The sequence below is a fragment of the Onychostruthus taczanowskii genome, unplaced genomic scaffold (genome assembly GCF_017590055.1).
Source record: "Onychostruthus taczanowskii isolate IOZ18803 unplaced genomic scaffold, ASM1759005v1 scaffold10, whole genome shotgun sequence".
NCBI lineage: Eukaryota > Metazoa > Chordata > Aves > Passeriformes > Passeridae > Onychostruthus > Onychostruthus taczanowskii.
The window spans coordinates 16,471,511-16,754,842 of NW_024496526.1; the positions used below are offsets into that span (position 1 = coordinate 16,471,511).

The following is a 283,332-nucleotide window of genomic DNA, read 5'->3' on the forward strand; positions in this document are numbered from 1 at the left end:
AGCACCTAAATATCCAGAGTTTCCCCATCTTTGGAAGACAGCACTCCAGAGCTTTGTGGTCATGTTTCCTGGAAAAATCAATCCTCTTCTCCCCAAAAAAACCCCCCAATTTACTTTTAAAAAACCCAGTTTATATAAAAGAAATAAATTAATTTAGCAGCATTGAAGTCCATTTCAATTTGACTTGTGAATTTAGTTCTGTATAGACATTTATATTATTAAATAGGGTGCAAAGCCTTAATTAAATAAACTTTAGCTCTTGCTGCAGGATTTTATCAGGGAAACCCAAACAATCCCTTCTGACATCATTTAACTTCTCCCTCTTTCTTTCCCTTTTCCTTGTCAAAATATTCATCCCAACTGGCACGTTCTCCCTGAGTATTTAGATTTTCGCAGACATTTTTACAACCTATTTGCATTTTTGTGGAAAAACTCTCCCATCTGTTTATTTCCCTCTTGCAACTGGCTGGGATGACTGGAATTGGAGAGATCAGGAAAGACCCCAGAGTAGCTTTCCCTGGGCTCAGTCCTGGTGCTTTCTCCTCAGAGACATTATCTTATCTGCTTGGAGATCATGTCCTTGAAACCAAATTATCCACGACATCCCTATTCCACAGTATCCAGCAGGTAAAATTTAGAAAATTCCTTGCAAACCTCCAAACAAAACCCTTGCTGACAAAGGCACCATCGGAATCTGAGCTGCAGATGTAGCCCGAGGTGAACAGCACATTTTGCAGGAATATTGTGAATATTTTCATATCATATGGGCTGCTCTGACAAGCAGAGAGACTGTTTTCCCTTTTAAATGAAATAATAAATAAAATTTAAAAAGTAGGGCTGCAGGAGGATGGGTTTAGGTGGGATATTGGGAAGGAATTGTTCCCTGGGAAGGGGGTGAGGCCCTGGCACAGGGTGCCCAGGGGAGCTGTGGCTGTCCCTGGGTCCCTGGAAGTGTCCAAGGCCAGGCTGGTGTCCAAGGACAGTGGAAGGTGTCCCTGCCCATGGTACGGTATGAACTGGATCAGTTTTAGGATCCCTTCCCACCCAAACCAGTCTGGGATTCTCTGGTCCAGCATCCCAGTCCCTCTCTGTGACTGCTTCAGGCTCTGTTGCTGGTTCCTTAAAAGATAAACCCCATGAGGTTATTCCCCCCTTTTTCTGTAATTTATTTAGCGCCAAGCAGGAGGAATTCAGTCCCTGGAGTGCACCTGGTGTCACTTTTATCCATAAATTCCAGACTGTTAAAATCCACGTGGATGTGGCACTTGGTGACACAGCTTAGCCGTGGCCTTGGCAGTGCTGGGGAAGAAGTTGGACTTGATAATCTTGGAGGTCTTTTCCAGCCTAAACAATTCCCCAGTTCTAAATTCCTTCTCTGGGCAGCTCCCAGGGTGAATTAAGCATTGCTGGAATTGCTGGATGCTGCTAGTGCTCCACAGCCAGCTCTTGGAATTAATTCACTGTTGGAAGGTGGATCGTGCTCAGAACAGGAAAATTCCACAGTAATTAATGCAATAATATCAAAAATAAATAGTGTTTGTACACATAGCCAATGCTGAAAGTGGGGTCCCTCCCAGTCCTGATTTTTCCCAGCATCAGGTTCCAGTGGGATGGGCTGTGCTGGACAAGCAGAGCCCCTGGGGAGCCCAGACTTCCTCCCTCCTGCTCTGAGCCCTCAGGACAATTGTGAGTCAATAACCTTTTCCTGAAACCACTTTATACTCAACCGTTATTTTTTTCCTCTGGCATTGTTCCTTCTTTCCCAGGGGAAATGTCCAAGCCCTTATTGCTCGTCAGGAGGTCACTGGGAACGATGTTATCACTCCATGGGGTCCCAGCACTGGCTGCAGGTGAGCATGAGCACGGCACATCTGGAGCACTTTAACATCTGTATCTGCATCCAGGCCCCTCGTGGGGCAGAGAAAAAGAAAAACCACCAAAAAGCCACCTGCAAGGGCTAATCCAGGGGAAAAAAAAAAAACAAAAAAAAGTGCTATAACAAGGTTTTTACAAGGGCATGGAGTGGCAGGACAAGAGGGATGGATTCATACTGACAGGGCAGGGTTAGATTTGTGATTAGGAGGGAATTCCTGGCTGTGAGGGAGGGGAAGCCCTGGCACAGGATGCCCAGAGAAGCTGTGGCTGCCCCTGGATCCCTGGAAGTGTCCCAAGCTAGGTTGGAGCAGCCTGGGATAGTGGAAGGCAAGAGTGCCATGGCAAGAGTGGAATGAGAGAAGCTTTAGGGTCCATTCCACCCAGTCTGTAATTCCAGGATCTCTCTTCCCTGGCTTTGCAGAGCTCCTTGGATAAACACTGTAGGTGTGGTCCCGACCTGCTGCTGGCTGGGGAGAAGATTTTACGTCACAGAATCTTGAAATCCTTTAGGTTGGAAAGGACCTTTAAGGTCATCATGTCCAGTTGCTAAGATGTTATTTACAAATCTGTTTTCTTCACCTCAGTTACTACATTTCGGAGAAAAGCTGATGTTTATTCACTAAAACATTAAATAAATCCAGCAGTGCCACAGTTTGTTCCCAGTTATCTTTTCACAAGGTTATTCCTATATCCACGGGTTCTCCCCCACTATTTTCTCCCCCTCCAGACAGCAGCATCCACAGGACGGGAAGTGCTGTTGGCCCATCCCAATTTAAATTTTTGGGCATTCACAGGGGCTACAACCACTGTTTTCCACCTTTGTCTCACAGCTGAGTTCCCCAGGAACATCTCAGCCCTCACCAACTTGCCCCTGAGCCTGGGTTCCATTTTAAACATGGAAAGTTTTGTTCCCCATGAGATTTTGAGCACCCCCAGGCCAGGGGGTTGTGCTGGAAAAGGCCCCTCATGGCTCAGGAGACTCCTGGGATCACCCTGGGGAGTGCCAGGCGCTGTCCTCAGTGCCACCCTCGGAGGGGACAGCTCTGCAGCCTGTGTCCCCTCTCCATGGGATGTCCCATGCCCAGGGAGCTCCTGGAATCCATGGGAAGTGATCCAGCCCTCAGTGATGCAGTTACCACAGATCCAGGCTTTGCTTGGAGCTGGACACAGGGATGTGGTGTTCCCCACTGCCCACATCCCAAACCTGCCAGGCAGGAGCTCATCCCACATGGATGCAGAACCTGCCCTGCTCTCATTCTGGTGCCACAGGTGATATTTGGTGGGAAGATTTGAGCTTGGAACCACAAGAGCTGTTGGAATTCCCCCCTTTTTCATGGATAGAGCTGCACAGCTCCGACAGCCGTATCCCACTGCTCCCAGTTTGCCTCCCAGATCTTCTCCTGTGTGCTGGAACAACCTGCAAGAGCCTCAAACCCTCCTTCCCTTCCACTTGTGACCATTGGCATGGTGACAGCCAGCAGATAATAAAGATCACAGCCCAAACCCTTGGAAAAGGCAGCACTGCTCCCACTGGGAATGCTTCAGTCCATGGGTTTGTCTCCAGGAGAGCCCGGAGGCTTGGGAGCTGTTTGGAAAAGAGAATCCAAAACTCATCCTATCAAACCAAACTGGCAGGAAAGGATCCATTTTGGCTTGCCCCTCATTTCATGGATGTGGAGAAATCCACACGCATCCCATTTACGGCTTCGAGGAAATTTCTCCTGGCCCGACCCATGTTGGACATATGGAATCCATTTTCCCTCACACCTGGCCACATATATTTGTTATGAAAGGTTCATGACTCCACGGGCTGTGTGACCTGTTCCCAGGGTGACTGGAGTTAAATGTGTTTCCTGCTCTCCCAAATTCCATATAAACCGAATAAACCAATCCATAGATCCCTGGTGTAATATCCTGAGCCTACAAACACACGCAGGCAATAAGTCAGGGAGGAGGGAAAAATCCAGTTGCTGCTTCCCATTAGTGAGCAGCTGTGAGGGGAAGGGAAGGAAGGCAGGAAAAACCCAGGAAATTCAGGGAACAACAGGAATTTTGTTGCTCTCAAGACCTAAACCAGTTTCAAGCCCAGTTTCTGATCTCAGAGCCAATGGTCCATGTGGAAAAGGTGATTTTGGAGCCTCAGGGAATGGGAATGATGCTCCATACACTGGGGTGTTCAGGCATCATTTCGCTGCACTTGTAATAGATAAAGGAAGCTTCCACAAAATATAAAGAGGGAATTTTTCCATGGGCAGGTGGGGACTGGACAAGGGGGAACAGTTTAAAACCGAATGAGAGGAGATTTAGATTAGAAATTGGGAATTAATTGTTCCCTGTGAGGCTGGGGAGACCCAGGCACATCCCTGGAAGGGTCCAAGGCCAGGTTGGAGAAAACTGGGACAGTGGAAGGCATTGGGTGTGGAACCAGATGAGTTTTAAGGTCCCTTCCAACTCAAACCAGTCTGGAATTCCATGATTCCATGATTCTTTGACTATCACAGCAGTGCTACAGAGGGTCAGGAAGGGCTGTTGGATGCTCTGGATAATTCCTCCCCCATCCTGCATCCTCCAGCAGGGCACAGCCACACGCTGCATCCCCATGGCCCTGACCTTTCCAGAGAAGACAAGTCAGCTCCTCTTAGGATCAGCAGCTGGCATTTATGGCTGTGGCCTCTACATCCCATAAATGCAGTGCCCTGCTTGTCATCCCAGCCCTCCACCCCGCTCCCGTTCTGCTCACCTGATACACAGCACAAAAATCCACCCCAATAACAACAAAAAAGAGTCACTTTAGGGAAGGAGAGCAGAACAGGGATCAGCTCCACACATCCCAGGAGATTCTCCCTTTCCCTGGGGAGAATTTTCCCTCAAGGAACCAGAGCGAGAGGTTGTGCAATGACTCTGTGCTGATGCAGCAGCACGAAATACCAAGCGAATCCCTTCCAAAATAGTCGAGTTGGATGCCATTATTTCCTGTTGGTAGACAGAAGGAGAGTGGGAAAAACTCCTGTTTTGGGAGCCAAGCGCTGCTGAGGAAAGCGATTAGCAGATGGCGTGGAAATTAGCTCATTATTATTAATTTGCCAGGCCTTTCCCAGTTCCTGAATTGCCCTTTGGAAGTTGCAAAGCAGCGTGTGCATATGGACAAAAGGAGGCTGCTTTTGGCAGAGCAGCTAATTAAGAGCTGTGCCACCCACTCCCTGAATGGGAGCCCTTCCCACCTGCCCCATCCCGGATTTGGGATGAGCGGCGCCGGGATAATGCTCAATAGGGAGCCCCCACGCCTGGTGCTTATTAATGTGCTGATGTTTTGTGCGAAGGAGTTAATGCTGCAAAAGGCCTTTTTTTCTGTTTCTAAGGGGTTTTTGTGGAGGTGGTTACAGCAACTGTTTAACAGCACTGAATATACCTATTTATTGGGAAATTAATTTAGGGAAAAACATGCTTCAGCACACCAAAACCTCTCCTCCATCCTCTTTCAAACTGGATTTTTTGCCTAGATTGTTGCACGTCCTTTTATTTCTTTCCAGGACAGCACTGCCCTGTGGAGCTGAGAGAAGAATTTGGGCTGGTAGCCCAAAATTAGCTCAAAAAGAAAGGAGCTCAAAGTCTGAATTTATAGTGGCTACACAGCCTCGAGTGGAGCTGCAGTAGGACTTTTCTCCCAGCTCCTTTGTCTAAAAGCGACTGCAAATAACAATAATAATGAGAATGAGAATGATTATGATAATGATGATAGTGATGATGATGATTATAATAATAATAATAAATAATAATAAATAAGCACGGAATGGTTTGTCTGGAAAAGGACCTTAAAATCACCCAGTTCAAGCCCCTTGCCGTAGGCAGGGAAACCTTCCACTATCCCATGTTGCTCCATGACCCATCATCATCATCACTCTCATTTCCCACACTAATATAAAATATTATTATTATAAATTATTCAATATAAATGATAAATTTGTAGATTTTAAAGGGACACCTAAAGGTTGGTTAGGACCATGCAAAACCATCCCTTTGGATGCCTTTTTCCTTCCTCTCCAGGAGCTTTAAGCACTAAGAAAACCCCACTTGGAAATGAAGCCCTGCAGCCCCACTCAGGCCAATTAAAGCCAGCAGATCCCACCCTCGGCTGCTTTCCAGTGGCAGGAAAGCTGGAATTGTCATCCTCATCCAGAGTGGCAGCAGCTGTGAGCCAGGGGAGGGCTGGAAGTGACACCGCCGCCGTGTCATCGCAGCGACAGCGCTAATTGCCCACGTGGCGCGGCTCCTAATTGATTTCCTCCTCATTAACGCCACGATGCCGCTGCAGGGATAGATCCAGGGTGAAGCACTGTGGGTCTGGAACATGGGGAGATGGGTGAGGGAAAGCTGGGCGTGGAAAGGCAGGGAAATGGGAGACGGAAAGTTAATTAGGGAGCTCGTGTTAATGTGGTGTCAGAGCAGAAGGTGTTGGGTTGGATCAGGGGATGCCCCTTGAATCACGGAAGGTTTGGGGTGGAAGGGACCTTAAAGCTCATCCCACTTCACCCCTGCCATGGGCAGGGACACCTTCCACTGTCCCAGGTTGTTCCAACCCTGCCTTGGACACTTCCAGGGATCCAGGGGTAGCCACAGCTTCTCTGGGAAGTCCATTCCAGGGCCTACCACACAACTAAGAACCCCTTCCCAATATCAAATTGAAATCTCTTCTCCATTTCAAACCATTCCCCTCTGTCTTACCACCACCTGCCTGTGTAAAAATTCCTTCTCCAGCTCCTCCTGCTGCAAAAGCCTGGCAAGGAAATGTCAGGTAACCCGGGAAACCTGTGCCAGGGCCTCACGCTCTCACAGCCAGGAATTCCTTCCCAATATCCCATCAAATCCTGCCCTCTGTCAGTGAGAAGCCATTCCCCCTTATCCTGTCACTCCACCCTTTGTCCAAAACCCCTCTCCAGCTTTCAATATTTTCCCCGTTTTCCCTATTTTCCCCTCTTTTCTCTGTTTGTTTGGAGTTTTGAGCGCACACGGAATCCCTAGGAAAAGCCGCCGTGACGTTTCCCTGGGCACCAGGGGCTGAGCGGTTCCGTGGCATCTTCCAGACGGAAATCCTCAGAGCAGCTACAATGTGCTTTGTAATTAGAGTTAATTAACACTTCTGCAAATTGGTCTTTATTTAAGACCAGCTGCCGAGGCGGGAAGAAAAAAAGTCTATCAGCCCATAAAATATTAATTAGCACAAGTGTCTCGTCTGCTACCGCTGGGCTGTGTGAGGATGGGAGTTGGGCAAAGAGAGCTTTGTTTCCTTGGATAAAGAGTTTGGGAGCAGGAATTTGAAATTGATAAATTCAGATTTCCTCCCTGAGCCCCGACACATGTCACAGGTAGAGGGACAAAGTCTTGTCCCCTAAAACACAACCCAGCAGCCTGGAAATACTTTTGGAAGAGCAAGGGAGAGGATGTGGGGAGGAATAAAAATGAAATTTCATCCACACATCAGTTGTGGGAGAGCCCAGTTGTTTAATCATGGAATCATGGAACGGTTTGGGGTGGAATTAAAGCTCAAAATTCCAACCCTTGCCATGCCACTATCCCAGGCTGCTCCAAGCCCCATGCAAGCTGCTCTTAGACACTTCCAGGGATGTGATGATGTGAAAAACTCTTCCAAATTAATCTCCCCTTTCCCTCCAGCACCTCCTTCCTCTGGGATTTTCCCTGCTTCCTTCTCTCCGTTGTTTTTTCTGTTTAAATCCACCCAAGAACTTCATGACAAATACTCTTTAAAACAAGGATTTTTTTTACCCAAACTTTCCTGCTTGTGGGATTTTGTGCCGAGGCCACAGCGGGGCCGATTCCTGCCTGGCTCCGCTCCACTCTGACTGAATTAGGTCAGGGGCTTCTCCAGGCTATAACCATCTTCAAATTATGTGACAGAAACAAATGGGAAATATTTAAAGTTAAGACTCTGCAAGTGCTTTTATTCAGCATAAAGATGGCATCACTTGGAGTTTATATCTGCTTGCTAAAAATTCCTGTAAGGAGCTTGGTGAGGGATGAGAAAATCGGATAAAATGTCCTTTTTCTCCCTTTCTATGGAATCTGGATTGGTGCTCACACTCAGAAAAACCAGCCTGGAGTTTGCAGGGAAAAAAATAAAGCAACTCCAGAAACAAATAGCTGCAGGGAAGGCAAATTGAAACGTAAAAATACCCCAATTTCACTGGAATTTTTCAAACTGGCTTTGCAGTGAATTCCCTTGAAAATGTGTCAAATCTGCAAGGAGGCCATTAACCATTCCTTGTGGATCCAGTGAAGAGTTCCAAGGAAAACATCTCTTTGCAAAAGGAAAGAAATATTTAATTCTAGTTTAAAGCCTGGATGTTGCTAATGTTGTATTTTCATTTTGTTTTCCAGCATAAACTCAGGAAAAGTTTAGAGGATTAAAACTGAGTTAAGATGAAGCAGATTTCAGACCCACACCAAGGTGGGGTTTTGTCTTGGGGTTTTTTTCCTCTTTCCTGACAGTTTGACAAAGAATAAGCCATTTTCTTTAATTTTGCCCTCAATAAATTACTATGAAATACAAAATTAATAGGAAATAAATGGGAAATGCTGAATATGAAAGGTGAGATATGAGAGGAGCAGTTGTTTGCAGTGGTGTCACCCCAAGCCCATGCTGGGCTCTATTTTCCAGCACAAGATGCTCACCCTTGACCTTTGTGTGCCCTGCTCCCAATTTTCCATCCCTTTACAAATCCATTTTCCATGGAATATTTGGTTTCAGCAGCTCATGGTGCTGCTCAGTGGAAGAAAGGACTGGAGACACCTCCAGGGCCCTGAGGAGAGTTGGATGCACCCACAGTCAATCCAAAATGTTGGAGTCACGCACCCTGAGGGTGATCCTTCATCATCTGGAGGAAGGAAATGAAGCACAAGGAGTCTGGGGTGTGAATTGATACATTCCTGCTAAAATTCTGTGGATATCAGGAAAAGGTTCTTCCCCCAGAGCGTGTGTCCCATTCACCCAGGGAATGGGCACATTGCCAAGGCTGCCAGAGCTCCAGGAGCGCTGGGACAACACTCCCACAGGGTGGGATTTTTGGGTTTGCCCTGGGTGGGGCCAGGAGCTGGATCCATGATCCTCGTGTTCCCTTCTCTTGGGAATGTGTGTGGAAATGATCAGTGGGAAAATGTGGTGTCTCCTGGACTGGGAGACCTCCTGTGATGCACAGAGAATGCAGCAGCTCAACGTGCATGGAGCACTTTGGGGAGGAACCTGATACCAGCAGGAAAAGTCCAGGTAATGCTGATGCCTTGAGAAGGCTGCCCTGGAGCAGAGGCTGGACAGAGTTCCAGAATAAAGCAGGGATTGATTCAAGGATCTCCTCCATGGATGGATGCACCCACGGTCAATCCAAAATGTTGGAGTCACGCACCCTGAGGGTGATCCTTCATCATCTGGAGGAAGGAAATGAAGCACAAGGAGTCTGGGGTGTGAATTGATACATTCCTGCTAAAATTCTGTGGATATCAGGAAAAGGTTCTTCCCCCAGAGCGTGCTGGGCATGGAATTCCCCCAGGGAATGGGCACATTGCCAAGGCTGCCAGAGCTCCAGGAGCGCTGGGACAACACTCCCACAGGGTGGGATTTTTGTGGGTTTGCCCTGGGTGGGGCCAGGAGCTGGATCCATGATCCTCGTGTTCTCTTCTTTTGGGAATGTATGTGGAAGTGGTCAGTGGGAAAATGTGGTGTCTCCTGGACTGGGAGACCTCCTGTGATGCACAGAGAATGCAGCAGCTCAACGTGCATGGAGCACTTTGGGGAGGAACCTGATACCAGCAGGAAAAGTCCAGGTAATGCTGATGCCTTGAGAAGGCTGCCCTGGAGCAGAGGCTGGACAGAGTTCCAGAATAAAGCAGGGATTGATTCAAGGATCTCCTCCATGGAGTCACCTTGGGCAGCACCAGAGCCCAGCCAGGGCTGCAGCCAGGATGAACCCAAATGGTCCCAAAATGCACGAGCGCTCCCGGGGTCTCTCCCTGGGATCAGCTCTGCTCCATGTGCACATTGCAGTTCAGTGGCCAATTCCAGCTCAGCCCCTGCACTCCCATCCTGCTTGTTTTTCTCTCTGCAGCCCACGGGGTTTGTGCTCCTGGGCTGAGATTTGGATCATTTGTCCTTGGTGCCCAGCTGGAGCAGGAATTGTTTTGTGTCCCTGCTCTGTGCAGAGAGCTCAGCAAGCCTTAATGTGAAGCTCAGAACTTCACACTGAAGCAGCACAGAGTCTGAAAAATAAAACAGAAAAGCTAAAACATAAGGCATCACTGCCAGGACACGGCCGTGCCACCCCACGGCACAGAGAGCCCTGGGAGTCCCACCTGGGCAGGTGACAGGATGGGAGGTGACAGCTGTGGCACTGGGGAGGGTCGTGCCAGGTGAGACAGAACGGGAGACGCCGGCACACTCCCGGGCAGGTGTTGGAACAGCGCTCGTGTTTCCACCAGCCCCAGCACAATGTCACAACAGCTCCCACAGGAATTAATGTGATGGGAAAAGCGCACTGCACACGCAGGGAAAACGCTGGGCAAACTGGGAACTCCGAGATCTGCGTTTTCCAAGGGTGAAATCCAAGCCTGAGCCGTGGCAGAGCCCTGCGGAGAGAGGAGCGACGTGGATCCCATTCCCCTTTGTGTGGCTCTATAATCCCAAGGGGGAAAAAAAAGGCTCCCGAAGATTTAAAGAGGCTTTGGCTCAGCCTTTGAATGCCTTTTCATTTTCCCCTATTCATGGATCAAATAGAGCTCCCTGCTCTGAATAATTGCATTTTACCTGCTGAAAACACGCTCTGGAAACCTCAGAGTGCTTTATTCGTCCTGATGGCACATAAAGCATAAACATTAAGTTTGCTAAAAACAGGGGAAAATAAGACTCATTTTTTTCTCTTCAATATAATTTACAAGGGGAAGCATTAACTCATAAATCATAGGCACAAATTCAGTGAGGATTGAAACACTACACTCAGCAGCAGGCAAATTACAGCCACACCACTCCATCACCGAGGGCTCCTTCCAAGGGCATTATTGCAAATATGTTCCTCATGAGGAGAGTCAAGGAGGGGGGAAAAGGGGGGAAAAAAGCACTGAAACCACGAGGAAGGAGAGTCCCAGCACCCCCAGCCAAGGCAGGGCTGGATTCAGCTCATTCAATCCTGCCTGGACTCACCACCCTCACAGGGAAGGACTTATCCCAATATCCCATCCATCCCTGCCCTCTGGCAGTGGGAGCCATTCCCTGGCTCCTGTCCCTCCATCCCTTGTCCCCAGTCTCTCTCCAGCTCTCCTGGAGCCCCTTCAGGCCCTGCCAGGGGCTCTGAGCTCTGCCTGGAGCCTTCCCTTCTCCAGGGGAACATTCCCAGCTCTCCCAGCCTGGCTCCAGAGGGGCTCCCACCCTGGAGCAGCTCCATGGCCTCCCTCCGGAAGCTCCAGGTCCTTCTGGACACCCCAGAGCTGGAAGCTCATGATTATACCTGGGATTCTGCATGGGATCACCCTGGAGCAACTCCGTGGCCTCTTCTGGGCTCCCTCCAGAAGCTCCAGGTCCTTCTGGACACCCCAGAGCTGGAAGCTCATGATTATACCTGGGATTCTGCATGGGATTTTCCCTCTGGTCCAGCAGTCCATGAGAGGCCCATCAAAACCTGGGTTTGAGGGGAAGAAAGATGAAAACATGAAAGTTTATTCCCCCCTAAAGCACCACTGGCACTCCCTGGACACTCAGTGCTCATCCCATGGAACAGGGCAGATCCAGGAAAAGAGTCTCAGAAATAAGGATTTAACAGCTTTCTTTGTTCTTTGTACTTCCTTCCTCTCCAATTTAATATTTCCTTTTAGGCCCTACTCTGCCAGCAAGTGTTTAAAGCTGGGCTTTATCGTGCAGAGCATCTCTAAAATCTGCTTTATGCCCCAGTCTCCAAAACTCCTGTTTTCAGATAGAGTTAATTATGGCCATGAGGGGTTTTTGCCTTTAAATCTGTGACTAATCCAAAGAGGGATCTTCTCCTCAGCTGCACAAACCCAGCCCAGATGCGGCTCCAAGGAGGTGAAAGGGAACATCAAAATAATTTCTGCCTGTTCAGCACCCAGCTGTACCCAACCCCAGCACCCAGAGCTGGGGTGGGAAAAACTTGGCAGGTTAGGGGAATATTTCTACAGCCCAAATTATGGCAAATGCCTCAGAACTGGAGGAGTGAGACACCTGAGGTTTTACCTAAAAATGAGTTGAGCAGACTGAGGAAAATGTGATACCTGTTCCCCTTTTTTGCATTTTGTGTGGCATTTCAGGTCTCCAGGGCAGGGGTTCCCCTTCCTGCTGCAGGCTGAGGCTCTGCAATGTGGAAGGAAGATATTTCGGGGTGTTTTTAGCCTCTGTTTGTGTTGCTAGGATGGATGGAACTGCGGGGTTGTGCCACAGGGAGCTGGGCATGCCTCGCCCAGCCTGGAGCAGAGAAGGATCTGCTGCCACACACAGCCCTGGCACAGACTGGGGGTCACCAACAGCACCAAAAAACCTCATTAGAGCTGTGGGAAATCCCCAGGAATGTGCCCAGTGACAGTGTTTTCATTCTGGAAGGCAGCAGACGTGGTGTGGGGTCATTTTGAGGTGGAAAACCCTGGCTGCTGTGGCCTTTGGGGATTTACAGCACAAGGAGATGGTGGGAATGATGGATAAAATAAGTGAGAGTGGAATAACTGGAGCCACTGGAGTTGGGTTCATGGGCACCCCAAGGCCTGGCTGCAATAATTTCAGCTTGGCAGAGCCGTGTCCATCTCCTGGAAATTCATGAGCCACCATTCCCACTCCAGTGGGAATCCCAGGACACATTTATTAGACCTGAGGAAAAAGCTGCTGATCCCATTTTTACTGCAGCAATTGATGAGAACGGGGATTAAAGTGGCACCCAACAATAAAAACAACTCCTGAGGCAGCCTGAGCCCAGCAAGGCCCAGCACATCTCAAAGATGGGCCAAAATTGTGTTACCACATTAAACCTTGCCTTAGACCAGAGCTGAATTAGATCAGACTAAACAAAGCTGATCTTAGGAGAATTTCTCCTGCAGGTTTTCCAGCACTGATGACAGTTTAGACCCCAACCCTTTACACTCATGCATGGGGTGTGACTTTGAATATTTGTCACAAGGATATCATGGAATAAGGGAATGGTTTAGGTTGGAAAAGCCCTCCAGGACTGGCAGGAGGAAGCAGCAGCACTTGTGGGGCAGGGCAGGCTCCTGCAGCAGGGTTTGTGGTCAGCAAACTTCCCCATCCTGCAGGAAACAGCAGCCCATGTTCCCCCTCTGCCCTCCGAACGCACCCGGGGTATTTTTAAATTATCTTCAAATCTGAGCAAGCAGCAGAAATATGTTGAGTTGGGGAGGGAACTGCTGGAGAGCAGGGCAAGATGAAAAATGTTATTTTTCACCCCTCTTGCTTGTGAGGAATTTTGAAGGAATTTAAGATGGGATTTCTGAATTGTTTTTGACGATGTGGTTTGTTTTTCTTATCTTTTATATGTGTAAGAAGGGTGACACACACATCACATCTTTATAACATAGTTCAGAAGGTCACAAGACCCTTAGTTAGAAGACTTTTTAAGGATTTATTAACTAATAAAACACTACTAACAAAAATATTTATGTTTTTAACCCAGTCTTTAAATATTTTATCTTTTAGAGTTATGCTACAGTACAAACATTTTTAGCTAATTATGTTATAACACACAAACTTATAGTACTGTATTTTATTGTTTACTTTTGTAACTACTTTTATTTTTTTAATATCTTATCTTAAACGCTTTCTTGTATTTAACTTAATATGTCTCTACTTTAAACTATAAATCTACATTCTTACTTCTACCACTTAAATTTAGAAGCCTTTTCTAAAGCCTCAAACCAAATCTTACATTTAATTCTAAGCTTTAACTTACAAATCCAAAGTTCTAAAAATTCCCTAAATTTCAAATTCCAACTTGCTGCTCTTTTTGAGGCAGAGAGGTGAATCCTGGGATGGGATATGAGGGAAAAACCTCCCCAGGCTCCTCATCCTTGCAGAGTTCACCCCACAGAAACATTAGATCGCCTGGAGTTTGAGCCTGGCCCAAACTTTTTAATCCTCGTGTGTTTCTAGTGAACAACAGACCTCTGCCAGCAGTAATTGCATGAATTTCCGGGATTTATCTCCATTGGATTGCCTTTGGCATCTAATCCCATCAAATTGCCTCTTTGCTGAAGGGATGTCGTATGTCTGGAGGCGCTGGAGGGGTTAATGTGATGTGTAACCAATGGAAGATATATTTAATGATCTCTGAAATTGCTTCTGTGAAGCATCCCCATAACTGCCACAACTCGATTTACTACAGATCCTGCAAATAACAAATGTAATTACTTGGGAATCAACATAATATTGGGTCAGACAGGCTGATATTCCCTCCGTTTGCTGGAAACTTAATATAAATCTGGAGCAAGTGTCTATCTCCAGTCATATTCCCAAACTGTTCTCTCAGAACAACATCCAGCATGGATTCCTGGAAAAATGTTTAAAAACCAGAGCGCTGTGATATTACTTTTTTGCCTTATTAAGGGCTTTAATATTAATTTTTGCCCCATTGTTTGCCTTATTACACCAGGACTTTGCACCTTTGCCTCATCAGGTGAAAGCCTTTCACTGCCAGTGTGGTTTTGCTGTGTTCATCATGTTCAGCAGCACAGCCAGAGGCAGTTCCGTGTTTCTCAGTCCTTGACATTCCTTGCTGTGCCTCCTGAAGGACGAGCAGATGAGGGAGATAAAAACCACTCTGTGATAGGAATGCTGACTCCCACAGCATCCCCAGTGCTTCCTGCAAAGGTGGGGTGGAATTCCAGCAAGGTTGGGGTCAGCAGTGCTCAGTGTAGCTACAGATGGGTGGGAAAACATGGATTTTGGGGAGTGTCTCTTTCCCACTTCCCTCAAAAATCCAAGATTTAAATTCTTTGCCATCTCCAAGGCTGGAGGTGCTGGAGGGTTTAACTGGAACCACTCACCTCCTGTGTGCCTGTGGTGGTGGCAGCCAGAGCCTGGAGGAGAAGATCCTCTGGGAACCTGGGTCTGTCTGGCAGATGGATAATTGTTGGATAATTTTGGACTCCCAAATCTTCCTGGGATGATTCACCTTGCCAGGAGGCAGGGGATTTCTGTTCCCAGGTCACACATTGTCCTCCCTTTGGAGGCTGTGCAGGAAAAGCTCACTTTGGACATCCAGGAGGAGACAAGAGCTCCATTCCCTGGGTGCTGAGCTGCTCCAGAGGGAATCATGGAATCATTAAGGCTTGAAAAGCCATAATGCCATTCCAAGGTCACCCCCACGTTCCCAGGTACTACATTCACACATTTGCTGAACATTCCCAGGGATGGTGATTCCCCACCCTTTCAGTGGTCCAACAGACCAGGATTCCCTGTGAGATCTGAGGTTTTATGAGCACAGAGACTCAGCAGTGGTGATGAGCTCTCCTTCCCAAGCTCCAGGTGTTGGATGCTGATTTTGGATACAGCCCCTCCACCTGCAGAGACGCTTCACCTCACAGATGACACCGTGGTCCCCCTGCTCCCAGAATCACCCCCATCAATCCCCTAAAGACACCCCCTTCCCAGATAAACCCCAGCACAGCCGATGCCTCCCGTTTTTCAGGAACAAAGGTTTTATTCCTGAATGATGAAGGTCCCAAAATCACGGCCCAGGGCCCGGAGCCGTGCGGTGACAAGCAAGATAAAGCAGACAAAGGCACGGGGAGGCTCTCGTGTTGCAGCGCTAATAAATAAAGCTCTCCACGGTCTCTCCAGAGGAGAAACATTCCAGTTGGTTCAATAAAACAGGCTATAACAAGAGATTTATATGGAATATATTGGATTTATTCATCGAGGATTGCGGGGACATTTTTTTCCTGCTCCGGGTCCTTCTGCAGCAGCAGCTGCTTATCACTGGTGCCTTTGTGCAGGGGACAGGGCTGGGGGGCTCAGATCCTGCTCACAGACTATTGATTGCAGGCACATCACAGGCAGCCAGATGTGTGTGGCTTTTCTGCCTCCAGCAGCTCCAAAATCCCCAGTCCAGGTTGTCTTAATGGAAATAAGAAAAAGAAAGCATGACTTTTAAATCATGACTGTTAAAGGAAAATAGAGCAATTTTTGTCAGTTCTCCCACCCTGGCCACGGCTTCCTACACCAAAATATTCCTACAGTAGGCAAACAGACAGGTTCAAATGGGTCAGAGTGTGATTTAGGCTAAAGGCGGCTTCAAACATAATTTTAGGGTTTTGATATAAGCTGAATTTGGGCTTTTTGGGGTTTGTTTTGTCACACAGAGAGCGAGCAGCCTTTACACAAAGGCTGAGGCACACATCTAGGTAAGGACATAGAGGTGTGTAACATATACACCCAGCAGACCCTAATAATGAGGAAAATTAGCCTAAATTCATTAAATTCTCATTATACACCTAGAGATTTAATTATTTTCTTCTCTCCTCTAACTATTGAGCAAACACTTTGCAAGCACTGCAGTCTTTGCAGCCCCAAATTCCTCTGAGTGAGAGAACTTTCCAATTATTATCATTATTATCTCAAAAGAATCAGACCAGAACCCCAACCCCACAGTCAGTCAATGCCTCACTGCCCGTATCAAAGCATGGATAAGGTTAATCCACTCCATCCAAAGGTTTTTTCCCACAATAATCCCATAACCAGATGTCACACAAGGAATTATCAGGGAAACCCGGCTTTGCTTGGGCGCTGCTCCTCCTTATCACCAGATTACACCCAGTGAAACCCTGAGAGATTTGAGGCAACCAGAAGCCCATAAAAGAGAAGGGTCAGGAGGGCAAAGGGACAAGGTTTGGATGTCAAGCAAGGACTCGGGGAAGGAGATGCAGCCCGGGATCGCTCGGCATAAATCGGGGGATGCGGCGGCCTCGTCATGTAAAATGCATTAAGCTGTCAAAATGAAGATCCTGTCTTCAATCATGCCGAGTCCCCCAGGCCCCCGTGTTAAATATTACATCAAGACATTTCCTGTCTGGCATTTAGTGGGGGTGGATAAAAAAGAAAAAGGGAAAAAGCAAAAAGCAAAAAGGAGAAGAAAGGTGCGTTCGGCCTCACAGTGCAGGGCTGTCCCCGGCGCGAGTGTCACATCCCTGGTGACACAGGGACTTGCTCTGTGGAAAATTTTGCTCCTTTTCCCCTTTAAATGCAGCTGGTCAGTGAGAAGGAGTCCTGTGGAAAGCTGCTGTTCTGTTCTGAGGGGGTTTTGTCTTTTCTGGGGCCTGCAGGCAGCCCTGGCTTCACCTCCAGCACCAAGGCCTCTCGCCTCCATGAGCCCATCATGGAATGTCCTTGTCCTCCCTCCCTCTCTCCCTCCCAGCCTGGCACCTGGGGACACGCAGGGAGCTTCACCTCAGTTAATTTCTAAAGTGGATTAGTTAAACTTCATTAAAGCCCGGTGTAGACAGCCTTTCTCAGAATTAAGGTGGCCTTCATTCAATTTACGCAGGAGCTTGATTTGCTGCAATCGGATCCTGGTGCAGCTCGCAGGGACAGCCCCAGGTGGCCTCAGTGACTGCCACCATTGTCAGGACATTTGGGGACAGCCCCAGGTGGCCTCAGTGACTGCCACCATTGTCAGGACATTTGGGGACAGCCACCCTGCTCCTCCCTGTATCACCACTGCCATCCCATCCCAAAAATGGGAGCAGGAATGACAGAATTCATCCCAAAAAGGAGATAGGAATGACAGAATTAATCCCAAAAATGGGAGCAGGAATGACAGAATTCATCCCAAAAAGGAGATAGGAATGACAGAATTAATCCCAAAAATGGGAGCAGGAATGACAGAATTCATCCCAAAAAGGAGATCAAGAGTAACAGAATTCATCACCTGAGCTTGGCTGCTGAGAGGAAGAACCACAAACCCCATTCTCGACCATGAAAGGCTCCATGAATAACTGAACCACTGCTTCTTAAAAACTTTACAGCTTCCCTCATAAAAAATGCCAATAAATCCTGCCCTGGAAGCAATTTCAAAGCATGGATTCCTGTCTTTCCTCTTCTCCTTTGATGCTCGCCTGTAAATTCTCATGGCATCACCTCCAGCCTGGAATAGGGAGCCCTGAATTTCAGCTCCAGTGCTTCCAGCTTGAATGCCTGTATGGAATCCTGGAATCCCAGAATGGTTTGGGATGGAAGGGACCTTAAACCCCATATTGTTCTACACCTTCCACTATCCCAGACTGCTCCAAGTCCAAACATTCCCAGGGATAGGGCAGCCACAACTTCCCTGGGCCACAAATATCCTTTTCTACACCTTCCACTATCCCAGACTTCTCCAAGCCCAAACATTCCCAGCGATGGGGCAGCCACAACTTTCCTGGACCACAAATATCCTTTCTAGAAAGCAGTAAATGCATCACCCCCCTGTCCCCAAGGCCATAATTTCATTTATCAACAGGCCACAAATATCCTTTCTTTCATCAGTAAATGCATCACCCCCCTGTCCCCAAGGCCATAATTTCATTTATCAACAAGAGCTGCAAGAAAAACAGACACTTCCCAAAAATCCTGACCATTACCAAGTCCTTCTCCCCTGACACAAGATTTGTAGGAAGCTGTAAACCCTCTGATTAAGGTCTCCAGGAGCTCTGACATCCCCAGGGATGCTGCTTTCCATGGAAAAGCAATTCCAGGGACCTGCCCGAGCAGCAGACATTGGGGGCTGCATTTTGAGCAGTTTTACCTCATTGTCACTGGGCTTGTTTTTTGATGAAAGCTGGAGCCATGCAGATTAAAGAATAATGTCACAGAAGGGGCTGATCAAATTGAAAAGATCCCTCAGATTAATTACCAGGCTTAAAGGAGCTTGTCCATTTATCAGAAACAAAAGCCTTGGGCCTGCTACTGAGATTACGGGATCTCCCATTTTCCAATATTTCCATTTGATCTTGTAAAACCAATTCAGAGGACTGATGCAAAGTCAAAAAGAATTTGCATGGAGCCTTTCCTGCCTGCTGGGAATGCTCACTGGATACTCACTGGATACTCAGCCTGTGCTCACCATTCACCTTCACTCTCTGGAGCTGCTTTTTATTGAAGCGTTCCAAGGCAGTGCTGGCTGCCTTCCAGTCCTCACCCGGACCTGCCTGAGCACAGCAAGGCCTGTTTGAAATGCTGCATCAATATTTATCACAACTTTGGAGGATAAGGAATATTTTAATCTTAAAACACCTCCCTGGCTGGGACGAGATTAAATAAATGCATAACTAAAAGATGTAGGCAGTGAACCTTTTACCCAGCACCAGTGACTTGGTAAAGGCACAGGGAGGAAATTCGGGGGCTCCAGGCTCTAAAGCTGTGATTCTAAATTAAAATCATCTGTCAGCTCACCCAAAGCACTTGAATTCACACATTGCAATTTCCTTTCTGACAACAATAATGAGCACTGTGTTAATAAAGCTGCCTGAGCTTTGCTGTGTGATCTCCTAAAGCTTCCCAGACAACCAAAGGAGTTCCATTCTCTCTGTCCCCAGAGAATCTGGCACGGTCCAGATGATTCCTGAGGGAAGCAGGGTGGTGGATTCCAATGGGATAACCTGGACCCTGCTCCTGGTTGGAGCCAGGCAGGGGTTGGGCCCTTCTCCCAGGTAAAAGGGACAAAACAGCCTCAAACTGTGGCCCAGAGCAGCTGTGGCTCTCCCTGGATCCTGGGAAGGGTCCAAGACCAGGCTGGATGGGGCTTGGAGCAGCCTGGGATAGTGGAAGGTGTCCCTGCCCATGGCAGGGGGTGGAATGGGATAATTGAGGTCTTCTCCCACCCAAACCAGTCTGGGATTCTGGGATCCTACCAAATGACCCATCACAGTTGAGAAACTGTCGTGAGAAGCTGACAGAGCTCACAGGACCACGGGAGGATGTTTTCCTGAATTTCCTGTAAAATTCCCGTTCTCTCTCTGTGGTATCTGCACCAACCACTTCCCAAGGAGCTGTGCTTGGAATCAATTCCCACCATCCAGGAGATGCTCTGGAACTCCACCCCCTTCACTGCTTGCCCATTATCCCTCCCAGAAGATCCGAGCTCAGGGAAAACACCACTATTTTATTGGGAAATAAGCACTTCCCCTTGCAGACGGTGCAAACAGGATTCAAAACATGGGGAAGTTTTCCACAGGCTCCTCCTGGGTGGGATTTCATAAGGGAGCAGTTGCAGGGCTTGGAATTGCTGTGGGTTTCATGCCTGGCTGAGAAGACCCGCAGGAGGCAGAGCATGGATGAACATTTTGGGCGCTTTCCCTGTGGCTTGCAGACCTCGCCTGAACCCATCAGCCACAAATTCCGCTTCTCCTGCTTCCCAGCATCTCCCAAACCCGGAGCCAGGAGCCTTTCCAACACACAACAGAGCAAAAGAGTCATCCTGAGCCCCTAGTCCTGGATGAGATCCCTAAATCTGAGCGTGGCCGGGGCTCCTGGCTGCACTCAATAAATAACAGAGCTGATTTTCTCAGGGCTCTTCACACTGATGCAAGCAGGGATCGTATTTTGAAGCTCCCACTAAGCAAAGCTTCCCTATAATTTGCTAAATTTATCCCAAACACAATAGCGTGTGTGTAAAGGGGGATCTAAGTATGGAAGCCACTGTTTTAATATAATTGGCCTTTTAGATTAAAAGGCTCTTGTAATAACCTTTTTCTAAGAAGCAGAAAAAGTCATAATTACAGAGCAGCCACACATGACAGATAGATGTTCCAAACTGAGAAAATTAACTCTTCCCTGCGTTTCCAATGGAGAAAACCCTGCCAGGATCAGCCACCAGCATTGCAAAAAAGGAAAGACAAAACCCCCTCATTCACCTAAACTCATTTTTAGTAACTTGAGGTTTCTCCCCTTTGCCTGGGAAATCAGTGTGTGGGTTTTTCTGCTGGTTTAAGGAGAATCTGAACCTGAGTTAAGGAGAATTTGATCCTGGCTGTGTAAGCAATTATTATTTTTTATTATTTTACTATCCTGCCTGTTGCAGTACATCCAATTAATGTGACAGCAATCCCCCTGCTCTGAAGGTGGGACCAGCCCAGCCAAGCTCTGAGGGGCAGATCCAGCTGCTGCTTCCCATGCTCCATGTCCTGTCCTGAACAAAGAGAAGGAGGTTGAGATTGCATATAGGGAAAACTTCTCCATGGAAAGGCTTGTCCAGCCTGGCACAGTGGTGAAGTGCCCATTCCTGGAGGGATTTAAAAGCCATGTGGATGTGGCACTGGGGGACATGATTAGAGATGGGATTGGCAGTGCTGAGGAATGGTTGGATGGTCTGGGAGGGATTTTCCAACCTTCACAGCCCTGTCATTCCATGTGCAAGGAATACAACCAGCTGCTGCCAAGGAATTGCTGCCAGGAGGAGAATTTCTCACTGGGATTAGTTGGAAAACAAATATCATGAGATCTTTTCCTAATGCTGAACAGAGATGGAAAGGTTTGGGAACTCCAGAGGAGAAGCTGGTGATGCACAGAGGGTGCAATGACCTCTTGTGACAGGGGTGTCACACTGGGAGCAGGGCAGGGCTGGCACCACCAAGCAGCACCCAGCTCCCCTCAGCACGCCTGCAAGGCCCAGCATTCCCATGCTGGAACATTTCTGCTGCTTTGTCACCTGAATAAACACCCCAAAGGCAAATCCTGTGCCCTCCATCTTCCATCCTCATGGAACGCCCGGGATGATTTTCCTGACTCGCTGCTCACGGATGCTGTGCCAGCTGCTGTCACTCCACTCTGGGCTTGGAGCTGTTTTTCCATCATGGCCTGGAACCGTTTCTGGCTGGTTAGAGAGGGAATTTTAACTGGAGCTGACTGGCTCACATCGAGGAATCACATCCCTCAAACATTTAACGCCGAGCGTGTCCGCGTCAGACACCGCTCCCCCTTCTGCAGAAACAAATCAGAAAATTAATATTTAAAAATCTATCCATCACAAGATCATTTTCCTCTCCTTAGCAACATGAGAAAGGCATTTGTGACCACCATTTCCTCTGCACTGCCTTTAATTTTTATATATCAGCTTCAGCATTTAAAAAAAAATTGGGACCAGTAAATCAGCCCATTAATCATTCCAGTCCAGGAAAGCTCCAGTAAATCACCCAAGTTTTATATCTCTATTTTTTTGAACTTAGGCCCAAGAACCCAGGGATTGAGGCCATGTGCTATTAATTTGCAAACAGGCAGTTCACATTTTTGCGTGCTGACCTCAGCCCCGCAGCCCCAGGTGCGGCGGGGAGAGCGAAACCCGCGGCTGCAGCGCACGAAGAGATGATGTGTCAAAACAAATGTCAGGATTTGGCATTCATTTCGCGGGGCCCCAGCAGTGCCCAGGCCTGATTTATCCACAGCCCACTCCCATGATCCGCAGGAGGCTCGAGCAGGGGTGGTAATAATGAAATAATCCACGGGATGGTTTATTGCTGGTAATTAAGGTGAGAAATCTCGTCACGCGAGCAGAGCTGGCGTTCCTGGCGTCCCCGCTTTTCCTTGGATGAGAGCTGGTGCCCTGCTGGGTGCTGGGGATGTCTTGGGGCAGCAGCCAGTGTGGCCCAGGTGACATTAAAGGGGGATTTGTCCCCCAAGCCGTGTCTGTCCCCAAAGCCTTGTCCGTCATCAGCGGCGCTCCAGCTGAGCCCGGCTTTGCCCTTTCTGCCCCTCCTGCCTAACGACCCGAGCAGAGAATCTAATGAGGGACAGGATGCGGAGCCGCTGCCAGGGAAGCAGCTCCAGCCCCTTCCCTCGCTGACCTCCACATTCCCGGGAATAAAAAAAGCTCATTTCCAGCTCCCTGCTCCCGTTGCAGCCCGCTGCCCACACCAGGATTGTGGGAACGCCCAGGAGCATCCTCAGGTTGGAGTTGGTCAGGGGGAGCTGGAAAGTGCAGAAAATTCCCCTCCCCAAGATTCCAGGAATGACTGCAGCCCCAGAAATGCCGGGCCACCATAAAATCCACATGGCTTTGGCTTCACTGGAACACCTCAAACAGCATTTGAAGGACTAAAGCAAATTAATGGGAAGAGCTGCGAAAATTTTAATCCTAAAGGTTGGAAAAGCCCTGTGGGATCATCATGTGTGACCACAAACTCAACACTGCCAGGTCCACCTCTAAGCCACATCCCCAAATTCTCATGGCTGGGACACCCATACCACCTGTGGCACAGGGATTCCTCTGCCAAAACTGCCTGCAAGGATTAAACATCCTGAATCCTGGATTCCTGCAGGTCTGGAGCAGAGAAAACCTGCAGTGCTGGTACTGGCAGGGCAGAGCTGTGGGTGGCTGCCCAGCACCCTCTGCAGGGATTTTTTGGGGTCCCCTTCAAAGCCCTTCCAGCCAAATGCTCAGGGACCTGGAAGAGATTTCACATCCCTAAAATTTATGCTCTACTTCAGATTTTCATTGTTTCCTCAGCACAAATTTGGTGCAAAACAAGGGGGATATGAACTGAAGGTAAAAGAGAGATAAAGTGTCAGGGTTTATTTTTAAATTATTATTTTTTTTATTTTTCCACTCTGTCCTTGTGTAATCACAAAAAAGGCTTTAAAAGGTGCAGCTTGGGAGGCTCTAACAACAAAAACCAATTTTTCCCATATCTACACGAGGCAGTTTGTGGGTTCAGTGGGGTGGGGCTGGGGGCAGCAGATAAAGGTTCCTGTGTACTGACCCCAAAACAACACAGCCCCATCAGCAGGCACCAGCCCCTTTCCTCAGCTACAAAACAGAGACCTCAGCTCCTTCCCCCTCTGGGCATCTTCAGTCTGGGGTGAAGGACAAATCGAGGCTGGAATTCAGGAGGACTCCTGGAATCATTAAGGTTGGAAAACACTTCCAAGACCATCAAGTCCAACTTTCACCCACTAAACCATGTCCCCAAGTGCCACATCTTGGTTTTTAACACTTCTGGGATGGTGCCCCCACCACTGCCCTGGGCAGCCTGGTCTGATGTTTAATCACTCTTTCAGGGATTAAATTTTCCTTAATATCCATCCTGAATCTCCCCTGGTGGCCATTTCCCCTCAGCTTATCCCTGATGAATGCTCCACAAGCTCAGGAAAGAGCCCCTCGATGCTGAATAGCACCAAAACAAATCAAAAACTCTTCTCTAAAGGCACCTGGAACTGCAGCTGTGTATGACAGCAGTGGGAAATAGGTTATCCAGGGATTACACCTAATTATGAGGCAGGGGTGGGAATGATTGGATAGGAAAAAAAAAAAAGGATGCCTTAAAAACCAAGCGCCGTTGTCACCTCCCAGCCCAGGAGATGGGAGCCAACGTTGTGGAAAGCAGCACAGTGTGGGTCACTGGGCACATCCCAGGAACTGGGAAGGTGGGGATGCAGCCAGGCAGCTGCACAGCCCAGCTGCAGCTCTGCCCTGCTCTCAAAATGCCTTTTGCTGGCTGAGTTGTCAGGTGGCTTCAGGGGAGGAGAGGGAGAATGGGGTGAGGGTTTGCTTTGCAAACTCCAAATGTGGAGTGGGGGGTGAAAAAAGCAGGCCCTGGAAAGTGAACATTGAGGAAAAATGGAGAAATCATGCTCAAGTTGGATGGTTCTTCCTGTTGGAACCCTGGTTCCTGCTGGGAATTTCAGAGTTTCTGTGCTGCCAGGCACTGACCCCCAGGAGAACACTGCACTGACCTGAGGCCCTGGAGAAGCTTCCAAAATGGAATGAGAGAAATGGGATTGTGGCTGTGCAGTTTGGATAGAAGTGTGTGATATCACAGGCTGGGAAACTCAGAGTTTAAGGGTTTAGAATACAGTGATATATATAAGGCAAGATGGAGGCTTTGGGGCAGAGGCTGGTCCTTCTTCACCTTCTCCTTCTTCTTCTCCTTCTTCTCCATGGGTTTGGGTGATTTTGTGTAATTGGACAAAAAAGTTCACATTGTAGGCCACAGGTGGTTGGTTATTGGGTTAAAAGTGAAAACAATTGAGGTGTCATTTCTTAATTGGACAGGTTATCCTTAAAATGCCTTGTAGAGAGAGAGACACACAGCCCCGTTTTTAGTGTGTCAGAGTGCAGTGCTGCAGAACTCAGGGTTTGTGAGACTGTGACAGAGATAACAACTAATAAACACCTGAGTCCAAACAAGAAATACCATCTCACACATTTAATCTCAACCCTGGCAGAAAAAAGAAGCAAAGAATCTGCACTTCCCATCACAGGCCAAGGCTGAAACATGGATTTATGGCTAAAATAGAGCAAGCCAAGGAAGGTGATGGGTGTTTTCCTGATTTCCCCACTGGATAAAGGGTTTTTCCCTAGGAGCAGGATCTGACATCACAACACTGGACCTGCTGTGCACCCCTTTGGAGGCTGAGACAACAACCCCAGCACCCAAGGGCGCCCCAGCCCTCCCAGAGGAGTCCCCACTGCATCTCCTGGGGGCTGTGAAAGCTCCAGCAGCAGGAGGAACAGCATGGATATGAAATCCTGCTGGGAAAGCACCCAGCAATTCCAGCACCCAGCAAAGACCTGCCCCACCCTGAGCTCCCCCATCATGTGCTGCTGCCAGCCCTGACACCTCTGCCTGGATCAGGCAGTCCCAGGCACGGGAGGGAGGAATGGCTGGAAAATCCAGCCTCCCACAGAGCTCCAGGGATGGAACACAGGATGAGGAGCAGCCGGAGGTGTGGAAAGAGAGCTTGTGCTGGGGAGCTCAGAGTTATTGCAGAGCTGGGCATGGAAAAGCCAAGTGACAGCAATCCTGGGATTCTGTAACTCTGTGATTCTTTAACTCTGCCGTTGTGTCATTCTGTGATTCTGTACATCTCTGATTCTGTGATTCTTTAACTCTGTGATTCTGTCATTCTGTAGTTCTGTGATTTTGTAATTCTGTAATTACGTGGTTCTGTAATTCTGCTCTGCCCACACATCCCTGTCCATGGTAGAGGTAACTGCCTTTAAACCCTGACATTTTCCTGCCAGGCTTTTGCAGCAGGAGGAGCTGGAGAAGGATTTTTTACTCAGGCAGTGACAGGACAGGGAAAATGGTTTTGAACTGCAAGAGAGGAGATTTTGATTCGGTTTTGGGAAGAAATATCTTCCCTGGGAGGGTGGGCAGGCCCTGGCACAGGTGCCCACAGCAGCTGGGGCTGCCCCTGGATCCCTGGAAGTGCCCAAGGCCAGGCTGGACAGAGCTTGGAGCAGGTGTGGGACAAGGCAGGGATGTGACTGGATGGGCTTTAAATTCCCTTCCAACCCAAACCAGGCTGGGATTCTATGAAACAGGAATTCCATGAAGAAGAAAGGAAGAAACCACCCCCCCCTGGCTGTCCCCTCCTGTCAGGGAGTTGTGCAGAGCCAGAAGGTCCCTCCTGATCCTCCTTTTCTCCAGGCTGAGCCCCTTCCCAGCTCCCTCAGGGATTCTCCAGCCCCTTCCCAGCTCCCTCAGGGATTCTCCAACCCCCTCTCCAGCTCCATTGCCCAATTAATAATTCTGTTTATGACCCAGCCCTAGGGAAGAGCCAGGTCCTGATGTCCAGGTGGGTCTGGTTCCTGCAGTGAGCACCACCTGCAAACATCTGGATCTGACAGGGCTGGACCAGGCACCTTCCCACGCACTCCCCCACCCCTCCCAGGGCTCAGTCCCTGCCTGCTCCATCCCTGGGATGTTTCTTCTCTTCCAGGTTCAAAGCCAGGTCTCCAGAACCTGTCTGCTCCTCAAAGGATGAGTTTACAGGAGTTGACAGAGTTGGCTTTTCCCACTGCAAAGGAAGGAAGTTGCTTTAAGCTCTTAAAAAAAAAAAAAAAAAAAAAAAAAAAAAAAAAAAAGGCAGAACCATCTGGCAGAGCACAGCTGTGGAAATATTATACATCTAATTATTTATAGAGGTACCTGTGCAGGGACAAGATCAGTTCTCATAATTACATCAGGAAAACGCTCTTTTGATATAAAACTCACAAAAATACTCTGGGGGCTTGGGCTGGGGAAAAAACCCATCCTTTTCTTTGCTTTTTGCGACCTCAAAGCAGCAACAAGTTTGTTTTCTGCCGGTGGTCCGGGCTTCAAATGAGACCTTTGGCATCTGAAAGCCATTAAAGTGCACGGTCACAACAGCCCCAGCCATTAGAGAGACAAAACAAAGGCACAGATAATGAAGCCACTCGCGTTGCCATTAAATCAATAGCAGGAACATTCCAGGAACAAACAGCCCCGGGTATCCCCGGGGATGCTCCCAGGGAGGCGGCTCCAGCCGGCCACCCCCAGGAGCTGATTTCCAATGGAAATGCCGCTCTCGAGCCCTGGGCTTTACATCAGATTTTCCCTCTTTGCTTCTCGGAGCTCTTGAAACCCATGGGAGGACCTCGGGCGGAGCTGGCTGTGGGCTGGAAGTGCCGGCTCTGGAATTTCGGGATGCTGAGCGTTGTGGAGAGCTCGGGAGCGAGGGGGGGGGGAAGGTTTCCTTGAGGTTTCCAAGGAGAAAAACGGGAATTTCTCCAGAAATCCCAGGTTGGGTGTGGGAACCCTGGTACTGGGAATTTCAGAGTTTCTGTGCTGCCAGACACTGACCCCCAGGAGAACACTGCACTGACCTGAGGCCCTGGAGAAGCTTCCAAAATGGAATGACAGAACTGGGATTGTGGGTGTGGAGTTTGGATAGAAGTGTGTGATATCACAGGGTGGAAAACAGAGTTTAAGGTTTAGAATATAGTGATATATAGAGAGCAAGATGGAGGTTTTGGGGTGGAGGCTGCTCCTTCTTCACCCTCTTCTCCATGGTTCTGGGTGGTTTTGTGTAACTGGATAAAAAGTCCACATTGCAGGATATGACTGATTAGTTATTGGGTTAAAAGTGAAAACAATTGAGGTGTCATTCCTTAATTGGACTGTTTATCCCTAAAAGTCCTTGGAGAGGGAGAAATAAACCTCCATTTTTAGTGTGTCAGAGTGCAGTGCTGCAGAGCTCAGGGTTTGTGAGACTGTGACAGAGATAAGAGCTAACAAACATCTGAGTCCCAACAAGAAATACCATCTCACACATTTAATCCCCACCTTGGCAGAAAAAAGAAGCAAAGAATCATCAGCTGGGATGGCCCTGTCCCCTCTGTCCCCTCAGCCACAGCATCCATCCCCAGGGAATGCTGGCCCAGGGAATCACTCCGAGGTTCAAAGGATTGAATCAGGCAGGAGGAGAGACCTCAGGGAGGGGCTGTAAATTTAGTAAGAGTTTGATAAATGCTCCCACTGCCTTAATTATCCCAGGAGCTGGGATTTTGTGCCTGCCAGGGAAGTGTCTGGTGCTGGATTTTGACAGTAAGTGCTTGTGCATCCCAAATTACCCATTATAAATTAATAAAGGAAATGGGAGTTAAATGAAAATCATCCCTGTGCTGCACCTAACAGGGCTCCAGGAGAGCTGGAGAGGGATTTTTGACAAGGCCTGGAGTGACAGGACACAGGGAATGGCTTCCCATTGCCGGGCAGGGAGAGATGGAATATTGGGAAGGAATTCCTGGCTGGGAGGATGGAGAGGGGCTGAGCTGGAATTCCCAGGGAAGCTGTGGCTGTGCCATCCCTGGAAGTGCCCAAGGCCAGCTTGGACAGGGCTCAGAGCAGTCTGGGATAGTGGAATGTGTCCCTGCCATGGCAGCAGGTGGGATTAGATGGATTTCAATGTCCCTTCCAAGCCAAACCACTCTGGAATTCTGTGATTTGCAAGTTCTGGAAGTGCAGAGATGATGAATTCATCCGTCAGCTGAGCCAATGTAGGAGGAAACGTTCCCATGTTTTATAGGAAAATGTCTCAGGAATGAAAACAGTCATTTTCACCCCTTTTCCACTCTCCTTTTGCACAAAGCAAACTTACAGCCAAGCCTCCTTTCCAAGAATAAATGTTATCTCAGTTTTTAAATTAGAAATTAAAGTCTTGTCAGCCCTGGGAGACGGGGAAGGAAACTTAGATTATAATACCACAGGAGACTGAAGGCTGGAAGAGAAGGGGGCTTAGTCAAATGGTTTAAAAACACAGTTTTAGGTACTGACAAGCTCTTACAAACACAGGGCCAACGTGATGGCTCATAAAAATTCAGCTTTCTTAGGCTAATGCATCGCAGCCAGCAGCAGGGATGGATTAAACCCCAGCCAGGATTTGGGCAAAATGAGGGAAAACCAGCAAAGGGATTTCTACTCCCTTTCAACGCCCAAGTTTTTGTCATTCTGTGGCACAGAAGAGAGCTCAGCCACAAAAAAAACCCCTTTTATTATTAATATTATTAATAAATAACCACCCAGCCCTGCCATGTGATGTAGTTTTCTCTTGATGCCTGTGGGCCATGACCTGCAGCCTTTGCTCTTTCCATACTCCCAGTCCCCAAAATATGCTGCAATCCCAAATTTCATGGAAAGGAATCCAGGGAATTCTTGAAGTTCTGCATCCAGTTTGCCCATTTCTGCTGGGGAGCAGAGGAGGGCAGGTGGGAACCTCATGGGAAAGAGGTTTTCTATGGAATTGCCACGGGAAATGTGGGTTATGAGGCAGAAAACTGCAAAGAAAAAGGGAAAATGTGTTTTGATACAGGTTGGTTTTGGTGGTAGGACAAGGGGGAACGGAAAAGGAGGAAGATTTAGGTGGGATATGGGGTGGAATTCCTGGCTGGGAGGGAGGGAGGGGAGGCCTCAGCAAGACTTGATGTGCGAGCAGCAGATGGAGATTTGGGCTCCCACACCGTGTCCTACCTGTCCCCATCCCAACAGTTTAAAGGGATGAAACTGCTCCATCTGCTCTTGCAGCTTGTGCAGAGCCCGAGCTCTCCAGACTAATGAGGATTACTGCTTTTAATAAATGGAGGAATGAAAAGTGGCTTGGAGCTGACTCTTGATCTCTGCTGACAAATTCCAGCCAACATTTCCTGACAAACCCAGGGATCTCGGGTGTTTAAAGCATAGTTTGTATCAGAAAACTGCATTCTGTGGGATGCACTTTCTCCCTTTCTCTCCTGCGGCTCTGCTTTATCCCAGTCGTAAAAATGTGGAATTTGTGTGAGAGTAAAAGTGAAAAGTAGCAGGTGCTCGAGATTCAGGTGTGAAAAACCCTTCTGTGTGTGTAAACAGAGCAGGGCAGTTTGTGAGGGGCTGATTCCAGTGAATCCTGAGGGGCTGATTCCAGTGAATCCTTCCTGCTGTGGGATCACGGAATCCCAGATGGGTTTGGGTTGGAAGGGACCTTAATTGCCATCCATCCCACCCCTGCCATGGCAGGGACACCTTCCACTGTCCCAGGGTGTTCCTGGGCACTTCCAGAGATCCAGGGGCAGCTCTGGGGATTCCAGCTCAGCCTCTCCCCTCCCTCCCAGCCAGGAATTCCACCCCATATCCCACCTAAATCTTCCTCCTTTTCCGTTCCCCCTTGTCCTACCACCAAAACCAACCTGTATCAAAACACATTTTCCCTTTTTCTTTGCAGTTTTCTGCCTCATAACCCACATTTCCCGTGGCAATTCCATAGAAAACCTCTTTCCCATGAGGTTCCCACCTGCCCTCCTCTGCTCCCCAGCAGAAATGGGCAAACTGGATGCAGAACTTCAAGATTTCCCTGGATTTATTGCCATCAAACAGCACCAGAGTTTAGCATACATTACCAGCAGGGCTTTAAATCAAAGGAGCATTTCTTAATCCATTATTTATAATGAATCAATTATTAATGGGGATAGCTTTTTCTCCCCTAATAAATTATTATAAACTCTGCTGTAACACGCTGTACCAATATGTACTATATAAATTATGGGATGTGGTTCAGGTTATGAGGAATTTAAGCAGCTCCCTGAGACGTTTGCTGGCAGCGTTGCATTTATTGCAACTTCAAGCAATCAGAGCTCTCCATTGCAGCTCCTTCATTTGCTGGGAGACAGATCCTTCAATAAATCACCTGGTAAAGATCTGTATTATTTACACAGCAAAGGGAATAAATGGGGGGGTTTGTATTACTGGAAAGAGGAAACGTTTCTCTTGAAGCTTTTTCTCCTTTCTCATCTTCAGTGCTGAATTTTTTCCTTCTCGTTTCTGGGTGCTTCTACTGTTTTTTTGTATTTTCTTTGTATTTTTAGATCCAGCACTGTGGGTCTGGCTTTGCTGTGCCTTCCCAACACAAACTTGTGGCTGAGTGAAGGGGATTTTGCTGTGGCTCTGGTTTTGGGGCTCTCCCCAGAGCCCTGCAGGACCCAGACATCTCCTTGTGAGGAGGAGAAGAATCTCCAGAACCACACGGGAGGATCAATAAATACTAAAGTCTTCAATAAATCCTTCTGTAAATCCCCTGGTAAAGATCTGATGTGAATAAATGTGAATAAATGTGGGGTTTGTATTACTGGAAAGAGGAAACGTTTTTCTCTAAGCTTTTTCTGCTTTCTCATTTCCAGTGCTGAATATTTTCCTTCTCATTTATTGGTGCTTCTACTGTTTTTTGATTTTTTTTTTGGTATTTTTACATCCAGCCTGGCCATGGACACTTCCAGGAATTCAGGGGCAGCCACAGCTTCTCTGGGCAACCAGGGCCTCACCACCCTAAAAGGAATTCATAATAATCACAATGATAATCATAGAAAAATTCCCAAAAAAGATGCAATAATTCCCTGCTGGGGTCTGGATGTAAGAACAGGATGTCTGATACCCAGCACATCAAATCCTGAATGTATCAGGGGTAAACCTTCCCACAGCCCCCACTCAGCCCCGTGACCCCCGATTCCGTCGGCAAACCGCATGGAATCCTCCACGGGAGGATGGGATGGCAAATTTACCTCTCCAACAGCCTCATTAATTTCCTGAATAAACACAAAGGCCCAGCCTCTCCCTGGCCTGAACCCACACATTCCCAGTGTGCCAGGAGCACTTCCAAAGGCTCCCAGCCCCCGAGGTTTCCGTGCTGGTGGCGGATACCGCTGGGAGAGCCGCAATCAGAATCCCGCTTTTATCGTGGTATCAAAGCGCTCGCAGGGAGTCGTTTCCATTTTAATGCCTCTCTTCTCTTCTGCTTTTAGCCATTTTTAGTCATTTTGGCTTTAATAACACCGTCTGCATTTAAAGAGCAAGTGAATTCCCTGCTTCCAGCTCGCTTCCTGGGTAGATCCTGACGTGCCATGGTGATCCAAATGTACAGGCCTACATCCCAGGGAAGCTGTGGCTGCCCCTGGAAGTGTCCCAGGCCAGGCTGGACATGGCTTGGAGCACCCTGGGATAGCGGCAGATGTCCCTGCCATGGCAGGGGTGGAACTGGGTGAGCTTTAAGTTCCCTTCCATCCCAACCCATTCTGGGATTCAATGATCCATGTAAATCCTGGAGAGAGCTGCAATTCCAGGGTCTCTATGACAACGACGACAAGCCCAGGCTGGCTGTCACTGCGTTTCCTCCGTGCAGGATCCAGAGTTTCCCATCAGACAGGAAAATTCCCCCTCCACTGCTTCATCAATCCATCTCTGCCAAGTGACCAGCAGGTGGTAACTGGAAGGAAAACTTCCTTTTTTCCCAGGAATAATGACCTCATCCCTGGAGGTCTGCACAGGAATTACACTGCTCAGGTGACAGCCGTGGTGGCCCAGCTGTCCCCAATGTGTGACCTCAGTTGGACACGGCCAACCCCTGCCTCCAGCAGAGTTCCAAGCCTTCCTTCCCTGGATTCATTCCTCCGGGGTTGCTGCCATGGTTCAAGGACCTGCCACGATTCCGAGGGATACCGGAACATTCCAGCTCCAAGAATGCTTCCAGAAAAGCTGCATTCACCACTTTAACCCACAAGGATTTTGCCACATGCTCCTACTTTTCCTTGCCCTCCTGTGCAGGCCGTGCCCACGACAGGGGGTCAAACTTGCCCATCCTTGAGGTCCCTTCCAATCCCAACCATTCCACGGCGTTTCTTTGTTTTCCACGGGAACGACCGAGCTGGTTTTTCCACGGCAGGACCCCCGGGATCCCACAGGTGGAAGGAGCCATCCCCCAGCAGCGCTGGAAATCATTAAATTGGAGCGGTTCCGCAGCAGAGCCGCGGGGATGGCGGAGGATCTCGGCCGATAATGAAAGACGCCGGGAACTCAATTTGTTTTCCTTAACGAACAGAAGGTTAAGAGAGGATCCGCTGGCAGCCTCTAATTACTTCTGGAATTTAAATGTGATAATAGAGGGCTCCCTGGCCAGGCAGATGAAAGTACACCCAACCCCGTGCCTGCGAGATTAAAATTCAGCCTTGAATTAAAAGCACCTTTTTAGCAGTGCAGGTTATTAAGCACTGAAACAACCATTGAGAGATCTCCTGATTTGAAGAGGGTTTTTTTCTTTTTTTTTTCCTCCCCCTTTCCAAACCTAAAGCTTTAATTCAAATAGAAAAATCCCCAGGCATGTTTTACACGGGAGTTCAGGCCAGATAATCACGATGGCTTTTTGCCAACCTTATCAAGTATTAATGTGCCATCACCCCGCTGCCCTTCTTCTGTGCTCTGCTCATCAAGCAATAATTTTGTCAGTAAACACAGAGAATTTCTCCAGCGTAGTGTCACCAGAGGTGGCCAGCAATGAGGACTCCAGGGCCGTGTCCATAAAACACCCTGGACGTGGTAGGAACCACCTGTGGGTGACAGCAGAGTGCTGTCAGCAAATCCCTGAGGGGTTTTTCCACCTGGATTTTGGAAGGAGATGCTGGGACAGCGAAGGTCGGTGGCCACGGGGGCAGTTTGGGGACAGGCTCAGCTGGAGCCTGGAGCCGGAGCTGGAGAACCACCAGGAGGATGGAGAAGGTGGTGCCAAGGGAGAAAACACCACCCCAGTGGGAGGTGCCACCACCACGCCAAGCGTCACCATGAGGGATGGCGCTGCTGTGAGAAGATGCCACCAGCACACAAGGTGCCACCACCACTCAAGATGCCACCACAGTGGAAGGTGACACCACAATGGAAGGTGCCACTAACACACAAGGTCCCACCTCTCTGGAAGGTGCCACCAGCACTCAAGGTGCTCTCATGACAGGAGGTGCTACCACGATGGAAAGTGCCACCACCACTCGAGGTGCCACCACCACTCCAGATGCCACCACCAGTCAAGCTGCCACCACAAGGGAAGGTGCCACCACCCCACAAGCTGTCACTGTGACAGAAGGTGCTACTGCCGTGCAAGGTGCCCCTGTGAGGAGATGCCACCACCGCGCAAGGTGCCACCACGATGGCAGGTGCCACCGCCATGTGTGGGTTTTAAGCCCAGCTGGAGATGAAAATCCTCGGAGCCGCTCATTCTCCCTCATTCTGGTGGAATGGGAAGGAGGATCGAAGTCAAATTTATATGTTGAGATAAGAGCAGCTTAATAATGGAAAATATAGAGAAATTATTATTATTAATAAGAATAATAATATTTATATTATTATAGCAATATTATGAAAATAATTGTAATTATAATAATAATTTTAAAAAGCAATTTCTCTCCATCCACTGACTGATTCCAGACCCCCCTTCCCAAATCTAGGCTGACCCTTCTGGGTTGCTGTTTCTTCCCTCCACACCAGTCCCGTGGGGCCATTTTGGAAATGCACACATGGAACATAAATCAAGAGCAATTTCCAGCCCTGTGGTTGTGGTTTGTGTTCCTGACGCAGTGCAGCAGGTGGGATGGATGGTGAGATGCTCCAGGCCGTATTCCCCACTGGAATGTGCCCTTCAGAGAGCTCTGGTGGTTTGTCAGCAGGCAAGAACACAGCTGAGGAGCTGCTCTGCCTTTGGAGGAATTCGAGGAGTAATGGGTCCAGAGTGAAAGTGGGGAAATTGAGGTGGGATATTGGGAAGGAATTCCTGGCTGGGAGGGTGGGGAGGGGCTGGGCTGGAATTCCAGAGCAGCTGTGGCTGCCCCTGGATCCCTGGAAGCGTCCAAGGCCAGGCTGGACCTTGGGGCTTGGAGCAGCCTGGGACAGTGGAGGTGTTGGGGTTGGAATGGGGTGGGATTTAAGGTCCCTTCCAACCCAAACCATTCTGGGATCTCAGGACCTGCTCTAAACAAGCCCCGTGGTCAGGAGGTGTCACTTCAGCAACAGGGAAAACACCAAATGGGTTTCAGGAAGCTGTTGGGAGCTGGGAATGAGGGCAGAGTCCTCAGACCTTGGTGCCCCCCCAGGCAGGGCCAGGAAAAGGGTGAGGCAGCTTATGGAGAGCAACTTATCCAAGAGCTGGAGCAGGACCAGTCCTGGGGAAGCCTCAGTGCTGGCAGAGGCTGTGAGGGGAAGGAATGTTTATTTTGTGCCCTGAGCAGCAGGAACCCGAGCGAGTGCCCTCAGCACATCCCCATCCTGCTCCTCCAAGCCTGCCTCCCTCTGCAGTTTCACAGCTGACTTAGCTAAAAATACTCCTTTGTCCTGTGCTTTCTAACTTCCTGCAGTTTCTCTGTAGTCAAAAGTGGAGCTCGCTGCCAAAATCAGATACTCAAGGAGCTCTATTACTTATAAAATCAACTGCTACCACGTGACAGCTGCAAACATCTGGAATGCATCGCCCGGGCTCCGTGTGGGACTTGATCCTGCTCAAATATCAGCCTGGAGCTTGAGTATCTGCAGCTTTCTCAACACCAAAACAATTCCTGCAGAAAGTGGCTTGCAGATAATCAAAATTTCAGGGGAGGGAAAAAAAAAAAACCAGAAAAAAAATTAATGTTGTCAAAACAGGAGGATTTTTAAAGTTTTAATGGTATTTTTTTAGCTTAAGGGAAGCGTTTTGCTCCAGGGGAGGTGGGAAGTGTTTCTCATCCATAGTGGGAAGGGAAATGCTGCTCCCCAGCACCCCATGAGTTAACCCACACGTGGAGCTGCTCCCTTGGGCAGCACAGGCTGAGCAGGAAACCTTCCCAGCAGGATTTTGGGTGTCCCGGGAGGCTGGGGAAGCACACCTGCATCCCTGGGAGGTGACAGCAGCACCTGGAGAGGTGCTGGGGCAGGACGGGCACCTGAGCTGGGGACGAGGCCCTGAGCACCTTCCTGCTTGGCCAAAAAGGGTGGGGTTGGGTCTGGGATGGAGATAACGAGGAATGCTGAGCCAAAAGACATGGATCTGGGACAGGTGGGACAAAAGCACCCAGAGCACAGGTTGTTCTGGGCTGAAGGGCTGCCAGCCATTCCTGGCACGTCCCTTTCCTGGCAGAAGTGCCAGCCTGTAATCCAAACATCTCTGTCAGATTAATTTCTTGTTTTCATTCAGCATTACTGAGAACAGCACGTGCTCCCACCCCACATTCCCAAGACAGATTAATCCTAAAAAATCCTTATATCATTTTATTGTGGGTGTAGGACTCATGCAGGGGGATTGGAAAGGATTCTCTGCTTTCTGGAAAGGGTGGAAACAACTCTTTCACCCTCATGCCCTCAGCAGGCAGCACAACCTCTGCCACTCCTGCTGCTCTATCCCAGCTCCTAAAACTCCTGGGATTAGTCCTGTGTGGCCAGAAACAGCAGAACACCACCATCATCAGTGTGTAATCTCTCTATCTAGCTAGTTAAAATAATGATAATTAATTTATATAGAGGTTCAGCTCTGGTGAGGTGCAACCACGACCGTCCCTCCTCCCTGCGGTCCCCAGGAGCATCCCAGGGCACGGCCCCCAGTGCTCAGCCCCTGCTGGGGGGTGGAGAGCCAAACAGGACTTTGCAACCAGCTCTTCCTCTTCCCTGCCTTTGGAATTTCACTCGATTTCCAGGCACATCTCCTCCCAGCTGCCTGTGCACAGCTGAAGCCCCGCGTACGGAATATTCAGCAGGAAAACGCGGGAACAGCCAAGCAGCCTCACCAGGGAGGCCTGGGAAAAGAGAGGAGGGAAACACCTGCACTCCCAGCCCTATCCCAATTAATATTTGAGCGTTTTCCACGGAGCTGGAACCCTCTCAGCAAAGAGCTTTGGAAGAACTCCGGGCTGGTTTAGTCGGGAGCTTCCCGAGTTCCCCCGGCAGGTTTGATGTGCCCAGGCCCAGCTCTGCCCCCCTCCCCTGGCACAGCGCTGAGCTCCTCCTCTTGAGATGCTTTTATTAATTAAACTATGAGGTTTTATTAACTAAACTCTGAGGGTTTATTAACGTGGAGTCCTGGGCCACTTCAGCTGGCAGGGGAAAGCTCAGGAGGAGATGAAATTCCCAGGAGGTTTCCAAAGGCAACTCCAAAATCGTAACTATTAATTCCTAAAAATCTCAGGTTTTAGCCACTGAAAACTATATGGGAATTCCAGGTTGCTTTTTTCCCAAGGCCTGCACCTCTACATGGCAAATATCTGATGGCTGCAGGCTCTGCTGGAAAAACAAACATTCCTGAATTCAATCCTACATCTCCAGGGCTTTTCCCTTCCCCACACTCCCTGGGCAATTCTTGTCCCTGGAGCTCCATATATCCTTCTCATAAATTAACCAAGGAATGCTAAAAACCCCCAAATTATTGCCACAAGGGCCAGTCAGTCTGTGCCTGCTGTCCCAGGAGAAGCTTCACCTAAAGTAAAACCCTGCAGCAGATCCCTAAATCTTTAGCCCCAGTGTGGCAATCCCAAAAATTCATATTCCTACAGCGCAGCAGGATTAATAATTTTTGTCCAATGGTTTGTTTCATTTTCTTTTTTGTCACATCACGCAATTTGTCACCGAGGGGAGCTGCTCTGCTCCTTGTCTCGTTCACAGGAGCCACATCCTCAGGGCAATCCACAATCCCAGCAGCCAGATCTTGGGATTCACTCCAGTTCCTGGCCCCAAAAGCTGTTTTGTGGTTGGCACATCCCTTCCCATGGAGTTTGACCCTCTCAGGGATTCACAACTCAGCTGGAATGAGGGCATCTCAAGTGCCACCAGCACTGGATGGCATCGTGGCTTGTGGAGAATGGGAACTGGGAGCTAATCCACATCCAAGGGCTTTCATCCCAGAGGGAACGAGGAAAAACACGGTCCAGCCCTGAGCTGGACTCCCAGAGACCTGGTTAGGATTTAATTCCTGTTAAAGACATTTCATTCCAGAAGGAGCTGGGAAGAGCACAGTCAAGTCCTAGGTTGGACTTCCAGGAGCCTAGTTAGGATTAATCCTGTTAAAGGGATTTCATTCCAGAAGGAACCAGGAAGAACGTGGTCAAGTCCTGGGTTGGATTCCCAGGAACCTAATGAGGACCCAATCCCCATTCCAGGTGCATCATCCCATAAGGAGCTGGGAAGAGCCTGGTCCACCCTGGGTTGGATTTCCAGGAACCTCATTAGGATTTAATCCATATTAAAGGGATATCATTCCAGAAGGAACTTGGAAGAGCCTGGCCTGCACTGGATTCCCAGGAACTTAATGAGGACCCAAGCCCCATTCCAGGTGCATCATCCTATATGGAGCTGGGAAGAGTCTGGTCTATGTTGGGTTGGATTCCCAGAAACCTAATTAGGATTTAATCCATATTAAAGGGATATCATCCCATAAAGAACTGGGAATGGCCTGGCCAACCCTGAGTCGGACTCCCAGGAACCCAATGAGGACCTGACCCCCATTCCAGGTGTATCATCCCACAAAGAACTGGGAAGAGCCTGGCCAACCCTGGGTTGGACTCCTGGCCATCCACACCCTCCTGCCACAATCCAGAGGTGCAGGGCAGCTGGGCAGAGGATATTTTGCCTTTCCAAAGCTGTCCCCATTTCCCACAGATCCCAGGTTTTGTTCCCAGACTGCTGCAGGGAAGTTCTCTGGTTGCTGCTTTAGTGCTGAGCAGAGCTTGGGGTGGTGGCACCAGCCTGCAGTTCCTGCTGGACAAGGAACAGGGCAGGATCTGGAGGAAGAGATGGAAATGGAAGAGCAGGCACTGCTCCCCAGGAGCTGGGAAAGCCAGTTTGTCTGGGTTCATAAAAATCAGCTGGAATTTTGGGTGGGAACGTGTCATTTTGGGTGGAAAGTGTCATCTTTCAGTGCTCCAATTCTCTGTGGGAAGGAAGGGAGTCCATGGCATGGGATAATCCATGGATTCCCTTCAGGGATTCAGGAATTCAGCCTTATTTTCACAGATTCACAGGAACACTGAGTTTGGGCTGGAAGGACCTTAAAGCCCATCCAGTTTCACCCCTGACACCTCCCACTGTCCCAGGCTGCTCCAGCCCCAGTGTCCAACCCGGCCTTGGACATTCCAGGGATCCAGGGGCAGCCACAGCTGCTCTGGGAACTCCATCCCATCTCCTCCCCACCCTCCCAGCCAGGAATTCCATCCCAAAATCCCATTCAACCAATGTTCCTTCAGCGTGAAGCCGTTCCCTCTTACATTCTCCGTGTTGGATAAACCAAAAGCCTTTGAGTGCTTCTCCAGAAGTTGTTGGTTCCCCTTCCCCTTTCCAGCCTTCCTCCTGGAATCCACACCTCCTCCTCCTCCTCCTCCCCAGGCTTCCCCCTGCAGATTCCCTCTCTCCAAGTGGCAATTAGGTTGATCAGGGCACCGCTTTGCAGCTTACAGATTGTTCTCCTCAATTATTAAACACGGGATTTGCATCCCATCCCAGCAGGTTCCCTTTGAAGCTCGGGCTGAGCTGGGAATTCCTTCCTGCTGCCGATCCCAATCCAACCTCCTGCTACTTCCACTTGTGGAAACACTCCCTGTGTACCTGGATTTTCCCACTTTTTCAGCTTTTCCAACCCAGTCCTGGCCATTTCATGGCTCCCACTCCTTGAATTCCCACAGAAATCAAGCACAGCCACTGTTGCTGTTGGATGTGCAAAAAAGAAAATCATGGAAGTGCTCCCAAAACCGTGAGGGTTTTCCTCAAAAATCCCATTTTTAGAGGAGGTATTTCAAGGCGCATTTGGAATAGGTTTGGAGTTAGGGCAAAAATATTCCCTGGGTCTCCTGGAGAATGGGATTTCCCAGGAATTGGTGCTCTCCAATCCAGTTGGTGTCCTCCAGTCTCATCCCATATTTCATGGGAATACGCTGAACTTCCCCAGTGGATCTGATATTTAACATCCCAGAAATTCCTCATGTAGACATCATAATAAATGCAAATATACACCTACATATTTTTTATATATTTAATTCATATTAACCCCCATTTTTCCAGCACATTGTCTGGTTATTATTCTTTATATGCTAATTTTGATGGGAGTATTTTAATTTTCCTTGCATAGATAATTTCTAGTGCTGGAATATTTTTTTTTTCCTGCCATTAGGGAATCTTTAAGCTGACTTTATTTTCAGGAGCTTCTTCCCAGCCTCTTTCCTTTTTCCAGGGTACCTGTCAGTAAATACAGGTGCAGGTCAACATGCTCCAGGCAATGGAAAAAGGGGGGGAAAGGGAAAAAAGGGGGAAAAGGGGAAAAAAAGGGGGGGGGGAAAGGGGATAGGAGAAAGAGGGAAGGAAAAGGGGAAAAATGGGGAGAAATAGGAAAAATAATGTCACAAAAAAGGAGGGGAAAGGGGAAGAAAAGAGGAGAAAAGAGGTGGAAGGGGACAAAAGGAGGAATAAAGGGGGAAAAGGAGAAATAGTGAGGGAAAAGGAGGGGAAAAGGGGAAGGGAGGAAAGGGAAAGAAGGGGAAAGAAGGGGAAAGAAGGGCGAAGAGGAAAAAAGGGGAAGAAAATGGGAGAAAAGGAGAGGAAAAAGGGAAAAGAATGGGGAAAAGGGGAGAGAAATGGGAAAAAAAGATGGCACAAAAGAAAGGGGGGAAATGGGGGAAAAGGGAAGAAAAGGAAGGAAAAAAGGGAGGAAGAGGAAAAAAGGGGAAAAAAATGGGGGAAAAGGAGAGGAAAAAGGGAAAAGAAGGAGGGAAAGGGGGGAGAAATGGGAAAAAAAGATGGCACAAAAGAAAGGGGGGAAATGGGGGAAAAGGGAAGAAAAGGAAGGAAAAAAGGGAGAAAAAAAAGGAGGAAAAAAGGGAGAAAAAATGGAGGAAAAAAGGAGAAAAAAGAGGGAACGGGGGGGAAAGGGAGAGAAGAGGGGAAAAAATGGGAGAAAAGGGGAAGATAAAGGGAAGAATGAAGGGAAGGATAAAGGGAAGAATAAAGGGAAAGAAGAGGGGAAAAGATGGAGAGGGAACAGAGAAAAAAAAGAGAAAAAAGGTGGAGGGGGGAAGGAAAAAGGAAAAATGGACATGCCAAGGAAATGAGCAGGTTCTGCTTCCTGTCCTGATGGGAAATCCTCTCGGGAATTATTGCCAGGCTCTCTGGAGCTCTCCCTGCCCCTCCACACTTTCATTTCCCTCCCCAGCACGTCCTGGAGTCCCAACTTCCAAGGATATTTATTCCCTATTAATTCATTTATTAATTCCATAATTATTTCCCCTCTCCCCACCCCGACAGGACCACAATGAAGAGCTAGGCTTGAAATTCGGGCTGAATTTTGGGTTGCTTAGGGGAATCTGGAACCCATCCCTGCTCCTTCTGCCCCTCTGGAAGAGGAGGAATTCCTTCCACCCCATCCCGGGCTGCTCCCAAAAATCCTCAAGGGAATTTTCTCCTGCTTTAACCTCCCCCAGCTGGGTTCAGAGGTCAGGGCCCAATAAATGAGATTTCTGCTCGATTCTTTAATCTCTGTTAATCCCATTACAGTGATCCCAGCCTCCATCTGGCCCTCCATGGATCTCACTTCCACTTTTCCCATTCCTTCCTTTTCACCTCCCAGGATTTCTCCAAGCACATTTCTCTTCTATTTTCCCTTTGCTAAATCTGGAATTCTCAACGTTTTTATTTTTACACAAAGCTATGTCTCAAATCCTCAAAATTTGTGAGTTTCTCATTTCAGGGCCAACAAAACTTTACAGAAAATGCTATTTTTTTTTTCAAGTTCACTTCCTACATATCCTAAATTTCTGCTACATTTCCAAAAGCTGCCTTTCCCTGGATGCTTTGAATAACTTTTATTTTAGTCTCTAACCCAACAAAGCCTGGATACAGAAATTTTCACTCTTTCAAGACCTTTTCTCTCCATACATTCCACTGATATCATGTTTTGGCCACTCTTTTGATCATAAAGATAAAATATAAAAAATATAAAATATTTTTAAAATAAAAATTAACAATATTAAAAAATTAAAATATAAACGATAACAAATATAAAAATTATTATTATACCTGGATAATATAAATATAAATATAAATATAAATATAAATATAAATATAAATATAAATATAAATATAAAATATAATTCTACTTATTGGAAGTTTCTATTCATGCTCTTTGGTTTTTAAATTTTAGCTGGCACAGGTGTTTGGGAACTTCTCCTTAACAAAAAAATAATTGCTCTACCCCCCAAAAAAAATTTAAAAATAGGAGCAGAACTGTGCTGTGGAGACTTTTTTGGTTTCACCATTTGTCATCAACCAATTGTGGGATTTTCTTCACTGCAAGAAAAAGAGATTTTTCAAAGGTGAAGGGAAAAAATCATTTAAAGCAGTGAGCAGAACAAAACTGGCAAGTTTTGAATCCTCAGCTCTGTCATTTTTGTGTCAAGTCGTGCAAATCCCAGCATTATCCACCTGACAGGATGGATGCCTGGGATTCTATTTTTAGAATGAGAAATAATCTTAATAATCAGTTTGTCATCACTGAGGCAGGTGTGTGCATGGGACAACGCTCCTGAACTCTGTTTGCTGGGGAAAAAAAAACAGGAAAAACAACCAGAATTCCCATTTTCCCTCCTTCCTTCCAATGGAAAATCCAGGCTATAACGGTTCTAAATCAATATTTCTTATCTCAAACTTTACATACAAATAGATACCATACAAACATTCTGTCAAACTTTAAAAATTCTCCACAAATTCATTTCTCACACTCTCCCACTTCCCTCAGCTAATTATGGGGAATAATTTCCTCCCCATGCTTTCCCTTCCCTCTTTTTCCCGTTTCAATGCTTATTTTCATCAAGATTTTAAATAGATTTGTGCATTTCCACAAAATTTTGTGTATTTGTGTCTTCTGAAATTTGGGGAAATCGGGGCCCAGAGCTATCCCTGTCCCCAGAGATGCTCCAGCACCCCCAAGCCTTGGGACAAGGCAGTCCAAACACGGCTTCCCCAGAGCTAAAACTACCCAAAAAAATAGAAATAAAATCCTCCCATCGCTCCTTTGCAAGGGCGAGACAAATATTTTGGGGTGATGAAGCGTCTTTGATCACGTCAGAAATGGAATTTGGGGCTCAGCAGGACCACAGGGGGGTTTTCCAGGAACATCAGAGTCCCCAAAAGCCACCCGGAGAAAATGGAATATTTAAAAGCCAGTGCTGATAAGGCCGGGTCTGGCTAAGTATTTAAGCTTAAACCCGGGGTTAAGCGCTGGTTTTGTCAGGGCTGCGTGGCTCAAGCCCCGCTGTTCACATGGAAATGTGGATTTTCTGTCACCCCGAGGACTTTTCTGTGCCTGAAGAAGATGAAGAAGGAGGAGCTGCAGGCACTGAAATTTGGGTTTTCCCTCCTTAAGTGGTTGGTGTGAGGGATTTCAGCCCATTTTCCCTCAAAATGTAGATTTGGGAGCGCTCCATCCAGGACCATCCCAGGGATTGCAGCTCCTCGCTGGGCAGAAAAAAAACAAAGATTTTTTTAGAATTTAACCGATTTTTTTAGGTTCATCTTTCCTCGCTCCGACCCCACAGATTCAGAGCTGGAGATCAGAGTTAAATCCACCCCAGCCTGAACTCGGGGCATCATTTCCAGCAGCAGGGATGTGACAAAAACACCCAAAAACCCCCCAAAAAACCAACCCTCCCAGCAGAAAGCGAGGCTTCACCTCTCCCTGCTACACCTGCACACAAAGAAATCACCCTGGAACTTAAAAGCACATTAGGAAAAACTCCCATTTCTAGGAGGAAAAAAAAAAAATCACCAAAATAATAAAAAAAAATAAAAATAAAAAATAAAAAAAACCAAGCCTTGACAGCTGTGTTGAAATTACCTCTGGTAATTTGAACTGAGTGGAAGCTTTTAGACTCGATTGCACCGAAAAAATGTAAAATATGTCACTTATTAAGCTTTTATGCCTGCCATCCAGCCGAGCCTTGCCAGCAATCTGCAGATCAGGCGGCTAAACGCGCTGGGAAATGGGAGAGCCGCAGTCATTTCCCCGGGAATTCAGCGGGAATTCAGCTGGAATTCAGCGGGAATTCAGCGGGAATTCAGCGGGATCGCTGCTCCTGGGGGTAACATCACCCAAAAAAAGGGTCTGCACAAGTCAAAGAGCATCTCCCTCCCGGGCTGAGCTCCCTGCTCTTCCCGCAAAAACAAGAATTGTTGGAGTGATGGGAGCGGGAGGCTCCCAGAAAAAACCCAGCCTGGGCTCCTCCGCTGAGCCCGAGCTTTGTTAAGCCCGGCTTAAAGGTGAAGGAAGGCGCCAGGCATCGCCTGTGGAATGGAATATTTAAAAGTCGGTGCTGATAAATTCTTTCCTACCCCAAGCTCTTTCCTACTCCGGGAATTTTAGTGAGAGATGTCCAATGGCAAAGGGACAAAGATCCCGGGGCAGCCTGGTAAAATCCACAAAAAATGGGAATATAAAAACAGCTGGAGGGGAAAGAAATAAACCGGCCTGGGAAGAGTTTAGGCCGAATTAACCAGGCCGGGAATGCTTAAAAGAGTTGTTGCCATGGTTTCCTGCTCTGGCAGCCACCCTGCGCCTTCTTCCCGGGAATTCGGGAATTCCAGGGGTTTCATTTGGGAATTCCAGACATTTTAATTTGGGATTTCCAGGTGTTTTAAGTTGGGAATTCCAGGGCTTTTAATTTGGGAATTCCAGGTGTTTTAAAGAAGAATTTGGGAATCCTGAATGTTTTAAATTGGGAATTCCAGGCGTTTTAATTTGGGAATTCCAGGTGTTTCAAAGAGGAATTTGGGAATTCTGAACGTTTTAAGCTGGGAATTCCAGGATGGGAATTCCAGGTGTTTTAAAGGGGAATTCGGGAATTCCAGGGGTTTAATTTGGGAATTCCAGGGGTTTTCATTTGGGATTTCCAGGCGTTTTTTAAAGGGGAATTTGGGAATTTCAGGCGTTTTAATTTGGGAACCTCAGGCATTTTAAAAAGGAATTGGGGAACTCAAACATTTTCATTTGGGATTTCCAAGCTTTTAATTTCAGATTTCCAGGCTTTTAATTTGGGAATTCCAGGAGTATTAATTTGGGAATTCTAGGTGTTTTAAAGGGGACTTTGGGAATTCCAATTGTTTTACTTTGGGAATTCCAGGCGTTTTAATTTAGGAATTCCAGGCGTTTTAATTTGTGAGCTCCCGGCCTTTTAATTTCGGTAGCAGTTGTGATCTAAAAATCAAATAAAAAATAATAAATAATAAAATAAATTATAAAATCATAATAAAAAAATAATAAACAATAAAATAAATTATAAAACCAAACAGGTTGAGATCTAAAAATCAAATAATAAAGAATAAAACCCCAGGGCTGTGCTCTAAAACCCCAAAACCACAGGATAAACCCCAGGGCTGTGCTCTCAAACCCCAAAAACACAGGATAAACCCCAGGGCTGTGCTCTAAAACCCCAAAACCACAGGATAAACCCCAGAGTGGTGCTCCAAAAACACAGGATAAACCCCAGAGTGGTGCTCTCAAACCCCAAAAACACAGGATAAACCCCAGGGCTGTGCTCTCAAACCCCAAAAACACAGGATAAACCCCAGGGCTGTGCTCTCAAACCCCAAAAACACAGGATAAACCCCAGGGCTGTGCTCTCAAACCCCAAAAACACAGGATAAACCCCAGGGCTGTGCTCTCAAACCCCAAAAACACAGGATAAACCCCAGGGCTGTGCTCTCAAACCCCAAAAACACAGGATAAACCCCAGGGCTGTGCTCTCAAACCCCAAAAACACAGGATAAACCCCGGGTGGTGCCCCAGGGATGCTCCTGGGATGGGCAATGAGGGTGTCAGGAAAATCAACCCAGAAAGAGCAGAGGCTGGTGTCCAAAAAGGAGGCAGAGGAGTCCTGGAACTTGGCTCAAATAAAGGGAGAGGCCACAGGGCATTCCCCTGGGGTCTCTCCAATTTTTGGAGGACTCAGCCTCCCTTTTATCCCAATTTCTCTCTCTCTTTCCCCATTTCTGAGGTGCTTGAGGGGTTCAGACTTCCCGGAATGTCTGACACCAAAGATTCCCCTCTAATGTATAACCCTCCTTTTTAATTTCTAATTCTTATGGAATTTAGGGGTTCTCCCCCATTGTTTCTTTCATCTTTCAACACCAATTTCATTTATCAGCCAACCCAAAGTTTATTTGTAAAAGCAAATATCTTTTTTTCCATTCATCAATCCGTGGGATCCTCCCCATTGTCTCTTTTATCTCTGGTTTTATCTACCCCCAGCTTGTTTGGAAACACAAATCTGCCATTCCTCCCAAGGGGATGGGGGCACCCCAGCCAGGAGCCCTCTGGATCTCCTGGAATTTCTGGGATCTGGGACTTCTCCTGACAAACACAAGCCAGGCCCCAAGCAGGTTTCTGTGGGATACGAAGGGAATTCCTGTCCCTGGAGGGGTTTAAGGCCCCCTGGATGTGGCACTTGGGGACAAGGGGCAGGGCTGGGACGGCTGGACTGATCTCAGAGGGATTTTCCATCCTCGCCAAGGCTGGAATTCCACGGGACATTGGCACAATTTTCCATTGGTTCAGCTTCCAGGGTTGTTGATGTCTGCGGCTGAAAGGCTGGGAATACACCGAATTTTCGGTGGGGTTTGGGAATACACCGGATTTTCGATGGGGTTTGGGAATACACCGAATTCTCGGTGGGGTTTGGGAATACACCGAATTTTTTGGTGGGGTTTGGGAATACACCGAATTCTCAGTGGGGTTTGGGAATACACCGAATTCTCAGTGGGGTTTGGGAATACACCGAATTTTCGGTGGGGTTTGGGAATACACTGAATTTTCGGTGGGGTTTGGGTGCATCCCAGGAGCAGAGAGCTCCGCACGGGCACTTTGGGGACACAAACTCCGCTGGGCTCTGGAGTCCTGCGCTCCCCAAATTCCTGGGAGAGGCTGGCAAAGCGTTCCCCTCCCCTGGCCTGACCTTGCTGTGCCATTGTCGGTTTTTATTCTCCACTGAACGCGCAGCCCCGGGCCAGCATTTGCCCTCTTTGCCTCCATTTCTCAATCCATGAAATAACAAAGAGATTCCAACACTTTGGCACTTCTGAAAACACGGAGCATTTACGCCCATTTCGCGTAATGCTCGCTTTTCCAAACAATTGAGGCGTTGCCTCAAATCCCGTGTTAAAGTGCTGGACTATCATGGGAAATAACTCAGAGAAATAGATAAAATTCAGGTGGAACCCAAATTTCCCGGCAGCAAATCCCTGGAAACGTAAATCCTGTTCTTCCAGGAGCCCAAATTCCACGTTAATATGGGAAATTACTCCAGAGGAATAGGATAAAATTCAGGTGGATAATAATAATATTATATATAAATGCATAAATAAATAAAAAGAAATACATATAAACACATAATAATATATATTTATATATAAATAAATACAAATATAAAAATTATATACAAACAACATAATGAGCCTTAATATTTCCATTGATAAGTATATAAGATAATCATTAATAGACACATTAATAACGAATATATTTTTATTATTATTGTTATTATTGATATTATTTTATAGTAATTATGATATTTCTAATATAACAATTATAGTTATTATATAATAATTAGTACTGAACATTATCATTATTTGTTATTGTAATAATAAATAAGAATAAATAAGAATAGTAATAATAGTAATAACAATAATAACAATAATAACAATTTTTTTTTTAATAATAAGTGGTGGTGGATGTGCCTTGGGCTGATGCAGAGGCAGGATGGATGGATGGACAGAAGGGCTCAGGAGTGGAGGGGCTGGCTCAGCTCACTCATTTTTAGCTGGGTGAGATTCCCAGCAGGCAGCACAAATCCCTGCAGGAAACCAGGCAGGGGGGCTGGAAGGGCTGGGACAGTCCCGGGGCACCTGAAAAGTTTGGGAATGTCAGCCTCAGCCACACCCAGACACGCTGGGGTAGCTGTGCCAGGGGTTGTGTCCTGTCCAAAGCCAGGGAAAAAATACATATTTTAATTTTTTTAAGCACTTTCTCAGTCCATGATGCCAGGAAGTGCCGTGCGTGGAATGTGGGGCAGCTTGGCACCCTGTCCCTGCCAGCTCTGCCAGCCTTCCCCAGCATTCCCAAAAATCAGAGTTAAAGACAACAAACCACCTGTTCCAAAGGGGGATCAGTTATCCTTCAGGAGAGCTGCCTAGCCTTACCAAAACCTGAATTATTTCAGGAAAATGACTTAAGAAATTCTGCCAAGGTAAAACAGAGCCAGGCTGGGCAGGGCTTGGAGCACCCTGGGATAGTGGGAGGTGGCAGGGGTTGGAAAAAATGGGCTGGAAGGTCCCTCCCCACCCACATTTCTTCTGATTTTAATTCAAACATAATCCCCTCATTTGATTAGGCATTCACTCTGTGATTCCCACAGCAGCACTGCAAGTCTGGGAGCTCTTCAAGGTCGCTCACATTAAAAAACCGAGACTTTAACTCCAAAAAAAAAAAAAAAAAAAAATTAACAAATAACAATAATTTTTAAAAAAACAGCTTGAAATTGAACAAGCCCCAAAGTGGCAAGACTTCGAATGGCTCCGAGGCTGCTGACATTGCACCCTGGGGTGCAGAGCAGGCTGGGCACGGGGGTGGAGGGACGTGGTGGCACTTTGGGGACAGCGCTGCCAGCAGCACAGCCAGCAGCTGGATGCGTGCAGTTACCCTGCTGTGACCTCAGGGGGGATTAAATGAGATCGTTTTGTGGGTTTTCCTCATCTTTCCACCTTCAGCTTCCTCTCCTCTGCAGCTGACTTAGCCTGGTTTGATCTCCAGCAGCTCCACGTGTGGGGGGAATTCCTGCAGGGGGGAAAATCCTGCACGGGCACAAATCAGCATTTACAGCCCTGGTTTTGTGTGGGTTTGGGAGCCCAGGATAAACCATATCTGAGCAAAACTCTGCTCCCTCTTCCTGGCTCATTTTGTATCCAAATGAGCCCCTTCCCCTGCAGGAATTTCTGTACATCCCAGCGTTCCCTCCAGGCTGGTTTTCCCCTGTGGAAATCCCATTCCAGCCCATCCAGGCCTCTCAATGCCAGGAATTAACCTGGAAAATCCTGGAAAATCCTTCCTGCTCTCGTTTGGGCTGGCACAGCAGGTGCTGGGGTCTCTGGGTGTGTTATTCAGAAAGTTTGGGGGATTCTGAGAGAAATGCCAAACCCTTCACTCCTGGGGGAGATGTTCATCCAACAGAGCGGGGGAAAACCTCTCAGGGTTTAGTGTGGGAATTAAAATTTGCACTTTTTCAGGATTCTTTGTATCCACACAAGAGCTTTTTGCTGAAAAACAAAAGCACCAGGTGATGGTGAAGATGATATTTTATGCACACAAGCTCCCAGTGCAGGCCAGGCAGAGCACAATCATCTGCAACATTAAGGAGAGGAGCAGCCTTTGGTGTCACGCCAGGAAAAAATTGTCACAATCCACCTCAAAGTGGAAGTGGAGACTTTTAAATTTTTATTTCAGGGTGTCTAAAGTGACAGTTTTGGTGCCCCTGACTGCAGCCTGGGGGAGAAGGGAAGGGTTAAATTCCTGGTGCAGTGGAGCTGGAGATGTCTCTCCTCCAAAATCCGCTTTTGGAGGGGATTAGGAGCGATCAGGAGCCCAGGTAAGCCGGGATCAGAGCGGTGGGAGATGAAGGGGGCATCCCACACAGAGAGAAGAGTATTTTGGGGTGGAGGGGACCCTAAAGATCCTCTCAGTCCTCCCAGCTGGGAATTCGGCATGGTCCCAGCTCACCTGGCTCCAGGGATGGGATAATGGGCTTTATTTGGCACGGGGCTCGTTACAGCGCGGTTTAATTACCGCGTGTTTAACGAGGGATTAATCCCAGCTTCTGCTCCTCTTGGACTGCCACGACCCCGGCGTGGAATCCCGGGTTTATCGGACCTGGAAAGGAGGGGCTGGGAGAGCACCCTGGGCAGGGAAGTGCGGGAAGGGGCCGCTCCAAAGGAAGGAGCTGAGCTCGGGATGGAGCAGGACCCATCCCAACATCTCCTCCAGGGAAAGGTGAACTGAGATCGGGATGGAGCAGGACCCATCCCAACATCTCCCCTAGGGAAAGGTGAGCTGAACCAGGACCTGATTCCAACATCTGCAGGGAAAGGTGAGCTGAGCCAGGATCTGATCCCGGCATCGCCTCCAGGGAAAGGTGAGATGAGATCGGGATGGAGCAGGACCCCATCCCAAAATCTCCAGGGAAAGGTGAGCTGAGCCAGGACTCCATCCCAACATCGCCTCCAGGGAAAGGTGAGCTGAGCTCGGGATGGAGCAGGACCTGATCCCGGCATCTCCAGGGAAAGGTGAGGTGAGATCGGCTTCCCAAAACTCTGGGAAGGAGCAGGACCCGATCCCAACCTCTCCTCCCGGGAAAGGAGAGATGAAATCCCAACATCTCCCGGGAAAGGTGAGCTGAGCTCAGGATGGAGCAGGATCTGATCCCAAAATCTCCTCCCGGGAAAGGAGAGATGAAATCCCAACATCTCCCGGGAAAGGTGAGCTGAGCTGGGCTCCCGCAGCCCCAGGATGGAGCCGGACCCGCTCCCGGCTCTCCTCCTCCCGCAGCAGGGCAGGACCTTGGAATTCCGGCTCCAAAGCATCTGGCTCCCTCTTGTGTTGCCGAGGAGGAGGAGGAGGAGGAGGAGGAGGAGGATGGGACAAGCCCCGGCCGGCGGCAGCTGCGGGTGTCCCCGTGTCCAGCCCGAGGAGGGATCCAGCAGCAGCTGAGAGCCCAGGGTGACCCCAAAAGGAGCAGCTCCGCACCCCGGGCTCGTAGGGATACCCCAGAGGGAACAGGGAATGGGACGGGCAGCTCCAGCACCATCAGGGATGAGCTGAGAAAATCCCAGCGTGGAGAAATCCCACCCTTCCTGCACCATCCCATGGGGATGCCGTTTGTACATCCCACCCCTGGCATTCCTTCTCCGGGGATTTCAGGAGTATGAAACTAGTCCAGCTGTACAAACACAACAGAACTTTTTTTTTCCTGGATTTTATCCTGGTTTTTTGTCCCCTTTGGCATTCTGGGTGGCAGGTGTTTGTCGGATTGAGCCCTTTTCTGACCCAGAGATGGGGCAACTGAGAAGTATTTTATAAACTTTCATCCCATTTTCAGTCTCATGAGAAGGGTGGGGCAATAGAGATGTTAGAATTCACACCATCACAGTCAGAAGCCAAATATTTCCTAATTACAATGTGCTTCTTGGCCTATCAGCTTCTGCTACACCATGAAAGAATTCTCTACAAACTCATTTTTTCCCACAGCTGCTGATCCCACTGCTCCCGGGACAAAGGCAGGAGCAGAAAGGACAGGGAAAATCCACCTGGAAACTGCTTTTAATGCAACACCCCAGCACTGGTGCTGCTGCCTGCAGAGGTGGTGTTTTTCCTTAACTGAGTTCCTCGCAGGAGATTTCTTCAAAGGTCATTAATGGGTGTCAGGAGACAAAGGAAAGCTGTGTTAGGAAAGCAGAAAAAGGGAATTTATTTTCCAGCAGATGTTCTACAACTCCTACAACTAAGGAAAAATTAAGTACAAGCAGACCAGGTGCTGTCAGTCCTGAATTGTGCAGTCTGACTCGATTTTTCTGGTTTGCTTCAAGTCATAATTAAAATTAATGCTTATTTTGCATCCCCTTGGCCAGGGTGCCTGCTTATCTTCAGGCAGCTGCTGCAGAAATCAGGGAAGACTCCCATCCTCTAATTCAGGTGAAGGTGCTAAAGTACACCCATGGGATTTCCCTGTGCTCCTCATTTAAAAGAGAAGGGTGGAAAAGGCCTTTTCACTGCTAACTGCAGCAGGTGAAGGGAAGGAGCCCCAGGGAACCCTTTGGAATTACACTGGATGGAAGTCATGGATCCTGGAACCCTGACCACCCTGGATGTGAGGGAGAAGCCACCTTGGAAGGGTTGAGCAACGCAGAAAGCCTTTCCCAGCCTTTCCTTTCCCAGCATTTCCAAGCCTTTCCCAGCATTTCCCAGCCTTTCCCAGCTTCTCCCAGCCTTTCCAGCCCCCCTGGGCAGGGTCACAGCCGCTTTTCTCTCACACAAGATGTGCACCAGAGCAGGAATGAGGGTTTGTTCCCGGAGCCAAGGGAGATCCCTGCTAATTCCATCTCCTCTCCCCAGCTGGAAGCCACCCCTGGACGGCTGCAGGGACTCACCAACCACCCTCAACTGGTAAATATTCCCATTTTCATCTGGAATAGATGCTTCCCAGCGTGGCCTGACGAAGGTGTGGGTGTGAAAGCTGCCTCAGATAACGAGACAATTGTTATTAACTCTGTTTATTTTTCTTACCCGTCGTCCCGGGGGTTATTTTTAAACAAAACACACGGTTCTCAAGAGCAGGATATCCCTTCAGAGCATCCTTCCAGAGCTGCTCTTTTCATTTTTTCAGGAGATGTGCCAGCTCCTCTGCAGTTCGTGCGCTTGGAGCAAACGCACGAAGCGTGAGCGCAGCTCGGAGGTGCCAGGGGCAGCTCTGGGGACAAGGAACCTGCAGGGAGGGCTTTTTATTCCTCATGGAAACCCCTCCTTCCTGCAGGAACCTCGCTGCTGCACAATGAGGTGCGATGGGGAGCAGGGGAGGCTTTGTCCTCCCTCCCTGCAGGAGCAGCCCTTTGTGCCAGGGATGCTGCAGCTTCCAGTCAATCCCTGCTGCTGCATCACCTCCCCAGCCCCTCGGGACAGCCAGGACGTGGCTCTGGCCTCCAAACCGGCCAAGATATTCCTGCTGAGGGATGTCCCTCAAATCCTCGCGGTTTTAAGGCATTTAAAGGTGTTTTTAGGGTGTTTTTAATGTGTTTTCCTCACTGACTGTAGCCAGGTGCTGCCAGGAGCCGAGCTCACATTCTGCTGCTATCGCTGCCCTTTTAATTTATTTTTTTAAATTTATTTTTCCAGCAGGAGTTGTGCCTCAAATCAAAATGAGGCTTTGTATTTTTACAACTCTTATTTCTCCCCTTCGGGGGAAGGGCAGTGAGTGAGGGCACAAATGTTTTGTTGAGGTCTCCTGAGCAAGTTTTTTATTCAAATTAATGTGCAAACCTGAGAGTCCCGAGTCAACCAACAGATCCAGGAATAACAGCTGTTCCCCCAGATATTATCCAACACACACAAATATTTCTCAAGTGGAATTTCACAGAGACAGCAGAGCTTTGCTTGCCATAAAAATAACTGTGAGAAAGAGAGCTGGCAAATCCCTGAGCAGCCCTAACACGGGTTTGTTTGGTTGGATTTGCTGGAATATTCATGGCAGTGACCAAATTGGAGGGGTTTTAGCTAAAAATCCATTGTTTTCTGTGGAATCTGCACGGTGAGGGGAGGAATGTGGGTTTCACTGGTTGTGTTTCAGAAACCACCAGCCCTGGATCCATCCCAGGGCCAAAGGTGGGGCATTCCCAGCCAAATCCAAGCTGGAAAAGCAGCCCTGGAGCACAACAACAAATTCTCTGCTCCTCTTTCCCCAGATGCCTCTTTCCAAAGCACTCCACAAACAAAACAGCCGAGGCAAAAAAAAAGCTCTTTTTGTCTCCAGAATCGACATCCTGGGAATGAGAGCAGCAGATGGAGAGCCCCGGGAACAATGGGATAATGCTGAAGGGGTGCCAAGGACCTGGGGGCAAAGGGAATGGGAAGAGGAGCTGCTCCAGCCGAGCCAGCATTCAAAAAGAACATTTCATTCTGCCGTGATTTCAAGGTTTTGAGGTGGTGACTGCAGATCCCTGGGTAAGAAGGAGCTGTTTGGCAGAAAAGCAGAGCTGAAGGACACCTGAAGTGCTGCTGCCAGCTGTGCTGAGGCCAAAAGTGACTCAAAAACCACCCTCAGGCAGCAGCAACCAGCCAGGGCTCACACAGACACCAGCGCCACTGGTTTGCCTGTTGAGCAAAGAAATGGGAAATAACAAAGCTCTGAATCAGGAAAAAAAATATATATATAGGCTCTTCAATAAAAAGATGAGAAGCTCAACGTGGACACTGGAAAACAGCACTAATTTCATTAAAGGATTATCCTTCATAGAGGATTTTCTCTTTGACAAGGTTGAAAAACTTCCCATCTCTGCTTGAGCTCTGTGGGGATGACCCCAAACAGATCCAGGGGGAGTTTTCCAGAGTTTCCCATCCCTGAGCCCCCTGGAGAAGCTGCAGAGCATAGGGGAACTTGGAAAGGATGAAATTAAATATTTAATTATTATTTTAAAAAATTATTATTATTTTTAAATATCTTTAAATATTGGTCCCCTCTCCCAGTTCAGCAAAGCACTTAAGCTCATCAACCTGCTGCTTTGACAGTCATTTTTAAATAAACTTTTAATACATTTTTGATACACAAAGGTGCTTTAACACCTCTCACTGGCTCCACTGCAATGGAGAGTCAGTCATGACAAGAAAATGCCTCGAGCATTTCTTAAGCTTCAGGTTTGGGCTTCCAACCAAAAATCTGGGATTTGGTTAAAATAACACAGACACGATGTTTTGGACAACACTTTTCTTTAATGGCATAAACCCCTAAAATTTCCTTGCACATCAGACAGAAAAGCTGCTCTGGATGTTTTGAGGAATTATTCTAAACACACAGATATCACAAAATAAAAGCTATTTTCTAAATTGGTTTTAAAAAACCCCATTTGTGCCCTTGTAATGGATATAGAAACAGATTTGCATAAACAGAATCTGACTCCAAAGTCTGAACGCCCCCAAATTTTCCCATCAAATCTCTGGACACACTTTCATGTCTAAATAATGAGCTGTCAAGAGGTGCTGCAGAAGCCTTTACAGCTGGAAAAAGCCCCATTATTGCTCCTATGAAAACAAACTTGCCTGTCTCCTGCAGGGAAGAATCACCAAGGCTTTCTCAAACCTGTCCATTCCAGGTGCACTTTGCTCTGCCAGGTGTCCCAGCTCTCTTCTCAAGGCCCAGAAAGGGTCCCCACTCCTCCTGCTGTGGTCACCTCCTCACAGAACCTCTCACAGAACTTCCCTGCAGTGTTTCCTACATGGTTGGCTTAAAAAAAAATATATATCTCTTTTCTCATCATGTAGTCCTTGACAGCAAGCTGGGAGGAGAATGCACTGAGGTACCAAAAGGAAATGTGGCTGTTTCTGGGCAGAAGAGGTCCCCAAGTTCACGAAAGATGCAAAAATCATTGTTTTTTTTTTTTTTGTTCTGACCTTAATTTGGTATTTGGGGGGACCAGGCTTGGTCACTCCCCTGTGCAGAGCTGCCAGCCTGTGAGGGGGCCAAAGTGACATCCCAGTGCCACAGAGGGAGACCTGCAGTGCCACAGGGCAGAGTCTGGGTGAGAAATCCAAAGGGCAGGAACCCTCACTCCTACCTGGAGCGCCTCTTCACCTCCTCTGTGAACCCAAAAACATCTGCAGAAGTGCCCACAACGTCGAGGTGGGTGTCATAAGGGATGAGCAGCACTCTGGGGTAGCGGGCTTTCAGCCTCTCACACAGCTGCCTGTATCTCTGCTTCTCAGCTCTGCTCTGCTCCTTGAAGCCGATCCTTTCCTTCCGTAAAATCTTCTGCAGCTCCACCGAGTAATTTTCAATCGTTTTCTTGGCCCTCAGCACAGCACCAGCCTTGCTGCCAGCGCTCTCAATGCACACCGTGGTGATGTCACCGTCAGTGACACCAGAAATGACAACACCATTTCCCTGCAAAGCCTTGGGATGAAAGCACTTCATGTAGTGATAGATATCCGTGTCCAGAACCAGCACTTGCTTTTCCCTCTGAGCATCCCGGGTGGAATTCCTCGCCTCCGCAGCACCTCTGTGCTCCTGCAGCTTCCTCCTCGGTCTCTGGGGGGATTTTCCCTCTCTTTTGTCCTCCTCTGAGAGGGATTTTGCCTTCAGCAGGAGGAATTCCCTCAGCACTTGGAGTGCTGGGAAGGATCCTTGCACGGCGATCTGCCCGTCACGCTGCAAAGGCCCAAAACTCAAAGCTGGGCTCTGCTTCCTCATCTCTTCCACCAAATCTTCTAAAACCAAGTGATCCCTGAAAACAGCCATGTTCAGGGTGGACGTGACCCAGAGGAAGGCCTGGAATTGTCAATGGGAGAAGTTAAGGAGTGGCTAATGAGGCATTGAGCATTATTAGGTTAATTAGGTGTGGGAAATGGAAAGATAGAAACTTCCACAGACACAGGAGGTTTGATCTGCAGCCTTGGGAGAAGCTTGGATTGATGTAAAAATACAACACACAGACATTAAGCAGAAACATAATAAACTTAAGTTTCTACAGTTTTAAGTAAGAAGTAAGAAACACCTTAAGTAACTTAAATAAGTCAGAAATTATTGATAAGATGTTGAAGAGTTTATAGTGTAGGGGTGTAATTGCACAGAGCAGGCTAAGAGCTGAGAAGTTGTAACAGAAGCATCAGTGTGATACCAACCCACTGGATAAAAGTATATTCATTGCAGCAGAAGTGAGTAAAGGTGATAGGTTAGAAAAGCAAAATAAACTTTGTGGCAACTGTCCACTGGGTTATAAAGTTATATATTGCCTAGTGACAAAGAACTTGTAACCATCTTTATGGCCGACTGTGAGCTCTCTTAAATCTCACGGCCTCTGAGACTGATGTTTATCTGAGCAATAAATTGTTTTTAGCCCGACTGGGGAACCATCCCTTCAACTAAAGCAGTGATAATGACATCAGGGAGGAGCTCACGTTGTGGCAGTAGCGGGTCACTGTCAGGGGGTAGGGCCTGGGCAGCCTCTTGTCCTGCAGGAGATGCTGATCCTTCTTCAGAACACGCTCCACAACTGGAAACAAAGCCAGATTCACTTGAGAAGGCTGCCCTAGAACAGAGGCTAAACAGAGCTAAAGAATAAAGGTTTAGTAGTACAGTATAGTATTGTTAAAGTATAGTATAGCTTAGTGTACTATAGTTAGTATAGTTATAGTACAGGTAAAAAAGTGATAATGTTTTTAGTTATAGGATGTTTTAAAGAGTTATTGATTAATAAATATTGTTAATAAAGATATTTATGGTATTTATTTAATTTTTAAATGTTTTGTTTTATGGATTTATGTTACAGTGTAAGTTTTTTCTTGTTAATTATGTTATAGTATTTATAAATGTATAGTATAAATCGGTAATATTTATAGTACTTATAGTAATATTGTATTTATATAATATTTATAAGATAGCTTAAATATATTTATAATACATTATTTATAATATTTATAGTATAAACAGTACAAATTTATGATATTTATAAAATTAGAGTATTGTAATTAAAAATATTTATTTATTATTTAATTATTTTTATTTTTAAAAAATTAAATTTTTAATTTTTAAAAATTAATGTGTTTTATTTTTAGATTTTTAAAATTAATGTGGTTTTTATTTTTTCACTTTTAAAATTAATGTGTTTTTAAAATTAATGTGTTTTTAAAGATTAATGTGTTTTATTTTACTTTTATTTTAAATTTTTTAAATTAATTTTTTTAAATTAATGTAAAAATTAATTAATGAATGAATGCATTTTCATTTCAAATTACAAATTTATATTTTTGCTTTTAGCACTTAAGTTCAGAAGCCTTTTTACAAAGTTCCCAATCAAATTTTGTGTTTACCTTTCAACTTTACCTCACAACCTTCAAGCCCCAAGACTTTTTTTTTGCATTTCAAATTCTAACAGCCCCCCACAAAGTTCCACAAAACCCCAATTTCAAATCCTTCCGGGGCTAATCCTTCAGGGGGCACGGCCGAACTTTTGATCCATTAATTTAAATAAAAAATTTTTCAAGAAAGTGAAACCAACCTCCTGGGTCATCGAAGGTGACGTAGGCGACTCCTCTGCGGCGCGTGGGGTACGCCAGCTGCTCCACGTCCCCGCCGTTGTTCCGGGACATCTGGAAGTGGATGGTGAGGATGTCAGCCAGGAGCTCGTCCTGCAGGAGGCCAGCTGGGACCCCGGCCACCACGACTGTCCTCGTGCCTCCGGCAGCCTGGGCAGAGACGGGAAATTCAGACGTGTGCTCTTCCGATCTCACGACTGTCCTCGTGCCTCCGGCAGCCTGGGCAGAGACGGGAAATTCAGGAGGGACCCCCACATTCCCGGCCCTGCAGAGCCTCCCGCTCCCTTGGCAAGTCTTCCCCTTTTTTTGGGGTTTTTTTTTGGACTGGTACACACTGTTCACACCCGTATTTCAAGTTTGGAAATGAGGATTTTCAAGCAGCAGTACAAAAAAGGACCCATGAAGGATGCAGAATTTCTGAAAAAATTATGAAAAACATCCCTGCTACCATACATTTCTAAATACTAAACTATATATATATATATATATATAAAATAGAAATAAAAATTGTTGTTTCCATGTAGCGAGAGAAGTTCATTTTCAAACCAGATAAAAGGCTTTAGGTGTGAATGGTATGAATGACAAGTCTCCTTTTGTTTTGCTTTGTTTTTTCAATTTCTTCCTTGTTTTAGGATCCTTTGCAATGTGCATTTAGGGGTTAATTAATCCTGCCCCATCAGATCTAAGCGCATGAATGACAAGTCTCATTTTGTTTTGTTTTGTTTTTTCAATTTCTTCGTTGTTTTTAGGATCCTTTGCAATGCGCATTTAGGGGTTAATTAATCCTGCCCCATCAGATCTCAGCGCCTGCCAGGCTGCCTCAGGCACCTGCATTAAAAAATGGTTTCAAATGCCATTTAAACCTTCTCAAAGCGGGAAAAATGAGCACTAAATTTAAGTTTCTCAGCTGGAAGGTCCCACCGGTAACGCGGCTTCCTCTGATTCTGATATTTAACATCAGAAGAGAAAGAAAAATTGCAACTGCAGTGATGCTCAGCAGGGATTCCCTGCAGAGAGGAAAGGGAAGATTCCCTGTTAAACCCAGGAGCGCCGGGATCTCAGCCATTTAAACCCTCTCAGCATCTGCTTCAAGCAGGAAAAACGAGCACTAAATTCCAGCTTCTCACCGGCAAGGTCCCTCTGATTCTGATATTGGTATCACTGCAAACTGCGGAGCACTGTCTGCATTTAACACTTCTCCGACTTTTCGGAAGAAAGGAGATAAATTTGGTTTGTGGGAGCGAGCTGCCAGTGACTGCTCTTGAGGTCAGTCACCCCAGCTGAACTCTTTAAACCTTCTCTTAAGTTTTAAACACCTCTTAGGTTGTTTTTCTGGGCCCGGGCTGCCTCAAACACGATCCCAGCTCCACAAGGGTTGCTGAGGGAGTGATGCCTGCCCAAAATCCTGGGGACCGCCTGCAGACAAACCCAGCGAGAGAGGCTCCATCAAATTCCGAGAGCCTGGAGCTTTTAATTAATGACAGCAGCTAATTATCCCGGCGGCGAGGCCCGTGTGAGAGCCAGTCCCCGAGGCGGCGCGGAGGGAATACAAACAGGGCGCTTCCAAGATGCAGGCGGGATTTTCTCACGCCTGGCACAGCCGGAGCTCGGCTCAGCTGCCAGACAGCCCTCACACCTTCCCAGCTGGTGTTTGGGAGCAACACTCGGGCCTGCTAGTGGGGTTAGGGAAAAAAAAACCCAAGCCGGGAACACACGGTTTGTGCTGAATCACTCCCCAGACGCGTTCTGTGCCGAGCAGCTGCTCCCAGGCGGGGAGGGAACGGGCCGGGAATGGGGAGGGAGGGAGGGATGGGGCAGCAGCTCTGCTGACAGCGGGTCCTGCTGGGATTTCCTGGCAAACCCCGGAGTGGTTTGGGTGGGGAGGGACCTGAAAGTTCATCCCAATGCAGCCCTGCCGTGGGCAAAGACGCCTTGCACTGTCCCAGGCTGCTCCAAGCCCCAGTGCCCAGCCTGGCCTTGGGCACTGCCAGGGATCCAGGGCAGCCCCAGCTGCTCTGGGAATTCCAGCCCAGCCAGGAATTCCCAATCTCCCATCCATCCCTGCCCTCTGGCAGTGGGAGCCATTCCCTGGCTCCTGTCCCTCCATCCCTTGTTTCTCCTCAGCCTTTTCCAGCGCTTTTCCCCCCGCTCCCCCCGGCCCTGCCCCTCACGGTGCGCGGCCCCCGCTCCCCCCGGCCCCGGCACTTACCATGGCCGCTGCTCCAACGGGACGGGATCCCACCGGGACGGGCTCGCCGGGACGAGGATCCCACCGGGACAAGGATACCGGGAAGGGATCTCACCGGGAAAGGCCCGGACTGAGCGGGCCCGGCGGGGAAACGAAAGCGAAAGCGGCGGGGCCGCCCCTGCGGCCGCCCCCAGCCCGGCGGGGAGAGAGCGCGGCACGGCCCGCCCTTCCCGGCTGGAACTGCGGGGCGGGAACGGGCACCGGGATGTGCAGGGACACGTGGGAACAGGGACACGCACAGGGACATCTACACGGACAGGGACACACAGGGAGAAGGGCTTGCATGGAGAGGGACAGACACGGACAGGGACACACGTGGAGAGGGACGTGTGTGGACTGGGACGTGCGTGGAGAGGGACATGAAGGGACATGGACAAACACATGGACAAGGACACGCATGGAGAGGGACACAAGGGAGAAGGACGGGAGTGGAGAGGGACAGGGACACACAAAATCCCACGCAGGGACACACATGGAGAAGGACGGGAGCGGAGAGGGACAGGGACACACAAAATCCCACGCAGGGACACACATGGAGAAGGACGGGAGCGGAGAGGGACAGGGACACACAAAATCCCACGCAGGGACACACATGGAGAAGGACGGGAGCGGAGAGGGACAGGGACACACAAAATCCCACGCAGGGACACACATGGAGAAGGACGGGAGCGGAGAGGGACAGGGACACACAAAATCCCACACAGGGACACACGTGGAGAAGGACGAGTGGAGAGGGACAGGCAGGGACTGGGACACACATGGAGAAGGACACACGTGGAGTGGGACGTGCATGGAGAGAGATGCACATGGAGAGGGACATGCACGGACAGGGAACATTTCCAGGGGCACCCACGGCTGCTCTGGGCACCCTGTGCCAGGGCCTGCCCACCCTGCCAGGCAGGAATTCCTTCCCACTGTCCCACATGGCCAGGGACACCCCCCGGCACCCCAAAGGCTGTGCTTGTGGCCCCAAACAGCCCCGTGTTTGGCTGGACAGCAATGTCGGGGTGAAAGCTGCAGCTGGGAAATGTCCCTGTGTGTAATTTGGGAATAAAAACCTCCCAGCCCCAGAGAAAGTCACCCCAGCAGGGAGGAAAAAAGGATATTGACACTTATAGATACATCACTGACACTTTATTCTTATTTTTCATCATTAAAACCAGTCTCCAGCCTTTCAAGCACCACTGCTGCTTTAAAGTTTAACAGGGTAATCATCACAAGCCATAATTCATCAGGGACAAAGGCAAGACATTTACAGACATTGTCTTTAAAATGTAAAAATGTAATTTGTTTTCTGGGCTTTAAAACCTGCAGCTTCTCACTACTCCTCCTGAGTCACACCTTATGAGAATTTTAAGCTTTTTCCTTTTTAATGATTTACTTCTCAATATTTATCAGTGAGATACAGTTGAAATTCAGGGCAGTTTTTACCTTTCTCAGGATTTTCCCCCTCTCTTTTTAGGGTGTCTGGTGTTACCAAGTTTTTGAGAGTGCAGAAGTGCACAATTTCTGTAAATTCTTCAGCACTACTTTGAAATTATTATTTTACAGTGGTCTGGTAATCAATCCCTGCCTTTGCATGCCCTAAACAGTGAGAGGTGCTACAGTCACATGCATCTCACTCGACAGCAAATTCAAAATAAACTCTAGTGTTTTCAGCCTTTTTATTTTCCATATTCAACTTTTATCCATGGCCAATTAACAGTCTGTCTGGAATAATGATCCCTGAGGTATTCCCTCTCCTTTCCCTGCACATCAAGATGTCAAATACCCCAAAAATTAATTATTTCTAATGCCAGGCTCATGTTGGTTTGGAGTTAAGACTGTTAGGGCCAAACCATTTCAGACACCAAGGGTGGGAAAAGTGCAAAGTCAGAGGAGGATTTGTTTTACAAGGATGACAAGCAGAAAAGGAAAAACATTCCTCCTTGGAAAACCACTCTTCAAGCCCTCCCAGCCCCAGCCTGGGATCACCAGATCTCTCAGGGCTGTTCAGCAGCACTGCTACCAAACCAGGGACAGCATCAGCTCAATCCTTGGCTGAAATAATTTAAAATAACCAAAATCATGAACAAAAACTAGGAAAATTGAATTGCAGAAACAAATACTACAATCAAAAATAAAGCAGGCTACAAACTGCTCAACAGCTAAAGGCAGCAAATGCCAGGGCATTTCTTAAGTGCCATTTCTTGGTTTGGCAGCCCCCATTTTCTGTTTTAATTCTATCACTAATTTGATAAGGGGCTTTTGTGAGATTACAAGATTCTTTCAGGTGTTTGAGTTCTGGTGGCACTGAGCAACCTCAGCAGGACTGGAGTTGTGTCAGAGCCACATTCTGAAGCTCTGGCACTCAACAAAGCAGGACTGGGAGGAGGCTTGGATTGGGATTAAGTATGGCTTTTGTAACCAGAATGTAAGAAATAATCCACTCAGCCCACCCTGGAGTATCTAAAAATCTGCAAGGTATAAAATATGCAAAGTTGCAGAAAATCTGAGATGTTTCAGGGGCTGCTGAAGGCTCGGTCTGTGCCTTTAATCTGCAACACAGGCAGGGAGTTTTGCTGACTTCCTGTGCAAAGCCAGTGCCATGAGAAATCAGAAAGGCAGGGATTCCTTTTCTAGAGTATCAATTTCAGACCATTAAAGCACAACATCTACTTAAATCCCTGAGGAACAAAACCTCAGAACTTCACGAGTCCCCTGTGATTTCTGAGGTGGCATTCCCAGTATCCTCCTCAAAGCAAACATAGGCTGCTCCTCTGGAGAGGTATTTGATTCCCTCAATCTCCCCCCCACCATTGCTTGGCTTTTGGAAGTGAATTTCAATCATGTCCTGCACACTTTCTTCATCCTCTTCCACCTCTGGGATTCCTTTCAGCAGAATGGTTTTCTTGGAAACCCTGCAGTGTGGCTGGGGAGGAAAGAACAAACCTGGATTATACAGCAGCTCTGCACTCAAAGGAACTGGGAGAGATGGGAACTGAATTCCTCACTCAGGTGTGGCTGGGATCTCTGATGAGCTTTAGATAGTGGAAATTTCTCTGGAAAGAGCAGGAATTCTGGATTCACACTACAATGAAGGGTCTGGAGGGACTTTGGAGGAGCAGCTGAGGGCACTTGGTTTGCTGGAGGAGAGTGAGGGGAGACTCATCCCAGTCTGGAGCTTCCTCCTGAGGGACAGCACTGAGCTCTGCCCTCTGGGAACAGAGGAAAAACAGCTGGAGCTGGGTCAGGGCAGATTTAGGTTGGATTTCGGGGAAAGTTTCTTTTCCCAGAGGGTGCTGGCACTGCCCAGGCTCCCCAGGGAATAGGCACATTCCCAAGGCTGCCAGAGCTCCAGGAGGGTTTGGACACGGCTCCCAGGGATGCTCAGGGTGGGATTTTGGGGTGTCTGTGCATGGCCAGGAGCTGGATCCATGATCCTGTGGGTCCCTCCCAGCTCAGGAGATTCTGTGGTTCCATGATTCTGAGCCCACACCTTAACTGGTGTGTCCTGCACTCCTTAATGCAGCCACACTCTGGATTTGGGGCTCTCTGATGGCTCCTGACAGCACCACCCCATAAAATCCCTGCCAGGACATGCCCCATCCCAGCTGTGTGTCCTGCACACTGCAGCCCATGCCTTAATTACAAAGGCCTAATTATAGGCACAGTTCTGACCTGATCACCATTACTCCAAAAGCAGCAGACAGCTGGAGGCAGAGTGTGATGAGGCAGCTCTGTGTGCCAGAGTCACAATTTGGGCTGAATGGAGGAGTGAAATCAAGGAATGGATGAGCAAATGTTGCATTTGCTGGGACTCTGGGATCCTGGCAGAGCTTTGTGCTTAACCTCCTTCCCAAAGAGCCCAGCACAGCCACGTGGGGAGTGCTGAGATAATTCCATCAAGGAAAGACAAGCACACCTTTTAAAAATAAATTGCAGCTTCACGTGAGCTCAACAGCCTATTTCACACCCACACTGCTGTGAAGTTCACACAAAAGGAGTGAAAACTCTGCCCAGCCTCCTATTTCCCACTTATCTGTTCTATCAGCCTGGAGTAGATTCTTTTACCTGAAACTTCCTCAAGTGGAAATCAAAATGTGGGGAGACAGAAATGATGAACCACCTTTCCTCTGCACAGAAAGGGTATTTAGTACATCCCACAAAGTTGTAGCTTGCTGTAAGAGAATAAGGAAAAAAAACCCCAGTTAATTATTTAAATTAATTTAACCAGTATTTTATAAACATTTCAAAGACCAGGCTCATCTTTGTGGATGCAGAAATTAATGTAGGATGGCACACTTGTAAATCTGCAAAAAGTTCATTTGGCACTTCCAAAACAAAAAGCAAAATCATGAAATGCCCACAAAGCTCTGAAATAAACCTAAAGCAGCTGCTCCAGGTGGATGTGGCTCCACTGATCATGGAATTCCATCCAGCTGGGCAATAGGAATGCCTGTCCAACTGCACTGTCCTGCAGCAGGAGCTAAAGTCAAACATCTTCCCCATTTGCTGATTGCAGTATGAGTGTCTGGCAATGCAAAGGAAGAAAAAAAAAACAGTGCTTTTTGGAAAAGTTGTGAAAGAAAGCTCATGAACTGTGAGCAGGTTGTGTTTGCTCCAAAAGGATGTGATGACAAACTGCTTTATTTCATGGATCTCTGAGGGATCCACGAGCTCCCTGTGGGAAGAGTTTGCAACACTCAGAGGTGACCTCAGAATGGAACCCAGGATGGACAACTGGGCCTGAATTTGGGTAAGAAAATATTCCAGGCTCTACCTCCAGGTGTGAGGAATGTGATGACAGCTGTCCCAGACCCCTTGTTGTAGGTCACATTTTCTATTTCTCCTCCTCCTTCTGCCTGCTCAGTTTTGTAGAAATGCAGCTCAAGTTTGTCTCTCATCCAATCTTCAGGAATGGGAAGCTCAGGTATGTCTGAAACGTTGATCTTCCTTCCAGAGACAGTGACATGGAGCTAAAAATATCAAATTTTTGTGCACTTTGTGACTGAAAACACTGAAAAAAAAGAACCTAAAGCTTTTAAAGAGCTCAGATTTTGAGAGTTGCGTATTTCAGTTGTTTACCTCAAACTGGAACCCCATGTCAAGTTCAAAAGGCTTCACTGTCACATTTGCTGTTCTGTTGTCCAGGTTCACACAGTGCTTGCTCATCTTTGTCAGCCTCTGGGCAACTGAAGGAAATCAGATACGAAAAGCTTTGTTTAATCATTGTAAACCCCAAATTATTCCCCAGCCTCTTAAAAAAATCTCCTTTTGCAGCAGTAAAGGAGAAATTAATTATCATTAGGCAACCAGATCCCAAGCATCCATGTCTACTTCCATAAAATCTCTGTGATTTTATGTAGGCCAAGTAATATAATAACAAAACACTATATCAATGTTAATAATTACAAACAATATTTTAAAGTAATATCCAATAAACACAGTAAATATATTATTAATGATACATATTAAAATAGATTTTGAGTGGGACTACCACAACTTTTAAGCTGTCAAAAGTTGTTCTTATTGTATAAAATACGAACACACGATTTTTCCCGTTCCATTCAAAATACCCTTGTGGGAAAACCACACCACTACCAGGTGAAACACATCAGAGACATTAATTTTGTAATTAAAATACACATCCTACCTTCTTCATCTTCAAAAGTCAGCAGTGCCTGGTTCTGGTTGAGTCTGAAGGGGGTTTTTGTGGCTGCCCCAAAGACACAGTGGGCATCCATATCCCTATCTGCCCCATCATCCTTCATCTCCTCCAGGTGAGTGAACTTCAATTTCATTTCTGCCACCTTCTTTTTAATCTCCAACTTTAGAATCAACACAAGAAAAATAAAACTTGAAAATTACCAATGCTATGAACAGTTCTGATTCCACTGCCTTCCATTTAATCAACGTCTGCTTGTTTTCATCCTCTCACATTTTCAGTATCTCTTGGATTTACTTCCATATCCTCTGCCTGCTTCAAACTGGCTTGCCAGGAAAAATAAGAAACTTTCAGGTTTATTTCATATTGAAATATCATTTATTTCATATTTCATATCATTAGTAGAGGTTCAAATGCTGAACAAGTGGCCCCAGCAGCCTTTAAGAGGGACAGATTCAGTGGGGAGGCTCAGGATTCCCAGAGCAGCTGTGGCTGCCCCTGGATCCCTGGGAATGTCCCAGGCCAGCTTGGACAGGGCTTGGAGCAGCCTGGGACAGTGGGAGATGTCCCTGGGGTTGGAATGGGATGGGATTTAAGGTCCCCTCCAACCCAAACCAATCTCTAAAAATAAAAATCTGCCCTCCTAAAAGACCAATTTCCAAATATTCCAACTCCTTTACCGGATTATCCTGGGAACTGTGTTCTTCCAGGTCTTCTTTGAGCTTTTCAATCTCTTTCTTCAGCTCCGTGTTTTCTTGCTTTAGCAGCAAGAGTTCCTGCTATAGGCCAAGAAGATGAAATGCAAAATTAAACACTTAAATAAAGACAGAAATATATTTCAGCAACATCTGGGCAGTTTCTGCCACGCTGCTGCTCTTCCCTCTTCATGTCCTTCTCCTTCCTCCTGTCTGCTCCATAATTCCTCCAGAACAAGGAATCCTGCTTGGACACAAAGCTGTGTAAGCACATCCAGGATTTCCTGGACAGGGAATGCGAGAGGATGAGAAGGAAACAGAGCAGATGTTGTCAGCTCCAGCCAGCCACCAACACAAGGTGGCTCCTGGGAAGTCAGCAACCACTGCAGACACTTGGAGCACTTCCCATCAGCTGAAGGCCAAAGCCAGTACCTTCCTGGGTACAAATCAAAACTTTGGTGATTAAAGAACCAAAATCAGCTCTCAGAAAATCTCCCCTAACCTGAGTGTGTCTAAGCTATTAATTATATTGTAATAGCTTGAAGCTGTATTTTCTCATCAGTGATTCACAAAGCTCACTGGAAGAACCTCCTTGGCAGCCTGTGGAACCTTCTGCTGCTCCTGCACATGGAATATTGAGGGATGAACCAAGGGATCTGGAACCAAGCAGTTCTAGAAGGAAAAACCCTCTTCAGCCAGGCCCTTGCCCAGCTCACTGGCACTTAAGAAATTGTTGTGTTGTGCTTTCATATGCCATGTAATGATAAGTTGTACTTTAGGTTTGGGATGCTGATCCTTCGGGTGCTGTGATCTCTCACAGAACAGGGAGCTGGCAAAGCAGTGGAATCACCCCACTGGGCTTCATCCCCTTCACCCAGACATGAAACTCATCTGCAGGGGAGAACCTTGGAACATGAAAGTTGGTTTTGCCAGGTTTCATCCCAAAACAGACTCAGTTTTTTATTGCACCATCTCTTTGCCTGCCAGTGAAAAACTGAAGTGCAGCAAAAAACGCGTGGAACATTCCAGCAGTACAGCTGCACACTGGCAAAGCCACTGAAACTGGGAATGTTGCTCCCATTTTCCTAGCCCACAGCTCCTTCCTGAGCCTGCAAACACCAGCAGTCCCCTCCATACCTCACAGCTGGTGATTCTGTCCTGACGCTGCTTCTCCTGCTCCTTCAGATCTGCCAGCTCCTTCTCTGCTCTGCCACACTCTGTATCAGCTCTTACTTTGGAGGAAAAAAGGTCAGCTTTTGCCTTTTCAATATCTTCAACTCTTAACTGAAGTGCAAAAAGAAGAAGATTTTTAAATTTTTTACAGGTTTATTTCTAGAGGAACAAACAACCTTGAGTAAGCTCCTTGTATTTATTAATTTTTAACACTTTGGGTAAATATTCAACTTACAAGAGTGGGATCAACACAAGCATAAAGCACTGGAGAACAGAACAAATTAAAGATAAATGTGGGGGATTTGATGTGATTTTAGAATGATGCACCAATCTTTATATTTTAGCAAATTTCCATAATTCCATGTGCTTTACAGAACTTGCCTTCCACAGCCTCAGCTCTTCCTGAAGTTTTTCCATTTCTTCCAGGGATGTCCCAAGTGGATCAGGGGGTACCATACTCTGCAGAGAGAAGAGGAACACATTGGTTTTCTCCTCTCTTGGCCAACAACTGAGACACCCCAAACAATTCTACAACAATCTTTAAGAAATTAAAAAGTTTAACCAAAAAAATTTAAAACATCATTCACTTAGGACAAATTGTTGAATTGTTTAAATGGCTGGACAGGACAAAAATCTATGAAATTGTGATTTGCTGGCCAGCCATTATTATTTGCTAAAATGCACAGGTTAATATTTAGCTAAATAATAAACCAAGTTGTCTCCATGTTCTTCCACACAGAACTAAGCCCCTCAAATCCACAAATGTTTAGCTCTGTGCTTTCCCAGCAGCTCCTCCAGGAGGAGGTGTCAATAAAAAAAATAAAAGTGAAAATGGGATTTTGATCTTCCAGGCTGGGGGAGATTGGACAAAAAAAGGTAATATCAAGGAAGGTGATAAAAGAACCATTTCAGAATTGAAATTCAGGGCACAAGTTCACAAGGACAGGGAAGCTACAAAGCCCAAAGACAGAGAAAATCTCTGTTCTGTTTTGTTTCTATGGCTGTAGTATTCTGCAGGAAAAAAAAAATCCAAAAAGATCTGCTGAAATATTCCCTCCCTTTTTACTCAAGATTACATAAAGCTTGAATGGCAATCATGAAATTCAGGCATGAAAAAGGTCTAAATTAGATGATCTTGTCAGTTCTCTTGGTAATGCTGGGTATTTCCTAAAAATAATAAAATAGAAAGTATTTCTTCCAGTTTCAAATTAAGCAAGAGGGAAATACCCATCTGTGTCTTAGTTACAATGGGAAAAATATTCCTTCACTCTAGGGACTGAGTGCAGGAAATAAAAGGGATGCACGTGCCAACAGCTGGAAGACAATAAGAAAAAGGATTTTTTACTAAAAAAATTGGTTTCACTCAACAGTTTCCATCCTGAAAGAAGGGAAAAAAAAAAAAAAAACCAAAAAAAAAGAAAACACAAAAAAATGCCAGGGAAAGTCCCATCCAAACCACTTGTGCACTGCTGGAGCTGAATCCCAGGAAAAGGGAAACTCCCCTAAAATCCTCCACAAAGACAGATGAGCAAGAAAGGCAGGACACAAAGTTCTGGATGCAGAATCTTGGGAATGGGATTCTCCCTATGGAAACAGGAGGTGGAAATGGGGAATGTCCCAAGTATTAAAGGGTGGAAGAAGGTGAGACAAACAGAAGCTGTGGGAGCACAAACCTTCAGTCAGAGGTACAAAAGTCAAATTTCACTCCCAGGCAGCACATCAGGGAATACTTACAAAACCATTGTCATGTAGAAATAATGGGGGGCTTGTAGCATCCATGGAAACCTGAGGAAACAGGAAAAAAAAATACAACACCGTATGTATTGTTTGGGGGTTTTTTTATGCAACAAAGTATCAGGAATAGCAGAAGCTGTGTTGAACTGGAAGAATTTTTAAACAGAAATGTATCATTCCATATGCAAAAGTGACAGATATTGGGATATCTGAAGCCTCCTTCCTTACAAGGAAATAAAAGCCAGAGACAGATGTGAGGAATTCTGCAGTGCACAACTCAACTTTGCTGTTCTGGTAGTTCTGTATTTACCTTTATGTGTTGTTACACACATGGGAAACAGCCTGTGTGTTCTGTGCTTGAGAGCCTGGAGAAAAGGGGACCTCAGAGAGGCCTGAGGGGGCCCCAGGACAGCTGGAGAGGGACTGGGGACAAGGCATGGAGGGACAGGACACAGGGAATGGCTCCCACTGGGAAAGAGGAGATTTGGATGGGATATTGGGAAGGGATTCCTGCTGGGGAGGAGCTGGAATGGATTTCCAGAGAAGGTGTGGCTGCCCCTGGATCCCTGGAAGTGTCCAAGGCCAGGCTGGAGCAGCCTGGGACGGTGGAAGGTGTCCCTGCCATGGCAGGCATGGGGATGGATGAGTTTTAATGTCCCTTCCAACCCAACCCATTCTCGGATTCTACAAATCCTGCTTAGCACAAATGGAAACCCTTTCACACAGCAGATAATTTAACATTTGGAATCCATCGCCACAGCATTTTGTGGACACAGACAAAAAGGAATTTGGGGAAGCTCCCAGGCCACTGACCAGGAGGAGATGCCAAGGTGCAGAGGCTCCCAAGCCAATCTGTGGCTGCCAGGGCAAGGTTTGATCCTCTAAGGTTTAGGCTGGTACTCCACAGGATACTCCTTGAAATCCCAGCAGGAGCAGCCCAAATTCCCGACCCATCCAGGCAGTTCTGACCCTCTCACCTGGGAATCCTCACCTTGACGCTGAGCCGACACCGCCTTCACTCAGAGGCTTGAAAAGGTCCTGGATCCCGGAATCCCGCCCTGGTTTGGATCGAGCAGCTAAAATTCAGAAACTTCTGTACAGTTTCCTGGGGGGAAAAAAGGAAAGTGAAAGCATAAATGAACAATAGCTTCCCTTGGTTTATCCGCGACTCCTCCAAGGGACCCGAGGGGTCCCTCACCGCTCAGCTCCCGGCGGGCACGGCCGGGACGGGCTGGGGGCACGGCCGGGGGACGGGCTCGGGGCACGGCCGGGGCTGCCGCAGCTGCCGGCGGCTCCTCAGAGACCTCCGGGGCCGTCCCGGGGCCGCCTTTCGCTTTCGCTTCCCGGCCTGGGGAAGGAGGAGCCGGGGCCCGGCCGGCCCCCTCACACCCCGGGGAGCCGCGACGGTATCGGGGTGACTTTGGCTGTGTCCGTGTGGGCTGAGGGAGGAGCTGCTGCCCCGGCCGCCCCTCGGCCGAGCCCTGATGAGACGACGGGCACAAATGTGGAGAAAACGGGGAAATCCTGGGAAGAGGCGGGGAAAGGGCGCTGGGGCAGCGCCCTCAGGGCGGGCGTGAGGGCGGCCATCGCCTCACGGCGGAGCCGCGGCTCGCCCGTCCCGGCTGCTCTCGGCCGTGGAATCAAATAACACAAACAAAAACGGCTCTGCTGAGTTTATTTGTGTATTTATTTACCTGTAATTATCTGGGATTACGTGGTGTTTTATAAATAATATGGTTTACTCCTGTGGCGAAAAAGCATCCCGGACAGAAGGAGCCCTTGCGGATGGAGAAGCCGCGTTCCAAGACATTAACGTATAGAAGAATTCTGGAGAACCGAGTGTCAGCTTGTCACCGAAATGTGATCTCGAAAGAGGTTTCTGGGAAAAATAAACTCACTTGGATTCCAGTGGTGATCATTTTGAGGAAGAGAAAGCACTGGGTTCTCATCCAAGGGAGGCTGGAGAGGGGCTTTGAATAAGGGATGGAGGGACAGGAGCCAGGGAATGGCTCCCACTGCCGGAGGGCAGGCATGGATGGGAGATTGGGAATTGGGAATTCCTGGCTGGACTGGAATTCCCAGAGCAGCTGGGGCTGCCCTGGATCCCTGGAATGTCCCAGGCCAGGCTGGGCAGGGCTTGGAGCAGCCTGGGACAGTGGGAGGTGTCCCTGTCCATGGCAGAGATGGAATGGGATCTTTAAGTCCCTTCCAATCCAACCCATTCCATGATTCCACACAGATAACTAAAGGAAGGAGTCCATACCCTAGACTAAGAAAAATGAAGTGTATTACTTTCAGGCTTCCTTTCAAACTAAGCTGACGGATCTTATAGCGTTCCCCTCAAAATTGCAAACAGATTTGCATTCATTGGCCAAAGGATTTTGTCTGGGTTGCAGTCAAACGGCGCTGACTGTTCACGAAATTAATCCTCAAAAATTCAAAATATGCCAAACAGTTGGGGCAAGTGTAAACGCTGACTTTGTCACTTTGCAGATGCGGACTTTACTTTTGGAGAAAAGGCAGCCGGAGCTGGATAACAGTGGAGCCCTGTGGTGGAACTGGTTGGGCTCTGTGAGCACACTCGAGGAGGTCTGGCTGGAGCAGCCAGATTAAGGGCTTCAGAATTTTTGTCTTCATTGCTCCACAAAGGGAATATTGGAATGTCCCCTGCTTAGATAGTGATCACCTCACGCCACTGAATTCACTGGGAGTTTTACCCACAGCGTGATTGTTATGGCAGCTTCAAAAGTCCTTATCTGTTTTTCCAGATAAGTGGATGAAAATCTGACCCTGCCTTTGAGGGTTTATTATTATTGTTTTTGTTATTATTTTCTGCCTTGACAATGGCTAACAATGTTTACTATTGCTTTATAAACACAAAGTTGGTTACCAATGAGTAAAAGGGAGAGGTTTGCTGGAGTAGCCAGGGAGGAGGAGGTGGTTCTCTTATGACCTAAGCCCCGCAGATTTTCGGATTCAAATGTCACAGTGGTGGGCTGCTCTCCAGTGACCGTGGTCATGTTGGGATCTGAAGGAGCTTCATTTCCCCGAACTCCAGGGAACGAGCAACGTCAGCCAGCTTTGGGATTTGAGCTGAACAATGTGTTTGTGCTTGTTTGGTAAAGGGAATTTATTGGAGATGCTGACCTGGGCCAAGTTCCTTTACTGAAATGGGGTTGACTTGGAGTTGATATCTTAGTGCTTTTCTGGGTGTTGTGGATTTATGGTGTTAGCCACATGTGAGGCAGAGTAAAGGGAAAAGTGTGGATTTCATAATTCTGAGGAGTTTTGCTAAAGGAGAAAACAGAGGAGTAAAATACAGCATAGAGTACAAGAAGCTTTTCAACTCTCTGAGCTGCCTGCATTGATTCCAGACTTGCTCCTCAGGAACCTGAAAAACTCTGGACGAGCCCAGGAAGCTGAAATGGAAACTTGAGAAGAAAATCATGATCAGGACTCATCTGCAGCAAGAAATATTCTGATTAACCTGGAGGAAGTTTCGCAGCCATAAGGTACCTTTTGTTGGTACCTAAATTGTTTGACCGTAGCTCAGTTAAGAATCTCATGGCATTGTCTTCAGAGGGAGAAAATTTGGGTTCTTTTAAAGTTACAACAGATTCAAAGAGGGAAGTAAATGGAAATTAGTGGGATTAGTGGTGTCTTCCCTGCTGATCTCCAGGATTTTCAGAGCCTGGAAAATGGGCCTTTTGTAGTTTTTGGTGCTTTTGTGTTTTATTAGTACCCGGGGAAAAGGAAATAAATTTCCAGGTTCTTCTTTAAGGAGCTGCACGTCGTCACACAGGCAAGACACAATCGTGGTGACTAATGTACCACCTCCCATCCTCAGGAATCCCTACTAAATTACTGAGAAAAAACGCTACAGACCTCAGGCAAACAAAGAAAGCTTTCTGTCTTTGGTGTCGTGCCAGTGTTGTGGAGCGGATTGGGATCTTCCATTTATTGTGTTCTCAGGATCTGCAGGTGATAACTTAGCCTTCAGAAAGCAGCATGAAAATCCATCAGGATATGAGTTCTGGATCTCACTGCTGAGGCACCAAAATCTGGGGTTATCAGACCTTAATATCAACGAGACTCCAAAAACACATGGATCCCTCAAGAAGTTTCCAATCCTTCAACTCCCTGTTTGTCCTGGCTGTTCATGCAGCCAATCCAGGCTGGGAAATGACCCAGCTTCCAAGTTAACCCAGAATAAAGCTGGGTTTAGCTGGCTCGTTTCTCCACTCCAGCTCATCCTGGTGCCGTGCAGCAGGGTCAGCTCAGTGAGGGTGAAGGAAAACTTAGTTCAGAGTGGCAGGGCTTCAGTCTCCTCTGATGAGGAACAGGGGACCCAGCACAGGTTCCAGATTGTTTTAAGGGGCCAACATTGTAGGCAGCACAAACCCAATCCTTTTTTCAACCCGTTTTATTTCCAGCAAGGCAAAGGAGGAAAATAGACCTGACAAGGAACATCCATCACCCTGAGTTTAGGTGTGAATACCTGTCTCATAAATTGCAATTGCCTTCCCAACACAAGCAGAAGGATGAAATGAACCCTCTCTACCAATCTCCATGGTTCCCAGGAAGGATTCCAGCAGGAGCTGGGGGTGTTCCAGCTTCCCTGGGCTGTGTGTTTCCCGGGAAGCAGCGCTATGAGGCAATGCCCTGGGCTAGGAATTAATCCCAGCTCTGCTGCTGAAAGCAAACAATGCAGAAGGAATCCTCTGAGATGCACATTGGCAGGCCTGAATCCCATTCCTGTTCTTCGGAAAAATCACTGCATGTTAATGAAATAATGAATTAAACTCACTGCAAATGGCACTGTTGGTGTTGCAGGGAGGATTAGTGGTTTGTTGAGGCAGAATCAATTCCAAGTGCAGCCAGTTTTGTGCTAAGATGTAAATGAGAGGGCATGGAAAGCAGGAGAGCGGGTGTGGAGATGTGCCTGACAAAAGTATCCTTCTGTGGGACACAGGGAATGCCTTCCACTGCCAGAGGGCAGGGATGGGTGGGATATTGGGAAGGAATTCCTGGCTGGGAGGGTGGGGAGGGGCTGGAATGGAATTCCCAGAGAAGCTGTGGCTGCTCCTGGATCCCTGGAAGTGTCCAAGGCCAGGCTGAATGGTGCTTGGAGCACCCTGGGATAGTGGAAGGTGTCCCTGCCCATGGTCTTCAATATCTCTTCCAACCCAAATCACTCTGGAATTCCCTGATCCTATTGAAAAAAAACCCTCCTTTTCTGTTTCTTGCCAAACTTTGTAGTCAGCAGGATTTCTGAGAGAATATAACTCTGAATGAAAACTACCAAGATAATATTTTTGGTAATATTTAAATAAGTGCCTCAGTCTCTAGAAATAATTTTCTGAAACAAGTTGTGACATTTCCACCCCTCTTTTTTTTTGATTCCCCAAAATTATTTTATACAATCCATTCTTCTTGGAAGAAACATTTACTGAGTGTCAAGCAAAGAGAAAGTCCTAAATGGAAAGCCGTGGACACCTGAGAATTAAAGAAGTGAATATGTGCAAGTTAAAACATGGGAATTGCTCATGTAGATATTTCTAGGAAGGAGACTCATCCCAGTGTTCCAGAACTTTGTCCTTGACACATTCCTGGAATGATTCTGTGAGTGGTGAGGAAAGGTCATTTCCGAGAAGCTGCTAACGAGAGCTGGGTGTGCTGGGGTTGGTTCATTAACACCCCTGGTTTAATCCATCCCACTCCCCCGTCCTTTTTCCTTTCCCTGCTTCCTTTTTCCTTTCCTTGCCTTACTTTTCCCCTTTCCATTTTTCCTTTTTATTTTAATCTCCCTTTTCCTTTTTCCTTTCCTTTCCCCCTTTCTGTTTTCCTTCCTCTTTCCCTTTCTCCCTTTTCTTTCTCCTTTCCATTTTCCCTTTTTCCCTTTCTATTTTCCCTTCTCTTTCCCTTTTCCCTCCCCTTTTCCTTTCCCTTTCCCTTCTTCCCTTTCCCTTTTAATTTGTTCCATTTTTTCCCCAAATAACCCAGAGCTCACCTGTTTTGGATGCACTCATATTTCACTTTCTGCCTTCACTCTTGTACCTAAAGCACCTTCTGAGGATAAAGCACCAACAACTCCCAGCCCAGCTCATTTCCAAGTGTTACCAACTCCTAAAACCTGTTTTGTTTTTACAGGATTTCTTTCAGCTCTGCTTTTTTATGGCACTGATTCTGGCTGAAGATACTTTCCTGTGTCCAGCTCTAAAAGAAATGGCTCATAATCCTTAATTTTCTGGCTTAGATCTGATTTTATTTCATCAAATATCTATTCTGATGTTATTCACAACCTTAAAATTCACTGAATGAATTTGCGTTTTTATTATTTCACTACACAAAACAAGTTTTAGGGAGCAGAAAACTTTTTAAAAAGTTAGGTAAAAAGTAGTTGTGGAAAGAAAGACGATATATTGAAATATACTGAATTCCTTAGGAATTACCTTTCCCAGGATGAGTGTGCTGGCAGGAGGAGTCCTGCATTAAAGCCTCGGATATTCCACAGGCAGTAAATTTTGGTAAATTTGTATCACCAGCTTTTGGGGAAAGATGATTCATTGTGCTCTCATCACCCTGCTCTAAATTCAAGGTATTGATTTATTTAATGGGATGCAGCTGCTACTATTCAGGGAAGACAGAGAATGGAGTTTCTGGGGTGACACTGCCAGCTGGGGAGCTTTGGAAATCTGCTCAAGTTGGGCTGGGATTCCTGGAAAAAACCTGGATCTGGCCTGCAAACCACTGGATATCAAACTCCACACATGTTCCACTAGGATGGGAGCACGAACATTAAAAAAAAAAAAAAAAAAAAACCCAAAAAAAAAAAAAAACACACAAAAAAAAACCCACCTGGAATAAACCAGAAGGAAACAAAAATTAATCTCATTTTCATTAGAGTAGTCCATTGTGGCAATGATATCAAGGAAAGCCTTTGATTATCAGTTTTTTCTAAGGCTGAATTTTAATATTTTGAGGTTATGTGATCACAGAAAGGCTTGGGTTGGAAGGGACCTTAAAGATCCTCTTGTTCCAAGATCCTGAATTCAGGCTGAATTTCCATCCTGCTTTTGGCCTGGATGAAACCCCAGTTTGTCACTTGAGCCAGCCACACTGGGTTTGTGAGAGTGCAAAGTTCACCTAAAATTGTAAACCCATGTATATCCATCTTTAAATGCATAATTCATACCCCACTGGGGCACTTTGGTGCTGTTTAAAAACTCCTCACACTGAGAGAAGAAATCCTTTTCACTTATTTTGTGAGAGCTGCAAGAATTCCTGTTTTACCTTTTCATCTTCAAGTGGCAAGAAATATAATTTTCCATTTATTATCCCACTGATATTTTTTTTCCACAGTGCCTGGAGTGGTGTTTAATAATATTTACTCCTGGGCCAGATAAATATCAGAGGAATATTAATCAATTCTATTGTAAATAACAGGGAAGTTGTGTTTTCCATGCACAAATGAAACCTCAGAATGACTGGGAATGTTTAAGAGCAATTAGCTGGGTTATTGTGATCCATTTTTGACTCTTTGGATGTGGTGTTGATTTAAAAGAACTCGAGGTGGTGGATGTATTTGTACAGTGGAATTAATCTCGCTGAAGGGGATTGGTTTGCCTTTGGAATTGTTATTTAGGAGTGAAGTGTTCTAATGGCCCTCAAGCTGGCAGATTAAGAGAAGCACAGGCAGAGCATGAAAAATAAAGACAAATTAATGTTATAAAAATAAAATGTGATCAGTCACAACCTGCCAAGTGTGCGAACAAAGCAAAGGGGAATTTTAATAAATGTGTGAAGAGGAGGTTGAGGTCATGTAAAAATGACTTTAATGGAGTGATATTACCATGGGATAGGATGTTCCATTTTATTTCTTACTCAGAAAGATGGGAGAGAAAATAGACTTTAAAAAAGAAGTAAAGGAAGGGGAATTCCAACTCCATAAAAAACCCACGCATGCTAGGATAATCTGGGAAGGAGACAGTGGCTCACAGACACAGGAAATAAAGAAATATCTGAAGCACAGGATGATGAGAAGAGGAAAGGGTGAGTTACCCACAGCAAATAATTTCCTCAGTAAACTGTCAGGCTGAAAAGCTGGGATTGCCTCCTTTGGAAGCCCAGACCTCCAGCAGGGCATTCCCATGGGAAGATGCTGAGTGGGACCTCCTAGAGGAGAAACTCCAAGCATTATTTCAGAAGATGGAATAATCCATACTTCACAAACCCATTTCCAGCCAAGTTGTGCAAGCAGGAATTTCCAGGACTAGGAGACAATGCCAGGAGCATGTGTTGGCACCACTGGATGCTGCAATTGTGGAATTCCGTGTGTGAGGCCATGCCAGAGACAGCAGCTGGCTTCTCCCGAGCCCACAGGATGGGAACCATGCCCATGGGTACAAGGAAACCACAGCCCAGCCCTTCACAGAAATTAGGCAATGCTGACAGAGATCTCACACATCACACTAAAATAAATAAATTAAGAGCACCCAAAAAAAGCTGATAAAATCTTGAGTCATTAGGAAAGGACAGGAAGCTCATTTCCTCAGCAGCTGGAGCAGACAGCGGGAGGGGGGAGAGAAAATCAGTGGGCAGGGGTGGGAAATGAGTGTGCAGACATGAGGGGACATCCTAGGAAATGCTGCTGAGACCAATCCCACTGTGTTGTCCCCAACTCCATCTCGCTGGGATTCAGGAGGAGTTTAGACTGAGAAAACAGACTTTAAAAACGAAGTAAAGGAAGGAAGGAAACTTCAAAGCAGATCAATGTGTGAACTTGATTTTTCTGGAGCTGGAGGTTCTACTCTTGAGCTGACCCTGTACAAAGGGTCACCTTTATTATATTCCACCACCACCATATCAGTGTCCAGGGTGATAAGGTAAAATCTGGATTATCCCTGTGGAGAATCCCTGGATTCAGCCACAAACTTTGGAATCACACAAAGTGAGGAGTGAAGGAACCTGGTGGTGATCTCCTGGAGGACCAGCCCAGGACATGGCCGAGGGAGTGGTTTTTCCTAAAAATCCTCCTTTTCCAGACCTAGTTGACCATTATCCAGCTAGGATTCCCAGTGTGGGTGGACACCTTGTCCCTTGGTGGGCACAGGAAGAGGACAGCAGCTCTTAGCCTGTTTTTGTGGAAGGAGCTGCTGGCAGTGCTGGAATTCTGCATCCGAAGGCATTGGAAGGCATTAGGCTCAAGGAATCCCAAGGAAAGAGTGGAAGAGAGAGCCTGAATGGGCAGCTCCTGGAGACTCAGGATTTTCCCTTTTCCCTGCGCTCCACATCTTCCTGTGTTTTCCATAGCTGTGTTTCCATGGTTGGACTCGGTGATCCTAAAGGTCTCCTCCAACCTTGGTGATTCTGGATTGCTCTGGAAGAAACACCCAAGGAGTTTCTGTGGTTGGACTCGGTGATCCTAAAGGTCTCCTCCAACCTTGGTGATTCTGGATTGCTCTGGAAGAAACACCCAAGGAGTTCAGTGCCCTCCCGCTTTTCCAAAGTGCAGAGTTTAGGGAGGAATGATGGAGTGTTGGGCTATCCAATTCCATCCTGGGGCTAATAAATTCCTTTTTTAATCCATCTACCAGGAATATCAGGAACAACACATGAAGAACACAGAGCAGGAGACATTTGGATGATGGTTAAAAAGACCAATTTTTCCAAAGTATTCATGGACCTGTCTAAATTTTCTCAATTATCATTCCCAAAGATATAATTTTCTCAATTTCTTATTCCTAAATTCATGGCAACATTTTGCTTCTGAAAATTCCCAATCTGCCTATGCACATTTTAGGGGATGAAAGGAAATGTTATTATTCCTTTCTCAGATGTAATTATTCCTTGCAGTTTATTTATGCTTTTGTAGGTGCAAATAATTATTTCTACTATTTCACACATGGGAGGATTTCTTAGCATTCCCTGGTTTTAAAGCTTAGGAGCTTACAGGAATATTTATTCCCCCAAACTCCTTGAACAGAGAGTCTTTTTCCCAAAAATGGTCTTCACGAGCCTGAATGCTCACCAGTGATTGAACTCCAACCTTCCTTTCACCATTGTGAAATTAATTAATATAAAATGCTTTAAAAATTCCTGCAATGTAAATCCCAGATGTTTCATGCACGTCTGCCAGACAGTAATATTTTTATTTTTATATGTATGAAAACATAATATATGTTATATAAATATATATTGCATTAGGCCTGCCAAATCCCATTGGATGCTTTCATTTTGGATGCATTTTCCTGCTTAAGGCATCTTCTTGTCAAAGTTATTTTAAGTGAAAGAGGTGCTTTAAAAACCTGACTTATTCCTAAAGGACATTTCTCCAGCAGCAAATAAAAGTTTATAATGTTATATATTTATAGATAGATGATATAAAAAGAAAGAAAGAATATATAATACATATTGTGAAAGGACGTAATTTTTAAACCTCTGATTATTTGGTGTCTATTTAATACCCAAGGAACAAATCTCACATCTCCTACCTGTGCTGCCAAAGGCCTAAATTCTGTACATCTGACCCTCTGCATACATTAATTTTGCACTTGAACATTCATATTTTCATAAACCCCCCAAGCTGTTGCAGTTGGCTTTGCCCTGGCTGGAGCTGCGAGTTGTTTTTAATTTTCAGAGTTTCTTGGCAATCCTTGGAGCCTGTTTGTCTTGGCACCCCCCTAGCCCATTACCTATTCCTCAGTACCACAGGCTGAACGCTCTGTTTACAGCATTTTGTCCTTTTTGACTGGATTTCTGCAGTTTTAAAGTTGGAAACACAGAGGGACATCCCTGAGACATTTGTTAATTTTATATCTATTCTATATCTATCCAGTATATGCATTTTAAATGTTGATAGCTTCAACTCTTTTCTGGAGAGCAACTGTCACTATAGGACTTCAAATATTTGCACTTGGCAAAAGTTCAGGTTTTTTATGAGTGAATCCATTCTTCTCTGCTCACATCTGCTCTTAATAATCCCAAATGTTTGGGGTTTGTTCGGCTTTCACATGAAGGTTTTTGTTTGCTTTTTCTAAACCAAAGCACCACTACACACAATGGTCCATTCTTGTCTCCCATTGATGTTGCTGATAAAAATGGGAATTGGTTTCAAAGAGAATTTGACTACAAGACAAAGGAAAGAAGGTTTAAAAATATTTCGTTCTAAGAGAAAATCCTCCCTGAAAAATTAACTTAACACTGGGACAGTAAATAGCAACATCATTGGCCAAGAAGTTCTCACGTTATCAAATTCTTCTGAAATTGCATCATCTGGAGCCTATAAGGGACAGAAAAACTTGGGAAATATCATTAAAAATTCTTCTGTCTTTCCTTAAGTACAACAAATGTGTGAAAAATTTAGAAATCTTGTGTCTAAACAACAAGATATCCATAAATATCCATCGACAGGGCCCAGCCTTGGATGGAGTTCCGTGTTCCCTTCTTGGCGTGGCCCTTCCAGAAGTGTTGGAATCTGAAATGCAGGGAATTCTCAGAACTTTGGCTCTGGAAGCTGAAGTTCGGAATTAAACACAAAATTTGATCTGAAACTTTAGAAAAGGGCTTCTAAACTTAGGTGTTAGAAGTGAGAATGTGTGTTTGTAGTTTAAAACAAAAACACGTTAAGTTAAGAAGGAGAAAGTTTAGAGTTTTAGAGTTTAAGATATAGAAAAAAATAAAAGTAATTATAAAAGTAAACAAGAAGTTTAGAATGCAGCCCTGTATGTTTGTGTGTTATAACACGATTAACTAAGAAAACTTACACTGTAGTATGATTCTATAAGATGAAATATTTAAACATTAAGTCAAAAACATAATTATCTTTGTTAGCAGCGTTTTATTGGTCAATAAATTTTTTAAAGGTCTTGTAACTAAGGGTCTTGGGACTTTCTGAACTATGTGAGAAAAATGTGAGCTGAACTTACTCTTCCTAGCTATACAAAAGAATAAAAAAATAAATTGCATCATCTAAAAACTCCAAAGTGCTGTCTCTAACTTATTCAAAATTCCTTCTAAAATCCCCACACAGAAGGAGGAAGGACACCTGGGAAAGAAGCAGGGACAGGAAAGAGAATGACCCCAGAGTCTGGAAAACATGAGCTGCAGGAAGGATGGAAAGAGCAGCCTGGTGGTTTTTAAGGAGACCTAAAACAAGAGACAATTAAAGTTGCAACATAATTTTCTTGCTCTGAAGAGGCACTAAAAAATGTGTTAAATTGCTAAAGAAAAAAAGAAGAAACAAGCTGAAGTTGCAGCAGGACAGATTGAGTTAATACCAGATGTTCTGGGGAAGGAAGGTTTGAGTATCCAGCAGGAATAATTCATGATTATTTCTTTCATTGATATATATAATGACCATCAATAATGATCATTATTAATAATGATGATGTAATTATGAGTGAATTAATGATGATGATCATCATTATCAATAATGATGATTATTTCTGCTATTTGGTTGGGATCTGGGGGTTCTGAAGTTCTCCATGGAGATCCTGGGACAACCCTTCAACTTGTACTTCAGTTTATGGAAAAAAGTCTCAAAAAAAATCAAATTGGTTAAAAATAGGATAAAGATAAGAGATGTGGACATGGCCTCTTTTTAAAGAACATCAAGTCCAAGTTCCTCCTCAAATATCCAGAATAAACCAGGTGTTCTTGTTTGGCTGCTCTAAAACTTATCCCAACTTCTGGTTTGAAACTATCTTCAGCTTTTCAGCCTAAATTTAACTCTCAGTGGGATGGGATGGGATGGGATGGGATGGGATGGGATGGGATGGGATGGGATTGGGATGATTTTATTGTCAGGCTTTTTCATCTGTTTATGTTCAATATCTCTTCCTCCATTCCCAGGTTTCCCCCAGTGTAAATTAAAAAAGCAAATTCAATTTGCAGCAGCTATTTTTAGGTTTTCTCTCATAAGAAAAAACTTAACCTTCATTCTCCCACTCACTCTTTCCCTGCACTCCTTTCCCTACACTTCCCTCCAAGTAATTTTTTTCTGAATGAGTTTACAATTTCTTAAAAAGAGAAAAAATTCCCAATGAAAGGCTTTTCACTGCATTCCTTCCATTTAAATCCATCATTTTTGGGATTGTTCTTGGGATAATTCTCAAAGCCATGAACGATGTAATTGTAATATATTCTATACCACCAATAATAGGATATAAATACAAAATCTAAAAGCTAAACTTTGTCTATAAATATTCTCCCTGAGTATATAAATAGAAGAAGAAAGAAAAGTTTAGGTGCTTGATATTTAAATTAATGCGAAGAGATTCATGACCCACATACACTCATTTTTTAAAAATTCCTTCATCCTCAGTGGTTCATTCCTTAAACTCCTGTGTGCTTTTTTCCCTCTCTTTTATCACTGTCAGTGTCACACCAGTTTGGGAATCATCAAGGTGATTCCCAAAGATGGATTAGGGTTGTTTAGGTGGTTTAGGGTGGTTTAGGATGGTTTAGGGTGGTTTAGGTGGTTCCCAAAGATGGTTTTGGATGGTTTAGAGTGGTTTAGGTGGCTCCCAAAGATGGTTTAGTAGTTTATAAAGATCAAGGCTGAGCCTTTAATGGCTAAGGTTTTTTAACTAAAAGATTCTTTTTAGGAGAGGTATGTATGTGGTAATTTTGATTACCATTGTCTTAATCATGATTCCTTTCAATGTGTGCAGATATGAATTAATAAGGCCATTGAATAAGGGGTTTTGGTGGAAAAGAGAAGGGGGAGATATTGGGATAGTAAGACAAATGATGGACTTTGGACCTGGTTAGCATGAGAGATTTGACAAACAAAATGCCTTGGCAAGAGAAATCAAAACTGCAAGAAGATTCAAATCAGACTGACTTACCAAAAAAAGAAAATTACATCAGACTTCTGCAAGCAAGAGATGTTTAAAATGTGTGAGTTTGTTTATGTGATGATTAACCCAATCACTGCAGTAAAACACTACTAGACCTCCCAGAATAAGCAGTTGTAGTTCACAATAAATTTGGATTTTTGTACCATCTCACGAGTCCCCGTGGGACTTTCCTGACACTGCAAATCTCTCCTGGTTCACTGTAAAACCTGCAGGGCTTCTCCTGGAGTCCCAGCATCGTGGAGGCTGGAAAATCCCTCCAGGATCATCCCAGCTGTGCCCAGTGCCCACCCTGTCCCCAGCCCAGAGCCCTGAATGCCACCTCCAGGTGTTGCCTTTTTCCCAACCTGGAAATTAAATTTGGGATAATTTTAATAAGGAGGTGATAGAAAAGTGATTCTTTATTTGAAGGCCTTCAGGGACAGTTGTGGAAGGATGTCCACAAAAGCAATTTTACACATTTTATAGGTTTTAGGAAATCAGTATAATTGATAAAAAGCACCAATTAGTCCATCAAGGGAACCAACTTCACCTCTGCTGTAACAAATCTCTCAGCAGCTCCCTGACAGGAGGCTGGCAACAAGGGACAGGACAAGAGGGAATGGCCTCAGGCTGGGAAAATAACTCATCTAATGGTAATAATTTCTGGCATTTGGTTGGGATCTGAGGGTTCTTAAGTTCTCCATGGAGGTCCTGGAGCGTGGGACAACCCTTCAGGCTGGCCCACGGCAGCTCAGGGTGGGCACAGCAGGGATTTCCCCATGGAAAGGGGGCTCAGGGATTGGAACTGCCCAGGGAGGTTTGCAGTGCCCATCCCTGGAGGTGTCCCAGGAATTCCTGGAGGTCTCCGGCTCCAGGAGCAGCTGCAGGACGCAGGGACAGCCAGGAGGGAAGGCAGGCAGGCAGCTGCCAGGCTGTGAATCAGACCTTGCACTGCTCTGGAGGGCAAGTCTGCGGCTTGCAGAACAAAGAGCAGCTGCTTCTGACACTCGCAGCTTGGCTCCGTCGGTGGGGGAGCTGGATTTGCCATTACACATCCCGTGGAGGGAAAGTGAACTCAAACAATCCGTGCAAAATATTCTCTCCTGCCTTCTTGTCATTGATCAGGTCGCTGGGAAGATAAAGCCACCAGGAAAATGGATCCTCTAGGAAAATAACCCCAAATTCGGAGAACTGAAACCATTCCTGATGGCAGCTGCAGGACGGGCATTGCTGGATTTAGAAAGGCTGCCAGGAGTAGAATTGTACCAAAAGGTTTGATTCTTTTACATGGATGGATGGATGATAGGGAGAAACATCCCAAGCTTTAGAGTGATTTATTTAAAATCAACACAAAAATCCATTTCCACAGAACCCAGGAGCTCTAATTCTTGGGAGTTCCAAGGGTGTTTCAGGAGGGTATGGGATTAAATGAGGATGAGGGGCAGTGTGTGGGGGTCTCCTGAAGGAGGGAATGTTTAATTGGGGATGAGGGGGAGTGTGTGGGATCCCTGGAAGGAGGGAATGTTTAAATGAGGATGAGGAAGAGTTGTGGGATCCCTTGAAGGGGGGAATGTTTGAATGAGGATTAGAGGGAGTGTGTGGGATCTCCTGAAGGAGAGAATGAGAATGTTTCAATGGGAATCAGAGGGAGTGTGTGGCATCTCCTGAAGGAGAGAATGTTGAAATGATGATTAGAGGGAGTGTGTGGGATGCCTTGGAGGAGGGAATGGTTCAATGAGGATGAGAGGGATGCGTGGGATCTCGTGGCTGCTGCAAACACTCCCAGCAGCTAGGCTGGGCTCCTGGCTTTATTGTGTGGGATTTGAAGGCAGCGAGCGCTGAGGAATGAGCAGAGCTTGGCTGGGGCAGTGTCCGTGGATGGGGTGGGATGGGATGGGATGGGATGGGATGGGATGGGATGGATGGGATGGGATGGGATGGCATGGGATGGAATGGGATGGGACGGGACGGGATGGGATGGGACGGGACGGGATGCATTCCTGGCCGGGCTGGGAAGGAGCAGAGCCAGCCGTGAGTCACTGCAGCCGCCACAGAGGTTGGGCAAGAAGCGCAGCAGCACAATCGGAGCAGCCCCGTGACCTCACAGCTGCGCTCGGTATTTAAGATCCGGCTCGCAGATGTTGCGGGAGGCTCGGGCAGCGCACGGACGGCGGCGGGGACAGCGGGGGACACCGCCAGCCCTCGCTGATGATGGCACTGCTGCTGCTGCTCTCTGCCCTGCTGTGCGAGCGGGCTGCAGCCTGGGGCTTCAGGGATGGCGTGCTGCACAACTCCATCTGGCTGGGTAAGAAATCGCTCCCTCGCCAGCCAGCCTGCGCTGTGCTCGCCCCGCAGGGCAAGGATGAGCACCCCGCGGCACAGAACTCAGCTGGGTGTTGTTATCAGTATTTATCTGCGCTGAAATCCATTGAAATCGCTTTATCTGAATAGCCACGGTCCCTTTTTTACAAGCTCGCTGTTTGTACAGTGCCACTGAAGTGCAGGGAAAGGTATTTATTTACTTTAAAAGGTAATTGTAGAACATTTCGGCTGAATGTATTTTCCTGCAGCGGGAGGTAAAGTGAGAACTGCATTCATTAAATAACAGTGGCTTTGTTTTGAGGGAAAAGGAGCCTGAAAAGAAACATTTGCCAAAGGAATGAATTACTTTCTGCATGAACATACTTCCCATGCCTGGGGTCCTGCATGGGAAACTAAACGGTCTGGAAATAACAGTGATAATATTTCCTGGCTCTCTGGAAAAGTGCAGAAATGGGGATGCTTGGGCTGTTCACGTCGTTTGGGGAAGATTTCAAAAGGCAAAAATGCTGTGGGAAGGTTTCTGGTACCTCCAGTGGGTCCCAAGAGCTCTGAGGGTTCTTTTGTAGCTCGTGGAAATTATGGTTAGAGCAGAGAGCTAGCTCAGGCTAGAGCCTGCACAGGATGCCAGAATCAAGGCACCGAGCGCTCCGTTTCCCAGACAAACTCTCCCAAATCCTCCATCCCTGTCGGATGCTGTGGATTTCCCTGAGGATCTGCAGGGACCCCCTGGAGCTGGCAGTGCCCAGGGGTCTCCCGAGGCAGCCCCAGGCGGCTGCAGCCCCTCCCAGAGGAGCCCGCAGAGCGCCAGGAGCACAAACCAGGCTCAGGAAGGATCCTTTTCCATCTGGCTGCACGTTCAGAAATTTGGGATAACAGCGGTCATTTCAGCAGTTTAATGAATTGAAGGCGAGTGGAAGAAAAATCTTTTTAAAATGCTTCAAAACGGAGCGACTGTGTGCTAATTGGAAGGCGCCATAAAAATTCTGTTTGGCTACACCTCTAAGCATTTACCAGGAGAGTAAATAAAAATAAACGAGGGGGTAAAAAAACCTGATGGCTTTCTCTAAGTAAACAAACCGAAATAGAAATGCACCATCTTGTGTAAGTGCAGCAATAACATTACTGAAATGAACCTCAGAGTGCAGTTAATTCAGTCACCAGTGGAATTCAGGGACTCTGTATATAAATGAAGATAAAATTGGCAAATTCACAGCCATCCAGTTCACGCTTCTTTGCATTTAAAATAAAATAACTTGAATAGTAAAGGAAGTCACCCCAACCTCAGCCTGCCTCGAGCACCAGTGGAATAAAAGCAGGGGGTGCACAGTGACATCTGAGCTTTGCTTTTCTCCCCTTCTGATAGAGAAGCAAACCCAAAATCCAGGAAAATTTCCATTTTACCTTTTTCCTCCATTAACCATTAGCATGCATATACATATAGAAAATATATTATAGATAATATATAATTTATGTAATATATAAATATAATAAATAATGTATTATATACAATATAGAATAGATATCATATCCTATATAATATATAATATAAAACATTATGTAAATTTAAATTATTAAACTATGTAAATTTTACACAATTAAGCATTATTAATTTATTATACATAAATATATAATTATACATAAAATTTATACATAAATATACATAAAATTATTATTAAATTTTGTAAATATTATATATATGTAAATATATACATATATTCTATATAAATATATTATACATTATATATATATATGTAAATTTTGGATAGCTATCACTCTGGAAACACTTCTTTCACCTTTTTCCTTGTCCCAAAGCCTCTCTTGCTCCTCAGGCAGTGCTGCTGCAGCTGCCCCTGTCCCCTCCTTGTGGACGTGCTCCTGGTGCCACTGGAATTTTGGTGCTGCTCCTTTTTGCCCCCAGCCCGTTGTGCCCAGGGCTTTATTGTCAGCTGTGGGGGGGTTGGCACAGCCTTGCCCAGATTTGCTGCTGGGCTCATTGCAGTGCCAGTTCTCGGTGCTGAGGGCTTTTCCAGGACAGCTGCTGCCCTCTGTTCACAACTCCAATTCCTTTCCCGTTCCCACTCCCTGTCTCAGGGGGGTTTAGGAGCTGCACCATCCCCGTTTGGTGAAGCTCTCTGAGCAGCAGAGGCTCCTGCCAGGAGCTATAAGTGGCCACCCTCTGCTTAAAAATGAAATATTCCTCTTTATTTAGCATACTGCAGGTACTTTATTGGCAGATTTCATGCTGCCTGTGTTTGTGCTGCATTTCAGCTGTGGGTGAGCTGAGGGTCACTGCCCTGCAGGATCCTGCTGTCCCTGGCCTCCAAGGAGCCATTTGGGGAAGTGGAACCCGTGGCCCCGTGGCAGGTGCTTGTGCTTGCCAGAAAAATCAACATTTCCTGCAGGTTCACCCTCAGGGCCGTGAGCTCACCTCCACAAACAGCAACTCCTGTGCTTTTTCCTGTGGCTGCGGGGATGGGAGCACCTGCAGATCCATAAACATGTAAACGAAGGGTTAACCCTGCTCTGACCTAGCCCTGCGCTTGATGCTGGGTTTATCTCGTGTGGAATTAAGGAGGAAGGGGGAAATATTGCCAGAGCAGGATGCCACCAGTTAATTAGGGTTTTGTGCAGCATCGCTGAGTGCCACCCAGAGCCAGCAGCACTCCCAGGGCTGGGGCAGGACGTGTGTGTGTGGTCTGGTTTGCCAAAAGCTGCTCTGTCACCTTCAGAGCAATAAAAGGGATGGAAGCTGGCTGCTCCTCACAGGGTGCTGCTGCTGCTTCCAGCCTTGCAGACTGTGAAGGGCTGATCTCCCCAGCAACGTGTCCATTCTTCTGCTTCTTTTCTGCCAAAAGCAGGATTAAATGTGTGAGAGGGTGTTTCTTGTTGGGACTCAGGTGTTTGTTAGTTCTTATCTCTGTCACAGTCTCACAAACCCTGAGCTCTGCAGCACTGCACTCTGACACACTAAAAATGGAGCCCCATCTCTCTCTCTACAAAGCCTTTAAAGGATAAACTGTCCAATTAAGAAATGACACCTCAATTATTTTCACTTTTAACCTAATAACCAACCACATGTGCCTGCAGTGTGGACTTTTTTATTTAATTACACAAAAACCACCCAAACCCATGGAGAAGAAAGTGAAGAAGAAGAAGAAGGACCAGCCTCCACCCCAAAACTTCCATCTTGCTCTCTATATATCACTATATTCTAAACCTTAAACTCTGTTTTCCACCCTGTGATATCACACACTTCTCTCCAAACTCCACAGCCACAATCCCAGTTCTCTCATTCCATTTTGGAAGGTTCTCCAGGGCCTCAGGTCAGTGCAGTGTTCTCCTGGGGGTCAGTGCCTGGCAGCACAGAAAGTCTGGAATTCCCAGCAACCAACAAAAATAATCTGGAAAACCTGATGCCTGTCCATAGGGACATTCCAGCGGTAGGTGGGGGGAGATGCCTTTAGAGGGATAAGATCTGAAAATAATATTGCCAGGTGGAAAAAAAACCACCTAAAAATGGTGAGATTTTAGTGGCAGCTCTGAGAGCTCAGGGAATACAATCAGTGGTTTCCAGCCCCTTCCCTGGGCTCTGCAAGGATCAATAATGGGGATTCCAGGCTTGCAGGCCAATGATTGATGCTTCTCATGCCCAGAACTAAGAACAATGTGAAATGAAAAACTTTTCAGAAGTTAAAAAAATTAAATTAAAAACGTTCAGAAATTCTTCAGAACTTTTGTCACCAGTCCTTGTCCCTCACACTGTGCTTTAAAACCATCAATGTGTTGAATTCTCTAAGAAAATCAACCCCATTTTCTGTGCCTCAGACATTTCCAGGATCATTTCTTATTGCCTTCTGCAGATCCTTCCCCAGTCTTATAAACACGGCAAACATGGGAAAAAAATCATTCCAACTTTTTAAACTGTCATCTGAGAAATGTGGGAAATGGATTTATAGAAAATTAAATTACACTTATAGTGTATTGTAATCAAAAAACAGTTAGCTTGTAATTGCAATAAGGTGAATGATAACATCTGTGTTGTCTCACCATTCTCATGGGACTAAAAATAGAATAAAAGTTTTTAAAATGCCTCTGAGTCAGAAAAGAGCATAATCCAACAAGAAAGAGTAAAAACATAATTTATACCTGGAGCAAAATATCAGATTTTTTATTATCAGCACTTGTAAATGCCAACTTCCAGTTAAAATAAAAACATTTTCAGAGCGTGCAGGCAGGCCCAGGTTCCTGGGGGACTCAGGGATTCCCCAGCCCTGCATTCCCAACCCAACATTCCCAACCCTGCACACACACACTGAGCTGATTTATCTTGATTTCTCATGGGCTCAGCTGTGACAGCCTGCTGAGTGGCTGCAAAGTAATACTTCCTGTGAATAAATCCCAAGTTCTGCTTCTGCTTTTTTGCTTTGCTTGCTCTCAGCCATGCAGATTTGCCACTCTGCCAACCTAAACCAAATGTTTGGGTGACTTTGGCTAATGCTTCAGGTTTAGATACCAAATGTTTGTCCAACACAGCCCCCCAAAAACCATTTTCCACCTCTTTAAATGGTGTGCCAGTGGGTGTTTGGCCAATCCCAAAATATACTCAAAAAGCTGCAGCAGGCACATTTGTGGGATCATCCCAAATCATTTTTGGATTCTGGTAGAGGCATGGGAACAGTGGGTTCCTCACCTCCCCAAGAAATCTTCTGAGCCTCAAGAATCAGAGAACCTTGGCTCTGTACATGGCCTGTTGTGTCAAATGGAATTACCCAGGCAAAATCCATCTTTAGTTAAGGATGTTACTCCCTTGCACATATATTTAAAAATCCGACCTCATGAATGAATTGCTGTGAATAAATTCTTAATTTAAAAGGAGTTTTTGTACTAACATGCCACAATCCCCCAGCTGTGGGTTGTTAGGCTCCTTCAGGAGGATTTTTCCGTGGAGGATCTGTTATGCCATGCCAGTGATATTCCCAGGGATGCTGCAGAAGGAGGCTCTCCCTCTCCTCAGACTGCTGTCAGCAATATAATTTATCTCTCTGGGCACAAAACCCACCCTGGCAAACATCATCCTGTGTCTCTTAAGGGCTCTCACCATTCCCAACCACAATTCAGTGGCTTTTTTAAAAACCTCCCCTAACCCAGCCAAAAGCACCGACCCCGAGCGCGTCTCTAAAAAATACATCCTTTATTTTTATGCTGTGGATAACTGCTGTGAAAATGCTGCCTGCCTTCCATCTTTCCTCAGCCACGCTGGCTGGGCAGAGCTGCAAACAGCCATTCCTCTCAGATTCTGCTAAATATAAGTGAGACCTAAACAAAAAAACCCTTCAGATGAGATATGCAGATTGCTGCCGAGACAGATTTCCATACATATGGCACCAGACAAGTGCAACATGCAAAGATTGTAAAGCTGGGAGCAGCACTGGCAGTTTCTAGGTTTCCTTGGAAAGCTGTTTTATCTCAGAATTGCCACGGCAAAGTAAAAAAAAATAATGAAGAAATTGCTTTAATTTTCCGTGCAGCAGAAATGTCAGCCAGCAATTGTTCTGGTCCTGCCCTTTGTGACACACGCTCAGATATTTTTATTTGACATTTCCCCCCCCTTTAATTTCTGCCTCTCCTCTATCCAAGTAGCTGTGATTTCACTTCTCTGGAGATTGAAAACAAAGCTCTGATTCATCTTCCAGAGGCTCTGGGAGTTCCAGCCGGGAGGATGCTGTGATAGGGATCCAGGAGGGTTCCCCTGAGTCAGACAGGACACACAGGGCTGGGGATGCTGACTCCAAGCTGTTCCCAAACCCCTGCCCCTGGAGCATCCCGGGGGAGCCTCCCCAGCTCTTGTTGATTTTCTGTTCTTCACAAACTCTCCAAGCACTGACTGCCTCTGGCCTAAACTTCTCCCACCCCAAATCCTAACTTTGGGTCACACACATCCACCCCTGTGGGTGTCACACACGTCCACCCCTGTGCGTTGCACACACAATGCCTTTTTGGGCTACTAAAACCAGAAGCCAGACAAAATTAAGATAATAAAAAGCAATTCTATTTATTCACGGCCCTGGCTGGGTAATAACAGACTCCATATATTAGAGAATGCTGATTATATTCTTTATTAAGGAACCCATTGCTCTTTTATACCCTAGTTCATTGGTCCTTTAGTTAAAACACCATCACCAGTGGCTAATTAAGAAACCACCCTTTGGTAAACAATCTCCATAACACATTCCAGTCGCTCACAACGCCAGGGGCAGCAGGTGAAGACAAGAATTGTTTCTCATTCTTTTCTCTGATATCCTCACAGCCTTCCCCATGACGATGCCTGGGATGTTGTGTGTTTGTCTCTGTGGCCAGAGAGCTGCTGCCACAGCTGAGTGCCAAGATGCCCCTGGCTGGGATAACCTTCACTCCATGATCCTTGCCTCCTATCATCCTTTATTAAACTTTTTACATCTTCACAAGGAACAACATCCTCTCCTCCAGTTTAGGAAGTAGTGAGGATCAAATAAAGGGAGGAGGTACCAGCTTCCAGATGGGCTGAGAGTGGTAGCTCTTCATGCAAAGGGAGCAGCAGAAGCTGTTGGATGCCAGAACTTTGCCAAGGTCACCAGCTAAACCCATGTCTATAACCAGTGACCTGTGAGAATGTGCCCTCTGTTGATGGAGTTACTAAATTATCTTTTGTCTCTTTGAAAAGGAAAAAAAAGCCCAGAAGTTTTTCTCCTCAATTAGGTAGAAAGACACACCATAAGATTTTAGGGACTTCACTTCAAACTTGCGGATAGCTAATTAGACAGAAGGCAAAAAGTCTCACCTAAGCAATACACTAGAAAAAGAAGAGAACAGAAGGAACTAATGGGTTTTGTGGGGTGTTTTACCAGGAGCAAGAACCTCTTGCCCCTAGCTCAGGTTTTCCCTGTAAAGAGCTTTGCTATTTTCCCTTTTACTAAAACCTTTCTGTTTCCAACACTACCACAGAAAGCACCCTACTGATTTTATGCCATCTGAAGTAGCTGAGCCATCTCAGGTGTGATACATTTCTCCAAGAGCTCATAAGAGCTGACTCAAAGAGATTATTGTATCAGTGACTACTGAACTTGAGACAGCCCTGGCAATGGAGAGTCCCTGCACAGCTGTGCTGAGAAGGCCCTGATGATGGAGGAATGATGAGGGGGGCTCCATCGATACCACAAGGCTAATTAATTACTTTATTACACTATATTATTCTATACATCTAAAACTGAATGTGCCAAGCACTCAACCCTGCACACCCTGCACAGAATCTCGTGACAGACACACACACGGATAGGCCAAGGAAACAAACAAACCCCCATCACTCTGTAACCAACCCCCACATCGCATTCTGCTTGTGCACAAACACAGGCACAGTGAGCGACAGGAATTGTTCTTCCCTTCTCTGAGGCCCGGAGAACGCGAATCTCAGAAATATTCTCGGGAAGAATTAAGAATCGCGCCCTGCTTTTCCCTGTGAAGCGTGGTGCTGCATCCCTGCGTGGCACTGCATCCCTGCCTGGCACTGCATCCCTGTGCCGTACTGCATCCCTGCACGGCGCGGCATCCCTGCATGGCGCTGCATCCCTGCCTGGTGCTGCATCCCTGCCTGGAGCTGCATCCCTGTGCAGCTCTGCATCCCTGCGCCGCACTGCATCCCTGCATGTCGCTGCATCCCTGCGCGGCGCTGCCGGCCTCCGAGCAGTTCTGCCGAGGAGCACCACACTGCATCCCTGCGTGGCTCTGCATCCCTGCGCGGCTCTGCATCCCTGCGCAGCGCTGCATCCCTGCCTGGCGCTGCATCCCTGCCCGGCGCTGCATCCCTGAGCCGCACTGCATCCCTGCACGGCGCTGCATCCCTGCGTGGCACTGCATCCCTGCATGGCGCTGCATCCCTGCACGGCACTGCATCCCTGCACGGTGCTGCATCCCTGCGTGGCACTGCATCCCTGCACGGCACTGCATCCCTGCACGGCACTGCATCCCTGCACGGTGCTGCATCCCTGCGTGGCACTGCATCCCTGCATGGCGCTGCATCCCTGCACCGCACTGCATCCCTACGTGGTGCTGCATCCCTGCATGGCGCTGCATCCCTGCGCAGCGCTGCATCCCTGCATGGTGCTGCATCCCTGCGCTGCGCTGCATCCCTGCATGGTGCTGCATCCCTGCGCCGCGCTGCATCCCTGCGCGGTGCTGCATGCCTGTGCCACACTGCATCCCTGCATGGCGCTGCATCCCTGCGCGGCGCTGCATCCCTGCATGGCGCTGCATCCCTGCGCCGCGCTGCATCCCTGCACGGCGCTGCATCCCTGCGCCGCGCTGCATCCCTGCGCTGCGCTGCATCCCTGCGCGGCGCTGCATCCCTGTGCCACACTGCATCCCCTGCGCCGCGCTGCATCCCTGCGCTCCCTGCGCCCCTGCACCGCGCTGCATCCCTGCGCCGCGCTGCATCCCTGCATGGCGCTGCATCCCTGTGTGGTGCTGCATCCCTGCGCCGCGCTGCATCCCAGAGCCGCGCTGCGTCCCTGCACGGCGCTGCATCCCTGTGCCACACTGCATCCCTGCGTGGTGCTGCATCCCTGCATGTCGCTGCATCCCTGCACCGCGCTGCATCCCTGTGCAGCTCTGCATCCCTGCGCCGCACTGCATCCCTGCATGTCGCTGCATCCCTGCGCGGCGCTGCCGGCCTCCGAGCAGTTCTGCCGAGGAGCAGCCGTCCATGGTGCTGCATCCCTGCGCCGCGCTGCATCCCTGCGCGGTGCTGCATGCCTGTGCCACACTGCATCCCTGCATGGCGCTGCATCCCTGCGCGGCGCTGCATCCCTGCATGGCGCTCCATCCCTGTGCAGCTCTGCATCCCTGCGCCGCGCTGCATCCCTGCGCGGCGCTGCATCCCTGCATGGCGCTCCATCCCTGTGCAGCTCTGCATCCCTGCGCCGCGCTGCATCCCTGCGCGGCGCTGCATCCCTGCATGGCGCTCCATCCCTGTGCAGCTCTGCATCCCTGCGCCGCGCTGCATCCCTGCGCGGCGCTGCATCCCTGCATGGCGCTCCATCCCTGTGCAGCTCTGCATCCCTGCGCCGCGCTGCATCCCTGCGCGGCGCTGCATCCCTGCATGGCGCTCCATCCCTGTGCAGCTCTGCATCCCTGCGCCGCGCTGCATCCCTGCGCGGCGCTGCATCCCTGCATGGCGCTGCATCCCTGCACGGTGCTGCATCCCTGCGTGGCACTGCATCCCTGTGCGGTGCTGCATCCCTGAGCCGTGCTGCATCCCTGCATGTCGCTGCATCCCTGCGCGGCGCTGCCGGCCTCCGAGCAGTTCTGCCGAGGAGCAGCCGTCCCTGCAGCGCTGTGGGGGCTGCTGGAGCAGCTGAGGGCTGACCTGTGTCCCCTGTCCCCGAGCAGAGCGGGCAGCCGGGGTGTACCACCGCGAGGCGCGCTCCGGCAAGTACCCCTGCACGGCGCTGCATCCCTGCATGGCACTGCATCCCTGTGCAGCTCTGCATCCCTGTGCGGCTCTGCATCCCTGCATGGCGCTGCATCCCTGCCTGGTGCTGCATCCCTGCGCCACACTGCATCCCTGTGCGGCTCTGCATCCCTGCATGGCGCTCCATCCCTGTGCAGCTCTGCATCCCTGTGCGGCTCTGCATCCCTGCATGGCGCTCCATCCCTGTGCAGCTCTGCATCCCTGTGCGGCTCTGCATCCCTGCATGGCGCTCCATCCCTGTGCAGCTCTGCATCCCTGTGCGGCTCTGCATCCCTGCATGGCGCTCCATCCCTGTGCAGCTCTGCATCCCTGTGCGGCTCTGCATCCCTGCATGGCGCTCCATCCCTGTGCAGCTCTGCATCCCTGTGCGGCTCTGCATCCCTGCATGGCGCTCCATCCCTGTGCAGCTCTGCATCCCTGCATGGCGCTGCATCCCTGCGCGGCGCTGCCGGCCTCCGAGCAGTTCTGCCGAGGAGCAGCCGTCCCTGCAGCGCTGTGGGGGCTGCTGGAGCAGCTGAGGGCTGACCTGTGTCCCCTGTCCCCGAGCAGAGCGGGCAGCCGGGGTGTACCACCGCGAGGCGCGCTCCGGCAAGTACCGGCTGACCTTCGCCGAGGCGCGGGCCGTGTGCGAGTACGAGGGAGGACACCTGGCCACGCTGCAGCAGCTGGAGGCAGCTCGGAAAATAGGTCTGGAAAAACCAGGGCTCCTCATGGGGGGCTGGCTGGGGGTTGTCGTTTCTGTTCCGGGCTCTGGGGTTCTTGGGAAACTCCGCGGGTTTTTTGGTAAGGAGCAGGATGAGTGCCTGGGGGTCCCCACCCTGCCAGCCAGGAATTCCCAGTTCCCAATCTCCCATCCATCCCTGCCCTCTGGCAGTGGGAGCCATTCCCTGGCTCCTGTCCCTCCATGCCTTGTCCCCAGTCCCTCTCCAGCTCTCCTGGAGCCCCTTCAGGCCCTGCCAGGGGCTCTGAGCTCTGCCTGGAGCCTTCCCTTCTCCAGACATCATCCACAATTCCATGTGCTGCTCTGGTCCAGCATCAGGATTTGGGAGACACCGTGGAGAGAAGGCGGGGGGGAGGGGTAAGAAAAGGAGACCTTTGGAACAATTGTTTTGTTGCATTTTGTCTCCAGAGAGAATCTCCAGTTCTTGGAGCATCTCCGTGGCCTCCTCAGGACTCGCTCCAGAGCTTCTCTCTGCCAGCCCCTCCCCACCCTGCCAGCCAGGAATTCCCAGTTCCCAATGTCCCACCCATCCCTGCCCTCTGGCAGTGGGAGCCATTCCCTGGCTCCTGTCCCTCCATCCCTTGTTCCCAGTCCCTCTGCAGCTCTCCTGGAGCCCCTTCAGGCCCTGCCAGGGGCTCTGAGCTCTGCCTGGAGCCTTCCCTTCTCCAGGGGAACATTCCCAGCTCTCCCAGCCTGGCTCCAGAGGGGCTCCAGCCCTGGGAGCATCTCCCTGACCTCCTCTGGACTCTCTCCAATCACTTTTATTTCCATCAAGATATTTTGTCTGCAAGGGAATGAGTTCTGTGCTTGGAGTGAAAAGTGGAGCTGAGTGAAGGCTCCCCTGCATTTCCCGCTGATTCCTAAGAAGTTCTTCATTCATTCAGAGACTGGGAAAACAATGGAAAATATCCTCCACTCCAGACATTTTTTCACTCTGCTGTTGAGTCAGAAGCTGGCTCCCAGCACCAGCACATGTGAAAAGGGCACTTTTGTTTCTTCTGAGGAGCTCAGAGCCCTAAGATGCCACAAATATGTTCCAGTTCCTCTCCATGAAAACATTGGATGGGTCTCTACAACATTGCATTCTTTGGCTATTGGTGTTAAGTTCTCAGCCACAAAATGCATTAAGGGGATCTTTTGGTTTGGCAAGAAATCCTTGAGGCATTTCAGGTATTTAAATTGAAAGTGTTTTAAGCAAATGCTTGGGGATTTTAGCTGTCTGTAGTATTTTATTTATTTTTAGAACTTAATGCTGAGAACCCTTGAGATGGGATTGAGTAAATTTGTCTGACTTCAAAAGGGAAACAGAGAACACCCTTGGAAAACTCGACCAATGGATAATTTGATTACAAGTGCTGGTAGAGCACTTAAACCTGACTGTGCAGTCCATCTGCATTTGATTTGGGGCTTCAGATGAAGAACCAGTAATCACATTATGGAGAGCACAATTCAATTTTACCCTCTGTATTTAAAATTATCCTCTCAACGTCCTGCTCTCCCGTGTAGCTCAATTTCTCTCAGGCCAATTACACCCAGGTGATTGAGAAAGACTTTGTGCAATAAGAGCAGCCCAGCACGGATCATTTTCTGACTCATTTGCCCTCTGCTGCAGGTTTCCACGTGTGTGCTGCTGGCTGGATGGCCAAGGGCAGAGTTGGCTACCCCATAGTAAAAGCTGGAGCCAACTGTGGCTTTGGCAAGACCGGGATTGTTGATTATGGAATTCGCCTCAACAGGAGCGAGAGGTGGGACGCCTACTGCTACAACCCCAACGGTGAGGAGCAACCCCAGGGCTGTCCTTTTGTCCTCTTCTGTCCTCTTGTCCTCTTCTGCATTTAGCCCACCTTTTTTCTGAATAATCTGAGGGCTTTCTGCCCATAATCTGAGGTATTCTGCCTGCAACAGGCTAAATTTAGGGTTCAACCTTATTTTTTTGGTCTTTTTTGAAAATGAATGCCTTGCCTGGGACTGGCATTCTTAGGAGGATTGTCCTAGGGAGGAACTGGGAGGAATTCCTAGGGAGGAATTGTTTCCTGGGAGAGTGGGGAGGCCGTGGCACAGGGTGCCCCTGGATCCCTGGCAGTGCCCAAGGCCAGGCTGGACAGGGCTTGGAGCAGCCTGGGACAGTGGGAGATGTCTCTGCCATGGCAGGGGTGGGTGGGATGAGTTTTAACCTCCCTTTCCATCCAAACCATCCTGTAATTCTACGATTCTCTGAGTGAAACTCCCACCAGCAGTGCTCTGTGTGCAATCAGAGGAGGAGAGGTGGATCTCCAGAGCAGATCAGAGTTCCAGCAAGACTGACAAGAAGCCCAGCAGAGACATCCCCCATGCCCTGCACGCTGCTCTGCAGGTGACTGCAACACCCACGCGGCCACTGGTGCCTCGGTGTCCCTCCAGCCAGCAGGGACAGGGCAGATGTGGCACCAGGAAGGGCAGCAAAGCTCAGCCTGGCCCTGCTGCTGCTCCCCGGCCTGGCAGAGCCGGGCTCAGGCTGGGCCATGACGTCTGCACAGCTGTGCACATTTTGTTTGTGCTCCCAGGGCTGGGGCTTGTTTTTGTTCATCAAATAGCTCCGTGGGGTGGGGACCCTCCCAGATGTTCCACACAGAGCTGCAGAGAGACTCCTGCCCTCGGAATTTCGGCGTGGGACTGTTCCTTTGTCTGCTCTGGGCCACGGGGAGCTGCTGTGCGGTTTGGTCAGAGCTCAAAAGGAAACCAGAGCTGCCAAAAGTGCAGAGCCACGAGCCTGCAGCCTGCAGGGATTGGTGTCCAGGGGCTCTGCAGCCTGGCTGGGCTCTCTGCAGGCGGGACACGAGCAGCTGGGGGGGACAGGGACAAATCCCTGACAGAACTGAGCCTGTGCTCTGCTCCAGGAGGCCAAAGAGGCCAAGAGGCACTTGTGGAACTGTGTGGGGTGATTGAAGTGTTCATCCCACCTAGCAGTGATGATGGAATGATGGAATGATGGAAAGGGTTGGGTTGGAAGGGACCTTAAAGCCCATCCAGTGCCACCCCTGCCATGGCAGTGACATATCCCACTGTCCCAGGCTGCACCCAGCCCTGTCCAGCCTGGCCTTGGGACACTTCCAAGGATCCAGGGGCAGCCCCAGCTGCTCTGGGCATTCCAGCCCAGCCAGGAATTCCCAATTCCCAATCTCCCATCCATCCCTGCCCTCTGGCAGTGGGAGCCATTCCCTGGCTCCTGTCCCTCCATGCCTTGTCCCCAGTCCCTCTCCAGCTCTCCTGGAGCCCCTCCAGGCCCTGCCAGGGGCTCTGAGCTCTGCCTGGAGCCTTCCCTTCTCCAGGGGAACATTCCCAGCTCTCCCAGCCTGGCTCCAGAGGGGCTCCAGCCCTGGGAGCATCTCCCTGACCTCCTCTGGACTCTCTGCAGCAGCTCCAGGTCTTTCTTGTGTTGCAGCCCCTGAGCTCTCCAGGTGCTGCAGTGCTAAGCTGGGAAGTTCTGGGCTCGTGGACAATGTACAAACTCTGGGAAGTTCTGGGCTCGTGGACAATGTACAAACTCTGGGAAGTTCTGGGCTCATGGACAGTGTACAAACTCTGGGAAGTTCTGGGCTCGTGGACAATGTACAAACTCTGGGAAGTTCTGGGCTCGTGGACAATGTACAAACTCTGGGGGTTAATGGGGTTAATCCATCTTAATGCTCCTAATTCCTGTGCCCTGCATACCCTGACACAGCACCTCCCTCTCCCCAGCTCTAAACTGGGATAACTCCTAAATTCAGGCAGGAATTCCCAGTTTGGTCAGCCCCACTGGCAGGGAGCTGGCAAAGTCCAAATGCCACTGGATCAAAGCAGGAGTGGTTTTATCCCAAAGGGAATGTGGAGCAGCAGGAACAGCAGGGGTACAACAGCAGGTCTGTGATCACGAGCTGGTTTTTGTTTGAGACACGTTTGCAAGGGGTTTTTGAAGAAGAAAGGATGAATCTGAGTGTCAGTGTGACTTGCAAGTACAGCTGTAAAGCTTGAGAGAGCCAGAAATCCCAAATGCCTTTCACATAAAACACAGCCCTGGCCCCAAACACACTGAAGGCAATGAAAGCTTTTCCTGCGAATTCAGTGAGGTTTGGATCACGTCTCCTGCTTCCAAAATATCTCCTTCCAAAATCTGGGTGCCTAGGTTTGAAAAGACAGGTAAGCTAAGGCAGGAGCCCCCCCTGAAATGGAAAATGTAAATCCCCTACCTCAAAATAGCTCATTATATTCACTGGACAAAGCAATAGCTTATTCATTCACAACCAAACTGGACTGTATTGTGTTGGTACAAAGCAATTAATGTCAATAATTAATTGACAGGAGTTTACAACAAACTTTGAAGGCACGAATGCTTCTCACTAAGGCTGCAAATATCCTTTATGTGTCTATTTCATCAGTTTCCATGCTAACGGCCTTGCTTTCTCCCGTGCTGTGGATCAATTAATATTTTATCAATTTCTTCTTCTGCTAACTCAGTTGTTTGGCCTGCAGAGCAGCTGCTAAGCCCGTCCACAAGAAGCTTTGTCACTCTGGATGTCCCTGTGTGATTCCCTACAGAACTCCAGCTCCAAGTGCCCGAAGATTCACACCACGGCCAGAATTAAAACTCCAACTCTCCCTGCTTTTACCTCCCCCTTAGGAAAAGAGTGTGGCGGAGTCTTCACGGATTCCAAACACGTTTTCAAGTCGCCAGGCTACCCAAACGAGTACGAGAACGAGCAGGTTTGCTACTGGCACATCCGGGTCAGGTACGGGCAGAGGATCCACCTGCAGTTCCTGGAGTTTGACGTGGAGGATGACACTGCCTGCCTGGCTGACTTCCTGGAGGTCTACGACAGCTACGACGACGTCAACGGCTTTGTGGGCAGGTAATGCAAATTTGAGGTGCAAATTTATGGTTCATTTGTCCCCCCCCCCCTTCAGAGGAACGCTGTTTAAAAATTATAAATTTTAACATTTATGTGGTAAATGTAAAATATACAATACATAATTCATAATATAGAATATATAATACATAATATATAATTTATAATATATAATAGATAATATGCAATATAGAATACATATGACATATAACATATAATATATAATACATAATATATAAAGGCATATATTCCTTTTTTTCCAGGTTTTGTGGGGATGAGTTGCCAGATGACATCATTAGCACAGGTAATTAATTTGCACTCTTTGTGGAAAATGAAAAAGCCAATTGACGACTTTGAAATAAATGGAAATCAGGGAAGTCTTCCCTAAAAAAAAAACCTTAAAAACCAAAAAAATATATAGCTGAAAAAAACCTTAAAACTCAAAAAAAAAAAAAGAAAAACATCTGAAAAAGTTAAAACCCAAAAAATACTTAAAAACCCAAAAAATATATCTGAAAAAAAACCTTAAAAACCAAAAAATACATCTGAAAAAGTTAAAACCCAAAAAACATATCTGAAAAAAAAGTAAACCCCCAAAATTATATCTGAAAAAAAGGTAAACCCCCAAAAATATATCTGGAAAAAAAACTTAAAACCCAAAATAAATATGAAAAAAAAATCAAAAATCCCCTAAAATAGACATGAAAAAATTACCCCCCACCAAATCCACCTGAACCCCCCCATTTTTTTTGCCCCCAACCCCACAATGTTGCTTTTTCCCGGCGCAGGGAACGTGATGACGCTGAAGTTCCTGACGGACGCCTCGGTGACTGCGGGCGGGTTCCAGATCCGCTACTCCAGCCTGGACACGCCTGCCCCAGCCAAGAACGCCACGGCCCAGGGCAAGAGCGGCTTCCTGGCTGGGAAATTTGGCATCATGTGAGCAGAACAGCCAGCCAAAAAGGGCCTTTAGGTCAACGCCATTCTGAATTTTTCAGGCGTTTTTTTCATCCCTTTCTGAGGTTTTCTCTTTGGCTTTTCTGTGTTTCGGTAACACACCGCATTAGGGAATAAATTATAAAATATACTTACATGGATAATAGAGAATTATTTTTACAAGTACTGTAAGAATTGGAACAATTCATTGCTACCAAAGATTTTAAATGTTTTTTTTTAATATCAACTGCTCTTTCTCCTCATTTCTTGCACCACTTGAACAAACTTTTTGTGTGTCTGTCCTGATTATTTTTAAACCTAACAGGTTCTTCGCTCTTTATTTCCCTTGATTTTCACATATTTATTTTTTTAGACTGTTGCTTTTTCCCCCTGTTCTCTACACATTATTATTTTTTTTTAATTAACTGGTTTTCTTGAACTGGAAGGGCCTTCATTGTAAGGTGATTTTTAAGACACAAAAATTCATCTTGTGGATGGCCTGGCAGCCAGCAGGCGAAGACTGGGAAGCAGCACAGGATCAGCTGGATCCAGACTTCCATTTTCTTGTCAGATCCATGGATTCTGTCAGGGTTTCCTCATCCACAGAATGAAGTCCTTTCACAAGAATTAAAGGAAGGACTTGGTGAAGAGAATAAAAGTGGTGAGAGGAAGCAGCAGGAGGAACTTCTCACCGAGCACGTTCAGAAAACAACACCGAGGTGCTGGACCTTGTTTACACGGGTTTAAGACTGTCCTAGCTGAAATTGCTGAATTTAAATCCTTTCAGACTGTTCTAGTTGAAATTGCTGAATTTAAATCCCTTCAGACTGTTCTGGTTTAAATGGCTGAATTTAAATCCCTTCAGACTGTTCCAGTTGAAATTGCTGAATTTAAATCCTTTCAGACTGTTCTAGCTGAAATGGCTGAATTTAAATCCTTTCGGACTGTTCTAGCTGAAATGGCTGAATTTAAATCCTTTCGGACTGTTCTAGCTGAAATGGCTGAATTTAAATCCTTTCGGACTGTTCTAGCTGAAATGGCTGAATTTAAATCCTTTCGGACTGTTCTAGCTGAAATGGCTGAATTTAAATCCTTTCGGACTGTTCTAGCTGAAATGGCTGAATTTAAATCCTTTCGGACTGTTCTAGCTGAAATGGCTGAATTTAAATCCTTTCGGACTGTTCTAGCTGAAATGGCTGAATTTAAATCCTTTCGGACTGTTCTAGCTGAAATGGCTGAATTTAAATCCTTTCAGACTGTTCTGGTTTAAATGGCTGAACTGAAAACTTTTCAGACTGTTCTAGCTGAAATGGCTGATTTTAAATCCTACTCCAAATGTTTTTACCTGAAGCAGCATTAAAGCTACCTCTGGTCTAATCCCACCAAGCCTGCAATGAGTTATTTTTGTTTCTTGCAAACCTAATTAATTTTATTGATTTAAAGGGTAAATAAGTTTTGTTTCTGAGTGTTTTCTTGACTCCAGCTCTGCTGAAATCTAACGCCCACTAAGAATTTTCCTGTGAATTCCATTTTGTTTGGAGCATTTGTAGTCCTCATCACCTGAATTCACCAGGAATGGTTTTGTGTTGGAATCCGAAATGTAGGGAACTCTCAGAACTTTGGGCCTGGAAGCCAAAGTTCAGAATTAAACCCAGGATTTGGTCTGAGACCTTGGAAAAGGCTCCCAAACTCAGGTGCTAGAAGTGAGAATGTGGATTTATAGTTTAAAGCAGAGACATGTTAAGTTAGGAAGAGGAAAGTTTAGAGTTTTAGAGTTTAAGTTATAGAAAAAATAAAAGTATTTACAAAGGTAACAAGGAGTTTAGAAGGCAGTGCTGTAGGTCTGTGTGTCATAACATGACTGGCTGAGAAAGCTTACACGAGTCCATAAGATATTTAATGATTGGGTCAAAAACATAAATATCCTTGTTGGCAGTACTTTATTGGTCAATAAATCTTTAAAAAGTTGTGTAACTGAGGGTTTTGTGACCTTCTGAGCCATGCACTGAAGATGTGAACCAAATTCACCCTTCCTGCGGGAGGCGCGCGGGGCGGCCGCGCTGGGGGGAGGCGGCGGCGTCGCCATCGCCATGAGCGCTCCCGGCCCCGAGCCCGAGCCCAAACCCGCCGCCGGCTCCAGCCTCGGCCCGCTGCTCCACACCCTGGAGGACCCCGCCGCGCCGCCGGGAGAGCTGACGGACGCGCACCTCACCATCGTCAGGTGAGCGCGGGGGACGCGCACGCTGCCGGCGGGGAGCGGGCGGCGTGAGGGGAGCTCGGGGGCCGGCCGTGGGGAGCGGGAGAGCCGGGAGCGCGATCGGAGCGGGACCTGCCGGCCTGGCGTGGCCGCGGGGAGACATGCGGGGCTGGGGGCAGGGAGAGGAGGAGGAGGGAGCAGGGAAGGGAGGGAGGAGTGAGGGGAGGAAGAGGAGGGAGGAAGGAGCGCATCCTCGCCGGGTCTGCGCGTCGCGGAGCCTCCCGCCCCCGGATGCCGGGGGGATCGGAGGGGCGGGTGAAGAACGTTGGGAAATAATAACTTTATTGTAATGACAAAGCTTTGCGGTTGGAAGGGTGAAGTTTTTAGTGGCGTTTTTGCCTTGTTTTCATTGCGTTTCTTCCTGGAAGGCGCTTCTTGCCCGTGAGGTTGTGCCTTTATCTGCATCTCTCCGATTTTACCACGTGCAAAGGCAATTTTACAGGCGTTTCTCGGGTTTTTGCCTTGTTTGCATTGCGTTTCTTCTTGCCCGTGAGGTTGTGCCTTTATCTGCATCTCTCCGATTTTACCACGTGCAAAGGCACTTTCAGTGTCTCCCTTCGCTTCTGCAGTGAATTTAAAACTGCAGCTGCTCGCATAGCAGATTTTACAGGTTTCTAGAAATAAGTGTCAGCAAAAAAAAACCCTCCTGGTGTAAGTATTAAGCAGCAACATTCAGGTTTCTCAGGTTGTCCCTGGATGACTGAACTCAGCACGGTTTGGGTTTTGCAGTGGGAAGCTGATGATTAACGTTTTGTGGGATAATCCCAGCTTTCCTGCAAGGATGTTCCTTACATATGTGCAGAGTCATCCTGGCTGCCTGTCAGACCAGGATTTTCCTGCATTCTGGAGCTGCTCTCAGGAAGGTGCTTCTTTTTCAGCTCCTCTATGTCTTTTCTAATTTGCAGCAAGTCATTTAAAGCTTGCCTGCTAAATTTTAATGTTTTTATAGGAGCTGACCAAAAAAATGGAAGCTTATGTATTTTCTAATTTGCAGCAAGTCATTTAAAGCTTGCCTGCTAAATTTTAATGTTTTTATAGGAGCTGACCAAAAAAAATGGAAGCCCTTAATGTTTTCATGGGTGTTCTTTAGGCAGAAAATGATTCATTACTCACTCTGAGCTGTAACACTGGATTTTGCTGCTGGGTCAGACCTTGTGCTGGCATTTTTGCTCTTTAGCTCCTTCAGTGTTTTCTTCAGGAAAACACTGAAGGAGCTAAAGCTCCTTGATTTCCTTCAGGAAAATAAGCTGCTGTGTGTCAGAACTTGAAAGTTAAGTCAGTTACAAGGTAATTAAATGTTGTAAATATTGTTTGTTTCCCCTCCTGCTCCTGGCAGTCGCTTGAGTGGTGAAGGAGGCAAAGCGTTCACTGCAGATTTCAGGAAACACTTCCCTCAGCTCTGCAAGGTGTTCAAGGTATGGTTCTTCCATTCAGCTCTCTTACACTTATGTGAACAAAGATATATTTTGGTGGGGAAGGTCAGTGAGCATTGAAAGACTCAAATGTCAGTTCATTTATAGAGTCACAGAATCATTGAGGCTGGGAAAAAACCTCTGAGTCATGGAATCCAGCCTTTAATGGGAATGCAGGGTAGTGGCAGAACAGGAAAGGTTGTTTGGGTTTTTTTTTTGGCAAAATAAGTCTTTCTTGTGATGAGGAATTACTGCAGAAAAAACCAAAATGCTGAGTCTTGGATGTGTTTAAGCAGCATCCCACAGTCTAATCTATCTTCCAGCCAGGAGAGACAGTGTGTTGTGGCTGCCTTAGAAACATTTCAGAATATGCAGAAAATGTCAAGGATTTTTAAGGAGTAATGTAAAGGTCGTTCTTAGCCATTTTTTCCTTCTGTTTTAGAAGCCTAAAAACAATTGGAGACTCAAGTGAGAGAACAACATACACAGCCAAAGTGAAAAACTTGGCATATTTGGGATTTATTTCATTAAAGATGTTTTTATTACAGAGAGCAAAAATGCCTTCAGCACCTCAAATTGTTTCATTGATTTGGTGTGTGCAGAATCCAGGGAGGGTTTCCAGCCTGGGTGGATTTTTCACCAGATGTTTGCTTTTTCCAGCTTCCCACCAGTGCTGGCATTCAGACAGTAAACTCCATATTTCTCAGTTACTTTTCTAACCTGAGATTCTGTGCATTTGGGTTGTGTTTTTTTTTCCAGGCACACATTTCCAGTCCAAACTTGGAGCTCAGTAATGCAGCATTGCAGGCCTTGGGCTTCTGCACTTTTAATTCAAATAACACAGCTGAATTATCTGGTAAGCAAACAAACTGACTATAAACACATACATCAGAGCTCTTTCTTTATGTGTTTCTTAGCATTTGTTTTAATTTTGTCTGTAATGTGGGCAGTGTGATCAGTTCATTAATTACATCTTGTGCACAAGCGTGGTGATGATTTTTCATGCTCTTACACTAATTCTGTTTTATTAACTTCCAGTTTCATTAAATGCTTTGGTAGCAATTAATTGTATGGAATTAGTGATCAGAAAAAGGTATTCTTGTGGGAGAAGAGTGAAGAACCTACTTGTAGGATTTGGGAGTGCACAGCAGAGCTTTTCCACGTTTTCCAGCTTTTTCTTGGAGATTTCTTTGTTCCATCAAATCATGGAGTGGTTTGAGTTGGAAGAGACCTTTAAAGGTCATCTAGTCCAGCCCCAACTATTTCAAATTAATCCAAAATCTTATAACCTGCATTCCTAGAAAGTGCTGAATCCCTTTCACAAAAGGTTTTGTTTTTGAGAACTTGAGGTTTTGCCTCAAGGTAAAACCACAGGTTTTTGGTAACAGGGGAGAGGGCATTTTTCCTGTTTGAGATTGGTTCTTTTGGTTCTTCTCCTCCATTTCTTCAGTGTCTTCTGCTTTCCTGTTGTGCAAAATTCCCCCTGATTTCCTGTGAGAAGGGGGCATTTCTAATGTGGTATCTTTCTTTCCTCTCATTTTTTCTAACCAGCTGATAAATGACAATTTCATTACACAATGTCAGGCTCCAGAAGTCACAAAGCCCTGGAAACAATGGGGACTTGAAAAGGAAGGGAGGACAAGCAGCTCCTGTACCTTTGGGTGTACTTTTGATTGGGGGAGAGGAGTGAACTTGTCCTTCCATTTCTCTGACCGTGACATCATTCATCCACAAAGTGCAGATTTGCAATAAATCAGACTTTTTGCCCTTGAATTTTAAAGGAACACATAATGTCCCTATCTGTGTTCTTAGTTGGATCTAAGTCCTGTATTAACCTTATTATTTTTTATGTAATGAGCTACAGTTTTACCACCTTCAGTAACAAAAAGCTCTGGTAGGCTCTAAAATAAATTTGTGTCATGTTACGACCAAAGTGCTGCTAAATTCACTTAAAACCCAAGAAGTTTTGAATAATTAAATACTTAATCTTTAGCTCTGGTGTATTTAATAAAGCTGTCTCCTAATTTTATGGATTCTTCTAAAGGTAATACAAATGCACTGCATTATTAGTATTTGCATATTAATACATTCAGCCTTCTGGCTACTTTAGTAGGAGAAAAACTGCTCCAGAGTGATGTTTAAGGCAATAAATCACTGGGACTTGCAGCTGAATGGATTCTGGGCAAATGTAAGTGAGCAGAATGACCTGGAACGTGTTGAAGAGGCTTTTGAGGGTTTGTGTGCACTCTTGCAGCCACTGAAATGCAGGAGTTGCTGGCAGCAGTGAACAGCGTTGCTGTGAAATCCTCAGACAAGAACACTCGCACTCGGGCGCTTTGGGTCATCTCCAAGCAGGCCTTTCCTCCAGAAGTTGTTAAAAAGGAGGTGAGTTTCTTCTCTGCTCTTTTCTGGCCTCATTCCTCGCAGAGAGGAGGCTTCAGAAATTGTTAAAAACGAGGTGAGTTTCTTCATTTCTCATTTTGGTGCTGTCTTTTCCTGGGGAGAGGAGGCGAATTGTTTCTTTCCACTCAGTAGCTTTTGAATCTGAAGGTTATTTCCCATCAAATCTGACAGGCAGGTATCAATTCTTGGCAAACCTGAGCCAGAAATTCCTGCTCTCCTAGAGGGGAAAGCTGCAACGTGAGCAGTTCTATCAGAAAGCAATGGAATATCACAGGGGAGAAAAGTTAGGAATATTCCAGCTTAAAACAGCACGTGGCATAATCCAAACACAATCCTGGAAAATGAAATGTGACAATTCCAGCTCCTGCTGGAATCCTTTGTATCCAGGTGCTCACGGTGCTGTTCTCTTGTTTCCTCAGGTGTCCAATATTCTCTCTACCCTGGAAACAATCCTGACTAAAGGAGAAGTTCAGTCTGTTGTGGTTGAATATGAAACACTTAATGTCATTATACGGTGAGTGCTCTGCAATATTCCACTGTCAGCCTTTATCTGAGGGGGGAACTCTTCATACAAATCCCAAGTGGCACTAAATGTACTGAAGAAAAAACCTCTAAAGCTGCTTGAGTTGTTTATTCTGTTAAGGATTGTTTTCCTCTGGTGTTGCCCTGGTTGTCACTGGGCTGGAGGTGGTTGCTGAGTGCTGTGGGTGGGATTTGGGATGGGAATGGTGTTGATAACACCAGGGGTGGTTTAGTTATTGCTGAGCAGAGTTTGCTCTAAGTCAGGGACAAGGGGACACAAGAGCTGGGAGAGGACACAGCTGATCCCAAGTGACCAGGGGATATTCCATGGAGTTGTGAACTGGGGAGCTGCTGGGCTGTGCACCACTTGTTTTGTGTATTATAATTATTTAAAATATTACCTTAATAATGATGTCATTATTGTGATGCAGAAATTAGCCATTCATTTTTAGTGGCTCTTCAGGAATTACTTCCCACCTCTCACCTGTGATTCCCAAGTCATGTTCTTACATTTTGTCTCCAGAACCTGCCTGCTTGAGAAATTCTCTGCCATTATTTGGGGGTTTATTTAAAAATGTCTTATTTAGAAATATTCCCTTGGCAACGCATTTTAGTGCAGTGTTTCCCATAACACTTTTGAAATTCCTGTCTCATTCCAAAAGTGACTTTTTAGGACCATCACTGTGAGCACGTTGTTCTGGTCAGCAGAACTGAAATAATTCAAATTTTATCTTAGTGCTGATTTAATTTCTGTATTAGTAAATACATTGAGCTTGTATCTTCCCTCTTTTTTTAAGTTTTCTCTTAAACTTTTGGCAGCTGGTTTGAGCTGCAAATCCATTTTAAATATTTCTTTTAAACAGCTCTTGTCCTCTGGCTTTAACAAAATGACTTGAAGGGCAGAACTTTTCCTTAGTGCAGCAAATTCTCCATGAACTGTAGGGATGGGGATTTGACTTTCCTGGGGAAAAGGGGGAGACTTGACAAAACCCCAGGATTTCTAGATTCAGGCTATCTTGAATATATGCCAGATATTCCCATTTCCCCACGTTTTTTGGTGTGGGTGGGATGGTAGAAATGTGTGGAATTTTGTCATGCTGTGCTATTTTGGGAAAAGGAGGATAAAATCAGAGCTCTGAGCAGGCCAGTGTTCATGGAGTCTGTCCAAACCTGCCTTGGGATTTGTCCAGAAGCTGCTGGGAGTTGTTGCCAGCTGTGTGGGAGCTGCCTGGGCTCCTGGGAACTCCCAGGAATGGTTCATGGCCAAACTTTCCTTGGGCATTGTGCATTCCTGTCAGGCTCTCAGCTCCTGTGCCCAAATTGTTGTGATAAAATGGAAAGCACAGCTCTCCAGTCAGACCGTGGTGCTTCTGGAGAGGTTTATCTGAAATAACACTTGAACTTTGCTGGTTTAATACAATTGATTAAAAAAATTGAGATGGTTTCCTGTAAATCCTGGATTAAATGAGAGCATTTATCGATGATACAAAGATAACTTGAGTGCCTGAGCTGCTGTTGGAGATCTGTAATCCCTATTTCTTTGGGTTTGGTTTTTTTTTGGATCCAGCTTAATAGAGCAAGCTCCAGCCCAGATGGGAGAAGAGGCTGTGAGGTGGGCCAAGCTGATCATCCCCCTGGTTGTCCACTCAGCTCACAAAGTGCAGTTAAGAGGTGCCACTGCCCTGGAGATGGGAATGCCACTGCTCCTGCAGAAGCAGCAGGAGGTGGCAGCTGTCACCGAGCACCTGATGACCACAGTGAGTGACAGTGCTGGGCCTCTGGTCAGCACCTGGGGCTGCTGGGGAGCATTCATTCCATTTCCTGTGCATTGACAGCTTCTTAATGCCAGTGGTTTTAATGGGAAAAAAAAAAGGATGGAAATGTAAATACAGGGAAAGCATTTTCCAACTTCTTGATGCCAGTGATTTTAATGGAAAAAAAAAAGATGGAAATGTAAATACAGGGAAAGCATTTTCCATGTCCTTTAAGAGTCCCCATCCTGTGCAGCAGCAGCCCCTTGGTGTCTTTGATGAAGCTTTTCATGTTCCCCTCCACTTCCAGGACTGGCCTTACTTGGCTCATTTATTTTTTTTCCTTATTTTCTGCTCAAAAACCCAACCAAACAAGCTGGTGTTTGGGGTCAGGGCGTGTTCTGACTTCACAGCTGGAGGAAATGCAAATATTTGAAGGCATGAATTTTGCTTTGTTGGTTGCCACTGTGAGAATAAGAGCAGTAAATTTCAAGTGAAAAGAGACTCAGGTGGTAGCAGAATGAAATCCTTCTGATGTAGAAACATCAGAAATGCTGCTCCACTTCCTCATGGCACCACAAGCTGTGGATTTTGCTAAGCAGAACAAACTCATGTTTAGTCTAGGTGTATGACTTTTATATATATATATTCAACTGTAAAAAATATATTTGCATTATCTCAAATCTTGTCTGTTGGTTGTGTCCCCAGACATTGGTATCAGTGTGTGGTTTTAGGAATATTTTAAATCCATTTCTTGTAGAAATTCTGTTTCTTTCTGTCTGCAGAAATTAATTTCCGAACTTCAGAAATTGTTCTCTTCAAAAAACGAGACCTTCGTGTTAAAGCTGTGGCCCCTGTTTGTCAGATTGCTTGGAAAGGTAAGCAGCAAAGGAATAAATCTTTAGGAGAGGAGTTTGGAGCAGCAAAAATCTCTTTTAATGGTGAATTTCTTCCTGCTCAGACCCTGCATCGCAGTGGCAGCTTCATCAACTCCCTGCTGCAGCTGGAGGAGCTGGGCTTCCGCAGTGGCTCCCCTGTGGTGAAGAAAATTGCCTTCATTGCATGGAAGAGCCTCATTGATAACTTTGCTCTGAATCCAGGTAGGTCTGAAAAAAATATTTAGCCTGATTTGTTTTAATGCAAGTCATAGATAGCTGGAAAAATGTACGTACTGGAATATGTACTTTAATGCATAACTGGAAAAAAATAATCTGTTAGTGACCAGTGCATTATTTGTGTGCCACTGGATAGCCACATAATGGTGCAGAAAAGTTAATTGTCTGTGTGCATAGCTAAAATTCACATTTTTCTTGGTTTTTTTCCTTGTTTTCTTTTCTTTTTGAGGCAAGGTGATAGTTTGATCGTTTGTTCTGTTCTAATTTTTCTGCTGGGAATGCTAGAAATAGAATAAAATTGTAAACTGTGTTTTGTAGTGCCATAAATGATCCAAACAGCAGTGAAATAGAGAATAAAACATTGTGTGTGTTTTGTTTTGGGTGGTGTGATCTAACTGGAGAAAGGCAACACTTCAGGATTCCAGAGGTGTTAGAAAAAAGTTCTTTTAAAGGTGTAACCTGGACCTGGACAAGTTTTTAGTCTACCTTGTGTCAAAACACAATATTTTTTACCTTGATTGTGCTTCTCTGTGTTCTGAAAACTCAGTGTTTGATTTTCCTGTCCCTGGAGCAGATGGGACCTAACAGAGCAAGCAAGAGGGAATTTCTTCTGCTTATCTCAGAATCCCAAAATGGGTCAGGTTGGGTCCAACCTCCCTTCTCTAGTGGGGTCAGGTTGGAATGCAGAAAATTTAATTTCAGCCTTTGTATTGAAAATGAATACTTGATTTTTGTGGAGTTCTAAGCAATAATTAGAGCAGTAAGAGAATTTGAAAGCTTGGTATGGTTGAGTTTTGCAAATTACTGTTAATTGAATTTGAAGCTAAAAGATACTGGGGAAAAAAAAAACCCATCATGGTTTAATCAGATTTTGCTGAGGCGTGATTCAATAATCTGTGTTGTTCAAAATGCACTTTTTGGGTCCCCCAGACATCCTGTGCAGTGCTAAGAGGCTGAAACTGCTGATGCAGCCCCTGAGCTCCATCCACGTGAGGACAGAGGCTCTGGCCCTGACCAAGCTGGAGGTCTGGTGGTATTTGCTGATGAGACTGGGGCCTCACCTGCCCTCAAACTTTGAACAGGTAACTCAGCTGGCAGGAATCCTGATCCCTGTGCAGCAGAATGTAAAATAGTCCTGCTTCATCCCTTTCTGCTTTGTTACTGAAATCAAACTCCCTCCAGGAACCAGTTTGTCCTGGTGTATGGCTTACAGATTGTGTAGAAGGGTTATTTGGGACTCACAGCCCCAAAATATTGGAGAGTCTGTGGGAATGTCCTGAGAGCATCTCTGAAAATCTGCCCTGGGTGCAGTCATGGATTATAAATGTGTTAAATAGAGGCAGCTCTCTCCTTTCACTAAGGAAGTGTGGGCTTGGAAAAGGCTGCCATAGGAAAACTGGTGAAAAGACCAAAAAATATTTAGGAAGATAGAAAGAAAAATGATGCAGGTGTTTCATTTCTAGTCACACTGTAAGTGGAATGGACCTGTTTCAACACTTGGATTTAATTAAATTAATCCTCAAGATGGGAGTAAAGGGAGGGAAAAGTATTTTCTTAGGATTATTGAAATATACTGCACCCACCAGGAATTTGTGTTTGATTAGACATTCTAATTCATTCTAAATACCCAGAATCTCTGATTTGTGAGCAGCAGCCCACTCTGTGCTGATTGAAATGAGTTTTTTGTGGCTTGCACATGCTGTAGCTGTTGCTGGGATCCTTTTTCAGGTTTGTGTCCCACTAATCCAAAGTACCCTGAGTGTGGATCCTGCTGCTGCATTCCCAGGAACTCCCTCACGGCCAAACAACCCCAGCCTGGGCTCAGCACTCTGATTTTTGAGCAGCAGCCCAGTCTGTGCTGATTGAAATGAGTTTTTATGGCTTGCACATGCTGTAGCTGTTGCTGGGATCCTTTTTCAGGTTTGTGTCCCACTAATCCAAAGTACCCTGAGTGTGGATCCTGCTGCTGCATTCCCAGGAACTCCCTCACGGCCAAACAACCCCAGCCTGGGCTCAGCAGCCCCTGGGCAGAAACCAGGTACTGAAACATCAACCTGTGGAAATTTCCAGCTCCATCTCACGTGCACAGACTCATCTCTTCTGTTTGTCACGTTCTGCTTTTTCATTTGTAGTTCTTGTTCTTCAGAACAGTGATTTTTCTGTGTGATTTGTATGGGGGAAAGTGAGGCTGTTGCAGTCATTATTTAAAGTTTCAAAAGTTGTGCCAATCACAGTTTGAGGAGCAGTTTTAGTGGCCTGAATTTTGTTCTCTGTTGCAAGGGAGCTCTGGTTTGAAATCTCATTTTTTCATCTTTGAGTGCTATTTATATGTGCCCTTTTATTTCTGTGGCATTTTTAGTTTCTGCCTGAATGGTAGAGAGCCTTGGAATGGTTTGGGTTGGAAAGGACCTTAAAGCTCTTCCAGGGACACCTTCCACTGTCCCAGGCCCTGGCCAGCCAGCCTTGGGCACTTTAGGGATGGGCTCCCCACCCTCCCAGCCAGGAATTCCTTCCCAATATCCCACCAAACCCTGTCCAGTGATGATGATCCATCAGGGATTTTAATACTTCAACCACATGTGAAACCACCTCTATTTGAGCTTTATATCTAATTATCCAGTAAGGAACTCCTGGTTTTCCTTGCTTTTCTGGAAGCCTGGCATCCATGGCTTGTGCCATTCTGTTCTGCTGTAATCAGGAGCCTCAGGGACCCTCAATTTGGGGAGTTTCCTGTTTTCCCTTCTTAAAAAAGTTCATCTTAGTCCTGTGAGATCACAGCTGAGTTGGTCACAACATTTTGCCAAGACCTCTTAAATTTCTGTTCCAGGTGATGGAAACTGTTTTGTAGCAGCAGATTTATACAAGTGTTCACTGGCTGTGTAACCACAGCTTCCATGGAGATTTGGATGGCCAAAATAAAATTTACTGTCCCATAACTCACAATTTTGGGGCAGATATTTAAAATCCTGGGGAAAATATGGCTGTGATAGCAAACCCCACTTATCTGAGAAACCTGGCTGTCAGAGGTGCCTTTCAGCCAGCAGCACTCCACGATTTATCCTTTTCCCTGGAATTTCTGTGCCCTGCCTCAGGTCCTGTGCTGCTGGTGAGCCCAGGCACGCCCAGGATGGCCCTGAACAGCAGCTCAGCAGGAGGGCAGCTCTTCCCCTCCATCCAGCTCCTGGGCTTTGAAATGCTGCTCCACTTCCTCATGGGACCACAAGTTGTGGATTTTGCTAAGCAGAACAAACTCGTGCTTAGCTTAGGTATGTGAGTTTGATATTTATATTTAATTGTAAAAAATACATTTGTGCCACCTCAAATCTCGTCTGAGTTTAAACCATTTCATTCTAAGTCTTGTCAGTTTTAAGATACCTTTATGTTGAAAATGCTGTAAATACACAAATACTTGATTATTTTTAAGGCTTGTTTTCCCAGTAAACTGCAAAGTAACAGGTTTATGGAATGTGTTTTTTTGTTCTTGTAGAGCCTCTCCAGTACCCACTGATCAGTAGCCCTTCTTTTTTTTGTAAGCATGCCAGCACTCTGATAAATGCTGTTCAGGATGGCTTTATTGCAATTGGAAAAGAAGTTCCTGGTAAGAATTCAGTGGGGAAATTTCAACATTTTCTGGGAAATCAAGTGGGCAAGGAAACATAAGAAAATCAACCCTTTGGGTGATGTCCTGATGTTATAAAAAGTCAAATTGGTCTCACTTGCATTGAAATTTGAGTTTTGGCTTAAATGGAAACCTGCCCTTTAGCACAATTTGTATTTTAGCTGCAGTTTTGTTGAATATTTTTATTGCAAACCGAATAAAAGCATTGTTGCCTTGCAGATTGTTTGCTGAATGTTATCTGGAAGGACATAAATGGATATGTAAAAACAGCAATTGAAGCAGGTAAAAAGGGTCATTTTCTTTAATTTGGCATTGCTCACCAGTCAGAGGTGGTTTATTTTTAAACTAGACCAGAAACTGATGATTGTTCATTGCCTGGGTTTAGTCTGAACCAATAATTCTGTTCTATTTTAAAGCAATTTCAAAAGAAAAACAACCCTTCCTCAAGTCTTTAGTATTGAGGAATGGAGACAAAAATTAAAAGTTTTTGACTCTTTTTTTCTTCATGGAAATTCTGTTCCACAGTAAACTGTGGAGTCTGCAGATGTATACAAATTGTTTCCTATTTTAAAAACATCCTTTATCCAAGGAAAGTCCAGAATAGGCTTAATAATGCAAACTTTTTTATTGAAAATCAAACAGAACATGAAGAAGCATTCTTTAGATGAACACAAAATTCCACAACTTTAATGTAACAAAATTCAAATCCTAAATGAAACAAAGGTGTTTCCATTTCCTAATTAAACCTGAAGGATTTTTATTTAAATTTTTAAATTTCATTTCTGTTGTGAGCAGAACTGATACCTGAATCTCTGAAGGACTTGGTACATTTTTACAAATTAACACAGATTTTTTTTTTGCTTTTACACTGAAAATCTGAATGATGCTCACAGTGACCATTCCTCTGCTCTGACTGGAAATATTTATTGCAGGGAATAAGAAGGAGAAGCAAGGCTCAGAAATACTGACCATGTTACTGCAGGCCTTAAAAAACACCGTGAGATCCAACGCTCTGCCCGTGCAGAAGGTCCTGGTGAGTTCTGCTTCAGAAGCATTGTCAGGAGAAGAGGCAGAACTGGCTACATGGCTCTCCTGGGCCTCAAAAAACACCTTGGAGACCTTCTGGATGGAATTTTTCCTTGTTTTTTAGCTGAAGGGAATTGTTTCAGCTTTGCTTTTTTGGGGGGGATTTTTTTGTGATTTTTTTGTAATTTTTTGTGATTTTTTTGTAATTTTTTGTGATTTTTTTGTAATTTTTTTGTGATTTTTTTTTTGTAATTTTTTGGGGTTTTTTTGTAATTTTTTGGGATTTTTTTGTGATTTTTTGGTGATTTTTTTGTAATTTTTTGTGATTTTTTTGTAATTTTTTGGGGTTTTTTGTAATTTTTTGGGGGTTTTTTGTAATTTTTGGGGGGTTTTTTGGTAATTTTTTTTGTGATTTTTTTTGTAGTTTTTTGTAAATTTTTTGTAAATTTTTTATTTTTTTTGTGATTTTTTTTTTTGTAGTTTTTGGGGGGTTTTTTGTAATTTTTTTGTACATTTTTTGTAAATTTTTTATAATTTTTTTGTAAATTTTTTTTGTATTTTTTGTAAATTTTTTCGGTGTTTCTTTTGTAATTTTGTGGGGTTTTTTGTAATTTTTTTTTGTTATTTTTTTATATATAATTTTGTGGGGGTTTTTGGGTTTTTTGTGGTTTTTTTGTATTTTTGGGGGGATTCTTTTTTTTTTGGTGTGGGCTTTGTATTTTTGGTGTTATTTGAATTTTTTGTGTTATATCTGCATTTTCTGAATTATATTTGCAATTTTAAAATTATATTTGTATTCTATTTATATTTTTTGTGTTTTATGTGTATTCTATTTTTTGTATTACATTTGTATTTTTTATTTTATTTGCAATTTTTGTACTATATTTGCAATTCTAAAATTATTCGTATTTTATTTGTAATTTTTTTATTTTATTTGTGGATTTTTTTGTATTTATTACATGTTGCTTAAAAGATTTGGACTCTCAGAAAAATATATTTAAATGTATTTTTTCTCTTCCCCTGCTTAGTCTCTCATTGATATCACTGTCCAAGAGTTGCCTCCAAAGGTGTTGGGATCCCCAGCTTACCAGGTTGCTGATATGGATCTTTTAAATGTAAGTCTGAACTAATTCTGGGACTCCATTAATGCTGAAAGGTTCTGAGAAGCCAAATTATTTCATGTTGCAGAGTGCAGACTTTGTTTGCATGCCTCACTCGTTTAATTCTGTCTAATTAATGAAATTACTGCCCAAAAAGGGCTGATGTTCATTAGTGAATGTCATGTTCTGTGTGCTGCGTCGGAAGGGGGGGACAGATAAGAAAATATTCAGACAATAATCACAAAAAACTGAGAAAAAAAGGCTGAAATGCTGCTGAATTTTGGGGGTTTTTGTTCAGGGAGGAGCAGACTGAGTGGGAAGGAGTGTGCTCCTCGTTGAAGTTTTAATTAGCAGTTATTAAATACTTTTATTAAGTACTCTCAGCATTAGCAAACCTGAAATATTTGTGGTAGATTTGAACAAAGATCTCTTGCTGTCACCTGGAAATGAGCAAATCCCAGGATCTGGCAGCATCTTAGGATTCCAGTTTTCCCTCTTATTTTTATGTCAGATTGTTAGAATTGACAATTTTGGACAACTTTTAATAATTGTGAATTTCTGGCTAATAGTAATAATAATTGTGCATCTCTGGCTAATAGCAATAATAATAATAGTGAATTTCTGGCTAATAATAATAATAATTATGCATTTCTGGCTAATAGTGATGATAATAATTGTGAATTTCTGGCTATTAATAATTGTGAATTTTTGGCTAATTTTAATAATAATAATTATGCATTTCTAGCTCATAGTAATCATAATAATAGTGCATTTCTGGCTAATAATAATAATAATTATGCATTTCTGGCTAATAGTGATGATAATAATTGTGAATTTCTGGCTATTAATAATTGTGAATTTTTGGCTAATTTTAATAATAATAATTATGCATTTCTAGCTCATAGTAATCATAATAATAGTGCATTTCTGGCTAATAATAATAATAGTGAATTTCTGGTTAATAATAATAATTGTGAATTTTTGGCTAATAGTAATAATAATAGTGGATTTCTGGCTAATAGTAATAATAATAGTAGTGAATTTCTGGCTAATAATAATAATAATAATTGTACATTTCTGGCTGATAATGATAATAATTATGAATTTCTGGCTAATAATGATGATAATTTACATTTCTGGCTGATAATGATAATAATAATTGTGAATTTCTGGCTAATAATGATAATAATTTACATTTCTGGCTAATAATATTAATAATAATAGTGAATTTGTGGCTCAGAGTGCAGGGCAGTACAGAAACACTCGTGGAAGTGAGGCAGGCACTTCAGGTGCTCAGTGCTGTTTTAACCTTTCCCATTTCTCTTCCCAGGGAACCCCAGCTCTGTTCCTGATCCAGCTGCCTTTCCACAACAACCTCTTGGAACGCTGCGTGACGGATGAGAGGTTTGAGCATCCCTTGGGGAACACCACGCCGTTTTTACGTCCCCTCTCGTTTCAGCCGGGGGGAAAAGCCAAACTCTGAGCTGTGGAATTTCCTTCCCCAGGTTCTTTGGGATTCTGGAAGCTCTGGTGGGCTGTGCCCTGTCTGGGCCCACCTCTGCCCTGGCTTTCAGCGAGTCCGTGCTCGGTGTCGTTGATCAGAGCGCAGGCCAGGTGGGCAACAAGGAGCACCTCTGGAGAATGTGGAGCATTGTTGTTCATCCTCTGACCGAGTGGATTAATCAGGTAATTAATTCATTACTCAGCGAATTTGGCTCTCTTCCCCACACCCTCACAGGAGAGATTTGCGTTTATCTGAATTTTTTAAGGAATTCCATGTCTTGAAGTGGTACTGGAATTAGCTAGCTTGGCATAATCCTGCTGGTGAAAACCATGGGAAGGTTCCCCCTCCAGGAACTGTTAACTTTTAAATACCATGGGTTGGTTTGCTTGGTGTGAAAATGAAATAAATCCCTGATTGGGAAGATTGGGATGTTCATTAGAGCAGAGTTTCACTCATGTTAGACATCTTTAGTGTAATAAAAGCCTTATAAATGATGATATTATGATATTTTAACACCTTATTGACTAGAAATAAGTTGACTGTAATCAGGTGCAAAAACATGTTGTAAACTCCAGTGTGGTGATACTAGAAATAAGTTGATTGTAATCAGGTGCAAAAACATGTTGTAAACTCCAATGTGGTGATTTCTGCAGCGTGGAGTGGTTTGGGTGAGACTTGAAGATTTAAGAATTCCTTTTGCTGACAGGAGTTGGTAGAGAAATGAAAAAAAGGAGTAAAAATAAGTATAAAGCTTAAATATTCAAATGTCCCAGTTTGAGGCGACTTCCCCAAGGGGTCTCCTCTAAAAAAGCAGATTTTAGCAGCTCTTCTCCCAGAAGATAATCTAGGAGATAATGGTGTTTGGGAGATAATCTCCTTGGAGGAGAGTGGAAAAAAGTGTTTATTTAACAAGCAAAGTATTCCCAAGTCTGAAGAAATGAATTCTGTTAAACCATAAAATTCTTTTCTTGTTGCAGAATAACGAGGTGAACCAGGGGGATGCCCTGGAGCACAACTTCAGTGCTGTGTACAGTGCTTTGTTGCTGCCAGTATCCCACATTTTCCCCACTCAGGGATTCCCACAGGTAAGAGCAAATGAATCAAATTAATTCAAAACGTGGCATTTATAAAATCTCTGAACTCTCAGAGCTGACTTCGGGTTCAGTCACCTGGGTTTTGGGTTCAGTTCAACACCATGAATTTAAAACCCTGAACCTCCAACTTAAATCCCTGAAGAATCCCCTAGGTTTTAACAGCAGAAGAAAACAAAAAGCAAGTTTTTCTCTGTGCACAGATACTGAAATTTTACCAAGTTTTCCTCTCTCTGTTCAAGCCAAGTCTGAAATCCTTGCTGCGCTCCTGGTCCGACCTGTACCGAGCTTTTGCTCGCTGTGCTGCTCTGGTGGCAACAGCAGAAGAAAACCTGTGCTGTGAGGAGCTTTGTGCCAAAATACTGTCTGGGCTAGAAGGTGAAACTCCAGTAGTGAGTATAAAACTGATCATTTAGCAAATCTCTTTTTAATTAGGTCTGAGAACGTGTGTTCTAGATTCTGATGTGATTTCTGCAGCGTGGAGTGGCTTGGGGGAGATTTGAAGCTTTAAGAATTCTTTTTGCTGACAGGAGTTGGTAGAGAAATGAAAAAAGGGAGTGAGAATAGCTATAAAGGTTAAATATTCAAATAGTTAAGCAGATTTTAGATTTGTCTTCTAATTAATAAGAATGATTAATGGGTGTCATTGTGGTGGTAAATGGGATCTGTGCAGGTAAAATGTGTTCATAACACAGGCAGTTAGGGAGGAGAACATGGAACCATCAGCCTTGTACACTGAAATTTAAGGATCTTACTCCTAAAGCTGTATAAAAAAGGGAGATTTTAAAAGAATCAGTGGCTTTGTTACCTAAATTGCTTATTCCCAAACTCACACCACAAGGGGAGGGGGATGAACATTTAGTTCGGGATATAAATCCTTCATGCATAAAGTTCACTTTGGAAAAAATACTGTGAAAAACACAAAAAAATGCAATGAAAAAACCTGAAATTGAGAGGATTGCATTGTTGTAATCTACCTTGGATGCTGCTGTATGCTGATAAATAAGTGATAAATATCACTTTTAAAAATCAGTAATTACTAAACAAGACAATTAAAAAATTCAGTGGGAAGTTATATTGCAGATTCTTTTAGCTCACAATATCAGTGTTCCTTTTAAAGCAAGTTTGGCCTTATTTAGGAAAATTTGGGTAGATTGAGAAGGGAAAAAGCAACTTTGCTCATCTTTTTCTATGCACTAAAAATTATTTGTGCTTTGACTGTTAATGACAGCTTAATTGTTGTGCCTGTAATGACTTTTCTGACAGCCAGGCTTTGTGCCTGAGTGCACAGTGAGCCTTGGACCTTCATTTTATTGATTCATCCTAAAACACAAACACTTTGTGTTTAATTATTAGAATGGGAAGCCCATCCTCACTGTAAATGTGTATTTAAAATGGAATTTTATCAGTCTACCTGATGATGCAGAAAACTTCACCCACCTTTAATTAAAAGTTGTTTCTTTGCTGTCCTGAACACCAAGGGTGTTTTTTTTTCTGTCCTTGTTGCGCTTTTGGGGATTGATTTTTGTTTCTCCTTGTTGATTTCTTGTTTTGCTGCTTGACTTTTTGTTTTTTTCTGATTGATTTTTCTTTCTGCTGATGGATTTTTGTTTCTGTTTCCTCCTCAGGTGTTTTCCATGCTGGAAGGTCTCACCCACCTTGTGTCAGTCATGGTTGACTGCATCAACTTTGCACCCTATGGCACTAAATTCCAGCCCAAAAACAGATGTAAGGAAATACTTTAATTTTGGGGTTTCTATGTGTGGCTCCAAGAGCTGGTTAAAAATCAGAGTTTAACAGAAGACAAAGGTCATTGTGTATAAAATACTCTTTGGTTTGTTTCCTATTCCCCTATTCCCACTTAAAGCTGGAGAAATAATTTCCAAAAAAGCATAATTCAATAAAAAAGTAGTTAAAATTTGCCTGCCCCATGGGAATTTGTTAAAATAGTAAAATGCAGTGTTGGGCTGCTGAAGGAATGAAATGCTTTAATTGGAAATGTTGATGAGGAAGAGCATAATGCAAACTTCACTTCCAAATAAAATAATAAATTCTATTTCTCCTTCCCTCCTGTTCACTGTTCCAGAATTTGTGTATCAGGTGCTATCTGAGGAATTGTTCATTTTCAAGTAGCCATTAAAACCTTAAAAGCAGAGTTTGAGCAGCCAGAAGCGTAAATAAGAACAGAAATCAGATCAATTTATGCATTAAAGATGTGTTTAAGTTGTTAAATTTTAAACTATTTCTACGTAGATCTGGTTTGGCAATCAAAGTTCTGCCTCTTATGTAGACTCAATATTCAGCTGTCTTTTCACGCCGCTTAAGGAAAAAAAATCCAATTTTTAATGGGAATTTTTTGCCCCTCAGCCCCCCAGACACCCACAGACTGGGCTAAGAAGAAGAAGGAGCCCCTTGGCAAGCTGAGCTCCCTGTCCAAGCTGCTGCTGCTGCTGCTGAACTCCTTCCACGAGCTGAGCGGCGCGGAGCCGCACGCGGAGGCGCTGCTGGCGCTGGGCCCCGCGCTGCTGGCCGCGCTGCACGCCGTCCTCAGCCGCGTCTCGCTGCCCTCCCTCCTGGGCACCACCCTGGCCGTCTTCTCCGAGCCCCTGGCTCTGTTCTATGAAAAAAACAAGTCAGTGGTTGAGGGGGAGCTGGTGGGAAATCTCTGGGGTCGGGCGGGATGGAGCTCAGGGTTTGCGGGGCTTGAGGAAAGCTCCGCGTTTGGAACGTTGGTGTTTGCTCTGGCGCTCTTGGCGTCTCTGCAGGGCTCCAAAGTTTGTTTTCCACCTTGCCCTGCAGTGAAAATATTTATTGATAGGAATAAATGCAGTTTTTTAGGAAAGAATAAAAATTTTTTTTGCAGTAAATTTCCTAGGAAATGAATGGTAGTTTCTTGGTGTACACTGAAATCCTGGAAGTTTTTAAGCGGAAGGAAAAAACTTTGCTTGGTGCTTTTTTCCTGAGCAATGTTTTCCTTGCATTTATTCATAAAAACAGAAGAGATATTTTTTTAAAGTTTTTTTTTGTTTGTTTTGTTTTTTTATTTATTTTTTTTTTTCTGAAAAAGGACAAGTTGGATAAATATTTTTGAAGGAAGACATGTGAAAGCAAATAAAATTTAGGAACCTCTTCAGCTTGCAGGTCACAGGCTTATAAAACGAGTTAAAATGTGCAGTTTGCTCACATTTTTCTGGCTAATTGTACCTAAGGATTTTTTGTACATGGAATATATTTATTTATATGGAATGGTTTAGTTTATGGAATTACTTAGTGGTGCTTCAGGTTTTTAATGCCAATATTACAGCTTTTAATGCAAATACTTACGGGGCCTGGGATATGTGTTTAAGGAGAGCATTTAGAGTGCAATTAGAAGTTAATTTATAAGAATTTAATTTAATTTTAAATTTGTACTGATTACCACTGACTTTTCCATTAATTCCTCCTGAAGTCAGCATATCAGTATCCATGGAATTTAAAGGATGATCTGGGAAACTCCATCAGGAAATTGTTTAAACCCCAACTGAGGCTCATTTCACAAAATGATTCCACCAAGTTGCTCACTAAAACAAGTGTGTAGTGCTGGAGTTTATTATAGTCTGTTAAATTTTTACGCTTGGGCTAAATGAGACAGCAAAATAGAAATGAATTGAATTTGTTTTGGCAGGCTCCCTGAGGTACCCAAAGTCTACAGCAATCTGAACAACAAGGTAAATTTGCTGCAGAAATCACTGGGCTTGGGGGAGATGTGCAACAGCAGAGCTCTGAAATTTCTTCTGTATTAAAAAAAACAACGAAAATGTGATAGGGTAGAGATTTAATTTTTAAATCATTTTAAATTTAAAATTTAAATTCCAGAAGTGAGGATCACTCAGCTCTGGGACTTTTATGCGATGCGATATTTCAGGCTGTATAAAAACAAAGTTGAAAAGAAACTTACAATTGAAACATTTCAGATCTCAGTTGAAAATTTCCACTAAAACCCCTGTGCTTTGTTCTCCCTGAGCTGGAGAAGCTGCTGGCAGAGATCCTGCAGTGCCTGCAGTGCCACTGCCCGGGCTCCTGTGACACTGAGCTGCTGCAGCAGCTGAGCCCCGTGCTGTGCGTGGCCTTCCAGCACAGGAGCAAACAGATCCGCCAGCAGAGCGCCCAGCTCTGGAACTGCACCTTTGCCAAGGCCTCCTCGCTCACCTACCCCCAGGAGCTCAAGTAAGAATCAGCTTTTTATTGCTGCCATCTTCACAGGGAGGTGTTGTGCCGTTCTGATTCCCTGTGCAAGCTTATTGCCAGCTGCTGCTCTTCTTCTGCACCTTTCCCCCTCCCATAAATCTAAAATTGTTTTTTTTTTTTGTTCTTGTTGTTGAGCAGGTCTGTGTTGAGCCAAGCCAAAAAGAAAATCCCTCTGCTGCTGCCTGGCTTTGAAAGCATTGAGGTGTCTGAGGAGTGCAGTGGGCCCTTCTCTGACCTGGTAAATGTTTTGTTGGGATTTCGTGGGAGTTGTTCAGCAGGGAGTGAAAGGTCAGCTGGGATTTTTAATCTGATTGACCTGCAGTGGTTTCATGTTCAGGATGATAAAAAGACTCAGCTGGTTTTTGCCGCTTCCTGAACTGTAAATTTTGAGTTCTAGGAATTAATTTGAAATAATTCATTTTTTAAGTTGTGCTCTGCGAAGTTCAGACGAAATGAGTGTGGGATGGTTTTATTCTAGAAGTTACCACAGGGTGGGTTTGTGAGCTTGGAGTTCCTTCCCACAGTGCATTCAGGGTGGTTTTGTCTGAACAGATGGAGAATTCCCAGCTGGATGCAAAGATCAGTGGAATGGAGGTGAAGGTGGGCCAGAAACGAGATTCAATATTGGCCCAGACAAATGAACCCAAAAATGACGGCAAAGACAAGTCCAGCAACCTGCAAGCAACACCTGCAAAGGTGAAGTGTTCCCAGAGAGGGGTCCTGGAATCAAATCCAGGATCTGCAGGATGAAATCAGGGCTTTGGGGATGCTGAAATATTTTTCTTTGCAGCTTGGGCTGCCCAGCAGAGTCAGAGTTAATATTGCTGTCAGAATTCTCTGCTGAGGTTTGGGAGGGAGGGTGGCAGGAAGGAGCCTCAGTCCTCACTCTGGAGGTTGTGACAGATTTGGGGTTTGGTGGGCTTTGGGGTTGGCACATCCCTCACAGAGCTAGGCCATGTCCTTCAGAAATTCCTGATTTTCAGTTCCTTTCTTGTTCCTAACCCAGGATTTGGGTTTTTTATCTCTCTCCAGTTAAAACTAGAATTTTCATCTCCTAAGAGAACAAGTGAGACGCTTCTGGAAGAGGAGAAATCTGTTGATTTTGTGTTTATTCCTCCAGAAGCAAAACCAAGAATATTGACAGAACATCAGAAAGAAGTGCTTAGGTCAAAGAGGTGTGTCATTTATTGTTTTCAACTTTGTGTGCAATGTCATTCCTTGAGTAGCTGAGCTTGACTTAACTTCAGTTCCTGTTTCTCACACCACCACAGGTCACTGAGTCTTGTTCCATACAAGTTATGAAGTTTAAAGCTCAGAGAGTTCCTTGCTTTGCTGTTATAAAGCAACCAAATTATTCTTGCAATGGCATTTTCTCTTTTCATTAAATACACTCTCTCTGGTCTGTTTGAATTTGGGGAATTTGCAGTTCGTATTTTTACTTGGGGACTGACAGTGTGAAATAAAAGATGTCATTTTTCATAAAGCATGGAATGAAAGGTTTGGGTAAAACAATCTGAGGAAAGGATTTCTTGAGTCAGCAGCAGGTCAGGAATTAGGGTGTTCCCAAGACTCATCTCAATTGCAGAAGAATCTTTAGAATGGTCTCTTTTAATGTGATAAGATAATATTGTTGTGTTTTGTGTGCTTAGGCAGCAGAAGCAGTGTAAGCAGGACTTGAGGCAGGAACTCCTCTGGGTTGTGGTGAATTCTTTGCAGAGTGGGATCCCAATCACAGCTTTTACTCCCCAAAAAGAAAGATTTAATGCAGCTGAAAAATATGGCCTTGAAATAAGGAGATATAAATTCCAGAGAAAAGTCTGACTCCCATTCCTGGTGTTGTTCTAGAGCTGATATCCCTGCCATGTACAACAACTTGGATGCTTCCCAGGACACCACCTCATTTTCCCAGTACAGCCAGAGCCAGGAAGATTCTTTGTGAGTAGATTTACCCAGTTGAGGTCGTTTAAGGTTTCTCCTTTAGCAGCACACTGATTTCAGTAATTCTCTTCTAGGGAAATGCCACCTTCAGTAGAAAATGCCAAAGAAGACACTGCAAACCAACCTCAGGTAATTTCCCATTGTCTGATGGTGACTAAAATCAGTTTCTGCCAAAAATGAGAGGTTTTCTGATTTGTTTTCCATTCTCAACACCAAGTGAGAGAAAATTTAACACCATTGCAGTGCTGTGTTCTGCTTCATATAATTTGTTCCTTTAGGATTAATTAGAATATCACTTAGGCCAAATCATTGGGTATTTGATGTCAGAATGGGGGGATTTATGTGAGCAGTTTCTGGTCACCCATGTGCCTGTGCTGCCACACTGTTTTACTGGGGTCAGGATTGTAAATCCTGATTTCCTCTTGGGGAGGACTTGCCTTGAACACTGCTGTGCTAACTGTAGTGCCAGTCAGACCAGGTGAAATACAGCAACTCTTCAAGCATTTTTGGAGTTCTTTGTTTTGGGATTGAATGGTTTTTTAAAAGTGTGTTTTATAACTATCAAAACACAGACAACAAATCATTTGGTGGTTAGAAAAACCTTGTGGGTGTGTTGTTTTCTGTTGCACCAGAACTGCAGTTGACTGTTATAAGTACAATATAACAAGTAGAAGGACAAGTACAGCTATTCCAGTTGATTCCTAGGACAAACCTTTTGCTGTTGATGTTTTTGGGACAGGAGGAAAACGTGGGGAGTGAAGGATGTCACTCAGAGAGCCCAGCCTGCGCTGGCGAGGGGGAGGCCAAAGAGGAGTCAGCTGAGATGATCCCAGAGGAAACATCCACTGGAGAGGGGCTGGAGACAAGTTCTGTGGAAGCAGCTCCCCAGGAGGCCTCAGCAGGGAAGGAGGACACCTCAGATGTCACCAACAGCTCAGCCTCCAGTGACATCATCTCTGGCACCCCCCAGCCCGTGAGCCGGCGCCAGTCCTTCATCACCCTGGAGAAATTCGGGGCTGCAGAGAGCAGGCCCTTCAGCCCAGCCCCACTGAGCTCTGTGCCAGAGCTGCCTGGGGCTGCCCCTGAGGCAGCCACGCAGGAAAACAGCAGCGACAGCAAGGCTGGTGCTAAGGCAGAGAAATCTGGAGAGGAAGACAAAAAGCCTCCAAAATTCGAGCCCGCCGCGGGGGCTGTCACCCGCAGGGTGACGCGCTGGCAGAGCAGGATGGAGCTGCAGGGCAATAAATCCAAGCTCCAGAGGAGGTCAGAGGGGCCCCTGGCTCCTGGCAGCCTGGAAGGCAGTGCTGAGCTGAGCTCTACAGTGGAGGATGTGGAGCACATCCTGCTGAGCCACTCCCAGGCTCTGCTCTCCACGGAAGCAGACATCCAGAAAGCCGAGGATGCCATCGCAGAAATGGAGAAGGCCCAGGGGATGGACATGGACTCGAAAGAAAACACTCCCCCAGAGAGCAGCAGCTGCTCTGAGCAGGCCCCAGGGGAGGACAGCCAGGTGCCACAGGTACCCCCTCAGCAGAAGCAGCTGCGGCGTTCCTCCAGGAGACGCTCGGAGGCCATGGAGAGCCCCTCGGGCAGCCAGGAGAAGGAGGATGGGCTCCCAAAAAGGGACAGGAGGAAAGAGGAGGAGAAAGCTGGGCAGAAGAAGCTGTCCCAGGGGAAAGGTGACGGATCCCAAAAGCAGAAAGGAATTCCTGGGAAAACCACAGACGGCACAAAAGAGAGCAGCCAGCCTGAGAGAGTGGCAGAGGACTGGAGCTCCAAGGACTCTGCTGCCTGCAGGGGCCTGGAGGAGGAGGGCAGCTGGGGTGGCAGGAGGGCAGAGGATGCCCCCAGGGCAGAGGGGGAAGGTCAGGGCAGCCTCAGCACAGCAGGGCAGAAGGTGGAGCGCCCACGGTACCACACCAGGAGATCTTCCCAAGGGTTGCTGTCCAGCATAGAGAACTCTGAGGCTGACAGCTCTGAGGGCAAGGAGGAGAGCACAAAGAAGAAAAAACCCGTGAAAGTGAGGAGTAGAAGCAATTCTCTTGAGGGTAAATTGAAAGAGGGACAGGCAGGGAGCCAGAGCCTTGAGGGAGCTGCCCAGGGAAATGAAACCGAGAGTCCACTGGAGGCCAGTAAAGGTGAGCCTGAGGTTGGCACGGGTGCTGCAGTGCCAGCTGAGCCAGGTGGCCTGGAAAAGCAGGAAATTCCTGCAGCTGCTGGAGAAGTTGTGGGCTCTGGCAGCTCTGAGATTGCAGGTGCTCTGCAGGACACCAGCGTGGAGCAGAGCAAGAGGGATGCATCCATGGAGTCACTGGGCAGCCCCTGTGTGTCTGAGCAGGATGGGAGAGCAGCAGAGCAGAGCAAACAGGAGGAGAAGCAAAGAAGCACAGGGGACTGTGCAGCAAGTGTTCCAGGTGCTGAGCTGTCCTCTTTGCAAAGCCCTGAGTGTCAGAACAAGAGGAGCAAAAGGGTGAAAAAAATAAAGAGCTGTGATTGCTGCTTCAAAAAGCCAAAGCAGCAGGTGACTGAATCAAAACAGGAGAAAGCTGAGCTGGAGGAGCCTGAGAACACCCCAGTTCAGACCCCTGGGAATGTTTCTGGTCAGTCAGATTTGGAGGAGAGCTTGGCCCTGGCTCCGTGTGGAATGAGCACTCCATTGCACCCTCCCAAGGAGCCCAGCACCTTCAGCTTGGAAAGGCAGGAAATGGATGTGGGAAACCTGCAGGGAAGCAGTGTGGGGGTGGAGGAGGAGAACCCAGAGCCTCCAGAGGGTTCAGCAGCTGAAACCACAGAGTCCATGGAGGAAATAAAGGAACCTGCTGAGCAGAAGGAGCAAACAGAACAGGTTCTGCCTGAGAGTGTTCCTGAAGAGCCCAGGGAGAGCTGCTCGGACTCGGGGGACCAAGGGGAAGAAGCAGCAGCTGCAGAAAAGGAGGAAATAAATGAAAATGGACAACTGGAGGAGGTGCCTGAGGAGCTGAATGTTGACAGCAAACCTGAGGAAGAAGAGATGAAGGAGCTAGAAGGAAATGAGAAGGATAAAGGAGAAGCTGAGAACTCTGCTGGAGAAACTTGTGTTGTTCCAGATCAAGAGATGAAGGAGGAATTGGTGGAAACTGAAATCAAAGTGCCTGAAAACGTGGCCTTGGCAGATCAGAGTGTGGATTCCCCTCTGAAGGTGGGGGGAGATCCCTCAGTGCAGGTGGCTGAGAGCCCCACCAGCCTCCAGGCCCGCTGCACGTGGTCCCCCTCAGCCTCCCCATCCACCAGCATCCTCAAGAGAGGGGTCAAGAGGAGCCAGGAGGATGATTCCCTGTCACCTGCCAATAAGGTATTCCCCAGGAATTGTGTGCTACTCGCTGCAAAACTGGGATGAGGAACTGGAATCATTCCAAATCTGCTGAATTACTGGTTTCTGTTGTGAATAGTCTTACAGAAGTGGTGGGGTTTGGGTTTGGAATGTGCCAGCACGGGCAGATTTGCATTGTGAGGGGTTTTATTTTGAAACAGAGCACCCTGGGTCACTGCAAACCAGGAGCAGCATGCTCAGGGTTGTACACAGAGATTCCCGAGTCTGTCCTTGGCTGAAACATTCCCTGGGTCGTTCAAGAACTTCAGTGATTCCAAACTGGTTTTTTTTGTCTCCTCAGTGATTTCACCAAGCTGTGCTGGGTTCAGTTCCCCCTCTAAAACCTCCTTCTCTCCTCAGATCCGTCGAGTCTCTTTTGCAAACCCCATTTTTCAGGAGGGCCTGGCAGACGACATCGACAGGAGGAGCCCTGTCGTCAGATCCCATTCCTCACCCTCCTCCAGAAGCCTTAAAATCCTCTCTAACATGCAGGTCAGGGGAAAATCCTGGTACACTGTTCTGTGTGTCCCAAGTATTTGTGTGTTTATCATAAATAGCATGGCTTAGTGCATGTTTGTAGTCACTTACACACAGTTGTAAGGGCTGAGGATCAGAAGTGTAAGAAACAAAACTGCTTTAGCCTGACTCATTCTGTTACTCTGAACTCCAGTGAACTCTGAGGTTTCAGGGGCTAAAATCTCACTGTTAACTGAATTCCTACTGTTAACTGAATTCCTACCATTGACTAAATTCCTACCACCCTGAGATATTTTTTTCCTCTTTTTCTATCCAGCACATTACCACTCCAACCAAAGGATTTCTGTCCCCAGGATCTCGTTCCCTTAAATTTAAGAGCTCAAAGAAGTGTTTAGTAAGAAGTGCTTTGGTTCATGTTTCTCTATTATTTTTTCCCTGTATTCAGTGTGTGACAGTTAATTTAATACTTTTTCCTGTGTTATCCCAGATCACAGAGATGGCCAAGGAGTCTCTGCCGTGCCTTTCGGAGTTCGTGTACCCTGCCTTGGCTGGCTGCAAAGCCCCTGTGGATGTCATTTTACCTCAGATCACATCCAACATCTGGTCAGTGGCTTCTTGCTTTTGGAGGTGACATTTCAGCTCTTATGAACCTACCAAACCACAGTTTCAGCCAGGATTCTTTAAAGGGACTGGGGTTGGGTGGGTGAGGAAGAGACTTGACTATTTTGGCATTCTTGAAGTACTTTTTTGATGACTGAAAAGTTCCACAATGATGGGGAGTTTGTGCAGGGCCAGGAGTTGGGATTGGTGATCCTGTGGGTCCCTTCCAGCTCAGGATATTCCCTGATTGTGTACCAACAACCCGTTTTCCCTCCCCTGCTGCAGTGCCAGGGGCCTGGGGCAGCTCATCCGGGCCAAGAACATCAAGACCGTGGGAGACCTGAGCACTCTGACGGCTCTGGAGATCAAAACTCTCCCCATCCGCTCCCCCAAAGTCTCCAATGTCAAAAGGGCTCTGAAAGGATACCATGAGCAACAGGTAAAGTTGAATTTTAGCACCCAGGAAGCCACTGTTGATCTCATTTACTGCAGCAGGAATGATGTGATTGATTGTATAATGAATGATTATTTCCTTCATTAAAAACAGCACTTTGAAACCTAATCCCTGCCTGCCTCAGTACCATGAATTCAAGATACAGATGACTTGGTTAAACTATTAACAGGAAAAACGATTGGATTTATTATGAGGCTAAAATATATCTCACCACATAATTTAAATTTTTTTTTTCCCAATCTGAAAATGTTTTCTCTCCCCAAAATTGCCCAGGTGAAATCTCGAGTGTTGGAGGAAAGCACAGCTCTTGAAGATGCAGAGAAGCCTGGGAATGATGTGGAGGAGAAATCTCTGAGTGGAGATGAGGAAAAACTTGCAGCAGGTACCTGCTGGTGGCTTTTTGCTTTGGATTTGGAGGGTTCTGCTGTCCTGTCTTCATTCTCTCCTGGTGGGAACACCTCATCCTTTTGTTTTTATTTTGGGTTTAGTTCTATCATTCCAATCGTGATCAAGCCCCGAGGACGGGCAGGGTGCAGTGCCTTTGCTGGGAATGTTTCCCACTGAATAAATCCATTGCAGGCCGCTCAGAGCTGTGATTTTGCACAAAACCAGCTGGAACTCTGCTCGGATTTTCCTGCACTCATCTCCTTTCCCTCCTTTCAGATCTGGCGGACGCGGGCGGCAGCGGCGAGCAGCCCCCCGTGGATCTCATGGGGCAGATCCAGGCTCTGGCAGCCCAGCTGAGCTCCGAGGATCTGCACGGCTACTCCGGCAGGCAGCTCCTGGAGATGCAGGAGAAGCTGCTGGGGATGGCCTCGAGCGTCACCAGGAGCCTGCGGGCGCGCTGGCCCTGCCCTCCCCTCCCGGGCCCCGAGTAGCGCCGCTCCCGCTCCGCTCCGGGGCCGGGCCAGCGCCGCTCCCGCTCCGCTCCGGGGCCGGGCCAGCGCCGCTCCTTTGCCTTCCTGCTGCCCCTCCTTCCGTCTGCATCTTGGCCTAGAGGATGCTTTTTAATAGCTTCATAAGGGTTTTTTTCCCCTTTGTTTTTCTCTTTTTTTTCCCCTTTTTTTCCCCTTTTTTTTCCTTTTTTTTTCCTTTTTTTTTCCTTGTTTTTTTTCCTTTTTTTTCCCCTTTGTTTTTCTCCTTTTTTCCCCTTTTTTTTCCTTTCTTTTTTCCTTTTTTTTTTCCCTTTTTTTCCTTTTTTTTTCTTTTTTTTTCCTTTTTTTCCCTTTTTTCCTTTTTTTCCTTTTTTTTCCTTTTTTTTCCTTTTTCTTCCTTTTTCTTCCTTCTTTTTCCTTCTTTTTCCTTTCTTTTTCCTTGTTTTCCTTTTTTTTCAGTTTTTCCCCTTTGTTCTCCTCCTTTTCTCCTCCTTTTCTCCTCCTTTCCTCCTCCTTTCCTCCTCCTTTCCTCCTCCTTTCCTTTTTTCTCCTTTTCCTTTTTTTCTTTTCCCTTCTTTTCACTTTGCCTTTTTTCTCGCCTTTTTTTCCGCCCCCTTTTTTTTTTTCTTTTTTTTCCTTCTTTTCACTTTGCCTTTTTTTTCTCGCCTTTTTTTCCGCCCCCTTTTTTTTTTCCTTTTTTTTCCCCTTTTTCTTTTTTTGCCTTTATTTTTTGCTGGTTCCTCCCCCCCCTCCCAAATCTGTGGGGCTGTTTCCTCCCTGGCAGAGGTGTTCCTATGGGATTGCTATGCATCTTTCTTTCGGGCCGTGAAAGAAAACCTGACAAAGCTGTGCAATAGCAGAGACTGTGAAAAACCAAACCAACAGAGAAATTAAATTATTTTTTCAAACCCAAAGTGTTCTTACTGCTGCAAACTCCTGCTGAGAGTGGGCTGAGAGCTGCAGCTGCCAGCTCTGCCCCAGCTGCTCCCTCTGGAGCTCCGGCAGCACGTGTGAGGTGAGCTGGCTTCATTCCTTCCAGCAGGAGCCTGGGATTTGTACTGGATCTATTTTTCCATGTATTTTTGTACGACTCAAGCTCAGAGGAAATGTGCTTGTCCGGGAGAGAGACTCTGCAAAGCCTCCCAGGCTTTGCCCCGTGGCCTTTGCTGGCAGCAGTTCTCCTTGTGGGAAGACTTTTTTTTTCCGTGAGGAAATGATGGATTGGACAAGAGCTCTTTGTATATTGTGTACAGACTCACAGCGGATGTTGGGTAGTAATTTATGGAGTTTTAATTGCATGGACTGCATTGCTGCTTCTTGGAGACCTTCAGCCAGAATTCCCAGGTTTTCCCTCTGGAATTCTGATCTGTATATATTGTACTGTAGCTATCCAGATGGGTGCTTATTGAAAGGAACTGCTGCAGGTGGTTTTCCAACTTTTACGTGGGCAAATAAAAGAGCTGATGATAGTTCCCAGACTTGGTCTTGTCCTCGTGGTTTGGTGGCCTCTGGGCTCTTTCTCTCTTCAGCTTCCCCTCAGATTTGGATTCCCGAGGCTGGGAGGGGCCTTGGAATGTCACCAGTGCTGGTGTAAGGCAGGAGCAGGTTCTCAAGGACAGGGTGGGATCTGCTCTGCAAAACTCTTGAATGTTTTTTGCCCTGTGTGTGTCTCGTGGAGAAAAGGGACAGGACTAACAGCCTGGAGCTACAAGGGGAAGCTCTCTGCCTTTTCTTGCTTTTCTCAGCAGTTGTTTTGGTTCCAGATCTGCCTCCTTGGGAGAGTTCAGCTTTCCATCCCACTCCCTGGGCAGGTAAGGATGTTCCTGACACATGGAAAGGGTTTTGATCCCAGCTCCCAGTGCTGCCAGTCCTGGACCCTGCCTTGGGAAGGACATTTCCCTTCCAGGCTGCCTCTGCTGGGAATTCCCTCTGGACTCTGAATTCCTCAAGGGTGATGCTACAACCCCTGCTGTTAGTTTGGATTTATTCTATGGGGGACACAATATCCAGGGATTTTCATTCCCTTCTTTCCTGTGGAGTGGCTGCTGCCAGGTGCTGCAGTAGATGAAGCAAAAACTGATGTTCAGGTGTGGAATAACCCCAGATCTGGGTCCTCCCTCAGTACAGTTTGTGGGGTGAATTCCCTTTTCCAGCACCACAGCATCCATCCATCCATACTGCAGAAACCTCAGCTTTATTCATCACTAATTTACAAGAAATCACAGCTTTTGCCCCCAGAACAGTTGCAGGAGAACACGAGAGCTCAGCAAGCAGGAGAGGGGTGGTTGCTTTTCCCTCCCCAAATAAATTGGGTTGAAATACAAAGCTTAAATGGAAAAGGAAATTAAGGGATTGAAACGTTTTAGAACAGCCCAGAAAAATTCTCTTTGTGGGAGAATGAATCCTATAATGTGTGTGTTAGTCTTTGGCAATGGAATTTTGGAGATGATGTGTCTGTGTGTGATGAAACATTTGACATTCCAGACAGCAACTGGGAGTGTTTGGCACTGGGAGAAAGGCAGGGTGTGCTTGGAGGTTGTGTGAAATATTCCCGGTGGGTTTTGCTCTGCACTTATTTCTGTGCTGGCTGAGGGGGCCAGGATGTCCCATCCCTGGGGAAGCTGTCCCATCCCTGGGGGAGGTGTCCCATCCCCGGGGAAGGTGTCTCAGCTCCGGGGGAGGTGTCCCATCCCTCGGGGGAGGTGTCCCATCCCCGGGGGAGGTGTCCCAGCCCCGGGGGAGGTGTCCCATCCCCGGGGGAGGTGTCCCATCCCCGGGGGAGCTGTCCCATCCTCGGGGGAGGTGTCCCATCCCTGGGGAAGGTGTCTCAGCTCCGGGGAAGGTGTCCCATCCCCGGGGAAGGTGTCCCATCCCTTGGGGGAGGTGTCCCATCCCTGGGGATGGTGTCCCATCCCCAGGGGAGCTGTCCCAGCCCCAGGGAGCTGTCCCAGCCCGGGGCAGGCTGGGCTCACACGGCCTCCAAGGTATCTCAGCTCCGGGGGAGGTGTCCCATCCCTGGGGAAGGTGTCCCATTCCTCGGGGGAGGTGTCCCATCCCCAGGGGAGCTGTCCCAGCCCCAGGGAGCTGTCCCAGCCCGGGGCAGGCTGGGCTCACACGGCCTCCACGTAGTTGGCGGGCAGCATTCCCGTCTTTCCGGTTCTCTGCACGGTGCCGTACATCCAGCCCTCGTCGATGGCCTGCACGTTGACAATGGTGTCCCCGTCCTTGAAGGACACCTCGTCCGCGTCCGCCGCCGTGTAGTCGTACATGGCCCGGAACGTCTTCTGCAGGGACACAAGGGACAGGGTCAGAGCCTTACAGGGGACACAGGGGATACGGTAACGCCCTGACATGGCCTGGAATGGCTTCTGAAGGGACACAAGGGACATGGTCACACCCTGACATGGCCCGGAATGTCTTCTGCAGGGACGCAAGGGACGTGGTCAGAGCCTTACAGGGCACATGGTCACACCCTGACATGGCCTGGAATGGCTTCTGAAGGGACACAAGGGACAGGGTCGCACCCTGACGTGGCTCAGAACCTCTTCTGAAGGGGCACAAGGGACAGAAGGGACACGGTCACACCATAACATGGCCTGGAACGTCTTCTGCAGGGCCGTGGGACAAAAAGGGACATGGTGATATCCTGACATAGGACAGAAGGGATGTAGTCACACCCTGACACGGCCTGGAACATCTGCAGGGACACAGGACAGAAGGGACATGGCCAAACCCTTAGAGGGGACAGAAGGGACAGGGTCACACTCTGACATGGCCCAAACCCTTGACAGAAGGGACAGAAGGGACATGGTCAGAGCCTTACAGGGGACAGAATGTCTTCAGGGACACCAAGGGACATGGTCAAACCCCAGGGGCTGGAACTGGTGCCATGGCAGGGTCTGGCTGCTCCTTCAAATCCTGCTGTGGATTCTTCTCCCTTCCTGAGCCCCTTGGGTCCCTGAGTGCCACAGCCCCGGGTGTGCTGGTGACACTGAGCCTGAGCAAGGTCAAGTGTCACTTTGAAGTTGTTGCCTCCCAGCAGTTTTTGGAGGCACATTCCCACTGTCCTTTACTCCAGAGGCAATCTCTGAATGAGCACTTCCTCCCACTCCTCAGTTTTCAAGGGTTGAGTAGGAAGAAGAGCTCATTCCAGGTTTCCAGGTGCTAATTCCAAGTTTCCAAATGCTCATTCCAGGTTTCCAGGTGCTAATTCCAGGTTTCCACGTGCTAATTCCAAATTTCCAGGCACAGGGAAGGCTCTGTCCCACTTAAGTCCCTGTCACACCTGGTTTCATACAGAGCTTCAGCCCCACAGACTGGAATGTCACCAACTCAGTCTTGGATTAACTCTATGAATTAGTGTTAATTAATTATTAATTAGTGGCTGTGACCCCTGCAGGTCCCCCGGGGTTACTCACCCCAGCAGTGGAGGGGTGGGAAGGCACCGAGGACACCGTGGTTTGCTGCGTGGCCACCGAGGACGAGCGTTGCTGTGGCAGCTCAATGGTCTTGACCTGCTTGTAGCCCACTGCAAGAGAGGGTGGGGTTATTATGGGATGGAGAAAGATCATTGTTATTATGGGATTGTGATGGAGCTGATCTGGAGAAGGATCATTGTGTGGGGTTATTATGGGATTGTGATGGTGCTGATCTGGACAGAGATCATTGTGTGGGGGTTATTTATTATGGGATTGTGATGGAGCTGGTTGGGATAAGGATCGTTGTGTGGGGTTATTATGGGATTGTGATGGAGCTGGTCTGGATAAAGATCATTGTGTGGGGATTATGGGATTGTGATGGTGCTGGCTGGGATAAAGATCAGGGGCAGGCCACTGGGACAGGTCAAAATCAGTTTAAAATGCACGTTAACAGCTGTTGCTTGTGCACAAGTCAGCATTTTGGAGATGTGTTTTTCCCTGGCTGTGGGGATTGCTGCACACGGTGGGCTGTGGCTGTACCTGTGGCCGTGGTGGTGAAGAAGCCCCCGTTGCTGTAGTAGGACAGGCGCTGGTCGGTGCCGTCCGAGGGCTCGGATTTCTCGTCGGCCGCGCCGCTGATGCTCAGGGCGCTGGCGGAGCGCGAGTGCTCCCGGCTGCGGCGCTGCGCCTGGACTGGGGGCAGCAGGGATGTCACCACCCCGGGGCTCAGAGCCACCACCCCGGGGCTCAGAGCCACCAGCCCTGGGGCTCTCAGAGCCACCAACTCCAGGGCTCAGAGCCACCAGCCCTGGGGCGCTCAGAGCCACCAACTCCAGGGCTCAGAGCCACCAACTCCAGTGCTCAGAGCCACCACCCCTGGGGCGCTCAGAGCCACCAACCCCAGGGCTCAGAGCCACCACCCCTGGGGCTTAGAGCCACCAACCCTGGGGCTTAGAGCCACCAACTCCAGGGCTCAGAGCCACCAACTCCAGGGCTCAGAGCCACCAGCCCTGGTGCTCTCAGAGCCACCAACCCCGGGGCTCAGAGCCACCAGCCCTGGGGCGCTCAGAGCCACCACCCCTGGGGCGCTCAGAGCCACCACCCCTGGGGCGCTCAGAGCCACCACCCCTGGGGCGCTCAGAGCCACCACCCCTGGGGCGCTCAGAGCCACCACCCCTGGGGCGCTCAGAGCCACCACCCCTGGGGCGCTCAGAGCCACCACCCCTGGGGCGCTCAGAGCCACCACCCCTGGGGCGCTCAGAGCCACCACCCCTGGGGCGCTCAGAGCCACCACCCCTGGGGCGCTCAGAGCCACCACCCCTGGGGCGCTCAGAGCCACCAACTCCAGGGCTCAGAGCCACCAGCCCTGGGGCTCTCAGTAATCACTCCTGGGACTCTTGGAGTCACCACCCTGGGGCTCTCAGAGCCACCAGTCCTCAGGCTCTCAGAGTTACCAACCCTAGAGCCCAGACCTCACAGAACCCAGCCCTTGTAAATTCAACTATCCCACGATCCCAGTGTAGTTTTATAGTTCCATAGTGGGATTTCCCAGTGCTTTTTTGAATATTCCATGCTGCAGTTCTGCTCTTCAATATTCACAGTATTTTATCCTTTCTCCAGCCTCTTTCCCCTTAGTCCTGGCTGCTTCTAGAATTTTTATTCTAATTATCCTGTGATTTTCTTCCTGACACAGCACTGGGCCATCCCCATGATTTTCTACCATCCAGGTATTTTTACTCTCAGACAGGAGTTTAAAAAAGGTCACTGAGGACAGCCTGTTCAGTAATTCCAAAAGGAAGCACAGGTAGCTTTGTATCATGGCAGCTGTGAATCACATAAACAATCCTCCTCTTACCTCTGTTGGATCCTTTTATGATAGGAAGATTAATAATGTACTTTTTGACCATTAGTTATGCTGGTGAGGAGCAGCTACAGCCAAATTCTCCTCTGTCCCCTGTGTCCCTTGGGGTCTCTCGGCTCTGTTTGGCACCCAGACCCCACCCCTGCAGGAGTTCAAATCCCATTTTTCGCGTGGAGCCCCTGGGACACACCTGAGATCATGTGCAGGCTCCGGGACTGGATGTTGTCCTCGGCGGGGTCGTAGTCGAAGACGGAGCCGGGGTTGGTTCTCCACACCCGGAGCCCTGCAGGAAAAAGGACAATTCCTGAGGAGAGGCCGAGCAGCACAGCCTGGCAGGACAGGAATTGTGCCTTCCCCAGCCCTGGGAGTGGCTGAGGCCAGGCTGGATGAGGCTTGGAGCACCCTGGGATAGTGGAAGGTGTCCTGCTCATGGCAGGGTGGGACTGGATGAGCTTTAATGTCCCTGCACCCCAAAGCAGTCTGGAATTCTTTGAAATATCACCCTTATTTTATAAATCAGTGTTTCTCAATTCTATAGCACAAATTTGGCTTTTTTACAATCAATCTACAGCGGGGTATTTCTCTAATGGATAGAGATGGAGTTCTTCTCAAGAGAGAAGAACCATAAATGCAGTGTGACATTATCAAGGTGGGGACAGCAGGTCATAGGTCATTTACAGCTGTTGGGAAAGAGTATTTCCAAAAAAGGACTTGGACAAGAACACCTCCAGGTGATGATGAATTGGAATTGATGTGGCTGAGCTTAAACTAAACCCCTCCTGTAGCAGATGTGCCCAGGTCTCCTGACCTGTGAGGTTCTCCTGGTCCTGGTCCACGCGTTTCCGCTCCATCTCCACCACCCTCCTCTGGATGCCCCTGTAGCTGATGTCACTGAAGTCCTGCATGTTCTTCTTCACGCGCTCCGTGATGGGGTCGGTCACCACGGGCGTGAAGCTCCCTTTGCTCTTCTCAAAGTCCTCGTGGTACTTCACCTGCAATTCCAAAGGATTGCGATTCCTGCTTCCCTCAGGGGCATTTCCAGCTCCTGAACTTTGGCTTCCCCAATCCTAATCCCAGACTTGCTTTAGCATTAAAGCCTTGGCCACCCAAACCTGGTAGGACACGTCGTCCTTGCTGCCAGGCAGGGTTATTTTTACCCTGAACTCCCTTCCCAGGGGAAGGACACCTCTGGAAGTGCTCTTACAGTGGAAATGTGTTTCTGGGTCTCCCGCACGCGCCGCATCTCCGGCGTGTCCAGGACGTAGGCGGCTTTTCCTTGGACTTGCTTGCGGAAACTGTCAGAGTAAAGGACCTGCCAGGGGAGGAGGAGCACAGGAGTTACCTCTGGAGCACCAGGCTGCCAAAGAAGGGCCAGTCCCAGATTTTTAAAATTTTTTTATAAGTGACTCTTACTGAAGAACCATAATTTTATACGTCACAGAATATTTGAAATTTAACTGTTTAAAACCCCTAAGAGAACCCAACTCATGGCAGAAATACTTGAGTGCACCAGAAAGCTTTAAGGAATTCCGTATCCTTCCAAACCCCTCCTGTCTGAGTGAGGATTTCAGGGATGAAGTGTTCCTTTGCTGTGTTGCACCCACCGAGCTGATGTTCTCCTGGTTGCGTTTGGCTCTCTCCATCTCTGGGGTCAACGGGGTCGGGGTTCCCTTGGCCATGTGCTCCTTGTACAGCACCTGCAGGGCACAAACACAGCTTGGGCTGGAAGAATTCCAGCTTTAATTCCAGCTTTTCCTGGCACTGGGGTTAAAGTTCAAGCAAACTCAGCCCTGCAGAGTGGAAAAGATCTCAGGAAACAAAGCAGCTGAAACGTTATTGGCAAAAGGTAAAAATAAAAATAAAGAATTAAAAGATCAAAGGGAAAATAGGCAAAAATAAGGAAAACTGGGAAAATAAGGCTGAATTAGGTGGAGTTTGGCTGAGGATGGTTATTTTTGGCACAAGGTGCTTGGCTGTGCTTGCAGTACCGAGCTGATTTGTTCTTGGTTCCGCTTGACTCTCTCCATCTCCGGAGTGAGCGGGCTGGGAGTGGCCTTCCCTAAACCTTCCCTGTATGCAACCTACAGACCACAAAGGAACTCAGTCACAGGGCAGAACTCCACACCTGGGGTGTTACTGGGTTTCACTCAACACCAGCCGTTAGGAGAGGGGAAAAACAAAAACAAAAAAATTAAGGAAAAATCGTATTAACAAGTTAAACAACAAAAAAATCCTTTAAAATTAGGAAAGGGGGGAAAAAAACGTCAGGAAAATCGTATTAACAAGTTAAATGACAAAAAGATCCTTTAGAATTACGGTACTTAAGAGGTGACTTATGAAAGAAAAAATTAGAGGGTTAAATAAAACCAGGCCGAGTGAGGTTATTCAGAAGAGCTCTGTGCCCTCCTCTGGTTGTTAAGCACTGCAGTGGGAGGTTTGGGAAGCTTTTCCTGCGGGAATACCGAGCTAATCTGCTCCTGGTTGCGTTTGACTCGCTCCATCTCGGGAGTGACGGGCGTGGGGGTCGCCTGCCCCACGTTCTCTTTGTACAACACCTGCGGGACAAACAGCGAGCCGGGCTCTTAAACAGCCCCAAAAAAAAGCCTTAAAAAACTAAAATTATTACTTGGTTACCAGAGTTCAAAACCTCAAACGTTTAGTGCTGCCGGGAGGGGTGAGGAACAGGGAGGGGAAAACTGGGATTATTTGGGATTAAGGGCTCTATCCAGGTGGCTCCAGGGGCTCAGGAAGTGCCTCTGGCTCTAAGCTGTGTAAAAAATGCTTTATCTGCTTTTTTTACATCTATATTTGAAGCAATTCCTGGTGTTTTTGGGAGGGAGGTGGAAGTTTTGTTGCCACACTGCCCCAGTAATGATGTCAGGGATGGGTGCTTTTCCCTGAAGTCAAATCCACCTGAAAATCCAATGAAAGGTGAAACACTGAACACAGAGAGAAGCCTAAATATCCCTGGAAAACCTGGGCTAGTAAGGGAATGAAATGAGCTCTGTGTCCCTTCCAACCCAAACATTCCCTGATCCCCACCAAGAGATCTGAACTCCTGAGATGCTCTGGATAGAACCCACAAATTCACAAACAAAGCTGTAAAAAAGGCCTAAAATTCTGGATCACACCGTTAACACCGAAGTAATTTGGGTTTAGAAGGAGCAATTAATGTGCAGAAAAAAAGAAGTACATCTGTTTTTAAATGAAAACCAGCACTGAGTGGGAGTTAGGCTGTTACTTGATTAAGCTGAAGCACAAAGGAAACCAGAAAATTCTGGGAAGGTACCGAGCTAATGATCTCTTGATTGCGTTTGACTCTCTCCATCTCGGGGGTGATGGGGGTCGGGGTCACCTTCCCCACATTTTCCTTGTACAAAACCTACAGGATACAAGGGAGTACCCAAATGTCATTGAAAAGAAAAACAAGGAAAAAAACCACCCAAAAAGCAGAACAAAGAGCTTTGGAGCCGTCCCACCGAGTTAGGGCTGGGGCACGGGAGGAGGAGTTGGAGCTTTGCCATTGATTAATTTGGGATGCAGGAACGGGCCCCGGCTGGAATCATCGGCGGCAAAGCACAGGGGGAGTAAGAAAGGTTAAAAAAATTCAATCAGGACAACACCATCCATCCCAAAAAAAGGATTTTTTTTTTTTTTTCCTAGTAAAACCCTGGCTGGGGCAGCGTTGAAGAGAAGCCGGTGCGGTTTGTGCGCGCCTCGGGGCAGAGGCATTTCAGGGGTTAACAAGCACAGCCGGGTTAAACACCGCAATCGGGTTTTTAGGGACTTTTCCCGTGCAAGTACCGAGCTAATGATCTCCTGGTTGCGCTTGACTCTCTCCATCTCGGGGGTGACGGGCGTGGGGGTGGCTTTGCCTATGTTCTCCTTGTACAACACCTGCGGGGCAGAGAGGAGCGGAGAAAGGACGGTCAGTGACAGCTCTGCTTTTCCCCTGGGATTCAGTCCGCAGGAGGTTTTTAAGCAGCTCCTGGCACTGTTTTAGTAGAGGGGTAGTTTGGCAGCCTGGCTTGAGCTGCTGCTGATAAATGGGGTAAGCACTGCACCGAGGAGCACAAACCCCCCCGAGGGGCAGAGCACGGCAGAAAACCCAATTAACCGCTTGAAAAGGAACGGCAGCACTGCAGAGAAAAGGAGAGGGGTTTGAGAGGGTTTAGGATTAGAACACGACATTAAAATCACTCTTAAAACCAAGATCGAGTTAACATTTCAACCGGAGGAAGCCACGAGTGAGGAGCGAGCCCTGCTCTGAGCTGCGTTATTTTGGGACAAATCCTTCTCCAAACGGTTAAAAAAGGGCTTGGAAAGAGTTAAAAGGTTTCAGCTCTGGGTTTAAAGAGTTAAAGGGAAGTTTTGCTCTTGGCAAAGTACCGAGCTGCAAATCTCCTGGTTGCGTTTGACCCTCTCCATCTCGGGGGTGACAGGAGTGGGGGTCCCTGTCCCCACGCTCTCCTTGTACAACACCTGCGCAACAAGAAACCATCCAAAGCCATCAGCACTCGTCAAACCCGAATTTTCCTGCGGAACGGGAGCTTTCCAAGCCCCAGCGCAGCCTCCTCAGAAGTCACACCCTCCCTCCTCTGCCGGGGTTAAAACAACGCACGAAGAATTTTAGATATAAAAAAACCACACGTAATAAAGGGAAGATGGAACAGGGAACAAAACGGTTAAAAACACTTAGAATAACGCAGATATTTGTAAATAACTCCGAACAACGTAAATATTTGTGAATAATTCCATCAGTGAAGAAGTGCCAGGTCAGTAACACAGTGAGGAAGAGAGGATTGATTATGAGGATGTGTTTGTGGGGATGTGTTTGTGGGGATGTGTTTGTGGAGTTTGTGGGGATGTGTTTGTGGAGTTTGTGGGGATGTGTTTTTGGTGTTTGTGGGGATGTGTTTGTGGAGTTTGTGGGGATGTGTTTGTGGAGTTTGTGGGGATGTGTTTGTGGAGTTTGTGGGGATGTGCTTGTGGAGTTTGTGGTGTTCATGAGGATGTGTTTAGGGGGATGTGTTTTTGGTGTTTGTGGGGATGTGCTTGTGGTGTTTGTGAGGATGCATTTATGGGGATGTGTTTGTCAGGATGTGTTTGTGGTGTTTGTGAGGATGTGTTTGTGGAGTTTGTGGGGATTCGTTTGTGGGGATGTGTTTGTGGGGATGTGTTTATGAGGATGTGTTTATGGGGATGCGTTTGTGGTGCTTGTGAGGATGTCTTTGTGAGGATGTTTGTGGGGATGCATTTGTGGAGTTTGTGGGAATTCGTTTGTGGGGATGTGTTGTGGGGATGCATTTGTGGAGTTTGTGGGGATGTATTTCTGTGGATGTGCTTGTGGAGTTTCTGGGGATGTGTTTGTGGGGATTGTGGGGGTTGTTTGTGAGGATGTGTTTGTGAGGATTGTTTGTGAGGATTGTTCATGAGGATGTGTTTGTGGGAATGCATTTGTGGAGTTTCTGGGGATGTGTTTGTGGGGATTGTTTGTGAGGATGCATTCGTGGGGATGTGTTTGTGGTGTTTATGAGGATGTGTTTGTGAGGATGTATTTATGGGGATGTGTTTGTGAGGATGTGTTTGTGGTGTTTGTGAGGATATGTTTGTGGAGTTTGTGGGGATGTGTTTGTGAGGATGCATTTATGAGGATGTGTTTGTGGGGATGCATTTGTGGTGTTTGTGAGGATGCGTTTGTGGTGTTTGTGGGGATGTGTTTGTGGTGTTTGTGGGGACGTGTCTGTGAGTTGGTTAAGCAGCAGGAGGAGAGGAGCAGAGTTTTTCGGGCAGCTGAAGGAGCCGCCGCCGGCACGGTACCGAGCTCAGGTGCTCCTGGTTGCGCCTGACCCGCTCCAGCTCGGGAGTGACCGGGATGGGGGTGCCCGAGCCCAGCTGCTCCCGGTACAGAACCTGCGGGGGAACAGCGACAGAAATCCGGGATGAGGGAGAAAAGATGGGATCCTGCTCCAGACAGCTGCACCGCTCACGCCTGGACGCAAAACCGGGCAGAAAAAGCTGTGAAAGCACCAAAAATCCCAAATAAAGCGGCTCCGGATCCTCGCCCAGCCCAGCCCAGCCCGTCCAGGCACGGTTTAGTTCTCCAGGGTAAAATCAGGAAAATCGGGAAAATTCACTCCATGGAACAAAACTGAAGGGGGGATTAAATAAGGAAAAGAGGGTGGGTTTTTATGAGTGAAAAAAAAAAATTGTTGGGGCTAAATAAGGAAAGGAGGCAGGGTTTTAAGAGTTAAAAAAAAGAATTGTGGAGATTAAATTAGGAAAACAGGGTGGGATTTTAAGAGTTAAAAAAAAATACTTGTGGGGACTAAATAAGGAAAGAGGGTGGGTTTTTATGAGTGAAAAAAACCCAGGATGGCTGGGGCTAAATAAAGGAAACAGGGTGGGTTTTAAGAGTCAAAAAAGAAAAAATCGTAAGACTAAATAAGGAAAACACAATGGGTTTTTAAGAATTAAAATAGAATTGTTGGTATTAAAAAAGGAAAACAGGGTGGTTTTTCAGTTAAAAAAAAAAAAACCAGAATTGTTGGGACTAAATAAGGAAAACAGGGTGGATTTTATGAGTTAAAAACAAAAAAAGGATTGTTGACACTAAATAAAATAAATAGGGTGGGATTTTAATAGTTTTAATAGACTCTTGGGACCAAGTAAGGACAGCAGTGTGGGATTTTAAGAGTTAAAAAAAGGATTTTTGGGACTAATTAAGGAAAACAGAGTGGGTTTTTAAGAGTTAAAAAAAAAGGCAATCACAATCCAAAAGGTGAGATTCAATTACTAAAATGATGTAATTAAAAGTCAAGGGAATAAGAACAATGTAAGTAATAATTATGAAGGAAAAAAGAATTCTGAGAGGGCCAAGGATGTTATTTTTGGGGTAAGTCAATTATAAGGAAACAAGAATATTGTTTGGTTGGTTAAAAAGTCTTTTAAAATCGATTAAAGGGGATTTTTTTGGCTTTTGGAGTTCAAAACTACCGAGCTAATGTGTTCTTGATTGCGTTTGACCCTCTCAATCTCGGGGGTGACAGGGGTGGGGGTTCCTGTCCCCAGCTCCTCCTTGTACAACACCTGTGGGGCAAGGGGCAAGAAACAGAATCAAAGCAGCACCAAAAACTCCCCGAGCATCAGAGAGGGGCTTCTGACACGTCCTGGGGTAAAAATCCCTCAGGAGGAAAAACTCTTTTAAAACTCTGCAGTGACTGAGGCTGAATTTAGGTGGGATATTGAGAAAAAGGATAGAATTATACATAAATAATATAGTATATATTAGAAATTATTATGTATAACATATTAATATATGTTAATTAATATAATTTTTCTATTATATATTTTTAATACATTATGTATTATATACGTATAATTTCTAGTGCTCTCCTGGTTTCAGTGGCACTTCCCTCACATTTCCACACATTCCAACACCCCCAGAACACTTCCAGTGCATCCCTGCCACATTTCCTAAAGGAAAAGGCACCAAACCCAAAAGAAAAGGCACCAAATACAAAGGAAAAGGCTCAAATCCAAAGGAAATGCTCGAATTCAAAGGAAAATGCTCAAACCCAAAGGAAAAGGCTCAAACCCAAAGGAAATGCTCAAACCCAAAGGAAAAGGCTCAAACACAAAGAAAATGGTTCAAACACAAACAAAAGTACTGACTACCAAAGAAAAGGCACCAAACCCAAAGGAAGAGGCACCAAACCCACAGGAAAAGGCACCAAACACAAAGGAAAAGGCTCCAAACCCAAATAAAAGGCTCAAACCCAAATAAAAGGCTCAAAGCCAAGGCAGGAGGAATGCAGGCACCAATCCCAGCTGATTTCCCATCCCACCCCCATCACAGCAGGCTCAGGGATCACAGCCACGGATCTGGGTCAGGTAGGGAATAGCTTGGATTTTATACATGGCAAAACCAAAAAATCAAAAAAAAAAAAAAAAAGGATTGAAGTAAATGTACTAGAAAGCAGGAAAAATTAGGGAGCATAAATCAGTTATTAATTGTGATAAATTCAGCTGGGAGTACAAATCCAACTGCCTGGATAGGCTCCAGCAGAGGAACAAAGTATTACAGGAAGAGAATTCAGCAAATTATTTTAAAAAATAGGTTTAAAAATGCAAATAGCTTAAACTTCAGGAAAAAAATAATGCACATGAAACACCCAGTGTTAAATGATAGGAAAAATATTTTTAAAAACAAGTACTTAAAAATGCTGCTAAAAATGTAAGAGCAAAAGGAGGATTTTTTAATGAGTTAATTTGAGGGCATTTAAAGTTTGCAGGTGTTACATAGCCACATAAAACTGAGTTTTTTCCTGTAATGATAAAAAGATACCGAGCTAAAATTCTCCTGGTTGCGTTTGACCCTCTCCATCTCAGGAGTGACAGGAACTGGGGTGCCAACACCCAGCCCCTCCTTGTACAACACCTGTGGGCAGCAGGAGTGTGGAAATTCAAATAAAATAAAATAACAAATTAAAATAAAAGAAAATGGAAGGAAAGGGGAGGACATGGAGGTCAGGGAGGAAAGAGAGAGAAGAGAAATAATTTAATATTAGGAAACTGCAAAGTGTGGGAAAAAAAAATAGTTTTGCTTTGGTCAAGGCTCAGTACAAAACCCTCAAGGACAAGAATCAGGTGATGATGCTGTCACCTCAGCCAGGGCCAGAGCTGCTGGAATGTTCCAAGGCACCTGGAAATTCCCTGGCAAAGGTTTTTCCCTACTCCAGCTCCAGATGTTCTGCCAGGATTGCAGCCAGGCTGAGGTGCCTGTGCCTGTCCCAGGGATCTCTGCCAGGATTGAATTTCAGGTGGGATTTGGGCAGAGTGACCCCAAAATGTCACAAATTCAACCAGGACTGCAGAACAAAGTGGTGGCATGGTGCTCTTTCAAGTGGATGTGTCAGGAGGGGGAATTCCAGACAGGAATTCACTCCTGCAGCACTTTCCCATCTCCACTGGATGTTTCTGGTGTTCCTTCACTGCCATGAGCTGGGAATGTCACCTGGGCTCCTCACCAAGCCCTGGAGACACAGCAGAGCCCCAGCAGGGCAGGGACAAGGCTCTCGTGCTTCCAACCCAAGCCATTCCCTGTCCCGTGACTCAGGAAGGGCTGGGAGTCCATTTCCCTTTGGCAGGAGGTGCTGGAAGGGTGGGCTCAGCTCCTGAGGAGCAGTGGCACCATTCCCACAAGGAATATTTCCTTGGGAAGCAAAGGAAGGCCCTGCTCCAGGGCTTTAATTCCTGAGGTTAAAACCTTCCATCTGCAACAGCGGCACGAGTTAAATCGAGGGGAAAATGAAAACTTCAGGATCCTGCCAGGGCTTCAGGGGTTTGATAAGGAAAGGGCTGCTCCCAACACACCCAAGGATGTGACATGGAGGAGTTACAGGGACTGGGTTTGGGGTTGGAAGGGGGCAGGGGTGGAGATCCCTCAGTACCGAGCTGATGTGCTCCTGGTTCCGTCGGACCCGCTCCATCTCCGGCGTCACCGGCGTGGCAGTGCCAGCCCCTAAACCCTCCTTGTACAACACCTGTGAGGGACAACAGCAGCGCCACAAAAACCCCCCTCAGCACGGGCCAGACCCACCAGATCCCACTGTTATGGGATGGTGTTTAGAGTTAGGATCACTTGGGATTCACCGCACGAGGATTAAGGAAGAGGCTGTGGGGGATTATTCTGTGAATGCATCACTGCAGAGAGGAGATAAAGGCTCAGGGTGAAACAAACGTGGGGAGAAACACCACAACTCCATGGGGATGTTCTGCTGCCCAGCTTAGCTCAGGAAATGGCAGGATTATTTTCAGGCAGGTTTGTTCTTAGAAGAAAAGCGCGTGAAGGTGTAAATCCCCCAAAAAGCACAAACAGTGGAAGATCAATGAGTTAAAACCCAGCCAGGGCACAGCCAGGACTACACCCCTGAGGAAGAACAAGGTTAGGGTGTTAGGAGCACAGGATTATAACAACAGCCCGTTGTTATAAGTCCTGCAGGGTGGAAATACCGAGCTAATCTGCTCCTGGTTGCGTTTGACCCGCTCCATCTCGGGGGTGACAGGGGTGGGGGTTCCTGTCCCCAGCTCCTCCTTGTACAACACCTGTGGGACACAAGCAGGGTCAGAGCACCCCTGGGACATCCCTGACCTGCTCACTGCCACTGCAGACTGGGATTGTACACAAAAGAAAACACAGCTCACACCCCTCAGCATCTTTATCAGCACCAGCGCAGAGTAATTTCCCTTCAGTTCTTCATTTAAAGGACACAAATTCAAATATTCTGCTGACCCCACCCTGAGAGGGATATTTTACTTTTCATCTTAGCTTAGGAAATAGGACAGAATTACTTTTTAGGCAGTCAGCATTTCTTTATGGGATTAATAAACAGCTTGACCTTTTCTGGAATTGTTCAGTGTACAAAGACTTCATTGTGGGCTTCACTAATTTTCACTTCTGTTTGTTTGCACCACTACTTTACTTTGGGTTAAATCTCTAGGAAATAAAAACAACTGAGTACCACCACTCATGTTATGAGGTTTAATTTAACCTGTAGTTATTTGATTTTTAAAAATGGTCTTTTTCATGAAAGGAGATGTTTGTGGAATAACCCCAACCACGTGGGAATACCTGACTAGAGTATTGGCACATTTTGACTCACAGCTCCTCTTGCAAGTAGGAAAATCCTTGTACCAAAACAAAACTTGTATCAAAACAAACTAACAAAAAAAAATCCACTGCTTGGTGTCATTGAAAGAAATAAATCAATTACAGCAAGGAAAAACAAGTTGTGGTGAAGGTTAGAAAAAATGAAGAATTATTTGGAAAAACCTCAGTTGTCCATAAGTGAGATGTCATACAACTGTCATACAAAAAGGCTCCATTTGGGATTTTTCCCTCAAATTCTGTCTTCCTGATCCTTTTTCCCCAGTCAAACTTCAGCACACAACCTGGCTCATTTTTGTTCCAAGCTCTGTGTTCAGAAAAGGCCACGGAAGAAACACAGGCAGTGACTGATGGGGGTAATTCCTGTAAAACTCGGGTATTTCAATTTCCTGCTGCTGGCCACGGGGATTTGGGAGAGCTGGAGCTTTCCCAAGAGGAAAAGGCCCTGGAGAGGGCAGAGAGCAGGGAATTCCTGGGCTGATGTGCTGGGGACAGGAACATTCCAGGGAACAGGGACATTACTGAGCTGATGTGCAGGGAACAGGGACATTCCCGGGTTGATGTGCAGGGAACAGGGACATTCCAGGGAACAGGGACATTCCCGGGTTGATGTGCTGGGAACAAGGACATTCCAGGGAACAGGGACATTCCAGGGAACAGGGACATTCCCAAGCTGATGTGCTGGGAACAAGGACACTCCAGGGAACAGGGACATTCCAGGGAACAGGGACATTACTGAGCTGATGTGCAGGGAACAGGGACATTCCAGGGAACAGGGACATTCCAGAGAACAGGGACATTACTGAGCCGATGTGCAGGGAACAGGGACATTCCAGGGAACAGGGACATTCCCAAGCTGATGTGCTGGGAAAGCTGATGTGCTGGGAACAGGGACATTCCAGGAACAGGGACATTAATTACCGAGCTGATGTGCTTCTGGGTCTCCTTGACGCGCTTCACCTCGGGCAGGTCAGGAATGGGAGTTCCTTTGCCAATGCTCTCCTTGTACTTCACCTGCAAAGGAATGGGAATTAGGGGAGGGAAAAGGATCTACAGGAAAGCTTTCAAAGGTTCATAAAAGAGCTTTGTCCTGATCTGTGCAGAGGGGAAGTTTAAAGGACTTCAACACCATCCCAAGGGATCCATGGCAAGGCAATTCAGCTGTTGAGTCACTGGGAATGGCACTGAAAAGGTTTTATAAAACCAGAAGAATTCCTTTAAACCTGACACTATTTTGCCTTTCTACCAGCCAAAGGAGAATTTGGGATGTGTAAGAATCCCTCCTATTTAACAAAAGTCAGAATCATCACACAAGTTTCAGCAGTGACGGTGCCATTGCATTTCTGCTTTGCTAACAACAAAAAAAGCCTTTCACAAAAACATTTTTAACATTTTTAACACATTATGAGTGAGCAAACTGGCTGCAGTGTTAGTGTATGACACTAAATGACACCACCATTCAAAAAAAGGCATGGAGGAGATTTAGGAGCTTTGAAATAAAATTAATAGGTAAAATAGAAGGCTGTGACCTTTTAGATAACATCCAAGTTTGCCAGGACAAAACAAACCAAAAAATTCTCGACCAGAAAATTCAGTCTGAGCAGAGTAAAACAGATTTTCCTGGGAGATGGTCCCACCCTGGAACAGGTTGTGGAATCTTCATCCTGTGGGATACTCAAAACTCATCCTAAAGCTGAGCCACAGGGTTGGAATAGATGATTTCAACACATCCCTTCCCACCTAAATATTTCTTTTTTTCTGTCCAAACTATATCTGGGATGAGATCAAATTGAAAGCAAAATCTTTCGTGGTTTAGAAATGGGTTGTGAGTAAGAAATAGAATGTTAATCATTAGAGAGGTTACTGTTAAAGTAACAAGGATAGGCAAAAACTTCCAGAAAGTCACCCTTGACTGGGTGGGTTATTGCCAAACCACTGTTAGCAAGATGTAAAGAAAAGAAAAATAGAAAAAAAAAATTATTTCAAGTTGAATTAGCAGCAGTAGAGTGAGTATTAAAAACCAATCCTTGTGTACCGAGCTGATATTATCCTGGGTTCGTTTAACTCTCTGCATCTCTGGGGTCTTTTCAATTGTGGTTCCAGTTCCAATGTCTTCTTTATACAAAATCTTAACATTTAGAATGAAGACAACAAGGTTAAGCATCCAAAACACAACATTCTTGCTCCCAGACACTGAATTTGGACACAAAGGAGCAGCTGAAAGCCCAGAGGATCCACTCTGGTCACTGCCTCTCTGAAGGTGTCCAAAGTGAGCACCATTTGGGGAAAAAAAAAGCTGATCTTTTCTATTTAATGCTTTTTATGTAGGAGATAATTTATACAATAAATCAAAATAGCAAATGTATTTCAGTAGAATATTCCTGGGCTAGTGGAAGGAGTCCCTGCCCGTGGCAGGATGGAAGAAGATGAGCTTTAGGTCCCTTCCACCCGTTCCATAATTCCATAATCAAAACATTTGGAGGCTAATTTTAGGACTGAAGATCATTATTTGCTCTTATTTGATTTATACAAATATTTTCCACTTTGTTAATGGTGCTGGAGGCAAAATGCCACAGGAGACTTGATGGCAACAGGAACTGGGCAACAATGCAGGCACACAGAGCACGAGGGGCAGCAGGACAGGGAGGGACTGGCATGGGAACAGCACAAAGGAAAGGGACAATAATTATATTAATTTAAGGAGGGATTGTTTGACCCTATCACAGCTGTGCCTGTGAAAGAGGGCAATCACCCCACAAAAAGAGCAGGGAAAACACTTTATAAAGCCCAGCTAAACCTACTGTACCTGTAGGAGGAGCACCCAAAAATTGAAATGTTATTAAAGACATTAAAGTGTATTTTTTGGGCTGAGGAGTGAAGACAGAGGTGACCATACCGAGCTGAAATTCTTCTGGTTTTCCTTCACCCTCAGGATTTCTGGGGTGTCCTGAACCACTGTGACTTTTCCTTTACTGTTCTGTAGGTCTGACTGATACTGAAGCTGTGAAAATGGAAAATGGAAAGTGTTAACTCTGTGCTGTACAAATTGCCCCACAGTTTTCTTCAAAAACTGAGATGAATATGGGAGGTTTTTTTACTTATTTCTGGACTTACCATGCTAAAGTTCTTCTGATTCTCTCGGACCCTCTGCATTTCTGGTGTGTCAGCCACGGGCACATAGTAGGGCATGCTCTTCTCTGCATCTTCCTTGTATTTTTTCTGATGGAAAGCCCCAAATGGATTAAAATAGAAAACACAAAAGCAGCAAGAAACCAACTGGAGTTATTGATTGTTGAGTAGTGCCCATCTTTGTGGAGATGTGAGTTCTTCTCTGTCTGACAGAAACTGAGATTATGCCTCTGTGCAAGATTTATTTTAGACAGCAGGTTATTGAGGGGTAGAAAATTAAGAAGAATCTGCTTAAAGAAGAATTAGCTTTGCAAAGCAAGAGAAATTATTGTGCCACTTGACACAGCAGTAAAATTAATTTGATTATTGCCATAGAATTCCAGAACTCTGAAAAGAATTATTCCCTGGTGCCTCCTGAAGGTAGTGAGAGGTGGTTATTTGGGTGTTTCATTAGTATTTCCTGGAGTTCCCACATGAGCAGGATTAATTGCTGCACTCAAGATACCTGGCTGGAAAGGTTCTTGACCTGCTGGGCATGAATAATCTCTGGAGTATCAACAACACTGGTGTAGTTGGCTTTCTCCATTTCTGCCAATTGTTTGTATTTGATCTGTCGGGCAAAGCTCACGTTTAGGGCCCTCGGTCGTCTCTGCACAACAGCTCACACTGGGTTTACCCAGAAAAATCTGAATTTTCCTTTCTAAGGAGCTCAGAGAGTCAGGGTGGCACAGACCTGGCTGGCGATGTCGGTGGCGTTCCTGGCGCGCACGAAATCCGGCGTCTCCAGCGCCAGCTCGGTCAGGCCCTTCCCGCGGATCTCCTGCTCCAGGGCTCGCTTGTACTCCTTCTGCAGGGAGCCAGGGGTGGGCAGGGAAAAGGGGTCAGGTTCACAGCCACACACCAGGAACAGGGCCAGTCCCAGCCAGGAGCACAGCCCATCCCAACAGGAATATCACAATCCCAAACCAGGCACAGTGCCCATCCGAAAGAGGAATAGCACAAATTCCAAACCAGGAACAGAGCCCATCCCAACCAGGAGCAGTGCCCATCCCAACCAGGAACAGTGCCCATCCCAACCAGGAACAATGACCATCCCAACCAGGAACAGTGCCCATCCCAAATAAGAACAGTGCCCATCCCAAACCAGGAACAGTGCCCATCCGAAAGAGGAATAGCACAAATCCCAAACCAGGAACAGAGCCCATCCCAACCAGGAACAATGACCATCCCAACCAGGAGCAGTGCCCATCCCTACCAGGAACAGTGCCCATCCCAACCAGGCACAGTGCCCATCCCAACCAGGAACAGTGCCCATCCCAAACCAGGCACAGTGCCCATCCCAAACAAGGAGCAGTGCCCATCCCAACCAGGAATAGTGTCCATCCCAACCAGGGAACAATGCTCATCCCAACCAGGAACAGTGCCCAGCCCAGCCAGGGAAGAATGCCCATCCCAACCAGGAACAGTGCCCATCCCAACCAGGGAACAATGCCCATCCCAACCATGAACAGTGCCCATCCCAACCATGAACAGAGCCAATCCCAACCAGGAACAGTGCCCATCCCAAAGAGGAATAGCACAAATCCCAAACAAGGAAGAGAGCCAATATCAAACCAGGAATAGTGTCCATCCTAACCAGGAACAGTGCCTGTCCCAAACCAGGAATACCTCTAATATTAACTCATAATGATGCACACAAATGATATAATTTCAGATTATTTCAGGTTGTGCTTCATTACTTAAATCTTGGTTTAGTTCATTGATAAATTAACTAATGAGTCCCCTGAGTGACTGTTGATCCCAGTTCCTGTTTCCTATCTGAATTCCTGACAGTGACTGTGAATCTAGGAAAGAGCTCTCTTAGAAGTCCACTTTGACCCTTACTCCCTCATCCATGTTCTTTCCTGGCCTCTACTCAAGAGTTTCCAGGGAATGGTGAAGTTCACACCAGTCAAAGGGCAGGGATGGATGGGATATTGGGAAGGAATTCCTGGCTGGGAGGATGGGGAGGGATGGGATGGATTCCCAGAGAAGCTGTGGCTGCCCCTGGATCCCTGGCAGTGTCCCAGGCCAGGCTGGACACTGGGGCTTGGAGCAGCCTGGGATGGTGCAAGGTGTCCCTGCCATGGCAGGAAAACATTCCATCCACTCAGGCATTTTCCAAGAAGCTCTCCCATACCTCGTTCAGGATCTGAGTGGCATTCTTGGCTCTCAGCATGTCTGGAGTCTCCTCTAAGGCTGTCAGTCCTTTCCCTTTGACTCCTTCCTCCAGATCCTTCCTATACTCTTTCTGCAGGAGAAGGAGAAGGAAAAACACTGCAAAGCCAGACCAAAGGGAGTTTTACACTCTGCCAACTTTGTTGCAAAAAAATTAAAGAAAATGAAAGAAAAAGAAGTTCCAAAAGCTCCAAAAGAAAAGAAAAAAAAAAAAAGGAAATTTGAAAAACAAGAATGAATATTGTAGAGGGTTATGGAAGAAGTACTCCAACAAAAGATAGGGATTATTGTGGAAGATAAATTGCCAAGGCACACACATATGGACCAGTTAGGCTGAGGGAAGTCAGAGAGGGGCAGCACATGGGAATATGGTTAAGGGACAAGGAAGAAATGTCCATGGCAAATTAGCTGACAGCACAAAATGGATGTAAACATGCTCAGTGTGGGTGAGGAGAGTGGGGAAGAAGAAGTGGGAATGCTGGAGGTGCTGCAGGAGGCAGAGGAAGGAAGCCCAGAGGAGCTGGTACCTCGCTCGCTATTTTGGTGGCGTATTTGACATGCAAGAGGGATGGTGTGACCTCCAGGCCAGTGAGGTTCCTGCCCTTCATGGACTCTTCAAAGTCCTTCTTATATTCTTTCTAATGAGAGCAAGAAGAAGAAGAAAAAAAAAAAAAAGAAAAAAGAAAAAGAAAAAGCAAAACAGCAAGTATTTATTACAATATTTTCATAATGTGCAAAGCTGGGAGGGTGTCAAAATCACTTGGGTATAGTTGATGTTAAATCCTCTTCCCACTAAAATTTGTGAAGCAGCTCATTGCTTTCTATGGAAATAGGATCTGATCCTGGGTTTATTTTTTATTTTTCTACTCATTTATCTATGCAGAGAAAGCATTCAAAGGTACCACAAGGACTAATGGCCTTATACAGCTGCTTTGCAGCCTCCATCTGGGCCAGAAGAGGAATAAATTTCAAATAAACACAAAAAAGCTGCTCAGGAAAAGAAAATGACAGGTCAGGGGAGAACCTGTGACAGCAGAGACATGACATGCAGGGAATAAAAGAGTTTCTCAAAAATGGAGTTTTGAGGTAAAAAAAAAGAAGCAGACCACTTTCTGTGTCTTGTGATAACACACAGTGAAAAAAGAAGCAGACCACTTTCTGTGTCTTGTGATAACACACAAACACTGTGTTGTGTTGTAAAAGTAAAATTAATTTTGTACCACATTCCTTAGTCAAAGACTTGTTTAAGCTTCATTTTAAAAAAAATTACAGATAAACTCATTTCATGACAGGAAAGTGTCATGAATGCTCAATGCAGCATTTAACAACCATCATAAAGAAATATGAAATTACTATAATTTTTCAGTCTATCAGCCTGCACAAGGTGCAAGTACAATTGCCTGTCAAATCCCTAAGTTTAATATAAAATAGAAATTTTAAACTTTTCAGCCCATCAGTATTGATTTTACCTCACTCTGCATGAGCTGAGATTCCTTTGCAGTCAGGTATGTGGGAGTTTCAAAGTCCAACATGGGCTTTCCTTTTTCCTTCTCATACTTTTCTCTGTATTTCACCTGAGAAGAAAAGACAGAGTCACTCTCCTAAATAACCAAAGACCTAATTAATCAAGTAGTATGTGCCTATTATCAACACTTCTGGGATAAAAACTGAATGTCTAATGCAGTTTGCCTTTCTGAAATGTGTATTATTGATCAGCAAATGTAAAATTCGGTGTCCAGGAGTTAAAATGTCCATGCAGATGATTCCTGCTTCGAGTTCTAGTCTCCAGATTTTCAGAGTGCTCAGTGAGGGAATGCTGTGGCCAAGTCAGAGCCTGATCCCAGACTGGAGAAACAAGGATTGACTTAAAAATCAATTACATTAACAACCATTTCTTTGTGGTCCTTGGCTGTGGGACCTCTTTGCCTTTCCATGCCTTGAACACCCCTGGAAGTGCCCAAGGCCAGGCTGGAGCAGCCTGGGATGGTGGGAGGTGTCCCTCTCCAAGGCAGGGGTGGGTGTGATAATCCCAAATGTCCCCAGACCCTTCTGGAATTCTGTGCCAAGCACAGAACAATCAGCTGTGGCCCTTGGTGTTCTTGCAGTAATTCCTCTCTTGCTTTACAGCCAATAAATACATGAAACAGAGAGGATCAGAGACCAAATGAGACTCTGAATTTCTCTGGAGTGATCCACTGTTTTATTCCAGAGGGGAAAACTCCAGCCATGTTGATAGTTTTGGTTAAAGCTGTTTTGGATGCAGGAGAGGTCAGCAGAGCTCTCCTTTGGATCATGGAATGGATGAAGCAGTTGGAAATCCACTGTCAGCAACAACCCTAATTCCTTCAGTTCCCGGTTTCTGTGATTCCCAGGTCCTTTTTTCTCCAGAGATAAATCCCCCTGATAAATGTATTAACCTGTGTAAAAAGATCCATGTAGAGCAGAGGTGGGCAACAGGGATTGGCTCTGGAATGAAGGAATCACAGGGAGATTTTATCTGTGTATTTTATGTGTTCTGCACTTGGAACTGGCAGGTTCTGCTCCCTGGATCCTTCCCCAGGGGTGCAGTGCTGGTGGGGCAGAGAGGGACAGGGAATGTCCCAGCCTGGAGGATTCACTGGGAGGATTTTGATGGAATTTGGAGCTCAGTGAGTTGGGATAGGGACAAACACACGTCCAACTTACGTGGCTCTGGAGCTCTGAGGCCTCCCTGAGATGAACCTGTTCAAGATTATCTGGCACCACATGGTAGTGACCCTTACTCTTCTCATATTGCTTCTTGTACTGGTACTGAAGGGAAGGTGTCAAAAATCATCTCAATCAAAAAAAAAAAACCTCAGCAAATTTACTTCTTAGGTCCAATCAAAGCAACACTTCAACGGAATATCAGAGAGAAATTAGAAATGCAAGAAGTAAAACAAAAACCAAGAAGTTTAGAATTGATATTGGGGGTTAAAGATGTGAGGGAATAGTTATATTTTATGGTCATTTGGATTGCAACAAAAGTTTTTTTCCAAACCAGGATTAAAAGAAGAAAAAGAAAGAGAAGAGAGAAAACACAGCGGGTAAGGAAAAGGCTGTACTAGGCAATAAAGGTTTTGCCTTTTCTCTTTATCAATTATTTTGTTAGGCATAATTACGTGGATTTACAATAGGGGAGTGTTAAACAAACATCCAGTAAAAGTAAAAACAAGTAAAGTAAAAAAATCCAGATAAAAATTAAAAAATTAAATATAGTAATCAGCAAAGAAAAAAGGAAAAAAAAAAAAGGTATTTGTTAGTGTAGTGCAATCAGTTAAAAATGGGATCAAGAACCAATCCAGTAAAAATGATCAGAGGGTTTAAAACATGAGCAGTTCTGCAGTCAGTTAAAATGGGACCAAGAACCAACCCAGTAAAAGTGATCAGTGTTTACAACATTAGCAGTGCTACAGGAGATGAGGATTTCCCTTCCCAGGGCACACGCGCGGGGCAGCCGCCGGTTAAGGAGGCACCGTTGGGAAGCAGAGGAAGAGATCACTACCAGGTGATGCCCATGGAGGTACCCCAGGAGCAGCTGTTACAGCAGGAGTTAGCAGGGAATTCCCAAGGGAATTCCCACCCTGGGAGCTGTGGGATCACCCTGAGCTTACAGCACTGGCGAGCTGGCTCGTGCTCAGCACGTGGTTCATGAGCAGCGACTCCTTCATGTCCGTCACGGGCTTGTGCAGCTTCTTCAGGTCTGCCTTGTACTTCACCTGCAGGGAATAAGGGTCAATCCATCAGGAGAGGGCCCTGCTGGTCCAGCCTGGCCCGGGGGAGGTTCCAACCACACAAAGGAGGGATTTGGGAAAGCAGGATGGGGTCTCCTCCCAGGAAAAGCCAAGACGAACGTACCTCGCTGGCCATGTTGTGGGCATCCTTCAGGGTCTTGTAGATTTTGGCCTCCTTCAAATCATATTTGGGCTTTTTACCCAGCTCTTTGGCAAAGTTCTCCTTGTATTTCACCTAAACAGAGAACAACCAGGTGTCACAGCTGCTCACTCTGCAGAGGGGCCCTGTTTCAGTGGGGCTGGCTGGCAGAAGAAGGAAAGCGCGGGAACTTGAAGGTGTTCACTGGAAAAAGGATTACTTCAAAAATGATCTGAGATGGAAAGAAAATCTACATCTATCTGATATTCACAAGGTACCAGTTGCAAGTTTTCATCCAGTGCAGATGTCACACCTCCTCATTGTAAAAATAAAAGAGTCAAGAGAATTGTGGTGCCAAAATTCTGACCTTTGGAGGTGAAGAGTTTTTCACTTGATGGGAACAGTCCATTGAGTAAAGATGTTTCACAAAGACAAACAGAGACAGGTATAATAAAAGTAAAATACAAGAAAATTATATATTATATAACATTAATATATAATATATAAAATATAATAATGTAAGAGTATACGGAAGAGTGTTAAGAAGAAATTTTTATAAACTTCTTGGAGAAATAAGAGCTTTAAAAACCTCAAGACTTTAGAGCACTGAAGATGTCAATACATTAAATACTTTTCTACCTATTGTTATGCACACAGAGTGCTCTGTCTGGATTAAAAGAAGACATTAATCACAAACAGAGCAGTGACACAATTAATTACTAACGATAAATAATTAATTAGATTCTACAAGAATTTTAGTAACACTTCCAAACCACATCAGCTTCAGCCAAGTCAAACATAGCACTGTGAGCCATCAGAATCCAGCAGATCCAGCTTGGAGGCACAGGAATATTGACAGGAATGAGAGTTTTTTTAAACCCAAAAGGAGAGTTGCTGGGAGATCAATGCAAAATCAAAAGCAAGCAAGCCAGACAGACAAAATCCAACTAAAAAACACAACTGGACACACAAAGTGGACAGATGCTTTACTAAGTTTATGAGAAGAGACATCCAAGAGAAAAAACAACTGCTAAAGATGATGCCAACCATTCTTTGCTCACTCACTGCCCCTCCAGCAGCTCACTTTCCCTCAGAACCAAAACTATCTCAGCAAAGAATGTTTGAAAGACCAAGAGTGGAAAAAGAATGGAAAACCAGGATCTCATCACTGAAGTGGAACAAATAGAACTTCTTTTTCTTGTAGATCAGTTTAGAATGGTTGGTTCTCCTGAGGAGATCCTTGGTTTTCCTGCAGACATCGTGGTGGACATTCCAACATCCAAACATGGCAGCAGACACAGCCAGACATGGAAAAAACAAAATCCCTTTTTTTTTTTCATTTGGAAATACATGTGTAAAACTGAAATGGCACAGACCTGTCTGCTGCCACTCCCAAATGGACAATCCAGGCTCTGGTTTTCTGTTTTCCAAAGGTTTTGATATGGGAAGAAGTCTAAGAAACAATGAGCTCTCACACCAGTATGGGCTTCACTTCTCAGTGAGACTGATTCAGTCAGAGCCTGCTCTTCCATTAGGAAATTCCAGCCAATAAAACAGTTTCATTAAAGTTTAAATGAAGTTTTAATAGAAGTTTGAAGAGTTAAAATGAAGTTCTGGTGACTGTTCACTGAAAATTACCAGCACCATTGTTCAGGTTGGTCATACATATATATCTACACATGTATTTCCCTGTGGTTTGTTGGTTTTTTTTTTTTTTTTTCATTTTTACATCTTAACAGCTCAGATTTTAGATTTTTGGGTGAAAAAGGTGAGTTTTGACATTATGTGAGTGCACTTAAACCTTCCATAAACAACCTGGAAGCTCCAAAACCATTACGAAGGGCAGAATGACATGTAAAGCTTCACAGGGTGCTGCAGAATTGCAAGATAATTATGCCAGCAAGAGACAAATGCACAACAATGGCATGAAATGGCAGTTAATTAAATTCTCTTACATGACTACTTAGCATATTTGCTTTCTTAAAGGTTCTCATCCAGGGAGTGTCATAGGAAGCAGCTCCGTGGCCTCTCATGTGTTGTTTGAGATATTCTGCCTACAACCAGCAGCAAGAAAGCAAAGTCAGAAAGGCAAAAATCCAGAATTCAAACACAAAGAGGTGAGAAAGACCCAAGAGGGACTGAGGTCCTGGCACAAGATTCTTTTAAAGATACAAAGAAAAAAGAAAGTGGCTGAAAGAAACCAAGTGTCCATTCAAAGGATGGAAAATAAGAGTTGGGTGAAGGCTGGTTCTGGTAAAGCCAATACCCAAAGAGCTAAAAAAGAACAGGGCAAACACTTCAGCTTCAGCATTTATGTCACAGCATTATCCTAGGAAGGTTTTATATCTCCATTAATGACAGTAGAAAAGTTTAATAAAGAAATACTTTGTATTGGTATTTAATTTTTACTTCCCCGCATTCCCTTTCTTTCCCTTTTCCCTTAATTTGGAAATAATTTCAATTGCAATCATGACATCACTCTGTAAATTAATTTTTCATCTCATTTCTCTCACTGCTTTGAGTTTCACCAAGGTTTGATTTTGCCCTTACCTGGCTGGTCAGTTTGGACACCTCCTTGGCCAGCTCAATGTCTGGACGTCCCAGCATGGTCACACCCACACCTGCTGCTCCACGCTTCTTGTATTCAATCTAACCAAAGAAATAAATCCTTTAGGAGTCAGGAAACCCTCTTTTAATTAATCTACTGGATTTTGTAATTAAATTAAGGCTAAAGGATTATACAGAAAGCTTAAAACCACTCACATTGCTGATTAACTTGGCAGCCTGAGTTGCTTTCTTAATATCTGGTCGATCTGCTATAGGTGTGTAGTGGAGTTTGGATTTGGCATCTTTCTTGTATTCAATCTAATCCACGGAAGAAGACAGAGGAAAGAAAATTAATGAGAAAATTAAATGTATTCATTGTGAATACACCAATTAAGGATACAGCAACGTTGCTGAGAAAGCTCATGGGTTTGTTTTGGGAAACAATTCACAAGGCATGGATCTGGAAATCTGGTTTTGCAAGTTGTCTGCAAGTGAAGAAATAAATATGTGCCTGAAGGGTTGGAAAAAAATTATAAGATATGATTTACACCAGACTACTTGAAATCCTATAATGGGATTTAAATACAAATCCCTTCTTTCAGTGCAATTTTATATTTGTAAATATTTGTATATTTATCTTTCAAAATTACACCTGAACATGGAGGCTGGGAGGAGATTCAGAAATCCATAAATTTGGGTTTTTTCAGATGAATTTGCTACATGACCTACTAAATTAATGGAAAAAGAGGCAAACTTACTGTGCTCTGGTTTTTAGCAACTTCCATGGCATGTTTCACCTCAGGAGGCTCCAGCATGACAGAATAATTGGATTTGCCTTTCTCCTTCACAAACTTCTTCTTGTAGTTGGTCTGTCAAGAACAACAAGGGCCACGTGTGAGTTTTTAATGTCACACAGAGGGAAATGCTACAGAAACTTTGGAAAAAAGCTCCCTGAAACTTCTGTAGGTGGATAAAGAGGAATCACCTCATTCCCAAAATGTGCTGGCTGCAGCTTTTGGAGCTGGGATTAGAAAAGCTCAGCTTTGGAGATGCTGAGCTGAGTCTGAACTCACCTCGCTGACGTTCTTGGTCACCTCCTTGACGTGGACAGTGTCCCTGGTCTCGGGCAGGGTGGTGAAGGAGCCATGGGGCAGCTGCTTCTTGCTCTGCTCTTTGTACTTGTTCTGCCAGCACAGGGGAAAGCCAGGTCAAACCCAGCAGCTCCAGAATGGAATTCAATCCAGTTAAATGAAGAAGTAAATGAATGTTTTACCTCAGACACCAAAGAGCTGACGTTCTTAGCCAGCAGGATCTGAGGCGTGTCCGGAACAACGTGGTACGTCCCACGGGCTTTGTTGTGCTTCTCTTTGTATTTGATCTAGCAGGAAGGAAAGATATCAACTTAAATAATGTGCTTTTTGTCTTCTGGCAGAATAAAAAGCAATTGGTACAGTCATGTTTGCTTGTTAGTGCAAAATTTTGCAGAAAATCACATATTTTGACATCTTACAACCTAATCAATACATTCCTATGGCTCTCACTTGGATTTTTTTTAATATACTGAATACTAACATACTGTTAGTAATTATTAAAGATATTTTGTGTTATTATTAAAGGCATTTTGTGCTATTTTCTCCAGACACTTCAATTTAAATACCAGGAATGCAGAGATGGGTATAAGGTCTAGGGGTGTTCAGGCAATGTTGACTTTGAATACTAATTTAATCCATGAAGAATGGCTTTTACGAGACCAAATTTATTCAGTCAATTTGTTAATTAAATAAACCAAATAATGAAATGAGACTGAGAACAACTGTCCAAAGCTTCACTGCTAATCCAATCATATTTGCAACAGAACAGTTTAGTAGTGAGTAAAGTGGTAGTAGAGAACTTGGAGAGGAAAGGTGAATTCAGCCCTTACATCACTGGCCAGGATGGCATTGTTGAGGGCCAACACTGTGTTTTTATCATCTGTGACAGAGAGTTTGCACCCCTTGAGGAACTCCCGGTCCAGTTTGTATTCGTACTGCAGGAAGGAAAAAGAAAAGATTAAGTAAGAGAGTCTCTGATCTTCTCCAATTAAAAAATATTCTGAATAGGAGAGGTGGGGAAATGGAATATTCAGTGTATTCTGATTTGCTTACATCACTCTGCTGCAGAGAGGACTTGGCTGCTTGGACAAAGTCAGGCCTGTCAGCAATCAGGTGCCAGTGGGCTTTGGCTGCTTCGTATTTCTTCTTGTAATCCAGCTGTGTCCAGGGAAAAAGCAAACAGGGAGAGTTCATGAGAGTTCATGGGAAACTGGGGACTATGCACACAACATACAGAGGCCAGTTCTCTTTTGGCCTGTGAGAAGAGGTAGGAAAATGTATCTACACCAGATTAGGGCTTTTCTCTGGGTCAGGCACAGCCCAGCCACTGCAGGTTTTCCACTGCTGGGTGGAGAAAGGGATATGAAGGTGGAGAAAGGGATAAGGACTGAAATGATGTCCTGACTTTGGAGAAGAGGAAAGCTTTGAGATCCTTCCTACTGAAATGGGTGTTGGGCACCAATAACAGACAACACAGGAAAGTTTTCCATGGGGCTTTGCTTTGTGTCCAAGAGCATCATCCCATGGAATTCCTGGGACAGTTGTGTCTCTGCCAGGAAGACAGGGGAGAGCTGGAAGAATGGGATGTGTGACATACAAGAACCTCAAGGACAACTCACCAGAGTGAGCACTTCAGTATGAAATAAATTAAAACACATTTTCTTCCAGCAGTGTAAGGATTAGAAGCGATGCCCAAAAAATTCGGTGGAATTCAATTTCTTGTGGAATAATTTCTTGTGGAAATAATTCCTTGTGACTTTCACTGCCAGTTCCCACCACCTTCCAGAATAAAATTAAACCATGAACAGGACAGAACTCACGTTGCTGTTCAGTTTGTAGGCGTGCCTGGGAGTTTTGATGTGAACTGAATCTGCCACGACGTTGCAGCGAGATTTGCTCCTCTCATACATTTCTTTGTATTTCAGCTGAAGAAAGACAAAGATGTAAAAAATGTGTGCAAAGATCAGATCAGCATCAACAAGAAAAGCATCCAAATATGAAAAACTTAATTAAAATTGCTCCTGTCTGGATAAAATCTTAATAGGAGAAAATGACTGGAGGTGGCACTCAGTGCTCTGGGCTGGTGATGAGGGGGAAGTTGGGCACAGCTTTAACTTGATGGTCTTGAAGGCTTTTCCAACATAAATAATTCTGGGATTCTATGAAAAATAAATTCCGTTGATACAACTTGATATCAAGCACCTGCCTGAAGGAGGGTTTTCTCCAGCAGCACTTCTCTTTATAGAGAAAATGAGGCAGTTTTAACTCACCATGAGGCACAGACTAAGATGAAACAAAATCTATTTATGACCAGTAATTCTGAATAGTTCTAGATTTTTGCAGCCAAAAGAAATCTTTTGAAGAAACTTATTTACTGATAGTTACAATAATTGAAAACTCTTTCAGAAAATCTCAGCACTCAGTTTGGAGCTTAAAATATGTCCTTCAATTCACATCTCAGTCTCTCAATGATCCACTTTAGTATCTGGATAAAAATTATTATTTTTTCTCCTGGATATACTAATTATGTAGAAATCCATGGAGCATCTGGATGAGATTTAGGCTACTTATTCTGACAGTACTACACTGAATTTCAGAAGTTTCATATCCTCATTTATGGATACCTAAGGAACAATGAAACAAAGGACAGAGAGAAAGGTAGGAGAAGGAATTAGGAGTAGGAGTTCTAAATTCTGTATTATTCCTTCCTCCTTTCTATCTCTTTCTTACTTTTCTATTACCCTGGAATCAAAACATATTTATTTTAGATCAGACCATTTACCTTATGGATATTTTATTATTCTATCCATTCCTTCCTCCTTTCTCTACCTTTCTTACTTTTCTATTGCCCTAGAATCAAAACATATTTATTTTAGATCAGACCATTTACCTTATGGATATTCACAGTATCCATATAAGAAATTAATAAACACAGCAATACATGAAATATTTTATTCGAGCCTCAAAAAAAAAAAAAAAAAAGCCACTAGAGGAAGAAAAACCAGAAAAAGAAACCTCTCCAAATTAATGATTTAGAGACCACTTCCAGCTCATGGCTTTTATTTCTAGTGAGGGGTGGTTTGTCCCATCATAAAAATGTTCATGTTCTAGGAGCTCCAAAAGAAAATTCTACGTAAGACCTCCTGAAAAACTGGGTTTTGAAAGAGCACTGAATGCAGACAGAGTTTTACAGGCCAATATGGTCTAAGAAGGTGATGATTTCCACTGACAGCGTTACACAGGAGTGACAAACATTGGCTACCAAGCTAAAAAGTGAATTTTGGGTGGTTTTGATGCCACAGAGGATTCACTCACGTCACTGATCCTGTCCTTGACCTTGCGCACGTGCAGCAGCATCGGCGTGTCCTGGATGGTGGTGTAGCCCTTGGGCTTGGCTTTGTTGTACTCCAGCTTGTAAATAATCTGAAGGGACAAATTGGGGCTTGGGTTATTTCTTGGAATCCTTGGTGTCAGCTGGGAATTCCCTGGGGGTGATTGTCCCATCCCAAAGGATCCACACTTACGTCACTGATCTGCTTGTTGACCTTCGTGGTCCGTAAATACTCTGGAGTGTCCAGAACCGTGGTGTATTTGTCTTTCTTCTTCTCATAGTCCTTCTTGTACTGAATCTGGAGATGCAGAAAGGCTCTAAGTTAGCCACACAGAGCAGGGCAAAACCTCTCCCAGAGGTGGGATTATATCCATGGGCAAAATTGCAAAACCCTCCCACAAAGGCAAAGAAAGCAGAACATGCACCATGAGCTGAACTGCAAACCCCTTCCTGGCCCAGGAGGCTGCCTGTTTGATTGTCTGATTCATTTTATGGTTATTTCAAGCTAAAATCCCCAGGACTGAGCTAGAAAAAAATCAATCCTTGCAGACCAGATGCTTTAAAATTTCATAAAGGAAAATATGTAATTTTAAAATATTCATATCGGTTGAAATTTGGACTTGGTGATCTTGGAGGTAATTTCCAACCTTAATGATTCTGTGACCAGAGTGAAGAGAAATATAAATCATCTCACACAGCAGGAGATAAAAACATTACCAAATATATCCCAATGCCAGGATATTTTCAAGGCTTTGGCAGTAGGATTTGTGCCTTGGTAATGATTTTCTTAAGGATCAGCTTGCCCTGCTCAGGTTTCTAAACCTTTTCTCACAGAGTTCACCAAGTGAGAACAGGTTCACCAAGGATGGAAATTCATTGTAGGCAGCCTCAAGGCAGCTGGAAAAGGTTAGAATACATTTTTAAAAAAAGAATTTTCATGCTCTACCCTTTATCAGAAAATAAACCCATGCATTTGAAATGGAACTGCGACAGACAAAATATGAAAAATGATAAACAAATAATCAATGATAACACGGAGTGAACTCGGGGAACATGCAGGTCAGACACTTGTCTTTTAAATTCAAACATACTCAAAGTTACCTGCAAGGAGTTTGTAGTGAAAGAATATAAATCCACATTAAAATGGAACACAAATGTCTGAAAGACCTTCAGTAATTTATTACTGAAGAATGTCACTATTGGCACAGTGTAATAACAAATTACAATTCCCTCTGACAGAATTGTTTTCCACTGCTGCATTTCCAGTCTATCATTTATATTCCAATTCATGATCAGGAATGATTTTTCCTCTGCAAAGGGTGAGCTGATTGCCAGCAGCTGTGATTTCAGAGCAAAAATAACTGTTCTGTGTCTAACACCATTCTGGGCACAGCAGGAGATAAATGTTGGAATCTCCCTGGCAAATCCATCATGTGCTTCCTGAATTAAGGAACTGGGGTTATCAAAGGTGTCCAGGCCAAGAAATGGTGTCAGAATAAGAACTGGGTTAGGGAAATACCAGGAAGAGCTAACATCCAATATCTGAAATGTACAGAAATTTGCTTTTTTTTAATAGAAATACGTGAAATACATACCAATTGTTTATAATGAAGGAGAAAGTGGGGACAAGCTCAGCCTGAGCTGAGCCACGTCCAAGTGACAGCAAATATTGTTTCAGATATTCTGTTTTATTTTACCACAGCCAGCATGAAGCAGATGGAGGAAGCTTTGGGGTCTGGAGTCCATGGAAATAGAGGGAGCAGTAAATTTGCCAAGTCCAAGCAGCTACAGTGGCATCTAAGGTGTCCTAGAGCAGCAGCTCTGCAGATTACCTGGCTCCACAGGTATGTGTTGTAGAGTGCTGTCAGCATATCTGGCCTCAGAATTTCATTGCATCCGTGCTGCAGGAGCATCTTGGCAAAGGATTTATAGCTTTTCTGTCCATGCAAATGGCAACCAAGGACAAGAGAGACTCATGAACAACATGAACAACGACACAGCTCTAGATCCCAGGCACTTGGAGAGTGGAGAGATTTAGGCAAGGTGCTGTATGTATTCAGCCACATGTGCATACAATTCACATCTGGATAATTAACACTGCCAGGGGTAAATATGAACAAGTTTTCCTGCTCTCACTTTAAGGAAGTTATGAATTTTTTGGGGGAGATGAAAGTAAATTAGAGATTAAGCCCTGTTGCTTTATCTAGAAATGAGTAAGAAGATGTGAAAAGAGAGGTAATAAAACAATAAATGCTTGAATCTGCATTTTTAAGACCTCTCCAGTGGCTTCAGAAGATCCCTGATGTCCATTGATGCACAATAATGGAAGTACATACAGGACAGATGGACAGAGCAGCTCACACAAAAAGTGGCTCCTTTTTGGGTGGCAGGATGGAGATTGAGTGAAGAGTGAAGAAACATGACAAAAGCCACAGGGCTGTGACACTGCTGGGAGTGAGGGTGGCACACAGAGCTGCTCCAGTGCCCCCACAGTACCTGACTGCTCAGGGTGCTGCCCCACTTGGCCAGCAGGTTCCTGGGATCATCCACAATAACGCTGTACCTATCTTTGAGCTTCTCATAGGCTGCTTTATATAATTTCTGCTCAGAATAGCACATACAGTGTAACAAGAGAGGGTTAAGATACAGAGAGATCACTGGTGTAATCTCTTTACAGGCTGGGGTTGAAGGTCATGTTCAAAAGAGAAAAATACATTAAAATAATATAAAAAAACACCAAAAAACAATGAACAAATAAACTTTTTTTTTAAAAAACCAAAAGCCTCAAAACAACAACAAAAAACCCAAACAAAAAACCACAAAAATCCAAACAAACGAAAAACCAAATAAAAAAAGGAAAACAAAAATCAAACAAAAAAACCCACCAAAAACCCTCATAAAAATCCAAAACCAAAAATGCCCCAAAAATAAACAAACAAAAAAATCAACAAAAACCTCCAACAAACAAAAAAAACCCAAACAAAAAACTGAAACAAAAAAAAGAGCCCAAAAACCAAACCAAAACAAAAAAACCAAACTAAAAAAAAAAAAAAAAAAAGAAGAGGGAGAATATTTCCAAATGCTAATTGCATTTCTACATTGCCTCTGGGAGGCCTACAGGTTAAGGATGTCTCTATTCCACCCCATCAATTAGGAAATTTATGACTGATTTTCTCCATGAAAAGTAACTGCAGAAGCAACTCTGTGTTGTAGATTCCTGAGCTGAGTCCAAAGAGAACAATGAGATGTTATTAAAAAAAATCATTTATATAACAGAAGATATTTAGGCAAGCATTGCAATATATGGAGCTCCCATTGGTAAAATTTCACCTGTTTATGTTTCTGATATTAATTTTTTCCTTATTTGCCCTATGAACAGTACGAATAGCAAGACTGAACAATCTTCATAAAAATTCTGGTATTTGCTTTTCTTACCTAGAACAGGTAATGCAATAATCAACTTACTGACAGATAATGGTATGACACAATGGCTGGTGAAAAAGAATGAGATTTTAAGATATAAACCTAAATATCTGCTTCTTTGCTGAAAAGTATCAGATTTTGATGGGCTGTTCCAACTCTAAGCTGATGGGAATCAACCTGAACATGGTGTTTTCCATGGAATTTGTCCAGGGGTGTAGAGCACTAATCCTGCAAACTCCAGGAGAAATTTGAATTTTAAACCCAGGGGTGTTCATTAATTATTAGGTTGTGTCAATTGTTTCTCTAGCACTACTGGAGGAAAATAAGAAAAAGTTGAGTGGTAGAGTTGAAAAATTCCAGGCAGAATCACTGAAATGAAACGAGCTGTGGAAATTTCATCCATAACTCTGTCTTCCTAACACCAATAAAAACTTTATCAATGTTTTAGGAAAGCAATTGGAATTCTGCCCAGACCTTTTTGAGATGGAAACCAGCACTCAGGGTTACTGTACCAGCAGCATTATTTAAGTCAGCAAAGGAAAAGTTCCTTTGCCTCTTTGCTGAAAAATTAATGAACAGGGGTGGGGATTTCACTTTCTAGGCTCTGCAAACCTGTTCTCTCCTAACACCCAGAAAAACAACAACCTTGTCTTTCATGACTTTAGTCTGATCTTAAAGCACCTTTAAGCCTGATTTTAAGGAAGGACAACCTTCAACTCTGTATTTACCCACAGACCAGCTCCTTAAGGCTGAGCCTACAGAAATCTTTACTTACCATATCCACCAGCTGAGTTGCATATTTAAAATGTTCATTGCTTGGAGAGTCAGCCACGTACTTGAACTTGGACTTGGTCTTCTCAAAATTCTCCTTGTACTTACACTGCAGCCAAAGAAAAGCAAACACACCAAACCCAGCCCACGTTAGCCCAAAGAAGAGTAAGGCAACAAAAACTTGATTTTAGAGAGAACTTGTGGCAAAAAAAAAAAAAGGTGAAATTATTGCATTTGTGTTAACTTGTATTAACTTTTAATTTTAAATTGTATTAACTTTTCTACCAGCAACAAGTAGTTGTAAATGGACAGCAAATGTCCAAAAACACTCAGCAACAATTCAGAGTGTGTCACTCACCCCACTGTAGAGCACTTTATTCTTCTCTGCCAGGACAAAACTTGGAGTATCCCACACATAGCAGCCAGTGCCTTTGAGCCATTCCAGGTCTTCCTTGTATTTAACCTTTAGAAAAGAAGTAAAAGGACTCAGTTTTAAGCAGATAATCAGTGCTGAAATGAACCTCAGCACAGGGTGTTGCAAAGAGAGTTACATCCATTATTAAATAAATTAGTTTCTCCTATTTTTGTGATGGACTCAGTTTATTCACATACATAATCTGTCATTAGCTGTCACAGTTCCTGTGTGAATTAAAAATAAGCTACAGGTAAGGGGTTACTGTGTATGTACAGAAATGTACAATTATAGGTTGTTACAGGGCTAAACAAATCTAAGCAAATACAAATGAAATTAATTAAAACTGTCTGCTAATTTGACAAGGGGCTGTGCTGCAGTTTTAGCCATCAGATTCTGTCAGTTCCCAGGGAAAATTGTTAATCACTGAAAAACTTCAGCTGCTTTCCCTTTGTTGAGAAAGAAGGTGTGGGCTCATTCTGGAGACCACTTTGAACTCTCACTCTGGGCCATGCAGGAGTTGCTGGGACTCACATCACTGATGGCATCCGTGACCAGGCGGTGGTGGAAGTGCTCAGGTCGGTCTGGGATGGATCTCCAGATTCCCAGCTGGCTCATGTAATTCTCCTTATACTTCACCTGCAGAGAAAATAGAAGAATTAAGTAAAACAATCGAAGAGAACACTCCAGACAACACAAAAGATTCATTTCCCCCCCACCCTGAAACAGCAGAACTAAAAGAGTGGAAACGAGATTAACTTGTAACACCAAAGCAATCAATATTCCAGAGAAAGAAAGAAATCAACACTGATAATGCTGAGTTTTTCCTAATTATTTGACATATTGAAATGGAACAAAAGGCTAAGTGGCCTGTTTTAGGTTATTGAGTGTCAAACAGTAATTAGGAATGAAGGTGTACATACACTGCTGATGTCATCAGTGACCTTCCTGTGGTAGACAATGTCCAGAGCATCCTTCACGGTGTGGTATTTGCCCTTGGTGTTCTCAAAGGTTTCTTTGTAGCGCAGCTGGGAAGGAAAAAAAAACACAAAAGAAGGGATTAAGGTGCCAGGAACTGTTTCAGTTACATTCCTGACTTCTCAGGAATGATACCCAGGGATATGCTGCTGTCTGACATCCCAACGTAAGAGGAATTTTAGGAGGCTGCAATTGCCTACAATCAACTGCAATTTCATTGAGACTTGTGGTGAAAATTACAGGGAATTTCACCCAATTCACTTCCAGACTGAGGAACACACATGCCTGCATCACAGGAGTGCTCTCTAGAATAGCACAGGTGCCACTTCTGGCATAAAAATCTTCCCTGCCCTCCTCTAGAAGAAAGCAGGAAGATCATCCCAGACTTTCTCAGAGGAGAAGTGCCCATGTGCAGAAGAGCTGGAATGCTCCTTGGCAGTATATAAAAATCACTCTTGGAGCAGTAAGACTAAATAAACCCTACAAAAAAGCACCAGCCCTACACACATCCTTTCACATCCTGCTGGTTCTGAAATCTATGGAAAAGCTCTCACAAATGAGCATTTTTTAATTGCCTTAAATCACAAATAACCATTCCACGCTTGAAAAAATCAATTTCATCTCAACAACCTCCTGTGCAGCAGCTCAGGTAATTTTTCTCTCTAATCTACTTCTGAATTTAAAAAATGAACACATTCCCTGTGACAGGACAGTTTACTTCTAACAAAAAACTGAGATGAAAAAGCTGATAAAAGTTATTTTATCCTAGCTCCAGCATCAATCACTTCACTCCAGCCTGTTCTATTTGGAGACTTGATTAAGCAAATTATTTTAAATCTGTTTTTACTTTGCTGTACAGCCACTCTTCAGTGCAATGAGAAATGAAAATAAATTTTAAAAATTGGAAGAGAAAAAAAGGCACTGCAGAAGAATCCAATTAAAACTTAATAATGTTCCTAATTTCAAATGGAAATGGACATGTAAATAAGGGGACTTCCTTGGTGTGGGACACTGAGATATTCTGTGCTTTGCATGTTTCTTCCCCACTGACTTTTGCTGTTCTTTTCATGGAGAGTGCAAGGAAAAGCAGCAGGGGTTGTTCCTGGAGTACTCACATCACTGGCATTCAGGTAGGCTCTCTTGGCTCTGATCAGCACTGGGGTGTCAGGGACAGGGGTGTATTTGTCCTTCATCTTCTCATACTGGGTTTTGTACTTTTTCTAAGAGAGACAGCAAGAGGGAAGAGTCATCATTGCAATTTTAGAAGCATTTGCCAACCTGCATAAAAAGCTCGTCTTACAAAATCCTAAAACGTGTTTTCAGAATGTTTCATTTCACCAGAACTTACAAAGAAAATGTGGAACTTAAGCACAAGAGAGCAAAAAAATAAATGAAGGCTAAACAGATTTGAGCGTTGAAATTACCACTAAAATTAGAAATAAAACTTCTGAAAAGTTCAGCAGAGTGGCAGCAAATTAGAAAACAAGTTTTTACCTCACTGATCATGTCCTTGACATTCCTGGCATGTGCAAAGGCTGGAGTCTGACCATCAGCATGATGGTGAGGCCTCTCCTTCGTGGCAAGCTCCACGTACAAGTACTGCAGCAGGAAAAAAATAATAAAAAAAACCCACACTTCAACAAAATTCCACCTTATGTCTCTGAAAAACAGTTGTAAATTCACAATATAAACACAACCACCAATTTCTAGGAATTCTACATTGCTTTGAAAAGGCCTGGAAAGCTTTTGCTGTACTTTAACAATATGTTAAGAAGGATGCCCTGATTGATTTTCGTATCAGCACAATTTTTTCACCTGGCTCTGTATTTTTTGTCCTGTCTTGGCTCTTATGAAGTCAGGTGTATCAAGGATGGAAGTGTATTTTGTCTTCAGCTCATTGCCTGCAGCTCTGTAAACCAGCTGGAAAAAGACAGGTCCAGGAATTATTTCTTCTGCTATTGTTCAGAAGCTGCACAGTCACAGCTTTGCAATTATAACATCTCATCCATTCCAGTAAAAAAACACAGGGAGGGGTTAATTACAGTTACAAAATTGTGCAGAAATAACAGAATTTACCTCACTCAGATGGGTTTTTAGTTCCTGCACTGCTCTGTATCCAGGAGTATCCAACACCACCTGGACTTTAGGCCACATTTTCTTGGCAGTACTTGTATAGATATAATTAGACTGGAAAGGAAAAGCAGTATTAATAAAGGAAATTTTACAGTGCAACCCAACAGTGCTCTGAAACAGCAAACTGGCTGCACGGCACAAAATTCTCTCATTCCTTGCTCATTTTCATCTGTTTCACCTCCTGCGTGCACAGAAATAAATCCATTGTCGTCCTGCTCAATTCCCAGGGGAAAAGTCTTACCCAGAGCTTGCGGAGGTCACGGGCACGGACCATGTCAGGAGTGTCATAGAGGAAGCAGCCCAAGCCCTTCAGCCACCTCAGGTCCTCTTTGTATTTAATCTACGAGAGAAATTCAAATCAACGGCCGACCTTTGGGATAATTTCAACCTCCGGTCCTTAAACGCAGTGAGAAAGCATTTTTTTGTTACAGAGCAGAAAGGGAGTGAGGGAAAAAGCCAGCCCCACTCCCAGCAGAGAGGTTTGGAGCTCACTGCAGGCGCTGCTTACGTCACTGGTGATGTCCCCAACGTAGCGACAGTGCAGCACGTGAGGGGTGTAGGGCAGGGAGATCAGGTGGCCCTGCATCTTGAAGAAATCTGACTTGTAGATCAGCTGGAAAACAAGGAACAGAACAGCATTTCACCTGTTTGGTCAGGGGATAATCTCAGTTTCTTCAGTTGTTCTGCAAGGAAGGCACCTACATCGCTGACAGCCTCCTGGGTGGCTCTGACTTGGCGGATTTCGGGCGTGTCAGGGGTGGTGTGGATCTTGTCCTTGTTCTTGTGGTAGGTGGCCCTGTACAGCCTCTGTCACAAGAGACAACATTCTGCATTGGAACACAGCTCAAGACCTTGAAATGGCAAAGAAGTTCAGCGCAGTGTAAGCACTTCTTACACAAATTACTGTTTTCTATCCAGGCAAAGATTCCCCACTAATTGTTTTCAATAAATCTTGGAAATCTCAGACTGTAATCCTAAAAACCTGTAAATACATATACTTAATTTTCATGCTATTAAAGCCAGTGATTAAATAAGCAAGTAAATATATATAGCACTTAAAACTATTGCGACCCAATTTTATACAGACACAATAATTTCTATTCAGCTTTAATCACAGCTAATAAAATCAGGCTGCAGTTTTATATTATGGTAACAGTTTCAGCCTGGATCAATGTTCCCTCACTATTCTTGATGGACACTTCTCTAAATAATTAAAAAAGCCTCAAAGAAGAGAGATCCTACAACTCAGCAGTCACTATTCTCTCATTATGAATATTTTGGGCACTGCAAATACAACTGAAAGCAAATACATATATTTACTGTACCTCATTAATGACTTGATTGACTTTCCTCACATTTTCAAAGCCAACATCTTGAGGTCCCAGAGTGTAGCCCTTGGCTTTCATGTGTTCATAGGCTTCTTTATATTTCAGCTATAAGAAGTACAAAAACACACAGAAACTAAATTTGATCATGATTCTGGCTACACTGCAGCTCTGACAGCAATTTATGATGCATTAAGAGACAGATTTTTAGAGATAAACAAGTGAGATGTAGCTGTATCAGAGTTAAATACACCACACATCATAACTATTTTTCCCTTTATCCTACGGCCCAAAATTAATAATATAATACATTTTTCTTACATCTAATAAGGTATTTGCATAATGCTGAGAAAATTTCTATTTTGATAGCAAAGGCCCAAGCTGAGAGTCCCTTATCTGGGGCTGCTGATCATTGCCATGGTGTAGAAGGATGATTTGGAAGGATTTAGACCCTGACTTACATTACTGCCGATGCGCTGGGCGTGTTTGGCGTGCTGGAAGTTGGGAGTGTCCGTGGGAAGGCTGTAGCCAGTGGGCAGAGCATTCACACCAGCCCAGCGATACAAATTCTGCAAGAGCAGAGAGAAAGACCTTGTACAGCTGTCAGCAATACTTGAGGGGAAAATCCCTCCATCCCAGAAACCTCTCCATCACAACTGGCAAAAGATTTCCCCCATGCCTGGGGGAAAAAAGTATTAAAATGCATTTTTATAGCTTGAATGGAGATATTTTCCCACTCTCATTTCAGAGCAGTGACATGCAGCTTCACCTGAAAAGCTAAAAGCAGACAATTTGGTTTTTCAGTATCACAAACTCTGTGGAGCCTGAAGTTTTGTACTTACCTCACTCTGTATTTTGTTTGCATTGTACGCCCGCTCCAGATCCACTGTTTTATCAGTGGGGATCATCTTGCCTTGGACATTCTTCTTGTAATCACCCCTATAGACAGCCTGGGAAAGAGAAAAAGTCAAAATTGTCACATCTTCTCACAGTGTGTTTTGTTTGCATACAATGGGAATTGTTCCTTTAAAAAATGGATTAAAGTTTTTTGGCTTCAGGCAGTTAATGATTTTAGTGATTGTGTCTACAATGAGGGGTAGATAACCAACAATGATTAAAATTAAATTATTAAAAACATATTAAAAGTCCCATTTCTAAAGCTGCTGAGGTAACAGCATTTGGAATATTGGCTGGAAGGTGAGAGAAACACTTACTTCACTTAAATTCAAGGCACTGATCACATTCTGGACATAGACAGGAGTGTCTGTGACCACTGTGAAGTCCTTCTTCATTTTTTCTGCCTTAGATTTGTACTTAATCTGCAGAGAGAAAGCAAGAGTTCTAATTGTTAGGGCTAGTAATTGTTAATTTAATTTATTTATTATCATATTTACCATACTTACTATTCATTTCATCCCTGAGCTGTTTTATTAGTGAACCAGCATTGAAACAGAGAGTATATTGGAAACGTGGCTTGTTATTTAATGAATCCTTCAATCAAGAAGGAGAAATAACATTTATTCCACTTCACCTGGAGTGGAGTAAAGCCACAGTGGAGTGAAAGAGAAGACTAAGAAGCAAACCCAGGGTTATCCACTCACATCACTGCGAAGGTCATAGGCTTGCTTGGCATGGAGGATTTCAGGAGTGTCCCAGACAAAGCAGCCAATGCCTTTCAGCCAGTTCAGATCATCCTTGTAGATCACCTAAGGAAGCAGAGAAGGAACCTGTAAGAATTCCATCAGGACCTAATCCCTTATGTCTAAATCACTCCAAAACACAGGAAGGTTTCTACCACTTTGATTTGTTTGTTTGTTTGAGAAAATCAAAACAATTCTTTCTGGAATTTAAATAATTTTTGTTCTGTTTGCTTCAATTTGGGCAATAAATTTAAAATCCAATGATTTAAAAAAAAACAAAAAACAAACAAACTACCTCCACATCCTACTGGGCTCTGATTTACTGCCAGATCCTACTCCTGGGCTCACCTGCTCAAGGCAAGTGTGTAGAAGCTTTGCCCAACCAGGAATTTCTCAGACTTCCAAAGTTTCCACACCTCATGCAACCAAATAAAGGACAATTTACAGACAGGGTAGAACTGTAACGTTATGACTCAAATGCCTGCACTATTAACACTGAAATTATTGAAATTATTGAAATTATTGCAGAGAGGTTGTGGATTCCCCATCCCTGGAAGTGTCCAAGGCCAGGTTGGACAGGACTTGGAGCAACTTGGAACAGTGGAAGGTGTCCCATGGCAGGGAGTGGAACTGGATTTGCTTTAAGGTCCTTTCCAACCCAAACCATTCTGGGATTTTCTGATTCTGTTCAAACAAGCCCCATCTCAATGACCCATTTATTGCCAAGTGTCACAAAAATGAATTCAAGTGCCAACTTCAGAGTGCTCCGGCAACATTTTTGCTAAATCATTTCCTCCAACAGAGGGCAAATGAAGGAAAGGTCTCAAAAGTGAGCCAGGAATAAATGATTTGGGGACTTACATCACTGACTTGGTCGGTGACTCTTCTCACGTGGGTGTTGACCTGCAGGTCTGGCAGACACAGCCAGTCGTGGAGCCGCGTGCGGTAATCGACCTCGCTGATCTTCTTCTGGGCATCCTTGGCTGAGATGATGTCCACCATGTCCGGGACAATGTGCACCTTGGCTTTGGTCTTCTCATAGGCCTCTTTGTACAGACGCTGTGGAGTCAAAGCAGTGTTTAATAAAGCTGAAGAATAAACTGTAGATGAACTTGCAGGAAATCATTGCTATTTTCATGGGGTGGCAGTGGGAGAGAGATCACTTTGGCTCTGACTAAAATTTACATCTGGCCTGCTGTAGAAATAATTTTCAGAACGTCAGCAAGGGAGGTAAAATGTGATTTGTTCAATTTTCATTGTGCTGATGAGTTAAAAGAAGGCAGATGATGATTTTAACCATATTACACTAAAGGTTTGGCCATGCAGGCACTGCAGTAATTGAGTTAAAATTTTAATTTATGGTTGTATTCTAGAGTTTAGCAAATACTGCTCACCGCCAAGTGCACGTGGGAGTGGGATGTGTGGATCAAGGCAGGGGGATTCCTTGAGTGGCTGCTTCTGAGATGAGCATGGCTTTACCAGGAAAACACACATCCAGAACCAACACTTACATCAATGTTGAGCTTCCCAACTCTGAGGCACCTTTCCGTGTTGGGATCATCCTCAACACCTCTGGGGAGGGTGTACAGGGCTTTGAACTTGTCATATTCCTCACGGTATTTGACCTGAGCAGAAGTAAAGAAATGCAACCATTAACTGACTCCCATGAGTCACTTGTGGGCTTGGAACAAAATTCATCAGCATTAAGCAAAAAGTTGAGTCCAACAAGCAGAGAAAGGTTTTACAGCAGGATTTTAGTTTTCTGTTTTGTCTTAAATGGAGAAGAAAGCACATCATAACAATCACATTGCAAAACAACAGCTGAGTAGAGGATTAAAAAATAAATAGATGTAGAATAAGGCACTTATTTATTTTTCCAGCTGTTTCATTTAAAGAGATCTGTGGATCTCTTAATTCTAACTTCAATAAAGCTAGATGTTTCGATGTTTCCTATACTTTGTAAGCATCATTTAAAGTTTTTTGGGGCTTTTTCTGACCTGAATGGTCATGAAACTTAGACTAGAAAAACTCTAACGTTTTCAGTTTGGATTACTATAAAAACTGACTTTTTTTTCCATGACAAGAAGCCACAAAGGACTGTTACCCAAATGACTATCAGAGAAAAATCATTATCTACAGATACATATCATATCTCAAATAAAAAGGGAAGGAAAATAAAGTTTAAAAAATATTTATATCTATAGCAGATGCAAGGCATGAAGGATTTAACTGTTAGAATTTTTTAAATCACTGCAGTGATTTGAAAAAAATAATTTAATTCACTTACAATGCTTGCATTGTGCTTCAGTTCTTTGGCACGTGCCAAGGCCACAGTATCTGAGGGCAGTGCATAGCTGGTGGCCTTCACTTTATCCCAGGCCTTCTTGTAGAGATTCTGTGGGGAAATAGAAAGTTTGTGTGAGTGGAAAAATAGTTTTTGTAAATAATTACCAACAACAAATAGAAAGCAAAAGCCCTTCTGCATTTATTTAGACACCACCAATAGTAAAGTATTGTAAAGAAGACATCAAGTGGCACTTAATATCAAGTGCATGTAAAGGGTGACAAAAATCCTTTCTAACTAGTCATGTCTGTTGTCATACAAGGTTTTAATTTTGTTCAGGAAATCTATTTATTAATCCAGATGTTTTGCCAAGACTGGCATTACAATTGGAATGGCCCTTGCCTGAAATACAATATCTCCCCCAAGCTCAAGCAGTGCAGAGGGCCAGCACTGGCTTTGAGAAGCTCCTGGTTTGGATGTTTGTCTTCAAAGAGTGAACAAACAAAATAAAAAGATCCCACAATAAAGGTCCTTAAGAGAAAGAAAATTGTGTATAAACACTTACATCACTGTAGAGGTGTTTCAAACTCTGAACTCTTTCTGAATCCACTGTGTCAGTCACAGTTGTGTACTTGTCCTTAGTTTTGTGGAATTCCTCCTTGTATTTCACCTGGAGGATGAAAGCTGGGTTTAGTGAATTGTTTCAATGCTCAGCAGGACAACCCTGAGCAGGAAAGGTGGGGACTCACATCACTGGCATTGGCAGCACTTTGCAGAGCAGTCACATAGACAGGGGTGTCTGTAACCACGCTGAAGTTCTGGAAGTTCTCCTTCCCTGCAGAGGTGTATTTTATCTAAGGACACAAAACCAACAAAACACTCCTTAGTGCTGGAAATGACCTGGAAATCTCCTGCCAGCTTCCTTTAAAATCCCATCTGGACAGCTGAAATCACAGATTACAGCTCAGTTAAGATCAACTCTGAAAGTGACAGGTCATAAAATAGAAATACTTAATATACAGCCAGTATGGAGTAAGGAATAATGAAATTAAAAACCACAGCTGGCTTTACACTCTCCCAAGTTTTCTCCTCCTCCAATAACACAAGTGATGTCTATACAGAAGCAATTCCAAGACTGTATTTTCACATTTTAAACAAAATATTTCTGATGTTACAGGAATTACTTCTTTCAGCTCTGGACGAGGACATGTCAACTCCAGTGAATCACAAATGGAAGAAAAACCCACAAAAATATTTATTTATTTAAGGAAGACTTACCTGGCTCTGCAGGTCATAGGATTTCTTAGCCTGTAGGATTTGTGGAGTATCCCAGACATAACATCCAAGTCCCTTCAGCCAGTTTAAGTCATCTTTATACACAGACTGCATGGAAGTGAACAGAACATTAGGTTAGGTAGAAATTTGCCTTCCACCAATTGAACACAGGAATTCTGCATCCTACTAAGCCAGGCAATTCACACACCCTCAGATTTTATTGGGAAGGTTGGTTGGCCCAAGCTGGGACACCACCGACTGCAGAATATGATCACAATTCTCTCACCTTGGGGCTGCTAAAACCCCAACAAACAAGGGGAATTCTTTTGCAGACTTGGATCCAGAAGGATTGTGGATGCTGTCCTGGTCCCTGTGCTAATTCCAGCATTCCCAATTACAATAAATAAGGATCACTGCAGTGATTGGTACTAAGAGTCCAAGCCAGAGTTATTAATTTCATATTCAAATACTATGAAAGATACTTGGGGAAAATATGATGGGAAAGGCTGCTATAATGTCAGACAAATGGGGTCAGTAAGCTCATGTAAGTTTAAAAGGGTTTGGACAATGCCCTCAGGCTCCTGGTGGGATTTTTGGGGCGTGCTGGATGACTTTAATGGGTCCCTTCCAAGCCAGACTCATCTATGGCTCTGAATAAATGATAAACATACATCACTCAGGATCTCCTGGGCTTTCCTGGCGTGAATGACATCGTTCTCCTCAGGGGAGCAGCTCCACTGATGGAAGTAGGTGCGGTACTCCAGGTCACTGAGGATGTACTGGCACTTCTTGGCCAGGACGTGGTTCATCATGTCAGTTGGGATATGCACATTCTTCTTGGTGTCTTCATAGTTCTTTCTGTAGGCCAGCTGAAAAGCAAAGATTGGGGAAAAGGTGAGAGGAAGTCAGAGTGATTTTCTGTATAACTTTGGATTTTGGACTGAAAGGTGACAGCACAATCTGAGATGTGGTCTCTGGATTTAGTAGCTAAAATGCCATGGGATTCAACAGGAGAGAAATCTTAACTTGTATATTAATCACCTTTTATTTTGTCAAAGTTCTGCAAGGACAACAATTACCTTCACTTGCAGTTTTAACAGCTGATGAGAAAACTAGCAAGTCTTCAGGATTAAAAAACTCATGCTGCACAAATGGTTTTCATCTAATTAAAGATGTAATATTTGGGATTACACTGATTTTGTGCCCTGCATGACATGCTGTATGTGCAGTGCTGACAACAGCAACACATCAAATGTGCATTTACTTTTCCAGCTCTTAAATTCCTATTTCAACTCAACATCTACACTTTTATTTGTAAAGGAAATGAATCCCACATGGTATTTTTTACTGCTCAGACCCTTAGACTAAAAGGGAAAAAGGGGGTTTTTGCCTTACTGTAGTATTACAAATAGCTGAACAAACCCCTTCTCAATCTCCTAAGTAATTTTAAATTCAATTATTCAACCCACATATAAAATAAGCATTCAGGAAATATAAACCTGTTGAAATAATTTTTACTGATATTATTGTGGATTTATGTTAAGATTGGGCTTGATCTTGGAAGTCTTTTCCAACCTGAATGATCCTGTGATTCTACAGGTTGATTAAACTTTGCACTATTTATGTTTAAGCAATGAAATAGTGAATTTAATCAGTGAAATAAATGGTGAAACAAAGGAAATGGAAAATATTCCAGACTCGTTCATTGCTTACCGCACTCCTCATTTTCTGGAATTCCAGGGAGTGAATGACACTGGGGAAATCACTAATATCCTTCCCAGCCAGGTAATGGCCTTTCAGCTTCTCATATATTTCCTTATATTTACGCTGAAAAAATATTCATGTGGAAATTTTAATGTTCATTCTTGACAACATATTGGGGGGAAAAGGGAAAGAATGGGAAATCCCTCCTGACCTCACTGTTGATGTGGTTTGCATGTTTGGCTCCCACAAGTGGAACGTATTTCTCATCCAGAGAGTATCCAATGGGCTTGCTCAGCTCCCAAGCCTTCTTGTAATGTTTCTAGACAAGAAAAAGCATATACACATTTAATGGAAAAATCAGTTATATTTCCCATTTATACACGCATGGGATATAACATGGAATGCAGGATATTTTTACAGAGTGGTTCCCAATAAATTAAATGGACAATGTTCATTTTGAACAGTCATTCAGTAGAAGGCAAATAGGACAAGTGTTCACTTTAGGTAGCTACCTGAGCACAAATTTGAGCTGATTTCTGCTTTAGTTATTACATTTATACCAGAAGGGCAATAAAAATATCCAAAGTATAGATATGAGCTGTGGTATAAAAGTGCAGTATAGAATTGAGATTGATAATTTTATAGATTATCAAAATTGTGAAAAATCTTCAAGAACTATTGGTGCTTATTAAAGAAATATTAGTCTCAATGTCACTGTCCTAATACTTATTTTGTTAAATATTAAATATATTCACCTTCAGATTAAATTATGAAATGCCTACTCATATGAATGAGTAATTACTTATATTTTTAAAAAATTGAGGTTTCTCATTAAAATCAGTGAGACTACTCAAAAGTAACTGCTTGATTATGTAAATCATCTACAGTTTTCATTTCTTACACAAAAAGTAAATGTAAAATTTATCAGTAATCTCCAAAGATATTATTGGATGGAGTTATATTTGGTTTTGTCACACCATGACAAAACCACATGACTTCAAAGCACCACACAGCTGTCCTTTGAGATCACTTCAATAAGGAAAGAAATCATCCTGATTCCAGTGATCCAAACAGGAAAGATGAAGAAAAAAGTGTTTAAATAACTTCCCTAGTGCCACTACTGAGAGTAGAACAGTTCCTCAAGTCCACCCCACACACTTCAAAGGTTGATATTTATGGGATCTCACCTCACTGTGGAGCAAGGCCATGTCTTTGGCGTGGTGCAGAGCAGGAGTATCATCAGACCCAATGTATTGGCCTTTCTCCTGGTTAAATGTTTCTTTGTATTTTAGCTACAAAAAGAAATCAAACGCGGCGTTAATTCCACAGGAGAAATACATTATTCCCATTAGTCCATCTATTAGTAGTAGACATTAATTTTCTTGTGTCATAATGTAATAAGGTTGTGTAGGACATTCTACCCATTGTAATACACAGGCAAACGTTACTGTGTCACCTCAAAATACACAAGGTATTCTTGAAAAATTTAAGCTACTGCTCAGCAAATACAGTTTAGCAACACCAGGAACTCCATGAACTGCTCATCAAGAACAGGACTCAGTCTTCTGTGCCAGCTCTAAGTCAGGGACATGCCATATTCTTCTACACGAAAATGTTAAATTATTTGGACAGCAATATTGTGTTGTTCATTCATATCACTTCTTACTAAACTTTTTCACCCCAGGAAAGCCTGTTATTAATGAGGTGCACACAAAAATATATAAGGCTAAAACTAGCATAGTCAGCAAAAGCAATTAAATAATCTCCTAATCCTTCTATATGAAATTTATTTTAAAAAAAGGTACATACATCACTCTGATTGACAGAGTTCATCTTTGCCAAAGTGATCTCAGGAGTGTCAACCACACTGGTGTATTTGGAAAAGTTCTCCAGGGCTTCTTTTGTGTATGCTCTCTGCAAAGAGGTGAAATAATGTCACAAACACTGTGCAAGAGAAAGAAGTGCCAATTGTGGAACTGCTGAAATATTTTCTCTTACCTTGTTTATCAGTTCTTGTGCATTCTTAACCTTCTTATGCTCCACTGAATCGAGAGGGATCCAACCACAGCCACGGAGCCACTCCAAATCAGCTTTGTAGATGTTCTAAACCAGAAAGACAATGCAAAAGGACAGAAATTACTGAACTCAGGATGGATTATGTGCCATGGGCAATATCCTTAGGCCAAACATCATGTGGAAAGACCTCGCAGAGCTGCACCATCACTCACATCACTCTGCAGGTCGTAGGCCTGCCGAGCGTGGATCACATCGTTCTGGTCAGGGTGGCAGGTCCACTGGTGCAGGTACTGGCGATACTCAACATCACTGACCAAGTTCTGGCACTCCTTTGCTGCCACAACTGCCATGGCATCCGAAGGCATGTGGATTTTGGACTTGGTTTTGTTGTAGTCTGACTTGTAGAGCCTGTCGTTCTGGATCTCGCCCGCGTGCTCGTACCACACCAGCTTGGGGTCATCCCTCATCTTGGCAACTCCCACGTAGTGACCTCTCTGCTTGACATACTCAGCTTTGTATTTCAGCTGGTGGGAGAGGGCAGAAATACAGAGAAAATCAGCACTGGCTGTACCCACTCTGGTTTTAACCTGGGAACAGCTTCAGCTTTGTCAACACAAAGGGCAGATGAGACAGGGAGTTGTCAAATGCAGCTTTAGGTTTTCAGCACATGACGAGATAAAAATCTGGTCACAAACAATAATATTACTTTGTATAAGCCTTCCTGTTCAAAATACAGCATTTTCTGGTCTAATATACTCCCCATTTTCAGTAAAAGATTATTGTTAACATAAGAGGAAAGACTTGCTAGAAAACGTTTTTTAACAAGCACATTTAGTCTTATTTTGGAAACAAATTATGTGAGATTGTCTGAAGAGTGGATGCTTACTTATGGTATTTACATCACACTGTTTTGACAAAATGTATATTCCAAATAAGAGTCACCCAATAATTTCAAGACCCATTATGTAAATGTTAAGAATTAAAAGTGTGTACTGGCCTAGAGGTTTTGATATGCCAAAAAGTGAAATCAGAGCCATACATGTTATAATCATAGTATCACTCCAAATTTTACACTTTTTTTAAAATTTAACACTTATAAAGTATGGAAGTCCAGCTCAGATGATTTTGAAAGGACTGTTTCTGGAGAGAGGGAATGTGGAAGGAGTCTGACCTTCAGCACTAATATCTCCAAACCCCATAATCACAAAGATAATTGAATTATTTGGAGGACACAGTGGAATTCACAGGCCATGAAAAGTCTGGATGTTATCCCAGATGGAAAGCTTCTTAAGTCTGTTTGGGAATTTTCAAGGCCTTTAACATTTCAGGCTTCCAAGCACTCATCTTCCTAATGAGAAGAATCGTTACCTCACTTTGGACATCACTGGAGTGCTTGGCATGAATGATCTGCACTGTGTCAGGAGGCAGGAGGTAACCAGTGGCTTTTTCTTTCTCCCAGCTCTCCTTGTATAAATTCTGTGGGAAATAAAAGTGATGAGGAATTCAACACCACCACAGCGATAACGATTACCATATGTACGTAATTTATTTAGAAGTATAAGGATAACAAATCCTTCCTTCAGGTTGTTATCAATAAGGCAGGTTTTCTAAATACCTCAAAAATGTGAGTAGAAGCTGTCAAGGAGAGGCCACGCACCTGATTTAGAATTCTGGCTGCCTCTCGGGCCATGTCCAGCTGTGGTGTATCTGTGAGAGTATAATTTGTCTTGGCCTCATTCCATTCTTTGCGGTATTTAATCTAGGACACAGAAAGAAATTACTGCCTTGTAGCATCCCCATAGAACTGGGAAAACACCATAATTTACACATAAAATAACAAACCAACCCCTGAACTGGCAAGGCTCGTAGACAAAGCACATTGAATGCAGAAGCACAGAAGTCAAACGTAGCCCAGACAATGAGAGCAAACTTACATCATTGAGGATTTCAGTGCTATTCTTTGCTGTGACATAATCAACTCTGTCAGCCACGGGAGTGAACGGGAGAGTTTCAGCCTTTGTGCGGTACTTCCTCTGTACAAGAAAGAGAAGAACAGATTACCCTGGAATATCTGATGCCTATTACAGCAATTCTGAATAGATACACAAGACAAGGAAGTACTCATGGAGAAAAACCTCTCCATACACAATAAATGTTGTGAAAATACTGCAGCTGCATTTTTCATTTGAAAAAACCCCCCTCATTGTTTAAACTATTTAAAATATTTTGAGTGACAAATACCCCTGAAGAAAATTTTAGTATTGAAAACATTTGGTTACCTCACTCAGGAGATCTCCAGCATATTTGACATGCTTGACTCCCAGGGAATCATTTGGCAACCATCCAATTCCCCGCAGCCATTCCAAATCAGCTTTATAAACAGCCTGGGAAAACAAAAGAGGGTCCATACTCTTAGCTACACCTGTCCATGCTCTTAGCTACACTGCCCTGGACAATCCAGCAAGATTCATAAATAACAGAATATAATCCAGTGGTTAAAAAGGGGAGCAGTAATTCCAACATGAGCACTACATCTGAATTTATCATCTTTCAACCATTTATAAGTGGACTACACTTTGCAACTCTAACAAACAGCAAGGTGAGCTCCCTGAATTCAGGAACAGATTCCCACCCCTTAGAGCTGAAGCAGAATAAGAAGAGGCAATGCAGGACTAAGTTAAGGGGTGTTTCCAGGTGAACTTACATCGCTCTGGAGGTCGTAGGCTTGCCTGGCATGAATGACATCGTTCTGGTCGGGGAGGCAAATCCACTGGTGCAGGTAGTGCCGGTAGTCGGCGTCGCTCACCAGGGCCTGCCCGTGCTTGGCTGACACGATGGACATCATGTCCACTGGCAGGTGGCACTGGGTCTTCTGCTTGGCAAAGAACTTCTTGTACTCTCGTTCGCTCTGAACTTTGGCCACGTCCAGGGCAAACTGGATTTTGGAATCTCCCTTTGCGTTCGGCACTCCCACGTAGTGTCCTTTCTGCTTCTCGTGCTCCAGCTTGTATTTGTACTGGGGGAAGAGCAGAGGTCACCATCAGTAACAGCTAGAAAGAGCTCTTGGAGCATGGGATTTGCCTCTTTTGGCACTTACATCACTGGCAATCTCTCTAGAAGCCTTGGCTGTCTTGATTGGAATTGCATCTGCTCTCAAATCGTAGTTCATCTTCAACTCGTCCCAAGCTCCTTTATATTGTTTCTGAAGAGACAGATAAAACACCACACACATGCTGAATGCTCTGGCATTTGCCATTACAGAAACAGAGTTTCCAGCCATTTATTTCCTGAAATACCACGAAATTTTTTGAGCAGTACTCCTGCTCCTAACTATAAATGCAGCTGCCTCTGAAACATGTAACAGCAGTTGTGCAACCTATAAAGCACAAAAGTGTGTTTGTAAAAGTGTAGAAAATATTTACATGCCTTGGATTCTCATCCTTTTTAATAAAATACTCCCTCAGTGGGGCATGATATTAATATTTTTTAAATAGCTGAACACAAATATTTATTTTAAAATGGCCAAATACTTTAAGGATATTCAGTAGAGAGAAGGGAATGCCACAAGCCCTGTATGAGGATAGACTTCGATGAGATTCACAGAGATTCATCATCTTAGAATGATATAATCCACAAACTATTTTACAGAAAACAGAATGATAAACGTACCTGGCTGTAATTAACAGCATTAGCCTTGGCTAGGTTGATTTCAGGGGTGTCTGGCATGATGTGGATCATAGTCTTGTCCTTTTCCCAGGCTTCTTTATATTTTTGCTGTTAAAACAGTCATTTAATAATATCATCAGACTTATGGAAATTCACATATCAATAACAAAAAATCCCATAAATGTCTCCTGAACTATCATCTCTAAAGAGTAAAATGTTTTGAAAAGCATTACACATAAAACACCACAGATCAGTTTTACATTTTAGCAGTGAGATTTCTCTTTAGCTTTAGCTTCTAGTGCAGCTTTGAGGAGTTTGGAACATACAGTGCTGATCTGTTCAGCGTTGGTTTTGGCCAGAACAACATCTGGGGAATCCACAACACTGGTGTACTTCACACTGTCAATAGGGGTCCGATACACGTTGTCACTCAGGAGATCCTGGGCATTCTTCACCCTCTTAATTTCTGGAGAGTCATTGGGCAACCACCCAATTCCACGGAGCCACTCCAGGTCTGACCTGTACACAGCCTGAATGAGATGGTCAGAAAAGGAAAACATTGTTTAAAATGATTGTCTTAATTATTTTAAGCTATGCAAAGTAGATTATATATAAACCTAGCCAGAGTCACATTAATCCTTTTTGTAGACAGGAGATGTTCATTGTTGCAAGTAAAATTAAACCTGGCCACAAGTTTTAAGTAGTTCAGCTCTTAAACAACACATTCTAAACTATGTAAGGAGAAACAACTGAAAGGTGTTGCAGTTAAAGATAATTAATATTAAAAGCTTACAAAAGTCTTCCTGTCCCTTCCAAAACACTTATTCCTCTAATCATTACAACAATTTACAAGTCCTAAGAAAACCCCAAGCTGCCTACCAGGAAAACTGACAAACAGTAAGAAACAGGAACCTCATCTCCAAAGCTTGTAATTGAAACAGTGAAAGAGGAACTGATAAGCAGCAAAGCCAGGTCAGGAAATCTGCTGCACTGACTCCTGCTTTGCATTCAGCCTCTAAAACCTCTCACTGGCTACCTCACAGAGTTTTCTTCCAATTAAATAAATTTCCAAGCTTACTCAAGCAAACAGAAGTAACAAAAGCCACCTGATTCCAAGGCAGCAAACAACTGTTATTCCTAAACCCCATCAAAGCAAGAGAGATAAATCCTTCAGCCTCTCCAAATCACACCTGTCCAAAAGCATTATGCAACACATCATCAACTAAAGTTCTACAAAATTAAGAGATAAAACCAATACTTTTTAAGAGTCTAAAAGAGCACATAAAAGCAGTAACAAAAATTTAAGAAGTCAGTCTAAATATAAATCTGTTGTGCCTGTATAGCATTGAACAATCAGAATAAGGTTATAATCTATTGAATAATAAAACTACACATCTCTGTGGATACTCACATCGCTCTGGAGGTCGTAGGCCTGCCGGGCATGGATCACGTCGTTCTGGTCAGGAAGGCAGGTCCACTGGTGCAGGTACTGCCTGTAGTCAATGTCACTGACCAGGGTCTGGCACTCCTTGGCTGCCTGCACCGACAGGGCATCCACAGGGATGTGGATCTGGGTCTTGGAATCGTTGTAGGCCTTCTTGTAGAGGCGGTCGTTCTGGAGGGCCATGGCGCGCGCGGCCTGCGCCAGCCTGGGGTCCTCCTTGGCACTGGGGCACCCGATGTAGTGGCCTTTCTCCTTCTCGTGGGTTTCTTTGTACTTGTACTGGAAATGCAGAGAGAACAGAAGGTGTGTTCCTCACCTGGACACAGGCACCAGGCTCAGGCTGCCAGCCTGAGCTCTACTCAGTTCTGCTGAGACACAAGCACCACACGAAGAGAAGGCTGTACCTCACTGGCAATGTCTCTGGAGGCCTTGGCTTGTTTGATGGGAATGGCATCAGCTCTTAGGTCGTAGCTTTTTGCCTTGACCTCATCCCAGGCTTTCTGATAATGTTTCTGTAAAGAAAATTAATCACCTTTGTTAAACATAGTGAAATGCCTTCTCTAAAAACCTGCCTGCTGGGAATGACCAGCTTGGGAGCCCTGTGTGCTTCCTGTAACTGGCAGAGTGACAATAATGATCCTGGCAAGTGTCTCAACAGAAAACTCATGACTTAAAGTAGGTGCAAGATTAAAACTCAAAGAGGCAGCAGAAATATTCCTGAAGACAGACCACTATGTCTGCAGACTCCAACTGGACGTCATGTAATATATTTGGCAGGTTTTGCCAAAGGGAGTAGAAGTTGTGTGGAATTGCACATTGAGCTTGGGAGTTTGTTCATGAACACACAACCTGTTGATAGGCTGAGAGGTGATAAAAAGCCTCTGGATGTAATGTCCTGTTTACAAGCACATTAGAAAGTGAGTTTGTGCACCACCATTTACAGCAAAAACTGGAAGAACAATTGCCAGCCTTCACTTTCTAACACTTCACAAATATTCCATGTTATTCTCTTACATTGCTGATGTTGAGAGCATTGACTTTGGACTGCAGCATGACAGGAGTGTCTGAAGGGAGGGAAATCTGGGTCTTGTCTTTATCCCAGGCCTCACGATACAGACGCTGAGGAGAAAGGAAGAACAATTGCAATTCAGTATGGTGAGAAAAAAAACACCAAGAGGAATTCTTCAGTAATTCCAACTTGCAAAACTTCCCAACTCATCATTCCCACCGTAGAAATTCTACTCCCTACCAGAAAGAAATGAAATGTCATCCCACAAGTGAAAGGGGAGCTTACATCACTGAGCTGCATGGCATTGGTCTTGGCCAGGACAACGTCTGGGGAGTCGGTGATGCTGGTGAACTTCAGCTGCTCCGGCCGCGTGCGGTACAGGCGCTCGTTGAGGAGCTCCTGGGCCTTCTTGGCTTTGACCACATCCACAGACCCTTCTGTCAGCCAGCCAATGCCTCGCAGCCATTCCAGGTCGGACTTGTACACGTTCTACAAACAAACCAAGGGTTACTGGCATTGCAGAGGTAACTCTTAGCCCAGAGAGCTGGTGCACTCTCAGTTCCTGGAGAAGTTAAGACCAGTCTGGATGTGGCTCTGAATAACCAAGACTACTAGAAGGTGTCCCTTGCCCATGGCAGGGGACTGGAATAAGATGGTCTTTCCCAACCCAAACCATTTTGGGATTCTGTAGCTCTAAGTTCAAGAAGGTTTTTTATAAGCCGTTCCCCAACTTATACTCTTTACACAGCAAGCAGCCAGTGATGCTCTGTTGTATCAGGTCCTTTCTAGAAAGAGCAAACCTGATTTGCAAAGAAACAATACTTTTAAGACACTGCATTCAAAGCAGGGGCATAATCTGCAAGTAGTCTGAAAGCAAACATTCTAGAGCAGAGGAAGAAAACATGGCTTCCTTATGAACTGCCCCAAATATTTCCGGCACACAGGCTGAAACCCTTTGGAAAGGATAAAATAAACATACCAGAACCAACTGCAGGCCCATGAAAATGCATTTGAAAGTATATTTGCCAGTCACTAACAAACAGAGCTTCACACAGCAGCCCTAAAGCTTTCCTACACTGATTGTCACTCACATCGCTCTGGAGGTCATAGGCCTGCCGGGCATGGATCACGTCGTTCTGGTCAGGAAGGCAGGTCCACTGGTGCAGGTACTGCCTGTAGTCAATGTCACTGACCAGGGTCTGGCACTCCTTGGCTGCCTGCACCGACAGGGCATCCACAGGGATGTGGATCTGGGTCTTGGAATCGTTGTAGGCCTTCTTGTAGAGGCGGTCGTTCTGGAGGGCCATGGCGCGCGCGGCCTGCGCCAGCCTGGGGTCCTCCTTGGCACTGGGGCACCCGATGTAGTGGCCTTTCTCCTTCTCGTGGGTTTCTTTGTACTTGTACTGGAAATACAAAAAGAAGTGAATCTGGGATGCAGGTCCCATCATCTCCTATTGCTACTGATCACAAAAATATATATCCTTGTTTCTAAAGGAAATGAAAATAAACGTAAAAAATAACATACATCACTCGCGATATCTCTTGATGCTTTTGCAGTTTTGATTGGAATTGCATCAGCTCTCATGTCATAACCCTTCTTTTTGGCCTCTTCCCACGCTTGTACATAAAGTTTCTACACAAGAGAAGACAGAAAATGGCTTATGAATATTCTGAAAGTTGGGATTTCTGCATTTTATAATTGTCTCTCAAATTTTTCATGAATGCGTGCTTCAGAACATCTTTATGATTAAAGAAATGCTGACTTAACTCTGAATTTCCACTAATTCAGTAAATGTTTAAATCTCCTTACATTGCTAACGTTGGCTGCGTTGGCCTTTGCTAACAGAATGTCTGGTGTGTCAGGCATGACATGGATGGACTTCTTGTCTGCATCCCAGGCTTCCGTGTACAAGCGCTGCAAGACAGGAAAACGGCCCTTTACAAACAGTTCTTTAAGAAATTATTTTACAATTACAATTTTTTTACAAACTGTTAGGGGTAGTTCTAGTAAGCTCTAATACTCTGACACAGCAAAGTTTCTCTCTGAACAGTTCAAGAAGGAAAACTTTGTCCCTCTTCATTATTTCTCAGGTTAAGCTGGTGCAGCAACTGATAGATTTGGATTGTGGAGAAACAGCCATAGGAGGAAAAGTGTATTAATTATTCTGTATAATTGTTTGATTATGCTTGTTAGAAAGGAGGAGGTACTTAGTGACTTTCACCCTCCAGATCTGAGATATGTTGCACAAGTTTCACATCCAGAGAACTTCAGGTATTTCCTCATCACTTGTTCATCGTGCAGTATTACTCTTGGAAAAATCTTTGATTTAAGGGACTTTTGTCTGTAGATTTTTGCCAACTACTCACTTCAGACTGAGCCCTGTGAGAACAGCTTTCCTGTACAACGGCTGAATTTGGACATCAACTTTCTCTTAAATCCACAAATTTTTGGGTTTACTTTGAATTTTGGATTTTTCACCTCATGAACAAGTTCTACTAACTGGCAGTACCAGCCTCACCTTGTTCATGATCTCAGCATTTTGCTTGGCTAAGACCATGGCCAAGGAATCGGTCACACTGGTAAATTTGATTTTGTCTGCAGGCTGCCGATACTTCCTGTCACTGAGGATTTCTCCAGCTTTCTTGGCTTTCTCAACTTCCAAGGAACCAATAGGAACCCATCCAATGCCTCTCAGCCATTCCAGGTCTGATTTGTAAACAGCCTGAAAAAATGTGAAAGTTTGTTACACATGGGCAAGTGTGATCAAATATTAGAATTAATATAAACAAGCACATAATTTATGAACAACTGAGTATGTTTCTGAGGATATGGTTCTGAAAATAATTGTTTTTTAAGATGAAACTGAAAACAGTTTTTTAAGATGAAGTAAAATAATTATTAAAAAGAAAAAATAAAAGAGGTATTGAAGCACAATGATAGTATCAGAGTAACACACAAATTATACCTCAAGTTAAGGACTAAAAAAATAGGATTAAATACATATTTGATGAAAGAATTGAAGGAATGAAAGAATGAAAACATTTCAACAAGTCTGATGCAAGTGACTAGAGGCTTATCATCCATATTTTAAAAATTAGATTGTGCAAGACAATTCTGTATTACAAAATTACTGCATTACAGAATTACAGTACTACAGAAATACTGTGTTACAAATTTAAAGATTTGCTCACATCACTCTGGAGGTCGTAGGCCTGCTTGGCGTGGATCACGTCGTTCTGGTCGGGCAGACAGATCCACTGGTGCAGGTAGTGACGGTAGTCAACGTCACTGACCAACCCTTGGCACTTCTTGGCCAACACAATTCCCAGCATGTCCACAGGGCTGCTGAACCTTGTCTTGGACTTCTCAAAGTCTTTCTTGTACTCCCTGTCACTCTGGATCTTGGCCACGTGCATTGACCACATCATCTTGGGGTCATCCTCGATGTTCCTGGCCCCAATGTGGTGGCCCAGCTGCTTCCGATACCCTTCCTTGTACTTGTACTGCAGGAAAAAAAGTCCACATAGATATTCATATATTTTATACTTTTTTAACACAAAGCATTTAAATAGATTTCTTGGTAGAAAATGAAGGAGCATAAAAATCTGTTATCCTCTGTCTCTTAGTGATATTGCCTCATCCTTGAAACAAAAATTGTCCCAGTCATTGCAGAGCTTTTTTCCTGGTGCTGTGTTTTGGGTTTCAATGTGATACTGCAACAGAATTACTTCTTTCCTCCATAAAAGACAAGCATTTACACTTTTAGAATTTATTTGCTTACATATTTCTTTTAGAGACAGATTTTAAAGTACTTCCTATTTTTAATCAGAAATTATCTTGACAAACTCTAGCACAGACTCCTACATCTTTTTGTTCATCCTACTTTAACATCCATGGATAGCAATGGTGGGCATATAAATAATCTTCATGTTATTGTATTTATTCATAATTGTGATACATAACTCACAGAAAAAATACTGGCTATCCATTTTTTTGGTGCACTTAAAGCATGTGGTAGGATCACTAAGAAAACATATTTCTATATTATCTATTTTGTGAAATGTGACATGAGTAAAAAAGTGAACAAAGATTCTGATTATTTTCCATTACCAAATCCATAGAGAAGTGAGAACAAAGCCTGCTCACCTCACTGGCAATCTCCCTGGAGGCTTTGGCAGACTGGATGGGAATGGCATCAAAACGCAAATCATAGCCCTTCTTCTTTGACTCCTCCAAGGCCAGTTTGTACATTTTCTGCGAGAAAAAAATTCACAATTCAGTTTCAAAAACAAAATTGAAAATTACATTTCAGTTCAGTACAACTGTGCAACAAAACAAATAAAGTCCCTAAACTATATTGTACATCTTCAGACAATTTAAATACTTTTCTGTAGAAAAAAAAAAAAAAGATTTCAAAGACCTCGTAATTTTATTGCAGATGTTTGGAAAATGGAAATCATTTAGGGAAGGCAAATACTGGAACATTTAAAGAGCTAAATTACCTATTTCCACAACTTGCTATAGAAATGATTTCTCATTTATGAGGGATGATATATTTTAAAGGTATATTTTTGTGGAAGAACAACGCTGATTTCAGCACTGAAAGAGGCCATGTAGGAAAATAAACAACCTGACAATATTTTACCATTAATAAAAAATCAAAGGTGACAACAGTGTACTTATGGGAAACCCTTTAACTCTCTCAGCTCTCCAGTTGCACCCACCTCACTGTAGTTCACTCGGTTCTGTTTGGCCAGCAGGATTTCTGGGGTGTCAGGCATGACATGAATCGTGGTCTTGTCTTTGTTCCACGCTTCAGTGTACAAACGCTAAAAAAGAAATCAGGAAGAGATTGATAGGGCACTCAAAACAAGGTTAATATCCCAATAAACAGGGAAAACACATTAATTAAAATGATAGGAACCTGGTCTAGGGGAAATTTTCCCTTCCCATGGCGGGAGGTTGGAACAAAATGATCTTTAATGTCCCTTCTAACCCAAACCATTTTATGCCAATATAAAATGGATATACAGTTATGTGTTTATCTGGTAAAAGTAACATCAACAAAAGGAGAATTTATCTGAGAGCGTTTAAAAACATTTAAAAAACCACCACATTGTTTCGGAATAATGAATAAACCAAAGCATTATTAGTGCCCAATGCACACACACGCCAAAGAAAATATTTAAATACAAAATGGAGAATATTACACAAATTTGAGACTTCCTTACCTAATCTTAGAGTTTTGAGTGAAATAACAAGAGCACGCTGATTGAAAATGCATCATGCCTGAACTGCAGCACTGCTTGTGCTCAATTCATTCCCAGTCCTGTCTCCAGGGATGAGGCAGAGACCTCTGATGTGTCACCCAGAGGGATCGAAGAGATTTAAAGTTACTTGGTGTATTGAAAAATTAATAAGTAATTCTAACAGTTTAACATACTCATTATTTTATAAAGATAAAAATATTATATATGTCTTTCTACTCTGGGATTAATTTTCATGTAAGAAGCTTTTTTATTAGATATAATTACCTAAGACTTTTTATATCACATGCTTTCAATTCACTAAACATTTAATGTCAATATTCTAACAAGTTTGGTACTTCACATCCTTTTACTATTAAGATCCAATTGTAAATATTAACTTACTTTGCAAACTTTCAACCAAACTCCTTGAATAAGACCATATGATTTGTTCTTAACACAAAGAGTTGAAATATCAAAATTGAGAGTAAACAAAGAGCACAAAAATCTGTTATCCTCCATCTCTAAACGATGCTTCCTTACCAGAAGCACAAGCTATCATAGTCATTGCATAGTTCATTCCTGTTTTCATGTTCACACATCTTGAATTTCATTATGACACTTGAACAGAAATATTGTTTGAATCAGAAATTAACCTGACAAACTCTACCATTGGTTCATACACATTTTTGATCATGCTGCTTGAATATCCATGGGCATCAACAGAAGTATTGCAAGGGGCATACCAATAATCTTCACATTATTATATTTATTTATTACAGGGATATATTGCTCAAGATAAAAATACTGACTCCCCCTGTCTTCCATGCACTAAAGGCAATGTAGTGGAGCATTAAAAAGAATCACTACCAAAATATAGTTCAAGATTATCTATTCTATGAAGTATGACAGTAGCAAACATTCTGATTCTTTTCCATCACCAAATCCATAGAGAAATGAGAACAAAGCCTGCTCACCTCACTGGCAATCTCCCTGGAGGCTTTGGCAGACTGGATGGGAATGGCATCAAAACGCAAATCATAGCCCTTCTTCTTTGACTCCTCCAAGGCCAGTTTGTACATTTTCTGCGAGAAAAAAATTCAAAATTCAGTTTAAAAAACAAAATAGCATTTCAGTTAAACACATCTGGGTAATAAAACTATTCAAGTCCCTAAACAATATTGTTGTCTTTCAGGCAACTTAAACATCTTCAGCCCAGCTCTACATTTACAAGAAAATAAAAAAATGCAGACTTCAAAGACCTTGTAATTTTATTGTAGATGCTTGGAAAATAGAAATCATTTAGGGAAAGCTTAGCAAAACTAGTTATTTCCACACCTTGCTGTAGAAATTATTTCTCATTTATGGGGGATAATATATTTTAATAGCCCAATTAGATATCCAGGAGTCAATTTCTGGAACAACTCTGATTTCAGCATGGGAACAGACCACTTGTGAAAATAACACCCTGACAAAGTTTTAATATTAAATAAAAGCAGGGATGACAAAAGCGTACTTGTCAGAAGTACAAGTTAATTGTCTCAGATTTCAGTTGCACTCACCTCACTGTAGTTCACTCGGTTCTGTTTGGCCAGCAGGATTTCTGGGGTGTCAGGCATGACATGAATCGTGGTCTTGTCTTTGTTCCACGCTTCAGTGTACAAACGCTAAAAAAGAAAACAGGAAGAGATTGATAGGGCACTCAAAACAAGGTTAATATCCCAATAATCAGGGAAAACATAGACCATACCAGATAAAAATACAGGAAATGTAACAGGGATAATCAGTTAGGTAATTAGGAAGAGATAGTATTAATGAAAGGAGGATTGACTTGTGGAAATGTAACAATACTTAAAAAACATCACACTGATTAAGGAGAAGGAATAAAAAAATCAGCACTGCTTGTGCTTAGTTCATTCCCAGTCCCGTCTCCAGGGATGAGGCAGAGACCTCTGATGTGTCACCCAGAGGGATCAGGACTCACCTTGTTCATGGTGTCTGCGTTCTGCTTGGCCAACACCATCTCCAGGGAATCCGTGACACTGGTGAACTTGATGGTGTCCGGACGCTGGCGGTAAATTTTATCACTCAGGATCTCTCCTGCTCTCTTGGCTTTCTCAACTTCCAAGGAACCAATTGGGACCCAGCCAATGCCCCGCAGCCATTCCAGGTCAGATTTGTAGCAGTTCTGTTACAAAAAATAGAAAAAAAATCATCCACATGGGTTAATCTACCATTAGTAATAATAATAATCATCATCATCATCATGCAACTTACATGGTGAATAGTTCACTAATAAGTAATCTCACTATCAAATTAACAATTAATTTAAATAAATTCAAAGCACAAGATAAAATATACAAAAAAAAAGTGCATTCCCACTACATTAAGGGTGAAACCATTATCCAACTTTCACAGAATAGTAAATGATAGATAGAAATTCTGGAGCTAGAGGATTTCATTGAAGCATCAATTAGTTAACACATCCTGTTGGAGAGCTCAGTTTCGATCAGCCACAAAATTTAAAAATATACCTCAAAATGTTGGTTCTACAACATCAGAACAAGATGGCCTGATCCAACTATGTAAAATAAACTCATTCCTCAGGAAAAATCAAATGCCAGAGGACTCACATCACTCTGGAGGTCATAGGCCTGCTTGGCGTGGATCACGTCGTTCTGGTCGGGCAGACAGATCCACTGGTGCAGGTAGTGCCGGTAGTCAACGTCACTGACCAGCCCTTGGCACTTCTTGGCCAACACAATTCCCAGCATGTCCACGGGGCTGCTGAACCTTGTCTTGGACTTCTCAAAGTCCTTCTTGTACTCCCTGTCACTCTGGATCTTGGCCACGTGCATTGACCACATCATCTTGGGGTCATCCTCGATGTTCCTGGCCCCAATGTGGTGGCCCAGCTGCTTCCGATACCCTTCCTTGTACTTGTACTGAAACACAAACCAAGATATTATATTTCTCTGTCACCCATAAATGTCAGTTACTCATATTAAATATTTCTTACAATAACCTTTCCAAACTCATCTATAACCCACCATTAAAAAAAGCCCAAACAGTCAAATAAATTCTCATGCTAATAATATTCTAGGACTAAAGTTTTTTGCTGTTAAAGTTAGAACCCTAAACAGAAATTTTTTATCATTTTCCTTTTTGAAGAAATGTGCTTTACTAATATTAGTGAGAAATAATCCTGGTCTTATTAAATGCATTTAATCCTTATTTCGTATAATGATACACATACTGTGTATAAATACTTATCCACACATACAGGGTTATGAGCTATACAGCTATCATGAAAGCAGCATTATATTGTTCTTATAATTATCAACATTTATTTTTTTAAACATACATGATAATTTACTTGCAAAAATCTACTACTTAAGGTCACAGTTTAACTCCAGTGCCTTTACAGGGTCCAGATGATAATTTGCAGGTTGCAGAGGAGAGATGTCAACATAGAAAGAAACAAAAAGTTAGATCCTTACATCACTGGCAATTTGCCTGGATGCTTTGGCTGCTTGGATGGGGATGGCATCAGCTCTCAAATCATAGCCTTTCTTCTTTGAATCTTCCATGGCCTGCCTGTATTGTTTCTAGATGAAGAATTAAACAATGGGATTCATGTAAGTTCCATATGGTATAGTCTATGCAAAACAAATTGCTTGGAAGTAGATCTAATAATTGTGTTTAGATTTATTACACCCAGTTTTATCTACCTTTAACTCAAAACCTCAGATCAGTAGCTGGTACAAATTCATATCAAAGGAAGACCTTTGCTAAATACATTTGTTAATTAATTTTTATTTTACTGCTTTAAGTAATGTAATATTGACTTCAATTAAGACTTAACTTTTCTTCTATACAAACGGAGTAAAACTTTTTAAAACCACTGATGTGGCTTACTGATGTGAACTTGTTTGCCTAAAATAATGTTGAACTCTGGCATCACACCTTTTCAGAATTATGCTAGTAACTACCTTTCTGGTATTAATTTTTGCCTTCCCAACATTATGCACACTGCCAGAAATTACTCCCCAAAAATTCAGTGGAAACACACAACTTGTGTGGAATTTATGGAATTTCTTCTCACCAGTGCTCGCTGTTCTATGTAGGCACTACTACAAATATACAAACAATGCTTTTAAAGTCAAAATCTTTGAATAAATATGGGAGTTACTTTAGGAAACTGATAGTGCCATCTCTAGAAGGTTTCCCAGAAAATTCCTGATCCAGCCATGACACAGAGAAGTTACATTTGGAGAGCTCCCTCACTCACCAGACTGTAGTTTTTCTTGTTCTCTCTTGCCAGTGTGATTTCAGGTGTGTCAGGCATGATGTGGATTTGTGTCTTGTCTTTATCCCAGGCCTCAGTGTACAAACGCTGCAGGAGAAACACAGCAGAGTATTTGGAGACATTCACAATTGCTAATTGTGACAAATTACCTTACTAATTCTCTACGAAGATATTATTAAATCAGCTCTTGATGAAAACAAGTTTCCCATTGATTATCAAAAATGGAACTTACATTTTTACAGCCTTAGAGTGGTGACATCTCACAGCACAGGCACAGGTCTGTGGTCCCAATCCTGTCTCAGGGGTTTTGGCAGAGACTGTTGATGAGTTACCTGGTCAAATCCAGACTCACCTTGTTCATGGTGTCAGCGTTCTGCTTGGCCAACACCATTGGGAGAGAATCTGGGATGCTGGTGAACTTGATGGTGTCCGGATGCTGGCGGTAAATTTTATCACTCAGGATCTCCCCTGCCTTCTTGGCCTTCTCAACTTCCAAGGACCCAATTGGGACCCAGCCAATGCCCCGCAGCCACTCAAGGTCAGACTTGTAGCAGTTCTGTTCCAAAACATAAAGGCAGCAGTTAAAAATTTCTCCTTTATTTGTTAATCAGCATTTAAATGTATACAAATTCACTATTATGAAGGATAAGAGGGAGCCAATTCTGCTATTTGGCTGTACATAAACCTTCATGAAGCTCTTACATTCAGATTCCTTCGCTCCTCAAATTATAATGGCCTTGCTTGGAAGAGGGATAAAAAACCACAAAGTGAAAAAATACTATATGAGAGCAACTACACCAGATTATATTCCAAGGAAATTACAAACATTTCAGTAGTTTCAGTAGTTCAGTTTATCAGCATATACTCACATCACTCTGGAGGTCATAGGCTTGCTTAGCATGGATCACATCATTCTGGTCTGGCAGGCAGGTCCATTCATGGAGGTAGTGACGGTAGTCGATGTCACTGACCAGTTCCTGGCATTTCTTGGCCAACACCACTCCCAGCATGTCCACAGGGCTGCTGAAGTTGGTCTTGGACTTCTCAAAGGCTTTCTTGTACTCCCTGTCACTCTGGATCTTGGCCACATGCATTGACCACATCATCTTGGGGTCATCCTCAATGTTCCTGGCCCCAATGTGGTGGCCCAGCTGCTTGCGATACCCTTCCTTGTACTTGTACTATGGACAAAAAAATGTTCAATGAGTGTTAGTTTAGGGCTTTTTATGTGGCCAAAACCCCTGCAACACCACTCCCAGAAAATATAAGCTGAAACCAGAGACTTTAAAGTGAGAAAAGACTCAGCCCCAGTGTGTGCCACGAGGGCTGCTGTGCACTCACATCACTGGCGATGTCCCGGGAAGCTTTGGCAGACTTGATGGGAATGGCATCTGCCCGCATGTCGTAGCCCTTCTTCTTCTCCTCCTCCATCGCCTGCTTGTACAGTTTCTGGAACAGACACCACCAGGCCCTCAGACAACGCTGCTGCCCGGACAGCGCCCAGGGACACACACTGCACCCTCAGCAACCACCCACCTCGCTGAAGTTCACTTTGTTCTGCTGGGCCAGCAGGATCCCAGGGGTGTCTGGCATGATGTGAATGCTGGTTTTGTCCTTCTCCCAGGCTGAGATGTACGAGCGCTGGGAAAGGAGGACAAGAGGAAACAAGAACACAAAGGTTTAGGGAAACAAACTCAATGAGAAAATCAGCTCTGTGAACCAAACAAGAGGCCTCTACTTTGAACTGATTCAGGAACTCCTGCCCTTTCACCAAAACTTTCTAATGCTCCACCCCTTTCTTTTCCACACTGTATCCCATTACTACTCCAACCACGCAAACAAAACTTTAATCTCATGCAAGGAATACAAATCCCTGAGGCAAGAGGGATTTCCTCCCCTTGTACAATCTGGGCTTTGGAAGGGCATAGAACAACACCCTGAGAAAAGAAGGTGCTCATTTCCCTCAGCAATGATGCAAACAGAAGGAAATCTCACTTGGTCCATGATTTGGGAGTTGTGCTTTGCCAGCACCATGGGCATGGAGTCAGGAAGGCTGGTGAATTTGATGGTGTCTGGGTGCTGACGATACTTCTTGTCACTCAGGATCTCGCTCGCCCTCTTGTTCTTCTCAGCATCCAATGATCCAAGTGGGGACCAGCCAATGCCCCTCAGCCACTGCAGGTCAGACTTGTACACGTTCTGGAAGGACAGGAAAGCAAACAAAGCAACTTAGCAAGTTCCTCACTCCAAGCAACCTCATCCCCTACCATGCAAAGTGGAACATGTTCCATTGGGTCGAACCAACAGCTTGTGCCACTTAAGTGACTCTGGATAAGTTCAGCTCCCAGAAACCTGTCTGCTGCTATCAAACAATCCACAAATCTCCTCCCTCTATCTTCTTGATATTGCCAGTAAAGACCTACCCCATTTCTCAATCTGCATCTGGCAGAACATTGGAGGAGCCTTTTACCCCATCTCCGAAGGCTCTACATACCATTCTCAGCTGCACAATTTTTTGCCTTTGCCAACTCTTGGTTCTCCATAAGACAAGGATTTTAATTCCCTTGACCTTCCCTTGCCACACAGAGCGCCTTAAACCAGTAGGACAGACAACCCAAGTCTGTCATTCAGCCAGTGAAGAACAACTCACATCACTCCTCTCCCTCTCCATCTTCTCAGTATCCCCAGCAAAGACCTGCCCCATTTGACATTCTGCAGGTGGCAGAGGCATGGGAGGTGCCTTACATCACCCAAGACCCTCTGTATCATGTATTATTGCACCCAGAGCTTGCCACTGCCATTGTTGGTCCTCCAAGGCAAATATTTTACTCTGTTGCCCTTCCCCTGCCTTACTGTAATAAAGGTCCCAGACACAACTCTCCCCATAAAATGTTCATGGCAAGAAAGCATTCTTCTGTGGCCGTGAAGCATGACCCTACACAAACATCATCGCTGACTGTCCATGTCAAGAACGGCCACAACACAATCTCAGTCCCTCAGAATCAGCAAAGAATTATTGTCCCCATAAGAACCAGTTCCAGCAGAGGAACAGAACACAAGAGAGACTTGTGGTTGAAACATAGCCAGTGAAGAACAACTCACATCACTCTGAAGGTCGTACACTGTCTTGGCATGGACAACATCGTTCTGGTCTGGCTCAAATCAACCCAAACTACTGAGAAAATAAAATGTAACTACACAGAGTGTTACAGGGAAGATTAAATAAAGACAGCAAACACATACAGGAATGCAATTTTGTATTAATGCCTAAGAATAAAAAAAATTATGCTATTTTATACAGCTTTAATTTTTAAAGGAAAACTTGGTTTGGGTTTTCTTTCCTCATGCACAGCTCAGCTGTGTAGCTGCAGAGTAGGGCCATGCAGACGGGCAGTGCTGAGGGCAGCCCAACACCTCAGAACTACAGGTGGATGCACGAGGAGATACACTCACAAACCCAGGAGGGACCCAGCTTTGGGCTACGGCCATCACCCAGCTCCCACAGCTACTCTTCCACACCACCTAGGCCTTCCCTTGCAACACTGCACACCCACAACTTGCACAGACAGTTACAGGTAGACAGTGTGAACAAAAACATTGATGGACGACTGAAGGGCACTGACAGGTAATGGATTTGTTGCCTCCATTTGGCTCAGTTGCAAACCCTGGGTTCAACTGCCAGTACGGGGCACCCATGTGACAATGTGTGCCATGAGGGCTGCTGTGCACTCACATCACTGGCGATGTCCCGGGAAGCTTTGGCAGACTTGATGGGAATGGCATCTGCCCGCATGTCGTAGCCCTTCTTCTTCTCCTCCTCCATCGCCTGCTTGTACAGTTTCTGGAACAGACACCACCAGGCCCTCAGACAACGCTGCTGCCCGGACAGCGCCCAGGGACACTCACTGCACCCTCAGCAACCACCCACCTCGCTGAAGTTCACTTTGTTCTGCTGGGCCAGCAGGATCCCAGGGGTGTCTGGCATGATGTGAATGCTGGTTTTGTCCTTCTCCCAGGCTGAGATGTACGAGCGCTGGGAAAGGAGGACAAGAGGAAACAAGAAAACATGAGTTTAGGGAAACAAACTCAATGAGAAAATCAGCTCTGTGAATCAAAGCAAGAGGTCTCCACTTTGCACTGACTCAGGAACTCTTGCCCTTTCCCCAAAGCTTTCCAATGCTTCACCCTTTTCTACTGCTCCAACCACAAAAAAAATAGAGTTTTATCTCAAACAAGAAGAAAAGGACACAAACAGCTCAGCAATCTCCTCACTCCAAGAAATCCCAACTCCCACCAATGGATGTTCTTAATGGAACATGTTCCACTGGGTCAACCCACCAGCTGCCCATTCAGTGTTTGGACCCAGCCCCTATGGCTCTCCACTGCCCTCAGCATTTGTCTTTCCCAGCTGCTGGTTCTCCATAAGAAAAAACTTGACTCCATTACCCTTTCCCTGCCACACAAACTCCTCCTTCAGAACCAGAACCGAACACTGGGCAGAAAACCCAAGGTTGTCACATAGCCAGTAAAGAACAACTCACATCACTCTGAAGGTCATACACTGTCTTGGCATGGACAACATCGTTCTGGTCTGGCAGGCAGGTCCAGCGGTGCAGAGGGTGCCGGTAATCGGCATCGCTCACCAGCTCCTGGCATTTCTTGGCCAACACAATGCCCAGCATGTCCACAGGGCTGCTGAAGTTGGTCTTGGACTTCTCAAAGGCTTTCTTGTACTCCCTGTCACTCTGGATCTTGGCCACGTGCATTGACCACATCATCTTGGGGTCGTCCTCGATGTTCCTGGCCCCAATGTGGTGGCCCAGCTGTTTTCTGTATGCAGTTTTGTATTTGTACTAATTGAACAACAGAAACAGAACAATAGAAACAATAATTACCACTTCTTTCCAAGCTGCAATTTCAGTTTCTCTGTTGTTAATACAGTAGTTAATCATTTTGAATCTAACATAGTTTAACTTGCTTCTCTTTTTGCCCAAAGTTTTTAGCATTTGTTATAACATCCAGGTGATATTATGGGATTCTTCATAGCAAAACACTATCATCTTTATATTATTGTATTTAATTTAATTAGCTGTACACCATTAAGAATTATACAAGCTTTGGGGTGGGCAGCAACACCACTGTGTTAGTATTTTACATATCTCCTCCTGTTACATAGAAACTATTTTTCTCCAAGATTATGTGCCCCCTCTGTGCCCCACTCTGATTTTCCCTCTGCAAGACCCACCTCGCTGGCTATGTCTCGAGATGCCTTGGCTGCCTGGAGAGGGATGGCATCAGGAGGGAGGTCGTAGCCTTTCTTCTTCAGCTCTTCATATCCTACCTTGTAACGTTTCTGTTAGAGAAGGAATCAAAGGAATTAATGCAGATGAAACTCTCTAGAGAGTTTTTCAGTGCTACAACTTTCCACCTCTGACTATTGAAAGGAAAGCATGGGTTTCACACAGTTTACTTAATTAAATTAAACTCCATACCTTGCTATTAATGACAGATATTTTATACCCTTGGATATTAAATATTTTCAAATTACAATTTAAATGTTTTCTGATTATTTCATTGAAGATCAAAATTTTCTTTTAGCAACTAGATTAATCTGAATTATTCCCAGAGCTTTCTGTAGAGGTGAGTAATACAACCCTGTGATTCTCTCTACCCAGTTTCAAATGCAAACTTACATCACTTGTGTTAATCAAGTTTGATTTAGCCAACAAAATTTCAGGTGTATCAGGCATGATGTGAACCTTAGTCTTGTCCTTGTTCCAAGCTTCCTTGTAGAGTATCTGAAAGAGACACAAACAAAAACCTGGTCTGATCCAAGGTTCACCTGCACAGTAGTAATTTCAGTTCACCTTTTCTCTAAATCAGCAAAGAAAAGATATACTGAGCAAGAATTAGGGATGTGTACAAAATAAGACAGTAAAATCAAATAATACAGTAACTTCTTACTGAAATGCAACCTTTTTTCTTCTTTACATCCATGTAATGCCAAGGAAACAGCATTGAAACAATGTATTTACATACTGCTTACTAAAGGTCTTATTTGCAGTTATACTGAGTAAATTATCAGCACTCAAGATTTTCATATTATGAACAAGGCACAAAAAGCAATGAGGCCCTGACTATAAACACCTGCTATCTGGATATTTTAAGTGCATGTTCTGAACCAGAGATCCTTTTTAAAACGTGTATTATTAATTTATTGAATCCTACATTCTGTCTCTAGAGGCAACTTACATCACTCCTATTTTTGGCATTAGATTTTGCCAAAACAACATCCATGGCATCTGGGATACTTGTGAACTTAATCGTGTCTGGGTGCTGCCGGTACTTCTTGTCACTCAGTATTTCAGAAGCTTTCTTGTTCTTTTCAGCTTCCAGAGATCCCAAAGGACTCCATCCAATGCCTCTGAGCCACTGCAGATCCGACTTATACAGGTTCTGTTAAGGGTTAAAATCAAAACCATAGCAGATTATTTCACTGTTCATTGGTTAAACCCTATGAAAAGTCTAACTGGCAGTTTAGCTCCAATCTGATCTATACTGATATCAAAAGTGAGCCATCAAAGATGCTTTCCAACCAGCAGTAATTATTTTACGTGGGAGTAAGTGAATTAAACCCAGAGGGAGCTTACATCACTCTGCAGCTCGTTGACCCTCTTTGCCTCGGTGACATCGACCTGGTCTGGCAGACAAGTCCAGCGGTGCAGAATTCGTTTGTAGTCCACATCACTGACCAGCTCCTGACACTTCTTGGCCAGAAGGAAGCCCAGCATGTCCACAGGCATATTAAACTTGGTCTTCCACTTTTCAAAGTCTTTCTTGTACTCCCTCTCACTCTGCATTTTAGCTACTTGCATGGACCACAACATCTTGGGGTCATCCTGCAGGCTGCGGAATCCGATGTGATGTCCCTGCTGCTTGCGGTATCCTTCTTTGTACTTGAACTGCAATGGCAAAGGTGGCACCACTCAAACCACAGTGACAAACATGGAAGTGACAAAACACCAATGGACTCGCTCATCTTAATGCTCCTCATGAAATTACCCCTGGAAGTGTCCAAGGCCAGGTTGGGTGGGGCTTGGAGCAACCTGGGATAGGGGAGTGTGTCCCTGCCCACAGAAAGGGTGGAACTGAATAATCCTTGCTGTGCCTTCCAACCCAAACCATTTTGTGATTGTATAAACAAGCAACTTGTTATGGGCTCTCATGTAAAGTTTTAGCAGCCCCTTGTCTAATGTGCATCACTTGGTGTCAGTGAATGCTCTCTCTGGGAAAGAAAGAGTCCTTGGAAAGGAAGGGCGTGTGGCAATAGGAATAGTCTCCTGTGCCCTCTGACTCAGAACTCCCTAATGCTGACACACTGAAATATTTTGATGAATAACATCATCAGCAATGAAAAATGATGAAATACAAAGATGCATGGGAAACATTTCCTAATGATTAATAAACTATCTTCTTTATTATATATGGTATTAGCTTTAAGAGAATTAATAAATTCTCCATCCCTAAAAATAAACAAATGCAGGAGTTGTGTTTGTACCAATTTATGGTAACAACAGTCCATGTGTCACCACATCTGTTTCAGAGTTGTAATGAGGATTTTTCTGGATAGGCACTGGGCTCAGTTAATTGGACCAAACTTGCTGCTGCTCTGAAAATGAAGCAGCCCAAAGAGCAGAAAACTCCTCCATTTTTATGACCAGACCAAACTTTGGACTTGGTAAGATGCCAGAGAAACCCTTGTTAAACTGGACAAAAACAGCTCAGGAAGGAGTTTTGTCAGTAATGTTGGTTTTGACTCCAAGCCACCTCTTAGCAGAGAGGTGTATCTCAAGTTGCTGTGATTCTAAGTTGTAACAACCAGGTCAGCATGCGTCACATTGAGTTAAAATGCTGCTTACATCACTTGCAATGTCCCTTGAAGCTTTGGCAGCTTTCACTGACATGGCTTCAGGTGTGAGGTCATAGCCTTTCTTTATCATTTCCTCCCAGCCAAGCTTGTAGAGTTTCTAAAATTGAAAACAATATTAATTAAAACCAGTAATATGTATGTCACCCGCTATTTAGATACACTAATGATCCAAATTCTGGTCACCTCACAGGCTTCAGTTATGAGAGAAGGTCTGCTAGAATGGAAACTGAGAAATGGGAAACTGATAAACAAGAAATGATGGTCTTCCAAAACTTAGGAGAGGGACTAAATAGTTTTTCACTATTCAGCAGCTTCCTACTGTAGTTTATCTTGATTTGAAACATATCTGGAGAATTTGAAACACATACATCAAGATAACTGAACACTTTTTGATTGCCTTAACAAACTTTTAATAAGGTTTTCACGAAGACATTTAACAGTCAAGTCAGTTTGTGCACAGTAGATTTTAAGTACAGGCATTCTTAAGTCAAAGGTTTGCCTCTGAGCAATGATGCAAAGCAAAACCTTGAGTGTTTTCTACTGGCACAATTGTCACTTTCTCCTATCTGAAAGATGAGAGAAAAGCTGGAATCACTGCATCTACTTCTTCCCATAGGTTAGGTTAAAAATATACACAATTAACTTGTAATTTTATAGTAAGGAATATTTAACATGACTGAATTCTATGCAAAGCATAGAGTATGGACTATATGCTTCCAGACTTCAAAAGCACAACTTATATTTTCCACACGTTATAATGCAATTCAGTCTGTTAGTTTGCTAGCCTGAAGCTGGTACTTATTTTACTCTGAAAATATTACCCACATGAAATTCTTGCCTGCGTTCTAAATCTCCAGTAGATATTAATTTAAAATGTTGATAAGATGTATCAAAACACTCTACCTGGCTGTAGTTTGTCTTGTTCTGTTTGGCCTGTAGAATATCTGGTGTGTCTGGCATCACATGGACCTGAGTTTTATCCTTCTCCCAGGCTTCGGTGTAAGCATGCTATGGACAGAAAGTCACATCAGATGTGTTAATATAAATGACAGGGTTTTCACCTTTCCATTTGAATATGGAAGAGTAAAAAGGTGAAGGTGCCGACTCAGATTTATTTCACTAATTAATGATCTAATCCAAAATCAGCTGAATTATTGTCCAGTCTTGCTTCTAATAAAACCAAACTGTTAAGATTTTCAGGACCAATTTTCAGGTCATTTCTATGAAAGAATGGGATGAATAGAGGTTGGAGAAAAATGAGAAAAGATTTCTTTAAGCAATGCTGTTTCATTGAGAAAAAAAAAGACAAAAAAAGAGGAGCCTGTGACAGTTGTTTTTCCCAGGGGAACGCTGCCACATAAAGGCGTGACAGAGATTTCCAGAGTGGTTATTGGAATGGATGAGATGTGAATGCCTGCCTGGCTTTTCCCCTAAATACTCACTTTGTTCATGATATTTGCATTCTGCTTTGCAAGGACCAGGTCCATGGCATCGTTCTGTTTGGTGAAGGGGAACATGCTGGGGTGCTGGCGGTACTTCCGATCGCTCGCAATCTCCGTGGCCTTCTTCGATTTCTCCACATCCAGAGAACCAATGGGACTCCAACCAATCCCCCTGAACCACTCCTTGTAATCCTGCTTGTACTCATTCTGCCAAACAGGACACAAAAGCAAGGCTGACAATGTACAAGCAGCTCATACGGAATAAAACAGTTATTTCCAAAATGCTGCCGTGATGGAAAAACAAAAGCCACAGAAAGAAGACAGCTCATAAAAAATAACCCTGTCCTTTCCAAACTGCAGCCACGGTGTGAAAACAAAAGTCACAAAAAGAAAACTTACATCACTTTGGATCTGATTCATGTTTCTGTACAGCTCCAGACTCATTGCATCTGGCAGGAGCATGTACTGGTGGATCAGGCGCTTGTAGTTGGTGTTGGTGACACGGTCCTGGGCCTCCTTGGCTGCCACCACGCTGAGGGCATCAGAAGGTGTCTGGTAATGAGTCTTGCTCGCCTCATAGGCCTTCTTGTACTCCCTGTCCGACTGCATCTTGGCCACTTGCATGCAATGGACAAGTTTGGGATCATCCTGGAGGCTGCGGAAGCCGACGAGTTTCCCCTTGTCTTGTTCATACCCTAATTTGTATTTATACTGGAAGAGAACAGAAGCAGAGACTTTGATTAATTTAGATTAGAAATTAAGGAAAAAATTCCTCCTTATGAGGGTGGGGAGGTCCTGGCACAGGGTGCCCAGAGAAGCTGGGGCTGCCCCTGGATCCCTGGAAGTGTCCAAGGGCAGTTGGAGCACCCTGGGATAGTGGAAGCTGTCCCTGCCCATTTTTTCTCCCAAGAACTTACATCACTGGCAATATCCCTGGAAGCTTTGGCAGCTTTGACAGGAATAGCATCAGCCCTGAGATCATATCCTTTCTTCCTGGTTTCTTCAAATGAAGATCTGTACATTTTCTGCAAAAAGAAAAAGAAACATCTTTTAAAAAAGCAAAACTTTACATGTTTTCCACATGCACTAGTATTGGTGAAAACTTACATCTATGAGGACGTCATCTTAAAAAATAAAAAGATATAAAAATGTCTATTTCTGCCCACGCTGCAGATGTGCATAATTACAAGCACTACTTTATTTAGCATAGGCGGATTTAACAAGCATTTAACAAAACCTGTCTATAATGTCATCTTTTACCAAAAATACAGGTCCTACCTACATTTTGAACCTTGTACAAAACTTTGTGCATGGGGAAATAAAACAACCAGTAATAAAATAATAAATACAGTAACAAACATGAACAGTACTCAAAGTCTACTGTATTTTGTTAGCAACTGTTATATTTTAATGGTCTGCATGAACACTTCACAACCTCACTATAAACATGGCTTTTTCTTGGCAATTCTGGGTATCTAATTTTGGGAAAGGAAGCAGGGAAAAGGAAAATTAATAGGTTTCGTAAAATTACTACAGGTTAGCAAGATGAGACTTTTGCATGCTCTCATCTCACGTATTCCTAATCAAAAAATAAGAGCAAGGTCACTGCCCTACAGACAATACTCACTTCACTTAAATTGAATGCATTTGCTTTTGCTAAAGCAATCTGTGGAATATCTGGGGTGATGTGAATTTTCTTTTTGTCTTCTTCCCAGGCTTGTTTGTATTTGTGCTGGAAGGATTAAAATAAATTAGAGACCTCAGCATCTGTTGTAATTATTAAATAAAACAATTTAAAATACTATTTTCCACTTGAAATCTAAACTGCCATGACAATGATGTGTTACTACCACAAGAGCAACATTTATCTTTTTATTTTAGCACTTACAGCACATTCATTAGCTACAAAATAAAATCCTGTTTTCTAAAGCTCTGCATACAATAGGGTTGACTGTTAAATCAGATGTAGATTGTTGCCTGCTTCTGAAATGAATTCTGATGAGCACTTTCTTACCTCATCCATGATTTTGGCATTATTTAAAGCCAAGACCATGTTCATGGAATCCATAGGAACAGAGTACTTCAACTTGTCTGGATGCTGGCGATATTTCTTCTCACTCAAAATTTCCATGGCTTTTTTGTTCTTCTCAGCTTCCAGGGAGCCCAGTGGGAGCCACCCAACACCCTTCATAGTTTCATCATACTCTGCTTTGTATTGATTCTGCAGGCAGAAAGTAGATAAAAACCAGTATGAAGCACAAAATAGCTCATAAATTTGGAAGTACAAGATAAAATGTATTAAGGAAAAGTGAAGCTTTTCCTGTCTTGGTCTGCACATAACTATTGCTCCTGAAGAGCCTGATGGAGTACATATTCATAAAATTGCTTATTTCTAAGCTCAAATTCATTAATGAAATATTTCAGAGTCTAGGAAAAATAAAACTGCAGTAATTGTTGAAAGACTTGTATAATTTACTACATTTTCATAGATACCTGGCCTAATTCCACTAACAAAATAATGCTATTTAACTTACAGTGTTTTTTCATAAACTAAGCACCTTTGTATTTACAATGCAGAGGCTGAAGAACTTCTTACTTACATCACTTTGTAACTGCATCATGTTTTTGGCCAATTCAATGCTCATAGCATCTGGCAGGACGTTGTAGGTGTGGATTAAGTTCTTGTAGTTTGCATTTGTAGCCACTTCCTGAGCTTTCTTAGCTGCCACCACACTGACCATGTCAACTGGAGTGTGGAAGTTAGTCTTGGCCTTCTCATAACCCTTTTTGTACTCTCTGTCAGATTGCATCTTGGCCACCTGCATGAAGTGGACCAGCTTGGGGTCGTCCTCCAGGCTGCGGAAGCCGATGTGCTTCCCTTTGGCCTTCTCGTAGGCCAGTTTGTATTTATACTGAGAGCAGGAAAGAGAAAGAACAGCAAAAAACCTCAATTAAAAAATGCAATATTAAGCTCTGCTTTATAACTGAAGAAACAGATCACAAGATCTCAGGTATAGTAATTTAATTTAATTAAGTCATGGAATGGTATCACACAACCAGACTCACATCGCTCGCGATGTCCCTGGAGCTCTTGGCTGCTTTTATGGGAATTGCATCTGGCTGCAAGTCATAACCCTTCTTCTTGTCCTCCTCCCATCCAGCTTTGTAAAGTTTCTAAGTTGTGAAAGAGAACAGGTGTCATGAAGGCAGAACTCTGAAGTTAAACATTTTCAAAGAAGGCATTAAAAGGACAGTGGGAGGCCCACTGTGAGCACAGCAACTCACATCACTCATGGTCATCTGGTTCACTTTGCACTGCAGGATTTCTGGGGTGTCTGGCATCACATGAATGCTGGTCTTCTCTTGGTTCCACTTATCTGTGTACAGCCTCTGCAATTACAAAGGAATTGTTAGCACTGAAAAGGCACTGAACTCATAAAAGAGTTTGCTTTTGTTCTGCTCGTTTGCGATAAATAATATTTCCTAGAAATATTGTACACCAGAAATAACCTTCACAGAGCTGCTGAGGAGCAATGTTATCTTCCTCCTTTCTTTAGTATTGTAAGAAATTTGCACAGTATGTTTTGATAATTATAAATATTGAAACTGGAAGTTTCCAATATGTGTTCTTCCCTGCATTAATGGGAAGCAGAATTTATTTTCACAGGTATTCCTTCCATGGAAAACAAGGAATAAAGACAGTGGTGTCCTGGATAACTAGAGATAAGTGTAAAGAACACCACTTTCCAGGATACTTGTACAAAACTAACAGAATTCCAGGTTTTCTGCAGCTCACTTATCGTGAATACGTCCTACAGAAAAAGCATTATCAAAGCATTATAAATCTGGAAAAGAAATCTTTAATCTTTAGAAACAGAAAACGAAACTCCCTTAATTATGAGCAGTCAGAGCCTCACCATGATCTCTCAGTGTCCAGTCTTACCTAAGGAACTACCACACCCACTGGAAATTTTAATAATTCCAGTGGGAATGCACCTTGCCCCACAACTTTGCAAGACAAAGACCCAAACTTTAGGTCAATTCAACAGCTCCCCACCTTGTTCATGGTCTTGGCATTTTGCTTTGCCAGCACTTGTTCCATGGCATCCATGGGGATGGAGAACTTGAGCTGGTCGGGATGCTGGCGGTATTTCTTCTCACTGAGAATCTCCGTGGCTTTCTTGGCCTTTTCTACATCCAGTGACTGAATTGGGACCCAGCCAACTCCTCTCAGCCAGTTATTGAAGTCAGATTTGTACAGATTCTATTCAAAAATAAACAAGAAAAACACAGTGAAGCAAGAAAAAATAGTGTCTATACACATAAAACAGGTAAAGCCTTAAAACTTCCCCTGGACATTCCTTTTTGGGGGGCAATTTAGATTTAAGTATAGATAAATACTGATAGAGTCAGTATTTAGGAGAAATAAAATCACAGCAATTACAATCTTACTACAAAAAACCACATAAATTAGTAAAACATGCTCATTTGCTGGGGATATGCCAAATATGGAGAGATGTAAAAAAAGTTGTTACTTGCTAGGTAAGTTTCCTAGAACTTAATAGCTGCACATAATTCTGATAATGTTTGGAAAATAAATGGTTCCAGACCAGCCACTTACATCCCTACCTACTGTTAATCCAATATAATACATACTGGATTATAGAAATTAATTTTTTAGCCTTAAAACATTAATGTTGTCATGAAGTCACGATGAGAATTAAAAATGGAGCTGATTCTTGATGACATACATCACTCTGAAGCTGCATCACATTTTTGGAGAGCTCCAGGTTCACAGAATCAGGCAGGAGGGTGTAATTGTGAATTGGCTGCTTATAGCCAGTGTTTGTCACCACTTCCTGGGCTTTCTTGGCAGCTGTCACGCTGAACATATCCAGAGGAGAGTGATATTTGGTCTTGGTGACTTCATAATCCTTCTTGTATTCCCGATCCGATTGGATTTTGGCCACGTTCATGTAGTGAACAAGTTTGGGATCATCCTGCAGGCTCCGGAACCCGACCTGTTTGCCTTTGTCTTTCTCGTAGGATTCCTTGTACTTGTACTAGAGACAAAGGAAAAACAGCTTTACCCACTTGGGAAAGGGAAAACACATTTTGGATGGATTTAGAACACTGAGTTTCAAAGCACTAATGCTGCAGTTCATTCTGGAACCTCATAAATGGTTTTTACGACAGCACAGGGTTATTTAGGTCAAAAAAAGGAAGAGGATTATTGGATTTTTCAGCTTGTCTTGGCACTTGGTACATATTTCAACCCACACCTGCAGCTACAAGCCCTCCCTCACCACTGTCATTGATGCAGGCTTGCAACTCCCAGGGATATTCAGCTTTTAATTAAGACTACGATAATAATAAATTACTGAACAGCTTCACCAAACAATCCAATATCCAATTAGAGATGTTTGAGTCGCTTGTGACCTTTTGCTAAAGCAGGAGTACAGGACTCCAGCACAGGTAAATAATAATAAATAATGAAATGCAGGAGGGGTAAGTGTTCTACTGGATGTAAATCCTACTTACATCACTTGCAATATTCCGAGAAGCTTTAGCAGCAATAATTGGAATGGCATCTGGTTTCAGATCATAGCCTTTGGCAAGGGTTTTCTTCCAGTCTGCTTTGTAGTTAGCCTTGGAGGGAAAAAAGGGAAGAGTTTGCAGTGTCAGGAATAGCAATTCTAATAAAGGGTTTAAGCCCATGTTCTTCTTAGAGGAGATTTTATTACAAGAATTAAAATACCCAGTTTTGTCCATGTAATCTCAAGGAAAAAATGTTAACCTGTACACAAACTACAGTTTTATTATAAAAAATAAATCTACTACAAATATAATAATGAATTTCACAAGCATTTTTACACTTTTTATTTAGAACAACTCTATCAGTGGCCTTTTTGGCCTTTCTTATGCAAAATCCTTTTTCATTTGACTGAACCTTCAGAGATTTTTTCCTGTTAGCTTCAAACTCAGCCTTCATGCTCTAAAGGAACTGGAGAAAGCAGCCTGGCTGTTTTTCTGGGTTTTTTTTTTTTATCAGTCCAGCCAGACTACTAAAATTCCAAGGCTATTAAGGGAGATGTCAGTTTTTATCTCATTCCTGGAAAGATGATAATGCCACCAAAAAATTTAACATCACAAAGGCAATAAAACTGATACCATCAGTGGAGAGCTTCATGGTGTTGAAATTCAAAATGTACTCACATCACTGATGTTGTAGGCATTAACTCTAGCCTGGATGAACTGGGGCACATCAGGAGGGAGGTGGTACTTGTGGATAATTTCTTCCCCTTTGGATTTATACAATATCTGCAAAGAAAAATAAAGGAAGATATTTAGCAGCCCAATTTCTAGACTGTGAATTGAAAAACTATTTTTAAAAATCTGATTTCCAGGGGATGTTCTGCTGGAAAAAAAATTGTAAATACACACAGCCACCTACACAATTATTGCAGGAGTGCTCTTAAAGCTGGAGGATGAAGTGAAGGTGGGCACAGGGCAGAAACTGGGAATGTCACAGGGTTTCCAAAGTTTACTTACATCACTCAGCTGTTTGCTGTTGATCTCTGCTTGCTTCTGTACTGGAGAGTCAGTCACTGAAGTGAATTTGGTTTGATCAGGATGCTTTTTTTTGTAGGTGTACTGAAAGAAGATAAAATATTTGTAGAAAACACATATAAAGTATTTTCCAAGTATTGATAAAACAAATAAAATTATTAATAAATTAAGTACTTTTAAAGCATTAATTTGAAAAAAATATTGATTTAAGCAGGTGAATGCTTGAGGTTCATTCTTCATTCTGGTTCTACTGCTCTCATTTTATGGGTTTACTTGTTATAAAAAGGATTGTGCTATATCTGTTTTGATCACTAGATGTCACAAAAGGCCCTAAAATAGAGATGAAGCTGTTTGTTTTTTTTAAAAAAAAGCCACGTATGGCAATGAGGCCAAACTCAGAATCATTGATGTTACCAGGGATCACTCAGTTAATTTTTCTGTGGTGAACAACTGCTGCCCTGTACTCACATCTTTACATTGCTCCAACTTCTTGATTGCTTCATACTCTTGAGTTATGGTCTGAGGGAAGTAGCACTTTGTCTTTTCCTCCTCATAATCTGCTTTGTAATTTTTCTAGGAACAAGAGCAACATTCAGTAAGGAACCACAACAAGTAAGCTTTGTCTGAGCTGCCAGAGTGAAGGGGAAAACAAAACGATTGCCACACTTACATCACTTTTCATAGCTTCAACCTTCATGCAGTGGATTTGATGTGGGTCCTCAAAGCTGCCCAAGTAGTGCCCCAAAATATTCTTCTGATATGCATCTTTATATTTAACCTGCCAAAATAACCATGAGTTGAGAGGCAAAAGGAATCAAGAGGGTCAGTAGTGAAGGATAAACCCCAAGTGAAATACCTACATCACTAAAGTTCTTCAGAGCAGCATCAGTCTGGAACTTGGGTGTCTCACAGTAATTCATCTTGTTTCCTCTGGACTGTTCATAGGCTTCTTTGTATAATTTCTGCAAATCAAATAATACCAGATCATGCAGGAGATTTCCCTGTAAGTCACCTCCACCACGTTAAAAATGACAAGAGTAAAACAGAGAAATGGTTCCAAAGAAAAGCTTTCCCACAGGACTGAGAAACAGATGGCACTGTTTTCCCACTGGTCTTTAAAAATAACTTTTTTTAGGTTTATAAGGAAAGACAGAAAGGTCGGGCTAATGATTTTTGGACTTCTGACACTGAGAAATATTCAATCTCTTTTCATACAAATAAAAGTGGAATTGAGAAGACCGTTACAGTGAATAACCAGAACATAATATAAAAATATTATATAAAAGCACCACATATATTATCATTATTAGCTGAAATTCCTTAAAACAGTAAGGGAAGAACTGTCCTTTTGTGATTCACTATCCACAAAGATCTAAATGAACTATCCACTAATTAACCATCCATGTGCCACTGCTGTTGCTACACCCATCTGTGGAGAATTCATTCTTTACCTGAATTGTTCTGGCTGGTGCTATCTCATTATAAATATGGGTCTACAAAACAAAAAATACTACAAAGGGGAAGCCTTGTGAAGAAATGGTGAGTGTGGTTTCTGGTACAAGACTGAAAATGATGTAGCTGCACACTGATAATACTCACATCACTCAGAATATTTCCTGCAGTTTTTAATTGCTTCAGCAATGGGTTCTCTGTAGCAGGGAGCACATTATAATCTGCAATAGCTTTCTTCTTTTCATAGTCTGCTTTGTATTTGAACTTGAAAGAATAAAAATTTAAAAAAAGAGGTTTTAAAAATCACTATTGAAAGCCAAATGCTCACTAACCTGTGCGGCTGCCCAGAGCAGCTGTGGCTGTCCTATCCCTGGAAATGTCCCAGGCCAGGCTGGATGGGACTTGGAGCAACCTGGGACAGGGAAAGTGTCCCTGCCCATGGCAGGGTGACACTGCGTGGTATTTAAGGTCCCTTCCCACCCAAACCATCCTGTGATATGAATCTATTATATAATCTTCAACTTTCCATGAAAAATGCTCCTGTTATTTAACTTATGGTGGCAAACGACCATGAAAGGTCTTGCCAAAAGAATTCCAGCACAAGCTTGTGTGAGTTCAGAACTGCCCCCAGGCTGAGCAGGTGGCATCAGCTCCCTCACCTTGCTGACGTTTTCTGAAGCTCGTTTGTTGGCTTCATATTCTGGAGTTTCAGTCTGCATGAAGTAGATTTGGTCTTTCATGTTTTCAAAGTCTTCCTGGTATTTCCTCTGTTAGGAACAGAGACAGACAGAAAACAACACATTAATTACATTTAATTGTAAATTAGACACCTACGGCAGGGATTATTTAGGAAATAAGCAATGCCACAAATGGAGCCTCAGTATTTTCCAAATGAACATAAACAGGGATAAAGCTGTTGAAGATTTTCTGCAGGATTCACTCACCATACTTAGATTTTCTGCATTCATTTTTGCAACTGCCACATCATAGCACGGAGTCTGACTCCACTTGCCTTTGACTTTGTTTTTATAGTCCTCATGGTAAATAACCTATAAGGAAACAAAACAATAAAACTGAATCACCAAGACACAGCTCCATTTTCACCTGACAGATTCATTTTCCTAAGCTGTCTTTTTAAAGCTGCTTCATAATTGATGCCTGCTTTATAACTATTTTAGCAGGTATGGTCAAAAACACCTTAAATATGATTTGGCCAAACCATTTCAGTGTTATTTCTCTTAGTACCTTCCCTGACCTAAAAAGGATAAATAAATAATCTCTAACATATCGTTTTAGTTCTGTTTTCTCCCTGGCCACATAATATTAGGATATTGCACATTAAGTCAGAATTTACTGGGATTGCTGCTGGAACTGGTTATAACCAAACCCTTCTAATTACCTGGTATTTATGATTTCCATTATTTATTCAAGCTCACAGAAATCAAGTATTAAAAGTTTAAAGACTTTTTCTAACAACAAAACACCTGCCTGAGTTTTGACTCAGGTGTTCCAGGGGCATTTTCAGCCACAGTTGCATTACTTTCCATAAAAAATAAAACTCCTCCAATACTTTTTTAACATTGCTGAAGAACACACATGCCAATTTGTTTTTAATTCTATATTTTATAGTTTTGAAGATACCTACAAAGCTTATTATTCTATTCATTTCAAAGAATTATGGTACTGGTCCTTTTTTTTTGCATGTTATAAAATTCTCTCGATGACAATTTAGCTTTTAAGCTATGGAAATATTAGATTAAAGAATTTTTCTCTAAATTAATTATTTTACCTTACAAAGAGGTTCAGTGCAATTTTCTTAGTGGTTTCTCCACCATGAGTGAATACTGCAACTCTCTAATCTTAAAATGCAGATAATTTTTAACACACAATAAAATAAATTCTAAAAAAAAAGAAATAGTTAAATTCGGAATGGAGTTAAAACATTACTTCCAAGATTATGCAACTTGGTTCCAATTTCTCCAGCAAAAATTGGTCTTCCTGTGTGTTATTCCTTTCCCTTAGGTACCTTTTTGCCTTTCTCCCTGCAGGAGAGGAGTTTGGGCAGAGGTTCTACTCACATCACTCAGCTGCCGTGTCACCTTCTTGGCTTGTTCCAAATCAGGGGGGTCTGGCAGAGAGGTGAATTTTGCTTTCCTTTCATCGTGCCCCTTTTTGTAGACAATCTGAAAGGATGGAAGAAATAAACATTTATTTGAGGATCACAGCATTGAACTCTGCTGCTACCACATTAATAAAAGGAGTTCTGCCCACAGCCCCTGCAGCAGGAATTCTTTGATCTGTGTATTACCAGGGAACTTCTGAACCTCTGCAAAATTCACTGAAATCTTCACATGAGAGCTGCAATCCCCTGTTGAAGAGTTCTGTGTATGTAAATATCAGCAAATCCCAGTCCCACCAATCCCTGACTTTTCTCATCACTGTTTCAGAGGCACATTTGCAGACCCACAAGAGTGAACTGGACTTGGAGACAGCCCTGAGAGTTTCTGCATTTGGGGAGTTACTCGAGGTCTTCTTGCTGATTTAACAAATTAATTATTTCATTCATTCCTAACCCAGCCTCAAACTACCAATGGCTTTATACTCCAATATGCTCTACTTTGTACTCTAGTATCAAATACATATTTTTCTGTGAAGTACCACTACTATCAGAGCTTCCTTAACACACTGTTATTTTCTGTTCCAGTGTGAAGCTTTTATGTCCAATCCAAGTCCGTGGCACGTCCCAGGTTACACCACAACCCACCAGCCTTTGGTACCCACATGCAAATCCCTGCTTTGATACTCACATCACTCAGAGTCTTCTGAGCCTGTGCCACCCTTCTGAGCTCTGGACTGTCATTGTAGGGATAAAACAATGTTTTGTCTGCATCCCAGTCTTCAGTATACAGTTTCTACAAGAAAAATTCCAGAATGCTCATTATTAATTAATTTCTGACATTGAAAGCTCAATTTACTTCAGCTGCTTAGATCTGTGGGTAGCTTTTCTTACCTTGCTGAACATTGCTGTGTTTTTTATTGCATTCACAAGCTCTGGAGCATCAGGGGGAAGCAGGTACTTGTCCTTATTCTCCTCCCAGTTCTGTTTATATAATACCTGGAAGGAAAGATCAGCAAGTTGGTCACTCTATCATTAAAAAATATTTACTTCTGTGAATAAACTACCTGCTTTAAGGATTTTTTTTTAATCAAAGTCTCAGAGCAGTAGCATCTGAAAAGAGTAACTGGAAATATTTAATATTATATTTACATTTGCCTTACCAACTTCTCTGCTATCCTTCCTGTGCTTCTAAACTGTTGTGTAAATGTTGCTTTAGCACCCTGAGCTCAAAACTTTGTTCTTGTCAGTAACCTCAGGATCCACCAGTGTTGGAAAGTCAGTCACTCACCTTGCTCACTTGCTGTGACACTTTCTTTGCATGTTCTATATCCATGGCCTTTTCATCCACGTGGCAAATGGTTCTGGCAACTTCCCCAGCCATGCGGTATTTAACCTGGAGCACAACAAAACTCATTGATTCCAGCAAAACTGACTGATTTTTTTAAAAAAACTCAGAATAATGACGTTTTCACCCTTCATATAAACACCCAGAACCTGGCTGAGCCTAGAAATGCACTTGTTACCCACCTCACTGAGCTGGTCCTGCACTTTCTTGATCCTCCGGATTTCTGGGGTATCGATTGTGGAAGCATACGGCTTTCCTTTTTCTTTTCTAAATTTTTCCTTGTACTTGTTCTGGGAAAAAATAATGATAAAAAATAAATAAGACATATCCCTGAGCTCTGGCAGAACCACATTAGCAATTATTGCCATATTTATCTGGTTAGGACAGGAATTTTGGACAGATTATTCAACAATATAAGCTAAAATTATACAACTATTACTTTAGCCAACTGAGTTTATTCCATCTGATTCAACAGGAAAAAATCCATCTCTAACTTGGATCACCTCTAAGTTATTATATTCTCCCCATGAGCTTAGTATTGATAAACCCAGACATTTCCAATATAACTATCAAACAACCCCTGAAAAACATTTTTAAAGCTGGTGTTCCTCAAGAAATAAGAGACATGGGACAACCTACCTCACTGAATAAGTCCTTCATTTTATTGCTGTGTTCCAGGTAAGGTGTCAGAAACTTGGATGGGTCCACTTTTGTCCGGATTGTCTTCTTCCTGATGGGAGGAGCTGCATCCTCCCCGGAGGGCTGGGTGTGCTCAGTTGTGTAGGTGGTGGTTGTGGTGGTCTCAGGGATTGAGTAGTCTGTGCTGATGGTCTCAGTGATCTCAGTGACCACCTGGAGATTAAAACAATTCAAAAACACTTGTTTTATAGCTGTAAAAGCCCATTAGGATAAGAATTTTCACTGCCCTGAGCTGGGTGTGCTCAGCTGTGTAGGTGGTTGTGGTGGTCTCAAGGCCTGAGTATCACCTGTGCTGATGGTCTCAGCGACCACCTGGAGATTTAAAAAAATTAAAAGCACTTGCTTTATAGCTGTAAAAATTCATTAGGATCCATGTTTTTCACTCCCCTGAGATGGTGAAAGGATGCTCTGCTCCATATGGAGACAGAAAATCAGGGACACTTTTCCTACTGGGATTACCATTGTGCTCCCTATATATCACCCACCCTAAAAATCCCATGAGGATTGAATTCTCTGGCTGGTTCCTGCATCAAACTCATGGAATTATTCTCCAGAGGGTCTGGGAGAGTGGGGCTCCAGCTGCCTCTGCTCTACATGCATTAATTTCCAATCAATTTAAATGCTTTATACACTTGCTTATCAATATAGTCATGCTGCAAGCAGTAATTTTAATACTAAGATTATAATGAAAAGCATCTAAAAATAATTAGCACAACTAAAAAAGCCGTCCAAAACCACCCAAATAAGTGTCAGGTTTTTTTTTGTATCAATTAGCTTTATAAAAAATTGTCTTTACAAAGGAATTCATGAAGGTCAGAGTTCTGAGAGTTATTTGCATCAATGAGACAGAGCTGAAAATGCACCAAGAATTAATAATTTCTATTTCTGCATAAACCCATGCATAAAGGATATTTCATGATAACCCAGCAGAGAGTTGGGTTATAGCTGTTTCAGAGGTAGAATTTCAAATTATGGCAATCACTCCTTGGTGACCCAAATATTTGTTACCAGTGACACAATGAAAAATCTGCAAAACTGTAATTTCTCAGTGAAATTACACAAGGTGAAGGGAACAGAAGTGATACATGTAAACTGATCTTAGACCATCACACAGCAGGGACTTGAAGCAAAAATAAATTATTAAGCAGCAATTGTTCACTGATATTTGTGTGCTTAACATGAAAAATTAAACCTCAGAATACAAAAGGCTGCTAATTTAGTGTTTCATGTTAATGACATGCATTTATGTGCTACACGCAGCATGACAGGGACCTTTACCTCGTGTGGCTCACCCTCCTCAATAATTGTCTCCTCAATGTAGTACTTTGGAAAAAAAAAAGAGAAAAAACATCATTGTTAGGCCAGATCAGCAAACTGTAGCTTCTGTGAAGCTGTTTTAAAACACATTTCTGGAGATAGAGGATTTTAGTTCACAGGTGCTTATGGAGTCATTTGGTAACTCTGAATATCTGTTCAAATTTTGCATTAATTATTGGATTTTTATTCCATACACTCCCCAACTAATAATCATCAAATAATTAATGGAAGATTGTTATCTAATTTTACCCACAAGAGGGAAGACGTTGATGACCACATTAAAAGAATCAGCATTTAAACCCAAGGATTTTCCTGATTTTTAATTGGTGATACTCATGACTGTTGTCCTCAGGGTTGCTCCTACAAGGACACCAACAATTTCTGGCTGCTGGTTAAACTTTGTTGCTGATCACAACTCTGAACCTGATGATTTTCCACCCATTTTACTGCCCATTATTCCCCCATAATTTATAATCTCATAAACTTGGGGATAAAACTACAAGGAGAGGTATCCCTAAAGCAGACCAGGTACACAACCTTCACTGGTCCCCCCTTGTCCAGCAGCTGTGATCTCATTACAAAAATTAATGAGGTTCATCAGCCATAGATTGCTCTTGGTAACTCAGTGTTCACTTCTCCACATGACCTTCATGTCTTTCATGTGTTTAAAAATAGCTTCTCAAAGGATTTGATCCACAGCCTTCCCAAAGAACAAAGGGAAGGTTTGAGGTTGACCAGCCTGTATCTTCCTTCTTGCCTTTCTTGAAGACCAAATGAAGCTGAACATTGCCCATGGATGTAGGAATGGAGCTTGTAATGTTTTAAATCTTTACATTTCTCCCAAGTTGTCTGCTCCTGCTTCCACCTTCAGTGGAAGCATATTTCTCTTTTTTTGTGTCATTTTCCTCAGTCAGGAGCTCCGTGTTCCTCTACTCCACCCTTCTGCTGTTTGATTTCTGCACTTTGGGCTGAGCTGTGTGCTCAGGGAAAATCATGCTGGAGGATCACCCAAGGATCCTGGCTGCCTTTGCTGTTTCCCACAGGATTTTCCTCTAGCATCCCCAATTCTGCTCTTCCAAAGTCTGGGATGATTCCACTCATTTTGCTCACTGCTCCCTGTATCTTCAGCTCCATTGTCCCACGGTCACTGCAGCCCTTGATCTGTGCATTTTCCACCAGTTCTACCTTGTTTGTGAGCACCACATCCAAAGGAGCATCTTTTCCAGCCGGGACAACAGAGTTGGGAAAGGATCTGGAGCCCCAGGATCGCCTGAGGGAGCTGGGAATGGGCTCAGCCTGGAGAAAAGGAGGCTCAGGGGGGCCCTTCCGGCTCTGCACAACTCCTGACAGGAGGTGCTGCCAGATCGGGCTTTGCTCCCAGGGAATAATCGACAGGACAATGGGAAACAGCCTCCGGTTGTGCCAGGGGAGGTTTTTGTTGAATTTTGGTGATTTTTTTTTAATTTATTCCCCGTCCGCCACTTCCCAGCGGCGGCCGCGAGGTGGCGCCGTCCCGCGGAAATGGCGGCGGCGCTGAGGGGGCGCCGGGGCCTGCGGCTCCCGCGCCTGCCCCGCTCAGAAATGACGGGAAAAAGCTTTTAAAAACATTGCTGCAGGATCGGCACCCGCTGTCTGCGGGGTGTGCTCCGCCTGCACTAAGAGAAAATGGAAAAATGCGGGTTTTATGGTGGAAAGTCTCCTCTAAGCGGTAATTGCTTGGGGTCGCTTGCCACAGCTGCGGGAACGGAAAACCCTTTGAAGCTAAAAAATTTCTCGTTAAAACTTAAGCCCCTTTCTGAGAGCTCTTCCTCAAAGTTAGTTCAAGGGACCAAGCCGTACTTCCCAAGCTGTGACATACTGGGTGTTCTGAGGTGATTTCCATTTTCCACAAACCTCCCACAAAACCTTCCTCAAACTTTCTACAAAACCTTTCACAAAACTTCCTACAAAATCTTCCATAAAAAAACCTCCCACAAACTTTCTACAAAACCTTCCACAAAATCCTCTGCGAAACCTTCCACAAGCTTTCCACAAAACCTTCCACAAACCCCCCTGCAAAATCTTCCACAAACTTTCTACAAAATCTTTGAAAAACCTCAGGTAACTCGGCAGCAAATGTTCGTATCACTCGCTGTGGATTTTTGCACATCCCAAGACAGCTACAACATCAAGTAATGGCTAGTAATTCCAGAGAAAGTTTAAAAATAGCATTTTAAAATCCTTGGTGATGCCTCAGCCACTCAATATTCAACGATCATGTCCTTCTCTTTCAGAAGGCGAATTTCTGATAAGTTTAAAATCTTGGATTGATACAGGAATTAAGAAAATTCTGGAAAGGCTTAAAATGGTATCAGATGCTGTTGTTCCTGTTTTATTTAGCATCTCACCAAGAGTATCCCAAGGGAAGTGGCTAAAGCAGTGCCTCGTCAGCCCAAGGGATGTGATTACAGCAAGGTGGTCATTGAAATTTAAAAACAAAGGATGAAATGGGGCTGTGTGAACAAAAAGCCCAAAATACCATAACTCCTGCTGGAATAAATGAACAATGAGAGCAAATAAATATCCATTACAATGCACACAAATGCACAGGAAACATAAAGGCGATTACAAGTAACGTGAGAATAAGAAATTTAATGAAGAGTTGATCTCATTGTAGCTACATAGTAAAATGTCTTTAAAATCGACTTTATGAGTGCTAACGCCTATTTTGCAAAATGCATTTAACTACTCAGACTGGCAAATCATTTGGCTTTACTTCATTCACTATTTGAAATATATAAAGCTGGCAATGCCCTCACACCACCTGAAATCAACAGCGCACTGAACACAGTGTGGTGGCAACGAGTTGTAAGCTGTTCACATTTATACCCTTCTTCTTTTCCTCAAACACTGAGTGATTTTTTACAAGACTTTGTGTATTTCATAGCACTTACGTCAATTTCTGAGTAGTAGCAATGCAACAAGACCACTCTGTTAATTTCGTGTACTGTTTCAATAGCAAAGTTGTTGTTCCCGTGGCTCTAGCTGTGGGTTGCCCAGTTCCTGGGGAATTTTTTATTCAGTTTCCTGAGTTTAAATGACCTACTGGTGAATTAATGGAGATGGAACCACAGAATTACAGAATGCCCTGGGTTGGAAGGGACCTTAAAGATCCTCTATTCCATGGGCAGGGATACCTCCCACTATCCTGGATTGCTCCAGCCTGGCCTTGGACACTGCCAGGGATCCAGAGGCAGCCACAGCTTCTCTGGGCAACCTCATGCCACGGCCTCCCCACCTCCACAGGGAAGGATTTCCTCCTGATGCCTAATTTAAATCTACCCGCTGTCAGTTTAAAGTCCTCCTCCCTTGTCCTGTCACTTAAGCCTGGCTCCATCTCTGCAATGTCTCAGGCTAAATTGGTTCGTGGTCCCCTGGTGGCACAAAGCTGCTGCATTTCTGCAGAGGCAGGGCTAGAAAGGGGCTTCCAAAGCCATCTTCTCCAGCATGGATTGGGTGACAGAGGGCAAGCCAGGAGAGAAAAGAGCTGGCCCGGTGCATCTATAATTACGCAGGGAGTAATCAGAAAACCTCGCACTGTGAGTGTGGGATGGTTCCAGTCCTTGTTTAAACTGAGAAACTATGACAGGAACCAGGAGACTTTGCTCCTCCGAGAGCAACTGTTGTTGTTGTTGTTGTTGTTTTAGTGTAAGCACCATTTAATAGATATCCAATCATCCCTAATCTTCTGAGAGCAAACAGCAGCCTCTGCTCCTGAGCAGCATCTCAGTAAGGTGATTAATGTATTCAGTCACAAGGCAGGAAACAAACATTTCCACTCTCACGTTTTCTTCTTACCTCCACAACTTCCTCATATTCTTCTTCCTCCATTCTGAGGGTTTGCTTCTGTCTCTCCCCCACTCACTGGTCACAGCAGGTGAAAATGTGAATAAACAGTATTAGCCCATGACTGAAAGTACCATGAGAAGTCAAGCTCATAAAGCTCATAAAGTATTTGGGGTGATGGTTAATAACTAGTCAGACCCTAAATAAAGTTGGGATCTGGCATTACTTGGACTGTTATGGAAAAATACTGGATTAAGTTTCAAACATACTGATATAAATTACAATTCTGGACAAATACCTCATTCCAGTTATAGCACCAATATCAAATGAAAATAAAATAAAATAAAAGAGATAAAGAAGAGATCTCTTGAAACATGATGTGTTATTTTCATTACCACAGAATTATTTGAAGTGTTTTTCTTTACTCTGTGACTCTTCTACATTATTTCATTATATCATTCAAGCTCCTGTTTGAGTGGGAGATTTATATTCTACTATATTCATTCATAAGAAAGAACATAATGTAGAAAAATATTTTAAATATTTTTTTAAGTGACCTTAGGTTAATGAGGCAATTTCTTTCTTCCCAGCATCAGCCTACAGAGATGCTCTGGGGTTGTTTTTTTTTTTAAGCTCTCGTGGGCTTTTTCTCTCTGTTTCTTCAGACCTGGAAAAGATGAAAATCCATAGAGTTGGCTGAAGTACAAAGCAGAGATTAGTGTCAGACCCTTTGAACTAATTAATTAACACACTGATTTTGCTGTGAGGCAAAGCTACAATTTTCCACCAAGGTCTGCAGCCCTGTTTCTAATGTTGGGAGGGGATGAGGCTTTGGAACAGCTGCTCCTGAGTCCAGGGATATTTGCCGTGTAAACTAATCCTGCCAACTGACGGGGCACTTGGGTTGAGCTGGCTAAACTGCAATTCCTTCTGAGGCAAGGGAAGTCAAGTCATGCAGGTTAAATATAGGAACACGGAATACTGGCCCTTTTTAGTCCCAACAGGCTGAGAAAAATGCCCAAAAATTAATTGGGAAAACCATGTTGTATTCTATTAAAATAAATTAAGAATTACTCAAATAACGAGGGACAAGTCGCATGAAGCAGTAGGCAGAGCTGTATGAGTAAACTCAAGAAGTGGGGTTTGCTTATAAACACAACCTCTTCAACCTGTCACTGTTACAACCTTCAGCCACACTTCCAAACCCCATTCCAGGTCTTTTCCTCCTCCTCCAACCCGCAGCCAGTTATTCAGCAGAAAAACTGACTTCCATGGGCAAAAAACAACAAGCATTCCCAAAAAACTACAGAATGGGGAAACAGCTCAAGATCCTCTTGTAAGGAAAAGAAGTGAATTGCATTTAAAATGTCCTTACCAGCGACATCCAGTAAATATCCTTTGGAGCAAAGGCTCTCCAGTCTTCCCTCCTGAGCAGCACTGGGTGAGAGCGAGGGGCTTTGGTGGCTCCGGGTGACGTGTGTGGCCCACACAGCCAATCTGGCTCCAGCCCACTCAAGTTTCAGCCCTAAATATATTCAGTGACCCCGAGGGAGGGCACCTGTTCTCAGCAGCATCAGGGAGAGGGAGCTGGGCACCTCCGTGCTCCTCAGGGAACCCAAAACACACCAGAGCTCACCAGGGGTCGGTGAGATGGAGCCCCAGGCAAAACCAAGGCAGTGCTCCAATGGAAAAAACATAATTAGCAGAGTTGATAAAAACATTGAATTTCGGTTGATGGAGGCAATTTCATTCCTGTGATGTGCCTGAATAAGCACCATCCAAATTCAAGAATCTCTGCACTTGAGGAGTCCACACTGCAAACTAAATTTTAGTATAAACAGGTCTTTAATTTCACCCTGTAAGTACACCTGAAGTGCTTTCTCACCTTGATGCAAATTGTGTGTCAATGTTTTTAGCACTTGTGAAAATGAAATTAGCTGAACACGCAGACCCAGGAACATGTGAAAAGCGACTGTTTGCAGGGAAGGAACCCAACAAAGAGCCAGCATCCCTGGTGAAGGAAGTCCAGGAGGAGTTGATAAACAGATTAAGTGACAGGGGAGCAACCCTGGTATTTTGGAAGGTCAGGAATGCCGTGATGTATGGAGCAGAACCAGGGTGATGATAACAGACGTGACTTCTTAGGGGATGACTCGGCTGACAAATAGAGTTGACTTTTGTTCTTCAAGGAGGTGCATTCAAAAGCCAATATCAACAATGATTCCTTTCCATGTGCTAGATTACATCATTCAATAAATGATTGTCAAGAGCCCTTGAGAGACATCTTTTTCTTTAACTCTTTCCAGAAGTTCATATTTATATCCAAATGAAATATCATATGTCATTCGTTTCTGCCAAGTATTTTAGACTCTGCGCAGAGCTGCAGACCCTCCCTGCCTCCTTTGGCCAAGCTGTTTTCAATTACTCTGCATTTTGCTTTACTAGGCAGTCCTTCCCCTTTTAATCTGATTTCTGTTTATTTAAATTTCTTAACCTCTTTTGAAATTGTCTAGAAATTAGCGCAGCGTGTTGTTGGAGTCTCTGGAGAGCAACCTCAACGTAACCTGCTGCTCTCTGCTCCTGATCCTCCAGGTGTGCACTCCAGAAATAACTCACAGGCCCCTTTTCCTCCCAAGAGCTGCTTCTCAATAAATTGGATGCCAAACGTGACAACTTCATCATCAATAACAAACCTTAATGGAGTGAAGGGCCAGCTTTCCTTATTGAACGTGTAATTCATTATTGTCATTCCAGCTCAATCCTGGAAGTTCCTGCAAAGAATTTCTCCCTCAGTGGTGATCTGCAAGCCCTGCGTTACTGGAACATCACCTTCAGACCATTTTACACTGCTGTTAGATGTTCTAAACATCTTGTTTAGAAAGACACTAAACAAGGCTGGCATTACACGCAGGACAGCAGCACCGCTTTTTCTGCCACTGAAATGCAGCTGTCTTTAGTGTGGCAGATCTTCAGCAGCACAGCTCAGGGCTGGAAAAAAGCATGGAGTAACCCATGGAAATTACAGAAGGGGGCTGAGAACAAAAGGATTATTGGTGAAATGAAAAGTCAGGCTGAACGTAAAGAGGGGAGGAGGGTGCTGTTGGGTCACTTGAGAAAGTATTTCAATTCCTGTGTTTTGTGGCTTTGCTCCTTCAGCTCCAAATCTCAAGGGGCAGCTCTGAGAAAACTATGGCCATTGTGTGGGCAAGGAGAATCTCAGGATCCCTGAGGCTGGAAAATCCCTCCCAGCCCATGGAGTCCCAGCTGTGCCCATCCCCACCCTGTCCCCAGCCCAGAGCACTGAGTGCCACCTCCAGGAATTCCTGGGACACCTCCAGGGATGGGCACTGCAAACCTCCCTGTTCCAAACATGTGTGAGGTAAAGGGAATACTAGGGGTTGATATTCCTTTTTACTTTTAAATTGCTTTGTTGTGAAAATTTATGTCTGACTCTGATTTTTGACTGAATAGTCACAAAACCATAGAATCATTAAGGCTGGAAAAGGCCTCCAAGATCATCAAGTCCAGCTTTTGACTTTGTTGTGAAAATACTTGACTTTCTAGGGGACAAATATTTCAAAAGCATTAACTGTGCCCTAGGTGGAGCCTGGCAGCTCTGCCCCAGGTTAACACACCGGCCAGATTTATCCATGGCACATAAATGAGCACGTGCTCAGCAGTTCTGAGCTAAAGACAGCAAGCTGCAAAACTACTCAGGCAGAAGAAGAGGTTGTTTTGCATTTCAGTCACAGAGATTTAAAGCAAAAAATATTTTCTTGTGCTCAACATATTTAAATATTGAGTTCAGTTAGTCCTGCTTATCCAACAGGAGCCACTCAGGGCATGATGGATAAATGTCCTGACATCCCAGGTGCTATATTTAACCTCCTGACATACCTGGACTTAACAAACGCTGTATCATTGGAAAAGGACATTTAAATATGTATTTGTGCCACCGTTTTTATTTTTAATCTACCACCAGTGAGTTCCTTCTCATTCTTTTCACCATTCCCCACAGCAAGGCTCCTCTGCCCCAGCACCTTTTGGTTTAATGCATAGAAATGCTGTGGAAAGAATTTTTACCAAAAAAAAAAAAAATTTAAGGTTTGGTTGGACAAATGCAAAGGATAGTCTCCAAATTAAATATCCATCTATTTGTCCAACCCCTCTGTTTTTACAGCTGGCCAATCTTTTTTCTTCTGGATGAAACCAGGCTAAGAGCACAGGCCTTGTCAGGGATTGCCTCTTGCCTTACAAACAAAAAGGTTTTTAGGAAAGAATACATGCTCTAACAAGAATTCCACTTTTACTTCAGAGCTGCTCATCCTGTTTCTCAGAGTACTAATAGAAAGTGTTAGATCACACCAAATAATATTCTTGGGGGCAGTGAATCAGGGTGCTGTGAGTAGATCTCTCCAGTGTCTTGTCTTCAGGTTTATTTTTGATGCTGGTGGGCTGACATGGGGTGAGCAGCAGCACCACAGGGTAGTGTGGCTGTGCTCACGGTGCTGCTGTGACTCAAAAAGATTTTGCTGGAACAGGAGGAATAAAGGAACATTGATATGATTGATATGGAACCAAAATTCATTTTATGCTTCCCAATGTTCCTGGACAGAGAAGGAACTGTGGCCTCACCAATCAAATTGTTTGGGTATAGGCCCAGCTTTTTAATATTGAAGGTTCCCACCAGAACACTTCAAAGACTGAATCAAAAGATAATTCAAAGTGGGGAAAATATACAAACAAACCTAAACTTAAAAGACGAAGAACAACATGCCAAATATTGGTTCACTTTTTTCATTGTAAGATTTGATAAAGCAAAGAGAAATTACCTGAACAAATGCATGTCCAGCTGGTTGTAGAAATTTTAAAATTTGGTTAATATTTAAACCCCCCAACACAGAGGACACAAAATCAGAGTGTAAAAGATCCTGTATATCGACACAAGATATTCACTGGGGCCATTGGCACAAGGAGAGTTCTCCTCACATGACAGAATCTGTCACAGCCTCCCCTGTTCTTTACTTAGGGCCTTTGAGAATCCTAAAAGAAAATATTTATCCACAAGATGATGTCAAACAGCCTAATTTATCTCCCCTGCTAATGTTCCCAAGACAGCCACAGGGTCTTAGACATGGGTGCTCATCAGAAAGAAGATACAGCAAAGGCAAAGGTCCTCGAGAATTCAAAGCCAGCTCTGATTGTATTGATCAGATTTTCTACAGGAGGTGGTGAGGGAAGCTGAGATTCAGCACCCAACTCAACATATTCAGGTTTTGGAATATTAATATCAGTTACTATAAACTAGGAAAGGAAGGTGAGGTTCTTCTCCAACCTTTTCTTCTTCCTGCTGTTTCTAAGGCAAATAAACTTTTATATTTTTAGAACAGAGGTACAAATATCAGCTGTAAATACCAGTGAAAAGCCCTGATTGGCAGCCAGAGTTTCAGCTCTTACCCTGCCTCCCACATTTGTCCCTTTGGACAAGCCTCTGCCTCACTACCCTTCAATACAATAACACAGCTCTTTTATCTTTTAAAGACAAACTTTTTCATTATTAGCAGCATTTTGCAAATCATTGCAGCAGCTGCAGTGGCAGCTGTTTCTGTATAAGCAGATTGATCTGTTTAGGACTGTCCCATCCATGGGGATGTCAAGGCCAGGTTGGATGGGGCTGGGAGCAGCCTGCTTTGCTGCATCTGCTGCACTGATGGTGCTTTCCCCTCCCCAGGTGGGTTATTGCTGAGGAAACACAATTCCTCCTTGGAGTATTCCTTCTTGGAAGGAATTTCTTCTTGGTGCTCCCCTCAGGTGCCCGCACACGACTGTCCCACCCCAGCGCCCCGAGTGCTGCTGCCATGAGGACACGTTCCGGTTTTCTCACAACGTGCCAGCCTCAGATGTCAAACCTGCTGCTTTCCATATCCTGCCTCCTTCCCCCAGCTCCTCACTGAACTCCTTGCAGTGAATTTGGAGCAGAGTTGTTGTTTCTCACAGAACCAAGCTGAAACAATTTATGAAGAAACCATAACCCAGGCCAGGTTCGTTTCTATCCCAGAGCACACTCAGATTTTTTCATATGTCTTCACATTTCTACCAAAGCAGGAAGGTTTCACGTGGGGTTCTACAGCCCTGCCAACTTTCCACATCACCAACAAAGGGGTGGATTAACAAGCCACAACACAGAGGCATTTCCTGCTGTAAATCCTCTGGGTGGAGGGACAGAGCTGAGCACTCCCTTTGAAACTGTGAGCAGAGCATCACCTTCATTCTGCAATCACCTCTGCTGCTTTTCCAGTTCAACCATTGCCCTGATACTGCTGACAGATGTTCGTGCCCTGTGTGAGAACAGAGGGAAGAAATCCAGGATTTGCTTCCTTGGCCTCCATGCCTTTTTTTCACCCAGGACATGCTTCCATTCCAAGAGGGAACAAACTCTGATCACAAAGGTGTGATTGAGGTAAAATTGTGACTGAGTCCTTTGCACCTTTTTTCTCCTTGGGCAAAAGAAGGAAAAGTGCTACTAACCCTCTTCCCCATTCCACGGGTTTTCCAGCTAGTGCAGGGTTCCTTTGTGGGGTTTCCAGTGAAATGGCCTCATGACCCTCCCTGCCTGGATCCCTCTCCCTCCAAGCCCCTCTACACTGCAGAGCAGTTCCCACAGCCTGTGGAAAATCTAACATGCAATTCATGGGCTGTGACAGGAATTGTCCAGAGATCACAGAAGCTGCTGCCAGAGAAGGTCAAGATTTAGATCAAAGCTCAATTAATCTACTCAAGAAATCCCAGAATAACCAAATCTTCCCACTGATAGACAATCCGTGCACCTTGTGTCTCCTCACTCTGAGGGATGCTGAACCAGAGCTCACATGTCCAATGTCACAGCCTTCAGCAAACCGCAGCCCATGTCTGAGACTTATTTTTAAAACATTCTCTCTCACTCTGCTGATTTAAAAGGAACATATTTATATGAAAGGTTCAAACACCTCTGACTGTAAAACGAGGGGGGGGAAAGGCAATGTGCTGCACATTCCTGACTGGCATTGCTGGGGTGGTATCTCATAGCCTGAAATACAACCTGCAGCAGTCCATAAAATACTAAGACTGCTCGCTGGCCATGGCCAGGAATACTCTGCAGCAGCAGTTCCCAGGGGCAGAATGCTCTGTGAAAGGTCACTAACACAGCACTGAGGTCACCAGCACAACAGCCACCAGGAGTAATTCTTCTCTGCACTATTATTAACAGCACTGAGCAGCCACAAGGAATCTGCTGGGCTCCCGCTGCTCTGCAACAGCTCCAGACAATAAAACCCAGAAAACAGAACTTTATTACTGCACCAATAAAGGGACAATTAACCACATTAAGGAATGATAACATCATTCCTTTCCTCCCTTCACTCACTTGGCACTGGGCCATGCTCTCCTTGGAGACATCTCCTCAGTGGGATAACCTGCAGGAGCTCCTGAGCCAGCAGCAGCTTCTGCAAACTGAACTGACCCCACTGACATCCCAGCAGTGACATGAGTGGGGACCTCACCTGAAGAACTCACAGCAGGACAGCTGGAGCCAGGCTGGGAGAGCTGGGAATGTTCCCCTGGAGAAGGGAAGGCTCCAGGCAGAGCTCAGAGCCCCTGGCAGGGCCTGAAGGGGCTCCAGGAGAGCTGCAGAGGGACTGGGGACAAGGATGGAGGGACAGGAGTCAGGGAATGGCTCCCACTGCCAGAGGGCAGGGATGGATGGGAGATTGGGAACTGGGAATTGCTGGCTGGCAGGGTGGGCAGGCCCTGGCACAGGGTGCCCAGAGAAGCTGTGGCTGCCCCTGGATCCCTGGAAATGTCCAAGGCCAGGTTGGAGCAGCCTGGGATAGTGGAAGGTGTCCCTGCCTGTGGATGTTGAAACTGGGCATCTTTAGGTCCCTGTGAACCATTCTGTGATTCCATGACTCTGAGGTTAACTCCAGACCTAAGGACAGCTGTGCTCCTGCCCTCACCCTCACAGCAGAAAGTATCTTTAGGTCCCTGTGGACCATTCTGTGATTCCATGGCTCTGAGGTTGACTCCAGACCTAAGGACAGCTGTGCTCCTGCCCTCACCCTCACAGCAGAAAGGTTGGAGGTGCCCCCAGCCCTCCCCAGTGCCACACACAGAGCTGCTCACCTGGGTCTCCCCCATCTGTCTAAAATGATCCAGGCTCCTTAATGCACTTTTTCTCTGCAAGGAGGGGTCAAGGGAGAAGAAACCTTTATTAATTAAACAGTTTTCATTTCCAAGAATCTGGCAGACTTTCAGCTCTTTGAAAGCCATTCCACGGGACGCTGAACTCCTGATGACTTCATGGGGCTTTTTATAAAGTGAGATAATGGCAGTGGAGGGACAGAAGCAGCTGCACAATTCCCTGGCTGGCTGGGGCAGAGATGGCCCAAGCAGCACAGCCCTCAGCAAATCCATCACCCCAGGGATGCCAGGGGCGAGATGCTCACGGACACGCTGGTTCCCAGGGCAGGAGCCAACTCACCTTCCATGTGGGAATGTCTTGTGGCAGATCTCGAGCACATCCTCGGTGTCTGCTCATCAGGGCTGCTGAAGGGTGGGGTGGTTTAATGCAATCATTCCCTTCACAGCCTGAAAATTCAGTGTTCATCTAACACAGGTTACACCACGTTGAGCCTTTTCAGTGCTGGAGATTCCCTGGCAAGAATAGCTTTGCTGAAAAGCACAATAAAGATTAAAACACAATCTAACTCTTGCAGAAGTGTTGTTAATCCACAGATTTCTCAGGAACAAATATTTTTGTGCACAGATTTTTTTTTTGGCTGTGACACTGCAAATCAAGTAAATAATTTTCAGGTTTGAATGGAGGTGTTCCTACAATGATACAATTTTCCTGCTATTGACAGTCAGCAAAACAATCCGTGTAAAAACAAGCCATCCCTTCACCGTGGAGAAATACCAGAAAACACAAAAATGTTAAATTTACTGAAGGAGGATTTTTTAAAAAGCAGAAACAGGAGAGACTAAGGCAAGACTAAAGTTAGATTGTCCCAGGCATGGCAGGAGCCCAGTGAAGCAGCACAAAATTGTGAATTGTGGTGCTACAGGGAAGGAGAGGGGCAGGGGATTTCTTTTGGTGGCTGCACTGGCCTAAAGAATTTCATTCCCTTGGATAAAGCAAAATAAAACTCTTCATTTGAAGTATTTGCTATAAAAAGGAGGATTCTGCCCCCATCTGGCCTCCCTGGAAGGGAACAGCTGGAGCAAGAAATCCCAGATTCACAGAGCTGCAAATCCTGCTTTGGAAGGGACTCACAGGGATCATCCAACCCAGCTCCTGCACAGGACAGCCACAGGAATCCTTCCCAGCGTCTCTGGGAAGTGCTGGGATGGGAACACCGAGTCCCCAGGCACTGTCTGAGCTCAGAAACAGACAGGAATTCCAGCTTTGGGTGCAGGTGGCATGGCAGGGAAACGGGGATCACTGGAACCCACCTGGAGCAGCTCCAGTCCTATCGCTTGTTTGGGATGCAGGTGGGTCCCACTGTGCTGTGTCCTGGGAATACCCACCCTGCCATCTGCCAGGGCATGGCAAGGGAGCACAGTGCCCCCAGCAGAGCTGTGCCACCACCAGGAAACACAAGGATGATGGTTTCATTCCCTTTGCCTCCCTAAATCCCTGTCACTGCCAGGCAGAGACACCTTCTGGCTAAACATCCCAGCCTCCGAGCTGTGAGGAGGAAAGGGGAGGAAAAACCCATGGCCAAAATCCTGAGGGGCCTCTTGCTTTCAGAGCAGCAGAAATAAGGTTCCATTTTAAATCTCCAAGTAGCTGAAGCCCAGATATCCTCCAAGCCCTTCCCCACCTCGCTGCTCCAGCCTGTCACTCCTCCACTGGGCTCAGCAGGGAACAGTGCTGCTGCTGCTCCTAGCAGGAAAACCCTGCAAGAATGGGATTTTCCCACCTTATCTCAGTTAAAAGAGACCTAACTTGCCAATATGCACAGTGTATGCATTATCCCAGTGTTCTCTTGGAAACACCAGGAATGAATGGTCTCAACACGTGGTGGGAAAACTGTGCCTGGCTTCAGGCTGCCCTTGCCCTCAGGATGGCAAAGAGGGGCTGTTCTCCCTGTGTTCTCCCAGTCCCTGTCCTTCCCAGGGAACAGTCCACACTGCTGAACTCTGGCAGCACTCCAGGATTTTATCCTAAGAAGCAGCTCAGGGAGGATCTTATTTTCATCTACAACTTACCTGAAAGGAGAGTGCAGCCAGGTGGGGCTCAGGACCTGCTCCCAGGGAACAAGGAATGAGAGGGAAGAGCCTCAAGCTGTGCCAGGGCAGGGTTAAATCGGATATTAGGGAAAATTTCTCCCTGGAAAGGGTTGTGCAGCCCTGGCAGGGCTGCCCAGGGCAGCGGTGGAGCGCTCATCCCTGTAGGACAATTCAGACATTGGGATTTCTCAGGAAGATTTGCACATCAAGGAAAATTCAGGACTTTCCTCCTTTCATCACCTAAGCCTGTTCACTGCGGCACCTTTGGCATCCCAGGCATGGTGGATCTCCAAGAAATTCCCTGGCCAGCTCCACACAGACAGTTAGGTTTATTTGTTGCTTACACAGCTCTGATTTCCCCCCATTAACCCAGGTTTCAAAGCCAAACACACAAAAATGACACAACATCCGTGAGGATCCCACAGCACGAGGCCCTCCCTCAGAACTCTTCAGTGTTTACACTAAATCTTTATTTCTGTACAAAAATTTAGACAATTTTCATTGTTCCCAAGGAAATTTGGATGATCTCTTTTACAAGGCCCCATGATTTTCCTACATATGTATACACACATACATGTATTTGAAACAGAAAAAAACCCTTCCAGTTCTGAAGAATGAAGGTAAAAACCATCAGAACTGAACAATTAATGACAAGAATTAACTGTATTTATTGTCAATATTGTTGACTGTTCTGTAGCTTTACATGTATTTCATCCCCATATTACAATAAAAACATTCAGAATAACTCAATACAGACTGTGCAACAAGAGAGGAGCGACACAACCTGTAATTTAAAAAGTGGTAATAGCATCAAGAAAGTATTAATTATTAAATTAATTAAAAATGTATTATTAAAAAAACAAGCAACAAAGGAGAACTCATCAGTCTTAACTTTTATACACTCAAGAAAAAGAGCCAAAAAGTAACAGTTTCTGTTCAAAAGCCTGTTCACAGTTCCATACACCAGGCACAAAGGCCTAAGGAACGCACAGTTGGGCTAAACCAGACAAAAATAAAGTGTGAGAATGGTGGCTTCTCTTTTAATCACCTAATATTTAACTGGATTCCAAGGAAAACTACAAGCAGTTTTCAGAAGTTATATCAAAGTCAAGGAATAGTGGAGTTAAGAGGGACAGGCAGGAAAAGACCTGGCTTTAAGGCAGCTCAGCATTCCTTCACCCACCACAAAAATGTCCCAGGAGAACCACGGAATCCCAGACTGGTTTGGGTTGGAAGGGACCTTAAAGATCATTTAATTCCAACGCCCTGCCATGGCAGGGACAGCTCCCACTGTCCCAGCTGCTCCCACCCCAGTGTCCAGCCTGGCCTGGGGCACTTCAGGGATCCAGGACAGCCCCAGCCTCTCCGGGCAGCAGAGCAGCAGCACCAGGGAGGAGCTGCAGCCAGAGCCCACCCTGCTGGGAAAGCATGTCCCAAAGCAAACAACTCCAGCCAGCACAGCTAAAAGCAGAGGTGGGAGGATAAGGAATGTGCAAAGGCATTTCGGCATCTCCTACACCATCCCAACAGGGGGTTTGCTGCAATTCCTGATTCCCCAGAACTCCGTCTCTGTGCGTTATTTACAGGGAGGTCATTCCATGGGATCGCCCCATGGATGCAGCTGGAAGGGACCCAAGAGGGTCATTCCATGGGATCACCCCATGGATGCAGCTGGAAGGGACCCAAGGAGGTCATTCCATGGGATCACCCCACATATACAGCCACTGGAAGGGACCCAAGGAGGTCATTCCATGGGATCACCCCATGGGTACAGCCACTGCAGCTGGAAGAGACCTGAGGGGGTCATTCCATGGGATCACCCCACCTATACAGCCACTGGAAGGGACCCAAGGAGGTCATTCCATGGGATCACCCCATGGATGCAGCTGGAAGGGACCCAAGGAGGTCATTCCATGGGATCACACCATGGGTACAGCCACTGCAGCTGGAAGGGACCCAAGGAGCCCCAGATGGCACCCAGGGCTGTTGGGCTGCAGAGCTGGGCAGGAACATCCTTCACACAACCCTGGGATCACCAAGGCTGGAAAAGCCCTCCAAGGCCACCAAGTCCAACCTGTGCCTGACCCCCACTTTGCACCCAGCCCCGAGCGCCACATCCAGCCCACGAACACAAAACTGGGAATTTGATCTCCTAACTCCGCTTTGGCTCCATCTCTTTTGCTTTTTAAGGAGTTTCCTGCAGCCCCCAGCATTCACAGGTACCTGTGTGGGATACGTGGGTATGGAAGAGGGGCCCATCCCTGGGATTCAGCATTTCTGACAGGAAAACAACATTTTACACTCATTTTAATTCCCATTCTTGACATCAGCCAGCACAGACTTATCACCAAACTTGCACCAAACAACCCCCCACCTCCTCACAGGGTGGGCAGAACAGCACATTTCACCCCAAAACCACCTCAAAAACCAGATCAGAAATCACAGATTTGCTTGAAAACTTTCACTGCAACTCCTACATACACAGTTTAAAGCAAACAGGCACATTTTTACAAGTGTTTTCAACTTAAAACCATAAATACTGGTAGGTTTTAAAGAATTAGCAATTGACATCATCTATAAATGCATAAGTATGATGGTACAGAGCTCCCCAGCCCAAATTTGTATTTGTTCCACTTCAACAAGAATTAAGAGAATGGAATGAGTTCCCTTCAGCTGCACAAAAACCAGAGTCTGAAAAACAGAAAGTGGCAAAGGGGAAGCAATTCAAGGAATGATCTGATCAAATTTCAGGAGAAAGAAAAAAAAAGTTGCTTAACAGAATCCTGATTTACCTTTACTATAATAAATAGCTCTATAAAATGTTTGGGCTAAATGACTTTAATACCCATGTGTGAGTGCAGGCACAGGGGTGCTCCAGCTGCGAGCTGCCAGCCCTCCCAAGGCTTGGGATTAATGTGAAGCCATCATTTTCCACATTCTGAAATGAAACTTTCCTGCAGTCTCAGCGTCAGCCACGTCCCGGCTGCGTTCCTTTCGGGAAGATGACAAAGCCTGGAGGGAGAGAAGTACAAAGTACGAAGAAGATCGAAGGAAAGGCGGCCCCGCCGCGGGGATTGCTGCGGGCACACGCGGGTTCCTCGCCTCTGAGAACAGCCAGGACACAAGAGCTGCCCGGAGCCGCTGCTAAGCCAAGCACCGCAGGGTGCAAACCTGCTCCAAGCCCAGCCTTGCGCCGAGACAGCTCCGGAGAGCCGAGCCCGAGGGCTGGAGCACAAAACCCAGGGTGTGAAACATTCAGGGACACTCGACATGGGCACAGTGACAGCAGGGCTGGAGCACAAAACCTGGATACTGAAACATCAGGGACACTCGACATGGGCACAGTGACAGCAGGGCTGGAGCACAAAACCTGGATACTGAAACATCAGGGACACTCGACATGGGCACAGTGACACCGGGGCTGGAGCACAAAACCCAGGGTGTGAAACATCCAGGGACACTCGACATGGGCACAGTGACAGCAGGGCTGGAGCACAAAACCTGGATGCTGAAACATCCAGGGACACTCGACATGGGCACAGTGACACCGGGGCTGTCCCCATGCCTCGGTCACACACCCCCATCCCACACCTACAGACCCCCCAGTCCGAGCTGGTTTTGTTTTTTAACCTCCCCAGTAGGACAAGGAGAGCACTGAGCTGAAGATGTCCAAGGAAGGATTGCCAGCCTCCCAGGTAAAGCAGCATTTTCTGGCTTCATCCAGTCTCAGCTGAGTTTTGTACATTTACAAATAGGAAAAGCTTAAAAACCCCACCCAGCTCTGTCCTTACCCAAAGTCTGGCTTAAAAGGCTCAGGGTGGTAAAGTGACTCCAGTGTGGATAAAGCTACAATAGAAACATTCACTGGTAAGGCCCTCTTAAGGCAAGGAGAGAATTCCTGCTCATGATTCTCACACGTGAAATAAAAAGCTACAGTGGCAGCCCCTTAGAATTCATCATTTTTGGCCATTTAATGTATTCACCACAACAATATATTCAAGTCACATCTGGATTTATAACCAGGCCACATCTGGATATCACACAAGTGCAAAGACATTTTCCTTCCTCGGTGCCGCGGGATCAGCCCTGCCCTGCCCAGGGCTGCTCAGCACATTCATCTCAATTAGCTGAAAACGACTTTTCAGCCCTAATTAATCTGACAGTGACAAACTTCGTGTTCCACCAGCCAGCATGGAAGGAAGCACTGCCACCAGGAGCTTCCCAAGGCCAAGGATTCCTGGATTGAGTTATTTAAACAGTCCCTCGACAGGAATTCCAGCCAACCACCCTGACACAAGGACAAATTCAAGTATGTCCTGTCCCAAACTCAGTGATGCCTGATAAATGGCAAAGTGCTTGGAATGGCAGGGATAGGAGAACTGTAACAAATTAATCACAAATCCTGTTAAAATTTGGGTGTGGGGAGGGGAAAACCCACTCATTTCCACACACCGGGAGGCTTTTATGCATATGTATCTCTGTTCTAAGGGAATGGGAAATAAAGCTGATTGTGGATTTAGTTTTAGGCACTTGAGCTGCAGAGATGTGGAAGGTGCTGGTCAGGTGCATTTACCACTCACACACCTGCACAATGCTCAGCAGACACAATGCTCAGCAGAACAGAAAGAAAAGATATTGAAAAATGAAGCTGTTCACATTCCCCAAGTTTATTTTCCACCTCTCCTCACAATTAAACACCTGTATAATTTCCAGATGCCAGAGGCAGCATATTCCAGAGATGATTTACCCAACTGATGATCTTCTGAACCCAAAGAAACATTTGAAGTATCAGATTATTGAAATATTACTCTTTTTTTGCTACTGAAATGCCATTTTGCAGCATTACTTCAATAACCATTTTTAAGGCCCCTCCCTTTTGCTAAGAATGAATTTCATGGAGAACAAAGGCAAAGCTTGAGCTTCAGCTGGAAGCCAAGGCAGCAGAACCCCGAGGGTGAAACATCAGCACACACCAAGGCCCTGCCCAGCCATCCCCCAGTGCAAAGCTCCCTGGATTTTCTATGGACACAGCTGGGAGAAAAAAGGGAATTCCCCTACAGGGAAAAGAAAAAAGCTGTCAACAAGGAGCACTTACACAGAACACAAAGGGGTCCAGAGATCAAAAATTTGGCTGATCTTCTCAGTGACTAAATTTAAAACATTTCTGAGTTCACACACGTGCAACTTCAAAGCACCATCACAGCAAATATTCCAGGTGAGAGCCTGGAAATGATCACAGAGTCTGGAATAGATCACAGCAACCATTGCAGTGAGTCTGGAATTGATCACAGCAACCCCTCCAGGTGAGTCTGGAATTGATCAGTCTGGAATTGATCACAGCAACCACTCCAGGTGAGTCAGTCTGGAATTGATCAGTCTGGAATTGATCACAGCAACCACTCCAGGTGAGTCTGGAATTGATCACAGCAACCATTGCAGTGAGTCTGGAATTGATCACAGCAACCACTCCAGGTGAGTCTGGAATTGATCACACAGTCTGGAATTGATCACAGCAACCACTCCAGGTGAGTCTGGAATTCCAGGTGAGACTGACAGACCCCACCATCCCCACAGACTGAAAATCAGCATTTAAACCCCAAAAGCTCTGGACAGCACCACAGTGTGTCAGCAAACATCAGCCACCGCTAAATCCTGGCTACATTTGCCCTGAAAACCACAAAATACACGGAAAGCTCACAGTGACCCATGAGATGTTTGCAGTCAGGTTAACACCGGCTTGTTCACTGACCAGCACACAGAGAACAATCGGATGTTGGCATTCTAAACCCCTCAGGGCACAGAAAACCCCGTCTGACAGCCAGTCCTGCCCTGAGCAGTCACTCCCAGGCCCTGCTGGGCTCTGTGGCCACTGCGGGAACCAAGACAAGGTGAACCTCAGAGGCCACAGCAAGGGAAGTGGCACGGGGAGGGAAAGAGTAAAACCAACCTAAGTGATGTGTAAACACAGAGTATGTGCTTGTACCACAGCCCACACCTGCAGCAACCACCACACCTGCATCGCCTGACAGAGTCCCTGCAAATGCACAGCCAAGGAACCCCAACACTGCTCCACCACAACAGCAACAGCTCCTTTTCTGAGCAGCCAGCCCCCAGCTCACCCAGCCTGAGTGCATTCAGCCCAGGGAAGACATAAGACTCAAAAACCAAACACTTGGGTTTAGAAGCAAGTCTGCTTTTTCTTTTTTTAGACTAGAAAATGTACAATTCCGTTTCATATGCAAGTGTGCACAGAGCTCGTTGCTTGTAGATACTGTCAGAGAAACTGAGAGAGTCTTTGCATTAAATTGTTAATTCTTCAAACATTGATACATTTTGCAATACACCAGTTAAATACCAAGATCTATGTGCATGCACTAGAGATATATGCATGTACACCTTAATGTTTAACAAAGACAGCAGATCCCCCAGCCAGGGAGCGTTGGAGATACCAAAAATAGATTAAAAAGTTAAATTCTTTACCTGCCTTTGTTAAATACAGACTTAAGAGATTGCCTCCCCTCCTTTCCCCAGGATTCCCATGCTCCCAGGGAGGCAGGTGGGCAGGAAGGCAGGAGCTGACCAGATTATCCCAGAACCAAAGAGAAGCACCTTAAAAAGTTCAAACTAAGCTTTAAAATGTCTTTAAAATGCCTTTTCCATCCTTACCAGACACAGGGGCTGAGAAAGGGAAGAACATTTTAAACACAGTTTAGTTTCATTTTGCTGAACTCCCATTGCATCTCCCACAGAAGAGCCTGGCATTTCCAACCATCCCACTGCCTTCCCAACTGCCTGGATCCTCTGAAGTGGCAATTCTGACCCCTTTCTGCCCGGGACAGCCATCCCAGCAGGAGCTGCAGCAGGGAAAGTGATCCTAGTGTTCTCACACTGCCTGGGGACCATGCAAGGGAGTTCTGCTTTCAAGATCTGCCCTGGAACTCGTGTGGGTCACTTGGAGCTTTTCAAGTAGTGTCATCTGCTTTGTACCCATCCAGTCCCCTCCACTGCATACTGATACCTCTGCACATTTTAGTATCTGCACATTTTATGTAGCAAAGAGAGTGTTTCCTCTGAAAAACACTTCATTAGAGTCTGCCTTGTACGATTCCAGTGACACTTTCAAACATACTTTTGTGCCTCTTCTTTGGTTAAGAAAAAAAAAGATATTTTTCCCTTTTTGACAGCCAAAGGTATTTCTGCCAGACCTGAATCAACCAGCAGGCAGAGAAGGAAAGCAGTGGACAGGACCTGCAGCATCACCCAATCCAATGACCACAATAAAAGAGGAAAACCCATTTCATCTGAAACTCTTTGGCAAATTTGTTGTTTGCCAGCCCTGGAATTCGAAGCTCAATCCACGTGCTTCAATCCATTCCGGCCTCCTCCCTAATCCAAAAATCACGTGGAAAAACAAGCAATGGGCTGAAGAGAGAGTTTGTTGATCAGGTTGTGGAGAGCCAAGGTGTGATTGACGTTACAGCCGTACGGACGCGGAGGGACTGGTGACACGGGGACGTGGCCGTGTCACAGATCAGCACTACTGCCAACATACTGATTCAGCTTTACACTGGTCTGAGCAGATTGCAATTAACCTAGGACTGAGGTATAAATATACACAAATATGTACAGTACACATCCAGGAAAAGAGTTCTGCGTTTGTAACATCGGCAGCCTCAGAAATACTGGAGAGTCGATCCCTACGCCAGTGATCGGCTCGCTGATTTACTGGGATAATGAAGCCAACACCTTCCACTGGAGAGGGCTACAATCCACTGGAGAGGGCTACAATGGGATAATGAAACTCGAAATTAAAAGCTCCTTCCTCTCGCTCCATCCTCCCCACGCCCGAGGCCGGACTGTTCCGAGGGGCGGCTCCAAAAGAAGGTTGGTCACAGCTCTGAGCGCGTCCTCCGAGGAGCCCGAACCAACCTGGAGCCCCAAGTGCTCCTCTGCTCCTGTGCCTGCTCCCAGCTCCTGTCCCTGTGTGTGTGTGTGTGCAGCTATGTAGAAAATACAGTTGCCATCAGTTCAGTATAAATACATCCACCCCACCAGTCTGCCACTGGAACAGCTCTGCTGCAGCAATGTCTGTGCAAAGAGGTCATTAAAAATCATCTGATCTTCAGGCGGGACATCATCCACTCCAGTCCTTGGCACAGCCTGGGGACACAAGAGACAACGTTTAGGGAATTCTCAGGATAACCCCAAAGGTAACTCCACAGCACCAATTTAAACTCTTCCCAAGAACTCTGAATCATTTCTGGAAAGTCTTCACTCCCTGTATGGCACTTCCCAGATCCTATTATATCATCTACGGCCAGAGAATTCAGATCCCAGATCTTCAAGACATGAAGTTCTAATTAGATCACTCTTAATAAACCACATTTCAGTTTGCCTCCACCTCATCCCACCCTCTTTAAGCCCAAATCATATCAAGTCTTATCTCTGTGAGGTGGCACTGTGGGTTTGATGTAGATTTGGTGTTCTGAGCCCAAAAATCTTGTAAATATCAAGATTATGAAGCTGTGATGCCCTGGCACAGGGTGCCCAGAGCAGCTGTGGCTGCCCCTGGATCCCTGAAGTGTCCCAGGCCAGGCTGGACAGGGCTTGGAGCAGCCTGGGACAGTGGGAAGTGCCCCTTCCAAGGCAGAGCTGGGATGGGATGATTTTAAGGTCCTTTCCAACCCAAACCATTCTGGGATTCTGGACAGGGGAGGAATGTGTGTTAAACCCAAATACCACAGTACAACCCCCCAGAGTAATTCCAGACTCCCCTCCCGTGGACACAAATCCCTCTTACCCCTCTCCAGTGAGAGCACAGCAGGCCTGAATGTGCCACTGGTGATCCTTAATTGAAGTCAGCTTCAGGAACTGGGAGATCTCAGCTACTGTCATGCACTCCTTCACATCCTGCTTGTTAGCAAAGATCAGCAGCCCTGCTTTCTTCAAGTCCTGGGGAGAAAGGAGAGGAGGTCATGACAGAGCAGAGCAGTCACTGGAGGCACAGGAGGGGACACCAAAGCAGGGAGCCAGAGCCCCAGAGCAAAGAGCTGCAGGCTGGCAGGAGCTGCAGGAAATCCTCTGATCCAGCTCACCAAACAGCCAATTCCTGCCATGGATGAGGAGTAAAAATCTCAGGACAACGTTTTGCTGAGCTGCATGAGGATCAGAGCCCTGTGCACCCCTGAGCAGCACTGACAAACTGGAACACTGACTCCAGGGATGAGCTTATTTTACCTCAAATTGCCTGGAATTACATGAAGGCATGGGTATATTATTGGAAATCTTTCCCTTGGAAAGCAAAAAGGTGTTCCCAGGAAGCCAGGCCAGCTCAGCACTGAGCTGCCTATCAGGCACACTCCTGTTTACAAGCAGCCAAATTAATTCCCAAATAATCAACTGCTCCAGAAAATAGCTGGAACTGATCCGGACAACTCAATTTTGCCTTAACAGCAACTCCATGGAACTGGCTAGGAGAAAGAAAAGATTTTCAAGGAGCAAAGAAAAGCGATTTAAAATCAATATTTGACTTTCATTGCTGCTCTCTCCCAACGTCACAGCCACGTCTGGAGAGGGAGCCTGGGAACATCCTGCAGGGACACAAAGGGCACATTCACTGCTCCCAAATCGGCTCCACTCTGCCTGGAATTCCAGACCTTCCCTGCGGCAAAATCAGCTCGTTAACAGCTTCATCTTCCTTGAGAGATCAGGAAACAGAAGATGCAGGATTTTGCAACAGCCTGAGGAGCCTAGCTCTGAAATCCCAATCCTGGACAGCAGCACCCAACCCTCGTGCCACATTTAACACCCCACAGCCCGACCTGCTCTGTCAGAATTTACTTTATTAAAAACAATTTAAATTAAACATCAAAAAATTTAAAAAACAAAAACAAACAAAACCAACCAAAAAACCCACAAAAAAATTAAAACTTGAAAGATCCTGTGCAAAGCCCTTGTTTTCCCTCAGTGGAAATCCATAGGCAGGCTGAGCCCTTCCTGCAGGCTCCCAGACTGTGGCTATAGGTTAAATATAGATGGAATATTTTAGGCTATAATGCCATCATTTTAATGCACATTTTTTTATTCTGACACTTAAATCTGGAAGCTCGGTGTCAGCTCACACACCCTGATCCAGTTTGCATTCAGGTCATGCCACAGATGCTGCCTGGCTTTTACATCAGCCCAGCTCAGGTTCAGACCTGACCCAAGGCTCAGGTTTAAGGAGGGTCTGTACAGTTCAGCAATTCCCACTCTGGAATTCCAAATACCCACAGAGCAATGGCTGCTGCAGCCATGGGCTGAAGTCCCTTCAGTTTTAGAGCTGGGTGCTCTAACACACATTGTAAAGGTTGTAAAGCCTCAGGCAACCATGAAGATCTCAAAAACAATTATTAAATTATTGCAGGATAATTTGTTTTATTATTTAAAGGCTCTAATTCAGACATTAACATGGATTGAAGTACAAAACCCACAGATGTCCCTGACAGGTCCCAACTGCTGTTTCACTGGAGCACTGACAGGCTACTTCTGTAATTCAGCATTAACTAACAGCTTTGCTGGGAGTTTCACAGAAGCCAGTGCAGGGTGTAAATCTGCTTCCCTTGGCGTGTATCAGCCAGATAATTAAAATAAATATTAAAATAAATATTAAAGACACAGGGTGCACTCACCTCGTGTGCTAACATTTTATACAGCTCTTCTTTAGTCACAGAAATTCTCTCTCTGTCTGTGCTGTCCACCACAACTATGACAAACTGCAAAAAGGGAGAGTTATTAGGCAGAGAAACTCCTGCTGTTCCCGTTATCCAGCTGGATTATCAGACTCCATCCCTGTTCCCAAACCTCCCTCCAGCCCCAGCAATCCCACAGGCCTGGGGTTATTCACTCTTGTGCTGTGTTTGGGTACAAAGGCAGCTCTGACACAACTTTTTACTTTCTGTTCTCCATTCTTCAATGAAAAATTCATATTGAGAGCAAGAAAATTCTCAGTAATCCCAGATGTGGTTTTGTTCTTTGCTTGGTGTAGCTGAGGCACCACACAGATCCCTCAAATAATTTGTTGCAGTCTTTAAAACAAAGTGCAGCAGCTTTCTCTGTCTAGGTCAAGAACTAACATGCAAATAGATATTTGCACAGGATTAAAAAAGTCCTGAGGCTCCAAACTCCAAGAACACACTCCCAGCTTCATTTAGGCTGGAAAAGAACTTTAAGGAATCACAGCACCTCATAGGGACCAACTGGAGAACAAAGCTAATTATTGTGATAATTATATTTAACCACCACGCAAAACATCATTTATGTAATATATATAATTGTATTTAGATTGTATTTGATAACGCATAGGAAACCTTGATTGAAAGCATTATTTTTATGAAGTTGTGTGCTTGATAAAATTTATATTTATATATATATATATAAAATATACATATGTGTATATATATACACACACATATGTGTGTGTGGACTGCAACTGCACCTCTGAAGAGTCCTGAAAACTCCTGGGGGCGTTGGAGCTTGTGAGACAGAGCTGCCAAGGTTTTGCAGGGAAACTCTGGGGCTCCCTCCCCTGCAGGGAGAGCGAGCACGGGCACGGGCAGGGGGGTCTGCAATTCCCAGAGCAGGGAGGGCACCAAGGTGGCCCCAAGGACAGCTCAGTGACAGGCGGCAGCGCGGCAGGGCTGTCACCTCGGTGTTGGTGTAGTAGGTGTTCCAGGAGGAGCGCAGGGACTCCTGGCCCCCGATGTCCCACATCAGGAAGCGCGTGTTGTTCACCACGATCTCCTCCACGTTGCTGCCGATGGTGGGAGAGGTGTGAACCACCTCGTTCATGGAGCTGCGCGGGGAAAGGGACAGCACGGTCACCAAAGTCACCCTGCAGCTGCAGCCCAGGGAGAGAACCTCAGCGAACGCTCCCTGGGCAGCCAAGGCAAGGGCTGACGGTGGAAGGTGCACAAACGTAAATAAGAGCAGCAATAAAAAGGACTCAGTGAACTATGTAATAATCAAATTATAGAGCTGAGAGAGCACTTGTGGACAAAATGCGTTCTAATTAATTAAACCACGGAGATGAGAGCATTTTTGCTTCAGAAGCTTTTGGGAGCACTCAGCTCTTCTTTCTCCAGGCCCATTTTGGCTCACAGGGGACAGAGCAGTTGTTTTGCTTCAAGAATGTGGTTAAGCCACAAGATTTCCAAGTTTCAGAAAAACAACAACTCATCCTCCAGCTCCAGCAGAGACACTTCACCCACTCCATCCCACTCTCCTTCCAGGACAGGCCACTAAAACCAGACTTTCTTCACAATGCTCCATGTCCTAACTTCCTCCTCTTCTCCCCTCAGCACAGTCCAATATACAACTTTTTGGAGACTAATGCAGCCATTAAATATTTCAGATGTACTGTTCAGTGATACTGAGTGTGACTTTGTCACTAAGAACACCAGTTTCACATCAAACAACCAAATGTGTGCTCTGGATGCTCCCAAAGTTCAGACTATTTAAACTCGACTGTAACAGGCAAAAAAATTAACAGTAGCTCCAAGGCAATCCATCTGTGTTCAAAAGAACTTAATTATTTTTTCTTCTGATCATCTTGATATAGCTTTTCATTTTGTATGAACCTTTTTGAAGTTCCAGCAGAGCTTTTAGTTACAGTGACAGCAATTTGAGACTTGTAATGGTGCTGGGATATTTCCTGAAGAGGATACAGAGAGCCAAGGAGATAAAGGGATGGTGCAGTGCTCTGAAAAGCAATCTCAGTTACCCTGGGCCAGTGCAAGGAGAGCTGAGTATGAGAATGGGAGAAAAGGAAGTGTCTGCAAGAGGAAAAATGGGATCTGCAAAGATGGGGTAGGGTCTAGGAGGAGTAAGGCAGGAGAATAAGGAAGCTGGGACAGTCCTGTGGAGTCAAAGTGGGTACAAAGGAAAAGGAGACAGACAGAGATCTGTATGAGAGGGAAAAGAAAACACTGAAACTGCAGAAATAAGGGGAAGAACTGCGAGACATTTGTGGAGGAAGTGGATTAAAAACCACCAAGGACGGCCCTCAGCTGCAGCAATTTCCAGTCTTAAGAAATACCCTTCATTCTGTTTGTGCTTTTCAGCATCTCTCACTCCCTCTATAAATCACCATCACCTTCACCTTTCACTCTCCCTGCAGCGTGCCAGGGCACCAGCAGCCAGAAATGTTTTGGGAAAGGCAAAGCAGGTTGGAATGTGACAAACCCCAAGCACTTCAGAAAGCCAATTTTAAACGTGGGCTTGGAGCAGCACGGCCACACCATTTAACAGGAATTATTTCTGACTCAGGAACACTCCTCAGTGCCACACACTGCACGTGGGAAAGGGCCAATCTGTCCCCAGCACAAACAGACCTTGAGCTGCTTGTGCCACCCAGCAGCCTCCGAGCCTGTGGACAGATTGGTGTCCTCTATCAAACTGCAGCTGAGGAACTGAGATATGAAACTCACTTGAGCTCCACGTAAACCGGGAGCAAGGCTAACGCAAGGCAAACACAAATCAGCGCTGCTGCTGAGGGCAGAAGGTGCAGGACAGCACGGAGCTGTTGTCCTGGCTTTGTGCTGGCACCAGCCTCCCTCCTTCACGCCATCCCAAACACCAAACTGATCCCAGCGCTGGGGACACAAGTCAGGGCAGGCAGAGGTGCTTTGCCGCTCGCAGAGCGATCCGCCTGCTGTTCACATCCGTGGCGTGGCCAACCCTCACTCCAATCACATTTTATGGGGCTGGCAGGGAGCCGAGGCCGTGGCACCAAGGGCGGCTGGGAGCGCGTGGCAGCAGCAGGTGATGTGATCCAAACCCCTCTGAACAAAACCTCGTTCATCCAGCAGAGCCCTTCCCAAAACTCCAGCCACCCTCTGCCACCTGCAAAGCTCTGAGGAACCGCGTAGCGCACCCGGAAACGCCCCGAGCGTCCCCGCAGCTCCTACTTACAATTGGTACAGAATGGTGGTTTTCCCTGCATTGTCCAGGCCCACAATGATCACCTTGTGCTCTGCAATGAAAACAGCACGGGTAAGTCACAGCTGCTGGGGCTGGATCAAGGCTAGTGCCACGTCTGACACTGGTTCCCTGAGCCGGCGGTGCCCGGCTCCAGGTGCCGTGGCCAGGTGCGTTCGTGGGCCAGCCCGGGAAGTTTGTGTGGGCAGGGAAGGGACTGGCAACTTCTCCCCCTCCACAGAACCGTTCCTGAGAGATCTCAGAAGGATGCTTTCCATCTCTGACTGCCAGTGTCACGCTGGGATCCTCTCCCCAGCTCCTGCAGGGTTTTGCAGCCTGTACCACAGTGCATCGCCCCAGCCACAGCAGCTCCCAACTCCACTTTCAGCTTTTCAGCTCTCAACTCCACCTTCCCTTCGCCCAGGCAGTCTCTTGATGTCTTTGCAAAGAACGGGTAAAACCCAACCAGGTGTGATCCCTGTGCTCCCCTTTCCTCCTGGGCAACAGATGTGCCCTCCAGCATCTCACAGGACACATTCACCCGGTCTTGGACAAGTCACCAGGTGCTCCACAACCCACCTCTGACGTTTTGGAGCTCAGTGCCCCGATCAGTTCTTGCTTCCCTTCAGCACCTCCTCTCCTGTGCATCACAAAAGTCACTGGGAACTCTACAACTGGTGGTGTCAAGCACATCCAAATGGGTGATTCCCAGTTTGGGAGAGCACAGCCAGCTCTCAGCTCCATTACACAACTTTCACTTGCACAACCAAGCAGGACCAGTCAAGTAAAAGCCTGGTGAGAAGGGGATTTCTCCCCTCCTTCCCCGTGTTCCTCAAGGGCAACAAAAAGCATTAAAAACATGCCCAAGCTTCAGACACTGAGATCAACCCCTGCCAGCACACTGATTTATCACACAGGAGAGGGAGGGGACAGGGGTCAGGTAAGTGGGGGTTTATGAGGTTTGATTTTACCAATATTGTGTGGTTTTGCAGAGTTGTCTTTCATGCCCTCCAGTACAAAATCCAGCTTTAATAACTTTGCACAACTGCACAATATTGTAAAAGTGTCTGCTTACCTGACCCCACATAACTAGGAACTTTTGTTTCAGGTGGGATGCTGCCAGCATAGTGGATGTTAGGAAATCAGTTGGAACAGAAGGTCTGAGGTGGGGCTGGATGCTACAAGACAAAAATATTTTGCTGTATTTGCACTACACGTTAACGGGGACGTAACTGGGACATTCAACCAGCAGGTGTGAGAGTACTGAGGCTCACTCAAAATCAAAATCCAAGGACTCCAGAAACATGGAAAGAGCATCAGGAGGTGTTTTGTAGTTAAAGTTACAACTCTCACGAACACCTTGCTGTAAGGAGACAGGTGTTAAAAATCCCAGAATCCCGGAATGAGAAACCAAGGACTATCCAGAGCCAGCCCCTGCCATGGCAGGGACACCTTCCACTGTCCCAGGCTGCCCCAAGCCCCGGTGTCCAACCTGGCCTGGGACACTTCAGGGATCCAGGGGCAGCCCCAGCTGCAGCTATAAATGACATTTACTCCGTGAACGGGCCACTTATCGAGGATTGCCACTTAAACCCACACTCTGCCGACAGCAAGGCGAACCCACCCGCCGCGCCACGGCCGCGCTCCTCTGCCACACGTTAATGATTTAACAGGCGGCTGTCAGGAAATGAGCACTCCAGTAATTGAAATAAGGTGGAAAAAAAAATAAAATGGTTAAAGCCCCGACTTCCAGGAGCCCGTGCGGCCGCCCCGGAGCGGGCGTGGGTCCCTCCCGGATCCCCCCGGGCCTCACCCTGGTGGTTGAAGAGCCTCCATATCCTGGTGAAGAGGATCCCCATCCTCGGCCGGGCGCTCCGGGCCTCGCCGGCCGCGGCTCTGCGGGGCCGCGGCCGCTCAGGGCCCGGCGCAGCGCCCCGGGTGCCGGCTGGGGCCGCGCCGGGGCCGCTGCCGCTCGGACATCGCCGCGGGGTCGGGACGGAGCTCGGGACGAGGCTCGGGAGGGGCAGCGGGGCGGCGGCGGGAGCGGAGCAGCGCCCGCGGCCGCCTCACGGACGGGCCGGGCCGGGCCGGGCCGGGCGCGCTGCGCTGACGCGGGATGCCGGGAGGCGCTGCCGCCGCTCCGGCCCTGCAAGGAGTGACAAGGAGAAGCGGAAAAAAAAAAAATAAAAAAACCAAAACAAAAGCAAACAACCCGCACACAGGGAGGAAAGAGAAAAAAAGCCCGAAAAAGGCAATGTTTGAGCGCTGCCCGCAAGGGGGGCCGTCAGGGCATCCCCGGGCCCAGCCAGGGTGGGTGTCAGGGACACGGTGGAAAGGCCGGTGCTGGGCTCCAGGGGACAGCCCAGAGGCGCAGCGATCCCCCCTGCTGCTCGGGGGCGGCACCGCGGCCGCCATTACACGGCACCGCCTCAGCGCGCCCGGCTCCCTCACGGCCGCCGCCCCCGGTGCCTCTGCGGGGCCCGTGCCGGCCCTCCCCTGCCACGGGCATCTCCCGCCTCACGGCTGAGCCCGGCAACCGCGCCGGTGGCTCGGCGCCCTCACAGCGAGGGATTGCTCCCGGTACCGCATGGAAATCACCCCCTCCCTTCAGGTTTAAACGGTTCCTCCGGCCCTTGTCCCCAGTCCTGTCCCTCCATGCCTTGTCCCCAGTCCCTCTCCAGCTCTCCTGGAGCCCCTTCAGGCCCTGCAAGGGGCTCTGAGCTCTGCCTGGAGCCTTCCCTTCTCCAGGGGAGCATTCCCAGCTCTCCCGGCCTGGCTGGAGTTTATGAAGAAACCACGTTCACTTTGCCCTGCTAAAACTTGGTGCTCTGAGGGAAACTCAGGAATAACGTGGGGGAAGTTGCTCCCAATAGCTGGGGAAGAGTTTGCATAAGGGCCCTTTTGGCACTGGAATGGGCTCTAAGATCTGCCAAGAGCCTTCTCTTCTCCGAGAGGAATTTCTCTGTCCAAACCCTGCACTGAGTTTAAATCCTCAGGGAATTGGAAATCCCAGGCAATAATAATTAGGCTGCGCACAGCTGCGTTGCTGCCTGAGACAAGACATGGGGTATTTGCCTTCTCACTTGTCCTGGCCCTGACTCTAATAATTTGTGATTTGGGTAATGAATAAGTTTTACATCTCTTGTGTCTCACTATTCGTGGAAACTAATAATAGAATAAAATCTTTTAAGACCTCTCAGTTACCCCATTTCTGTAAAAACTAAGAAAACCAACAGCTGGCACCTGACTCCTTCCCCTGCCCTGGCAGGGACACCTTGCACTGTGCCAGGCTGCTCCCAATGCCCAGCCTGGCCTGGGACACTGCCAGGGATGGGACATCAAATCTCCTCTCTTATTCCAGAGGTTTGTATCTTTTCTTCAAGCAGCTTTTATTCCCACAGCAGCTTCTCGCGTTTGATTTTCCCTGCTGGTCCGGAACCAAAGCAGCAAGGGCAGTCATCTCCGATTTCCCGTGTCCAGAGACTTGCGCGTTTCCTGTTGCTCTGGAGGGGAATTCGTGGCCCCGAACAGTTTAAGAAGAGAAATATCCTGACAGCCCACTGTGCCAGTCCATCCCTGGGTCCTGGCACCGCGGGTGAGCTCCTCCGGTGTAAAACGTTCCACGAGTTCAGCATCCAGCCTGCAATGGCGTTAATTATTCATTAGCTGGCAATTATCCCCCTTTCTGCCGGTCCTCAGCTTGGAATTTCAGAAGCATTCGGGGTTCTTCTCTGTTCTCAGCTCTCCTGGGCTCGGGGCAGGGTCCGGTGGCTGCACAGCTGTGGGAGAGCTACCAAAGTTCAATTAACAAATTTGTTGTGATTATTTAAATTAAAAACTCTGAGGATTCCCCCCCTTGTCGTTTGTTTGGGTTTTTTCCTAGCGCAGCCTGCTTGAACCTGGATCGTACTGCTGGTTTTTATGGGCTAAGCTGAGCTCCCCAGTGCCGCTGGAAGCTTTCTAGGAAAGCATTCCAGTGGGCAGGGCTGGTACAGCCTCGCAATTCCCTCCTGGAAATCTGGGAGGGGTTTTTTGGGTCGCGTACGGTTTGTTCCAGCTGTAGCACAGACAGGGTCAGGGAGTGTGTGCTGGGGAAGTGCTTCGAATGCCGACAGAAGGATTTCACCATGGGAATGCTTCTGTGCAGGAAAAAAACCCAAACGGAGAGAATATGGGATGGCTGAGGTTGGAAAAGGCCTCCCAGATATTTGAGTCCAACCATTCCCAGCACTGCCCCATGTCCCCAAATGCCACATCCACTTTGAAACCCCTGCAGGGATGGGAACTCCACCTGAGCACCTTTTCCTGAAGGAATTTCCCCAAAATCCCCCCTGAGCTGCCCTGGGCCAGCCTGAGGCCGTTCCCTCTGCTCCTGTCCCTGTTCCCTGGAGCAGAGCCCGACCCCCCGGCTGTGCCCTCCTGGCAGGGAATTCCAGAGAGGGAAAAGATCCCTGGGGATCCTCCTGTGCTCCAGGCTGAGCCCCTTCCCAGCTCCCTCAGGGATTCTCCAGCCCCTTCCCAGCTCCCTCAGGGATTCTCCAGCCCCTTCCCAGCTCCCTCAGGGATTCTCCAGCCCCTTCCCAGCTCCATTCCCTCCCCTGGGGAGGGGGGATCTGGAGCAGGTGGGATCTGAGAGGGGGTGAGGGCTCCAGGAATTTGGGAATTGATTTAGGGATAGTCCTGGAATCATTAGGATGGAAAAGTTCTTGGAGATCATCAAGTCCAGCCATTCCCTCAGCACTGCCAGCACTGCCCCTGTCCCCAAATGTCACAGGGCTTTGAAACCCCTGCAGGGATGGGAACTCCACCTGAGCACCTTCTCCTGAAGGAATTTCCCCAAAATCCCCCCTGAGCTGCCCTGGGCCAGCCTGAGGCCGTTCCCTCTGCTCCTGTCCCTGTTCCCTGGAGCAGAGCCCGACCCCCCCGGCTGTGCCCTCCTGGCAGGGAATTCCAGAGAGGGAAAAGATCCCTGGGGATCCTCCTGTGCTCCAGGCTGAGCCCCTTCCCAGCTCCCTCAGGGATTCTCCAGCCCCTTCCCGGCTCCCTCAGGGATTCTCCAGCCCCTTCCCGGCTCCCTCAGGGATTCTCCAGCCCCTTCCCGGCTCCCTCAGGGATTCTCCAGCCCCTTCCCGGCTCCCTCAGGGATTCTCCAGCCCCTTCCCGGCTCCCTCAGGGATTCTCCAGCCCCTTCCCGGCTCCCTCAGGGATTCTCCAGCCCCTTCCCGGCTCCCTCAGGGATTCTCCAGCCCCTTCCCGGCTCCCTCAGGGATTCTCCAGCCCCTTCCCGGCTCCCTCAGGGATTCTCCAGCCCCTTCCCGGCTCCCTCAGGGATTCTCCAGCCCCTTCCCGGCTCCCTCAGGGATTCTCCAGCCCCTTCCCGGCTCCCTCAGGGATTCTCCAGCCCCTTCCCAGCTCCTCCTGGGGCTCCAGCCCCTTCCCCAGGACACAGACAACTTAAGCAGTTTAAGAAATTTCAACCCCTAGGATGATACGATAACACACAAAAAGCATTTTTTTTGCTCAGTTATATTTATTTGAAGACCCTCCTGCTTCTCACCAGCAGCTTAGGTGAAAGCTCACGTGCTGAGATCTGATTTTGAAGCCACAGCCAAGACAATCCCACTGAACAGAATTTTAAGAGCTTTAGATCTGCCTGAGGGGTGCAAATGCTCCAGCAGCTCACCTGGCCAACGTGCTCCCATCCCTCCAAGGCAAGGTTTGGGTGCTCACAGCATCTCCGGGAGGTTCTGGTTCCTGTTGCTCCTTTTTGGGAAGAGGAGGCTGGAACTCTGCCAGAGGCAGCATCTTCCAATGCTTTCGGTTTTCCAAGATACCACAAACGGCTGGAGGTGGCACTCAGGCAGGGATCAGTCACAGTTGGACTCGATGGCCTTGGAGGTCTTTTCCAGCCGTCACCATTGGTGATGAACTATTAATTATCTTTTATTTATCCAATCCTTCATCTCTGCCATCATTCTGCCCCTTGTTCCTGCCTTGGAACAATCCAGGAGATCCCACCAAGGACCAGCTCCAAAGCCCTGAACATTCCTGAGAATCCTTCAAAGGAGCAGTTGGCTGCCAGTACCTCATTCCCTGCTGGATCAGCAGGACTCCGGGAGGTTCTGGTTCCTGTTGCTCCTTTTTGGGAAGAGGAGGCTGGAACTCTGCCAGAGGCAGCATCTTCCAATGCTTTCGGTTTTCCAAGATACCACAAACGGCTGGAGGTGGCACTCAGGCAGGGATCAGTCACAGTTGGACTCGATGGCCTTGGAGGTCTTTTCCAGCCGTCACCATTGGTGATGAACTATTAATTATCTTTTATTTATCCAATCCTTCATCTCTGCCATCATTCTGCCCCTTGTTCCTGCCTTGGAACAATCCAGGAGATCCCACCAAGGACCAGCTCCAAAGCCCTGAACATTCCCGAGAATCCTTCAAAGGAGCAGTTGGCTGCCAGTACCTCATTCCCTGCTGGATCAGCAGGAATTATCTGTATTTTTGTACTTCTGGGTCGCAGCTATTTAAGCTCATTACAAAAATAAACATCATTTATTTCGCAGAGCAGATGCATCTCCGTCTTCAGAACCTCATTAAATTTTCCTAAAAACGCAACACGTGAGGCTGCTGCCAAGAACTATTGGCAAACAGCAAAAATGCCACAGGACTCCGGGTTTCTCCCGAGCATTTTCCCAATCTTAGTGCAGGACACAAAGAGACTGGACAGACTTTTAAACGCTTGATAGTTTTGTTCATTTATTGTAGAAAAGTTATTGTAATGCAGTTCATCTTTGTACATCTAAATTCCAGAAAACGAATCCATAGAAATGAGGATACTATGGGCATGCAGTCTGCATGATCCTGGTCACAAAAATAACACCACTTTTTTTTTTTTTTCCTTTTTTTTTTAATTTTTTCCAATTTTTATAGTTTTCTTTGAAAGCCACTAAAAGCAGAGGGAGAGCAGAGCATGCACCACTGTACACATTGCATAGTATATGGTACCCACATGCCTGGTCAGGTGCTACACACACGGGGTCTAGAGGGCAAAACAAAGGGAAAATCAGCAGAAAACACAAATTTGGGGTGGCTCTGTCCCGGTAAAGGCAGTAATGTCTTCACCAGTGTGGCTCTGAACTGGCTCCCAGCGAGGCAGCGCTGCCAGGCTCTCCCTGGGAACCAGTTTGGCTGAGAAACAGAGATTTTCCAGGATGTGAGAAGCCCGAGGTCTGGAGTGTGCAGTTGGAATGGCAGATCCCAACGTTCTCCCCGCTCTGCTCGCACACAATCTGCATTTTGCTGGCCTGATTCTCCCTGTCTGGCCCAGGAGGGAATCAGTCAGGTGTGTCCCAATCCCAAACTCACCTGGGCCCACACACAGTTCCTTAACCTCACCTCCCTTCAGGTTTGCAGGGGATTCTTGGGAATTTGGGGTGCTGTGACTCTTCCCTCCCCTCTCCAAGCTCTGCATCCCCACAAACACTTCCTGGGAGTGTTTCATTCCCGACCTTGGGCTGCTGCTGGCTTCACCAGTCACATCCCAGATCTACACATTGGCCAAAATTAAAGTTATTCATGTGATTTCAGCTTCCAGGAGGAAATCAGCAGAAATGAATGCAGTGGGCTTTGCGAGTTGAAAAGGTTCTTTTTGTTGTCATTAATTAATTCACATGGAAGGGATAGAAGTTATTGAAAAATCAATCCCATGTGCAAAATGCCAAAATCAACTGCTGAAGTATCAGGCAGCGAGTAAACAGATCAAAAATGCAATAAATCCACTGATGCTGGATCAGAAATCTCCCCCTTGGTTCCAAACCCACGGTGCCAGATGCAGGAGTGGAATTACTGTAAATTTGTGCTATTACAAATGTGCTTCTTTTCCCTTGCTCTGTTTTCACACCGCTGGCAGAAGAGAGAACTCTGAGCTCTGTGGATCCTCTGCTGCAGAGCAGATTCAACACGGGGATGTCCCAGCTAATCCAGCTTGGTTTTCAGGCAATATTGGTAAGGCAGGGGAGGATCAGGAGGTGCCATTGCTGGGCAGACCTTGCTCTTGGACCAGACAGGAGTTGGTGTCACTGCCAAGGAATTTGGTTTCCCAAATCCCCGAGGCAGGTCCATAAACCATCCTGAGACCAAGCCAAGGCTGCTGGTTCCAGAGGAATAAAGGAGTGACACTCGTTAGCATCAGAAATGATTCCACCTCCTCCCCAAATTCTAATCACAATATTTCTCCTGACTTCTTGAGTGGATTCCACACACACTGAAAGAAATCTGAACTTTCACTCCTAAATGGCATTGTCACCTCTTTCTCTGAGTTAATCCCTTACAAGCTTATTAAAATTTCCCTTTTTTTTTAAAGATAAGCCTTTATTTTTCTATATAAAATAAGCTGGGCTTGGTAACAACCTCACCAAGGTTATTCAAATGCCTCTTAAAACAACACCACACTCTCTTTTAGGATCGTTTAAAGTCCATTTCCCCAGAGTTAAGCCTGGCTGCATTACAGGACCCTGCAGCCTTTGTAGGACTAATATTTGAGGGAATGAGAGGCAACTCCAACAAAATACATGGCAGCAGAATCCCATGGATCCCAACCTGGACTGGCACCAACAGGGGTAACAGAACCTGATTTTAAAATGCACATTTTTAGGAGCAAACCCAGGTTTGTATAAATTGCATTTTATAAAATATGCTTCTGATTTTGTCATGTGTAGTCTCCAATTATTTTGCCTTAAAAAAAAATAAATCAGGAATGTGGGATCAAGGACAAGTTTCAGAAGTACTGAACCTGTGAAAGAAAACACAGCAGAGAACACATTTAATGGATTATTAAAGAAAAAAGGAGTGTCAGAACCCCTGACTTACCCAAATCAGTGTGCTGTGAACAACAGGAATAATATTGTTTTGGAATGGTGTAGTCAGTAAAGACAGGAGAGTCTGGATGCTCCAGGGAATTCTGTGGTGTTGAGACCAAACTGAATTCAGAAGATTTGGCATCAAACTGAAGTTACAAACATCAGCAGCTGTGACTTGCACATCCCATGGGGGAAATGTTTGGCATCAGGAAAAGAATCTGTACATGTTAAATACAGCTCCAGGGAGAAAGTATTTGAAATGCAAAGGTTAACAATTAAAATAATTGATTCCCAAACATAAATATGTGCTGAATTTTCTCTTCAGAGATGGTTGTTATCACCTTGATTGGCTAAATCCTTGTTAATCCCAAAGTATCTGAATGAGAAACTTGGGTACGGGTAACAACTTAAAAAAAAAATCCCAGTTTCATAAACATTTCTAAACCCTCTGTCCCTGCCAGAGCTCAGAACAGAGCTCTGGTCTTCAGTATTATTTTAACAAGAAGAAATGATGTGAGGACTAGAGAATGAGGCTGGATTGCTTCAGTCAGGAACACATGCACTCCTCAGTTTCAACTAAACCACCAGAGAGCTGCTCAGTAGGGCTGGAATCCCACCAGGAATTACCAATCCTGACCCCCAGCACAGCTTTCACTCCTTACTGTGTCCTGAACAGAAATCCCTTCTTCAAACAAACCCTGTCCACAGGCTCTGCAGTAAATGAAGAGTCTCCCAGCCTGGCTGCTGTATTTGTACTTCAAGAAAATCTCTTTTCACAGAATTCAACACCCCAGCAAGGAGGGAGGCCTGCAGGGCCCCTGGCTCCTTTGATCACAATGGAATGGGCTCTGGGAGAAACTCAGGACACCCAGGAGTGGAGGCAGCTTAACCACACAGAATAAAGGACCTCAGGACATCCCTGGCTTCCCTCCCAAGGTTGTTTTTGTCAAACCAAAGTTGTTTTGGCACTTGAGATGTTCAGGTGATGGATTGTGCAGAGTGCGGTGGCTGGGGATCCTTCCCTGGCCTGGGGTGACATGGAAGACTGAAAACAAGGCTCCAAAAGGCTCTAGGAAATCTCTGTCAAATACGCAAATATGCAAATCTCCTCAAGCAGTTAACGAGCTGATCCCTAATCTAGTGCAGAATAAAGAGAAGCAGCTGCTGCCCAGGGCTCTACAGCTCCCCTGCAATCAGGAAGGAGGAAAGCTCAGAGAAGAAGGGGCTGCCCAAGGCCTCCTTTGTCCTTTCTGTGTGCTGGACAAGGAAAAAGGGCTGGAGAACTCCCTGGAGGATGCTCCCAGCACAGAATCCTGCAGGAGCTGCCAGTGCCAGCTCCTGCCACAGAGCTCCTCTGGCACCTGCAGCCAGAGGGACTCGGGCAGGATCAGCTCTGGCAGATCCATCCAGAACTCTGGGACTCCAGTGGATGCACAGATTTCCACCTTTCCCTTGGTAACTGCTCCACTGGGATCGCCCAGCGGTGCTGCAGCTGCCTGTTAGGCAGTGGGGTCATTAAAAGAAATGATTAATTAATCAGGTGTCTGCCACCTTTTAATGCTGCTGGGGATGGGTGTGGGTTTGGGTGTCCCACAAAGGACATGGATTGCTTTTCCCAGTAACTTCAAGAGGATAATGAGACTCCAGGATGCTGGAAACACCAGTGGGCTTTGCCAGCTGGTCCAGGATGTAGAAGAAACCAGAATATTCCAGAAATTCCTGTAGTGCTACATGCTTTCAAAGCCTGGGTTCAGCAGGCTTTGGGAGGAAAACAAGCAAATAAAAAAGTTAATGATCCTTATTTTGGGAAGAAAAAAAATAGCTGTGACATGAACCTGCATAAACAAATGCATGTTCAGCAAAACTGTGTGAATTCCAGGGAATGTGTGCGGTGGGAATTTCGGGAGGCTCTGCTGGAAGATGTCAGTGGTCGTACAAAATGGGCAATGGGGGTCAATTTTCAATCCCATGGGATCTAAGGCTTCACTGATGGTGTAAAACACAAGGTCCAGCCACAGGAATTCATCTCTTGGAAGGAACTCAAGACTCAGCAGGTGAAAGAAATGATTGGTAGGAAGTAAGGCAGCAATATCTCCAAGGATTTATCATAGCTCTTGGAATCCAAAGCTTGGAATCAGCTCCACGACTTCCCTGGGAGCAGATTTTTGTCTGGTGTTCCCTTTTTATTGCAATTCTGACCGAGATGTTGTTTGAAATGTCTGTCACTGATGACTGGTTAAGCCCACTCCCTCCCCTTGGATTCCATGGCTGGAATGGATCTTCTGCAGAGTTCTTGTGCGCCGCTGGAATGTCAGACATTCAGAGGTGGGTTTGGGAGGATGGAACATGTGGGCAGCTACTCGGGGTACTGGGATGTGGGGAGACTTTACACACGGGGTCAGAGGAAGGGATTGTTTTCCATTTAAAAAGCAGGATAAAAATGGGAGAAAAATCTGATGTCTCTATACTCCTGTTCCATTTTGGGACTTCTGGCTGTATTCAGGTAAAAGAGTGGGAAAAAATAAAGACTGTTCCCAACCTCCAAGCACACAAACGATGGAGTTTGTTCCTTTTCCTGTCCCTACTTCCCGTCTCCTGTCGCAGCTCCTCCCTGCTGGTCCCAACAAAACTGTCAGGACTGGCTGAACTCAAGAATCATTTGGCTGCAACATTCATGCCAGGTCTAAAAATAATTTGGAACTGGAAAGTGTTTTGTAACTGCTGCAATAATTTGGGATGTTTGGCACTCTCGAGAGTTTACATTTGGTTTGTCTGAAAAAGCCATTCTGGAAAGAAATCGTTAGAATAAATCCTTTTACTCTAACCTGAAATGGAAATTGAGCTCCCAGCAAACAAATACTGGAGCTGACTTTCTGACTTGCAGTGGTTTGTAATTTTCTGATTTTTCTTCGTGGTTTTTTTTTTTCCCAACATGCTCACGTCGACTTTCCAGTCAATTCACCCAAATTCCAACAGGAATTGGTTTATAAATTGGTTCCAACTGGAACTGGTCATTTGGAATTTCCAGCACAGGAAATTATTTTATAAGTGCCTCGATAAGTACCCAAAATTACAAACGGATGTGTCTAATACCTAAAGGACAAGAAAAAAATATGGCTATAAATGCAAACGCTGTATTAAACCCAAAAAGAATCCCAAAAACAACCTCTATGATCGGGCAGAAACGGAAGGGCCGGGCTGGGTTTTGCTGCCCCCTAATTAAACATCAATGACAGCAGAGTGCAAACGCGGTGTCGCCGTCGTCACACCCGCCAAATTAACATGATCTAATTGTTACTCCTAGCTACGTCACGGCAAGGTACCGCGGGCCGGATGCCGCGACTCCGCGGGGCTCAGAGCCGGTGCCGCGAGTCGTGGCTGTACCCGCCGGGGGAGCCGCGGGCGCGGTGGGGTTTGTACGAGTCCTGGTAGGGGTCAGGGAATTCCTCCTCCACGAGGGGATAGTGCTCTCGGCTGTGCTGGGAACTGGAAGACAGGCGGTTCCTGCTCTTGCGAGCCCTCTCGTTGTGGTAGTTCTCGTCGGAGGTCATGAGGCTGCGCCGCTCGAGGGGAGAGTTCTCCGCGGAGTGGCCGCCGTGCCTCCCGCGCTGGCTCTGCGGGGGCCAAAGAAGGCAGAGTTAGTGCCCACCCCAGGGATGCCCCAGCTCTGCCCAGCCCAGCCCTTCCAGCAGCTCCTGGCTCTCATTTTTCCACGGCTGCTGCAGGGCCGGGAGCGGGCCAGCTCCGGTTCCTGGAGCGGGAAGCTCGCCCTGCTGAGTATTACACCGAGCATGAAAAGTGAGCTGATGTAGTCAGCATTTATCACTTTTCTCTGATCAGGAACAGAACATTCACGCTGCTACTCTGCTTAGGGAATGTCTAAGTGTCCGTTTCTGTGGTTTTGGAAAACATCTGAAGATGTTTGTTTGGGTTGTTTTTAAAGGTGCAGCTCTGGGCCTCATTTCAAACCCTTCCTATGACCAAACCAATGATGGGCTGCTCAGCAGGCAGCCAAGGGCAGCCTAAAATCACTGGATAATAAATTCTTTCAACTGAAGCACAGTATTTAAATTTGTTGACAGAAAATCCCTTCCTAAGATAATTTATTAATTAGAAGCCTTTGCTCTCCTCACGTTCCCACAATGACAATGCCCATCATTTGTCACATGAACAAAATTAGTTCGTTTTTTTTGCCGGTTAACGGCACGGTGAAGAAATAACCCAAAACAAGTGTTTTGTTTGCTTCCACCACACATTAAACCTCTCAGGAGCATCAGCACCCATCTCTCAGGACAAACTCCGTGCTGAAACTCCAGCCCCTGCTCTCTGGGATATAAAACCTTCCTCCTGCTGCTACAGCCTCTGCCTGGCGACTGTTTTCCTGAATAATTGATGTCCAAGGCTGCTGTGCCTGGGGCAGGGATGGAGCAGGGGGTGTGTGCTTACAGCTCGGGGTTGGTGCTGCCAGGGAGACTCCTGGAGAGGGGCCCTGAGCGAGGGGTCCCTGTGCAACCTCAGCCCCAGGTACTGGGGAGAACTCCTGCAGGGGATCCCCGTTCTCCTCGGAGCACCAGGAGTTAGTGGGGATTATGGAAAAGGGCTTCAGAAATTAAAGGCAGGCTGGGAGAGCTGGGAAGGTTCCTCTGGAGAAGGGAAGGCTCCAGGCAGAGCTCAGAGCCCCTGGCAGGGCCTGAAGGGGCTCCAGGAGAGCTGCAGAGGGACTGGGGACAAGGGATGGAGGGACAGGACACAGGGAATGGCTCCCACTGCCAGAGGGCCGGGATGGATGGGAGATTGGGAACTGGGAATTCCTGCCTGGGAGGGTGGGCAGGCCCTGGCACAGGGTGCCCAGAGCAGCTGTGGCTGCCCCTGGATCCCTGGCAGTGCCCAAGGCCAGGCTGGATGGGGCTTGGAGCAGCCTGGGACAGTGGGAGTTGTCCCTGCCCATGGATGGGCTTTAAGATCCCATCCAACCCAAACCATTCTGTGGTTCCTTGATTCCATGATGAATTATCCTTGTGTTTATCTGACACAAATGCAGTTTGGATGTATAACCCCCTCATCAACTGCAGCTTTAACTCTGTGCTCACCCCTCTGCCTCCCCTGTGGGAATTCACCTCTGGGGCTGCATCCTGCTGCTTTCCTGGAACCCTCCTGCTTCCCTGGCTGTGTGCTCATCCCAGGGCTGCTGCTGGGCTCCCAGGGTGCCAGCATGGGACATGCCTGGGCTGGGTACACATGGATCTGATGGCCCAGGTAACTTTTGATCCTGCTGTGTGATTGGGATGACTGCAGGAATGGACCTGAAACCCCAGTGCCCTGGAGCCTAAGGAACACTTCTCCCAAAACCTGAGCTATAGGATTTGAATCCATGCACTGAAATTAGGCTGGATGTGTTTAGAGCTAACCAGTCAGAGAGGCAAACGACTGGTGCCAAGGAGTTAGACAATCCCAGGATGGTTTGGGTTGGATGGGAAATTGAGGATCACCTAATTCCTTCCCCTGCCATGGGCAGGGACAACCTTCTGCTCCAAGCCCTGTCCAGCCTGGCCTGGGACACTTTCAGGGATCCAGGGGCGGCCACAGCTTCTCAGAGCAATAAGCATTTTTCTAAGCAAAGATCAGATTTACTCTTCCCCCTGAGCTCAGCCTCGAGCTCTTCCTTTAAGGAAGGCCATTCCAAGGATCAGGTGTGGCAGAGCCAGCACTGCCACCTGTGCCCTGTCTGACTGCTCTGGATCTGTGCCACAGAACGTGACCCTCATGACCTCCGTGAGTCAGGAGCTCAGGCAGGACTTTCAGTTCTCAGTAAACCAAAGTCCAGGCCACAGCCAGGCAGAAATGGGAGTCTCCCAAATCTGGATTTGGTGCAGCAGGGACAGCCTGTCCCAGCACACCTCTATCAGGCTCACTGCAATGTAGCCTTTGGGCTTTTGCTTTTCAGTCCCCGAGGTACCAAGGGCAGAAGAATATCAAATCTTCCTGCACCACAAGCACCTTTGCTAGTTTAATTAGCCTGAGTGGCTTTTAATTACCACACATGTGATCACAGTGAAAGCTGACGCAAATCCTTCAAAGGTTTGAATGAGCATAAAACCTCCTCGTGGGCATCAGGGATGGTGGAAGTCCTTACTGTGAGATACCCATGGAAAACACCAGGGCCTGAACCCTGGTGGCACGGAAAACCTGCAGCTCTGGTTGGGCATGGATCACTCCATGGGAGAAATTTACCCCTCTGCAGAGCACCAGCACCATTGATCCCACCGAAACCCTTTGGAATTCGGGTGAAGTGGGGATTAAGTGATGCATACCTTCAGCCAGCCCACTGCACAGGGGTGATTTTCATCTTCAGTGTGAGTTTTCCCTAAGTAAATGGAGCAACATTTCACAGTTATTGCTGGTGTCCATTGATCAGAGAGAAATAAATGCCTGAAAAAAATTCTGTGGATACACCCAGTTCTCAAAATGAAACTGAAGAGGTGAAAGTTCTGCAGATGGTATTTTATTGGCATGAAGGGATGGAAAACTGAAATTTTAAGGCAAGTGGAAAATGGAAACAACAGTTTACATGTGCATGTTATTATTAGTAACAGAACAGTGCTTGTGCATTCAGCCACTCGGGAGACAGTGACTTGCTGGTCCCAATAAAACCAAGCAGGGCTTTAGAAAGGTGAGTGCAGGAATTAAGCACCTTCAGGGAAGTGCAGCTCACTCACAGCAAAGCCAGCTGGATGTTAACTGAAAACACCAAACAACAGTCATTTCCTCCAAAGCTGTTACCTGCTTCCAGACACTCCACAAGCAGAGCAGACATTTGTTACATTTGTCAGGTGAGTTATTCATTAAATGTCATTTGTTCAGTTCTATTTCTGACGTACATTAGGAAGTGACACTCCTGGAGTCCCCCACACACTGAAACTTGCAGGATTTAAAGCTCCCTGCAATCCTGAGCCCCTCAAGCATTCCCAGTTATTAGCCCCAAACATTTTCTGGTTTCAAACTTAATAAAGCACGTACTTCTCATTAAGGACTATTTACATGCCACGATTGAAGTGTCAAAGTTCAGCCGAGTCTGAGCTATCCCTGTGGAAAAAAAGGGTCACAATTTTTTTCAACGGGTAAAAAAAAAAAAAAATAAAAATTTATCTTTTATTCACACTCAAAGAACAAGATTTTTGACCCACAAAGTTACGAGGGCAGAACAAAGGCATCACAACAGAGCTGCCTCCTGGCTAGGAAACGCACAGTTATCACACTCCCCACTAAAGGCAGAGCATTCCCAGCGCCCAGCCCTGCGCTCAGGAGCCGCCTCCTCCCTGGCTGCACCCCGGTGGGCGGCAGGGCTGGCAGCCCGGGGGCCCGTTCCTACCTGCAGGCCGGAGATGGCAGCGGGGTACGGGGCCAGGGCGGCGGGGGCCAGGCTCCTGCCCAGCAGCGGGGTGACGGGCGCCGCGCCGGACGCGTGCGTGGCTCTCCAGTAGGCCTCCAGGTACTCGGCCAGGTGCTCGCAGGCGTCCTCCAGCTGGTTCTCGTCCAGGATCACGTCGAACATGTCCTGGGCACAGGGGACACAGCGCAGTCACGGCCGGGGACGCCGCGGAGGCAAACGCCCCGCACACCGAGCCTCGGCGGGAATCGGGGCGGAGGGGAGGGAGCTGCGGGCACGGAGAGGGACAGGGGGCATGGATGCACACCGGGAGACATGGGACACGGGAGGAATTCCTGCCTCTGGAATGGAGCTCCCAGAGCAGCCGGGGCTGCCCCTGGATCCCGGGTATTAAGTTGTTTGTCCTAGAGCCAGTTCTCATAAGCCCTAGAAAAACACTTAATACACCCAAGGATAGCTCAGCTACACTTTGGGGGCATAAAATAAGCAGGATGGCTTCTGCTGTGGTGTTAGAAACAAAAAAGGTTTAATAAAGGCAAAATAACAAACAGAAAAACTCGAGCCAGGTACAGAGGTCTGCCCCTGGTAGAAACACTTCACACAAAAGCCCCTCTTCTCCTTTGTTCTGTTCTTTTCTACTTGATTGATCAGGCGGGACTTTTTGGCTTCTATCCAGTTAGGTGTTCTCTGGTGTTTGGTGAAGTCCCTGAGGCCCTATGAGGTGGCTTTCCACCTAACAGTTGAGAGAAGCTTCTGGGCTTCTTTCCTTTTTTGGGGGACAAAGGTTAGCTTTGCCACTCTGTCATTAGGGGGCGCATTCCTACACCCGGGCAGTGCCCAAGGCCAGGTTAGGCAGGGCTTGGAGCAGCCCGGGACAGTGCAAAGTGTCCCTGCCCACGGCAAGGAGTGGCACCGCATGAGGTCCGAGGTCCCTTCCACCCCAAAGCATTCCACGATTCTGTGTCTAGAACAGAAAATGGTACAAGAGTGTCCAGGAGGTGACCAAGAGCCTTCAGGAGTCACTGGACACTGCCCCTGAGTGTTGCATGAGCCCTGTTTTGTTTCTGGGCACAAAACTCTTCAATTTGTTTATTTATTTCCAGTGCTGATGCCCCTAAAACCATTCCCACAGCAGAGAAGGCAGCAGCAGTCCTGACAGCAGCAGCATTCCTGCCTCAGGGAATTCTCCAGACACCTCCTCCGTGTGCTGGCTGAAACCACCTCCATCCCTGCCTGTCCTCCAACGTGCCAGAACCAGCAGAGCCCCTCGAGAGAAACACAACCCTATTTTCAGCAGTTCAACTTCCTATCTCATCTCTAATCTTAACTTTGCAAAATACTGTGAGAACAGCTCAGGAAATGGAAAATAAGTGCAGGTGCTGTGGGTGTAAAGGGCAACCAGCACCAACCACAGGCAGCTCTCTTCCACTTGTTTTTACAGCTCTCAGAATAAGATTTAAAATAATAAAGCAATTTTTCTTCCTTTTTTTCATTTATTCTCTCTTCCCAGCATGGCAGAGAAAAATTTCCTCCTCTGCCAGCAAGGAGGAGTTTCCTTCTAATCAGAACATTCCTAACACTGCATCCCTTGGTCCAGTTCAGTGTTTCTTGCTCTTCTTTTGCTCCTCTCTTTATTTACTGCTTTTACTCTTTTGCTATTCACCCACATGTTGATGCACCACACATTTCAGTCTATCACTCCCTTGTGGAAGAAGTTATCAATTAAAACACAGTTAAATTAGAAATTTTAAAAAAATGTGGTTTGCTTATGTATATTTTGCTTTGGAGAAGAATGAAATTAAACACTGCAATATTCCTGGAGCCCTGCAATGTTCCTGGAGCCCTGCATTGTTCCTGGAGCCCTGCATTGTTCCTGTGTCCTGCAGTATTCCTGGAGCCCTGCAATGTTCCTGGAGCCCTGCAGTGCCCAACGCTGGCTGGAGCAGCATCAGGGGCAGATTAGCAAGGAATTAATAATGAAAGCAGTTCCTGAGCTCAAATATGCCCAGCTATTTTTACAGCTATTTTTACAATGTCTAGACATGCAGCACCAGCTCATTCCTTATGGCTGGCTCTCAGCAGAGGAACAGAGTGAGGACTGCATCCTGTGCAAGGACCTTCCCTTTAAACCAACACTCCAAATTCTCTTGCAGGAATCTGAGCTGCAAAAGGGATGAGCAGGAGAGAGGGAGCAGTGTCTTTGCTCTTAGCAATGAACTTTTACTGAATTAAACCGTGGGCCAACTTTAATTTCAAGCCAAGCCAGACTGTCAGCTCGCTGGGAGAGCTCAGAGTCAGCACTCACTGCCTCCCCATCACCAGTGCAGAGTGCTGAGCTGCTCTGTGAGCAGCTCCTGGGCAGGGCTGGGTTCAAGGCTGAAACCTGGGCCTCTGACATTTGGAGAGGCTTTTCAGATCCAGGTGAGGCCTCACCTGGTTGCCTTCAGCACTGGAATTCAATTTCTGGCCTGAGTGTTGAGGAACAGTTCAGTAAATCTGGGGATGGACAATCCCAGTGCCACAATGCACCCCACATAGATTATTTCATGAAATCTGGGAATCCCATGAGTTGGAAGGGACTTAAAACACATCTCATCCCCCCCCTGCCATGGACAGGGATATCTTCCTCTATCCCAGGGTGCTTCAAACCCTTTCCAGCCTGGCCTGGGGCACTTCCAGAGGATGGGGCAGCCTCAGCTCCTCTGGTGACTTCTCTCATTTCAGCTGATGCGAGCAAAGTGGAGCTGAGTAAGAGGAAACCACTGCATAAAGGGCAAAAAAAGGCTGTGGAACTCCCAGGGCTGTGTGTGTGGGTGCCAGAGGAAACACCTTTCACACAGCACAGAGTGCACAGCACTGCTCTGTGTGTGAGCTCAGGGCAAACACCACAAACAGGGGCAGCTGCACTCCAGCTCCTCAGCTCACAGCAACAGCAGCTGGGAAGGGATGTGCTTTGCAGGGATCAGGAGTTGGGAAGGGATGTGTTTTACAGGGATCAGTTTGCTCTCCAGGACAGTTACAGTTCTGGTTGGGTTAGTGGCACCTGGATGGCTCACAGGAATAACCCAGCAGCATTTTAAGAGATCACAACTCAGCAAAAGACTCCACGTGGGAAATGTAACACAGCTGAGCTCTGCAGAACAACAGGCTGCCCAGAGAGGCTGTCACTGCCCTGGAACCTCTGCACTCTGCACTCCCATCCCAATATCCCACAGAGATCCCACACAAAGCCACATCCAAGTCCATTTCCACTGCCTCTGTCCCAGAAACCAGGCGTGGCTTTCAAAACTAAAAGCAAGTTTGAGCTGCCCTGTCCAAACCCCTGCAGAGCCTCTCCCATGAGCCCTGCAGGCCTCTGCTCCATCAGCAGGAATTCTGGACTCCAGGAGAGGGGCAGATCTTTGATCAGGAGCTGGGAGAGCCATGGCTGTGCTCTGGTGAGGTGACTGGATGGCCTGCAGGATCAGGAGCAGGGCTCACATGCCTGCACACTCCCCTTTCCCTTTCCCTTTCCACACACTCCCTGTGCAGTCTCCAAACCAGACTTTGTCCCTCTGGGAGCTGCAGCTCCACAGATGATGTAATTTGCTAATGAACAGATTTGTTGTCCCCTCCACGTCATTCCTGCCCTGTCACCCTGCCAAAGAGCAAAACAAACCCTGGGCAGGAGATAACCAGGATGAAAGTCTGCAGCACTTTGTGTCTCACGAGTGCAGGGCCGTGTGAGCACCACCAGGGATTGATAATGGATGGACCCAGCTCTGCACAGGGATCAGCAGAGCAGGAATCATCAGAATTCCACAAAGCAGGAGTTCTTCAGCCTCTCCTCTGTACTTACTGGTGGGCATTGTGCAAGTTTGTCAGCTGCCACCAACTGGACGTTCAAGTGTTTGCTCTGTGACTTCCCTCTGGACTTGATCAGTCGCTGCAGGACCTGCCAGGAGGAAAGGGCAAAAGGTGAGTTTAAGGATCATTCATCTCCCTAAAGCCCAGCCTGACATCCCCCTGAGGGATTACCAAGGGCAGAAGCTCTCCATAAAATACTGCCCTTGACTATCCCAAACCTTTCTGATAACCCTTCTGAGAACTTGGAACATTTCCCTCTGGATCACGTTTGAGCCCTTGAAAAATTTCAAATGCATTTCTGCTTTATCCTCCTTTAAGTCCTAAGTTATTTGTGACAACAGAGAAGCGTGAAAATTGTATTTATACAGAATTATCTGGATTGCTGGATGGACTGTAGCACACCAGCAGTACATTATGTCACTTTTTCTCCTTTTCAGGTGCAGATTCCACACTGGCCATTCCCACCCTGTCCTCCAGCTCCCTCCTGGATCTTAAGGTGAGGAATTACCTTTGGAGAGGACACCTTCACATGGACAATAATTGGTGCTAGAGATGTCTTGATAAGCTGTGCAGGGTGATTTATAGTGTCTGCATCCAGGACAACCAGCTGTAAGGACCTGGCCAGCTCAAAGATTCTTTCAATCTCACTCTGCACTTCAGCTGCAAAGGAGAACAAAGCAGTTGAAACCTCTGTGATAAAAACGTCCTCACCCACTTACTGTCACAGACTCCACATGTGAATTGATAGCATTGCCATAAAATAACCTGTTACCTGTCCCTCTAGTGCAAGCAGTCACTCAGGATGGCAGAGATTTGGAATTTGGGGTTTTTTTTTTACCAAATCCAACTCCTCTGACATCCTGGGAAGGTGTCCCAGAGAGCAGCATGTTGGAATGCATGTGATACACACAAATTTCCACCCTTGTGCAAGAAAGAATCACACAATCACAGAACCATCAAGGCTGGAAATCCAAGATCATGGAGTCCACATAAAAATTGCTCAGGTCACCGTTCCCCAGCAGTCCTGACACTGAGCAGAGGGCAGGACCCAAAGTCTCACAGCCAGACAGCAAAATTCAGCTGTAACTGCTCAAAATTAATCACAAAACTGGTCCCAGGGTCAGGAATGACATTTCCTTGGCTGGACAAGTGCAAGCTCTTTGGCTCCTTGTGATGTGGAATTAAAAGCACAGGGCTGGGAAGGAGGAGGAGCTGAGAGGCCAGCTCAGGATTATGCAGTAAAATGCTGCAGACACATTTAAATCTGCACCACTGCAGGGTCAGGCTGGAGATCAGGGCAAGGCTCTCCCCCAGAGGGTGCTGGCACTGCCCAGGCTCCCCAGGGAATGGGCACGGCCCCAGAGCTCCAGGAGGGTTTGGACAGCGCTCCAGGGATGCTCAGGGTGGGATTTTGGGGTGTCTGTGCAGGGCCAGGAGCTGGATCCACGATCCTGTGGGTCCTTCCAGCTCAGAGTGGAAGGCTGGACTCGTGTCCTGCCCCCCTGTGTGTAAGCACAGCCTGATTCCAGCTGTGCCAGGGCCTTACCTAGGCTGGACCTGGTGTTGGAGCGCTCAATGATGGCCCTCTTGCTGGGGTTGTTGAGCACAGACCTCTTGGCCAGGGAGATGTCAGCTGTCACTCTGGTTATGGATATCCTGCACACACAAACACAGGAGTGGGATTTCCACAGCCCATTTTCCACAGCCACGGCCCATTCCAAAGGGCAAACACAACCCAGCACGCTCAGGCACGTTTCCAGATGAGTTATGGCATCATTAAATGAACAGAAGTGCTGGGTGACTGGGATGTATTTCCTATTCCCTGAGCCCTGGGATGCAGTTCCTGCTATTCTCCTTAGTGCATTAATTAACTTTCCTCCTCCCAGCTCACTCATCTCCTGCATGAATTTACACAGTGTGAGTTATGTGAGGCTTGGGGCACCCAGAACAAGGGAGCTGCAATGTAGCAGCACTTCCTCAGAGTTACACCAGGAGTAAACCCAGCCCAGCTGACAGGGAGCTGTGCCAGGGCCTGGGATGAGCAGGAGGGAAGGAAGTGGAGCTCTCTGGGCTGCCTGAACTCAAGTTTAACTTCACTGCACCTCTTCAACTTAAGGCAAGTGATTTATTTACTTCATCTGTCAGTGAGTTAGAAAGACACAAAATGTTACAAAGCAAGGACCACACGATGCCTTCATGTAAAAAATCCAGTCAGAGGCCTAGAGGCCTGGGATGAGCCAGGGAAAATGGAAAGAAAGCAACCTGGGAATGACCAGCAGCTTCTGCACAGAACCTAAGATTTATGCAGCTCTAAGTGGAATTTTCAGCTGCAGGGTTAAAAAGAAGTGCAGTCATTTTTCTGCATAATACATAAATAAATGCAGACAGTGGAGGCCAAAAGTAAAAATGAGTTTAAAACAGAAATGAATGGACTGTGGGTCTTGGGCTCACTGGCCAGCAGGGGAGGTTGCAGGTACAAAGGAAGGAGCTGGCAAAGCCAAGGGAATTCAGAGGCAGGGAAGGAGTCAGGTCTCTCTGATGCCTCTGGAAAGGCTCTTCCTTGGCACTCAGCTCCTTCCTTGGTAACGTGGACCTCTCCCAGAACTGCAGAAGAGATGGAAAGAAAGAAAGAAGAAAGAAAAGGGAGGGAGGAGAAAGACCACAAAGCCATGAAAGTTGGCAGAAGGACCAAGAAGCAGCTTTTTCCTGAGTTCCTCAGAGCTAAAATCAATGGTCTCAGGCTGCTGGTGGCACTGAGCTGAAATTTCACACTCCCACCTGATCCAGCTGCCAATACTGCTGATGGAATTAGGACTTCCAGAAAATCACTTGAGCTGAGCAGCTCGGGACAGGGCAGGAGAGGAGAGACTTTGCACAGAAGTTGATCATTAAATGTTCTCTCTGAGCTGTTCAGGGATCAGTTCAGCACTGCCACCTCCTCACTCCTAAAATCCATAAATCCTGCTCCAGCTCTTCTACAGAACATCATTTCCCCCTCCCTGGTGGTTTGGGCATTTCAAACCTGGCTGTGTTATGTGCTACCAGAACAGCCTCTTTTCCCAGCTGGAATATTCTGAACTCACTGGGAAGGGCAGAACATCCCAAAGATGCAGCAGACACCTGCAAGGACTGAGGTGATGCCATGGACCAAGCCAGTGCTCCTAGCAAGGAAATCCAAATTATCCTCTACAGCTCACCAGGAAATGCTCCAGCTGAAGATGAACCCTTTGAATTGTTTTTCTGTTCTTTATTTCTCAGCATTTCCTTCTTCCAACCACCCTTTCCAGTATTTTTGCCTACTTAAGGCAGTCAAAATAAAATCTTATATAAGGAATATTTTAGAGTTGATTTTTCTGAGGTGTTGGGAAGACACTGAGACAGAATTCTTGTGATCTTGTGTTAAATCCTAGCCCAGCCATGGCAGAAATGCAGACATGTGCACCCCTAGTAACCCTTGAGCTGTGTCCCACTCTTCAGTGGTGACACAAAGCCAGAAAATCAGCTTTGATCATGCAGCAAACCCTCTGGCATGAAAAAAAGAAAATAATTGACTGAAATGTTAGTAACACATGGGCAAAGCAGCATGAGAAGGACAGAGTTTCTCACCTCCCATCAAACCTGTGCTTCAGGAAGTCAAAGAGAGCTTTCTGCATCATGTCTGTCACCTTGGCAGAGGGGAGAAGATTGAGCAGGGGGATGGACAGGGAGAGAAAGAAGCCAAAAGGAAGGAAAGAGGTGAGTAGAAGGCAGGGATACAGCCAACAATCCACACCCTTGCTGGGCAGAACCATCCCAGTGCCACGTCCTGCCACAGCAATAAATCCCTGGGAGTTTCCTGAGTCACTGCCCCGGGTGCAGAGCTGTCCCTGGGTGTGCTCCTGAGCCCTGCACATCCAGCACTGCTCCCAGACTCACAGCAGGGCACAGCCACGGGGATGTGTGCTGGGCAGGGCTCTGGGCACTGCTACAGTGGGCTGCAAACCCCAGGGAGGAGAGCTGTCCTGCTGGGCACTGCTCTCACAGAGGGGTGACAGCAGAAAAATGGGCTGCTCCCACTGCTGGGCCTGGGAGCACAGCTGAGCTGCCCAGCCCAAGAGCTGCCCTCTGATTTCTGAGCAGCTCCTTGTGCTTTGCAGGACAGCTCAGGCTGACAATTATTACCTGCCAGGCCAGGCAGCAGCTTCATCAAAGCCCCCAGGCCTCTCTGCCAGTTTATTTCCCTCTTTCCATCTGAATCCTTCAGCATTTAGCCAGGAAAAACAGTCAAAATAAATGACCCCAAATATGATCAAGAATTTTTGTTATTGAACTTAATATTCTGTGTTACCATTTCCACACATTTGTATGTTCGAGGTGTTGTGTTTGGTGTAGTTCTATTCAAAAAAACAGACAGGGTGGCAGATTTGAAGAGGTTTCTATGGACAAACAGCCTCCCTCCCCTCCAAACTCCAGAGGTAAATTGATCTGTGGTGCAGCACAGAGGGAATTCACTCCTGTCAAAAAACTTCCCATCAAATTAAAAGGCAGAGAGCAGAACATGAAGTACCTGCTCTGCTGAGCTGCACCTTCAGTCACTCTCACTAAAAACAATGCCAGAACACTGCATTATGCCAGGCCTGTCACCTCCCAAAAAGAACTATTCCAATATGTTTAATAATATCCTATACATTACTGACAACATTAATTAAGCTTAATGAAGTGTACCTTTGATTTTATGTTCATTTAGTTCCTGGTTCAGCACTTCCCAGATGGCTGAGCTCCCTGAATTGCCCTGCTAAAAGGCTCTGCTTGTTTTAGCACATGGTAAATGCTCACTTGAACCTGCAGCAGCCTAAAAAAGCTGTCCTGGTTATCTGGGCATGTTATCCTGCCCACTCCCACCTGGGCAATCTTTTAGGAGGGTTAAAGGTTTCTTTGCAAAATAGTTGAATTTATTAGTAAAGTGAAAAAAGGAGAACAACAAGGAAGCTCCTTCCAATGTTTTGCTAATTAAGTTCAAAGCATGGGCTGGTTTGATGAACATTTTTCCTGCGTAGAGTCCAGCTCATTAATTTGACTTCTTGTAGCAGACACAAATTCTCTTTTTCACTTGATTTAATCAGGAATGAGTGCACTGAAAAGAATGGATTTGCACTGTGCTTAAAACAGTACAAGTCAGAAGTAACTCTTACCTCTTACAGAACATTTTGGTGATTATTTACGCTAAATCACTTGAAATTATCACAAACCAGTTTAAACCAGCCACACACGGAATTACTGAGGATGATCAGAGTTAATGAAAGTTGAATTAATTGCAAACACCTCAGTCCATACCTCATAGCCTTTGAGTGATGGGCCCACCAACACCACAGGTCTCATTGATGGCACTACATCATAGGGGGGAATATGTTCTGTCTAGAGGGAAAAAACAACCCTTCAGATCATCAGTCAAACAAACCCATAGGGAAATCCTGGCAATTATGAACTAGGAGGAAATCAAGTGGAAACAAAAGCAGTACTTACCACTTTTTGTTTCTGTTTTGCTAGAAGACCAAATGAGAACTTGGTTAAAACACACCCAGGCAACCAGAAATCCCTTTGCCAAAGCACATAGATTTCTGTCTGAGCACCTCCCTCTGCTCAGGCCTGACCAAAGTGGGCAATCTGTGCATTAAACTGGGCATCCTATATATTAAACTGGGAAATCTGTGCATTAAACTGGGCATGATATATATTAACTGGGAAATCTGTGCATTAAACTGGGCATCCTATATATTAAACTGGGAAATCTGTGCATTAAACTGGACAGTCTGCATTAAACTGGGCAATGTGTGCATTTACCTGGTCATTCTATATATTAAACTGGGAAATCTGTGCATTAAACTGGGTATTCTGTATATTAAGCTGGGCATTCTGTGCATTAAACTGGGCATTATATACATTTAACTGGGCAATCTGTGCATTAAACTGGGGAGCTGCCAATGTTCCCAAGGATTTTTCCCAGCCCTCAGCAACTCCTGCAGGCTGGGAATAGCTGTCCTCCTCCCCTGTGCATGCAAAAACTTCACTGGAAAACATCTCAGTAACTCAGCAAAGGGGACAACCTGCATTTCTCATGTAGGGTTTCTAAACAGAATTATTAGCAAGGGTTTCCTTGAATAAATCCTGTCTTACCTGTGGCTGTAGGTGTGGCTCGAAATGTGCCAGAAACCATCTCTCCAAGGCTTGAAGAAGAATTGCCACTGGATTTCCTGCAGCAGCAGAAAGACCCCCATTAACACCAGGCACCCCGAAACGTGGGAGGTTTTGGGGAGGAATTGTCCCATGAGGAATCACAAGGTCATACAAGCATAAATGACTCTAACTACAAAAGCTAAATATTAAATGTTTTATCATTATGATATGGAATTTTATCATACAAATCCAGGAGCATGTCACTGAACCCAGTAATTTCTCTGTATATTGAGATCCACTGGCTGCCCCTGAAGCTGTGTCAAAAATTGTAGAAGAAATTTGGATGCTGTTCAACCATTCTGAAAGCATTTCCCAGGTTTATCTCCCAGACCTTTTTCCAGGGATTTGCAATCTCCAGGTCTGGCAGGGTGGAGATTCAAAAACCTCAGGCTGGAAGATGAAGAATAAAGGATGGCAAAGCTGATCTTACAAAGTCTGGTTTGGGCCAAAATGGAGAGAAAAGGAAAAAAAAAAAAAGGAACAAAAAACCCACAACCTAAGCAAAGCTGGGAAAAATCTGGCAGACTTTGAGCCCAAGTTGACTTAAGGCACACAAAACTCTCAGGAACTCCTATCATTATCCCTCACTGCTCTTCCCTGAAGTCAAACCCGTTTTTGTTTCTCATCACCGACATCTCCGCAAATCCGTACCCCCACCGGGGATCCCAAACCCAGCGCTGCAAACGCCCTGCAATAAAGCAGCAGCTGTGACCTCTGGAGATAGGGGGTCTCCAAAGTGCCCGGGCTGAGGAAGGATGGGAGGGGGTTTGCAGAGGCCAGGCGTGCTCACCCTCCGTGGAAGCGGCCCCTCTTCTGCTCCTGCTGGATGCGGATGTTCTCCAGGCGCAGCGGGCTCGGGATGAAGCCGATCTCGCAGCCCTCCTTCACCAGCCTCCCTATCCACCAGTCGTTGTTGTACTTCTGCAACACAGCGAGGCTCCTGCCCACTCCAGCTCCCGAATTCCCTCCGAGGTGTTACAGCAGTGCAGGGTCGTGGGGGACAGAGCCACGCCTACAGCTGTCAGCTCCAGCTGCAGGCAGGCCTGGGGACCCTTTGATTTTGGTTACAGTGCATTATACACTTTTCTTTGCTGAGCATCTTAAGAACCAATCTATACCTTTACTTTTACCTACAGCCTATCATGACTACTATCATTAACATATTATGGCCAATACTATCCAATCACACGAGTTAGTATGTTACAGTTTAAGATTAAAGTTGTTTAGTTTTCTTGCAGCGGAAAATTCTTAAACCTTCTTTCTACTTGCCACACCCAACATGTCTTGTTTGCCTGTGGTAAAAACATCTTTTTGTTTGTGGTCAGCTTATCCTTTGCTCAAAGTCATAAAGCCTCTTTCCAGCTTGACATAACCTTTGCCTTCTTAGCTGTCCAGCAAGACTGGCTCAGCAATCCTCAATTTACACATCTGTAATTCTTCTAGATAACAACTTGCTTCCATCTCTATTTCGTTCTCAGGTTCTGCATCAGAGAGCTTTCTGCCAAGCACACATATCTGTGAGACTTTCTTGTCAAAATTTCATCCTTCCCAAGTTACCCACACTCCTTAAGTCCACTCTGGATAATGAACCAGGCTCATGTGTGAGAGCAGAGCACCGAGGCCGTTTCCCCTCATCCTGTCCCTTGCTGATTTAATTTCAAGGTTGATTTAATGAGCAGAACCCATTTCTTTGAGCTGAGGCCACCACACAACCTCCCAGCAGCAAACATAAAAATAACACCTCCAGCTTCCCATCAAATATTGCTTGTCATATTTAATGGTCTAGACAAAAGATCACCACTTTCCCTTCCTCCTCTCCAGGTATTTGTAGGAATGTTATTAACAGGTTATGACAGATGAAGAAAAATTCACCTTTAGGAAGAAACCTCAATATACACCTAAAGCATAGCATTTTTTCATTGACCTTTAGTAACACATATTCTTCTGCTTTATTTAAAGTCTGGTCTGTCCCTAATGATGGCAAAATGAAAAGCAGAATCCTGGTAGATATTGGAGTGGAAAAGGATCTGTTGTAGCTGCTGGCAGCAGAGCTTTTGAAGAAAAGTATCTGAAAAGCCTCTCCTCTGTTCTGCTTCATTAGGCAGCTGGGTGTTCAAAAGAAACATTGCTTTTCACTACTGGCTCTGGAGTCATTAAGAGCAGCACGAGTGAATGGGTTTTGTTTGCCTGCCTCGAGGAAAAAGCCATCACAGAGATCTCATCTTCGAGATCGTCCCTGCTCCTGGCTCCACATTTGCAAGCACTTCAGCTCCTGCAGGGACACAGAAACACCGAGGCCCTGCTGTCAAAGGTGCAGCAGTGCCTGGTGATGACTCTGAAACACAGAGCCTCAGCCCTGAAAAATAAATGGGTTTTTATCAACCCAGATATCTGAACATTAGCCCAATCATAAATATTAGCATGTAATAAAAACTAAGGGAATACAATCCTCATATGCTGAGAAACCTCTTTACCCTCTTTAACATATATTTAGGCAAGAGGCTCCATGATGTGATCATTCCAACTAAGTATTTATTCCTCCTGCTGCTCTGACTTTGATTCACACAGTGGCAGTGAGCAAAGCTTTATTTGAAGTATGTTAAGTTACACAATTACTTCCAGTCTGTGAACCAGACAAATCCTTCAGGATTCAGCATCCTGCTGCTGGAAATGAGTGAACTGAGAGGTTGTGGAGTCTCCTGGATCCCTGGCAGTGCCCAAGGCCAGGCTGGACAGGGCTTGGAGCAGCCTGGGACAGTGGGAGGTGTCCCTGCCCAGGGCAGGGTGGCACCGGATGGGCTTTAAGGTCCCTTCCAACCCAAACCAGTCTGACTTTACAAAACCAATCCCAGCAAAACCTGAGTGCCAAGGGCACTGCCTGATCCACTTTGGCTCTAAAGGTGCAGCCTGACCGTGGGAACCTTTCTTCATGGACCTCTGAGTGATGCCTCCAGGCATGGGATCAGAATCAGCCCCTCTGGAGAGGGACCTGGGACAAAGCATGGAGGGACAGGACCTAGGGAATGGCTCCCACTGCCAGAGGGCAGGGATGGGTGGGATTCTGGGGAGGAATTCCTGCCTGGGAGGGCGGGCAGGCCCTGGCACAGGGTGCCCAGAGCAGCTGTGGCTGCCCTGGATCCCTGGCAGTGCCCAAGGCCAGGCTGGACAGAGCTTGGAGCAGCCTGGGACAGTGGAAATGTCCCTGCCCATTTAAGGTCCCTTCCATCCCAAACCAGCGTGGGTTCTGCTGAGAGCCCCTGAACACACAAATGCCAAGGCTGCAGTGAGGAACACAGGATTTATCTGCATTAGGTCATCCCCTCCCCTCTGTCACTCTGTGTGTGGGAGGAGCACGTTCCCTCCCCTGGTTGCCATGCCCATGATTCCTTCTGCTCTGTCAGGAATTGTTGCCATTTCATCCTCCCTCCCCTGGTTGCCATGCCCATGATTCCTTCTGCTCTGTCAGGAATTGTTGCCATTTCATCCTTTAAGCAGGCACACAATGTATAGTTTGGAGGAGACAGATGAGACATACAGGGCACAGCCTCAAAATAGCAGCTCCTCACTCACTGCCTCTGCTCCATCCTGCCAGAGGGTGACCTGACTTTGTACCCAGCTCAGCAACATTCCAAAACCTGGAATCACTGAAAAACAAATCCTGCCAAGCCTTTTTTGCAGCGTGGGGAGCCATTCCCCAAATCCTGCTGAGTTCCAGCTCCAGGGAGGCTGAGCTGACAAACACCAGTACCCAGATGGTTTCCAGCTCAGTGGCAGTGTGATCCCTGGTTTTTAGACCTTGGGAGACAACTGATGGAATGCCAAGACATGGATTTGGGACACTTGTCTGGAAAAATGTACAAGGCAGCATGACAGGAGCTTGGAGTGTGCAACTCAGTCAGTGTCCTGACAATAAAGGTGGCCATGTCCAGGAAATCCAAGATTAAAAACTGGAGAAAGGGAATTTTCTGCCTTTCCCTCTCAGGGAGAGGGGGTGTGAAGCAATTCCCTGTTCCAGCACCAGAGGAGGGGCAGCAGCAGGTGTTTTCCTCCTGAATGTGCTCTGTCTAAGGGAGATCAGTGCTCTGGAGTGATGATGAACACGTGTTCAAAGAAAGACACAGATGAGCACTGAACACCCCAAAATAAACCCAAAATGCAGAGATGAAAAAGTGCTTTTGCAAGCTGCAAGCCTCTGTACCAATCCACAGCACAACAGGGGGTTATGCAAATGTGGAGGGCTCACTTCAGATAAAAAAATTGCATAAAATATGCTCAGCATGCAATAAAATGCAATTTTCTCTACCAAAGCCATACTCAGGGCTCATTTATCCCATTTTTCCCCTTATTTTTGCATCTGTCCTCTTCAGGATTTTCTTTGCTTACTGCATTATCCTAAGTGTTACTTCCTCTCTGGAAGGGAGCCTATCTGGTGTTTTTTGGAAGACCTGGCATGACCTGGTGCTGCTCCATGGAATCCTTAGTGCTCCACGGAATCCCTTTCTCCTGCACCATCCTGATCCATCACAAACTGGTTCTGATGAAAAGAATCTGAACCCACCACTTTAAAGGGTATTATTTCCTTCCTGTGTGATGAAATTCCAACATGTTGGCAACACCAAGTGCTCCAGAAGGGCAGGACAAGCACCCCAGGGTGCAGGAACTCCACGAGGGATGAAGAACCAGCTCCTCCTCACTGTGCCCTCTTGGGTATGGTTCAGCTGATCAAATCAAAGCCCTTGGCCTGTAGAAAGATTCCCTTTCCCATCCCCTTTTGCTGGGTTTTACCTCTTTAATGTGGAGGAAGTCCTTGGCATCGAAGGAGATGGCAGTGCTTGGGACAGGAACATCTTCATCCAGAGCCCCACAGTAACTCACGTTGGTCTTGACAGCAAATGCTACTGGTTTGGACTAAAAACAGAAAAAAAACCACATGAAAAACACTGGGAACTTCTCATCCATAAAAATTCAGCCCTAATGATTTCACCCAGGCCAGCAGAGCTCAGCTCCCTGGAGAATATCCCCATTTAGAGGAGAATATTTACAGTAAATTCCCCTAACACCTTCTCTGCAGATACTTTGACTGGACTGCCAAAGTATTTCAAAAGAAAGTGTGAATTCCACCAGCTGGCCCATGAATTAGAGGGAAGAACCCACCTTGGCCCTCTCCAGCTGGATGGCTGCTTGCTGCTCCCTTTCCTGGCGGATTGCTTCCCTGTCCTCTTCCAAAGAGACATCAGAGTCTGAGGGTCTGCTCGTGTACGAATCTGCTGAGCCCTGAAAGGAAAGCCAGGTCACCAAGAAAACACAGGTAAGGAACAGAAACCCCCTCCCCAGTCAAATTTAAAAAATACTTTAAAAGTAACTGGTTCCTTCGTATTTTTTGGAGTGAGTTTTACAAAGACAAAAATGCTGAGAAAACCTCTCTCCTTCACTTTCTTACTGACACAGTAAAATCCAGCTCAGCTCTGGGCACTGTCCAAAAGTCTTTACAATATTCATATCCTGTTTGACAGCCTCAGACTCAGGATTGTCAAGGGTTAGGTCACATCAAATATAATTAAGGAATTACAAAGCTTGGCTTGAATCATCCCTCCCCATGAAAATGCTCTGTTGTGTAAGGGCTTTGTTCTCATTCACACAGAGCTTTCTTCCGGGCTTCCAGGGGGGAAAAGTGGCAAAAATGACATTATTAAAGCTGCTCAACAGCTCTGTATTGATATGACACTAAAGCAGCATGTTCAGGCAGCAGCAGGGAGCATCAGCCTGCAATGGGGAAAGAAGGTGCTGCCACAGTTGGATTTCTGCCATTTTTTGGACATTTTTCAGGATACCTGGCAAGCCCTGAAGTGTGGAGTGGCTCCTCTCTTTATAGAGACCAGCCTGACTCCAGCATCCCACTGGGGCCAGTGCGTGGGGCCAGTGGAAAAACAGAGCTTTAACCTTGCAAAACAGAGAGTATTTACTCCTGATCAATCTGTGGCTCTCTGTGTTCCAACAGAGCCACTCAGAGAATTATATCCTTTTTTTTTTTTCTTACATTGATTTATATCCTGCAGCACAGGCACTGTAGCAGTCAATATTCTTACTGTCCATGTAAAGGCACATATTCTTAAATATTGCTGTGGATCCCTGTCTACTGCTGTGGATCCACGTCCATCCCTGTGGATCCACATCCATCCCTGTGAACCCATGTCCATCCCTGTGAATCCACATCCATCCCTGGGAATCCATATCCATCCCAGTGGATCCACATCCATCCCTGTGGATCCACATCCCTCAGGATTCTGCTGGCTCAGAACCACTGATGAGCCTGTGCTCTTTCCTTGTTCCATACTCATCTGGGGAAAGGCAGATTTTCTCCAGGCCAAGAACAGGCTTTGCCAACAGGAGTTTCACCCACAGCCGTGATTTCAAACACAGCAGAAAATTCCTTCCAGGACACCTTGCACCCAGGGAAAGCTGGAAGGGCTGGGAAGATGCAGAGTTCAGGGTCCTGAGCTGGAACAAGTGCAGCATCCCCAGGCTGAACAGTGGCATTAGGAGCTGGCAGCAGCTCAGCTCTTCCCAGCTGGAAAGCTGCACATCCTGCTCTTCCTTCTGCTTCCTCCAGGATGGAGCAAGAGCAGAAACTCGGCAGCCACAGCGCCTGGCCAGGCCTCCCGCAGACCCCTCTCAGTGCCTGAGCCCCCTTTCCATGGGGAAATTCCTGCTGTGCCCAGAGCTGTCCCCAGCACAGGGACGGGCACTGCCCTGGCTGTGTCACACCGGGGCTGGGGCACCGCTGGTTTTTTACTCACTCAGGTCTGATGTGATCCAGCCCAGCTCAGCGAGGGAATTTAACCTCAGTGAGGGAACCCAATCCCCGTGCTGGACACGCAGTGCCCATGCTGGTTTGCACTGGTGCGTGCTGAACAGTGACTTACTTGCTGCTGTCAGAACAAAGCAGCCTCAGGCAGAGCAGCTGATGCTGCCAGGCCACCCCCGGCTGCTCTCCGTGCCAGGCTGAGCCGTGCCCGTGTGCCAAGTGCCAGGGATTGGTACAATCACAGCCGCATGATCCCGGCTCTCCCAAGTCATTCCCAACATCCAGTGCCCTTATCTGGAGGATGCAGCCCCAGGACTGTGACTCACAGGGTGCTGAGCTGCAGCATCACACTGAAAATCGGGCAGCATTCCGCAAAAAGCAGCAAGAGGGGCAGAAAAGGAGCCAAACTCGTATTGAAATTTTGGGTTCTGTTTGAAATGTTTGATTGGAGATCAGGTTTATTGCCAGAAATATTGTGGAATATTGACAGAATATTGCCCAACAATCCAACACAAATACTGCTGTCTGCTCAGCACCAAGTGCAGTGAGTTCTGCTCTGACAGCTCCTACTTGCTGAAACTGCAATAGGGAATGAGAGGAAAGGAGAGAGGAAAGCCATTTCCCATCTTTTTTTTGTACATCAGGATGTTCCTGAAGGGAGAATGTTTTAATGGAAAAAGTGGTCAGACACTGGCAGGGGCTGCCCAAGGAATCTCCATCCCTGGAGGTGTCCAGGGAAGGACTGGATGTGGCACTCCGTGCTCTGGGCTGGGGACAAGGAGAGGGTTTGGGCACAGCTGGGACTCGATCTTGGAGGGCTTTTCCAACCTTGGTGATTCTGGGATTCTCTAAAAAGACCCTTTAACTTCTTTATTTATTATTGTATTTATTATTATCAAACGACCAGCAGCAGCCTGGTCATCTGGGGCTATCACCTGCACCCACAGTTTCACACCTAACATTTGAGGACCAATAATCAATCCCACCCTTACCTAACCCCAGTCCCACAACCCTCTGGGAAACAGAGGAACTTTGTCAAGTGGGGCTTCAGTGAGTTCAAGTGACACCAGATTTGGCAATTTAAAAGAAACAGGCTTTTCCAGATAATTACATTATTCAAGGCAATGAAAGACTCGCTGCTTACTTCACAGCCTTTATACTTTGAGCTCCTGTGAATTCATTTTTTGTGCAATTTATTATTTATTTTCTCCCTCTCTCATAAACTGTAATTCAGCTTAGCTAAAAACGTGGAGGTTTGAAGCAATCCCAAAAAGACCAGGGGGAAGGGTAAAGCGTACAGAACAGTGGCTCTGCTCATTTTTATTCTCCTGCTCACTGA

The 283,332-nt window shown here is 45.4% G+C and overlaps 7 protein-coding genes and 1 long non-coding RNA gene across 37 annotated transcripts in view; 3 read left to right on the plus strand and 5 right to left on the minus strand.

The window, feature by feature from the left end:
• LOC121337930 overlaps positions 1 to 152 on the plus strand; it is a 4,990-nt gene extending 4,838 nt beyond the window's left edge. The window contains exon 3 of the long non-coding RNA XR_005952961.1: positions 1 to 152. This exon is cut by the window's left edge and continues 50 nt beyond it. This is a non-coding gene — a long non-coding RNA (uncharacterized LOC121337930).
• Positions 153 to 55,110: 54,958 nt separating this feature from the next.
• RBM43 (RNA binding motif protein 43) lies at positions 55,111 to 60,154 on the minus strand. 2 transcript variants are annotated; one of them, XM_041406327.1, is made up of 4 exons: positions 59,985 to 60,154; positions 57,739 to 57,829; positions 56,639 to 56,733; positions 55,111 to 56,009 (listed from the first exon to the last, which is right to left on the minus strand). In XM_041406327.1, exons 1-4 carry the CDS (start codon positions 59,985 to 59,987, stop codon positions 55,296 to 55,298), a joined length of 903 nt encoding a protein of 300 aa, XP_041262261.1. In that variant the 5' UTR covers positions 59,988 to 60,154; the 3' UTR covers positions 55,111 to 55,295. The 2 variants fall into 2 exon arrangements, with proteins under 2 accessions (XP_041262261.1, XP_041262252.1); XM_041406318.1 differs by having other exon boundaries at positions 57,739 to 57,925.
• Positions 60,155 to 61,148: 994 nt separating this feature from the next.
• On the minus strand, positions 61,149 to 70,618 carry NMI (N-myc and STAT interactor). 3 transcript variants are annotated; one of them, XM_041409476.1, is made up of 11 exons: positions 70,471 to 70,618; positions 70,264 to 70,377; positions 69,273 to 69,323; positions 67,920 to 67,997; positions 67,503 to 67,649; positions 66,351 to 66,446; positions 65,659 to 65,833; positions 65,091 to 65,197; positions 64,786 to 64,981; positions 64,077 to 64,183; positions 61,149 to 62,934 (listed from the first exon to the last, which is right to left on the minus strand). In XM_041409476.1, the coding sequence occupies exons 3-11, from the start codon at positions 69,315 to 69,317 to the stop codon at positions 62,713 to 62,715; spliced, it is 1,173 nt and encodes a 390-aa protein (XP_041265410.1). In that variant the 5' UTR covers positions 69,318 to 69,323; positions 70,264 to 70,377; positions 70,471 to 70,618; the 3' UTR covers positions 61,149 to 62,712. The 3 variants fall into 3 exon arrangements, with proteins under 3 accessions (XP_041265410.1, XP_041265390.1, XP_041265400.1); XM_041409456.1 differs by having other exon boundaries at positions 66,351 to 66,449; positions 70,471 to 70,617; XM_041409466.1 differs by having other exon boundaries at positions 66,351 to 66,449; positions 70,250 to 70,377; positions 70,471 to 70,617.
• A 14,652-nt stretch (positions 70,619 to 85,270) lies between these two features.
• On the plus strand, positions 85,271 to 102,401 carry TNFAIP6 (TNF alpha induced protein 6). The gene is made up of 6 exons (XM_041407574.1): positions 85,271 to 85,418; positions 95,487 to 95,624; positions 97,271 to 97,432; positions 100,295 to 100,523; positions 100,784 to 100,824; positions 101,309 to 102,401. Exons 1-6 carry the CDS (start codon positions 85,322 to 85,324, stop codon positions 101,461 to 101,463), a joined length of 822 nt encoding a protein of 273 aa, XP_041263508.1. The 5' UTR covers positions 85,271 to 85,321; the 3' UTR covers positions 101,464 to 102,401.
• A 1,111-nt stretch (positions 102,402 to 103,512) lies between these two features.
• On the plus strand, positions 103,513 to 131,338 carry RIF1 (replication timing regulatory factor 1). The gene is made up of 35 exons (XM_041408449.1): positions 103,513 to 103,677; positions 105,050 to 105,128; positions 105,885 to 105,981; positions 107,380 to 107,510; positions 107,948 to 108,042; positions 109,618 to 109,807; positions 110,587 to 110,679; positions 110,763 to 110,901; positions 111,847 to 111,998; positions 112,837 to 112,954; positions 114,009 to 114,182; positions 114,404 to 114,514; positions 114,755 to 114,817; positions 115,468 to 115,568; positions 116,590 to 116,676; positions 117,992 to 118,065; positions 118,167 to 118,347; positions 119,143 to 119,250; positions 119,499 to 119,648; positions 120,885 to 120,984; positions 121,624 to 121,888; positions 122,921 to 122,963; positions 123,260 to 123,462; positions 123,622 to 123,721; positions 124,036 to 124,179; positions 124,516 to 124,658; positions 125,329 to 125,418; positions 125,496 to 125,550; positions 126,161 to 128,752; positions 129,131 to 129,262; positions 129,564 to 129,641; positions 129,735 to 129,850; positions 130,133 to 130,286; positions 130,575 to 130,683; positions 130,965 to 131,338. The coding sequence occupies exons 1-35, from the start codon at positions 103,547 to 103,549 to the stop codon at positions 131,177 to 131,179; spliced, it is 6,813 nt and encodes a 2,270-aa protein (XP_041264383.1). The 5' UTR covers positions 103,513 to 103,546; the 3' UTR covers positions 131,180 to 131,338.
• A 2,677-nt stretch (positions 131,339 to 134,015) lies between these two features.
• NEB (nebulin) lies at positions 134,016 to 226,155 on the minus strand. Of its 25 annotated transcripts, XM_041404800.1 has the most exons (130): positions 226,041 to 226,155; positions 225,223 to 225,332; positions 224,678 to 224,743; positions 220,802 to 220,846; positions 219,464 to 219,676; positions 219,007 to 219,114; positions 218,768 to 218,872; positions 218,371 to 218,475; positions 218,168 to 218,272; positions 217,439 to 217,543; positions 216,305 to 216,409; positions 216,020 to 216,127; positions 215,508 to 215,624; positions 214,769 to 214,870; positions 214,579 to 214,686; positions 214,377 to 214,481; positions 213,891 to 213,992; positions 213,555 to 213,659; positions 212,880 to 212,987; positions 212,090 to 212,401; positions 211,396 to 211,602; positions 210,624 to 210,728; positions 210,405 to 210,512; positions 209,939 to 210,250; positions 209,353 to 209,559; positions 208,966 to 209,070; positions 208,256 to 208,363; positions 207,738 to 208,049; positions 207,339 to 207,545; positions 206,800 to 206,904; positions 205,886 to 205,993; positions 204,617 to 204,928; positions 204,219 to 204,422; positions 203,660 to 203,764; positions 203,212 to 203,319; positions 202,508 to 202,819; positions 199,962 to 200,165; positions 199,503 to 199,607; positions 199,308 to 199,415; positions 198,836 to 199,147; positions 198,319 to 198,522; positions 197,949 to 198,053; positions 197,158 to 197,265; positions 196,291 to 196,602; positions 195,642 to 195,845; positions 195,220 to 195,324; positions 194,635 to 194,742; positions 191,603 to 191,914; positions 190,930 to 191,133; positions 190,221 to 190,325; positions 189,936 to 190,043; positions 189,502 to 189,813; positions 188,696 to 188,899; positions 188,416 to 188,520; positions 187,806 to 187,913; positions 187,369 to 187,680; positions 186,284 to 186,487; positions 185,961 to 186,065; positions 185,389 to 185,493; positions 184,996 to 185,307; positions 184,571 to 184,675; positions 184,226 to 184,324; positions 183,949 to 184,050; positions 183,660 to 183,767; positions 182,504 to 182,815; positions 182,274 to 182,378; positions 182,085 to 182,189; positions 181,463 to 181,567; positions 180,487 to 180,594; positions 180,285 to 180,398; positions 179,243 to 179,440; positions 178,575 to 178,679; positions 178,046 to 178,150; positions 177,862 to 177,966; positions 177,300 to 177,407; positions 176,524 to 176,637; positions 175,874 to 176,071; positions 174,974 to 175,078; positions 174,587 to 174,691; positions 174,215 to 174,322; positions 173,834 to 173,941; positions 173,373 to 173,480; positions 172,750 to 172,854; positions 172,556 to 172,660; positions 172,289 to 172,387; positions 171,991 to 172,101; positions 171,730 to 171,834; positions 171,409 to 171,513; positions 171,030 to 171,134; positions 169,860 to 169,964; positions 169,471 to 169,575; positions 168,883 to 168,987; positions 168,529 to 168,633; positions 166,163 to 166,267; positions 164,524 to 164,628; positions 164,315 to 164,422; positions 162,820 to 162,924; positions 162,053 to 162,157; positions 161,830 to 161,934; positions 161,182 to 161,286; positions 160,982 to 161,092; positions 160,667 to 160,777; positions 160,125 to 160,226; positions 159,912 to 160,010; positions 157,347 to 157,457; positions 157,103 to 157,207; positions 156,156 to 156,260; positions 154,940 to 155,044; positions 153,998 to 154,108; positions 153,433 to 153,543; positions 151,987 to 152,100; positions 151,759 to 151,863; positions 151,239 to 151,343; positions 151,021 to 151,125; positions 150,160 to 150,252; positions 149,046 to 149,138; positions 147,470 to 147,562; positions 146,908 to 147,000; positions 141,845 to 141,937; positions 141,260 to 141,352; positions 140,745 to 140,837; positions 139,918 to 140,010; positions 139,060 to 139,152; positions 138,660 to 138,767; positions 138,264 to 138,447; positions 137,646 to 137,738; positions 136,135 to 136,287; positions 135,595 to 135,704; positions 134,296 to 134,460; positions 134,016 to 134,153 (listed from the first exon to the last, which is right to left on the minus strand). In XM_041404800.1, exons 3-130 carry the CDS (start codon positions 224,708 to 224,710, stop codon positions 134,145 to 134,147), a joined length of 17,169 nt encoding a protein of 5,722 aa, XP_041260734.1. In that variant the 5' UTR covers positions 224,711 to 224,743; positions 225,223 to 225,332; positions 226,041 to 226,155; the 3' UTR covers positions 134,016 to 134,144. The 25 variants fall into 25 exon arrangements, with proteins under 25 accessions (XP_041260734.1, XP_041260724.1, XP_041260770.1 ...); XM_041404790.1 differs by lacking the exon at positions 134,016 to 134,153 and having other exon boundaries at positions 134,178 to 134,460; XM_041404836.1 differs by lacking the exons at positions 134,016 to 134,153; positions 156,156 to 156,260 and having other exon boundaries at positions 134,178 to 134,460.
• Positions 226,156 to 241,103: 14,948 nt separating this feature from the next.
• Positions 241,104 to 250,987, minus strand: ARL5A (ADP ribosylation factor like GTPase 5A). Its single transcript, XM_041405400.1, has 6 exons — positions 250,701 to 250,987; positions 248,882 to 248,942; positions 246,617 to 246,764; positions 245,602 to 245,685; positions 243,732 to 243,883; positions 241,104 to 243,091 (listed from the first exon to the last, which is right to left on the minus strand). Exons 1-6 carry the CDS (start codon positions 250,744 to 250,746, stop codon positions 243,043 to 243,045), a joined length of 540 nt encoding a protein of 179 aa, XP_041261334.1. The 5' UTR covers positions 250,747 to 250,987; the 3' UTR covers positions 241,104 to 243,042.
• A 4,392-nt stretch (positions 250,988 to 255,379) lies between these two features.
• The window catches only part of CACNB4 (calcium voltage-gated channel auxiliary subunit beta 4), a 47,666-nt gene continuing 19,713 nt past the window's right edge, over positions 255,380 to 283,332 (minus strand). Inside the window, exons 2-15 of one of the 3 annotated variants that reach the window (XR_005952949.1) lie at positions 280,343 to 280,462; positions 279,974 to 280,096; positions 275,979 to 276,109; positions 275,129 to 275,205; positions 274,478 to 274,497; positions 274,289 to 274,369; positions 272,582 to 272,640; positions 270,522 to 270,631; positions 269,484 to 269,635; positions 268,968 to 269,063; positions 265,112 to 265,297; positions 264,760 to 264,825; positions 264,054 to 264,106; positions 261,273 to 261,356 (exon numbers count right to left, since the gene is read on the minus strand). Coding sequence is in view for 2 of the 3 variants with exons in the window: in XM_041408154.1 (XP_041264088.1) it covers positions 261,096 to 261,356; positions 265,112 to 265,297; positions 268,968 to 269,063; positions 269,484 to 269,635; positions 270,522 to 270,631; positions 272,582 to 272,640; positions 274,289 to 274,369; positions 274,478 to 274,497; positions 275,129 to 275,205; positions 275,979 to 276,109; positions 279,974 to 280,096; positions 280,343 to 280,462 (1,416 nt within the window). In the remaining variant the exon portion in view is untranslated. Of the gene's footprint in view, positions 261,357 to 264,053; positions 264,107 to 264,759; positions 264,826 to 265,111; positions 265,298 to 268,967; positions 269,064 to 269,483; positions 269,636 to 270,521; positions 270,632 to 272,581; positions 272,641 to 274,288; positions 274,370 to 274,477; positions 274,498 to 275,128; positions 275,206 to 275,978; positions 276,110 to 279,973; positions 280,097 to 280,342; positions 280,463 to 283,332 lie in introns of all 3 variants that reach the window. The other 2 variants (XM_041408145.1, XM_041408154.1) reach the window with 2 other exon arrangements.

Bases quoted from the DNA above. Each gene is read 5' to 3' on its own strand.
- NEB (XM_041404800.1), bottom strand. From the start codon at position 224,710: ATGGAGGAAGAAGAATATGAGGAAGTTGTGGAG. The intron at 218,273-218,370 runs GTAAGAAAAGCT...TTTTTCTTGTAG, and splicing joins ACACAGCAATGTTCAGCAAG to AAACTGTATACTGAAGACTG. The intron at 173,942-174,214 runs GTAAGTACAAAA...CTGCTCTTGCAG, and splicing joins CAAACAAAATACAGAGTGAG to AATTTGTATCGCTGGGCTGG.
- NMI (XM_041409456.1), bottom strand. From the start codon at position 69,317: ATGGATGCTACAAGCCCCCCATTATTTCTACATGACAATGGTTTT. The intron at 65,834-66,350 runs GTAAAGGAGTTG...TTGATTCTAAAG, and splicing joins ACAGTTCCCAGGATAATCCG to TTGGAGATTAAAAAGAAGGT. The intron at 62,935-64,076 runs GTAAAAGAATCT...TTTCCTCCCCAG, and splicing joins TCCACTTGAGGAAGTTTCAG to CCACACTGCAGGGTTTCCAA.
- RIF1 (XM_041408449.1), top strand. From the start codon at position 103,547: ATGAGCGCTCCCGGCCCCGAGCCCGAGCCCAAACCCGCCGCCGGCTCC. The intron at 108,043-109,617 runs GTGAGTGCTCTG...TTTTGGATCCAG, and splicing joins ACACTTAATGTCATTATACG to CTTAATAGAGCAAGCTCCAG. The intron at 109,808-110,586 runs GTGAGTGACAGT...TTCTGTCTGCAG, and splicing joins CCGAGCACCTGATGACCACA to AAATTAATTTCCGAACTTCA.
- TNFAIP6 (XM_041407574.1), top strand. From the start codon at position 85,322: ATGATGGCACTGCTGCTGCTGCTCTCTGCCCTGCTGTGCGAGCGGGCT. The intron at 85,419-95,486 runs GTAAGAAATCGC...GTCCCCGAGCAG, and splicing joins GCACAACTCCATCTGGCTGG to AGCGGGCAGCCGGGGTGTAC. The intron at 95,625-97,270 runs GTCTGGAAAAAC...CCTCTGCTGCAG, and splicing joins GGAGGCAGCTCGGAAAATAG to GTTTCCACGTGTGTGCTGCT.
- ARL5A (XM_041405400.1), bottom strand. From the start codon at position 250,746: ATGGGGATCCTCTTCACCAGGATATGGAGGCTCTTCAACCACCAGG. The intron at 248,943-250,700 runs GTGAGGCCCGGG...TTTTCATTGCAG, and splicing joins GAGGCTCTTCAACCACCAGG to AGCACAAGGTGATCATTGTG. The intron at 243,884-245,601 runs GTGAGTGCACCC...CTTTCTCCCCAG, and splicing joins ATAAAATGTTAGCACACGAG to GACTTGAAGAAAGCAGGGCT.
- RBM43 (XM_041406318.1), bottom strand. The intron at 56,734-57,738 runs GTTGGTTTCACT...CTTTGTTTCCAG, and splicing joins CACCTTCGATGACCCAGGAG to TTGTGGAGCGTGTTCTGAAG. The intron at 56,010-56,638 runs GTGAGCTCCTCC...TGACAATTCCAG, and splicing joins TGACCCGCTACTGCCACAAC to GCCTTCCTCTGGGTCACGTC.